General features: G+C 44.9%; 2 protein-coding genes across 2 annotated transcripts; both read left to right on the forward strand.

Annotated features, from left to right (window-relative positions):
- The first annotated feature begins 4,777 nt into the window (after window positions 1-4,777).
- LOC138262358 (vomeronasal type-2 receptor 26-like) lies at window positions 4,778-25,500 on the forward strand. The gene is made up of 2 exons (XM_069212257.1): window positions 4,778-5,027; window positions 24,119-25,500. Exons 1-2 carry the CDS (start codon window positions 4,778-4,780, stop codon window positions 25,024-25,026), a joined length of 1,158 nt encoding a protein of 385 aa, XP_069068358.1. The 3' UTR covers window positions 25,027-25,500.
- Window positions 25,501-127,310: 101,810 nt separating this feature from the next.
- On the forward strand, window positions 127,311-242,803 carry LOC138262359 (extracellular calcium-sensing receptor-like). Its single transcript, XM_069212258.1, has 6 exons — window positions 127,311-127,397; window positions 142,381-143,217; window positions 143,421-143,648; window positions 169,834-170,328; window positions 184,852-184,975; window positions 241,893-242,803. Exons 1-6 carry the CDS (start codon window positions 127,311-127,313, stop codon window positions 242,801-242,803), a joined length of 2,682 nt encoding a protein of 893 aa, XP_069068359.1.
- The last annotated feature ends 990 nt before the right edge of the window (window positions 242,804-243,793 follow it).

The raw sequence follows: 243,793 nt of genomic DNA on the forward strand, positions 1-243,793 counted from the left end.
CTCTCTTGTGAAGTCTTAAGGTATCCACATCACAGCCCTCCCTGACTTGGGTGCCCTCAGCCTCCAAGGTGCAGCCCAGCTCTTGACAAAAAACAATGTTCAGCCCTCCCCCCCTCTGCTCCTCTCTGTCCATCCTGACAATGGCATGCCCTTCTGGAACTACAGTCATCAAGCCCGGGCCTGAGTCTTCCTTCACCCATGTTTCAGTAACAAATAAACAATCCCAACTGTTAGCGTAAATAAGGTCATTTATCTCAATATTATGTTTGGAAATTCTCACCTCTCCTTGAGCCAAGTACATCCAACTGTCTTAATGATATCCATCAACAGATATCCCTCACAAAACCTTGGTGTTTTTCCAGCCCTTCTATGTGAATGGATCATTTCATGATCACCACAGCCACTGCAGCAAGCTACTAGATCCTGAAAGGTCTGACAACTTTGCTCATTTCACTCAGCGAAGACAATGTTGAACTCACTAGTACTCAGCACATTGGTCTACTGCAATAGTTTGGTAATGGGTTTTCACCATTATGCTTTTTAGCCACTAGACAAAACTGTAAACTTCACCACTAGAACCCAATCATCTTCCAAGGAACACCTCTATGTATGGCCACAAACCGGAAAGACGTAAGGCAAAGGTTTTTTTATTTATGATTTTCTATTGCTACCCTGAAAAGCTGTCAATGGCATGTTCCCATCTACCTCTCTGATATATTAGGAGTCCCGCCCAGCAGTTAAGATAAGCAGGTCAGCGCCTCTTAAATTCTCCAAGCTACCTTGCACATGTCCACCTTCCCATCCACCTATGACCGCTGACTAGTGGCATAGTGAAAACATGAGGGGGACTCATGCAGGAGCTCAGAGGTCAGAGTACTGTGCTGATGGGGGCCCCTGGAGCTCAGGGTCCCCCACACCGCAGGGGCTCCAGGGCCTTTCTTACGCCACTGCCTATTACCCGCATGTAGGGGAAGCCCCTCTCTAATCAAGTTCATAAGGTCTCGAAAAAACTCATAGGAAAAACCAACAGATTATTATCTCACAGGCCCAAAGTCAAAACGGCGAAAGTCTTAAATTATGGGGGGTAGATGGAAGTCTTTGCCCTGGACACCATTTTGCATAGTAAAAAAGATATTAATGCATACAATTCAGCTCCATTCCATGCCAGATTCATCTTCACTGACTTATGTAAAACATTATGGGCCTCATTACGACTTTGTCGGTCCTTTTCTAGGTCTGCCAATGCCACTGCAGGCAAAAGACCGCCAGTCCTGGAGGTCTTTTGCCCACCATGTTAGGAGTGTTCTGCTGGCTCAGTGGAACAGTCACCACAACATTGATGCCGGCTCATAATTGAGCCGGCGGCAATGTTGTGGTGCGTTTGGTGCAACAGTATTTCACTGCCTGTAATTCGGGCACTGAAATGCACGATGGGGCTGTGCATGGGGGCCCTGCACTGCCCATGCCAAACGCATGGGCAGTGCAGGGGCCCCCCGGTGCCCCCATTCCACCAGCCTTTCCATGGCGGTGTTTACTGCCACGGAAAGGCTGGAGGATGGGGACTCGTAATCCCCAGGGCATCACTTCTTGCTGCGCTGCCCTGGTGGATTACTACCGCTGGGACTGCAGGCTGGCTGCAGCCTTGCGGTGTTGCCGGTTTGACCATGGCGGCTCTGCTACAATCATAATGGGGCAATGGACTGCCCCGTTTGCAGCAGCCCAACTGCCATCGTGAAACTCACAATGAGGGCCCATATATGTTCACTGTATTATGTATGGACAAATATTATTTGGTGCATTTCTCTCCAGAGCAAACAAATAATTACATAAATAGAATACAGGTCAAAAATCAGTCCAGCAGTCCATTCAAAATGTAAAAATGTAGTGAGAAGCACAATGACATATGAAATTTGTATGCCCTGACCATGAATGGAGTCTTTGCTACCTAAGCTCTATTATATAACACACAGATTTTAGCATAAGACCCACTGTATAGGCAGTCCTGTTTCCCGGTTGCTAGCCATATAAATGTTCATTTCTTAGTTTGAACCAAGGAATTATCTGACTGCATTTTTGACGTTATGACATGCAGGCACAGTATAACACTCTTTCCTGCAGGGGCATTATGAATTGTACTAGCATAAATTCTCTAGAAATCTTCAAAGTTAAAACATCTAGAATGGCCTTTGACTAGTTCAGATCTTGATATGATCACCAGCTGGAGATAGTTTTAGGAAAAGCACAAGAATGGTGACTACTGAAAGTTGGCACTTCACTGGAGCCGAAAAAATTAAGAAATTGTGGTGAAGCAGAAAAAGACATGGTTTATTCAGAGTGTCAATACCCTACATAAATTGATCACACTTTAGACTTCTGGCTGTATAACATGGTCCCTGCCTCACTGACAGCCTCAGATCCGCCATCTTCATAAATGCAATCTACAGTAAAATCACCCACTCCCTGAGATTTAGTCGATATGGGTCTATCTGTGACTCTACACTCTGACCTAGCACCTGCAGCCGATGTATAGCTTGGTGCAGTGATTTGAAGAACACTATAAAATAAATATGTAATGTTGATGTTTGTGCACTCTCACTTGCCGAGAAACCGAACAGGGCCATTTGTGATGAAATTTGTAAAGGCAACACCCTCTAGCGGCCTAATATGGTAGTGCCCATACTCAGCTGCTTCAAAGTAGGACTAGCATGATCATTATTTCCAGATGTTTTTACTGTGATTTGGAGCTGTCTATTGTGTGGGTGTCTATCCTCACCTTTCAGGACAAAGACAACAAATATGTATGCATTGGCACATGTTAGCTTGATTTTTTTCCTTTTTATAACCATTATGTGCTGTTAATACCATCTATTTAATGTGTTAAAATGTCATTCACTTCCAGCAGTTTTGTTCACAGATATCTTATAGTTGCTGTTACAATGGAAGAACAAAATATCTGGCTTCCTTGGCTTTACCATTTTCAACGATATTTCTTGCTTGTGACTGGTACTATGGTTAGTCTTTCTCATTTAGTGCAGGTGGTATGTGCAGAATAGATCACGGGGTTATCCAGATTCATAAATTAGCTAACTTGATTAGCAAGCACTGCAAACATGGGACATTGTAGTGATTCCGAGAACCTTTGACTGCTGTTCCATTTCCAGGTGCCTATATCCGTCTGCAGTGAGAGCTGTACTCTGGGATTCAGGAAGTCGGCCATCACTGGACGTCCAAGCTGCTGCTTCTCCTGTGTGCCCTGCCCTGATGGGAGCATCGCCAACCAAACAGGTGGGTTCATTTGCTTTATTCCAGGGAGATATTTTGTTAGGGGTCCCTATGGTATCCACTTATAACCTAACTTCAACCAAACATGCACAAACAGGCTTTAATTTGTAGTTATTAAAGTACGGGAGAAATCAAGCTGGTGTTCGACTGAAACACTTAAAACATATTGAGGAGAAGAAGCTAGGTAAATAAACGAATTATAAATAGTAGCTGCCATCGTAGGGTGAAGAACTGCAGGGACAGATCTTGTGAAAAAGCACCAAACGACTACCATGTTGCAACGCCATGTCCCATCATCAATGCTATGTAGAGCTCTTCAACAGAATAAAAGCACAGCTCAGCGAGGAGTTAGAGTCTGAACATGCAACCCATGCAACTGTGCAACTCTACCCAAGCTTTTGAGGAACTGAACTTTAAACCGAAGACATGTTGGCTGTAGTCCACTTAATGTAAAAATGTGGTGAATATCAAAAGTATCTTCAATAAACTCACACGACTCAGATATTTCATAACCCCAAAGGATTGTATTTTCACAAAGTATACCACCTCATTCCACTCTCGAGACCTAGATTAATTTCCCCTGGTATGGGAAGAGCAATAATGCAAAATTATTGAACATTGAGGTCCACCTTCCAGCAGGATAACTTAATTCAGTCATCAAAAATCGGAAAGAACTTTCAATACCTCCGCAAATTCTGTTTTTAAATAATGAATCTCTCTAGGAAGATATCTTTCCTGACACGATAAAAATTTGCATGATCTTACCCCTTCTAAAAATGCATATTGATCTCTCCTCTCCAACTACAGAACAGTCAGTAACCTTCCATGGCTTGGCAAAGTGTTGGTGAGATATGTTTAGGGACAATTAGCTGTTATCATGGACCAAAAAATGTAGGAACCACCTACGTATCCGACTCAGGCCATCAGAGGCAAATTCATACCCTGAATAATTGTATGGAAAAGTACTTAACTGGTTCAGTTCATTCCTAGCTAAACGGAAACAGTTAGTGGGGGCAGGAAATTTTGCTTTATACCACTGCCTGCTCTGCAAAAATGTTTTTCAAGGCCATTCACAAAAGGGAGGGGGCCCCATGGGTGACACTGGTGGTAACTGCGATTGCTTTGTGACCGCGGTCACAAAGCAATCCTACATCGTGCTGTGACTCGCAAATAGGAATGGGAACACCCCTTCCTATTTGCGACTCGCAGTCCCAAGCACGTTACCGACTTGCAAATGTGAATGGGCATCGCGATGTGGGTTTTGCGCCTCACAAACAGCGATTTTCGCTGTTTGCGACGCGTAAAAGCCTGGCTACATCTGCCCCAAAATGTAATAAATAATTTAAGACTAAAACAACAAAAATCTAATTGATATAATCAGAGATAAGCAATTGTCAAGATTTTAGTGAAAATAGTCTCAAAAAGGACATAGCGCCAACTGTGGTTATCTGGTTGTGCTGGATCCTGACAAAGTCATAAGTTCTGGCTCACCGCGATGGAGCACAAGCTGGCTAATGGGATCCTGTTAGGCCCACTAAACAAGAGAACCTTAAATCCTGGTTGCAGAGAGCTGGTAGGTCCCACGTTGAAGATGTGTTGTGCAACCAAGGCGATGAGAGGTCTTGGTGTGAAGATGCACCAAGCAGCAGCGGTTCAGGAAGGCTGCAAAACTATGATGCGATTTCCTGCATCATCGTTGAGGATGCCATTGACAGGGGCTTGCAACGTGAAGCCCTGCTTCAAAGGTATGTCGACCAGTGTCTGTTTCCGAAAAAGCAGAATTCTGCATCATCATTGAGGCTGCCATTCATGAGGAGCTGATGATGAGAAGACCTGCATCTTGGATGGGTTGCACAGTGGTGGATCTGATGAGACTTTGGGCTGCAATGAGAAGTTCAGAGTTGGGATTGCATTGCACCACGATTATGATGAGTTTTTGGAGTGATTCTGGGAGGTAGTGCGTTGCACTGTGTCAGTTCTGCTGGGACCACAGTTGGGCTGGCAAAGCACCTTCAGATCCATTTCCAAGGGTCCAGGACTGGGAGGGCACCTCTCAAAGTAAAAGGCTCACAGCTGGCTGAGTCCAGGTGCTGGGTTCAAGATGTTTGAAGCTGTCCTGTCCCTGAAGTTTCTGATCAGGAGGCTAGCCAACTGGCTCTTGGAGTCACTCTGGTGGTTCTTTGTTCAAGAGGCAGGTCTAGTCCTTCACTCAGGAAGGATTCTTCCACAGGCCCGGATGTGTGCAGAATAGTTGGGTTCAAGGGTCCAATATTTACACCAGAAGCCCACTTTGAAATAGGAGAAGGTTATATAAATTTCCATCTCCAGAGGTTTTTGGAATTTCTTGCCTCCTTGCCCTGGCCCCAGATTGCCTGGGGTCACAATAGACTAGTGTTAAACCATTTGTGAGTATGTCCAGGCACAGCCTTTGTGATGCACAAGTGTAATGGGTGACAATCCCTCCCCTCATCAAATTAGAGTTGTCCCATCCTGTATCACCCATACCCTTTGTCTTACTGTCTGGGACCAACACAAAAGACCAACCGCACTCTACACCTAGTCATGTTACCAATTTGATCATATGGGAGATGTAGGCCTTGCAGTAGTGAAAAACAAAATTAAGAGTGTTTCCACTACTAGGACATGAACAAGTTAAAAAACATGTCCTTCTTTTTAAAACACTATGCCCTGCTCTGTGAGCTGTTTACAGCCTAACCGGGGGGTGACATATGTATTAGAAAGAAAGGTTTGGGCCTAGCATCCAGGAAAGCAGCACTGAAGGCCTCCATCCCAGCCAGGAACTGATTCACCAACTGATGCTCATGAACCTTCTGTAACAGAGATTGTTCACCCAGTAAATAGGGTGACCTCTAAAGGTGTCACCAGCTGCCTGGACTTTGGCCTGCTGCTTCAGCCCCCCTATGGTTGCGCACTCTCTCTACACCTTGTAGAACTCCTCCCTGGTGGGCCTACCCTCAGCTTGCCATCCAGCAAGCTCAGACAGGTCTCCTGGGAAGTCAATGGCTTTCCCGTTTAGCTCCAGTGCCACCTGCTTCAGCTTTAAATCGACTTGTACCACAGGAACTCGCCTTAGGTTGGCCTCCCCCAACTTGCTGCCTTCCTCCTTCACTTTTTCTGAAAGTGATTCTGCCCTCTACTGTTGATAACCAGTAATAAAGTGCTTGTTTTCTCTCCTCTAAACATGGATATATTGGCCTATCCCCAATTGGCATATTCAATTTACTTATAAGCCCATAGTAAGGTGTCACTACTTGTGTCCAGGCCCTGTAAATTACATGCTGCTGGGGGATCTGTAGCACTGGTTAGCACTGGTTATGCCACCAAATTAAGTAACTCTTTAAAACATGTCTCAGGCCTGCCATTGCAGAGCATGTGTACACTAGTTTGAGCTGCCATTTCAACTTGGCAAAATAAAACTTTTGCCAGGCCCAAACACTCTTTTTTCAAACATATATGTCACCCCTAGAGAAGGCCCTGGACAGCTCAGAGGGCAGGGTGCAATGAATTTCACAAGTCGAACATGTGTTTTTATGTGGTCCTGCTAGTGAAAAAATCTCAAGTTTTTTTTTCACTACTGTGAGGCATATCTCTCCCATAGGACAACATTGAAGTTGCCTTGTTACCGTTTATGGAAATGTGAAGAGATAACCTTTTCAAGTTTGGTGTATCTAGAATCACAATTTTAAATCCTAACTTATGGCGAAGTTGGATATTAAATTGCAATTCTGAAAATGCCACTTTTAGAAAGTTTCTCACTTAAAAATGCTCCTAGAGGGATTGTTTTGATATACATATGATCCAGTCTTCAATTAATGAATAAGACAACTCTGTACTGTTAAAATCCTTTATGTTACTTAATAGGATTCAGGAAGTTCAAAAAAATGTACAACAAATTCAATGAATGTCCATCTCATAAACAACAACACAATATACAACCCCACTAGATCACAAGTTTGAATACCAACAGAATATCCAGGAAGGGGTTGCAAACCTTCTCAGGACACAGTCCTGTACAATAATTGCCTGGTTTTCAGTCCCAGTTCAAGCAATATCACGGACTTTCAATTCAGCTTGTCAAATGAGAAGGTAATGTCAACGTTGGGGGGCAATCAGAGGTCTGTTAAACCATCATCAGGACTCAGTGTTGTTAAATAATGCAACAGGTTGCAAAAATACACTCTGTAGCAACACACAAGGGGACGTCAACCTTCTAAATATGGGACTGCTAGCATCTGTCTCCATCTGCATCTGCTCAACACATGCAAATCAGAATCTGACCTGTTGTATTATTTAACAACCATCCCCTACATTTTGTCCCCTTGTCCCATTGCCTTTCTCCCTCCATCTGCCCCTTCTCTCTCTTTTTCTCTCCAACTTCACACCCTATTTGTGTTGATGCTTCTTCTTCCCTTCTGTATCTTGATTATTATTTTTTTCTCACATTTTACAGTTCAGAGATCAAAATCACCACTTTGGATGAATACAAATTATCCCTTCTATAAAGTGTGCTATCCTAGGAACAAGTTGTACTTTACAAAAACCTGCAATTAAACGATTACAACACACTGTCTACTCTATGTAATCATGTGTCATTGGCATGTCAAAGGCGTCACTGGGAGCATGTAATAAATGCCGATCGACAATGCCACTCATTGGCCCTAGGGTGAGAAATGATGAGGAGTTAATTCACAGTTTAGAGAATCGGGCAACAATCTGCTAAGGTGGTAGAGAAAGCACTTTTGCCAATGCTGTGGCAGCCCACTTGTCATGTTTAGAGGTCCTTGCAACTTTGCTGAGGTGATATCTCTGAAAATCGCTGGCAAACTTGGCAAGGCCAACATCAATCTTTGCCACAACAACCTGAAAAAAACAAAAGTTTCTATTTTTTCTACAATTATTACTGATGATTGACACAAGGTTTCAAATTCCTGACTTTGTGTTTCACTCAAATAATAAAGGGTTACCAAAGGAAGAAGCAAAGCAGAGGGTCTCTATTAACTATACTGATGTGTGAACTTTTCAGGCTTTGTTAGATGCATGGTTGCTAGAAGAACTTTGAAACTTTGGTGAAAAGCTGATTACTGAACTGGTACAACCCTTTGCAGGTTTAGGTGAACAGTACCTTCTAGACACCGATTACAGCTTTAATGGAGTTTGATCTGTTCTCTACCAAGGGAAAGTCAAGACTGCACAGACAGTGACTCACTTATTCCACAAAATAGAAGTTTAATGTTCTATAAGGGAAGTGAATGAAAGGTTTCTTGGTTACATTTAAAAGCATCAAAATAGAGGTGATCTTTTGAGCTTTGTGTGCAAGAGAGTCAAGTTGGATGGTCCTGTCAATAGTTAGCTTGAATATTTACCAGCACACAATTTCCATCTCCAACACAGCACTAACTAAGCTGATAGCTCTGATGAGACACCCTTAATGTGTGACTATGAAGACTGAGTGGACTCATATGTGAACTAAGTTGGTGAATGCTCTCCGTATGATGGTTAAGACCCAGCAATTACCATTGCTAACCAATAATCTGTATGCTGCAGAAATCTCAGGTTGAAGGCCTAAAGCACAATCTTGCCAAATACAGCCATTTTACCCAGCTGTCTCAACTTAACTGTGGGACCAGAACACAAGAACACATTATTACAGACCTACCCATTAGGCTTCAAACCATGCTGCAACAAAGGGACTGTTATAATTAAAGTAATGCCATAGCCCTAACCTAAATGAATAAGCAACACAACATAGTTAATGAAGCCAACCTCATCAACAGCTAATATAACTCTCATCGGCATCAAGGTTGAATCTACACTATGGAGCCAGTCAAGGGCTTCCCTGGAACCATATGACAATTTTTTCATTCCTGATATTACAAGCCTCCATCAAATCAGAGATATGCAAACCTCAAAACTGTAAAAACATTCCATCTTCTGTGGAACCTCAATTTAATTTATCCTTTCCTTCATCATCTTCAATCTCTACACAGAACCTGACTATACCAATAACAAGCATTTCTACTCCAAAAGCTCTCAGCTCCTAACATTCTGTGGCTCAAACGTGCTTCGATCGTAGAACTGACTCTATTACTTAAAGTAACATAGAAAATTGCATGCCGATCACCAGATTTAACATTAGCTATAGAACATGAGTCCCCAACAGACAGACAATGAAAAATCACCAAAAGGCATCTTCCACACACACCTCATCTACAGAAAGCACAATGCCAAGAAACTCAAGATTGCATGGTGCCAGCTCTCCTTTCTTGTAAACGCAAGTTTAACTCAATCTACACAAAACTGACTTCAGAATGACAGTGCTTGTCATTGTACTTTCATGTCCGTAGACAGACAGCATCCTTTTCAACAACCTCAGCAACACCACTCTGGAACTCCTTGAAAGACTCCTATACACTGCAGCTCATCTCATCAAAAAGTTGACCACATTATCCCAACAACAACTGAACTACATTGACACATTTCACAACCTGTACAACCCATAAAGGATGAATGACAGGAACTATTTAAGATATTTTAGATTCACCCTACCTAGAAAATAATTTACACTGCAAAGAGAATCAGATAAGAATTTTCAAGTTATATTGAACGGCAAAGATCTACATTAAAAACCTTTCTTATGTACTCAATTTGAGTGTTATGACCACTGATGCTTTAGTATGTGTGGCCCTTATCCACAAGCTGGCATGCTTCATCGTAGGAGTGTTGCTCATCCCACTGAAAGTTAATAGTTGTTTGGGGTGAGCGCGCACTTCATATGGAGCTCTTAATCAGGATGAGCTTGTTAAAACCTCAGTCCAACACTACTTCTCACTTACTTAGTTGGTTAAGAGTAACACAACAATATAATGTGCTGTGAAAGCCACCCCAACATTAACATTGGCCAGGATTGACATAATACCATTTTCATCTTTTCACTGTATGATAACATTTAAAAATAAAAGGGTGAGTTAAGACCCTTTCTGTCTGCAGTCAGCAAAATGGTTCTGTCTGCCAAAGGCTAACCAAGACTGAGTCATTTCCTCAGGACTGGTTGTCTCTATTACATCTACCACAGCCGTCATCCTAGTTGAGACCTTATAGATTGCACATGGCCCTCTGCTGTGGCTAGATCTCAAAGGTTGTTATTGCTTGGTAAATCATTTCTAACTTTCTTGAGTGCTGCACTATCAAGGTCCATGCTTACAATGCGACACAGTAAAATCTGTCCTTCTGGACTACTTTTCCACTATGAATCAGAGGATGTACAAACACTGCTCTCCATACAACTCTAAAGAACTGGGAGCAAGTGCAAGGCTTTGGCAAGCCTCCTTTCCTTTCTCTCAAACAAGACTGAAACCATTGTCACACCACTATTTCCTCATTCCCTGATATTCTACTGCAGTGTACCACAGGGCCTCAAACATACAAAAGGTGATATGAAGCAATGCTTCATAATAGTCGAACAAGTGACAATATTTTGAGTAACATTCTAGCTCATTTTTTTTGCCAATCAGGCAACCTAACGGTCCTATCCTAACTTCCGAGCCAGGTCCTCTCTGACCAGAACACAACTAACCAAAGACCTTTTTCAGCCTAATTGGGCTTATTAAATTAGGTGCCACTAGATTTCAGTGGCACAGTGAGCACCAGACCGACATCTGGCAATACCTTTGGCCACTTTGGCTCATCGTCTTTCTCAGAAGTCAGGAATGCAACTTTGTAACAATGATTGGTGGTGATGTATAGCATTAACTGCAATGAGCCACATACAATATTTCCATTTCTGTACCCTTTATGGAGGACAGCCAGCAACAAGAACCCTCATAACAAAAACTATGAGTCCACCTACGACTTGAAGATAAGAAAGAAAAGAGGAATATGCTCTTTTGCATTCCCTTGGAACCAAAGGCAGGATGTGCTCGACATTGGACTGCAACTGGATGATAAACATCATAATTGGGAGGATAACGCCAAGCTCTAAATAACTGTATAGGGCTTCTCATATTTCTTGAAGTCCACACCAACCATTATAAAATGTATCCATCTCCACTCTGGAAGACTGTGTATTTATTGATTTATTTGTTTATGTATTTATTGTGGTAAATTTAAAACTCAGACCAGTCCACAAAGACATTATAACAGTTTACAAGAAACATTTCAATTCCCATTCACAGTTGACAATGGAGGAAACTAGTAATCAAATGGTCTTTGTAAATGAAGTATACAGAAGTACAAAAATAATTACTTGATGGAGTTAATTGGTGAACCAAAGAGATTACAAAGTGCGTCTTACATTGATGGGTATGTTCTGAACAGGTGGACTTTTAGGCATATGCCTTATATACTATGGAAGCTACATTTATATTCCTAGACTTCAGAAACCTGTTGGGCCATCTTCAGATTTTTGTTTTTGAAATTTCTGTTACAAAACTAGATTTCATTTATTTGTTTAGGTCACTGGAAATTGTGAAATAATACCTGCAATTTGGTGGTGGTAAGTCAAGACTAATGTGATGGGTTGTTCTATGTTTAAGAGGTTGGAGTGACAGAAAATTAGGTCTAAAGTGTTCTCTCTTTTATCTGTTGGTAATGCTGTTAGTTCAGAACAATCTGTGGGTCCCAGTCACAAAGGAAAATTTACACGTTTGTATAAATTTGCACTTGTTTGCTATTCACAAATGTATTTTGCTAGTAGTATTTTTGTGACTGTGGAATGTCCACACATAAAAAGACTGTCCTATCTTTTTATGTATGGAGTCTCTACAGTCATACAGATATTACTTGTAAAATACCTTTGTGAATAGCAAACTATTGGCAACACAAAAAGTGTAACTTTTCCTTTGTAAGTCAGGCCCACATACTTTTCTGCCTTCTCTGAGTTTAAGAGCCACAAGTTAATATGACTGTTCATGCAAATGTTAAAATTTTCACGGAAAATATAAGTTGAATGTCATGGAGGTGATCAGTTCACTGAATTGCTCTAAGAAGTAGGACGTTTAGACCAGTGGGGGGAAGAGGGTTTGGAAGCAAAATGTTTTCCAAGGTGGTAGATCTATAGTGATTGCCATAATTTAAGAGGAGCAGTAGGACACGGTCGTCCACACTTACACATTTCCATGTGGTGTTGGAATTTAGTTTGAGGCCTCCACCTGTTTTGAGAGATCGATCTTTGTGGAAAATAGCCTAGTGATTTGGGGAAAAAGATGTGAAATAATATAGTTATGGCTAAAGAAAACCAGGTTTGAATGATCAAAAGTTGGTTCAGATTAAGGCTTACTATTAGATCTGATATTGTAGATGGGTGCTAATGAGCGTGCAATTTACATTTGTATTCATAAATGTGGTAGAATAGGTGCATGTGCAGTTTTAATTTCTATTAGCTTTTTAGGGTAACCACCTAGCCATGGAATGATTAGAGCCTGGTTTTGTTCACTGCACAGAGTGTAAGGAAGTGGTATCCTCAGGCTTAGAGAATTCACATTTTGGGGCATAGAGTAGTGCAAGGAAGAAATAAATCACAAACATGCCAACAAAGTTATGATGAACCTTGATGAAATTCAAAGTCTTAACCAGCATCATAAATTATTAAAATTCTAGCTTGAGAAAGAGTGTGAAGGGGAATTATAAAAAATTTAATGGATAGACCTAATATGATGCTCCATAATGTGCATTCCTGAAATGTAATAGTTAGGATTTACAATGGCCTTTAGAGAGTGACCGTTCGATTTATTGACCACCAGGTGACTGCGAGTAACCAAGGGTGACATACAGGAATATAAAAAGATGGCTAGTCTTGGAGGAATGAGTAGTAATCCTGTTGTTTAGTCAATTATTTAAATTCAAATTCAAATGTATTTATGCAAACACAGTTAAAAGTAAAATCATTGCATATACAATTGATGTGACAAAAAAGAGAAAAAGTACTAAACATGGTTATAGCAATACAAATTGTAACTGAACCAATAGCGTCAAAGTACATCACGAAACTCATAGAAAATAAAATTTACAGTTTATTACCGAAACAGATTAGCCTGCAAGTTTAGGTCAATGCCTTAATTTGTTTCTGTTCTAATCAAGTACTGCCTAAAATGGGTGTTCAAAATTGTGTTTGTCAGGGCAAAGCAGGCCATGACAACACATCTGCAAGAAAGTATGTTGATTTGATTGAAGGCTTGGAGTAGCTGTCTCCTGTCTTTCAGTAAAAAGGGGTAGAGGCCGACCATGTCCCCGTCTTCCTTAGTAGTACCGGATGGTCTACAATTACTGCTGCTGCAAGTTTTGACCCAAGTGACATCAGTAAATTGACAAAAGACCTCCAAATTAAAAAATCTAAAACTTTTGTTTCAGGTAGATTGAGTAAGTAGTGTAATTGTTTTAGAAGCATATAAGTATGTGATATTGTGAATAGGGTTGCCCTGTCTTGTAGTTGTAAAAGATTTCTAATTTCACAGTTCAATGTTCTTTAAAAGTTGCATAAGTGGTTGACATGTTCCAGAGATCTTTTATCTGGAGCAAGTACAGGGCATTTTCTAGATAGATGATGGCGAGGGAATTCTGTGGACAATTTTCTATTTCTGATTCTTTCATAGGACAGTAATAGTGGAAAGTCTTGCACGTTTCAGTTTGAAAAGGTGGTGTCCTGCAGCATTGAGAGTCTGCCGCACAATGCTTCTCTGCCATAAGTGAGTTTTGGCATCAATTTGGCGGTGGCAACTTTCACAATAGGAATGAAAGAGGGACCTTGGTGCGACTGATAAAGAATGAAGAATGCCACAGTTAATGAGTTTCCTTATCCCTTAACTGCTGTTTTAACAGAAAAATGATCCCTTAGAGTCTATGATCCCCCTGAGTTGTTTGTTTTCACTCACTCTCGCAATTTGACCTGTTGTAAGTATTGTGGTTCTTTAACCACGCTCATGTCACACCCAACACGTTCACTCGTTCCAAAGCATTGAACACAATTTGCTCTTTCTGTCTATATCACCTACACTATGTTAGTGGGGAGTCCAAAATAATAACCCCTGCCATCATTCATTACCCTTGTAAGCTTTCTCACGGCTGGAACTTCTGTTTTATAGCTGTGAGAAGTTATTTTTTATGGGCCATGTTTGTAATATCATTGCAATAATTCTGCTAGCCTTAAATTGTGTAATGCACTATGCCCTCTAGGGGCTAAATATATGGTTATACTGTATTACTTTCTCCCATTCTTTTTTCATGTGGTTATGCTCTGTAATGGCTGACTGTTATATCGCCTTGTGCCTAGGGTATGCTCAGACGTGGGTCACTTGCTTGCTGCACCACTGGATTCAAGCTAACCTGGCTGAGGAAGGGTGATACCCTGAAACCAGTCCCGGATGCTTAAATCCTGTCAAGGGAGGCCCCTGCTTGGCGGTTCAGGCTGGACTACTTCCATTGGGAGCAGGGTCAAGACTGATTTGCATATTGCTGGGTCTGAACTGGGGTGACGTGGCAAGCAAAATAATGACGGATTAAACCCAGATCTGTGACTGGGGGTGATTGTTTGAAAAGTTTCAACACTCCGACCATCATTTTATTTTGTGATATTGTATAGTTACATGACCATGGGCCAGATGTAGCAAAGACTTTGCGGCTCGCAAACGGCGAAAATCGCCGTTTGCGAGTCGCAAATGCGTCTTTGCTATGTAGAAATGCATTTTGCGAGTCGGCACCGACTCGCAAAATGCATTTCTGAGTCGCAAATAGGAAGGGGTGTTCCCTTCCCATTTGCGAGTCGCAATGGTATGCAATTCCTTTTGCGACCGCGAAAGCGGTCGCAAATGGACTCGCAGTTACCATCCACTTGAAGTGGATGGTAACCCAGTCGCAAACGGGAAGGAGTCCCCATGGGACCCCTTCCCCTTTGTGACTGGACCTAAAAATAATTTTTCAGAGCAGGCAGTGGTCCAATGGACCACTACCTGCCCTGAAAAATACCGAAACAAAAGGTTTCGGTTTATTTTTCAAAGTGCAGCTCGTTTTCCTTTAGGGAAAACGGGTTGCACTTTGAAAAAAAAAAACTGCTTTATTTAAAAGCAGTCACGGACATGGAGGTCTGCTGTTCCCAGCAGGCCTCCATCCCCGTGAGTGCCCTGAGTCGCTATGGGGTCGCAAATTGCGACCCACCTCATTAATATTAATGAGGTGGGTCTTTGCGACCCCATAGCGACTTGCAGAAGGTGTCTGAGACACCTTTCTGCATCCCAAATTGCGACTTGCAATTTGCGAGTCGCAGGGACTCGCAAATTGCAAGTCGCAATTTGGGACTTTCCTACATCTGGCCCCATGCTTCTTCCCAATGCTATTTTTATTGTGGTGCCCTCCTTGGTCTGTTCTGTGGATTGCAGTCAACATACCATAATATTCGCGGCACGAAAACTAGCCCCATGAAGCTTTGCAAGGCATTAAATTCACAAAATATTTTTGCTCATAACTCAGCCTGTGGTGGTCCTAGGACAATGGGACTACCTTCAAAATGTTCTTTCTGTCTGCATCATCTTTGGTTCCCCACACTAAGTTAGTGGGGACCCCAAAATAACAACTCCTCCCACCATTCAGTGTCTTTTAAGCTTTTTCATGGCTATGACTTTTGTTTTACAGCTGGGAGAAGTTTTGTTTTAAAGACCTTGTTTGTAATATCATTGCAGTAGGCCTGCTAGTCCTACAATTGCCTTCCAGGGGCTAAGTATATGGTTACACTACATTACTTGTTTTTTTTCATGGGGTTACCCCTGCTAACAATATGGTTACATGACCATGTTTCTTACAAACTGTATTTTTGTTTTGGTGCCCTCTAGGGGAGGTTTTGAGTATTACAGTCTAATACCAAAAGTTTGTTGCTGATAAAGGTTTATATGATAATTGTATATGTTTTAACACTCTCTCCTTATTACAATTATGACCATATGCCAGGCCAACTTAATATCCTAACTACACTGTGACTGTTTGAACACTCTTGATATGTTTGGGTGACCCTTCTAGTTTATTTCTCCTCTGTGGCTGTCTTGATTCTTCTTTTCGGGGTAATTGTGTTAGCCAGCCAGCAACTCTGATGGTGGGGAAATGAAAGTGGTATTCTATTGAAATTAGCATGGCAGATTTAAATTAAGATGCTAAATGGCAACATTTTCATTTTTGGCTGTAGATAGAGGAAGAAATTATATGGCAGGAAAAGACGAAATTATGAGGCAGGGTTGACCAATTTATGTGGCAAGAAAAGTCCAGTTATGAATATACAATGCCAATAACTTTAACTCAAGCAAATGCAAGACCTATTGCATTGCAAATACTTGTTTTGTTATCAATCACCATGATTTCTGTTTATTTCAAGGTCATTCTTGGTCGAAAAAACTGCAAGGGAATCTATCTAAGTCTTTGTAGACCAAATTTAGTGTGACTAGCTAGGATCGCATCATCTGAATACATCAGATTAGGTAAAGGACAGCCTCTGAGCTTCGTGGGCGAGTGATTTTATATCCTCTAGGTCTGAAATTAGATCGGCTATGCATAGTTTGATATCAGGATTTATTTTTAAGGAGACGTGTGTTGATTTTTGTACCTGTCTCATTATCAGATAAATGTGATTAATGGCATTGGTATTTCAGGCTTGAAAAAACAGTTTGTTTTTCAAAACTTCAATATTCAATAAATGGTTATAGTTTGTTCTTTCTGTTTTAACAATTCAGAGTTAATTTTTATAAACTCTTATAAATCAAAAAGCTGCCACCCACTTGAAGGCCCTGAGTAAAAGAATAGGCAATGTGATGGGTACTAGGATGGTTCTCTCAAATATGGGCTCCCAACAGCTGGAATGAACTGACACAAGTACAACATGCAGTAGTGGTCTGTAGATATCTTATTTATGTATTTGCATATAAATATAATATCTATTATAGGGTGATTAAAACTGTAGTTTGAAGGTTTCAGGGCAATCAACATTTTCTTGGCCCTAGTTGTAACACCTGTACAGGTTTGCTTCAGATGTCCTGGGACCTCTGTAAATTGGACTCCCAAAATGAGAAACAGGTACTCCTTTTAACAATTGACTCTTAGGTTTAGGAAGCCATACTAATGTGGGTGGTGTGGGCTAAAGACCCGGAAGTGAGCAATGCAATGAATAACCATGAATCAATGCCAAGACACTGTTTTTTTTTTTTAAAGGAAAAATACTTCAGTACAAGACTAACTAAATAAAGAACACAAACTCATAAATATCTACGAGATGTTGGGTAGTGCCTGAGTAATTTGATATGTATAGGTCAAGCATTGAAACAAGTCAGTTCCAGGATCAGTTAACATAGGAACCACATCAGATGTGCTATAGAAACAGCCCCCGTGGTCCAACACTTTCTGGAAACGATCACTCAGCTGATGATATGAGGTGGCAGGTGACAGAGAAGGGTGGTTTTGGAGGTGTAATTTACATTCTATTTCACTTCTCATTAGGCCACAGAGGCTCTTTCAATACATATTCTTCTCAGCTCCCCCACCCCAGTTACCTCCTGGAGCCTCAGAAAGTGTGGGACATGGATTTAATGAATACATTGTGGTTCTGACACCATATTCATTTGGCAACTAGTACGTATAGCATACTCTCTTAAAAAGAAATTCCATTCATACGTATTTATTGATTACCGGGTTTACAATAATTTTATATTTATTTCCAGCTTAGTTCCCCAGGTTATTGATATGTCCTCATGAGACCCTGATATCATTTAGAAAGGATCAAAATGCCATGAACACTGTAAAGGTGGACCACGTTTGTGGACATTTGACACAGGGACTAACCCTGTGCGATTATTTGTTTTTAAACAACCAATACTGTCTGCACAACCTCTTACATATATACCAGTTAAATTCATGTTATTTGTTACTCTTTGTCTTGTTCTGATTTTGGTTTGTTTTAACTTGGGATGCACTCACCATTACCTCTCTCTTCACCAGTCGTGAATGTTTCGGTCCTTTCGGGATATCCTTGCTTTTATGAATAAAAACTTTCTTGATGTTCACTGTTTATATGTACTAGTTGCATTTGAAAAGTTATATTGGTTTAATGTGTGACAGGATGCGTACTGTCTCAAAGGAAATGTTTATTTGTGATTGATTTTATGCAGGACTTTCTGCTCTACCATAGCTACATTGCTAAATGAGTATTATGTAAACGGTTGCTTTTTGGTGCTATGAACGCACTGGACAGCACACACTCTCAGTGAAGTCAGTGAGTTGACAGACATCAGCAGATCAGAGAAACAGCTGAAGTGAGTACCTTCATCTGCAGCAACTGCAGATGGTGGTCATGAATGGCAGCTTCAGGGACCATGCAGACTCTTTTTAGATGCTGATGGATGAGCCTCCCACAGTATTCTGATGTGGAAAACTGGAGCAGGCAGCAGAAACACTCTGGACTTCCTCAGAGCACTAGATGTTGACAGGTTTCCTTGGAAAAAGGGAAGGAGCATGGCAGCAACCAAAGCTCATGAATAAATTTACTAGACCTTCACAGGTGGTGAAATGACTGTGGATACTTGATGGGAAAATCAACGCCTGTTGAAAAGGGTTCACTGAACATCGAGGATAAACTGGTGAACTCATGGAAACATCCACTGAGTCCTAGCAGCTGGTGGTGAGACAGTGGACTTTTGAGTAGAGATTGGTGGCTGGTGTAGATTGTTTTCAGAATACAGTCCTCAGTTCATTACTCAGATGAAGAGGCGATGAAGCAAGAGGAAGCCTAGAAAATAAGATGCTTGAGACTGTAGTCAAAGCACAATATAGATCTGATAACTTGAGGCTGTTGAAATCGAGTTGTCCCTAGGATGTAGGAAGCCCTGCTCAGATGAAAGGTGAGAGTCCAGATGATTTCAGGTGGGTATAGGTAGTTTCAATGGTGTTTTAGCTCACTGAATGCTGAACTAGAGCTTGTTAGGAACAGCAACGGAATACATATTTTGAAGTCCCTGGCTATAGTATGCTGTTAGATATGAAATGTTTCTAGCTGGTGGAAGGCTGGAATTTAAGTGGTTCAAGTTGACTTAATGAGTGAAATATCAAAAGTTAAGTTTGAAAGTTTGTTACCTTTTGGCCACCTTGCTTTCCAAGGTAAGCAGTTAGCCTCACTGTGTGGTCAAGGTAAGTTCTCTTATTGAGATTAAATGATGGTGTAAGAGAACACCAGCCCTGAAAGCTCATCTTTGGTTGAGTGGGCAGTAATGGTATCAGGACTATGTTTGAACACAAGAAGACGAGTCTCATTTCATACAAACTATGGTAAGACTTCTCTATGGTGCTACTGGTATTGCAGCACAGTGACTAATAACACTACAGATTCTGTAAATGTTCCTTATTCAACTACTACCTCTTTCTAATGGAACTTCGATTTTCCTCATCAAGAATCCTAAATCAGGCACTGAACCTTTTATGTGGGGTCAACACAGAAGATGAAATATTGCCCTGGATGAAGGTCCTGGGCTGGAACAGCTCAAATATACACCCGGGACTGCCCTATGTTGACTGATGGTTGTGACACATTAAATACCCCAAAGACAACTTCCCCTAGAATGCTAAAATGAAGCATTTTATAACTACATTATCACTCTGATCTAAATATCATATGAATCCATGCCAGTAGCTGATTATTAAAAAAGCAGAATATCATACTCAAAACTTCAAATAAAACAAAACCCACAACAGAGCCATCACTGAAGGTTTAGCAGATATCTTTATATTTGCTTATGCTCATAATTTACAATTATGTGGTGAATTCACAACCAATGTTGACTCAAATATATATGGTTTTTTTGAATGTCATAAATTACCTCAACAAGTGCATACTATTGACAAACAATGCTGATTGTGGTTGTTTTCCAATGTATACATATATGCACATACACATACATTATTCATGCATTGGAATTAAAAAAAATGTTTATTCAATAACATTCTCATGCCTGAAATAATGTTTTTATACAAACCTTAGCACAATTTTGCATGCTTATTGCATCACTTACAGCTGAATGTTTCAGTTATGCGTTGATGCTATTTGCATTAGTTTTTTCTCATCCCTCATTTGAAAATCATCTGTGTGGGACTTGGCCAACTCTACAGTGTCACCACCAATCCTGTTGCTTCAACCCCCTCTTATTTTGCTGATTTTGTTTTTCTTTGCTGTAGGACTCTGCTCAATTTACCACTGTTCTTGTGCTCTCTCTCTCTAAACATGGTAAAATTGACTTACACCTTTTTGGCATTTTGTAATTACTTGTATGTGCCTAGTAAAAAGGTACATCATATGCTCTGGACCTATAAATTGAATGCTACTTGTGATTCTGCAGCTACCCAGTCAAGACGTTCCTTAAAACATGTCCAAGAGCAGCCATTGCAACTTACGTGCATTTTTAAGCTGCCAATACGACTTGAAAATAGAACTCCCTTAACAAGCCTTAAACACCCCATTAATTGCACATAACAAACCCCTAGGTAGTCCATAGGGTAGGGTGCATAGGACATATACATTTAAGTAGTACATGACATGTTAGTGAAAAGCTCCTACATTTGTATTCACGTTTGTGAGGTCTACCTCACCCACAGGATAGTATTGGGTTGACTCATCACATTTAATAAGTGCTAATGTTTGATTGGGAACAGGTAGACATTTCATTTTTGGTGTCTGAGAAATTGTAATTAAAAATCCTCTTTCATGGTAAAGTTGGATTTTATGTTAAATTTTTTAAGCTGCCACTTTTAGAAATTTGGCACTTTCCTGCTCTAATAAAATCAGGGCTGAAGCCTGCTCCTGGGTCACAACACTGAGTATAGCTGATAGTTGGACTTTATTTATTACTCACAGACAGCCACACAATAGAGGGATTAGTTGTGCCTGAATGACACAGACCCATATTCAACTGACTAGACTGATCTCTGCTTTCACAGAAAGGACTTGGCACCCATGGATTATTCCTGCAGCCAGCTTGGAGCCAGGGCAGGCAAAGTCATTAAATTCAGATCTTCAAAGGAAATTCTCTAGAAACTTCTCTTCAACGGAGGCACCAGGTATAACAAGCATTTGAAATGAAATGGATCTTGCGTATGCTCAAGTTAGAGCTGTCAGTGTTGTAAATTAATTTTCTTGCCACATAAATTTCCAATCCCTGCGTGAATCTCTAGAAAGGATCGTGGCTGGGATGAAAGGCAAACAGAAACTGGAAGAGGGACCATCACACGCTGTGACAGGAGGACCTAGTGTGGTGGCCAACAGAAATGGTCACTTAGTTAAATCACCTGGGGAGGGAACTCAGCACACAAAAGAGGGACATTTCACAAAATGCACCAATAAAAATGAAGCATTTAAGACAAGCACAACAAAGAATGAATAGCAAGAGTGGACATGGTTAAAAGTCCACAGAGAGATTACAACAGGCTAAAGCGCTTGCACACTCAGCCCTAAAAATTTGACCCACAGACCCACCCTAGTTAACTTTCTAGACCTGTTGAAGTACTCCCAGAGGACTGTTTCCACTGTGGCCTGCGGTGGACTTCAGAGAACTGTTTTGATGCACCTGGAAGAACAGTTCTGCTGTGTCAATCCTGCCTTTAACCTTCAGGGGCTTGCCCAGCTGCTGGAGACCTGCTTCATCACTTTAACCCCGCACTACCAGAGTGACGCCAAGGGCTAGTTCGCCTGCCTGCTGAACAGAGCCTCAGTGCCAGAGAAGGCTAACAATCTTCAACCCACACTTGGATTCAACTTGAGTGAGTTCTTATCCTCCCCAAGTGTATTTCCTCTTCTGTCTTGGACTCTTGGTGGTGGGCGTAAGGTGCCCAGATAGGCAAAACCCAGAAATTGGGACTGAGACATTTTGTGGCTAAAAACTGGTCTGAGAACCAAGAGGAGACTGGGACCAAATTGCTCAGCTATCCGCCCAAGGAGGATCACCGGTTAGCCTGACTTTGCGGCAGTTCGTGCTATGTTTTTCTCCTCAACAGCAAATCCTATTCAGTGGTTCTTTACCCAAGGGGTATCCGACCAGAAGGAAATCTCATCGGCTATGCCACCCAGCCTCATCCCGCTGGAGATTTTCAGCTTCAAAAAGTAACTAAAGGCCCGATTTAGATCTTGATGGTATTACCGCGAATCCACGGTGGCGGCAGCCCCAAGTACTCTGACATGCAGATGGCATATTGACCGCTGTAGTTAGGTGTATTGCGGCTGAGCCACCAACTGCCACAGTGGAGAGCTCTTCCCACCCATTAGGCTGGTGGATTGCCGCTGACCATATTAAGATGTTACAGTCCTATAGGTAGTATAATGGAGGCGGATTGCTGATGGAGGATGTCACAGGGTCCAATGGACATCTTACAATGGCAGTGGCTGTGGATTAGAGGTAAGTCACACAAACTGTACCTTAGCCAGATGTGTCCCCCTGCACAACACACTACACTACTCAACACACATAAACACACTAATATCCATTGCTATTCCACCACAACACAACATGTACATGCTGAAAACACACATTGCCATACATTGATGACACAACATACACACAGTATCGGCACTACAACCACACATGACACAGCTACTACAACCAACACATCTACACACTTATCTACACACACACACTCACATTATAATCACATCTACATACATCATGACAAGGACCACCACACAAGGACACACACCTCAATGTCACACAGCAACCCAACACACAACCAAACCTACACAGCCAATGCAGGTTCCTTACCTTTGAGTCCAGCAATGAGGGGGGGTTGTGTTTTCTCTGTGATTCAGTGGCATCAGCGATGGAAGGTCTTGTCCAGTCATGTCCAGTCGAAAACGAAAATGGAATTAGGAAAAAAAGGTAACATTTTACTTAATTGCCCCCCAATCCTCCAACTCAGGTGTGATGGTCAGGCCGCTACAGTTGGCTTGGAGGTAAGACACACTGAAATCTCCTTGGTGGTAAGAGTGACTGGAGTCCCTCAAACAGCCACTATTTCCAGTGGTGCCATTGGTGCTGTTGAGGATTCCTGGCAGATACAGCGGAACTCCGGTGGTCTATAGTCTATGGAGCAACCAACATCTAAGTCGGATGAGCAGACTGCCAAGACAGTGAATGAGTTTTCCATTGGAAAATCAACAGCAGGACCATTACTACCAAGGTCTAACTCACGCTCTAGGCCAGAATGAAGAAATCTTCATAGCAGCTTCATCAAGCAGCTCCCTCGGACGCTGCCTGCAGTCTTACCCCACTGCACTTTACCTTCTCAGAACATTTTCTACAAAATTTCTTCTAAGTCGAAAGATAATAGCCAAGAAGAGCCCAATCCACTTCCTGTATATGGCCCGTGCTCCATCACAGTCAGCCATTTTTTATGACTTTGATTTGTTCTTGCACAACTAGATGTCTGTGGGTGCCACTTTGATCTGTTAGGTGATGGTTTTTACATTGAAGTTTAAATAGTTATAACTCAGGTTCTACTAATTCAACTTTTTTCATTTTGGTGTCAAATAATTTAATAAAATGTTCTTTATTTTTCTAAATTGTGGAATTTTTTAGCTTTACGAATTAGTTCACTGTAGATATATGTTTTGATCACATGATACTTGGGATCACTCCGTATCATGCTTCCTATTGAACATGTAAGGCTATAAAATATGTATTCTTCAGAGGAGTACATTTATTCCTTTTGAAACTTCTTTACAAAATGAGAATACTTTTCGGTAGCTATAACTGATATTTGTTTATTCAATTAATTGAAAAAAGTTAACAGAAAATTAATTATTTGCTTTTCTCTTCAGATTCATTGGACTGCATCAAATGCCCAGGTGACCACTGGTCCAACAGCAAAAGAAACATATGCATTCCAAAGGAAATTGAATTCTTGACCTATGAGGAACCACTGGGTTTCGTCTTGGCATTGGTTGCCATCTTCCTTTTTTTAAATGCCTCTGGCACTTTGTGTCTTTTCATAAAGTATCGTCACACCCCACTTGTGCGTGCCAACAACATTCAGATTAGTTATATCCTTCTTGTTGCTCTCATGATGTGCTTTCTCTGTTCCCTAATTTTCATTGGCCGGCCCAGGAGACTGACCTGCATGCTCCGTCAGGTGATCTTTGGCATTTCATTTTCATTTTGTGTTTCCTGTGTAATGGCAAAAACAGCCACAGTACTCCTTGCCTTCAAGGCCACTAGGCCCAACAGTAACTTAAGACATTGGGTTGGCACGAGAACTTCGTACCTCATTGTGCTGACCTTTTCCTTGATAGAGTTCACCATTGGTGTTACCTGGCTAATAACATCACCACCATTCCCAGAACTTAACAATAATGCTGGCAATTGGATAATTACAGCTGAATGCAACGAGGGTTCCATCCTGATGTTCTACTGCATTTTGGCCTTTATGGGACTTTTGGCTTGCGTAACGTTTGAGATCGCATTTATGGCTCGAAATTTGCCAGATACCTTCAATGAAGCCAAGTTTATTACCTTCAGCATGCTGGTTTTTGTCAGTGTCTGGGTCACTTTTATTCCAGCCTATATAAGCACAAAGGGAAAGTACCTGGTAGCTGTAGAGATTTTTGCAATTTTGTCCTCTGGTGCTGGCCTTTTTTACTGCATATTTGCTCCCAAGGTTTATATAATTTTTCTGAGACCAGAGATGAATACAAGAGAATATTTAGTGCAGAAAAAATCTTCACCATAACTAGAACTACTGCTTGAGTGAAGAAGAATTGTTTTCTAATTAAAGGTCTAACAACTGAATGAAAGGCTTTAAGTCCATAAAGTTTGATGCTCCACTAGTCTTGAAAACATCCTGAAAAATTAAAATGTTATCTCATGTTGATTTAGGCCTTCGTTAGATGCTTATGCAATATCATTGCTAATTAACGCTGATAACATTTCTGTACTTTGTTTGTTAAACCTTGACACATTCCTTACATCGTAGTTAACTCTTTACCAGTTCTTAACATAGTTAACACTTCACCAGATTTGAATTTTCCTTGCTTTTAATGAGAATTATGGATATATTTAGATATTTATGATCAGCATTCTATACCATGGAGTAGGTCTAGGTCACCATTATCAGTTGTATGTTACAAGTGTTAAACCATTAAACTTAGGGATAGTAGTACATAATACTTACTAAATACATATTACACATGGCATTTTTTTTTAACAAAATAGGTATATAATCCTCAGGTTTTAATGGATCAATATAAAATATGTAAAATAATTAAGAATCCTGTTGGAACATAATGACAATAGTTTTCGAAGGCTAACTATGATATATAACGCAAAAACAAATGTGTATGTTCATAACAGGCATGAGGGCCTGACTTAGAGTTTGGTGGATGGGTTACTCCGTCACAAACAGATATCCAATCCACTTTATTACAAATGCCATACGATACATTGCACTTGTAATAAGTAGGATGGGATATCTATCATGTTTGTGGCAGAGTAACCCATCTGTCAACCTGTAAATCAGGCCCTTAATTACAATGTTACTGATTTACCATCCTATGAAGTACAGGGAGCTAGAATGAGTCCATGAGTGTGTAAGGTAATGTCTAGAGCAGATATTGTAATTAACTCTTAAACTTAGGTAGATAATGATTTGATTATTGTGGGATAGATGGAGTTCCAATCCTTAGGACCACTACCTTAGAAGTATTGCCTTAGAGTTGTTGTCCTTTTAAACAGTGGGATTTCAACAAGAAGGGGATGTGCATTCATATATTGGCACTGTCCTCCAGAGATCTCCAACTGATGGCCTAGATAGGGTGAGGAGTCAGAGTGAACAGCCTTGTGGCTGGTTTATGTGTACTTCTTCCCTCAATGGGGAGCCAATTCTGTGTGATCAGAGCTCAGACTTGTGAATGGCTGGTCTTGCCTCTGTATGTAAAGCCTTATATGGAGGTGCTAAGTGTATCTTAAGCATTATGAACAAAAGGATGTTTTCAGAATACAGCCTTGATAGAATGAGGGATTGATGGGTTCTTTGAAATCCTTTTGTGAGATGAAAGGGTTAATGGGTTTTAGAAGATTAAGTTGATCATGGTCCAATTTTATCAGTGAGTTGATGTATTCCTTCAAGCCCCAGTACTTGTCTACGAAGATGCCAAGATATAAAAAGCATTCCACAGTACTGGAGTGATGTTCAATACAGAGCTGAGTCAAGCCAGGCTTTGTCTGGACAGTGCAGTTTGTCAGGGAGGTCAGGGAATTAGATTATAGTGGATTTAATAGGTACTGGTGCATCATCATCCAGGGTTTGATGTCTGGCAGCCCTTCTGCATTAATTGTCTTTCGGGGAGAAAATTCTCACATAGAGTTGAGTGTCATCAGTATAGAAGTGTTATCCATATTTTAGTTTTTAAGGGAGGTTAAGGAAAAATGCCTTGATGCATCACAGATGGGTTGTTGAATGCATTAGGTCATTATACATGTTGATAGCATTTCTGAAGCTCAGAACTGCTCCCGTCAGCCCTATTCTATATTTAAAATGTCCCCTTAGGGTTGTATGATTTACTGTATCAAACATAGTTGTTAAGAATGAGGAAGCAGGAGCAAGCTTTGTCCAGAATACAAAGTCCATTCCCTGCCACGTCCATGCGGCATCCTTGTCTGAAGCAGTTTCAAGCTAATCAATTTGGACATTTAGAGCTATGAAAAGTTTGAGTTGAGCTTATCAGGAACTTTTGCAAGGAATGGTAGGTTTGAAGCAGATGAAAACCAACATCTGCACATATTATTTCAGTAGGGAAAGATCTGACCAATTTTTAATAATTCTAGGGGTACACATTGTGGCATTAAGTTGTTAATTAGGCCTGTCCAATATGCTGTAACAAGTGCACTTTAGGAGACAATTAGGTCCTGGCTATGACAGAGTATATTTCTGGGTTGAAATTACTCTGAGGAATGACCAAGTTATCTTAGCTTTATAGATATTGCCCTATCATTTAAGAACTGTCTCATCTGCAGTAGGTAGAGTTCTGTCTTTTGATCTTTTTCAACCTGTCCTCAATAAAGCAAAATAAATTCTTACTTTTCCTATGGAGTAGTCATGGTTCTTCTCTAAAGACAATTATTTGCATTTATTTACCATATTAAAAAAATACAAGTTTTGTCATTCTACATTTTGATAAAGGTTCATAGTTCTTATCCCTAAACTTTTCAGTGTCCTGGGGGAGAATCCTTAACACAAATTCTTTTTTGTTCTGCTCTTTTGTGTACTATTTTGCAGATTTTCAGGATTTTATTGTTTTTATTTCTTGGCGTGTTGTTATATCTATGATTATCATCAAGGTCTCAGATTACTGATTCAAAAGCTTAACTTCTTGTTCTGTCTGAACAAAATCAGGTGATAGTCTCAGGCAGGGGGCAGGAATATTGATATTAAGGGCCAGATGTAGGTAGGTTTCCTTTTGCGAGTTGCAAATTGCGAGTCCCAGCGACTTGCAATTTGCAACTCGCAAAAGGAAATGCAGAAAGGTGTCTCAGACACCTTCTGCGACTCGCTATGGGGTCGCAAAGACCCACCTCATAAATATTTATGAGGTGGGTCGCAGTTTGCGACCCCATAGCGAGTCTAGGCACTCACGGGGATTGTGGCCTGCTGGAGACAGCAGACCACCATGTCCGTGACTGCTTTTAAATAAAGCAGTTTTTTTTTTCTCTTTGCAGCCCGTTTTCCTTAAAGGAAAACGAGCTGCAAATAAAAAAAATACCGAAACCTTTTTGTTTCGGTTTTTTTCAGAGTAGGCAGTGGTCCATAGGACCACTGCCTACTCTGAAAAAATATTTTTGTGAGCATTCACAAAGGGGAAGGGGTCCCTTGAAGTGGATGGTAACTGTGAGTTGGTTTGCGACCGCTTTCGCGGTCACAAAGCAACTCTACATCGTGATGCGGTCACAAATAGGAAGGGAACACCCCTTCCTATTTGCGAGTCGGAATCACATTTTGCGAGTCGGTATCGACTCGCAAAATTTGATTCTGCATCGCGGAAGGCCTTTTGCGCCTCGCAAATGGCGTTTTTCGACGTTTGCGAGTCGCAAAAGGCTTACTACATCTGGCCCTAAGTTCTCAGATCAACTATTTGAATCTCTTTTGTTGACTTGAGGTCATGACCTTGGAGGAAAGGACACTGAAGGGGTTAGGGATGTGATATGACCTGTCAATGAGGGTTAGTGTCTTGGTAAAACTGATTCATTCAATATTCACTGAAATATGCATGTAACATATCCATTAGCAGAAAGAACTGATAAAGTCCACTTATTTAAAAAAATATGTTTACCATTATTTTTGGGACATTTATGGATGGTTAACATGGATGAAAGGATTCAAGAAAAAATTAACTAACAAAAATAAAGAAAATTATGTAATGCAGGAGTGTTGCTGAATCAACATAACTGGTAAATGTTTTTCACAGGACCGGTTAAGAAGAATTTGGGAAATACTCCTCAAAAAAAGGCATTTCTTGGATCCATGCTTTCGGTGGAGGCTTGGTGTATAGAATTTGTCTAAAAAGAGGGATGTATTCCATTAAATATTGTGTCTTGCTTGTTGCAACTATAGTCAATATAGAGGTTGGTGAACAATTCTCCGCTGGAAGAGTTTCGGCCACTCTGCGTTCTGCTTGGAACATGGAGGTCTGGCAAAACTCCATCAACTGATATATGGCAGAGATTTTCTTCCACGCAGCTCACCAACGTTATGTTGGCGACCGAGAATTTGCGGCCACTATTGAGATTTCCAGGTGCTAGAATGCCTCCTGGCGATATTTCTCAACGTAGGTGGTCTCGGCAAGTCACGACCATTTATGTTGAAAAAGTTGCGTCTAGAGTTGAAAATCTACTTGAGCGGCAGAAAGAAGCAGCACCCTCTGGTGTGCTGTGTGGTGGTGTCCGTGCTAATTTTATAGTGCCGAAGAAGCTCTCAGTGCTAAACATTATTGCAAGCAGCGTGGCATGCCAGATTCTGCTTGCTCGTGGAAGTCCACTGAATCTCACAGAGTCTTTATGTAACTCCCCAAGTTCTGCTCACCCCTATCAATATAATCAAAGATCATCGGTCTAGCTAAGGAGACATGTTTTGGCTTCATTTATTTAGGATGAATCAACTGTCATTCCTAAATTCATCACTTGAGCTTTCACACCACTCTGAAGATGGTTAAGTATTTTTTATTCATTAAGACATTTTCTTACTTTTCCATTTATTTTTATTTTTATTGAATAGTATATAAATGGTTTATGAAAACATTTAAACAACACACAATAATAATATCAAAACATACAAGTGCATGAGTAACAGGTGAAGGTTATGTATTTACCACATTATGTAGATATAATATAGATCTTGAAAGGATTTTTGAGACAGACATTTGGGTTTTGTGCCATGAAAGCACAAGGTCACGATCAAATAGCTATTCATTATATAATATTTTAAGGACAATATAAATTAGACAATTCTTCATAACAAACAATACGGCTATTGCCAAACAAGAATCCCTGCTGAAGCAGTACAGGTGAAATGAACACATAAACCACCCTGTAAAGCAAAGACATTCAAAGATGCTGTCCGGTCCCATAACACCACACGACCAACAGAGGGTAGGATCCTGGTAAATGCTATTCTGTGATAATGTAGTAGTGGGCGAACGTGGCATTCGAAGGAATCTGAAACTGTGCGTTCCATGGAGTGCCAGGGTCGTTGGATTCAACTAGTGTGACATCTAGGCCCAGCGAGATTCATCAAGAGGATGAATGTGTTGCAGCTCCGTTTCCAAATAAACAAGCAGAATTCAAGACTTCGCTCCAACTCCATATTCACTTGTGGAAGTCGCTACTACACAGACCATGCACTTAATAGGTTAAAACAACGCAGCTCACTCTAAAAGGTCAACAAATAGAAATACATTATTGCTGCATAATTAAATCAAAACAACAATCTCTAAAACACACCAAATCCAGAAGAGGATGAATCCCAGAGAGTCTAAAAGTCTATTGGACTGCTTAATGAGCTTGTCCTTTATAAATCAGATGCAGATGAAAAAAGTAATACTGACAGTTCTGATAAGTAGTTCAGGCCAGGCTCAGTTTGAGTCTAACTCTTTCAAAACAACCCATTTGGACAAATCTGGAACACAAAAAGGCTGTGTATTACGATTGCCAGGGTTTCCTGTGCTACTTCTTTGTACCCAAAATATATTTTAACCCATATTCCTTACGAATAGCCTACTTATGCTCGGCATTCTGAAAGGTTGTGAATTGTGCTTTAAGGCACAGAACAATGTTACAAAGTTTTACCAGAGTCCACTGCTAATTGTGTGACAAGTTAAAATGTCTGTGAGTGAGGAAACATTCTCCAATCCACATGTAGTGACTCTTGAATCTTCTTAACATTTATCCAGTTGTACATTTTTGCAATCTGTTTTTAGTGACGAGGAATCCTTGAGTGACTGCAGTGTCTTGCATTGATTTTCCAGTCAGTGACTTGTTGTCTTTTTGTAAATCTCTTAAAATGCTTATTTCAAGAGGCATAGTACTTGTACTTGATTGGTGGTGATTTATATGTGGTATTCTGCAATGTGTTTAGGGTGACACTTAAATTGGGCAGTGTCTAATCATTGTGTCCTGTAGAGGAAGTGCTTGAGCTTAGATGAATGTATGTTTAATGTTTACTGAGCTTAGTTGGGAAATGTTCAAGGATGTGCTGATATTACATGAGAGGTTGAATGGGCCCCTGTGAGGTAGTGCATGGTGAAGTAATGTGGAAGTTAATACCATGAGGAACTATCCAGTACAACCAAAAGTAGCTTTGCAGGTGAAGCGGGGAAGGCCAGAAATGACTTGGGGGGTGATTCTGATTCTGGCGGGCAAAAAGACCGCCCGCCAGCCCAGGGAAAAACTCCCTTCCCACGAGGATGTCGGCTCGTAATCGAGCCGGCGGAGTGGGAAGGTGCGACGGGTGCAGTGGCACCCGTCGCGTATTTCAGTGTCTGCAAGGCAGACACTGAAATACTTTGCGGGGCCCTCTTATGGGGGCCCCTGCCGTGCCCATGCCATTGGCATGGGGACGGCAGGGGCCCCCAGGGGCCCCGCGACCCCCCCTACCGCCATCCTGTTCATGGCGGCTTTCCCGCCATGAACAGGATGGCGGTAGGGGGGGTCAGAATCCCCTCGGCGGCGCAGCGAGCTGCGCCGCCTTGGAGGATTCGAAGGGGCAGTGGAAAACCGGCGGGAGACCGCCGGTTTTCCCGTTCTGACCGCGGCCAAAGCGCCGCGGTCAGAATGACCAAGGGAGCACCGCCGGCCTGTCGGCGGTGCTCCCGCCCCCGTTGGCCCTGGCGGTAGAGAACCGCCAGGGTCAGAATCACCCCCTAGGTCTTAGCTGTTGTCCTTTGAGTTTGTTGATGCTGTAATATGAAGTATAGATCATAAATAAATGGTAAAGCCCCGAAAGGTGGGGTGACTTTTTAGGGTCAGAGACCCAAGGTGGTTATTTTTGGGTGTGATAGTAGAGGAGAATCTGAATTTGCTAATTTGTCAGTGAAGCCTTTCAGGAAGGCAGGCGGTTTGTAAATTAAATTCATGTTTTTTCACTTCCTGGGACAGAATGGGAGGATTGCTGTAAGGTTTAGAAAAGAGTGATTTGGTGGGATTGCAAGGTCAACAAGAGACCAGTAGGGTCATTTGAACCATGGCAGGGATGCTGTTGCACGGTGTGTGGTGAGTACCTATGGCACATACACCTTATACCAGGTCCAGGTATCCCTTATTAGTGTAGTGTAGTCAGTGTCTAGAACCCAGGCTCTCTAGTGGTAGCTGTGGATGAGCAGCCAAGGCTTATCTAGGAGACATGCAAAGCTCATGCAATACCACTGTAGTCACACACAGTACTTACATACATGAAAGAAAACACTCAGGCGGTCATTCTGACCGCGGCGGGTGGCGGTAGCGGCCTGCCATACGGTCACCGCCATTTGGCCGCTCCGCGGTCAAAAGACCGCGGAGGCCATTCAGACTTTCCCGCTGGGCGGGCGGGCGCCTGCCAAGGGAGCGCCCGCCGGCCCAGCGGGAAAGGCCCTGCAACACAGAAGCCGGCTCCGAATGGAGCCGGCGGTGTTGCAGGGGTGCGACGGGTGCAGTTGCACCCGTCGCGATTTTCACTGTCTGCTATGCAGACAGTGAAAATCATGCTGGGGCCCCCAGGGGCCCCACGACACCCGTTCCCGCCATCCTGTTCCTGGCGGTAAAAACAGCCAGGAACAGGCTGGCGGGAAGGGGGTCGGAATCCCCATGGCGGCGCTGCTTGCAGCGCCGGCATGTAGGTTCAGCCCAGCCAGGGGAAATCCGGCGGAAAACCGCCGGATCCCCTTTTCTGACCGCGGCTTTACCGCCGCGGTCAGAATGGGCAATGAAGCACCGCCAGCCTGTTGGCGGTGCTTCCGTTGCCCGCGGCCCTGGCGGTCTTGGACCGCCAGGGTCAGAATGAGGGCCTCAGTGGTTAAAAAATAAAGGTACTTTATTCTGGTGACACAAATACCAAAAATACCATAGATGCTATACTCCCTTCGGAGTTAAGTAATACACAAATTATATACATATATAGTATGCAGAAATAGGCATGAAAACAGAAAAAAGTGCAATTTGTGAAAATCACAATATAGAGAAATAGCCCTAGGGGGAGCACAAACCATATACTGAAAAAGTGGAATGCGAGAGTCAGCCCCCCCACCTAGGTAAGTAGAGTGTGTAGAGGGGAGCTGGGAGCACTAGGATAGCTGAAAGATAAGTACCACAACACCCCCTAGTGACCAGGAAAGCAGGAGTAAATCACAGTAAATTCCTTAGAACACCCACTTGGAAGAAAAGAAGAAGAATGCAAAGCCCAGAAGAGACTGCAAGACACCAACAGTGGATTCCTGGACAAGGGGACCTGTGCAAGAAGGGGACCATGTCCAATAAGCACAGCAGAGTTCAGGAAGGGCAGGAGCCCCGACCCACTAAACTGAAGGTGCAAGAGGTGAGTTGACGGTGATGAAGGAGAGTTAGCACTGCACTCAAGAAGAAGAAGTTGAAATCCTGGCAGATGCAGGTGATGTCCCACGCCGGAAGGAGGATTGCAGTCAGGTTTGCATCTTCAGATTCCACCAACAAGTCTTGGTACACACAAAACTCATGGTTAGAAGAAAGTGGAGCTGCCTGGGACCAGAAAGGACCAGGTGGACTCTACCCAGAAGAGGGAGTCAGAGGGGGCCCTCGGCAACACAGAGAGCCCAAAGAAGCACAGGCAGCACTCACAGGAGTACCACAGGATGTGGACGTAAAGGGCGAACAAGGAGCCCATGCAGCACTACAAAAAGGGATCCCACGCCACCGGAGAACCATTCAGGGAGCTGTGCGTTGCAGGATGGAGTGCTAAGGGCTGGAGTTTCAAGATGATTAAAGATCCCTTGCCAAAGATGCCTACAAGCCTTGGCAGCTGCAAAGGATGCGGTGCATGGGGGTACTGTCCTGCATGGGCAGGCAAGGGCTTACCTCCACCCAAACTGGACAACTGGGCGAGAGGACAGTCAGGACCACTTCAGTCTACCACCCGTGATGCAGGATCCGTGGAGCTCGCAGGAGAGGGGATCCACGCAGCCAGTCGTCATTTCAGTTGGTGCCTGCAGATGCAGAGAAATGACCCTTCACCCAAGGGAGATTCCATGTTCTTTCTGGTGCAGGCTGAAGACGGGCTGTCCTCAGAGGATGCACAACCAGGGAAATGTTGCAGTTGCTGGAAGGAGCCGTGGATGCAAAGTTGCAGGAGGTGTCTTGCTTCTTTGTTGCAGCTTGTTGGGTCCTGGAGCATCCAGATGCAGTTTCTTTGGTCAGAAGTCAAAGTGGAGGTTGCAGGGGAATCCTGCTGGAGTCTTGCAAACCGAATCTGAGGAACCACCCAAGAGAGAGACCCTAAATAGCTGTGAAAGAGGGATTGGTCACCTAGCTGGGTGACTACCTATCGGAAGGGGGCAGTGACGTCACCTGCTGGTACTGACCACTCAGATGCTCCCAGAGTTTCCTTCCAACCTTGAATCCAAGATGGCAAAACCCAGGGCCCCTCTGGAGAAGCTCTGAGCACCATCCCTGAGTTTGGTGATGGACAGGAGAGTGGTAACTCGCCTTTCCTTTATTCAGTTTCATGCCAGAACAGGGAATGGGGTTCCCTGAACTGGTATAGACTGGTTTATGCAAGGAGGGCACCAAATGTGCCCTTCAAAGTATTACTAGTGGCTTGTGGAGGCTCCCCTCCCACGCCTGTAACACCTTTTTCCAAAGGGAGAGGGTGTAACACTCGTCTCCCAAAGGAAATCCTTTGTTCTGCCTTCCTGGGCTTGAGCTTTGCAAGCAACAGGTGGCCAGAAACCTGTGAGGTGGCAGCTGCTTGGGCTGCCTGCAAAACCTCAGATGGTTGTAATGGCAATACTGGGGGTTCTATAAGAAGCCCCCAGAATACATGGAATCATACAACCAATGCTTGCAAAAGCATGGGGTATGATTCCAACATATTTGTTACCAAACATGCCATTGTTCAGAGTTACCATTATGTAGCTGGACATAGGTATTGACCTATGTCCAGTAAATGCCTAAAATGGCATCCCCGCTCTCACGCAGAAAATGGGCCTGGAGTTTTTGGGGCACCTGTGCTAGTGCTGGGGTGCCCTCACACATAGGTACTTTGCACCCTGTCCTCTGAGCTAGAAAGCCTGTTATAGGGGTGACTTATAAGTGACCTGGTGCAGTGAAACGTGGCAGTGGAAGGGTGCTTGCACCTTTTCATGCAGGCTGCAATGGCAGTCCTGGAGAACTCTTGCTTGGGCTCCCTATGGGTGGGAAAATATATGCTGCAGCCCATAGGGATCACATGGAACCCCAATGCCCTAGGTACCTAGGTACCATATACTAGGGACTTACAGTGGGGCACCAGTCTGCCAAATGTGGGATGACATACTGAGTTTTGAGAGAGAGCATAATCATTGGGGTCCTGGTTAGCAGGATCCCAGTGAACACAGCCAAACACACTGACATCAGGTAGAAAAAGAGTGTACCCATTCTAAGAAAGAGGGTACTTTAATATACTCCCAACTACGTTTGGTGGATAATTTGTGATGAAAGTGCTTCTGTCGAACAGGTGGGTGCTCTTTTGTCAGTGAATGATTAGTGGAAGGATGCAATGTCATGGTGACCCAAGTAGCATATCTTTTTGTTTTGTAGAATGGAGGAATCCTCAATGCAAAATAAAAACCCCTAATACACTGATAGTTTTTTTTCTTTTCCTGCATTGGTTTGGCATGCCTCTTCTGAACGTTCCATGCAATAACACTTACTACACTAAGCCTCATGCTAAAACCGCATGGTCTCTGTTGCTGTAACCCCCCAGTGGCTCTTGGTAGCTTGGCTGCCAGGAAGAGGTTTTAGTTGCAGAACCAACTGAGACTTACCCCCAATTGCCAAAGGAGGCGAGGGTGCTGCACGTTTGGTGAAGTTGGTACTGGAGCCCCACAAATTTTCAGTGGGTGTCTCACTCTACAACAAAATGTAAAAAAAGGTTTTCCATTATATTAAAGATAGACCACAGAATGGTTTGCAGTGCACGACTGATGGAACACAGTATCACCATTTGGTATAAGCAAAGCAGTGCTAGAGATATCTGAAGGTTCACAGGTGAGCTTGAGAGAGAGGTGATGTAATTAAATGATGCTTGGAGTTTAGGCTTTAGGTGGTAGGATGTGCACAGGCACAAAAGCAAGAGGTGTCCTTGTGGTGTATTTGTGCACCTTTGAGGAAGCAATGACAGGTAAGACTAATGATAATTAGGCATAAGACATCTGGTGTCCTACCTAAGTGTGGTGGAACCTCTATTTCATTACACTCTTGATTAAGGATAACAACACATGACAACTCTGAACATCCTGGAAGTCCCTGAGAAGAGGAGACATTGGTCAGTCTTGAGTTCCAGATTTAGGCAATCACAATGCTTCTGCAGTTCACCGAGCTGCTAAGGACTGTGGCAAAAGAAGGGGTGAAAAGGGATGTGGGGGAATTACAAGATGATTTCAAACTGATTTCAAACTCTGCACATTTCAATTGTTTGTTTCGTTCTTTGGATCATGATTACTGATGGGATGCAGATTTTACTGATAAGGAGGATACTTGAAGCTGCTAGGTGCAGGACTCTATAAGAATAAAACAGGGAAGTATGGAGTAAACAATACATCTTATGATGTTATGGGCCCTGCTTAATATCTTACTCAGCTGAGAACAGCAGATTAGCAGCATTTTAAAGTTAATGGCTTCCAAATTAGTTGTGTTAGTCCAGCATCTACAAGTTAAAGCACAAGTTTATGCTTTAGAAAAACTATGGCTGAATATAAAACCCTCAAATACACTGCAAAAATAAGTGGTTGAGTGACGCATGCTACTAATAGGGAGCAACAGGAACCAATGACTGACAACTGAACTGGCTGCTACCAAGAGGATATGAAGGCCACAAGTGCAAGGTTCTGGCATCATAATTGAGATAACAGCAATCTAGTTACCCGATTCTGTGATAACTGGGATGTCTATGCCTAGCATATTAAAAACTGCTTAGAAAGGAGTAGTGGGCATCTTCTGCATTATTTAAATTATGGTTATGACTACGTGCAAGTCAATAATAACTATCAAGCAATCAATGTAATATTATTTCTCGTTTCCTTATGAGTTACTCCTGCATGTGTACTAGGGGGTGAGGAAATCTCTTACCGAGAACTAAGAATGGATTTGGTTAAGGAAGGAGAAGCTTAAGGTACCCCTATAGAAATAATAAGTGTAAGAGGCACTAATACCCTAATTTTGTATAACATTGACCAGTCTGTATTGCCCTGTATGCCACACTCAAGTTTCATTTTAATTGGTAGTTGTTATTAAATATCCTGTAGAAGAAATAAAAAGACCTTGGAAGTTAAGTTCAGTAATAACACATACAACATACCAGTAGTTGATGTGCAGGGTAGAGTACCTTAATACGTATAAATTCATATGATACTTACACCAGTCAATTTGAAAGTCCAACAATCTTTGTGTGCTTCAGTGGGATTTCAAATAAACAATCACTATTTCTCCAGGTGGGAAGTTGGCTTAGATTGCTCCAACACCCTATCTCCTTCAAAGGTCCACTGATAATTTCTTTCCACCTATCCACATAGATGAGCACAATGCAGCAGTTTTGCCAATGTTTGTAGGCCAGTGGAGTGAATAATAAGAGGTAGAAGCCACAGACAGAGAAGTAAAAATAAGAGGCTATGATGAATGATAGGGAGAGACAAGGAAATATGAAGGAAATTAGATTGAAGAGAAATGGATGAGAGAGGAAAGGGAGGCTTGAGAAGAGGTACTGATAGAGAGAGTGAAGATGGAGCAAGAGTTACGCAACAGTGATTGACACAAAGACAAAATTAGGAAAGGATGAGGAAAGGGGGGGGCATTGGAAAAAGTGGTAAAGCTGACACCACGACAAGGTCGCAATGAAGCAAAGAAACAAGGGGGAATGGAAGGAATATCATAAGGTCAATGAGAAAAACAAAACCTGGAATGTAAGTCGGTGAGACTAGGACTCTGTGTGGAAGAACTGGCAGGTCATGACACCTAGAAGCATAAGAGACATGAAAAGGAGAGGGGAATGGCAGGAAAAAGAAAATCATTATAGGCCCAGTAAGACAGATGAGAAGTGAGGATATATGTAAGGGCAAAACAGGGAAGGAGAGAGGGACATTAACAGAGAGGGCATGAGAAGTAGAAAGGAAAATGGAGAGAAACAAATGCAGGAGGCAGACAATGATGGTGTAAGTTGTAGGAGAAAGCAAAGAGGACTGGAGGGCATAAATGGGGAGTCATGGTAAAATAATCATCCATGGATGTAGAGAAGGAGGAGAGAAAATGTATTTAAAAGGAATAAGCAAATAAATGGACATGGGTCGCTGAGGAGACTGTATTGGATTTCACAGAATAAGGAAGGAAATGGTGAGGGAAGTAAGGAGGAAGACAGAAAATAATAAAGCTAGAAGGGAGAACTAAAGATGCATGATGCATTAAAGACTGTAAAATGCTGATCTCTAGATTTTGCTTTTACGTATGATGTACTGTCATTATCTGCACTCTCCTTTTCTTGCCTAGTCTGCTTCAATATATTTTCTGCAGTATGTGTAGACTCATATTGGAGGAACGCTAATGAACAATTTATATATAACGTCTTTGTTTATGGTGTCTCAAACCCATATATGTAGCTGTAAATATTTTCTAATCAAATGAAAGACTGCTCTGAGAAATGTTAATTAATAAAACTTAACTTAGATATAATAGCCAAGCTCCTTGTTCAATGATATACACAGTAATATGGGACTAAATGTACCCCCCTACTGCATGTATGAAATACATGGCAACACTGATAGCTTTTGTACAGGTGTATTGTTGTTTTTATTTTGTTATGATTGATTGCACATGAGCAATTTGGCAGATTTTAGAGACTCAAAGTTTAGGACTAGGGCCTGATTTAGAGTTTGGCAGAGGGGTTACTCTGTCACAACTGTGACAGATATCCTCTCCACTGAAATCTAAATCCCATTATATCCTATGGGATTTAGATTTCGGTGGACTGGATATCTGTCACCATTGTGACAATGTAACCCCTCTTCCTAACTCTAAATAAGGCCCTAAATCTTCCAAATAAATGGCTAAATATGAATAGGGGGAAGAATAATTATCCAAAATGTCGAATAAATTAGTCTATCCACGCCTCACACTCCTCCATTTTGAAATAGTGGAGTAGGAGGTCAGTACCTACAGCATAGTAAAATACCAGTTACAGTGGTGACCATCATGGTATGAATGTCCTCTTCAACACTGTGCAGCTTGTGGCTGATAATTACTTGGGTCTGCGATGGTGAAAGGGCTGATTGCAAATTAATGAAGGTGTAATTTTCAGCTAGCAATACGCAGTCATTAAAAGGATGCTGGTTGACTCTCAAATGAAGAGTGGACACTCAAGGGATCAGAACAGGTGATTAGTCAAAATCCATTTTTCTGGACCTAGAGAGGGAAATATAGTTTAAAAGAGGGCATCAAGTGAATGATACTTCTTGAGTCCCTTTGCAAGCACAGATCATCCCTAAAGAAGCTAACACCTGCATCCTTCTCTGACAATTCGGTATGCGCTTTGACCCAAAGATTTTTATTACTTATTACTGCATTCTGCAGCAAACATAGAAAGAGCAAAAGGCCATGAATGGTTGATTATGTGAAGGAATGTGTCCTTCATATTTGAAATCCTTCAGAAAATACGTGGCCTTACAAATATGGTGGAATACTCTGTCTTCCAAACTAACTGTCCACCCGATCTGTTTAGAGTTTGGCACAACATTAGGGTTTCCATCATTGTTCCCTGACTGGATCCGCTGACTGAAACCTTACACCAAAGGCCTGACCAACTTGGTGCCATCACTGTAAGTACCTTTGACAATCCTCTGTAGATAGGACAGATGTTCTGAAAACCTGTGAGTCTTAAAAAGTAAAAATAATATTACACTGGCTCCCTGAAAGACTCCTAAGCTGACAGGGTTGTTATTTTTTTTTCTTTTACAAACAACAAGCTTCTGCTTTGGGAGTTTGTTTTCATAAAAAAAAATAATGTTTCCTGGGCAAGCACAGAAAACATGGCATCTGCTCAGCAAACCTTCAGCGCCTTCAGATTAAATGTCATCACAGCAGCTCCTCTAAAGGCATGGAGAACTCTAAATATGGCAGGCTTTTCATTCAGAATACAGAGGAGTACATCCCTCCACTGACCCGCTAGAACTGCAAACAGTCCACCAGCATCTAACTGACCTCATTAGAAGAGAGACCCTGCACCTCTGTAGTTCATCTACATAAGTGAACTCTAGAACCCTGAATTTTGTTACTTCCTATGGGTTGTTTCAGGTATGTTCTTCCACCTCTGTCCATCCACAATAGTTAGCGCTAACCTGTGCTTTGATGACCACTCCTCACTCAAATCTCACTCCTAAACCTCCTCAGAACATCTTGGTGAACACTTTACCTAAATGCTCTGCCCTTGAACATCTCAACTGTCCTAATTGCATTCATTCTCTATCAATCAATCAGGGACCAGAAGATATACTCTTCCCACCTCTGAGTCATCTCTGTTTCTTCCTAAATTCTGCTATTGAGACAATATTACAATTTTGACAACTCTGTCAACAACTTTTGTCACTCTTGGGGGAACCTCACTGAATGTTTGGAAAAAAGGTGATTCTGTCTTTTTGGGGATGCACTACCAAGGGTCACACCTGCATAACCTCTGGCTAGACTCCATAGAATATTGTTACCATGACTTGCCATCCTAAGTCCCTCCACAACCTCAACTTTCCCTCCATCTCAAGGGTTGTCTTTCCAGAGGCTTGCCATGCTTTTCTTCATCTAACCACTCCTGTTTCCTAATTCCATTGTATGACATTATGTGCAGTGACTCCAGCCACTATACTATTCTTACCCCATCAAAAGTTATGTCTCCTCACTACAAACTACACGCATATGCCCAACCTTCAGTACACAGTCAAATCCCTGCTTTTCATGCCCCACTCACATTCCCAATTATTTCCCTTTCTACCACCAATCCTGACACATTTTACCTGACCTACCACCCATTTACCTTCTCAATGTTTCCACACCTCCTTTCCTACCTCCCACAAACTAAGAGCCATTAACACATTCAAGATCATCTCACTGATCTTCACCATCCTTAATTACTGAGAACTGGATTGGGAATGAGGTAGCTCTCGTTTCTCGTGAACAACATGTCCCACAGCTGCAAGATCATATTCAAAGACAGATTGTACAAAAGGAGCTGAAGTGGGGTATTTCAATCATCCACAAATCTACACTGTAGCCAATGTACTAATCCCAATTGGACAATTCTGTTGATAACTTTGGCCACACCAACACTGCTCTTGGATCAACCACATAGATTGTTCCATATAAAGTCAATTGTAAGCTACGTCTCCCTCAGCTGCATCTATGTAATCGTTAGAACACATGTACCATTTGATAAATCAGTTCCATTGTCTTTGCAGCTACACAGTTCTTGTGTGGACCATGTAGACTGATGTCTAAAGCAGTTGTTACTTCTTGAGGGCTGTGGGTATTGACTGAAAGTACAAAATGCCTTTGTGGACCCAAAATATTCTTGGATAAATTGGTTCTAGCCTCCTTTAAGATGCACAATCCAAGGTCAAGCCTATGCTCCTCCTCTAACGATGGAAAATGCTTTTCAGAAAGTTATTTTATCTTTTCAATCCACTCCATCTTTCCAGCTAATTTGCAAATCTCAAATGACCTGTAATGGCTTGTTTTCTCTGCTCTCCCCTGGCTCACACTGGAGAGGGCCGGTCCAAGTTCACTTCTCCTGGACTCATAACCTATGTAGTCATTTACTGTAGATTGGTCCCAACTGGGTGGTATACCATGACTTATTTCCCAGCTCGTTATGTAGCAAGAGAATATTCTCTTTGTAAGTAGAAGTAAGTCTTTTCCCCACCCCCACTAGGAACATGACAGCACTCACATCCATGATTGGCAACTGACTCCAGATCTTGTGAGTATCACCACAAAGTCTCACAAGATAAGAATGAGAGCTTGTGATCCCAGAAGATCAGGCGACTATTTAGGGTGAAATAGTATGTACACTGCACCCAAACAAGAGTTCAATGCCTCACTTTCTTCCACAATGTCAAGAGAAAGTCTTCGGTCAACCTTAGAGGAGTACACTTTCCTGAAACTTCAGTGAAAACCATTGTCTTGGAGGGCATCTACTCGCAAAGCACCTGCTGAGTTGGGGAATCCTGCACTTTAGGGAAAAAAGGAGTTAAAAGAATACAGGATTAATAAAATTACATTTGGGCTAGAGCGTCTGTATATCAGAATTGGACAATTCAGAATTTTAAATTAAATAATTAACCGTCTATCGTCCACTCATATTTTATGGAGGATAATTGAAGCTGCAATTGTATGCTCATGGTTAAACAGTTGATTAAACCTGATAAACTACAAATTAAACAATCTGCACCTAATAATTAAATGCCGGAAAGTATTATATTTAGTATTCCAAAGACAGTTCTGATAGTTTTGTGTTACCATTCTTAACTCTATATCTAATTATCCTTTGATACAGTTGCTAGTTCAGTGTAGTATATTCAATATTATTGTAATGAGATATTATCCCCGCAATTTAATAGCGGTATACCAACTCTGGCACGTGGCAGATCAACACAATTTTGTTTAATTCATAAACTCTCTTAACATTTTTTTGACTGCACAAAATGCTAACAGGACCACTGGTCAAACATCAAGGGGGGCAGTTGTATGCCAAAGGAAATTGACTTCCTGCCATACGAAGAGCCACTGGGTTTCATTTTAGCTTTGATTGCCATCTTCCTCTTCATCAATGCCTCTGGCACACTGCTTATTTTCATAAAGTATTGCAGACCCCACTCATGCATGCCAACAATATATAGCTCAGTGACATCCTTCTTGTTGTCCTCATGAAGTGCTTCCTCTGTTCCTTGATTTTCATTGGTCGGCCCAAAAGAGTGTCCTGCATTCTCCATCAGGTTATCTTTAGCATATCCTTCCCATATTGTGTTTCATGTGTTATGGCTAAAACAATCACAGTAGTCCTTTCCTTCAAGGCCACCAGGCCCAAAAGTAACTTAAGACAGTGGGTAAGCTCCAGAACATCCTACCTTATTGTGCTGCCCTGCTCCTTCATAGAGTTTGCCATTGGAATTATCTGGCTAGGGATATCACCACAATTCCCAGATCCAAACATTAGTGCTGACAATTGGAAATTACAGCTGAATGCAATGAGGGTTTCATCCTAATGTTCTACTGCATTTTGGCTTTCATGGGGCTTTTGGCTTGTGCAACTCTTGGGATTGCATTTTTGGCTAGAAATTTGTCAAATAGCTTTATCAATCAATAGTTTATTCGGTCCAGATTTGGACCATTTGAGAAGTTAAAAGTGATCATACATACAAAGAGATAGAAGCCATAAACCATTGCATAATAAAAAAATATAAAAAGGACATTGGCAATTAATACAGAAAAAAAGTTCATAAAACTACATAAAAGGTTTAATAAATAATTAAGACAAGACTCTCAAAATAGTCTCTGGATCTTACCCTATGCAAGACGCTAAATGCTAAAATGATACTGATCAGTTGTTAAAAGCATAAAAACCATTCTAAAACGGGTTTATACAAAAAATAAGACATAAAAACTACATACAATAGCTCCTGTTAGCAAAAGTTAGAAATCAACCAGTGGAAAATGATGCCCTAAGTTAATCAGTTCTATTGAATAAGTTGATCAAATAAATTGCATCTTACCATTTATAAAATTATATATGCTGAGGAGCTATAGGTCACTTCTGTTGGGGTAACCCACTAGACAGCATGCTCGGGGATACAGTCTTTTATCCTCGATAGGTCGCACTGATAGTTTTATTTAAAATCCCAGACTAATATAACAGGGTGCTAGTTCGCTAACTTCTAGACTGTTCTTCAACCGGTGGATTAAGATCTGTAGTGATCCTACTGCGGATTTTCCATGCTGCTGCCAAATATTTAGAAACAGAACTCACTATCAGCATGGAAGTATCATATTTGCATATTCTATATGCACTGTTACGGTTTTGTTTTGACAGTGTTTTGCACAGAGGGGTAATCCACTTCCCTCGAGGGCATTTGTACAGAGGACAGAAAAATAGGACATGCTCAGAAGTTTCCTTGCATAGATGACAGTTTGTGCATTTGTCAGATAAGGAACTATTGGTCGACCAGCAGGCCGTGAAGCTGTTCACTGCCAATGTTCCATATCTGAACTGAAGTAATAAAGAGCGAGCACGGGCTGGTATAGGGAGATTCAGGAAGCTTTCAGGCAGAGGTTCGTGCTTAACCAGCAGAAACTCTGCTGTCAGCCGACCTAACCCATTTGAGCCGAGAGATTCCTCATGGATCTTTTCCCAATAACGGTCTTTGATCAGGCGTTTAACGTTACCAGGAATCATCTCGGGATTCTCCCAATAATGGGATAAATTCAGTTTAACCCAAGCCTCTTTCATCTCCCTTAGCCATCATACTTTTTCCCATCCATAGCAAGCTGGCAATAATTCTTTAACTGCTGACCTGAAAGGTTCGAGTTCATCCGTTTTCCATAGTCTGACCCAGTACAGAAGTGGTCTTAAGTATGCTGTGTCTTTAATACTATTTAGACCCAGGTACAGTCTTAGGGGGAGCATCGGCGTACCCTTCTCTAATCTGGATATGTGTCTAAGGAAATTATTTATTGAAGAGTGTCCATTTGTCTGTGGGATCCCCAAAGTTCCGCTCCATATAGGTCCGCGGCACGGATTTGGGCTTTGTATATTTCAGAGATGAGGGTCAGAGGGGGACTTGTTGCAGTGCTAGCTTTGCGTCCTATCACTCCACATCTTTGGCTGATTGTTAGTGCCCCTTTCCTTATAGCTGCATCCCAGCTGCCCTTATCGGATAGTCTGATGCCCAAATAATCGTATTCCATTACCCTCTCCAGAAGAATTGAATCTATCTTTATATTTGCTCTAAGCTTCTTGTTCGGGGCACTATATATCATGAGTTTAGTTTTCTTAAGATTTATGTCTAACCCGTAATCTCTGCAGAATACACCGAACTGGTTAACCAGATTCTGGATTCCCATGGGTGATTTAGACAGGAGGATAGTGTCATCTGCATAAAGTAAGCATGGAACTTTGGTCCCGGCCAGCTTTGGGGAATCATTAGTGCAATTTGCTAAATACTTAATACAATTATTTATGTATAGAAGAAAAAGAGTTGGGGCCAAAACACACCCCTGTCTGACTCCCCTCTCAATAGCCACTGATTCTGTTAGATCACCATTCTTGCCGCTCCTGATTTGAGCATAAGTATTCTCATGTAGTCGGGTGATGAGTTTCAAAAGGCCATGTGGGACACCCATATTGGCTAGTGTCAGCCATAACTGGTTTCTAGGGACCAAATCAAACGCAGCTCTAAGATCAATAAAAACTACAAAAAGATTGCCCCCTCCTTCTTCCACAGTCTTCCATTTTATTGTTAGGAATCTTAGCACCTGATCTATGGTACTAACTGCTGGCCTGAACCCTGCTTGCAAATCAGAAATGGCATTGGTTTCCAGAATCCATTCTTCTAGACGGGACAAAATTTGCTTTGCAAAAAGTTTTTGGAAGTTGTCGATTAAGGAGATTGGGCGGTAGTTAACAGGGTTAGAGGGGTTACCTTTCTTAAAGATGGGAACTATCTCTGCTCCCATCCAGGAGCTCGGGACAGGTGCTCCTGCAGTTACCGCATTGGAAATGAGGTTCAGATATGGGGCCCATATATCTGGGTTTGTCTTGTATAAATCGCCTGGTATTTTATCAAGGCCGGGGGCCTTTCCCAATTTCAATGAAGCGATCGCAGCTTTAGTTTCTGCCAGGGTAAATTCAATTTTGGGGGTCTCAGTAATCATGGTATGGGTCAATTCCCTGGAAGTAACACCAGTGATCCCAGAATATAATCGGGAAAATTGATCTGTCCACTCTGCAGGGAGTATTGAGGCACCAGGCGAAAAATTAGGTTCTTCGCTGGCATCAGCCACCAATTTCCAAAATTTTGAGGTGTCATTTGTTTTAGCAGACTCCAGGAGGGAAACCCATCTAGATTCATCCCATGTCCTACGGGCTCTACCTTGTTCCTATTTATAATCTTTCCTGGCTTCCCTTATATGATCTGACTGGCCTCCTCTTAAAGCTCTCAGCAGTTTGTGCTGTGCTTCCCTGCATGCGGCGTTGAACCACCTTGCGTTGCACTTCTTTTTAACTTCTTTTGCAGACTCTTTCGTAAAAAGATTTTTTAGAGAATTATAAAATTGTGTGTGGGCTGCTATAAGCCCACCACTATCTTCTAAAGGCTGAGATATACGATCCATGTGATCAGCCAACTGCCTGTACGCAGATGCCAGGGTGGCTGAATCGGTGTTCAGGGATTCCCATCTAACATTTCGTCTATTATTGGTCAGTGCGAGCTGTTGTTCGTGGGTCTTGGAACAGGAGACTTCAAGTAGGGGTAATAGGTTCCTAAGAAATAAAATCAATGGTTCGTTTTCACTTTCCTCATGTTCTACAATGTTCATGTCAGCCATATAGCCCCACAGGCGGATATCAAGCAAAATATAGTCTATCTGGCTCTTCTGTGCCCCGCGCCTGAATGTGGGGTGAAGATTAGGGTCCGAGCGGGAACAACCATTGCAAGCCCGCAGGCCATGTGCCAATGTAATATCCACAACCTGATGTGTTAATCTATTTATTTTTGGTCTTTTGCTTGATACCAATTGAGGGATACCCCAGTAGGCGTCTTCATCTTTGTATAGTTCCTGGGCCAGTGAGTAGGGTTCAAAAGTGACATTAAAATCTCCAGCAATAAGAATAAAGTGGGAAGGTGATTTACAAGAAAGAAAGCTGTCCAAAATAGTCAATGTGTCGGACTCGTATTTGGTACCCAGGCTCCTATTATAAATATTGATTATTAAGAGTGGTTTCTCACTAAGGGATGGTATTGATAAGCCCATTAAATCAGGGCAGCCCAAGTCAATTGTTTCAATCCGACATTTAAAGGAACAGCTGAGCCATATAAGCAGGCCACCTGAGGGTCTCCCTGAGTTCACCTTAGTTGCTGGGACCCAGTAACTTTTATAACCAATTCTGTATTTGGGCTCCAATGCCCATGTTTCTTGGAAAAGACATATTTTGTGTTCGTCTATGAATTTGCCCCATTCAGGGTTGTTCATTTTATTCTCCAACCCTGCAATATTCCAAATAAGGATGGTATCTAGGCCATCTTTTTTGACATGGGGAGCTTCGGCCACAGGGTTCTCTCTTGCAAATGGGGTACCGTGGGGAAGTTTTATACCCTTTTCAATCGTATCTATACCAGTCATGTTTGGGTTTCCCACTACAGTATTGCCCAAAATATTTCTTGCCCCGTCTAGATCGGGGGGTGGCGTGAGCAGTTCGAGTGTCTGAAATGGTGGTGAATATCCAAGTTTACTGAGATCTAATAAATCTGTGGCTAAATTGGTCTCAATCACCTTGCGCTCCTTATTTGCACCCCCAATACAGATTTCAGAACACTTAGAAAGGTCTGGCTGGGCAGGTGCGGAAATTGGCGTAGGGTCTCTGGTGTCTACAGTAGGGGTTTGTTCGACCTCAGGGTTGCCTTGCCCTATTTCGTGAGTTTCATTATTTCCGACTATAGGGTACTTTTTATCCCAAATGTTTGAACCTTGAGGCTGAAGTGAACTGTACTCAGTGCTGGCTTTTAGTCAATCATTTTCAGAGAGCGAAAAAGGGCTACATCTCGGCTGAGAGTCAGGCTGCATCTGTACCCTAGTGGGACCTCTGGGTGACATTGTTACCCCCTTAGTAGTTGGTACAGCTTTGTGAGGGTAAAAAGCCTGGAGCCTACAAAGTGAGATTGCTCCCCCTAGAGGGTTAGAATGACACACATTCAAGGAAAGCTGTTGGACAAGGGAAGGCGCATCGAAGTTAATAACAATACAGTCCCCTGTACCGGGGTTTTTGAGTGGACCCACCCAACCCACCCTCCTCACCATTAATATTGAGGGTATCATATAGAAAGCAAATCTAGCATATCTATGTAGCCAGTGGATGACCTTATTTTTCAGTTCTGTAAATGATTCGGGAATATTAGGCTTAAGCTTAGGAACGTTCGTGATAACAAGCACATAAGGGCAAGCTTCCGGTGGTAGGTGTAAGGTTCTCATATTGGATCCTAGATCCCTATGCATCCGGTCTGCTGGAGGGTTGGTATAGTCCTTGTACAGTTTTGTGCCCATGTTTATGGGAGAAGAAGAAGCAATTTCATCAGTCCGCCTTGGGAAGAGGGGGTCACTCTTTGAGTGCCAAGTTTTAGGGGGATTGGCCAGTCTAGCAGTAGAAGCCTTCACTGGTTGATGCGAAGAATCAGGGCAAAGTGATTGAGGATTGTGAACCGTGCTTGATGATAGAGGAGGGCTGCTGCCACTGTTGATTGGAGGGCATGGGGGAAAATGTTGTTGTGAATATTGTAAATCCGATGAGGAAGAGGTGGTTGACTGATTAAGTTTGATGAGAACGTCGAGTTTCTCCTCAATAGCTGATAGGCGAGTTGTTATAGGGTATAATTTTTTGGAGAGCTCGTCTTTTATAAAATCTATTATAAAAGCTATGTCCAAGCTGCCGTTATTTGTAGCTTGGGCAGGTGTGCAGTCCTTGGTCCGAGTAGGCACGGCATGATTGGGGGAGTTCAAAACACGGGCCCGTTTATTCTTTAAGTTCACCTCCCCTCGTTTCCTTTTGCCCTTTGAGCTGTGCTTTGGGGAGGGTGCAGGCCTATCTGGCATAGGCTGTGAAGTTTCTGAAGAATATATCACTTTGTCCAGGGGCTCTGCGACGGACATTCGGGTAGTTTGGGTAGTTGGAGGTGGGGTTGCCGGGGTAGGCTGGAAAGCTGGTGGGTAAAAAGGTTGTGGTGGGGTTTTCGATGGAGCATCCGTTGGTGGAGGAGCAGTCAGTCGGCGCTCCACCAATTCAATTTCTTTTTCTAATGCCCCTACCGCTTTTTGGAGGAAGCCATCTAGAGTCTTGTTGTTACCGGCTTTTTCCAAAGGCATCCCCCCCTTCCGTCTACCCATCTTGTTTTGGTAAGACACTTAGGTCCAGCCCCAAAGTTTGACAGTCTATTTCCGTAGGTGCTGTTCCTCTCCTGTTCCCGCCCTATTTTTGCTCTACTGGGGCTTTATTAAGAAAAGCTGAGACGCCAGGAGGGCCTAAAGTACTGCTCACCTATATTAGGAAGGTGTCAGGGTGGGTAAGGTATGTTCGTACGCTGATCACCAACCTCGGAAGTCAGGATAAAAATGGTATGGCCAGCCCGGCCTCCTCCGGTCGCTGACGGGCGCAGGACGGGCCCGCCCTTGGCCCGGGCTTTGCCCGGGCGCCGCCCGCGCGCATCCTGCGCTGCGGGAGCGCGAAGATAACTTAAAGGGCTCCTGCCCGTGATGCTCCTCCTGTCAGGCACACAGCGCTTCCCGCGACGGCGGGAGCGCGAAGATAACTTAAAGGGCTCCTGCCCGTGATGCTCCTCCCGTCAGGCACACAGCGCTTCCCGTGACGGCGGGAGCGCGAAGATAACTTAAAGGGCTCCTGCCCGTGATGCTCCTCCCGTCAGGCACACAGCGCTTCCCCTTTAATGAAGCTAAGTTTATTACGTTTAGTATGTTGGTTTTTGTTAGTGTCTGGTTCCCCTTTATTCCAGCCTATTTCAGTACAAAAGGGAAATACCTACTAGCTGCAGAGACTTTTGTCCTCTTGTTCTGGCCTTCTTTGCTGCATATTTGCTCCCAAGGTTCACATCATTTTTCTGAGACCAGAGAAGAATACAAGAGAATATTTAGACCAAAAGAACATCCACCATAGCTAGAAATTCTGCATGAATGAAGAAACATAAATTGTAAATTAAATTCTGAATGCGACATTGAAACATTGAGTACATAAATGCTCCTTATCTTGAGGCTTAAACTGGTGTAATGCTTGGAAATTCAAAATTAATTATTGTAAAACTTTTCATCCTTGACGTGGTCTCCCTTAACTTTTTGCCTCTGTTTCCCAGGTTGTTGATGTGTGCTGGACTCTGATGTTGCTGTTTTTGTTACTCTGGGCACTTTACCACTGCTAACCAGTGCTAAAGTACAAGTGCTCTTTTACAAAATGTGTATGTAATTGGCTTATCCATAATTGGCCTATTTGATTCACTAGTAAATCCCTAGTACAGTGCACTAGAGGTGCCCAGGGCCTGTAAATCAAATGCTACTAGTGAGCCGGCAGCACTGGTTGTGCCACCCACCTAAGTAGCTTTGTAATCATGTCTCAGACCTGCCATTGCAGTGTCTCTGTGTGCAGTATTAAACTGTAAATTAGACTTGGCAAGTGTACCCACTTGCCAGGCCTAAACCTTCCCTTTTCTTACCTGTAAGGCACCCCTAGGGTAGGCCCTAGGTAGCCCCAAGGGCAGGGCGCAGTGTATGGTTAAGGTAGGACATATAGTAATGTGTTTTATATGTCCTAACAGTGAAATATTGCTAAATTTGTTTTTCACTGTTGCAAGGCCTATCCCTCTCATAGGTTAACTTGGGGGCTGCCTTTAAATCTGATTAAAGTGTAGATTCCCTTTGGGAGCGGATGGACATGTGGAGTCTGGGGTCTCTGAGCTCACTATTTAAAAATCCATCTTTTAGTAAAGTTGATTTTAAGATTGTGTGTTTGAAAATGCCACTTTTAGAAAGTGAGCATGTTCTTGCCTATACCATTTCTGTGACTCTACCTGTTTGTGGATTCCCTGTCTGGGTCAGTTTGACAGTTGGGCTGGTTGCACCTCACACTAAACAGTGACACAAAGGGAGCTGGGGTGTAGTCTGCATTTCCTGATGAGCCATCTGTGCTAGGAGGGCAGGGAGGAGTGGCCACTCAAACCTGAAAAGGGTGTGCCTGTCCTCAAACAATGTAGTCTCCAACCCCCTGGTGATTGTCTGGGGCCTGGCCTGGGCAGGGCAGGATTTCACAATCAAGAGAGACTTTGCTTCGAAGTCAGCCTACTTCAAAGGAGAAAATGGGTATAAGAAGGGCACCCAAAGCCACAGACTTTAGAACACTTCTGGAAACCAATAGGAACCTCTGCCTGGAGAAGAGCTGAGGAAGAAGAGCTGCCCTGCCTGTGACCGTGATTTGTGGAGCTATACTGCAGGTGCTACTTCTGCCAGAGTAAGAGGACAAAGACTGGACTTTGTGTGCCTTCCATCTTGTAAAGATCTCCAAGGGCTTGACTTAGAGCTTGCCTCCTGTTGTTTGAAGTATCTGGGGCAGCAAAGACTTCTCTATGCCAGCACCTGGAGTCTCTAGAGAGTGGTGCCCATTCAGTTCCTGGGACCCTGAAAGGAGAAGCTAGCAGCCTAAGTGGAAGAAATCCACGCATAGGATGGCGTGCGGGGAAAAGATCGACATGCCTCCGATCTGTGGTTGAAAAATAGGCGCGCCGCCGGCTTCACGGCTGAAAATTGACTCTCAACTGCAACACAACCGAAGAATCAACGCACGGAGCTGGGGAAATGATGCACAGCATCACTGACGGAGGCTGGTCAGATCATTGTGCGGCAGGATTTCTGATGCAAGTACCGCTGGGCATGTAAAAACAACGCAAAGCCTGCCTGGACCCGAGCGTGCTGACCGGATCGATGCATCTATCTCCTGCAGAGAGAAAAATGACACGCCCCGACCTGACGAAAGGAGAAACGACGCAAGGTCTCGCTCGTGAGTGAAATTGACGCATTGCAAGCCCTTTTTGACGCACACTCACCTGTGCGGGGTTATTTTGGACGCACCCAAGGTACATATTCACACTAACAGTGTTAGTGTGTGTTTAAAGCTTCATGAAGACTCTTTTTGCTTTTTAATTGATAACTTGACTTGTGTATTGTTGATTTTTGTCGTTTTGGTCTTCTTTTGTTTAGATAAATATTTTCTATTTTTCTAAACCTGTGTTGTGTCATTTTGTAGTGTTTTCGTTAAGTTGCTGTGTCTGTTGGTACAAATACTTAACACCTAGCACTGTGAAGTTAAGCCTACTGCTCGTGCCAAGCTACAAAGGAGGTAAGCAGGGGTTAACTGAGGGTGATTCTCTTTTACCCTGACTAGAGTGGAGGCCCTTGCTTGGATAGGGGGTAACCTGACTTCCAACCAAAGACCCAATTTCTAACAATTATCTCACAATGTCCTGCATTTTCTAATTGCTTTACGAATTTTTGTCTAAAATTACTGTTGAGTGCTTTGACTAACTATATTTGTCAAACAATGGTAAGTAATTTATACCGACATTGGTTCTTCCCCATTTCCTTGTAAGGTTTTAAAGCCTTTCACAAGAACATCTTCTCCAATGTACTTGGTTTGATAATAGCGCACATTGTTTTTAATCAATTCAACCAATTGAAGCCATTTTTCTTAGAGAGCCGAGTAGGCAAAAGTAGTCAAATTATTCTTATTTTTTCCTAATATTGTTCAGGTTCAGCATGGTTGGATAACACTGCCAAATGGATTTAAATACATTTACATGCTCATGCTCGTGTACGAACATCCCCATGCTGGATTTTCCAAAAAAACAAGTCAAGGGGTGACATTGTTCCTTTATATACCCCAGAATTACCTGTCCAAATCATACTGAAGTTCTCTGAGTTATAGAGGTATGTGGCAGACGGATATGGTGTAGAGGGAGTGAGAGTAGGAAGGTTGTGGGAGCACAAGATGATGCTCTCAAAAATTATTAAGAAATTTAGAAACTTAATAGATATCTTTGTTTCTCATTCTGGAACACAGCTGACCAGGTGACTTATATTTTACCAGTAAAGTGAGTCTGGAGGCTTCTTGGCGCAGGACCTTGTAAGAACAGGAGTAGGAACTTAGAAACTGTGCTAAGCAACTTCAAAGAAGGGTTTGGGAAGCCCAACTTGAAGTCTGACTCTGCCAAGAGAAGCAATTGATCGCCACTTTCAAACTAATAAGGTTCTCTGCAAATCAACAAAAACATAATTTTCCTACTAATTCATTGTAATAATGTATCAAGCGGATGGGCTGTGCCAAGCATGGTGGATATTGTTGCAGTGTTTTCAAACTAATAAAAGGTTTACCACACACTAGTTTCTTGAGTTTGTGATGCACACGCCTGTAACACAGATTACTAATTCCTTGCGTATTTGTAAGTGACAACCCATGTCTTAGTTTCATTGAAACTAAGCATAATGGAGAGACGTGTTTTTAGGTATCCTGAATTGGATGTAACTTTGTTATTTACTGTGAGGAAGAGGATTATTAGTTGGGATGGGTGGTGGTCCACTGTTGCAATTGGCCCTTCCTGCAGGGTCATACCCAGACTTTTTATCTTCCTCCTGCCTTTTGCTGCTGCTCTCATTTTTATTGGCCTAGGATTCTGCGCACTTTACCACTGCTAACCAATGCAAAGTGTTTGCACCCTCTCCTTAAAACACAGTAGAAGTGGCTTATACCCAATTGATATATTTAATTAACTTGTAAGTCTCTAGTAAAGTGGTAAGGCATGTACCCAGGGCCTGTAAATTAAATGTTACTAGTGGACCTGCAGCGCTTATTATGTCACCATCTTAAGTAGCCTTTCAAAACGTGTCTCAGACCTGCTAGTGCTGCCTATGTGTGCAGTTTTGAACTGACATTTCAACCCTTAAAAGTAAACATTTTACCAGGCCCAAACGTTTCCTGTATGTCCTGGTGGGGAAAAACAGTCAAAGTCTGTTGAACCTGTTTATAGCCTGAACCAAACTGCTCCCTGAGTAGGTGTGAAGAGACCTGGGGCTGAAACAATACTGTCATCTGGGGGGAGGATGTCTGCCTCCTGGAGAAGGCAGGACAGAAAGGGGGCTGAGGAGATGAGCTGAACTTCAAAGGTAGAAGCCCAGATGCCAAAGGCCCCTGGTCAGCCTTCACTCCCATGATCCCCTGCCAGATGGGAGCCCCACTAATGAGATTAATAAAGGGGCTGGAAGGTGGAGTGTAGGGAAAAGGTAGCCACATCAATGGGTTGTGTTAGCCATACCTGCACTCCAAGCAAAGAATTTCTCAATTTTTTCTCGAGAAACTGTGCATTCTGGAACAAAACATGCCACACTTCCAAGCAATTGGTTATCACAGAGGGTGGCAACTTGAAGTCCATTGGTTGAGCTTCCACCCCTCTTGCCAGCCTAAAATGAGGAATAAATACAGGAGATTTGCATGAGCCCCTGAGATCACTCTCTGGAACAACAAGAGAAGAACAACTGTCTTGCTGGACCCTAGGACTGTACCACAGAAGGCTTGCACTCAGAAGTACTGCACCCGCTGCACTCTCAAGGTTCCTCCTTCTGACCCTCAGGAACCATTTCAGAAGAAGATCTGAAAGTTTGGTAAGTTTTTGAAAACGTTTGGTATAAAGCTCCAGAAGAAGACCGGCTTAAAGTCCCAAGTCAAGCTTCCAACGTCAAACCATGACTTAGTCGGACCTCGCCAGTTTATCCAGCTGGAAGCTCCAGAACTTTTCACCATTGGGGACAAAGACTCACAGGAATTCACTGAGGCATCATGCTGCAGCAGGCTAGAATCTTGGGCTCAAACTTCAGATTCAAGAAACCCAGGTACCCGCTGATGAGCCTGTTAAAAAGAGAAAGTTCCAAGAAAAAGATGAAGTGCAAAGGTAAAATCTTGATCAGCACATACTGCTCATTGCATCTGACCCACACTCCATCACGGTCAGCCTAAAATGTTAACTTTGTACGAGTCTAGCACGACAAGATAGCTGCAGTTGGCTCTTTATGCTTTTTGGAGCTAGTATGCACATTTTTTATTTAATCTTTATAAATTAATATACCCGGTTTGCTACACTGGATTTTTGTCATTCTGGTGCCATTTTAAAGATAAGAATGTTCTCCATTTTTATAAATTGCCGTTGGGTCTTTATTGTGTTACGTTTTTCACTTTTTACTGTTTTGGTGATTTTAAATTCTTTACATTTACTTGACTCCTAAATTAAGTCTGAGACTTGACTGGACCTTATTAGTGATTGTGATATTATGGCTAGTGGAAAGTGAATGCTTCCACCTACTCATATACATTGAAGTTACTTTATTACATTTACCAAATGGTCAATGCAAGAGGGAAGTACTCCTAGACTTCCACGGTAATCTATTGATTGAGCAATTACAAATATACAATCTATGTAGCATAAATAGTGTTTTATTGCTTTTTTGTTTCTTTTTACATTTTTAGCATAAGAGAAGATTGTACTTATGTTGGTAGGTGCTCCTTATTCAAAACACACAGTGAAAGTGAATATTGTGAAAGGAAGTGAAGGTGATATATACAATATATACAGAAAGTGGTTTAAGAATATTATGGACTTCTAGCGGTTCCATCAATCCAGGAAGCCCTGTAGTCACATATAATTTCTTCACAATTTTAATCCACATTCAAAATCATGTTGACGTTTCAACTCCATATGTAGACATTAATCAATAGTGGGTCATCATCAGGACTGAGGATAATGTCTGGTCGGTAGCACCTAAAGAATCCAATGGAGGATTAGTATCTTCTGAGCAGAGGCATCTTCATGGTCAGTAATTCACTCTAAAACGATGAATCAGTGAAGCTTGGTCTAAGGATGTCAATCCAAGTTGTGTAGTATTCTGTGGGATGTTGTCTGGGTAAGTCTGTCGCAAGGCAGCCGTGCAATAATCTAGGCTGAAGGCTCACGGTATTTGTATTTATTGATTTAGGACGTCCACTTGAGTAGACGGGATTCTTATTAGTAAATTAAGGATTTATGCTTGGAGAACTAACAAAACACTGGGACCAACCTGCCAAGTCAACCCCACGAAGGTGTGTTGCCATTGGGCCAAAAATTCAGGTTGCTCTCACTCACAGATTTCAGAAGCAGAAAATTCATTTCACCGGGACATCGCAAAGAAGGTATGCAGTCCAGAGGATCACTTCTTCTATGAGACTCAGGTACCTTACTGCCCACAAGTAAACACCCCATTGTGCACTCACAATTTTACCTACCCTTCTCAAGCCAGCCTATGAATTGAGCTTTAAAGCTCTGCTCAGCTGTGAAAAAACCTTGCCACGTTTACAATTACAAAGCCTTTTCTGCCCTCTCTTGTTCTCTGATGCTCATTAGGTGACAGTGTCAGCATGCGCTCCCACTCACAGATTTCAGCAGCAGAAAATTATTTTCACTTTACATCGCAAACAAGGTTTGCAGTCTAGAGGATCCCTGTTCAGCTACAAAATGCACACTTGCACCATTGGAGAAATCTGAGCTCCAAAAAAGTGACTTAGTCCAAAGTTAGAAATCTTTACAGGGTGCCACAAGTACCCAGGCAGGAGCATTTCTACTGTGCACATTTGCAATTTATCACACTCAGAGCTGTCCCACCAAAAGTCAACAGCTTCTTTGGAACTTTGTCCTATGGCTCATGCAAGACTCAGTGACACTGTAGCCTTTACAGTGTCTACAAGTTGGTGTGATAATTGTTATTTCATCTAGGTGTTCCTGACATCTTAACTCATCATTTCAGAGTAAATGTCTCTGTGTCATTGCACATTTCACAGTGGCGGACTCCACATGACTGTGTCGTAGTGTCAATATCCGTTTGAGTGGCCTATTTCAGTGTCAATGTTTTTGAGACACTGTCTCTCTCACAGTGTATCTGTCTCAATACCAGTGTCCCCACCTCAGCATCAGTGTCCCCTTGAAATGAATCAGTGTCACTGCACCAGATCAGTGCCTCAAGGCAATGCCTTGGGAGTGCACTTGTTACAGATTATTTGTGTTAGTATTCACACAGTTAGCCCGGTTTCATTATCTGCGGTTAAGATGGCCCCATCCAAGGGGCAGTGAAGTGCAATATTGATCACATCTACTGCCCTATGTAACTTACAGTGCTCTGATCAGAGTTACTGCTCCATTGTAGTGCATAAGGTCCCACTGACCAACAACACTAAAAGCAAACAAAATTCCGTATTCATTCTGCTTGAGAAGTTGTCACGCCACCATCAAATCATCAACAACAGGCAACACGTGTAGGAATTGTTACTGTTTTATTTAAAACAACCCATTGAAATCATTGCTTCAGAAACATTCTATGCCCATGATCCGGAGTGCCCCAGTATCCTCACCTGACTGTTAATCGGAGGTACTAGCCATATTGGGCAATAAAAGTGGCGCAGGATTACTGCATGCAGCATCCTCAGGTGTGGACATCCCTCCAATTTATTGATTTAAGTCTACCTCAGGATAAAAGACTGGAAATATGAGCATGCCGGAATCAGCATAGAAAAAAGCAATTCCTATTTATAATTTCCCATTGCATACTGGGCTATAGGGGATCGTTGTATGATCCCTAGGCAATACCAGTTCCTGGTGTTATATATTCTCTTTGTATCATTTTCAGTCTTCGTCCAGTGTGGCATTCGCCTCTTGCCCAGAATAATGAATTTGATGTGTGCAACGACTGGTAGCCCTTATTATGGATGGTCCAGAGTTACGCTTATCGCCGGTTTGAAGTCAGAACTTGACTATTATAGGTTACTAGAGTCGAATTCTGATGCCACAAACCATGCTGCCAGACCCAGCAACTGATGAGAATTGCAGGTTAAGTCACGGAGCATCCCTGAAAAAGCTGTTTAGAGCAATACAAAGGAACAATGCTTTTTTCCTTCTGCTCTATTTTTTAACCTACAATGACAAGCTGAGAGAACATGTTTATTTTTGCAACTTTAGGTAGTTAGAGAAAAGCTATGATCGTTCTGCATGTTTCTACACAAAAAACAAACATGATTTTGATGTGTTTAAATTTGAGTTCTTCATGTTTACAAACCTACTCGCTCTTCCATATGAAAGAGCTACACACCAACGTTTCAATTGGTTTGTGGGAAAGGTGATGGTGTAACCATGTATTATATGGGATAAAGTACCCCCTGGCATACATGATAAGGATATTGCAAGTGACCTCAGAGTTCCATAACCTTATGAATGAACTCGACCATCAGCCGCATTCCTCTGTGGTTATGGAACATCTTAATGACCTCACCATATACAGCAACACTCTATTCTGTCTGTTGCTACATTCAAACACAAACACAACTACCACAGGCAGAAATTTGACCATGCTAGCTAAATGTATTGAGTGAGAGAGATACAAGCCAGAGCCCCAAAGTACAAGGTTCCACAACTTACTAGCCAATTATTTGTTTGAGAAAATTAATAATATAGTGATACAGGGCACACTTGTTTAGCCTGTGTTCCGGTTACCTCACGATAAACATACATACATGGTGATAACATTCCACAATCTAAACTTGATAATCACAAACATTAAAGTTATACCATTATTTTGGGATAATGAGTGGTTCAAAATACTTTTTAGTTCCCAAGTTTCTTTACATGTTCAGCTGCTTGCCTTCTTTTTGAAGTTGTTTGGGTGATACTCCTCTCTGTTATATGTCATTATTTTGGAGCTGTGTACATTGTGATACCAATCAAGACACCTAGAAGTAAATTTACTATGGACTTACATTGTCCTTGCATGTTGTACGTCGCCACAAGGTAGCATAAGTTCTTAACTGGTACTTACTAAGCCACACAAAGCCCCGTTGTATGGCTTTGCGTGGTTTTGTAAATGCACAGTAATGCAAGGTAGTGCATTGGCTTGCATTGTAATACTTTACGTTGGGTAGGCGTTATACGGGCGGAGCATGTGCATTTCCTTGCATCTTCCCATGTTTTTTTACACAAACCCAAATCAACAAAGACTTGTAAATCTGACTTTGCGCTAAAATGGAACACCTATCCCAACAGGGGCTTAACAAGGAGAAATAGCTTCTTTTCTCCTTGTTGCTTCCTCTTTCCATGTCCACTGCATTCTCATAATGCATAGGAAGAGAAATATGCCTCTGTGGAGAGTTTTGCACAAAAACAATCCTGCCTATGATGCAATGGTACTTGCATTGGTGCTAGGCAGCACACAGTGCACCAGTGCAGTAAAAGAGCTAAAAAGCATCACATCTTAGTAGATACGGTTCTCTTCAGCTCTCTCCGTTTCATGAAACGCAGCACACCAACTTCCCTTGCTGCACTGCCTGACAGAAAACACTTTCACTGTAAACATAGCCACAATTAACTTCAGCCATGTGTCTGTGATCTGCATGAAATAACACAACACATGGACCAGATCGAACAGGCACTAGGTTTACTGCTTGATTAAACTACAGAGGTGGAATGCAAGGGCTTTTGGGAAAATGGTAACAGCAAACAGATTACCTTGTATCTGAATGAGGACATTGGTTCCACAATCACCCCCTCTCAGTGGGTGGAACATTTTACTAGGGTATATGCTGTAGGGGTGAGCAGTGACCTACTTGAGTCAGAGGGGTCTTCCTTGCCCTCGTCTAGTATTTTATTTGAGATAGACAAAGTCCAGGCCAGCATCTTGGCCAGCCCCCCTAATAAGGTGCCAGGGCCAGATGGCATCCCCATGGGCTTCCATAAGGCAGACACTTTACTCTGTGCCCTGATTCTAAGCAACATTTTTAATGCAGCCTCAGTAGGGAATATCCCCAATTTGTGGAAGTCCACAGTATTTGTCCCGGTCTCTCAAAAGGGCAATAGATATGACCCAGCATGTTATAGGCCCATCTCTTTACTTGACTCACTGGTCAAAATTGGGGGCTGGGTCATGTTGCACTGCATGGAGGACCGGGTGCAATCTGATAATATCTTATGCTCAGCCAGTATGGGTTTAGGGAAGGGAGAGGCACAATGGAGCAACACCTGAACCTAAACCTGATAATCGGTAAATATGTGGTTGCAAAGAAAGGAGCACAGTATTTAGTGTTTATAGACCTGAGATGTGCATTTGAGAGAGAACAATAACTGTAACACACAAGCATTTGTGTTTTCACAAGACTTAAACAATTGGAAAAATATTAACAAGTTTGTTTATTTAGCAAATCACATTGTGCAAAGACTAGAATAAGTAAAACCATCCTTCAAGAGCCAAACATTATGCTATCAATAAATGTTGTTATCTTTCTCCATAATCACCCATGGATTAGGTCTTATTATTGAGACAAGGAAAACAACACATGTTGCAAATAGAAGATCTATTCCATGAATAATATAGAGAATATGATAGAGATAATGTTGGGTGCATCAGTATCTAATTAATGAAGGAGTGAAATTATTTAAAATAAATTACCTTTGGCTGTTATCTAAGGGTTGTGTCTATTCAGCAAACGTCTTTAGAGATGTGTGCCTATATTATGCAATGTGAATTAGCTGGCAGGTAATATCATTCAAAATATGGAACAGCAAATTCCCACTTGCTGAAAGGTAGCAAACTAATGTTCATTTTAGACGTGCTTGTTTACCTTCTGATATCACGTAGAGTAAGTCTGATCATATTGTCTAAAACGTACAAGGAGTGTGCTGAGGATATCAGAAAAGTGTTCCAGGTATTTAGACAATAACAACATTTTGATTAAAGCTATTCAGTGGTCATTATTTGAAGGAGACACATTCACCTGTCAACCTTAATGCAAAGTGTTTCAATCATGAAACCATAGTTGTCTCAAATGGCTATTTTTTGGATCTGTGTAGTTGGTCTCCAAGTAAATAGGACAAGTAAATGGGACACCCTGAATATTGAAACCATAATATCAATGGGACATAATGTCAAGGACAGAATATAAAAAAATATTGTCAGGTTAGTAAGCCTAGATGTTCTATACATAACTCCACATATGTGTACCAACACAGTACATATATTTTCTTGGTATGTTAGTGTGAAGTTAAGAATAGTAAATCTATATTCATATATGCACTTAATTTTCATTATTTTGTTCCTCAATATTTTTCAATCTCAATATTGTTGGTGTCAATATTCAGTAGTACAATCTAACAGAGAGTGTACTCCACCTCAACAGGTATTCAAAATCAACAGGAACTCTAATGAAGCATGCAAGTTGTTCCATGGTGATTGCAAAAGACAGGGGTGATATAAGACATGCCTCCCTAGCACTCAAGGCAATTGCGAATTTATAAGACATTTGATTATTAACTTTTACTTGGATAGTGGGGTTGTGTATGTAGATCCACCATTTTCAATAAAAAGTGCCCTAGTCCTAATTTGTTAATGACTGATCTGATTACCCCCTCATAAAAGGGAGCCAAGGGGTATCTCAGTATCTAGAAAGACAGATCAAACTCTGCCTGTGAGTAATTGGGGAGTTGGTTGAGTGGGGTGTTACCCCTGCTCAAGCAACAGCCACAACTCCTGTCACGAGAAACCACAAATGTCAGCACCTAAACCTGTGCTGAAGCTTCTGGTAGCTTGACACAAAAGCAGTCAGGTTTAACTTAGAGACAATTGGTAATGTATTTATGCAGCACAGAAAAAGTAATGAAGTGAATATTTAACAAAAGAAAAATCTCACATGCATCTAGAAAAATGTAGAGTACATTTTAATGAACTAATTGACACCGAAACACTAAAAATCCAATTAGTAGAACTGGAATTATGTTTTTTTTAAATGTATGGTAAAAACTAGCACCTAAAAGTTCTAACCACCAACCATAGACATCTAGTGGAGCGAGACCGGGCCAAAAGTAAAAACATATGCTTGACCGCAATGGAGGGTGGATCGATTACAAGTAGTGGATTGAGCATGGTCAGCTCCTACCTTCGGATGTTTTTGTGGAAAATTGTCTTAGAAGGTACAGTTCAACTGAGCACAGCTGCAGGTGGTGTCCAAGGAAGAGGTATCATCAGGGAGCCCCTGGATGAACTGAAGAATATTTCTACGTTCAGACTTAGGGCCTAATTTAGAGTTTGTCAGATGGGGTAATTCTGTCACAAACGTGACGTATATCTAGTCTGCATAATACAATCCCATGATATCCTATAGGAATTGTTGGAAATTGGATTATTGGTAAAAGCAGGTAAGTACCTACACTTAGCAATAGGCCACTAACCTCCACTTAGGCCCAGTAAGGTCTCAATACATTAAACCCGGCAACGAGCGACAAGGCTTACATTAGGAGACAAATGTGTAAAGCATTTAAAAATCACAAAACAGTAAATAAGTAAAACACAAAACACAAAAAGAATCCAACACCAATTTATAAAAATAGATAATGTTTTTATCTTCAAAATGACACCAAAACGATTAACATCAGATAAGGGGAAACGGAGGTATGAATTTTTAAAGAATGAATGCTTTTAAGCACATAGAAACGAATAGCGCCAATCTGATCATCTGATTGATACACTGGCTAGGAGGTCAACTTTCTACGTTCGGACTTAGTTACTTGTTTCAGACATTTTCTTCACTGGGATGATCCTGCAAGTCAGGCCGGGTTGCGGTTGAGACAAATTGGCTAGAGTTGCTGCGGTGGGTCAGTCCCTTTCTGGAGCTTTTTTCCAAAAGTTTCCAAACTTCTGGATCTTCTTCCAGATACGTGTAAAAGGTGTATTGAATAATGTATCTTTAACCACTCTATTTTGATCTGCTGTGCCAGTGACTGTAATGCTCTTAATCCAAAAGATGTATGTTTAATAATAGCCACTCAGCATACATAGGAGCTGTATGATACAAAATATCCTTGAGCACTCCATCTGCAGGCAAATTGTGGTGGTCTGCCTGGTGGTAGGTGTGTTTCTCGTGCAACATGGTCATGCCAATATTGAGCCTTTCAAAATAGGCCAAAAACCTCTCTGTATATTGAGAGTTGTTTAGTCCACTCACATTCCAAGTTAATAAGTTTACTTTTTTCTCACTTTTGTATAGAGGGCATAGTCAACAGTGCTTGGTGTGATCATCATTATGATAACACGTGATGATTATTTCCCCTAATATCTGGGTTGCCTGCATTTCAAATAAAAAGTGAAATTCCATCTAAACAAATCTGCCCACACACTGATCCAAAACCAATCAGTGATATGTAACAAAGTGAACAAAACAAAACTCTGGTTAGTACTTCTAGCAGTAAGTTATGGAGTATAAGCTATGGTCCATCTGTTTGCATATAGTCTAAGCTGTGATGTAATCATAGGATATATCTTGTTCCTATGAAAAGCAGCAGAGAGTATGGTAGATCTTCTTCACATATCCGTAGTCACAGGTAGTACTAGTTTTTCGTTCATGTATGGCCACACATGAGAAGCCTTCATTTAAGACAGATATCCATAGAGGTGTACACAAATGTGCATTTTTAGAATCAGGTGGTATTCCACAGCAGTTCAGACTCTTCCGGTCTCAATGTGCTTTCATTTCGTTAAGTCATTGCCACTGTATTTTGATGCAACTCCGCAGGCTGGTCTTGCCATATGGATACTTCGTTCCAAGTGAGAAGTTCCTTTCTCCATCCCTTCCTTTGTGGTATTTGAAGACTTTCATTGCTTCTTCTGGAGCCCATCATGTGTGTTATCCTCACTCTGTACCCTCAACCTAAAGGTATTTAACATCACATATTGGACTTCATGTGCTTGGCATTTGTTTTTGATTCTGCTAAAGGCTTTACTTGCCACCTGTATGGTTGGGGTGAGGTCTGGGTAAAAGGATACCTTAGTTCCATGAGATTGAATTTCTCCTTTCAATCTAACATTTGCTGGATGGTGTTGCAATCTTGACAGTTTAGCAACATAGCTATCATATGTTATGATGGAGTATCTGGAAGCCACCTAGGCACAAAGAACCTGTGTGCTCCTTCAGCCATGAACATTGAATTTTTCGAAAATATCAGCAGTCTGATTTTCTATGTAATTTTCCATTTTGCCCACCAATGTCAATGTTGCAAGCCCTACAGTACAGAGTTTGTTCTGCTGTGACCATGCCTCTGATCCTTCTTTCTTGCTGTTTACTATTTTGAAGGTTTTCTCATCTGTAAGATTATCAGTTAGCACCTACCTCTAGGAGAATGCTAAATATTGTAATTTCTCTACATTGTGTGTTAATACTGAATACATCTAAAGATCAAATCACAGTTGGCCAGGCCTGTGGCTCATATCTGCTGTCAAAATCTGCTTTTACCTATGAGGTACATAACTATCTACACTCATATTGCCATGCCTTTCCTGCTTAAATATATCTTCACTGCTATGCGCACACCCCAAAATGAGAGGAATGCTAGTTAACAGTTAAAATACGTTATTACCTTGTTTAGGGTGTTTTAAGGGGATGTATTTAGTAGTAAAACCTTGGCTCATCTCTCTAGTGGTAGAGCACTTTAAACAATGTCAATATAGAAGAATACACATTGATATACTAGCCAGTTTATATGTTCATTAATATACTGAGTAATATGAGCCTAACTGCAACTGGCTGCTGCATGCTTGAACTATATGGCAATACTGATAACTTTTATAGTTTTTGTAGAGAAGTAGTGTTGATATTTGATTTTATTATGACTGATTGTGTATATGCGATTGTGCAGATTTTAGGAACTACACGATTTGAAACAAATCTGAGATATTTGTCTAAATATGAGTAATAGAAAGATGAACACCTAAAAGGAATAGTCCTACATATAAGATGAATTAGAGCATCCACTCCCAACATTAAACCAGAGGTGGGATCAGTATAGACAGCACAACAAGTACAGGTTACGGTGGTGATTGTCAAAGTGTGGTTATCCTCTTCAACCTCAAGTGGATTAGAGTTCCATTTGTCTACCATGGAGACCAGCATTGATTGCTGTCCATGAAGGTGTAATTTTCAGATTGCACTACCCATTCATTAAAGGAAGGGGTTGGACTGTCAGATAAAGAGCAGACCACCAAGGGATCATAACAGATGATTAAACAGAATACATTTCTCTTGATTTAAGGAGGTAAATATGGTATAAAAGAGGTTACCTGGTAAATGATACTCGTTGATTCACTGTACATATACAGGTCATTCTTCAAGAAGGTAACTCCTGCATCCTTCTATGACAACTCGGTACGTGCTTTGACCTGAAGATTTTTATTACTCATTTTTCTTATCAATAAATGAAAAGAAGTGTGGATGAATAGATCTAAATACTGGTTTGCCTTTTACATTCTTTCTTATGTGGGCTACTCTTAGGTTTTGTATACCTCAAGCAAAATGAACACCATGCTATGTTGCAGAATTGTAAAAAGTTATGAAACCAATAGGTCTGGCTTTTGTACGTGGATGTGCGTCTTTGTTAATTGGCACCTTGGTATGCCTTTGTGTGGTGAGTGAAAGATAATGGTCCCCATAGTGTCGTTTTTCTTATTTAATTTTAAAAGTAGAGCTACAAGTCCCACAGTGCAGAGAACTACACCAAGCTGGACAAGTTGGACTTAGCATGGGAAATCTTTAAAATCTCTTTTTGAAATCACCATGCTTGTTTGGGTATTTTACTCCCAGCTATGAAGCTCGCAGCTTCGAAGGCTGGCACAGATAGCAAATGTAATGTTTTATTTGGTAAAACAAGCATATCTTCACTGGGAATTTAGCCCGTCTTGTAAAACATTAACTGTGGTTCAAATTGTTCCCTGGTATTTCTTCCCCTTCAACACGGGTGATACTGCTTGTCATATGGGAGATATCCACATTGTATTGATGCCCACCTTTGGAATACTTCTGTTACAACTACACTGATAATTCTTGACATATTGTGGGCATATATTCTATGAGGTGGTAATACATGGATATATACTGCAAAATCCATTCATATGTAGCAGTAATCTGGCTATTTTGTCTATCTGCCATCCCTTCAGAAACATTTCAGTTACATACAAGGTGTTTTTTGTGTTATAGCGAATGATTTGGGGTTTTTGGTGACTAAATGATCTCCTTGTCAATTTAATAATATTCTGTTGCATCTGGAATCTCACCATTAAATTGAAAACAGGCAAAATATACTTGGGCCCAGATTTACTAACACTTTGCACTGGGTTTATGTTACATTTGTAACGCAAACCTGACACAAAGTGCTGTGGTAGTACTTACTTTCCGAAAGTTGTTTAAAGTAATGCAAACTAATGTTATGCGCTTCTGTTACCAAGAGGTAGCACCATGGCTGGTACATGGGCATTCCTGTGCAACCGCCCATGGGTTTTGACACTAATCCCTATTTACTACCATACATGGAACACCCCCTTGACCAAAGTAGTGCAAAGTAGACATAGCTGGGGAACTTTCCACTGATAGTCCTGTTTTGGTAGGATAATAAATTCCACCCTATACTTTGCACTGTGTCTGTGTCATTTTTGAAATGCAAACCCAGGACACAGTCTTGAAAAATCTATCTGGAATCCATGTGGAATTGATTTCAATTACAGTATCAAGGTTGTCACCACTGACAATTTTCAACCTTCAAAAACTTTCCAATTCTAATGCATTTTATTTTTATCGAAACAAGCCATTAAGTTGGGATGTGTTTGCAAAGTATCTGCAGGGCCTGAATTGCAACTCATAGAGCATAGAATTGGAGTTTTATGATTCTGTTGTTGTATTTGAACGATCAGTTAAGCACAAAAGGCTAACTTTGTGGTCAAGACTGAGAACATAGTGACACGGGTAGTGGATAATACTTGCAAATTTCTCTTTGATATTGCTTTATAGTCACTGTGATTTTAATAATCTGGATAATGGCCAGCATGTCATTTTAAAACTGTGAGACCACAAATGTAGTGCATTGTTACTACTGAATATGTTCAGGTGAACTTTTCAAACACAATTTAAAAGCACTTAATGTTGTTCCAAGAAATCCTGGAAAATCCATGAGTGTGATTGCTATTTAAATGGTGCCTCCACTCCTGGCAGGATTGTAAAGACTGAGCTAAGTTCAGGCGTCCAGTTTCTTTTTTTTAAAACACCCCCAAGAAGAACAAACAAAAGCAGGGCAGTACAATTGTTTCCATGTACAGAAGTCCTGCAAGAAGTGTTGAGTTAAGTCTGTGAATGGCAGAGTATAAAGGCCTCATGGAACTATCACGGCTCCATTCGTTGTATCAGTTAATAATATGCATGTGCTGTTCCATTCACTTTTCAAGAGTGAACGAAGGGCCATTTCAAATGAATAGTAACAGTTCTGCAACTCATCATAAACAGGTGAATGCAATACCTTTACCCCACAAAATGAGGTCATATTAACTAATATAATCATCATTTAGTATTCTAATATAATAATTTACTTGAGCAAACAGATGTACCCATGACATAGGCACCAGCACCGCACCAAATCTCTGCCCAACTCAAAGATGGCTGCTATCGATGGCTGTACATAGTAAGTTCACTCATTTCAATAAGAGCTGCTGGACAGATTTAGTGGCAAGAACTTCTCAAAGTTGCTCTGGCTCCTCATTTGTGACAAGTGGTCTCAGAGAGTCAGAGCACTTTAGCAGCTGTGCAAAGTCTTTCCTCACTCTCTTTGCCCTTCTCCCCAACCTGCTCTCTGGCTTCTGACTGGTCACTGAGCTCAGATTTCCCCACAGTTTCAAGGACCATCCTACTTCTTCCTTAGCTTCGCCCCTACTTGTGGAGTTCAAGTAGTGAAGAGAGAGATGCAGTTTACCACTGCTCTGGCTTCTGACTCCCTTCCAGGGGCAGGAACTCATAGCTGGGCCAGGTGGATGTTTTCAACAATATTATAATTTTCAGTGAAATTAGAATTTCCTTTACAACACTCACTCAAGCCACCATCCATCTGGTGCACTGCATGGAGCTGCTGATGCTCTTTACTCAGTCAAATTATTTAAGCACAGAGGGCCAGATGTACTTTTGTATGTTTTATCAAGTCGTAATTACGATTCACAAGAAATCACATTTTGAGATTCAGTAATTTAAACCACATATATGTTTTTAATAGTGATGTCTAAGGATTCGCTTTCCTAAAATACCATATTGCTAAATTGCAAACAGCACCCACCCACACGTTCATGACATCACAGTCAGGAAATACATTTGTGCACTTCCACCTGAAGCACAGGAGCGGGCAGTGAGGACCTGTCTGGACTCCAAGTGACCTCTTGGTGCCACAGTTACAACTCTCAAAGGGCAGGCTTTGGAGTCCTTCAGAAACTGCAAGCAAAGGTTCTCTGATGGTGAAATTGTTTTACTGGTGGAGGAATGTGCGGCAAACAATGGGTGGATTTTTAGAGATGTCTTTCTAACTGTCCCTGAAGCCACCATAAAATCAATATGAAGCCATATCTTACTAAGGATAAATCCTGTGGAGGTAACTTCACCCAGTATTGCTGAAATTCAGAAGCAGTGGTGCGACCTTCACTCGCACAAGAAGGAAAAGCTGCCCAGCAAGAGGAAGGAAGCTACTGGCACTGGAAGGGGAAGTTCTACCCACCAAGTACACCAATGGATGGCAAATGTTGATACCTCGGAACCTCCTCAGCAGCATACAGGTTCATGTTGAGGGTTTTTGTTTGGTTTTGGTTCAAATTAAGACAATAAAAATAGTGTACTTTAAAATATTTTTATTAAAACTGTAATTAAATTCTGTTTAAACAGATAACATTTGAGTTGACCTCATTTTACCAGTCATTATTAATGAACATGTATTATGGTCAACAGACTACATTATGGGATTTACAGTCCAATCAGTCTTTCGGGTTTTAGCAGTGAAAAAGAAGGCGTAAACAACCTAGGCAGCTAAGGACTAATGTACTGTGCTACCAGCATGTTACCTCACGAATATAGAGCTGTCGCCTACCTCCATAGGTTGGCTATCGAACAACCTAACATCAGAAATTATAGGTAAAAAGCAAAACAAGGAAGTCACAAATATATTGGATCCACTACCAAAAATTGTTCAGAGCAATAAGTCCATCAAACTAAATTTCGAAGTCTCTTCCAACCAATTTCATTTAAATATATTCTCTATGCATCATTTCTTTATATACAAGCAGCCAAAGCGTTTTGCTGTAAGACTCGGGCTTCCTTGGAGCTCACGATACACATCGCTACCATCATCCTGGCAAACATGATCCTTGGAACCTGACTTAAAACCTACATGTATCCTGATGCTGATCTATGAGAGTGATTGCTGAAGTCCGAAGTTTCTGGTCTTGATAAACATCTTCAGAGACTTGATTGGAAAACTGGACACATCCTCCTCTATCCAATCAGTTGCTGATATCCGGCACCAGGCGCGGCAACTTGTTCACTCTTCCATTCCTTCAGGCCGGTTTCAAGGATGCTGTTTGCCAGGATAGTGATAGTGATATGTACTGTGAGTGAAAAAGAAGTCTCTCAGGTTATCATTGTGTTATAATGGAATTACTTCACTAAACAGAATAACTTCGATCTTATGCATCAGGATCCTAGAAAGACACAATTAAAATTAGTTCATCATAGATTTATGAGATTTTCATTTCAGCAAATGCTGGTGCGTGTCATACTAAAGTAAAAACACTTTAATGGTAATTATATTACTTTTTAAATTCACAAACAGAAGACAACATCACCGGGGGACATGATGCTCGCAATGTGAAGGATTTAGAGGACCAGGAGTCTAACAACAGTGACATACTTCAAGCCGTGGTCATCACAGCAACATCAATATGGTCTAAAACAGCATTACCTATAAGATGCGCAGCTGTAAAAAATATACAGGCGACTACATGACATAGAACTAACCCTTATAACAGGAGGTTCAGGGGTCAAAGACTTGCTCCACCTCGACCATGAGTTTCAACCAGACCTGATGATACAGGTGCCACACCCTCTAGTTCAGAATGAGTCCAAAGACAGAAATGAGTGGTAGCTATTCAATGAAAACATTTGGGTTGCATTAATATGCTTGCAAGAAACATGGATGAAGGCTGCCTGCTATGATTAATAGTTTTGACAATTTACATGAAACAATGAAGTAATTATGTGATTCTATTGTTGAGGAGACAAAGCAACAAAATATAAAACCTTGGCGTATTGTAGATGAAATGCAACAGTCTGCAAAAGGTATTGAAACATTGGTAACCTGAACAGTGATTCTTGGTTGTTGCACCATGTATATCCAGCAAGAAGTGTCCCACTGTTGGAAAGATGCAGCAGAATGTTTAGGGCAAATTACATAAAAAATAAAACGACTAATAAATAGTGTGGTTCAATTAATATTAATGTAGAAGAATGCAAACACCTAAAAGAATATTATCCCCAAAGTCTACTTTTGCAAGGTAGTATTTAGGGCACAGAGCCGGAATATATAGGAGTCGTGAGTGGAACCTGGAAATATTATGACAATATCAGTTATTAAAGAGTGAGTTTATAAATTATCTGAATGCTTAAATAGTGCTCACACTTCTGATTCTTGTACAAACTTTCAGTAGGACTTGGATGCTAAATTAAGAAGTGCACCATGAGCACAACCTAAAAACTGGGGGAAATGTGCCACATGAAAAAAGCGTATTTTATGGTTTGGTGAAAGTCTGGGTGAGAACTTGGATAATAAATGTGAATGTTTAGTGGTATTGCATCTAAATAATTCCCAAAAGCATGGCAGTACACCTTATGAATCGTGTCCTGCTGTGCCAACAACGCCCTGACAGCTTCCTGAGGCTAAAAGGTGAACTCAGCAAAGAACCTGAATGTGAGTTGGGTCAGAAACACATTCTGTGTGTGTCCCTACATAACCCACGGTGTAATTCAACCATTAGATCCACAATAAAAGGGATGCTGAGCCTATATTTGTTATATAGCTCCTCCTCACTCTGCTGATGTAAAGGCACCGGGATTCTGAAAATGTGCTTCTCTTTTTGCCATCTCCTGAGGTGGTGTGAAGCAGGCAGGTTTATCCTTCTCGCCAAACCATACAGGGCATGCAGAGCAGCCATTTTGAAAAAAAAAACACATTTCTAACCCTTTTAAAGTTTATACCTTATTAACACCTGCTTCAATTTAATGGTAATTTGCGATTATTCATAATTTGCGAACCAATCGTACATTCCAGAATAAGAAATGCAGATTGGGAATCTGTAATACATAAACGCTGATCCCAGAGCTTAAATAGTGATTTGTTGACATTGGGTTTGCATGTTTGGGGGCGGAGTGTTGAAACTGAAAACACTTTGATACATACAGAACATAACTTTTCTTTGTCTTTAACATATTTTAAACTCATTTCGTGATCGCAAATGATTAGTGAATCTGCCATGACATGTGGTCACAGCTGCTCACAATTACCTTCGTTGTCGCATGCATCTTGGGGGCCACTGATCCTCTTGACTAGGATCATTAATGATCGCGCTGCATGGTGCACTGACATGCTCGAGGCTACCAGTGATCCTTGCTAGGTCCACTAGTGCAAGCTGTGTGATCCCCCATTCGAACTTGTTTATGGGACTATTGAAACGTACTTTTTGGAGCCACTGATAGTCATTACAAGGCCAGTGCTGGGTGCGCTGTGTGCAGCCACTGATGTTCGTTGCTAGGATCTTTCAAGGTATGAATCTTCTAGTGCCAGTGCAACGCATTGCTAAGCACGTAAATGTGCACTTTTTGGGCCCTCTGAAACGATGCTTAATTGCCATAATTAACTTGCACAATATCTGAAATCAGTTGTCTAGTGTCCACGTTGACACACACCTCCTTTTGGGTCGGTTCAGAGACAGCTTTAGCTTTCTTCCTGAGGTTCCTGAGTTTATATCAACAATACATAGAGAATGTCAGTAAATCACTCCCCTCAGCTATTACAGTTCCAAGTAGCATTCATACTTTATCGTGCACACATAACAACCGAAGCTTGTTATAACTGCCATTCATGAAATATGGGTTTTAGCTCTTCTCAGGCCTCCATATTTACGTTAGGTGTATAAATGTCTATCTAGGTCGAGACAGCTCTACCTTTGAAATGCTTGGATGATGAAGCAACCATACACAGGGATGGAAGATACGTCACACACACATGACACTGGACCATTGTTCAGTCTGCTTCTAGGTCAATTTGAGATCTCCGCATTAGGAGGGGGAATGGCGGCGTATATCATGGCAACCCTCACACAGAGAACACACACCAAAAAAAAACAAGGCCTATTGGGTTTCAATGTTTTCAAACGTGTGATTGCTCTCTTTGAACTGCTGGTTGTTTACAGTTTACATTTTCATCACATGCATAGTAGATTGAAACCTCTTGTTTTATTGTGTTTTTCTCCAGGTCAGATAACGCCCATAGGAGTATAACAAACAGTTCTTTTGATAGAAATTGCCATGTGATTAGATTTAAGACCATACCTTGCACTCACACTCTGTCCCTTGTTTAGGTTTTCTAGTCTCAGCTTCTGGTCCATGGTGTGGAAGAGTCTATCGGAGTGCTGATGAGCCCTCACCATGGCAACGGCGCTGACAATCATCACTCTGCTGACGTACCTGTGGGCAGCAGTACCCACTGCTGCAATTGACTCCCACCCAGGCTGCCGCGGACTATCTACACCAAACATGGAGGCCTACTCCATGGAGGGAGATGTGGTGTTTGGCATTTTAGCCGCTGTCCACGAGGAGAATGTTTTTCCTTCCACCAACCTCTTGTTTACAGATCCACCTCTTTCCAGGCGCTGTGAAAAGTAACTATCTTCTAATTAAGAGACCGTTCAGGTATTTGCAGGTGATGCTGGCGTCCGTGAGGGACGGAGGTCTTGTGACTTCTTGTTTTTGTTGTATTTACTGACGCGCGTTCTTAATTTTCTGGGTCTCGAATTCACCACAGTAACGATTACAAGTTGTTACTTACTAGCGGGCTGCAAACTCAGCATACGTAAATACTATTACCATGTAGGGACACCCCACCAGTACCATTAAGATATTATATTACTGCTAGAGCCTTTAACGCCTCCGCTGCAAAATTGTAGTTTTTTGGGGGAAAAATAGGAAAAAAATGCTACAGATGAAAGCGTCTGTTATTTCCCCTGCTAATGGCAATAACGAAGGGTTTACGATGCAGAAATTAGCATCTTCCCAGCTTTCAGGAGCGGGCAGGCTTGAATCAGAAAAAGCACATTTTTCGAAACAATTTTTGCATTTTACTGGGACAGACAATTTTTCCTATTATGTGTGCTTTCAACCTCCTTCCAGTTAGTGGTGGAAATGGGTGTCAACCCAATGATGGATCGCGGAAAGATGTACATTTCTGAAAAGTAGACAACATTTTGAATTTAGTAAGCGGTCATTTGCGGAGATCCTGCAAGTTTTTTCTATAGAAAGTAACAGTTGAAATAGAAAAAAAATGAAATTTAATTAATAAAAAACAGCCATTTGTGTCTACGTTTTCATCTGTAACTTCTAACGGTGGCAGATTTCCAAAAGCAATATACCGTTTTATCCACTGAAGCCTTCTGGTTGGGGGATATGTAGGGCTTGTAGGTTCACTAAGAACTCTAGGTACACAGATGCAATAACTGAGCTGCACCTTGCAATTGTTTTTCATGGTGTACCTGGTAAATAGTAATTAATTTGGTAAATTATAAAGAGTGAAAAATAGGTATCAAGGAAGCCTATGTATTTACGAAATGGGCACAAGATTTGTAGTTTAGAAGCAGCGGTTCTTTGCACGTTTCTGAATTTGGGGGTACCCTATAGCAAGTGAATTAGAGGGCATTTCTGAAAATGAAATTTTTTTGTTAGACGCTGTCTTACATTTGGAAGGCACAAATGCATAGAAAGATAATTGATAATAACAATTGTTCTATTATTCTGTGTTCCCCCAAGTCTCTCAAAAAAATGATATCTCTTGTTTGGGTAGGCCTATTGACCACAACAGGAAACGGTCCAAAACACAACATGGACACAGCAATTTTTTCCACTAAAAACAGGCCTTTTTTTTTTGCAATGTGTCTAGCTGTGAATGTTGGGCTCCAGCAAGCCAGCACCTGGGGAAACCCAGCAACACTGTAAAGTTTTGAAAACTAGATACCCAGAGAAATCCAGTATGGGGTGACTTGTGTGGCTCTCAGCAGGTTCTGTTACCCAAAATCCCTCGCAAACCTCATAATTTGTCTAAAAAAACATATTTACATCACATTTCTGTAATGGAAAGTTCTGGAATATGAGGGGGGTTACAAACGTCTTTCCAACAAGCGTTGACAAGTCTTCTGATAAAAAGGGTTCCTCGCTTGTGTGGGTAGGCCTAGTTCCCACGACAGGAAACAAGAGAAAAAATTCTGCTCCGTGCCACTCCAAGAAGTTTTTCGGAACTCCTCGCTCTGAATGGAGTGCGGAGTGGGCAAAACTCAGAAAACTCTGCTGGTGGAGTGGAATTCATTGCCCACCCCCAGTTCTGTTACCCAGGATCTCTTGCAAACCTCAAAATTTGCAAAAAAACCCACACTTTCCTCAGATTTCGGTGATGAAAGTTCTGGAATCTGAAAGGAGTCACAGATTTTCTACCACCCAGCATTCCCCTTAGTCTCCAGATGAAAATTATATCTCACATGTGTAGGTGGGCCAAGTGCCTGTGACAAGGAAATACCAAAACGTTGTAGAAATTGAGGGGAAACCAAAGTGGGTAAAAAAGGGCAGGTTTTTTCATACTTTTTAAGGCTGACTCTGCTTTGGACATTCACACAAGTGGGGCAGAGTTTTTATCAGCACAGATAGGGCAATGCTGGGTGGTAGGAATTTTGTGGATTCCTGTGAATTCTGGAAGTTTCCATCCTAGAAATGTAGAGAAATGTGTGATATCAGGAAAAGTTGGAAGTTTGCAGGGCATTGTGGGAAAACAAACTGTGTTAGGTTCATGTGAAGCACATCAACCTGGACCCAGTATTGGGAGTTAGCCAAACTCTCCTGCCTCATATGTAGAATCAGCAACCAAAAGAGTCAAATGACCACTTGTTTACCATTGGGATGAGATTCTTTAGCCTGCGTGAGGGGGCAGAAAGAGTGTTGTCCCCTTCAGTTGGGATGGGGACATAACCATGCCCATGGTAGTGGGCAGTCCCCACCCCTCTATTGTTTTTTAATTCCCTGACATCTAGCAACTCTCTGCCATCTAGTGGACCTTCTCCTCCCCAGGAGTGGCAGATGAGGTAATGGTCCCCATTTATGTGGAGTGGGGCATCCTCCACCCCTCTTTTCTTAAAACAAAATCCCTGGGGTCTAGTGGGCTTTCTGCCCCCTGAGGGGCATATTGGGGGTAATGATTCCGATCTTCTTCTGGGGGGGCAGAAACACTGTGCCTATATATTTTGGAGGTGGGGTGCGGGCATTGCCTTGCCCATTCTGGGCAGCCACCACCCTTTCCTAAATAATAAAAAAGTCCCTGGTGATTAGTAGTCTTTCTGCCCCACTGGGGGCAGATTAGTGACTAATGCCTCCATCTGCCACCCGGGGGTGCAGAACTACTGAATTTTTTTTTTTTTTTAAAGTGGGGGCAAATGCCCTTGCCCAACGGGCTGTCCCCACCCCCTAGTGGCCTACTGGAGTGGATCCCTGCTTGGGGATCTCCCTCCTGAAGTGATCCCAAACCAGGGGTTCACTAGGAGAAGGTACTTTTGGAAAGGAGAGATTTTTCCTTTCCCAACAGTACCTCTACTATTGAAATCAGTGCTCATGAGGCTGAGATATGCCCATGAGCACGGAAGAAAATAAAAACATATGAGCTGATCGGCCGATTTTACTTTCTTTTTCCTTGTAATGTCGTTGGCATGCACGGAACTCCAATTGTGATTACAGAGTGGGGATGTTTTCAGCCTTAATTGCTAGGGAAGCTCTTTTCTGGCAACCAAGGCTGAAAATATCCAAAGGAATTCCCTCTGGTGCCCGCACAAGAGGGATTTCCAGAGCCATGTGCGTGGACGGCTGAGCTAATATTGCATCACAAAGTGAAGGGATGTCATACGAGGAAGTCGCCGTAACCAAGGTAATAAGAATGTAATTGTATCCCCATTTGATGTCATGTATCTCTTTCTATTGTCAATCCTGCCCACATATCTACAATAGAAGGACTCGTCGTGGCCTCATAGTAGTCAGCAAATCAGTACAGTACACACTGATCATTGGTTACATAATGTTTAGATTACAGTCGAGAACAGCTCAGGAACCATCATATGTATAACTTGGCTATTTTTGGACAGATTGGACTCTTTGATGATACTGTGCATCACTATCAATAGTTCAATTTCATGCATCATTGAATATGTTTAGTACCTGTGATTGGTACTAACACCATTTGGACAAGTTCTTCATGACTAGTGAGCTTCAGGTAACCAATTATCGGCCTGAGTCATTTTGTCAAGATATCAGGATTGCATACATACCATTATAGTAACATTACATTAATTCAAATATTTTAAAAAACTCTAATACATTCATAAGGTATGTATCAGAGAAATATTATCATTAATTTAACTAATTTGTAAAACATTTCAATCCATATAAATGTATGTAACTATAAAATAACTTTAAAAAGTGATGTACATATTTACTCACATAGAGCTAAACATTCAAGTGCACTTATATCATAAATAAATACATAACATAACATACAATAAATGTATTATTTAAATATAAAAATCTAAATATTACATACTATATATTGGGGACAATACAAATATGTCAAATTAGTAATCATTGTAAAAAATGAAAAAACAATTTTATAGCAATTAAAACCATGGAACATATATTTAAAAAATAATTTTCTACGGGTAATGGGCATGTTTTACAGTATGTAAACTGCATTTTGTAGTACGTAAAGTAGTACCACAGTAGAACTACTTACTTACTAGATAATTCATCTCAGAAGCCTGTGGATGGAAACCTCCACCCTAACCTCTTCTATCCTTTCCTGGGTGGAGATGCCCACACAGATTTACTGCTTAGTTGTTAATGTGGCAAGAACTAAGGGAAGTGGTGGGAAATAATTATTTAAAAGAAAAAACAATGTTCCACCCAGTTCTCCAATAAATTTCATAATCTAAACTAAAAAAACAATATATGTACTACTGACCAAGATTTATACAGTATTTTCGTCCATTCTGGCTGCCTTTGGAGGTTGTCTCAACAAGAATATAATGGTGTCAGAAAGTTACAATATTCATTTTTCATCCCTAAAACATCTTTTTACTAGGCCCATTAGACAAACTTTTAATAAGAGACCAAAACCTGCTCCTTGGTTTGACAGAGAGTGTGACAGGGTTAACTCTTACCTTATCCAGGCAATCAAAACCCATAACCCAGCTGTCCTAAGAGAAGCTAGTCGCTCTTATAAGTGAATCCTAAGGTTAAAAAAGAAGTTGGGAGGAAACTAATCGACAGGATCTATTAGTGGCTGCCCAGAACAGAAATAATACAGTGTTCTAGCAAATAACAGCTCATGGTACTTCTGGCACCAGCGTTGGATACTGATCACTTTGTTTCACCGTCAAGTTGGATGGAGCACTTTACAGAGCTATAAACTAACAAATCCCCAACTGGCACTAATCTTAGGACTTCATTAAGAGTTTGGTGGTCTCACCCCGGGACCCCCAAACTCGCAGGGAGGACGCCACCACCATGGCTGTGGTGTTCCCCCTCTGCCCTATTACAAAGTTCCCATTGCAATAGAGAGGTCCCGGTGGTCAGACTGGCAGAAACTGTGCTATCTCGTAGCACGGAGGGGGCCGAACAGCACCCTCCAAATGTGCAGTGTCTGCAAAGCAGACCCCCGTGGCTCCCAGCACACCCTCACTGCCAGCCTTTCCATGGTGGTAAGACCGTCATGGAAAGGCTGGCAGTGAGAGGAGTTGTAATCAGCCAGGCTCTACTGAGTTCAGCACCACACAGCTGAGTACAACTCTGACAGCCGTAGAAATCATGTTCCCGGCAGAGACGGCAGTCCCCTGGTGGATCCACCTGCCAGGGTTGTAATTCAGCGGTCAGACCACCTGGAGTGCAGTGGTCCAACCGTCCATGCATGTGTTGGGGCCAGTTGACCCCCACACTCGTAAATGTTAGAGTTCAAGTAATCCCTGCAGTTGAAAGACTTGCTTTGTCACTGGCAGACACAGGGTTGGCTACAGAGCCTCTACACTCTGGGAAGGTCCCAGGCGCTGACATGAATCTTGGAGATCATTACAAATCCAAAGTTGACATCTGGACCCCCTGTATTTATTGTCTGTCTAATGAGATTTTACAGGGAGCTGAATTACCAGCTACTAGCCTGGGGCCTACATTATCTCAATTTACAAGAAAGGTGATAGGAATGATGCTAAAAACTATAGACCTATTTCCCTCCTTGATTAATTGCAAACATTATTTGTCTCCAGCTACTTGTCAAACTAAAGGATTGGATGGATGACTCTAAAATCCTTTCTCCATTCCAAGCTGGCTTTCTGTGGAAGATCAGCACCATCGATCAAACCTTTTGAATTTCCCTTATTACCTAGAAATAGATTATTCTTAAAAAAAAAAAAATCTCTATGTCGCCTTGTGGATTTGAGGGCAGCCTTCGATCTAGTTCCCAGAAACACTCTTTGGGAAGTTCTTAGTGCAATGGGAGTACCCTACCATATTTTAGATATCATCATTAGTCTCCACCAACCCACCTATGCTCAAGTCAAATGGTGAAACTATGGGGAACTAACTGACCCTATAAACCAGTATGCAGGGTTGTTCGGCAAGGATGTGTCATGGCCCTAACATTGCTTTCATTACACCCTAATTCAAAGACTCCATGAAGCCGGCATAGAAGGGACTGCTCTTGACTAGATTACATCCTACCTTCAAAAAAGAACTAATATCATCTACTCTCCCCCCTTCTTGTCCAATACCTACCTCACAAAAGCAGGGGTCCCCCAAGGATCAATCATCTCACCTTTGCTTTCCAACATCTACACAATATCATTACCAGAATTGATCAATGATTTTCATCTCACATGCTACAACTATGCAGATGACACACAAATACTACTTAAATTAGAATGCCCCAAAAACGTTTAAAACTCACTAATCTTCAGATGTCTCAGAGCCGTTGATCAGTGGATGACTTGAAACCATCTCAAACTAAATGTCTCTAAAACAGAAATACTCATATGTGGTGACTGGAACAAATTATGACCCACTGTGTGCCTGGCCTGACGATCTTGGACCACCTCCTCAATTATCCAAGGAAGTTAAAACCTTGGAATCACCATGGACTCCAAGGTAACAATGAATGCCCAAGTGGACAAATTAGCATGAACAAGCTTCATCACATTGAAGACTCTGCGATGTATCTTCCCCCACCTCGGATTTCCACACAAGGTGCAAGCTACTATCTCGCTTGTACTATCCAAACTGGATTATGCCAATGTCCTCTACCATGGATCATCTCTATCTATTATGAAAAAACTACAATGTATTCAGAACTCCGCAGCCAGGCTACTATTACATGTAAAGCCACAAGCCCACACCTCCCCTGCCTTGTGAGTACTACACTGGTTACCTGTTGCCAGAAGAGGCACCTTCAAGCTGCTTTGTATCACCCATAAAGCTATACATGGAACAGGATCGCTTTTTATCAGAAACAAAATAACCAAATACGTTCAACAAAGAAACTTCCACTCAAGATTGGCACCCCACCTTACAACACCACCATGCAAGAAAAATAGTATAGGTGGTATATCCTTCACCATTCAAGCAGCCAAACTGTGGAATTCATTGCCCTCAACTATAAGAGCCACAGATAACTATCTTGTCGTCAGAAAACTACTCAAGATTTGTCTCTTTCCTTCATAACCACCATATTCAAACAGCTATGGACTGCATATGCCTATGTTGATAAATATTGTTTATCTGATTATGTGTATATTCTAGTTATATATAGTTCTTTAGAAAATATGTATCACTACTGTTTCATAACAATAAACTACACACATATGTTTTAAACCTGTTTAACTAATGAATATTTACTAATGGTTTAAATATGTATATGTATGTACATATGTGCATATATGTGTGCATATGGGTGTGTATTCATGTGTGTATGTATGTGTGTGTGTGTGTGTGTGTATGTATGTATATATATATATATATATACATATAGATATCTCTCTCTCTCTATATATATATATATATACATATATATATTTATATATATGTATATATATATATATATGTATGTGATTCTTTGTTTAACATGTTCATAGGTCATTGCATAGCTCCTAGATACATTGTTATATTAGATACTTATGAATCCCTGTTTTCATTTTATATCAGACTTTTTCTACCCATCACCATATGTAATGTCTCTATCAATCTATCCTCCATTCCCACTCTGACTCATCGCAAATCCATTTTACTACTTTCATCTCCTAAATAACCCTGCCTAAGCTCTTCCCTCCTCTTCCACATCTAACTCACCCAAACCTCACTTTACTACCATGAACAACCCTACTAAATTCTCCCACATTTATCTCAGCTTTAACTCATCCAATACCCCTCCTGCTACTATGATCTCCCTAACCCTTTCCATCGACTAATCCCTCCTCCTCCCCTTTAACTTAACTCATAATAATACTAGAACTGTACTAATATGTCCCTATACTAATCCACCACTAATTCCTTTTGGGTTTCGGAGTAGCATGCTACTCCCCAAAAAGGGCTTTCACACCTCATCAGGGGTAGTAAGCACTCTATAAATACTATTACAATTGCAATTACAATATATATCAATGGGGTTATTGACTATCCTACTAATGACAGTACTAATGCCCCGAAACTGTGTAGTAACACTGTACCTGCACTTCTTTTTGTGAATGAGACCCTGCTGCTGTCAAGAACTCCTGGCATTAAAACGCTTTTGTCAAAGTTTAAACACTTTTGTTATGACAGAGGGCTGGAAATCGATATACAAAAGACCAAATTCCTGACATATAGGCTCTCATTATGACCCTGGCGGTGAGTGATAAAGTGGTGGTAATACCGCCAACAAGCTGGCGGTAACTACCGACAAATTATGACCGTGGCAGTGATAACTCCCATAGACAGCCAATGCACCACACCAACTGACAGGGCGGAAACAACACTCACCAAGGCGGTAGCCGTCAACAGCCAGGCGGAAGACAAAGTACCGGCCACCATATTATGACACAGTAGACCGCCACCTTTTCCGGGGCGGTATCAACACCATCAAAAGCCTGGCGGAAACACATCACTGAAGAAAACTGACTCACCATTAGAGACACAGGAAAGAAGAACGCCACAATGGAACTCCTACTGCAAGTTATACAGATGATCTTCTACGTTATGCTCCACCTGGAACACCAATGTCAATGAAGACGACGACGGTGAGTACAGCCGCCTAGCACACAAGGGAGGGAGGATAAAGAGATTGACACACACATGCACGACACACACCTGACACACACACACCAGGCACACGTCCAGCCGCACACGAAAAACAATTTGCACCCAGTACACGGCAGAATAATGCAAGGACAACAGGAATGCACCAAAGTGAATGCATTAATATCAACAGCTAATAAATTATTGAATTGTCCATGAAACAGATATGTCCACATGTCCACAAAGGAACACTGCCCAGTCCAACGTTGAAATGGCCCACATGGCCACAGGGCACAGTCTAAGTCCCAACTCGAATCCTGCCTTCATCCAGATAGAACTCTGCAGGGGCATCAGTTTGCAAGTAGGCAGGCACCTCATGGTTGGGGGGGAACCTCAGCTGGAATCGGGAACAAGCCCACTGATTCAGGATGGGGCAACATGCCCATTGCTCTGTCCTGGGGAGTGCAAGGCCACAGTCTCTCAGGTGGGTGATTTGCCCACTGGTTCTGGAGGGGGCTCCATGCCCATTGCTCTGTCCTAGGGAGTGCAAGGCCACACCATTGCTCTGTCCTGGGGAGTGCAAGGTCACAGTCTCTCGAGTGGGTGATTTTCCCACTGGTTTTAAATGGGGCAACATGCCCATTGCTCTGTCATGGAGAGTGTGAGGCCACAGGTTCTAGAGTGGGTGACTTTCCCACTGGTTCTGGATAGGGAAACATGCCCATTGCTCTGTCCTGGGGAGTGCAAGGCCACAATCTCTCAGGTGGATGACTTGCCCACTGGTTCTGAAGGGGGCTCCATGCCCATTGCTCTGTCCTGGGGAGTGCAAGGCCACAGTCTCTGGAGTGGGTGACTTTCCCACTGGTTCTGGAGGAGGCCCCATGTACAGGAGCCCCCTGGAGGTTGGCCTGCATGGCATCCGCTGGTGGTGATGGCTGCAGTGTGGTGGCAGATGGAGGTGCCTCCTGGGCAGCCTCTGGAGGTGGTGATGGCTGGAGTGTGGTGGCAGATGGAGGTGCCTCCTGGGCAGCCTCTGGAGGTGGTGATGTTTGTACTTCCTCAACTGGAAGTGGGGGCCCCGTGACTACTGGTGGTGGTGATGGTGGAGGTGTCACCCTGACAGCCTCCTCTGGAGTAGAGGCCTTTGTCCCAACCATTACATGGTGAGTGGATTCCTTGCCCTTCCTGGCAGGGATTGATGGCTCCTTGCCCTTCTTGGATGGAGGTGTAGGCTCCTTTCCCTTCTTGCCTGGAGGTGCAAGCTCCTTTCCCTTCTTGCCGGTAGGTGCAGGCTCCTTCCCCTTCCTGCCTGGAGGTGCAGGCTCCTTCCCCTTCTTGCCTGTAGGGGTGGTATCCTTCTCACCATGAGTAGGTGGTGCCACCACTGTCCCCGTGGACTGTTTAGCGGAGGTGTTGGGCTGGGTCTTTGGGACCCTGCTCTTACAGGCAGGACAGGAGGAGGGAAAAGGTCAAGTTGGAAAAGGAAAACTTCTTAGGGACGGTGGGTCGGGAAGAGGGAGGAGTGAATGGAGGGGAGGTTGAAGGAGTGTTGTAGTAGGTGTATGTCTGCTGGATTTGGGTGCAGATGCATGGGCAGTGTGCTGATATGAGGTGGATGGCTGTTGGGTGTTTGAGTGCTTGCGTTTGTGTCCTTTAGGAGGGGGGGCAGACAGGGTGGGAGAGGACAGAGGGGACGCGTGCATGGATGTTGTGGAGGGGTCTGCTAGTGAGGTGTGTGCAGCTTGGTGTGGTGATGCTAGTGGTGGATGTTGATGTAGTGCATGCAGGTGTGAGTGTGGATGTGACTTGGAGGGAGGTAGAGGAGAAGAAGGAGGGGGAGACAGTGGGTGCAGTGGATGTTATAGTGTCTGCAACTGTATGGTGTTTGCGTGAGTGCTTGTGGGATGAAGTGTGGTGCTTGTGTTTGCCTGTGCCACTCTTGGGTGTTGTTTTGGGTGCATGCTCGTTTGTGTGTGTGCCTAGGATGGGTTGGGGTTGAGGGGATTGGGACTGGGAAGTGTTAGTTGGTGGGGGGGTGATAGAAATAGGGACAATGGCTGCCATCAAAGGGGAGGCCAGAGCCTGAATTCATCTCTGTTGGGCCGCCAATCCACTGTGAGTGCCCTCCAGGAATGCATTGCATTGCTGCATCTGGGATGCCAGCCCCTGGATGACATTCACAATGGTTGATTGCCCTACAAAGATGGATCTCAGGAGGTCAATAGCCTCCTCACTCATGGCAGCAGGACTGACTGGGCCAGGGCCTGAGCTGCCTGGGGCAAAGGAGATGCCCACCCTCCTGGGCGAGTGGGCACAGGCAACTCGCTGAGGGGCTACTGGGAGGGTGGTACTGGTACGGGGGATGGTGGCTTTACCTGCAGTTGGGGTGGTTACAGAGGTGTCCGCCACCACCAGGGAGCTTCCATCGGAGGAGGAGGTATCTGAGTGTCCGTGCTCCTCCGTCAGATGATGCTAATGCACCCAAGGACAGGATGACAGAACAAAAAAGGGGGGAAGAGAGACAAAGGTAACACTGGGTCAATGAATGCACCACCAATACCACAGTTGGAATACACAGCACCGTCACACACAGGGAACAGGCTTAAGCACTATGCATTGTACTGCCAGTGATGTGGCTAGATGCTAAGGCAAGATGAGGGCCACACACCGCCAACTGCATCCCTCCTTCGACCCACGATGCCCTGCCTTAAATGGACTGCTAACAAGGTAGGTTACCTGTATTTGATATACACCCAGTACCCTAGAGTTGACCCACGCTGCAATGTCTGGCCTGGCCTTAGGGGCACCCACTAATTCACATAAACCTTGCAGATGCCATTCCACCTGCCAAAATGTGTAATGATCCCACTGGACTCATCCCCTTGTGGCTGCTGTGATTCCCTCAAGAGCCCATCCTGCTCAAGGTAGGCCACCTCCAGTATGCGTGCTATCAGGGGATCAGGTTCTGATGGGCACCCCTTCCTTGTTAGGAGGCCATCCCGAGCTGGGCCTCCGCGGTATTCCATGCCCAGCATCTGAGGTCCTTTCACCATTTCCGACACTGGGTGCTCTGCCCACCATAGACCCCCAGGGTCTGTACGTCCTTGGCGACGGCACACCATATTCCCTTCTTCTGATGGGCGCTGACCTGCAGAGGCAATACAGACAGAAGCACACCATTAAACAAACAGTCCAGTCTGTCACACAAATGGCCCACCAAACCCTTTTCCATCACCATTGGCACACACATCGCCCAGGGCACACCATGTACACCAACACAGGACATTCACCCCACACCCCCCCACACGATGCTTGCACACACATCTCCATGCATCTTTCCCACATGCATCGTGCCCAAAGTGTATTCACCTGTTGTCTAGAGGCCCATACCTCAGTCCGTACTGGGGCCGGACCACATCCACCAGTCACTCCAACTCCTCTGAAGTGAAGGTTGGGGCCCTTTCCCCAGTCACACGGGCCTTGGTAGGTTCCAGACACAGGTCACAGCAGCACATGCACTGTAGGTACTCTCCTTTTGAAGGTCAGGAAACAAATGAGGAATCAGATAGAAAATGGCAGTCACGTCCGCGGCGATGTACACCGTCACTGCCGGCGCAGATCCCCATTGGCCACTGTACTCCATAGAGTCTCATATTATTCAATGAGGAATTGCACGCGGTGCAAGACCGCCTTCCACTACGATGCCCAACGTCAGCGGAATTTCCTCACTTCCACCTGTCCCTAGATACAGGACAGACGGTCGCCATTTCAGGGGGGGGAAACAGGCATGTCAACATTAACTGCGTCACAGATTAGATTGGCACATACCTAACCATTTACACTGTCCCATTACAAAGGTGCCCCTATGTATCCTCCAGTTGTGGTGCCATTATTCCACTTGTGACAGCCTACCCACTCTTGTGTCCCTTAGATACCTACCGCTGTGGATGAATAGGAGGTGGATACATACCCCCATGTACAGACCCCTGGTGGACTTAGCTACACTGGATGACAGGCACATTATCCTCACCTATAGGCTGGACAGGGCCACAATCACAGAGCTGTGTGCCTAATTGGAGCCAAACCTGATCTCATCTATCCGTCATCCAAGTGGGATACCCCCTCTTGTACAAGTGCTATCAGTGCTCCATTTCTTGGCAACTGGTTCCCTCCAAGTGACAGTGAACTTGGCAGCAGGAATGTCACAGCCAATGTTCTCAATCATGCTGGCAAGAGTGTTGTCTGCCCTATTAAAACACATCTAACTCACCAAAACTCACTCTACTACCGTGACCTCCCACACAACCCTACTAAATTCTCCTGCTTTTATCTCACCCTGCTTCTATGCTCTCCCTAACCCTTCCACATACTCTTTCCTCCTCCATCCCCCTTTACTCATCCCAAGCCTTTGGGTTGAGTAAATTAAGGACATACTCCCAATTAACACTTCTGGATTTCTTTCCTCCTCCACCCCTCCATTACTCCAGTCAATCTAACTAACAAACTCTCACATCCGCGGCTCAAATTAACTCATAATAATACTAAAACTGTACTCATTATTTCCCGATACTACTCCATCACTAATTCTTGTTGGGTTCCAGAGTAGTGTGCTACTCACCGAAAAGCGCTTTGATGCCTCGTCAGGGGTAGTAAGCGCTATATAAATACGATTGCAATACAATACAATGTGCAGCTACATTTCTTTCCCCAAGGTGGAAGAATTTGCCACAATGAAGGCCAGATTCTATGCAATGTGACTTATCCCCAATATTATTGGGGCGAATGATGGTACATATATTGCGTTTGCCGCCCCCCACTAGAATGAACAGGTGTTCAGGAATCGTAAGAGTTTCTATTCACTGAATGTGCAGATGGTGGGCCCGGCGGACCAGTACATCTCCCATGTCAATGCTAAGTATCCTGGGACGGTGCCTGATGCCTTTTTTCTGAGGAATAGCAGCTTCCCAAATGTGATGGGCCAACTACAGAGGCACAGGGTGCGGCTAATAGGTAAGCCTTGGTCCCCATCCACAATATTTTAGTGTATGCCTTCTGGAGTTAACCCCATAGGATTGTGTGAGGCTAAATGTGCTCCCTCAATACTTGCAGGTGACTCTGGCTACCCAAACCTATTGTGGCTGCCAACCCCTGTGAGTAATGCCAGGACAGGGGCTGAGGAACGTTATAATGAGGCACATGGGCTAACCAGACGGATCATAGAGAGGACCCTCGGCCTCCTGAAGGCCAGGTTCAGGTTCCTTCATCTGACAGGTGGATCCCTGTGCTACTCAACCGAGAAGGTCTGCCAGATAGTAGTGGCATGCTGCATGTTGCACAACCTGGCCCTCAGACACCATGTACCTTTTCTGCTGGAGGAGGAGACTGGAGATGCACTTGTGGCAGCAGTAGACCCTGATGACAGTGAGGATGAAGAGGCTGAGGATGAGGATGAGAACAACAGAACATCAGTTTTCCGTTAGTACTTCCAATGACACACAGGTTAGTCAGTGCAACTGCACATTTTGATGACTATAAGTGTATTCTGCGTGGCTGTAGCATGATGGCATTAACCTCCTTTTTATCTCAACTTACTGTCTGCTATGGTTTGTCATTTTACAGATGTTGGTGATATAACAACAGTGTACTGATGTACTGACTACAGCCAGCTACAGGTCATTATTTATATGCTCTCACAGTGTACCGTTCATTTTCACTAGATGTGACTGTTTCCATAAATACGCATTTTCAATACATAAAATACTAGTAGTCGGGTTGTGTTCAAGGGTGTTTATAGTAGTGCTAATAAATAGAGGGGCAAGTACAATGGAATGGGGTGATGATGGAGGAAAGTCCAGGGTATTGTTCCAGTCTTTTTGTAGCACAGTTGCAGTGTCCAAGGGGCCATGAGAAGGGGAGCAACGGCAGTTCAAAGTGGACAAGGTGACAGTGTGGGATACAAGGGGGACAATCAGGAGAGTCTCATTTCCTGGCGGGGGTCTCAGCAAGTGTCTCTGGCTTCTTTCTGGGTAGCAGGGAACATTTGTGGGGTGGTTCACATTCTGCAGGGGGAGAGGTGCTGGTGGCCTGTGGGTCCTGTAGCGAGTCCTCCTGCCCACTAGCTGCAGTGCAAGTGGTGGGCTGGACAATGGACTGGCTAGTGATAGGGGCCCGCTGGTATGCTTTTGTCTCCCTCATGATGTTGGCCATGTCTGCCAGCACCCCTGCTATGGAGATCCGGGTGGTGTTAAGGGCCTGCAAGTCCTCCCTGATCCCCTGATACTGTCCCTCCTGCAGCTACCTGTTCTCCTGCACTGGGGGCATCTTCTGTTGGGGGACTGAATAGTCGTGGAACCTTCTCTCCGTTGACATTGGCTGGGGTACCTGTAGGGATGTAAGTGATGTATTATGCTTCATGTGTGTGACATATTGTACATCCCTGGCTTCCCCTCTATCGTTGGTGTTGCCCTGCCACCTTCTGCTTGTGTATGGTGATGTATTAGTGGGATTGTTAGCTTCCCTATACTGCACATGCTTTTGTGAAGGGCTAGGAGGGCTGTCCATGCATTGACATAGCATGCAGGGCTTGGCATTGGGGTTAGTCGTCTGCATTGGTGCAGTATGTGGGATGGAGTGGAGTGATGGGAGTGAGGGTGAGGGTGCGAGAGGGCATGCAGGTATGGGAGGTGATAAGTGGTAGTGAGTCCTTCGGGATGCAGTATTGCCAAGGCTTGCTCTTCCCATGCTGTGAGCTGTGGGGGATGAGGTGGGGGTCCACCGCCAGTCTTCTGTATGGCGAGCTGGTGCCTTGCTGCTATAGAACGTACCTTGCCCCATAGGTCATTCCACCTCTTCCTGATGTCATCCCTTGTTCTTGGGTGCTGTCCCATGGCGCTCACTCTGTCCATGATTCTCCGCCACAGCTCTATCTTCCTTGCAATGGATATCTGCTGTACCTGTGCTCCAAACAGCTGTGGCCCTACCCTGACAATTTCCTCCACCATGACCCTTAACTCCTCATCAGTGAAACAGGTGTGCCTTTGTGGGGACATGGGTGTTGTGTGGTGTGTGTTGGTGAGATTGTGTTGTGTAATGTGGTGGGTTGTGCGATGTGAGGTGCGTGAGGGATGTATGGGCGTAAATGGTGTGTGTCTAGTTGTCGCAGTGGTCTTGGTGTCAGTCGCATGGCAATCATTTGTTTTGTAAAGGGCTGTGGGTAATGTGGGTGTGTGTTTTATAGTAGTGTGGTTGTGTAGGTGTGTGTATGAGTGTCAGGTGTGTGTTTTTCGTATTGGCCAATGTGGTGTTGTTTTGAATGTAGGTGTCCATTCTGAGCGCTGCGGTGTGTACGGCCAATGGTCTACAGCTGTTGAATATCTGCTGTGGTGATTCGTGGGTCATAATGTGATAGGTCGATGTTTGTTGGCGTAACGGTATGGATGTTGGGTCTGACACTTTTCCACTGACCCTTGGTGCTGGCAGATTTGTGTATGTGGCTGTATTCTGTCGGAGTGCTGTGTGTGTGTGATAATATGGTGAACGGATATTCACCACTGCAGCAGTATGTTGGCAGCCGTCACCGTGGTGGTAAGCAGCATTTACCGCCAATGTCATAATGAGGGCCCTAGACCCCACAAAAACAGCTTAAGTAACCTTATTCAGGAAATTCTCCCCTAGAATTAATCAAGACATTTGCCTATCGAGGTCTAAGGACTAGTACTTACCTTTCTTGGTCTCCACAGATATTAAAAAGTAGCTTGATTATTCATCATAGAGCCGCTGCCATCTTACAAATGCCTGGATACTCACAAGATAAGGCAAAATCTCCAGCCTTAAAGGTACATAGGCCCAAGGTCCAGTCTGCCACACTGTGTGGAGCAGAGCTTTGGGGTAGTTCTAATGTAAGTACTCTGGAGACCAAAGAGCTTAACTTCCTTAAATTATTACTTAACCTTCCCTCCAGCTCACCTATTGGTTTTATTTTGTGAGCCAATGGCACTGTTCTTCTTGCTCTGGGCCACTCTCTGATCTATTTTTATCCGACAAGCTTCATCCAAGATTTGAAGTTTTCCTAGAGGAGATATTTCCTTCCCTCCCACATTCCATTTTCATTAAATTTAAATTTGGCACACTACTTCTAAACGCCTTCACTTACCGATGGCCCACTGGGTCTGAGATTCTGTGCAGTGTGAAAATATGGTTACAAACTTGAGGATACAGAATATTTTATATTTTTTTTGTTCTATCGGATCCAGGATCTGGATTGGGGGTGTAACAGGCCAAAGGTCAAGGTTAGACAGAAAACATTTTTTGGACGCATGGAGATGGTCATCCGAAAGGGATTGGGATTTGGAGGTTGAGGGAGTGGTTGTAGGCTGTGTAGGTGTGGCTGTTGTAGGTTCATGCTTATGGGAGGTACGCTTGTGTGTGATGGCTGGGATGGGAGGGTAACAGGCCAAAGGTCAATGTTAGACAAGAAACGTTTTTTGGACACATGAGTATGATCATCAGAAGGAGATTGGGATTTGGAGGTTGAGGGAGTAGTTGTAGGCTGTGTAGATGTTGTGGGTACATGCCTATGGGAGGTATTCTAGTGTGTGGTGGCTGTCTGTTGGATGGGTGAGTGTGAGTATTTGTGTTTCTTGGTGGGGCGGGAGATGGAGGTGCTGGGGGATGTGGGAGTGGGAGTGGCAGATGTGTGTGTCAGTTGGGATGGTGCCTGCGGGTATAGTGCTTGTGGTGGGCATCTGCGGGTCTACTGGGGTGGTGTCTGCAAGTTTGTTGGGTGTACTGGGTGTACCTGTGACTGTTGGTGTTGTGCCTGTCAGTATGCTTGATGTAGTGTCTGTGATGATGGGGTGGTAAGAGTGTCCAGGAAAGTAGGGAGTGTTGTTGTGTCTGTAGGTGGATGTTATTTGTGTGTGCACAACTGTGTTTTGTGGTACTTGTGTTTGTCTGAGATACTTTTGGGTGTTGAGGTGGAAGTCTGTGGATCTGTCTGTGTGCCTTGGGTAGGTAAGGGGATATGGGATTTGGATTGGGAAGAGGGAGGTGGAGGGAGGACGGAAGGTGGGTTGTGACTGGCTGCCTTCAGTAGGAGGCCAGAGACTGAAAAGATCTCTGTAGGCCAGCCATTGCACCACGAATGCCCTCCAGGAATGTATTTGTCTGTTGGAGCTGAGTTGCCAATCCCTGGATGGCATTCACAATGACTGACTGACCAACAGAGATACTCCTCAGAAGGGCAATAGCCTCCTCACTGAGGGCAGCAGGGGTAACAGGAGCTGGGGCAGAGGATCCTGTGGTGAAGGCCACACCCAACCTCTTAGTTGAGCGGGGACGGCCAACTGGGTGGGGAGCAACAGGGAGGGTGGTGATAGATTGGGGGGTGGTGGACAAAGATAGTACAGGGGGTTGGCATGATGGGTCTGCCACCACTAGGGAGTGGCCACTGGAGGAGGAATCCAAGGATTATGAGGATGTAGATCTGGTCTCCCCTGTGGCACTCCCCTCACCCACCAGGGCACTGGGTCCCTCTGTGTTGGTGGTGTCTTCACCCAAGGTCCCATGGCCAGATACTTCCCCACTTGGCTCTGCCCTGTCTCCTCTACTTACTGGTGCTGATGCATAGACAAAGAGGGATTGGGCCATCACATATCCATGATAACACTTGGCCCACAACTCTGCTTGACAAACAACACAATTATGTCAAGAAAGCCCCAGGAAATGCTTTCACCTAAGTGGCACAAACATGTGTCAAAACTTATGTATGTATGCCATGTGAATTTCTGAAAGTTGCCCACAGGAAACCCAGGATCTACAATTACATGGTTGAAGTATTGGAACCACAATAACCATACAACATCTAAGAGACCTCTTCATCCTCAAAGCTGTCCCACTTGCAGCAGACCTCAGTTAACTCATGGCAAACAATAGTGTCCCATTGTATACTCCATTCCCACATATCCCACACCACATGATGCACACATCTCCCTGGCACACACGTAATGAACCAACAACAAGAGATGATGCCCCAACATCCTGCAATGTTGCTTACAATATCCTAGAGTAGGTGACATGGGAATATCTATGTCACACTGTAGACATATCAACTCTGTACACTTCTCCAAGTGACATCTGTCCCAGCAGAATAAAGGAGGTATTATCAAGTCACTCAGATAGACCACACATTGAAAGGAACTCTGTTGAGGTCAGGTTCAAAATGTCAGGGAGAGATGTCTCCAGAGTACACAAAACAACGAATCACCAAGCCCCAGGATAGTCAGCACTATTGTCTGACACCTATTACAATGACACCCTCTACTGTATCTGTAGAAGCCATATGACCTTTGCATGAGGGGCACAGAACTTGAAAGGACTAATAGAAGGCCCTCAACCTGTTACTAAATGAGAAGCCACAACACTATCCACATCTTGGACATGGCAAACCGGGTGTCTATCTGTGGATGAATGACTGTACCCAAACACATGTTATGTCAACATCAATGCAAGTCACTCCATGATACAGTCCAACAGTCAGGGCACAATCCTTGACAATTACACATATGCAGTGCACTCTTCCATATGATTCCACATCAAGGGCATAGATATACACAAAGTGGTTACAAACTCTGGGCCTACATGTCATTTCATTAATTGCTAATGCAGTTCTCTATGACAAATTACATACTATGACACATGAAGTCATTTGTCAGACAAAAAGACAATGGTGACACACTCCTGTCTGTGGCACAAGATGAAATGGAACTCCATTGTAAATATGCAACTCCACAACAGGTTGCCATGCAAATACATGTCAGAGAAGACACATGTTCCCATCAACATAGGTAGAACATGCATGAAACTGCAGGTTGCAAATGTTTCTTGAAGGGAAAGGGACACATGCTGACATGTAGGCACAAAGAATTTTGGAAACAGTGATGGCACATAAATCCTGCCTATTGACATTTCCCAGTTACCAAGAGAAAGTACTTTGCTACACCAGCAAACAATTAGCCATGTAAGCCATGCCACATGTATGATGGACACCTACACATCACTGACTGCAGTGAGGCACCAGCATCCAACACACACTGAAGACAAGTAGCTTTTGGGGGGCAGATGTCTAGATACACAAATACACAGACAGAGTGCAGTGATCCATAACCTACTCTCCTTTGGCCTGTAACATGTAGGGGTATTGATCTCTTTGACACTCACCACACCCACAGCAACAACAAACAGTACATGAATGATCACTGTACCCAGCCATTTGTGCTCCCTGCAAAGCAAGTATTTTGTGGATTCACCTCAGATTTGCTATAGGTTCCAGGTCCAAAAGTCCAGGCACACCAGTTTAATAACCTTGACATGTCAACACAAACAGTCTTCCATCTACTGTGTGACACATGGTTCATCCATAATTTTCAAGGGGAGCAGTCAGAATCTCACTCAATCACCTGGCAACGGAACAGGCAAGAATTTGCTGTGTACTCCCCACCTGTGGCTACTGTGGTTGCTGTGCTGCCCTCAAACACCCATCAAGATCTGGGTAGGCCACCACCAGAATGCAGGCCATTACGGGCGGTCGTGGTCCAATGGGCACCCTGAAGATGTTGGGAGGGCAGCCCCAGTGGGGCCTCCACGATTGTCTGGGCCCAGCATCTCAGATCCTCCCACCACTTACAACAGTGGGCGCTCCGCCAGCTGTGAACCCCCAGGGAATGCACCTTCTTGGCGATGGCTCTCCATGTCCCTTTCTTCTGATGGGCCTTGACCTGCATAGATGCAATAGACAAGACAAGAAATTATGTCCACAAGTCTCATCCAAAATGTCTGAGTCACACAAATGTCAGTACACCAAGCTGAGAACATTCAGTTTGCCTGTACAGCCCAAGTGTGGCACATACTAGCCATTGACTACAGGGACATGATTACAAACACTTCCCAATCTGCAGACCAACCCACCACCCTGCTCAGGCTCTGACTAGGTAGGTCAACTGACGTCTCATGGGACATGATCTAGAAATCTGACTGAAATCTGAGTAACTGTGTGATATATCACACCTCTCTAGTTTCTGAAATGTAGACTCATAAGGCATGAATGCATCAAAACACTCACAATCTGTGAGAATGGCCTTCTGCATAGAGTCCCTACAGGCTACAGCCATAGTACAAACTCAAACATTACACATGGGTAACAATGAGGAAACTGACATGGTGGGTACAGAAAGAGTCTAGCCTGTCCACGTGTGGACCTGTGCAGATACAAATGCAGACTTATTACACTTCAGGGGGTGGGGATCTGTGTGTCTTATCATTAACACATAAAATACTTTTGGACATATATGTCCATATAGCATAGATTGCATCCAGAACAACATAGGCTGCATTGCCCATTTCCTGCAATGCGACTAGACTACTGGGTCACATATCACGGGTTCCCAGGAAACGGCAAACAGTTTGCACTTTTGAAATGTTAGCAATGCAATGAGCCTGCACAAGACAAATGTGACTTGTATGAAGGTAACAACAGGGCTGTGGGATTAAGGGACCAGTTAGGGGTGAGAGACACACATTGACAATTATTGCCAAGTGCACATTACTCACAGATCATTAAATCTCCCCTAATCCATGTGCATTCTTATCAGAGAAAAAAGACTCATTAAGCTTGATTTTAGCACAGATCCAAGACAGGGCCTCATAACAGGACATGCTGGGATACAGGGAGTGGGCACAGTGTCACAGTTGCATAGGAAAAGTAATTCAACACCAGCCTAGACTTGGACCTATACTGTGAGATAGACAGGCCATGGTCTCTTCAGGGTGAGCAGACAGAACATACATGAAACTCCTCCATTCCCATCACTTCCATGCATGAAAGTACATCATATAGCCAACAGCACTCTGGCAACTCTGGCATGTGGTGTGTGTTGCAAACCGAAGGGCACAGCTAGTCAGGATATGCCTTCCAAACAACAGTTTAGCAGAGGCAGATGTGGGTTGGAATCTCTTTGGCAACATACATATTGCTCACTTCACCCACAACTGACACATACAACATGTATACACAGCTAATGCTGTCGTTCAAACACATGTTGTCTCACATTGAGAGGTGGATCAGAGAACACTCACTGCACACACCACAATGTATAGAACTTAATATGTGGCACTGAACACAAATACATGCCCATTGACTCTCCCATTGATACCACACTGACTGCACCTACATGGCATTGAGTTGACATTATGGCACACATGGGTGCAATCTCGCCTTTGAGGAGGGAATATATGGTGAAGTACAGAGAAAATATGTGCACATGAGGCACTTATCTCCTCCTCTGGTGCACCATAGAGTTATTCATATAGGGGTAGAACCTCAGACACCAGCTTCTCCAACTCCTCTGGAGAGAAGGCTGGGGCCCCATCACCTGCTGGACCTGTCACGATTGCTCCCAGAGGCGGTACACATCAGCTCAGGTAGTGGAGGTATTGCTGGCAGCAGTGTCAGGAGATAATTGAGGGATTTTGCAGAACATGGCGGTCATATCTGGCACGTACATGGCCATCACCACCAGGTGGACACAGCCATTGACCAGCGACCACCACTCAACCAATCAATCAATCAGTATTTGTAAAGCGCAGCTACTCACCCATGAGGGTCTCAAGGCACTGGGGGGGGGGGGGGAGGGGAGGGGCCTCATCTGAATAGCCACGTCTTGAGGTTCTTCCTGAAGATGGTGAGCAATGGGCTTTTTCTGAGGTGCAGGGGGCAGTTATTCCAGCTCTTCGCTGCAGTGTAGGTAAAAGAACGTCCTCTGGCGGTGTTTTTGCTGTGGTTTTGCAGACCACTGGCAACAAAATTAGCCTATGGCTGTGTCCACTACATTTACAACCGCCATGCCGACTTCTGCCGACGGTCGCGGATGGTTTCTATTGTCCAGTGAAGTAGGTCAGGCATCCGCCATTTTAGAGGCCAGAAATGTGTTATATGGCTCTGAATGATGCGTCACACCTCCCAAAATGTTTGTATTTGCAGTACTGAGTGCTGTCTTGTTCTGCCATGTAGGTCCTACTACTCAAACATCATTGTTGTACATTGCTAGGCACATATGGCAATTTGCATAGGGACACCCCCACCAACTAAGGTAATTTTTAAGCTTGGGACATCAAGTCACACTCCGAATGACATTTTTTATGCACAAAATGTTGATAACCTGATACATGACGTGTACACATGTTGCAAAGCAAGGGGGTAAAATGAGAGTTCTGTGTGATTGCTAGTTGTGATGTGTACTGTATGATGTCCACACCTTACTGCATGCCTTGTCATATTTTATCATTGACATGCATCCTATATGGTAGAGGGGACACATTGGCTAATGGCAATACTCATTTCTTGTCATATGTAGTTACCCGGGGGGGGGTGCAATATCCTCCTGTCTATCGTCCACTGCCAGACCTTCAGACAATGGAAGAACACCACATCATCCAGAGGTACCGTCTGAATAGGCAAGTCATCATGGACCTATGTCGTCAGTTGGAGCCAGATCTGATGCCTGTCACTTATCATCCAACAAGAATACCACCCATTGCACAAGTCATGGCAGTGTTGCACTTCCTGGCCATAGGGTCCTTCCAAAATATAGTGGCCCTATCTGCTGGGATGGGTTTTGAAGGATGTACTCTCAGCAGTGTTGAAACACCTGGACAGCTATGTCCGGTTTCCTCAACATGAGGATCACACCCATGTGAAGACTGGTTTCTATGGTTTGGCACACATTCCACATGTTGTGGGAGACATTGATGGGGCACATGTTGCCTTGGTCCCACCGCATGGCAACAAACAAGTGTACTGCAACCTAAAGAGCTTCCATTCCATCAATGTCCAAGTTGTTTGTTTGGGGGATCTATACATTTCACAGGTCTGTGCCCATTTTCTGGGTTTAGTCCATGTTGTCTTCATAATGCGGAACAGTGCCATCCCCCCAGCTGATGTCACAACTGTGCCCAGGGAGGGCCTGGCTGGTTGGTAAGTCACATCTGTCCTGTTTGTGTGTGTGCAATGTCTGCTGCAACAAATCCGATGAGAGGGACTCATAGGTGCACATATGTCTCATTCCATCATAGGGGACTCTGTATACCCAACAGTCCATAGTTGTTGATGCCAATGAGGAAATCCAACTACGCCACGGGAAGTCTGCTTCAATGATGCCCATGGAAGAACACGGCGCATCATGGAGCAGGCATCCCCTACTCACCCGAAAAAAGTGTGTAAGATCATTGTGACCTGCTGCAGGCTCCACAACCTTGCGGAGGAATATCCCATGTATCCCAGATGAGTGGGAGCTAGCAGTGCCTCCGGGTGGGAATCTAGAAATGCCAAGTGAGGATGATAGTGATGAGGAGGAAGGTGAAGACTTGTGGACAGATCTCATCAATTACTACTTTACCTGAGTGTAAGTATGTAATGTGATGTAATTACTGTGACTGTATGAGGAACTGTAGTTGCCAGGATGTGTGGATTAGGTTGTTTTTCCAATAGATAGGGGATCTCATGCTTTACAGTATAAAGCCAAGGGTTACTAGCTAAGTCAGACGTGAACATTTCACTACCTTGATTATCTGCTTGGTTTGTGTCAGTCTCATTGTAATGTAATGTAACTGTATCAACTGATGTTTGATATGAGCTTTTGGTCATAGGTATGAATTTCGAACCTAAACTCGTTGTATTGGTTTTATCCAGGTACCTTCACCCTGACATCGTTTTGTGGGCATTGCAGAGTTATGACATTGGCAGGTATCTGATGCTGTTCTGACATAGGAAGTGGACATGATTGATTCAGGTAATATTGGTCACAGATTTAGGGTGTATGAGTCCTGTGCCAAACGTGCTTGCACAGTGGGTTGGTGGAAGTCTGAAGAGCACAATACACAGGTTTGATGTGGTATGCTGGGCCAACTGTCTCAAGTGTGTGATCATATGGCACTGATATATGTTGTCATCAAGTGTAATCCATGTATTCTCTCTTCACATTGTATAGACAAGGATCCTGTATGACTTGTGTGTAGCTGTAGATGTGTTTCATCATTGCAGGTCACAGTGCTTCTGCCACAATGCTGAGATCGGTTTGTGTCATACCACCAGATGCTTGGTCATTATAATTTGATGCACCTATGATCATGGACTGTTGTACTGCACTCTGCCTGTGCCATGGCGTAGGTTATGGTCGCAGACCTAGTTTTGGTATGTGATAAGGCTCAAGCTGGTGACAATATCCATAATTCTGTTAGCCTATTCTATAGGACAGGATCTTACAAAGCCCTTTCTTCTGTGGTCTAGGGTACTGTACCTTGATATATCTAGCCTGACTCACCATGGTTCACCTATGCTTGGCTATGACAGTCCAGACATTTTGACAGCCTATGTGCTCTACAGTGCAATACAATGTTTGGTGTGACCAGACACTTGTATCAGTGTGTTGATAGTAATCCTCAGCATGGTACTACCTGTGACATATTCCTCCTTCCATTACCATCTTGTGTCTTCATCATGCGCATCACATGGGCTTACATCTCAACATTTCCAAATGTGGAACAGAAGCAAGCAGGAAATAATTTTCCGATAGGTGAATTTATTGACATAGGTGCAGGAAATAAATATGTGATGCAACACAAAAGGAATGTGAAGGGATCAGTCATTGTGGGTGCAATCATTTTAGTAGATGCCACAACATTTGAAGTCCAAAGTCCAGTGTCCTACCACCATGAAAATGGAAGGTGGTTGAAGACCAGTCAATAGAGTGAATATGTGGCACACAAATGATTTTCTTCAGGAAGAGGTCACTTCCTGGCAGTGGTTGGTGTCTCGCCATCTGATGCTCCTCAATTTTTGACTAGACATCCCCACTTTTGGGGGAGGGATTCTGCTGCTACAGAGGCAGGGGCTGGTGTTACTTGGCCAAAGGAAGGGGTGCAGTGTTGCTCTCTGTCCCTGACCAGGGTACTGCTTATCTCCCTGAACACCAGTGATAGGGAGGCCAAGATGGTGTTGGTGGCCTTCCACTCCTCCAGTGACTCACGATGGAAGCCCCTTTGTGGCTACTTCATTTCCCTGAGTTTGGTAAGTACCTGGCCCATCACTCCTTGGGATACTCAATAGGCTCCCAAGACTTGGCTGATGGAGTCCTGGCCTGGACCATTCCCAGTTTCATGCTGCTGGCCCACAACATCCCTCCCACACACCCTACCCCCATGTGCCTGTGCCCTTGCCACAGATTGTCCCTTTTCACTGGTTCCAAGACCATCCTTGTCAGAGGTGTTGCTGTGACTCAGTATCCATGACTAGGGGGGACAAAATTGTTGTCACTGTCCTAGGGACACAGGTTGTGGGGTAAATGGCTGCCTGTGATATTGATGCAACCAGGCAGGGAGTAGTCGATGTGGTCACGGTGAGGCTCACTGGTGTCGTCTGACCAGGTTCCCCTGATGGGCCAGAACTGTCCTCAATGTCCAGATGTCCAGGAGTGTTGTCCTAACTGAGTGCTTCATCCATGGGGGTAGTGGCAGTCTCTTCAGTGGTCTCAGCGTCCCCATTGGCAGCTCGACCTGTTGATGTAAGTGGTACAATGTTACAGGTTGTATTTTGACATCTACCTCCAAAAATTGACAGTGACATTTAGTAAAGGATGTGTACACATTGGATTAGCAGGTTTCCCTTATGTGACAGGTACATATGATATACATTGTAGTGCCCTAACATTTGTGAAACACATCAATTCTATTTCAGCAAACCAGCTGCAGGAAGGATTAATTAATTAGCACTTGGGAGGAGACAGAGTTACATCTTTCCACCAGTGCAGACAAACCAGTGGCTGGGCAGGATCTGGCGTTGATCCTTTTAAGGCCTAGTTGACTGTTATACAGGCAGATCCTGCACTTTGTTGTAAATGTGACTGGAGCCATCATATGGTCAGTGCATTGTGAATGTGTCTGCTGCCAACAGCATTCAGTTGATGCATCTTGAGACCTTTGGTTCTTGTGTTTTTTCACAGGTTGAGGTGTCCATCCTATCCCCAATATTTTCATCTTGGCTTAGCTGCTCAAGATGCATCTAGGTGGTTGGCCACATCACAGAGTGTACTATGATCTGTAGATTGGCCCCTCCCAGGTGAGTAAACTTCATTTGTGAGTTATCAGACATATGCATTTTGGCATATGGACACTGGCCTGGTAATTGGAGTTACAGGGACTGTCCCTCCTGGGATTTACAGTCATGTTACTCCATGTACTACACGCAGTATACATAAATTATCCTCCCAGTTGAGTTCACTTCCAGTACAAGTTAACAAACAAGGATATTTGAATATATACACACTGGGCTTGCATTTGGAGTTGAAGAGACTCCTGGCCTTAGCAGTCATCTCACTCCCTGTACTTCATGCACTTGTTATATGTTATCCCTTCAGGTCAGTGGACTTCATGTGTGAATTGCCAAAGAAGGGTATATTTGCAAGTTTACACTGAACTGGTGGTTGGAGCGACAAAAAGGGAGCCTTCTATGATTTGCAGCCATTTTACTTACTATATTAAACACACTATACTTATGGTTTCCTCCTAGGTGAGTACACTTCAATGATGATTTGGTACACAGCGGCATCGTGGAGGAGAACACTGTTTTGTTGTTTGGAGTTGGGAGAACAGTGCCTGCTGTGAGTTGCAGTCCTTTCACTCTCACTACTCCCCAATACCTGACAGATGCCTACTCCCGTAGTGAGTACACATTGTATGAGATTTAAACATATTGTGGGCTTCAGAGAAGAGGACATTGTTCTGGTGTTTGTAGTGACAGTACCAGTGCCCATTGGTCTTAGCATTACTGTCAGTGCCTGTACTATACACACTATACAAATGATTTGCTTTCAGGTGAGTGCACTTCAATGGTGAGTTGAAGTACAAGGTTAATTTGAGCTGAGAACAGTGGGCTGGCTGGGTGGAGTAACAGAGCCTTTTGGCATTAGCAGTCCTTTCAGTCCCTGTACTACATACGTCACACAGATGTCATCCACCCAGGTGAGTAGACTTCAACAGAGAGTTGTGACAGAGGGGTCTTTGTTGCAGGTGACACTGGGCTGGCTGAGTGGAGTAACAGTGACAGAGCCTCCTGGCCTTAGCAGACCTGCCAGTGCCTGTACTATAAACACAGTATCCAACTTTTATCCTCCCAGCTGAGTACACTTCAATGATGACTTCAGGGACAAGGCTCCTTTGAGCAGAGAACCTTGGGGTGGCCGAGTAGAGTAACAGTGACAGACCCTCCTGGCCTTAGCAGTCCTGTCAGTCCCTGTACTACACACAGTATACAGATGTTATCCATCCAGGTGAGTAGACTTCAACACAGGGTTGTGACACAGGGGTCTTTGTTGCAAGGGACACTGGGTTGGCTGAGTGGAGCAAAAGTGACAGAGCCTCATGGCCTTAGCAGTCCTGTCAGTTCTGGGACTACACACAGCATACAACTGTTATCCTCCCAAGTGAGGACATTTCAATTGGGAGTTGAGTGACAAAGGTCTTTGGTGCAGAGGAAACTGGGTTGGCTGAGTGGAGTGACAATAACAGTGCCTGCTGGGAGTTGTAGTCATGTGAGCGCTTGTACCACACACACTATACAAAGGTCATCCTCTCATGTGGGTACACTTCAATGGAGGGTTGACAAACAAGTTAATTTAAGGAAGGATACACTGTTCTAGTTTTTGTAATTGTAGAACAGTGCCTGCTTGGAATTGTAGCACTGTCAATCCCTGTACTACAGACACTATATACAGATGTTGTTCCTCCAGGTATGTCTACTTCACATGTGAGATGCCAGACTGGGGTCTATGGACAGATGGACACTGAGCTGGAGAGTGGGGTGACAGTGAAGGTGGCAAAAGGTGAGCAATGACCATGCATTGCTTTACATTTTGGTGAGATATTTTTATGTTGTAACTTACAAGCCTCCACTCCCCCAGGTATTTCTGTCAAGCCCTCAGGATGCAGGATGGCCAAGACCTTCTCTTCCCAGGATGTGAGATGTAAGGGATGAGGGGAGGGACCACTGCCAGACTTCTGGACCTGCAGCTAGTGCCTAGATGCCATGGAAAAGACCTTCCCCCTGAGGTCGTTCCACCCCTCCTGATGTTGTCCCTTATACGTGAGGTGGGGCCTACAGAATTCACTCTTTCAACTATCCTTTGCCACATTTCCATTTTCCTGGCTATAGTGGTGTATTGGACTTGTGCTTCAAATAAATGTGACGCTACTCTTATGATTTCACCCTCCATGACTCTTAACTCATCATCAGTGATGATTTATCATCAATGAAACAGGGATTTTTCTGGGGTGATATGGTGGTGATAAAAAATAAGGAGCAAGTTAACAGATGATGGTGAGTTTATGAATTTGGAAAGTGCAAATGGTTGTGGCTGGAAATAGAAGTGTGTTGAGAATCTGGGATATGTGCTTAGGTAAGGTTGGAGGGGTGCCTATTCTCCTGTTTAGTATTTTTTTAATGGGCATTGGAGATGCAAAGGATTGCGGTGTGTGAAGGGGTGTATTATATAGTATGGGTTGCAGGTGTGTTGAGTGTGGCAATGTGTGTCAGCTGTGTTGTTTTCAAATCCATCCAATGTGGTATTGTGTATTACTTTGGTGGCTGCAAACAGCTGTGGTTTGGACTGTCATTGGCAGACCAGCATGGCTGGCCGCCATTTGCAACTTTTGACTTGTAATATGGTCAGTGGTTGGTCGATGGGCTGTCGGTGCTGGTGGTTGGACCTCCTATTTTCTGCAGTCAAAAGTACTGGCGGTCTGGCTTTTTTTTCTGGCTTTTGGCAGCCCTGCTTGTGTAACTCATAATACCGCAGACTGCAAGAGTGCAATATGGTGGCCTTTTGGTGACCACCACTATGGCGGTCTGGCGGTCCGATTATTATGCAGTTTTGGCTGGTGATTTAAACATTATGGAATGTCATATCCCGTCTAAACAGGTGTGTGGTCTCACTGATGCTAGTGGAAATGACATGGGACATTTTAAACACTGTCCATATAGCTCAGCATTAAATGATTTTCTGCTGAAATATAACCTAAACTTAGTTTATTTATATAGCCCTAATCACCACCTTCAGCCCTCAACCTTTATAGGGAGAGGTTGTAATAGCAACATTGACCACTTTCTTATTTGGGATAGTGATAGCATTATTCCACAGGAATTGCAGGTGGGAGTAAACTGCATCAGTGAATATAATCCTGTAACTTTAAAATTATGGATTAATTTACATTTAGCTCCTGATTCAGGAAAATTGCCAACATTACTCCAGCTGGCTGAATAGTATAAAAATGTAATTGGCTTGTGTTGATCCCTCTAGCTTCATAAATGATCTGTTAGTCAGGAATATGGAGTTTTTCATGACAGCTCATAGCTCTATATCCAACTCAATAATCCAAATCCTGACTGGGAGCTCAAAGGGTAAAGGGATGACAATCAATGTTGGTTTAATCACTCATGCTCTCAGGTGTAAAATGATCCTACAAAACTATTACTGCTGAGTCCTAGGGACCACGCAGCCGTAACAGTGTGTGAGTGTCTTTTTAACTATTACATTTAATTAACATTGCATTGTTTTAACTAGAACACAGTTTTATTCTGTCTGTCAATAGGCTGTCCTGCCTTATGCCTTGTTTTGGACTGCTCTAGCGAGCTTTTGCTTTTCGCTAACCTTTTTGGGGGCGTTATTGATTTTTTACCGTGCGCCTTCTGCACTCAGATATTTTCTGCGTAGTACATTTTCTCGGGAGAGGGGGCCTGTTAGAGCCCTCCCCTCTAGGACCTGAACAACAACCATCTGCGGGAATTTAGGTCAGCAGACTAGCTGCTGACCTGCAATCACGTGGGAATTGATCCTGTAGCTCTTATTCAGGGGACGATGAGGCTGCGCAGCGGTAACAGTGTGTGAGTGTCTTTTTAACTATTACATTTTATTAACATTGCATTGTTTTAACTAGTACACAGTTTTATTCTGCGTGTCAATAGGCTATCCTGCCTTATGCCTTCTTTTGGACTGCTCTAGCAAGTTTTTGCTTTTCTCTAACCTTTTGGGGGGCATTATTGATTTTTGACCGGGTGCCTTCCGCGCTCCGATATTCGCTGCTTAGTACATTTTGTCAGGAGAGGGGTCCTGTTAGAACCCTCCCCTCTAGGACCTGGAAAATGAACATCTTGGTGGAATTTAGGTCAGCAGATTAGCTGCTGACCTGCAATCACGTGGTAATTAAGCCCGTAGCTCTAATTCGGGGGCGATGCGGCCGCGCAGTAGTAACAGTGTGTGAGTGTCTTTTTAACTATTACATTTTATTAGAACATTGGAATGTTGGAGGCTCCATTGAAAACAATGGAGTGCGCCGGGCTTTAACTGGCCGGTAAAAGCCCAGAGCGCCAACATTCCAATCTTCTTTGTTCACAGCAGCAGCTGTGAACAAAGCCTCTCAGAGCCTGAGGGGATTTTAATCCCCTCTAGTTCCGTGAAGCCTTTGTTTTATTTATGAGAACATTCTGCCCTCTAACGGCAGAATGTTCTAATAGCCTTAGAACCCACCGTAGCGGGCTCTACCGGCTATTAAAGGCCCTCTCCCTTTAACACAGGAGCGGGCCTTTAACAGCCAGTAGAGCCCGCTACGGCGGGTTCTAAGGCTATATTAACATTGCGTTGTTTTATCTAGTACACAGTTTTATTCTGCATGTCAATAGGCTATCCTGCCTTATGCCTTCTTTTGGACTGCTCTAACGAGTTTTTGATTTTCCCTAACCTTTTTGGGGGCATTTTTGATTTTTTACCGGGCACCTTCTGCGCTCCGATATTCGCTGCTTAGTACATTTTCTTAGGAGAGGTGGCCTGTTGGAGCCCTCCCCTCTAGGACCTGGACAACGACTATCTTGGGGGAATTTAGGTCAGCAGACTAGCTGCTGACCTGCGATCATGTGGAAATTGATCCCGTAGCTCTTATTCAGGGGGCAATGCAGCTGCGCCTAAGGCAAGACCGCCTTCACCCTTCCACAACCGACCGGGATCGGTGGCCGGAGGCTATGCCCCTTCTCGGTCAATCTGGGCCTGTATTTCCTATTCCACTCAGACCCTCCTCTCATTAGCAGCAGGACAGGGATGTGAGCATAAAGTTAGGTTTGTCCCAGAGAATTTAAAAGGGTGGAGTTGTGAATACTTCCATTGGTCACCTGGGATACCATCTGGCATCACTTTCCATCACACTACATTACAGGAGGTGTGTGGTAGCCCCAAAAGCAAAGAGGTCGTTAATACTAATTCTCTGATTTGTGCCCTAATCAATGCACGCTCTCTGGTCAAACATAAGACTGAAATAGAAGACTTAATTGTTCATCAAAATCTACACTGCCTTTTAATTACTGACACCTGGGCTAGAGAAGACTCTAGTCCTGATTTTATAGCAGCCACTGCATCCGGATATTCATTTTTTAGACTGGATAGAATTACCGTAGAGGAGATGGTCTGGCAATCATCTTCAGGTCTATTTTCTGCTGTCATTGGGAAGCCATAAATGTTACATCAGAGATTTGTGAGGGTGTCTTCTTTAAGATTCGTCTGAAAAACACTGTGCTTTTTGAGGGACTGTTGGTGTACTGACCTCCGGGACCCTACTCTACTTTTTTGCAGCATTGCCCAGCCATAATTGAGTCAATAAGTATGACTTCTAAATGTATTGTATTGGGGGACTTCAAACATTCGCTTTGTTGATAGTCAGAACCCTCACATTAATGAGTTCCTGAATCTTATGGCGACCTTTGATTGGAAACTAAAAGTCATGACAGCCTTGCGTAGGGAATGTCACCTGTTGGACGGGATCTTTGCCCATCATGATTACTTTGTTTTGCTAAAGAATAGGGCCCTTGACTGGACCGACCACCATCTCCTTACTTTTAGATTGACAAATTCTTTGTCCCCTCAGCTAACGTAGCTCTACCTTGAAATCAGTTAGACATTGGAACTGCATTAAGGGACAACAATAAAGACTGGCATTGGTTTCAGGCTGGGAAGCAGCAATGAATCTCCCTTTGCTGGCTACGGACAGGGGTCAAAATAGTAATTGATCAATTGGCCCCGCTCAGAACCCCTCGCTCTTTAAGTAAGAAAAATGTAAGCTGCCCTTGGTTTACCAATGATTTCAAGAGCCTGCAAAGAAAATAACACCAACAAGAACGGAGGTGGAAATTAGACTCAAACTCCAAGGAAAAAGAAAAGCTTAGAGCTGCCCTTAGTGCCTAACAAAGATGCAATAAATAAAGCTAAAACTGAGTTCTATTCACGGAAAATTAAGGAAGCATCAAATGCCGCTAGAGAACTGTTTAAAGTGGTACGTTCCTTCACCGCCCCTTCTACACCCCCAGAGGTGGAGAATTCTCAAGAATTCAGAAATAAGGTTGCCACCTTTTTCGAAAATAAAGTTTTACAAATTCAAGCGAGTTTTACTGATCCTGTGGGGATATCAGACCCATACAAGTAGTTAAATAGTACTGTAAATGATGACTGTCCAATGCTGACTAATTTCCAGCCATTGCGACTGGAGAGGATCAAAGAGATTATGATGGGCATTAAATCAAGCTCCCCAAGGGACCCCTGCCCTCCCCACATACTACAGCTTGTCCCTGAATTAGTATCTACAGCCCTTGTTCCGGTATTTTAGGAGTTTCTGAATATGGGGCTTCTTTTCCCCATCATGGAAGAAAGCGACAGTGGTTCCCCTGAAAAACAAACCAGATGGAGCAGCACATCATCTTAAGAATCTTCAGCCTATTGCCCTGCTGCCTTTCCAGGCTAAAATCTTTGAAAAACACATTAATGTAGAACTAGCCAAATTTCTTCAAGATTCTGGTGGCCTAGATCCCACTCAACATGGCTTCAGAAAAGCCCATAGTACGGAATCCACCCTCATTACCACATCAGACACTATCTGCAGATTAGTTGATGAGGGGCAAGGAGCCATTTTAGTGCTATTAGACCTATCAGCTGCTTTTGATACCATTTCCCCACACATCATGGCACTCCCTCTACATCAAGCGAGAAACAGACGTACAGCACTGAATATTTTTAAATCTTTTTTAGGGGAGAGATCTACTAAGGTAAGTTGTGGGGATTTTAGAGGACCCTCAAAGCTCTTCACTTAGCCCCACACTATTTAATCTGTATGTAGCACCACAAGCCAGACTTATTCCACCTTTTGGTTTTCTGGCCACTTCCTATGCTGACGATACTCAACTTATCATTCCCGTCCATAAGAACTGGGAGGAAGTTGCGGATCGATTCCACTGCTGCATGAGGGAGGTTAATAGATGAATGGGCTTGAATTAACTTAAGATGAATGGCAACAAAACAGAGATTTTGCTCTTTGGCTCTAGTAAGGAATTGTGGAGCTCACACTGGTGGCCATCAGTGTGCAGTGATCTGTCTGCCCCCATTACTTCCACCAGAAATTTGGGGGTTATGTTTGACAACTGCCTGTCTTTTAAGTCTCAAGTTAACTCTATCACTAAATTCTGTTTTGGCCTCTCAAAATTCTGAAAAAATGTTTTCCATATTCACAAAAGGAGCTCAGAATCACGATGTCCTTGGCACTGGTGAGTTCTAGACTAGACTACTGTAATGCTCTAATGCTCAACAATGACAACACCTCACTCAGTAAACTTCAATTAATTCAGAATACAGCCGCCCGTTTAATATTAGATCTTCCCCGCTCAACCTCGGCCAGCAAAAGTTTGAAACAATTGCATTGGCTTTTTGTCAGGAAGCGCATCATTTTTAAGACTTTGTGTTTGACACATAAGTCCTTGCATATGTGCGGATCTGAATACCTTTTTTTCAAGGTTACTCTGGTATGTGCAGAGCCATCAGCTCAGATCAACAGGATCCCATTTGGTCCAGGCCCCTCCCACTCGTAAGGCCAGATGGGGTGATAAAGCATTTATAGTGGCTGCTGCCAAACATTAGAATATGCTCCCCATGACGATTAGGAAGGAACATACGTTTTTGGCCTTTAGGAAGCAGCTAAAAACCTGTCTCTTTCCTCAGTAGTCTTATTCCTCTTCTTCCTGTCTCTTCTCTTGTTCACTCTATCTCCTGTTGCTCAGCGCTTCGATGCTATGGCCGGAATGTAAAAATACAAATACAAATATAAATAGCCTTTGGTTGTCTGAGAAACTATGCTCAGGTATAAGAAGGTAAGAAATAATAGGAAGAAAGAGTTCCAAGCAGAAGCATTGGAAGAATTTAGTACAAGCTGCAGAGACCAAGGACAGTACACTCTTTTGGAGAACAATTCAGGTGGTATTATTCTCCAAAGGGCTTGGACCAGACCTGGAATCTTTGATTACCCCTGCACAGTGTGTGGACCAGTTTGGTACAGGGTTGTTTCTCATTTCCAATATGTCTAGAAATCATGAAGGCATATTTAGGTTTGCCTCCAAGTTAGGCACCAAGCCGATCAGAGAAATGTTGACCCAATATAATGCTAAAATGGTCTCAGGTGTGCAGGAATTTGGGGCACTATTTTTGCAATCATTGTAAGTTGAACATTTAAATATATTAAACATTTTTAAATTAAAAAAACAATCAATTTTATATAAACATTTTAATATATTTAAATGCACATTTTATTTAAAACGTTATAGTTAATTTCTATTTTCACATTTGCTATGTAACCTTGAAGGGTAATTGTTTTTTTAAAAATGTTTGATTACTGTTAATAATCTGCACATGCTCCCACCGTAAACAACAAAAATGTATATATTATTCTAATAATTAAATCTGGTCAAGCAAAAATGAATGTAATTAATTACACTGTATAGAAGTAATATATTAAAATCATTAATATGTATTTCTACAGCAAAAAACTTTACACGTTTTCCCTTAATCCTCTACTCCCATTTGTTTACACCTTAAATTAATTTTAAACATCAATTATTATGTAACTATAAATAATATAAATTAAAATACTTATATTTTTCAAAAGTAGACATTTGCTCTTTATATACCAGAGATTCCCTTGCTAATTTCAAGATGTCCTAAAAAACAAAGTAACAAACTTAACTTTGTTTTAAAATGTAATATACATATTGAAATAATTCATTATTTAAAATGTATTCTACCCTATTCTCCTACAAACACAGCACTAAAATGAAAGCCTCTAGAAACTAATACCATTTTTGGTTAATTATTGTAAATAATGTATTTATATATTAATTAATGTATAATAATAATTAATCTAGAAAAAATAATATTTATACATTTAATTAGCATATGTTTCAAACATTTCCCACCCAATCTCCCTACAAACTAGCAACCCATTACAAAATTACTATCAACCAATGCAAAATAAAATTATTAATTTAATTAAACACAAACATAATTATACCATAAAATCAAAAACTCAAAAAAAGTAACACATTCAAAATAATACAAAATTACTTAAACTAAAAGCCTAAAACTCAAAATTATTAAACAATAAAAATACAATAAAAACATTAAAAAATGCTTACAAATACAACATTAGAAACAATTATATTGCATGAAATAAATTTATGGACATCATATTTTAGAAGTTTAACACACAACATGCTTTCCTTCCATAATATGTCCCAAAATTATACACCAGGGACATTTTTTTGTTGTTAAGGTGGAAAATCATTAGTGCTGTGTAACACCACAACAAGAATCTGGCTAATTGAAAAAATCACCTACAAATATAGTGAGTCACTCCGTAAAGTGTTGCCATTTAAAGCCAATTATCTCTTAATAGCATTATTTCTATAAAGTATAGTTATGCAGTTAAGGTTACTGGTGTTCAGAATAACCTTTGTACAGTGACTATCAAAAATATGATTACCATTGAAACTTCTATGTAGAAGAGTGGAGGGTCTGGTTGGAGAAAAAACATTTTGTTCAGAGTCTGTGAAACTCAGGGATCCTTCTCGGCAAACTGCAACACTTGATACCCTTATTTTTCCTTTGGAAGCGAAGATTGCCTCATTTTCAGCCATTGCAGTTTTTACATGCATTAATGATAACAATTCAACAAACAAATGTTGATCTTAAATCATGGAATCCAATAAATATCATATTTTGTTTAAGAAGAGAAAGTGCCCAATACAGAATCATTCATGTTGGCCAATTTCTTTAATTAAAGGGGCACACAGTTCTATTGAAAACTGTTGGCCTCCTGTTTGGGCAGGATACTTTCTGGCATTGTCTCTCCCTGCCAGAATAGTTTCTCATGTAACTGGGCACTACGGGTAATACAAACAGGGCAATGGCACTAATTGATGTTGCTCCTGAGTAGGGTGATACATTGGGCTGTTCCTGCTTGACACAGCAAAAGCATTTGATGGAGCTTCCCGATGGTATCCCTTGATTTCATGGACTACAATGGACAGGGATAGGTTTGGGCATTGATTTGTTAGGTATGTGCAAGCTCTCAAGTATAAAAATGTGGCTGTCATATGGATTATGCGGCATGTTTCACACCATGCAGTTATTGAGAAACATGCCCCGGGGGTGCCCTTGCTCACTCATAATATTTGCTCTTTATATAAAAGCATATTTGTGAAGGCTGTAAACTTTTACCAATATTGAACCACTAGATGTAAATGGTTATTTAACAAATATTGGGGGTCATTACGAACCTGGTGGATGGCGGAGAACAGGCGGTAAGACCGCCAACAGGCAGGCGGTCTTACCTTGGGGAATTATGACCATGGTAGTTACCGCCATGGTCATCCGCCGGTTCTCCGTTCCGCCCGCCAGGGCGGAGACGACCGCTGGGCTGGAGACCTGGGTCTCCAGCCCGGCGGCCATCACTATACCGCCGGCGGTATTTTGACCTGGCTTACCGCCGTGGATTTCCAGCGGTTTGAACCACCATGAAATCCATGGCGGTAAGCACTATCAGTGCCAGGGAATTCCTTCCCCTCCCCTACACCCCCCACCACCCCTGCCACTCCCCAAAGGTGGCAGGGCCCCCCTCCCCACCCCGACCCCCAACATAACATAACTCACACACACCCGACACGCATGCAGGCACCACCAACACACACACGCACACACCCCGACATACATGCCTACATCCACACACACAGTCATACACGCACACCCACATTCAAACATACACACACACATCCATACAGACATACCCACAGCGATACACGCATTCATTCCCATACACACAACACCCCCGCAAGCATACACGCACTCACACACCCCCTCTACATACACACATGCACACCCCATGCACGCACACAACACACAACACCCCCCTCCCCTAACGGACGATCGACTTACCTGGTCTGTCGATCCTCTGGGAGGGGATGGGAGTCATGGGGGCAGCTCCGCCGACACCACACCGCCAACAGAACACCGCCACGGCGAATCACAGGACGTGATTCGCTGGGCTGTGTTCTGCTGGCGTGGAGGTGGAGCAACCTCCACTTCCCCGCCGCCTGCAAGTATGGCTGTTGGCGGCTCTCCATCGGAATAACGATGGAGAGCAGCCAACAGTCATAATACACCGAGCTGCAAACCGCCTGCACAGGCGGTCTTCCGCACGGCGGTCCAATGGTCATAATGACCACCATTGTGTCTTATTCAGGCAATGTGGGGAAGTTTGTTCTTAAAGATGTTTGTGCTGTTTTGTATTAGGAAGGATGTCTCTCTATTTAAAACATTATCAGGATATAATTTAAGTATGGAAAAAAAACAAGATTAGTTGCAACAAATTTTGTCAAATGAATGATAATTACGTGGTACCATCCGCCAATTAAATGGCTGATTTAATTAAAGTCTTTCAGAAATGATTAGACACCACAAAATTATGCGACGCCTGAGAAACTGACATTAAGGTGGAGGTCTTGTAATAATCTATAGATTTTATGCGCAATTCATTATTCTTAACTTTTGATTTCTAATGAAAGTAGTTTCAGCAATTAGTAGCCCTTATGGGGAATGACTCTAGGGCACTAAAACATTGTAAATTCACCATGGATAGTCCTTACCAGATTTAAATTATATTTCTGGGCACCAATGGTGAAGCAAATGTTAGTTTTATTACACAGTGCTCCTGGTTCTAGCCTCGGTGAAGATTCTTCTGGTTGACTTTTAAGTTTTGTACAGAGACAAGCTAATGTAAATGATCTCATTTGAAGATAGTGGAAACTCTATTAAGTATTCTGTGTGCTTAGCAAGATCACTTGGGATTTTCCGAGCTGAGAATTTTTACCCTACTACGTGAAAGTCCTCTTCATCCTGCTATATTCCAGGATTCTATCTGTTAGAAATGAACACGGTTGCGGTTAGTCAGCAGGGATGACCCTTTCAAGAGAGCTCAATGATCTTCTTTTTACAGCTACAGAAGAAATTTAATTTACAAAAACCTGCCTTTTTAAATGGGAGTTGTCTCAACCATAACTCGGGAAATGTCACATTTCGAGAGTTTATTTTTGTTCTTATGGGTGGTATACAGATTCAACCTATGTATAGTATGCTTGTGAAGCTTCAGTCAGATAACATAGATTTGTAGGCTTCTTATTGGACTGATAGGCAAAATACAGAAGTGATGAAGAATATGATGAAGCAATCCTTGGAGTGTAATCTGCATTTTTTTTTGCTTGTGAAATGAAGGCATAAAACTATTTTGTGAGTATGTTATAGACTAATAAGGTTAAATAAATTGGGATTGCAAAATTGCTCCCTGTGCCCTGGATGTCTTGTTGAGGAAATTGATCAGATTCTTATGTTTACCTTATCATAGATTTTTGGGGAAGTATTAAAAAGAAGGGCCTGTTTACAAGTTTGTCTGTCGGAATACTCGACCGCCAGACCCGTGGTGCGGGGACTGCCACAGACCTGGTGGTCTCCCCACCTGCCCTATAATGAGTTTTCCCCTGGGCTGACCGGCGGAAACCTGATCCTAGTGGAAAACGTGTGGCGGCATTGGACTCAGCTCCACATGGAGCTGAGTCCAATGCTGTCACACAGGGGGGCCGACCAGCACACAGTGTGCAATCCCATGGTGCTGGGGAGGGGGGCCCCTGCAATTCTCATGACAATGTTCTGGGCAGTGCAGGGGCCCCCCTGTGGCCCCGCACTTGTTCTCTGCCAGCCTATTTATGGCAGTTGAACCGCCTGAAAAGGCTGGTGGAGAACATGGTTGTAATCAGCAGGGCGGCTCTGCCTTCAGTGCCTCCCTGATTGATCACAACCAAGACCACCGTCAGCCCATCAGGATCATAGATCCTGATGGAGATGGCAGTCCTCTGGCAGTCGGATCACCAGGGTCATAGTTTGGCGGTCTTGAAACCACCAACCCGTAATCAGACCATAAGTGACATGTCTCATGTTTCAAGACAGGTTATTATGCTACACTTAATCCCTACTAGGTATGCTGAATTAATTACTGTTACAGTAGTAATAATAGTCATGGCGAGGGTTCACATCAACACATCATCATTGAATGTTACCAGCTGGACACTAGTTACTTCATTATAAAAGGCTGGTAGATTTGGGCTATATTCCAAAGAAGTTGAGGAGCGTTGGTAAATGTGTTTGTTAATAAATTGGATGAATAAATGAAATGCAATTTTATCATTTGTAACTTATTTATGAATGAAAAAAATCTAATTTCATGTTGCTATGTGCTTCTGGTTTTTTGATGTTACATCTGTGCTCTGACTTATTTTGTATGGAATATTGTGATTAGTATTTATCTATGTCACTTTTTCAATTTAAAAATACAAGCATATATTTTTTTTAAAAAGATGATTGTGCCTTACACATTTTAAAACAGTCTATTGTTATCAAAATTAATTCACCTTTTTTTCATATGCATTTTTGTGGTTTCTTAAGAATACACATAGCATTCTACCAAAGTGTCCTTGCCATGGTTTTTGCTATCAATGAAATTAATGAATGTCCCAATCTCCTACCTAACATCACACTGGGATTTCGGATTTATGACTCTTGTCACTCTGAGGTGTCAGCTATTGGGGCAACCCTGCAGCAGCTTTCAGGAGGGAATGTGACAATCCCCAACTACCTCTGTCAATCAAACCAAAAGATGGCCGGCTTTATTGGAGATGGCCCATCAACTGGAGCCCTCCCTATGGCTAACATACTTGGTATCAACTGGTTTCCTCAGGTAAGAGATCAATCTATCATGGACAAAGAAGCAATACAATTGTGCATTTAAATATCATGAACAGTGTTTAGTTTTGTTTACCCATCTTTGATAAACACAAATTATAAAACACTCCCAATTAGCTACATCTGAAGTACAACCATCACATATTAGTTGTGTCCGTCTTTCTAAGAATTATTTGATATACTCTTTACTTAAGACAAGGATGAATGTAACTCATCCTTTTATCAAAAGAGCTGCCTGTGACTAGGACTCCTCCATTAATTTGTACTTTTTTCCAAGCCTTTTAAGAACCTCTGTATCGGTATGTTTAGTATGAGGACATACCGGTACCAGAAATAATGATTCAGGACAATATTTTCCTGCCCAAAATCTAGCCATTACAGGTATTTGTTCCAGGATGCAGAATATCCAGGACGACCAGAACGATTCCTTTTCTGATGGCTACTCCCAATTTAAAAAAAAAACAATATGCTCACATTGACCATCTGCCCTTCCTCAGCCTGCACCCCATTCTGAAATGTCTCTGTGTTTTTTTATAGGGTAACACACACCCAGCACAACGGTGCCTGTTTTCCTCTACTTGACAATTTCAGGTGAGGTCACATCAGGTGACAGGTCTGACTGAGCTGCATTTTCTTCAGTGATACCTCTCTCGCATTCAGACAATGACTGCCAAAGTGTGCATCTGGTTTGATAAACACATAGGGGGTCATTACAACATTGGCGGTAAAAGCCGCTTACCGCCGTGCAGAAGACCGCCATTACACAGCCGCCACGGCGGGAGACCGCCACAGCTATTATGACACACATCACGGATTCCGCCGAAATTCAGACACCCACACAAGTCCACCACACCAAAGGTCAGCGATAAATATACGGAAACAAATCCTCCACCTCCATGCCAACAGAAACACGCCCATGCTATTACGACCCACGAATCCACGCAGCGGTCTTTCAAACGCGGTATTCCATTGGCGGTACACACCGCCACGCTCAAAATACACACACACCTCCAAAACACCGCCACATTGGATACTTCCAAATACACACACCTGATACACATACAAACAACACTCCCACACACCCAACACAATATAAAACACACACCCACATCACCCACAAACCCCTACAACCAGAATTTCTGAGAGAAGGCCAGAGAGAGACAGCACAGAATAGAGAACCCATCACACAGAGGCACACTACACCATCACCCACACAACATCCATGCACAAAACACCACATACCACTACACTCACCACACTCATCAAAACATACACCACCCCACACATCATACACATCACCCCATGTCACGCCAAAGACACCCCCGCTTCTCCGAGGAGGAGCTCAGGGTCATGGTCGAGGAAATCATCAGGGTAGAGCAACAGCTATTTGGCTCACAGGTAGAGTACACATCCATAGCCAGGAAGATGGAGCTATGGCAAAGAATAGTCGACAGGGTCAACGCAGTGGGACAGCACCCAAGAAATAGGGAGGACATCAGGAAGAGGTGGAACGACCTACGGGGGAAGGTGCGTTCCACGGTATCCAGGCACCACATCGCGGTACAGCGGACTGGCGGCGGACCCCCACCTCCTCCTCCACAACTAACAACATGGGAGGAGCAAGTCTTGTCCACCTTGCATCCTGAGGGCCTTGCAGGAGTCGTTGGAGGAACGGACACTGGTAAGTCATATCTTCACTATCATATCCCCCACCCTACCTGCATGCTATCACACACCCCCACCCTCACCCCCTCCCGTATCATCCTAACTCCTCACTAATCTACCCATAACACCAACCACCCATCCCAACCCCAAGACCTGCATGACACAACTAAGCATGGACACCCATCACTAAAGCATGCCCACTGCACAGACCCACAACACCCCCCAACCATCACCACACAAGCCCCCACACAGGAATGCCTGCACTGGGGTTCACGCACACCCAACCATTGCACACCATGAAACACACACATGCAATAATCATGTACTTATACCCCCGCAGGAACCCGAAGGAACGTCACCACACCAGAGGGTCCAGACAACACCACTCCACCCCCAGAAGAGGCCCACAGTGACGACAGCAGCTCTGCCCTACTGGATTTTGATGACCAGCCCGGACCATCGTGGGCCTCAGGACAGTCGGTTCCCCTTGCCCAGCCACAGCCCAACACCAAGCTTACACCCTCTGTTAACCCCAGCACAGCACCCACCCAGCGGGCCCATACCTCCATACCCAGGACAGGTCAATCAGCGGTGTGTCCACCACTACAGGGCACCCAGGCTAAGCCACCACCCCAACAACAACAGGGACCCGGGGGCAGTGGTAGTGGGCACACGGTCCAGGGGACGGAGGCACAGGAACACCGGGGAACTGGGAGGGCTGCTGTGCGACAGAGGGAGGACAGGCCAAGGGAACCTACTCTCAACGAGGCCCTATCCTCGATCATGGGAGCATACCACCACTCCCAGGAGATGATGGCAACGGTCCTGGACAAGTTGCAGGAGACCCTGAGTCTGCAGGAGGAGCAGTATTTGGGGTTCAGGGAGGAGCTCAGGACCATCGCCTCTGCCCTGGGCACCATCGTAGGGGTGCTGACGGACATTCAAAAGACCTTGAGGGACACCGTGGCACTCCAAGGGGCCCCTGACACTAGCCACGACGATGAAATGGCCACCACCTCCGCCGGCGCTAGTGGACAGGACGCCCCGCCACAGGAGCAACACACCAGCACCCCACCCCCTGCAGATGGACAACCACCACGAAAGCGGGCCCTGAGATCGAGGAACAGGACAGAGCAAGATGGCAAGACCCCCGCCCGGAAATAAGACCACCCTGATTGTCCCCCTACTGTCCCACTTTGTTACCCTCTCCAGATTGGAACTGCCCCAGCTCCACTTCCAATGGCCAGATATGCAATGTACCTGTGAGACTGATAGACAGGACTCTGCCATGGACATTCTTCCACCATGACCTCTCCCCATTTCACAACCCCCCTACATTTTTATGCACTTTAATAAACACCCTTGAAACCTCAATAATATTGGAGTCAGTCAATGATTGTGAACTTTGTATTGTCAATTACAGTGTTAAAAAAGGTTACCCATTGAAAGGTCAACATACCAATGTCACACATCACAAGCCTTTCAAGGGTGCAAGCTGTTGACACGTAGGTTACCACATTACTGAAACTGAAATGGAAGGGGACAACTCAGTTACCAAATAGGGAGTGAAATGTAGGTACAGGATAGAGGTAGACGTGTGAAATGTAATATAATGTGTAACATGAAATTGTACTCACCTGGTCTCACCCACGCACACAAGGCCCTCCACGACCTGGGCCCCAAGTTCCTCAACAGCCGCCTGACCTTCCACAAGCCCACCCGCCAGCTCCGCTCCGCCAGCCTCGCTCTCGCCACCGTCCCCCGCATCCGCAGAGCCACCGCCGGAGGAAGATCCTTCTCCTACCTGGCAGCCAAGACATGGAACTCCCTCCCCATCCACCTCCGGACAACGCAAGACCATCTCGCCTTCAGGAAGCAACTCAAGACCTGGCTGTTCGAGCAGTAGCGTTTCCCCCCCCCCCAGCGCCTTGAGACCCTCCGGGTGAGCAGTGCGCTATACAAATGCCTTTGATTGATTGATTGATTGATTGATTGAAAATATTGCTGTATGACTGACTCCCTGTTGTCGTTTTCATCTTCATCAGCTTCATCCTCATCACTGTCCACAGGCTCCAGAGGCTCAACCGCTGCAACAACACCGTCATCTGGATCATCCTCCTGCAGAAAAGGCACCTGGCGTCGCAATGACAAGTTATGGAGCAGGCGATGATGATGTCACACACCTTCTTCGGTGAGTAGAATAGGGACCCACCTGTCATATGGAGGCACCTGAACCTGGCCTTCAGGAGGCCGAAGGTCCGCTCGTAGTCCGCCCATGGGCCTCATTGTACCGTTCCTCTGCCCTGGTCCTGGGATTCCTCACTGGGGTCAGTAGCCATGACAGGTTGGGGTAACCAGAGTCCCCTAATAGCCACACACGGTGCCTCTGGAGTTGACCCATCACATAAGGGATGCTGCTATTCCGCAGGATGTAGGTGTCATGCACTGAGCCAGGGAACATTGCATTTACCTGCGAGATGTACTGGTCTGCCAAACAGACCATCTGGACATTCATGGAATGATAACTCTTCCTGTTCCTGTACACCTGTTCATTCCTGCGGGGGGGACCAGAGCTACATGGGTCCCATCAATGGCACCTATGACGTTCGGGATATGTCCAAGGGCATAGAAGTCACCTTTCACTGTAGGCAAATCCGCCACCTCAGGGAAAATGATGTATCTCCTTACGTGTTTCAGCAGGGCAGACAACACTCTGGACAACACGTTGGAAAACATAGGCTGGGACATCCCTGATGCCATGGCCACTGTTATCTGAAAAGACCCACTTGCAAGGAAATGGAGCACTGACAGCACCTGCACGTCAGGGGGGATTCCAGTCGGATGGCGGATTGGTGACATCAGGTCTGGCTCCAACTGGGTACATAGTTCCTGGATTGTGGCACGGTCAAACCGGTAGGTCACGATGACATGTCGCTCTTCCATTGTCAACAGGTCCACCAGCGGTCGGTACACCGGCGGATTCCGCCATCTTCCAATATGTCTCAACTGACGGTGCCTAAGAAGGACAACAGCGAAGAAACAGTCACCATTCATCCAGGTATGTACCCACAGTCACACACAATACTACACCATACAATTAACCCATCTGGGAAAGGTTTTGAGTGTAGGCCTCGGTATGTGTGACGCAGAAGTAATTGAAGCCATGTGGGCCCCTGAAATGGCGGCTGCCTGACCTCTAAACTGGGACAATGGAATTGTGGGGTAACTGCGCTGGCGTTGGACACCGTCGCGGTAGGCGGTCGTAGAGCGCGGCGCAATGCTGCATTGGTTAACATTGGACCCTATGGGTCCCAGGAGCCAATGAACAGGTGCGCTGGTGGTGATGATGCGCACCGCCGTGGACGTCACCGCCGCGGATGTCACCACCATTATCTATCTGTTCAATCACTAGATACCTGACCTTCGACAGGAGAGGACCTACACTGCTAGTGCTGCTGTGACCTCGGTCTGGAAGCAACAATGGCTGCTGCGTCTGGGGAAAGGGCCCCTGCCTTCACTGCACAGGAGTTGGAGAAACTTGTGGATGGGTTCCTCCCCCAGTATACGCTACTCTACGGTCCTCCAGACCAACAGGTTAGTACATAGGGAGCACGGTGTATGGGCTAGGCCTGGGTGGAGAGGGCTGGGTGGATGAGGGAAGGGGGCTGAGTACATAGAACAGTCATGCATGGGGATGAATGGGCCACAGGGATAGAGTTGGGAGGGGGCCAATTACAACGACGGTGCTGTAGGTAATGACTGTTCCTCTTTCCTTGTGCATGTCATGTAGGTCAGCGCCCACCAGAAGAGGGACATTGGGCGTGCCATCGCCAAGGAAGTCCAGACCCTGGGGGCCCACCAGAGACGGGGCACTCACTGCCGGAAGAGATGGGAGGACATTCGCCGCTGCAGCAAGAAGACGGCGGAGGCTCAGCTGGGGATGGCCTCCCAACGTGGGAGGGGTGCCCGTCGCACCATGACCCCCCTGATGTCCCGATCCTGGCGGTGGCCTATCCGGAGTTGGATGGGCGCTTAAGGACATCACAGCAGACACAAGGGGGTGAGTACAACCTCATCCTATGGACTTTGCGTGCAGTGGAGCTGTCTGGCTGGGGGTAGTGGGCTGTGGGTGTCCCTAGGCCAGGGTGAGTTAGGTAGGCAAGGCCCCTCCATTATGTAGGCCATGTGGCACTCTACCCCAGCTCAAAAAAAAGGCAAATTGATGTATAGTTGCCCGTTTGCCATCCATGTGGGCAGATTTCTACCATTGCCATGTAGGCCATATCCCAGAAATTGCATGTGCAGAGGGCAGGAGCACGGCGTAATGCAGGGGGCTGCTGCATTTTTCTTGTCCGCCAACGGTAGCAGTATGCTATGCACTAAAACTCTCTTTCTTCTGTCTCCCCCCTTTTTCTGCTCTCCCTGTCCTTCTTACATCAGCATCAACAGGCGGAGGTACAGTGGCACCGGAGCACGAGGGAGCTGCATCTCACATGGCCATGGAGGGCCAAACCACAGACTCTGAATTCACCAGTGGGACGGAGGGCGAGGGGAGCATCATGTCGGCCACAGGATCACCAAACAGCGACACGGACCCGTCCGCCGATGTGAGCTCCCCTGTGGTAGCGGCACCATCTGTGCGCCCCACTTCTACAGGTACAGACGCCACCTCCCCTAGCAGCACCGCCCTCACAGCAGCCCCTCAGCGTTCGCCCCGTGCCCGCTCACCCAGGAGGGTGGGCATCACCTTCGGCCCAGGCACCTCAGGCCCTGCCCCAGTCACCCCTGCTGCCCTCAGTGAGGAGGCCATTGGCCTCCTCAGGTCACTCACTGTTGGGCAGTCTACCATTGTGAATGCCATCCAGGGTGTAGAACGAGAGTTGAAACACAGTAATGCATTTCTGGAAGGCATTCATTCTGGTCAGGCTGTCCTTCAGCGAACCCTGCAATCTCTGGCCTCAGCACTGATGGCAGCCATTGTCCCTGTGTCCAGCCTCCCCCCTCCAACTTCCTCCACCCAGACCCAATCCCCTATACCCCAGCCCATCCCAAGCACACCTACAGACCAGCATGCACACAAGTCAGCACACACAAGTAGCTCAAGCAAACATAGGCACCACACACCACAGGCACTCACACAAGCATCAGACCGATACAGACACAGCAACATCCACTGTCTCCACTGTGTCCCCCTCCTCCTCTTCTCCCTCCTCTCTCCCAGTGTTGTCTACACACACACCTGCATGCACCACATCTACAGGCACTAGGACTCGCACCAGGACACCCAGCACCACAAGCCGCTCACCTGCACTCACCACCTCCACTGACATATACACGTCCCCTGTGTCCTCTCCCAGTGTGTCTGTGACGCCCCCTCCCAAAGTACACAAACGCCGGCAATCACTCACCCAACATGCATCTACCTCACGACAGCCTCCAGTACCTGCACCTGCACCCAAAACACCTAAAGTGACACCTCCTACAACCACCTCCTCTTCCTCCACTCCCAGAGCCCCTCCAGCTACCCATCCCAGTGTACGTCAGAAACTGTCCCTATGTCAAATTGACCTTTTTGCCCCCGCCCCACCCCCTCCAATTCATCAGTCCTGTCGTAGCGCCTCAGCCAAAAAGCCTCCAGTACCAGTGGTGCGTGTACCAGGTTTTTGGAGTGCCCCGTCCACCAGGGCAGGCAGTAGGACCCGGAGCCAAGGCACTGTCAGCCCACCCCCTGTAAAGGCTCCGAAATTGGAGAGTGGACGATGGGACCATGTCAAGACTCCTGGTGGGACAAACAGTGAAATAGGATCCAAGGCGATTGGTGAGTCATCTGTAACTCAAAAGAAGGTGGGGAAGGTCCAGAGGAAGTCTCCCCAACCTGTTGTGAGTGTCACGGCGGAGAAGTGCGCCATCATTTCCGGCGGTCCAGACACAACCGCCAGCACCGTCGTTACTGGTCAGGAGTCAACCGCCAGAGTCACAGCCCAGGAGGGCCCAAGTATCGTCACTGGTCCAGAGACCACCGCCAGAGTCATAGCCCAGGAGGGCCCAAGCATCGTCACTGGTCCAGAGACCACCGCCAGAGTCATAGCCCAGGAGGGCCCAAGTATCGTTACTGGTCAGGAGACCACTGCCACAGGCGGAGTCACAGCCCAGGAGGGCTCAAGTATCGTAACTGGTCAGGAGACCACCGCCAGAGTCATAGCCCAGGAGGGCCCAAGTAATGTTACTGGTCAGGAGACCACCGCCACCGCCGGAGTAACAGCCCAGGAGGGCTCAAGTATCGTAACTGGTCAGGAGACCACCGCCAGAGTCATAGCCCAGGAGGGCCCAAGTATCGTTACTGGTCAGGAGACCACCGCCACCGCCGGAGTCCAGAATCCCACAGCCCCGCTGGGCAATGATGGAACGTCAAGCCACACACCAACGTCCAGTGTGGAGTTCGTCATGCCACACACCAATGTCCAGTGTGGAGATCGTCATGCCACACACCAATGTCCATTGTGGAGTTCGTCATGCCACACACCAATGTCCATTGTGGAGTTCGTCATGCCACACACCAACGTCCAGTGTGGAGTTCGTCATGCCACACACCAACGTCCAGTGTGGAGTTCGTCATGCCACACACCAATGTCCATTGTGGAGATCGTAATGCCACACACCAAAATCCGTATCAGAACCGCCATGGCAAAGCACCGCTGAACAGGGCAAAGACCGCCATGGCAAAGCACCGCTGAACAGGGCAAAGACCGCCATGGTGAAGACCGCTGAACAGGGCAAAGACCGCCATGGTGAAGACCGCTGAACTAGGCCAAGACTGCCATGGTGAAGACCGCTGAACAAGGCCAAGACCGTCATGGTGAAGACCGCTGAACAGGGTCAAGACCGCCATGGTGAAGACCGCTGAACAGGGCAAAGACTGCCATGGCAAAGCACCGCTGAACAAGGCCAAGACCGCCATGGTGAAGACCGCTGAACAAGGCCAAGACTGCCATGGTGTAGACCGCTGAACAAGGCCAAGACCGCCATGGTGAAGACCGCTGAACAGGGCAAAGACCGCCATGGTGAAGACCGCTGAACAGGGCAAAGACCGTGTGGGTATGAATAGTCCGGCACATCAGGCATCGTTCTCCCATGTGCAGCTGGGACTGTGACAGGACATGTACTTTCACAGGGAGACTCATCCAGTCTGGGCACCAGTCCCACCCAGTACCAGTAGAGAACTGCATCTACTTGCGAAGATGTGTCTTTGCACTCCCCAGGATGGCACAGTGGGCAAGCCACCCACTGTAGAGACTTGAGAGACTGTGGCTTTGCACTCCCCAGGATGTAACAGTGGGCAAGCCACCCACTGTAGAGACTTGAGAGACTGTGGCTTTGCACTCCCCAGGATGGCACAGTGGGCAACCCACCCACTGAAGTGACTTGAGAGACTGTGGCTTTGCACTTCCCAGGATGGCACAGTGGGCAACACACCCACTTGTTAGACTTGAGAGACTGTGGCTTTGCACTCCCCAGGATGGCACAGTGGGCAACCCACCCACTGTAGTGACTTGAGAGACTGTGGCTTTGCACTCCCCAGGATGGCACAGTGGGCAACCCACCCACTTGTTAGACTTGAGAGACTGTGGCTTTGCACTCCCCAGGATGTAACAGTGGGCAAGCCACCCACTGTAGAGACTTGAGAGACTGTGGCTTTGCACTCACCAGGATGGCACAGTGGGCAACCCACATACTGTATAGACTTGAGAGACTGTGGCTTTGCACTCCCCAGGATACATCAATGGGCATGGAGCCCCGTCGTGGATCTGGCTTCGCATTCATCTGGCTGAGGTGCCCCCCCTTCCCTTCCCCCTGAGGTGCCTGTATTGTTTCTATCTGATGCCCCGGCAGTGTTCTCTCGGATTTTGGTCAGGTATCTATTGTGGGCTTCGCCCATGCATTTTTGGACTGTTGGTGCACAGACATTGTTGTGTACATATCTGCACTACTTCTTGTATTGTACATTTATTTTTGACAGATTTCGTGATATATATATCCGTATATTTTTTAATGAGTAGTATATTGGCACAATACAAAGTTTGACCGCTATTCGCTTTGTCTTTGTATTCTTCCGGGGGGATTGTGGGTTGTTACTGTGATTTTTGTGAATGCATTGGTGTGTATGTTGTAACATGCAAGGGTGGGGGTGGGGGTGTTTGGTGGGTGTCCACGTAACTTTTGCCTCCCCCATCCCCCGTGTCGTAGGTGCTGTACTTACCAGTATGTTCTGCGCCTACGTCGCTGTTGGTCGTAGATGAGTAGGAATGCAAGGGCAGGGAGTATTTGTAGTTCCGGCTCCATGGTGTCCTCGTCCCTCGTGGGATGTGTTGAGGTGAGCGTTTTCCCATAGCACAAGCTGTTTCCGCCGTGTTTTTATTCACGGTGAATCCGCCCCGGAAAAGGTGGCGGATTGGTGTGTTGTGATAGTGTGGGCGGTACATTGTCTTCCGCCTGTCTGTTGGCGGTAACCGCCGCGCTGTTTGTCTGTACCGCCGTGTCGGGCGGTGTGTTAAAGTGGCTGTCTTAGTTGGCGGTTTCCGCCAGTGTCGTAATTCCCTTTTTTTGTCCGCCGGCCTGTATGCAGTATTACCGCAGCTTTAACACCGTCCGCCAGGGTTGTAATTACCACCATAATTCCTAGTTAGACCTAGTTATTCTTATACTATGCCTAGACAGGATAACACTAAAAGAAATTTAAATAGTTGGCATTTTTCAGCCAAGATGAACAAAAGTCAGATTGTATAATCAAGGGATGCTGTTGATGCAGATCTATTAACAATAGCTCACTAGTGTACAAGATTAACAATTCAGAAAAGAGGAAAGGTAAGGTCCATATAAGGGTAAAAAATAAACAAAACATGCTTCATGGAAATTGAATGTAAAATCTAGAAACATAGCTATACTAACTTCAATAAAGTCTAATAAACACACTGGTCTCCAGAGAACAATTATATTGTGTTAGGAATCATGTAAAACTCAGACACATTATAGAGTTGTTCAAGGAGAAGTAGAATCAACCTATAATCTGGTACCCCCATGTATGCAACTATAAATAGTGTTTAAATAGCAGCTCCTCAATTCAGCATTTTGAGCCAATGTAATAACTTATTATTTAGTTCAATATGAATATTTATAAATGATTTAAAAAAACTTTGTTTCCACAGACTTTAGAAGCTAATTCACAGGTCATAAGATTAGGATTTAGGAATTAAGACTAGAAAGGCTGGTAAATTTACACATGTGTCAATAAAAGGAATCTAAAATTCAATGGAATTCAAGTTTACAAATGCTACATGCCATTGTAGCTCAACCAGCTATTATCTGGGATTATTCACAAACTGCTTATATGGTTGTATGTCAATATACCAATGTCAGTAATACTGACTTGCTATAAAAACACATCCACTATATCAACATAAACACTTATTTGCAGGGAAAGTAGATATTTACTGCTGTCAATTACCTATAGTATTAATTAGATTTACCATGCAATCTACTGTCTAGGTTCATGTAGTGATTCCAATAATATTGCCATGCAATGTAGGTTTTTTTCTACATGTAATATAATGGATATAATATGTGACCTACACAAACTAGTTTAAGGTACTAGACAAGAATAAACCTTTAGGCACAGATATTCTTACCTGTGACCTGGTTTTGCTATTTTCATCCTTAATCATTTTCAGAGACAAATACAGTTATAGGGTTTACTTCTCACTGATAATTTCAACATTTTTAAAGTAAGTTCTATTATTTCTAACTAATATAAATTGATTCATTAGTTAGGGCCTCATTACGAGTTTGGCTGTCCACAGACTGCCAAACTTGTGGTGGTGGTCAGTCTGCTGCACTCCTGGCGGTCCAACCGCCATATTATGATCCTGGCAGTCGGACCACCAGGAGACAATTGCCACCGCCGGAATCACAGATCCCGATGGGTTGGCAGCCGTCGAAGTCGTGGTCAGCCACAACGGTGCCCATGGTGGCACTGCCATGCTGACTGCAACTTCACTTTCCGTCAGCCTTTCCATGAAAGTTGCACCATCATGGAAAGGCTGGCAGAAAGCCAATGCTGGAGGCTACAGGGGGCCCCTGCATTGCCCATAACCATTATGTAGGCAGTGTAGCGGCCCCCTGTCAGCACTCTCAGAAAGCGCACTGTATGCTATGCTGGTGTCCAACGGCATTGACCTCAGCTCCCTTGAGGGCTTGATGGCAGCCTCACTCCCACCGTTTTGACTGTCTCCGCGGCAATGCCGTTGAGACCGTAATTAGGCCCTTAATCTTTTTTTTCACAATGTATTTCAAATTTGCATTAACACTTGAGATTAAATTAATTATTCAATTATATCCAAAAAGCAAGTGCAAAATAGTCATCATTAGGTATAGAAAACTACATTGCGTCTAGTCTTTAATTTGTTCAAAATACCAATGAGTGCCCTTAATTTTCATTTGCCCAAGCTCTTACTTAGCAACATTCGTTCTACTTTGCTGATTTCATCGTTCCCACCATCAGAACTGAGTGTTTTATATTCTTTGTAATATTTATGGAAATGTTTTTTGTGTCATCTCATTATTCAACCCTTTCATTTGCAAACTGTTCATTCTCTGTGGTGCCAATTATCACCCCTGAACTCTGTCATTGCACTAAAACCTTTGGCACAGCATTAATGACAATTCTTTAAGAATTCGGATTATAGTTTGGCCCAATTATGATTGGATCTCATTAGGAGAGCAGCCTAATTTATTTCAAGTACAGGGTTTGAGTCTGCTATCCCAAATCTTATGTGTAGCGCTGAAATTGTTTTCTAGGTAACAACTTTTTATTAGAAATTGGGTTTCTAGTTCACAGTGTATGCACACTGACCAAGCAGGAACCACAATCCTAGCCATGGAAAGTCAGAAACACACCCTAAGTTAACCTGTGCTCAGCTTCTGGTAAGTGGGCACACAGTAGTCAGGCTTAACTTAAGAGGCATTGTGTAAAATATTTCTGCAGCACTTCAAACAGTAAAACAGTGAAAACATACACAAAAAGATTCCACACAAGGGTACAAAAGTAGAAGTTAATTTAATAAATAAAACAAGACCAAAATGACATAAATTAGTTAGTTATGAATTTTTAAAGAATAAACTGTAGCAAAGCATTTAGAGCAGCACACAAATATATGATGGAGAGAGTGTTGAAACTTTTCAAACACTCATTCACAAATCTGGGTTAACTCCATCGTTCTTTTGCTCACCATGCCACCCCAGTTTGGACCCAACCATGTGCAAATCAGTCTTAACCCTGTTCCTCGTGGGAACAGAACAGCCCAATCTGCCAGGCCAGGTCCTCCCTGGACCGGGAAGAAACATCGTAAGAAGGATTTCGGGGTATTACTTCCCATCAGCCAGGCTCCAAAGTGGAATGGCCTGGTGAGCAAAAAAAATGATGGATGAAACCCAGATCTGTGCCTGGGGCTGAATGTTTGATTTGTTCCCTATTCCATCCATCATTTGTTCTTTTTGCAAAGGTGTTTAGAAGCAAAAAGCATCAACCGAGGCTATCTGGCGACACAGGACCGGAATAAAGTCAAAAGTTCAGGCCAACCATGATGGAGCACAGGGTGGCTAAAGGGACCCAGTTGGGCCTGCTGAAATATAGTACCTTAAAATCCTACTTCTGGGGTCTTGCAGTGGTTCCAAACCACACAGTTGAGGAGATGTGTAAATTTACCCCACACAGTCGAGGAGATGCATCAAAGTTCCCCATGCAGTGGTGGCAATACGTCAGAGCCGAGCTGCAGTGGACTTCAGTTGCAGGAGCCGGCTGCGTTGACTTTGAGACCATGTGCTGATTGTGATGAGTGTAGTGGTTGCGATGTGGAGTTTGGCATTCTGGTTAAGGCTGTTATTGATGGGGAAACAGGAGCCTTGCACTGAAGGAAAATCTGCAGTGCTTGTTCCAAAAGCAATGCACCAGTTTTATCCAAGCAACGGCGTAGATGCGCCAGTTCTGTCAATGGAGTAGCGATGGTTCTGCTGGAGCAACACCTGAAGATTTACCTCCAAGGCTCCAGGACTGAGGTGGCACTACTTGGCAGAGCAGGCTCACGGCTGGTAAGGTCTAGTTGGGATGGTAAAACTCTTTTATGTCCCTGAGACTTCATTCAGGAGCCTGTTGGTCGGATTTTGGAGTCACTCTCGGTTCTGGTTTGGAAGATACAGGTCCTGTTCATCTCACCCAGGCAAGGAGGGCAGCAGGCAGCAAGTCCACACAACCAGGCAGCAGTTCTTCCAGAGAAGCAGTCCAGCAGAATGGCAGTCCTTGTAGCAGCAAAGCAGTCCTTCCTCCTGGAAAGGTAGCCACAACACGAGAGGTGTACTGAATTGATAGGATCAGAAGTCCAGTTCTTATACCAGTGGTGCCCTTGAAGTGGGTGAGAGTTCAAAGTGGGGCTTTGAAGTGCACAGAGGTCATCCCTTCCTGCCCTGGCTGCAGACACACTGAAGGGGATTAATCAGTCCTTCATGTGGGGATAGAACACAGCCTATTCAGGTGTAAGTGTGAGACTGTGTCCAGCGCCTCCTCCCCATCCTGCCAAAGATGGCCCGTCAGGGTGTGGACGGCCCATCAAGTCACACCTAAGCCCCCTTTGTGTGTGGCTTTCTAGAGGGAATGCACAAAGTCCAGCTATCACCCACCAAGGATGTGTAATGGAGACAGGCTGCAGGGACTCACGACTAAGAGCAGACAAATGCCAACGTTCTAAAAGAAAACACAGTAGTAAAAAAAGAATTACTCATTTGCTGTACATACCCTCCATTTGGTTTCTACTGTAAATTGATCTCCACTATTCCCTTGAGGGGCCATTGTTCCTTTACAAAATACTTTGACCTCTGGTCCCTGAGTACCCATGAGTTCCCTTGTTCTTAGTAACAGGCTTACAGATATGGCAAGAGAACCTGTAGCACATTAGCACTACTGCTGCAGCCAAACCAATATAGTAACTATATCATGGAACTCCACACGACTGTGACGTTTGCTGATGATATAGCCCAGGAATTCCTAGGATTCTACAGGCATCTCTATACTGCATGCCGGGTTGAAAATCCAAAGGCTATAGCATCATACATGCAGGAGATAGCCATGATGGGGTTCACTGCTGGCCAGCAGCAGTTTCTCATGGCTTCTATCACTAGCAAGGAGATAGGGAAAGTAATAGATGCCTTGTATGGCTCTAAAGCATCAGCGCTGGATGGCCTAGCCGGCAGCTTTTACAGGGCCTATAAACATATTCTAGCTCCACACTTGTTTTTTCATCATCACCCTGGATCCTCTGATTTTCCAACTCCAGTAGCATCATCGACATAAAGGGTTGAGGTTCAGTACTGATCTGCTGCCTATCTCTATGCAGATGACATTCTGCTGTTTGCTCGAGACTCGGACGCTAACTCCCCTTATCCGTGAAATTATTCAATTCAGCAGTCTGTCCGGACTCTCAATAAACTGGAACAAGTTCAACATTTTCTACTCACTATGCCCGGTGTTATGGATTACTCTCTCAAGTGGTGTGACAACTCCCGCAAATACTTGGGCTGTATTCTCCATAAGCAGAGAGAGATGGTGATTCACCTCAATTATAGTCGGGCTATCGACAAACTAACTGTGCATGTGGAGCACTGGATCAAGTTGCTGCCATTCATTGCTAGGCACGTTAACCTCATCAAAATTGCTGTACTGCTGTGTTTTTGGTATTTGTTTTTAAATATTCCCATTTCTCTTACCATCAAATTCTTTGCCACTTCATACAGCCTTTTAATTAGACTGGTCTGGACATGTCACCACTCTTGTATCTGCTAGGAAACTCTAACGCTCCCATACGAGCATGGAGGTCTTGGGGTGCCGGATTTCCATCTCTGCTATTAAGTAGCACAGTGTCACTTTGTGCACTATTGGTACCAACCTGATGCGTGCCTCCCCTGCTTCAAGCCGGAGTGGGATCAGACGGCCCACATCCCCATGTCTTCCATTCTCCCATTGGGCATACCCCGTTATCCCAAAGACATTAAAACAATAGCTACCACCTGCTGGCCTGGTCAAGACTGCATTGATACCTGGGAGCAGACAGACTCTATTCCCCTGCTACACTGCTTAAGAACAACCTGCAGTTACCCCTGACACTAGAAAAGCTTGTATGGCGCACACTCGAGGCTCATCACATAAACACACTAGGTGACCTTTTTCCTGATGGGCATAACACTCTTACACAAACAGATTCTCCCACCCAAATGGACCATTTCATACTCAGGTGACTACACAGCACATTGCAGGATCAGTTGCCCTTATATCCATATGTGCCAGATGATTCCCCCCTTGACCTTGCTGATTGAATTGGCTGATGGTACACGTATGTGTTGCGTCTATACCAATCCTGCCTTGTGTTGAAGCCGCTGGATGGGAGCAGGGCGCAAGCAGCCTGTGAACAAGATCTTGGTCAGTCCATAACAGACCAGGTTTGGAGATGGGCTGCACTCAGATGAAGCTTGTGTCCATCAGTCACCAACCCATGGCAATATTGCTGGTATATTGAGTATAAGCAGTTTTGCTGCCATGACGCTACTACTGGCCAAACGCAGGATAACAATATGCTGGGATAGTTGTAGAATCCCACTAAAACTGACTAGATAAGGTATCCAACCTTTTTTCACCAAACCAGAGAGGTCTGTATGATGCTGCAAACCCCTTGTCTACGCCTAGGGATATCTGGCAGCCATTGAGAGACTACTTGTTCACATTGGAGGCTGGAGTCCCAGAAGACGACAATTTACCGGATACAGTACAATAGGTTCCTCTTTGGCAGATTGCTGCCCCCCTAACACTGTTTTCTATGGTTGTCTTCCTGAAGCGACTCACCTCCTGTGTTGCTTGTACCTATTGTTATTGTATACTGCATTGTGCCTCAGAGTATTCCGGTCTTCATTGTCTTTCTCCATCGGCGCTTATATAAGTTGTATATGGTGCTTACAATACAATATGTATATAATTGACAACACTTCCTAATGTTTGTAGAAAAATATAAATAAAGGTTTTACAAAAATGTTATAAGGAATCCTAAATTTATTCTATGAGGGGGTAGGCCTCACAGTAATGAATTATGAATTTGAGAGTTTTTCACTACCAGGAAATGTAAAACTTAAGAGTATATGTCCTGCCTTTTACTTTCAGAGAATTCTGTCCTATGGACTCCCAAGGGTCTACCCTAGGGGTGGATTAAAAGAGTAGTTTAAGGCTTGGCAAGGGGTTTTAAATGCCAACTTGACACAGCAGTGTAACACAGCATTCAGGCTGCATTGGCAGGCCTGGGATAATGCATTAAAGTGTTACCTAAGTGGGTGGCACAAGCAGTGCTGCAGGCCCACTAGCAGCATTTAATATACAGGCCCTGGGCACATGTAGTGCACATTACTACTGACCTATAAGTAAATCAAATAAGCCAATTAAGTATATACAAATTAAACTATGTTTGGGGGAGCAAACACAAGCACTTTAGCACTGCTTATCAGTGGCAAAGTACACAGAGTCCTAAGTCCAACAAAAATGAATTCAACAAAATTGGAGGCAAGCAGGCAAAAAATGTGGGGAAGACCACACTAAGGCTGATGGGTCTAGCATTTCTATTTTCAAAAACATGGATGCATGTTTCGTATATCCTCTATACAGCAGCTGTTCCATTTCAAATATTTCCTCTGTGGAAGTTCAACTCCCTGTATTATACTGGAAGTATAAATATTATTAACGTTGAGGACTGCACTGAGAACACTAAAAGACAATGGTAGCTGAAATATGTAAAAAAAGAACCTCTTCGATTTGTTAGACACTTTTGTTTTGATTTCAATAAAAAAGACAATCTCTAAGTCATTAAACTTTTTCCTACAGATATAGGTAATTTAATGGCAAGTGCAAAACTGAATATTTTGACTGCACCCACAGGTGGCAGGTCTCATTCCCAAAAAGGGGAGTTTTTTAGCCGAGGAGGCATAAGTTAATGAAAAATAAGCACATGAATTAAATGATCAATACTCTTATAATCTATACAATAATAATGCATATTATGCTCATGATGCTGACACTAATTTCCAAACATTTAGAGCAAATCACAAACCACAGATTGTAATTTTGGATGCAGAAGCCAATTCTATGATTCATTTGGGGTTGTTACAGCACCCAAATTCTTCGGAATATTTTTCACCATATTTTGTGGATGTTTGTGTTATTAAATCTATAAGCCACCTTCAAAATGGTCTCTGACAAAACTTTGATCCCCATGTCGGCAGAAATTGACTTTAGGGATGCTGCATTGAGCCGGTACAATTCCTGTCTTGAAAAAAAGATATGAAAGATATGTATCTCCCTCTTTTTACTCAGACTTCCGAACCAATAGTCCATGGGCACTGCATGGCTCCTCACTAAGCCTCCTTGTTTAATATCTACCTCAGACCTCTGTTTCAGTTGATCCACAATCATGGAGTTACCTTCATGAATTACTCAGATGACACCCCGTTAATCATTTCCATTCATCAAGCTTCTCCTTCTCCTTTTGAGACCCTCCACACCTGTATTTGAATTATTTCTGTTTGGCTCAACCTGAATATTCTAAAATTTAATGGAGTCAAAAAAGAGGTTGCCTGCTGCGGTAGGTGCAATATCCAAAGTCATCTTCTCACTGATCTTGGCTAGCTGAGGCTACTCCCACAGACTATTTGGCCATGAGCAAGCTTGGGTTTTAAAGAACATCTCTGTCTTGTCAGGTCAGTAAACTGTCTTCTACTTGCTTTGCCTTTTTGAAGACCTTACAGACAGTTCTTCCTCTCCTTCTTGCTCACAAGGCATCCATTGTTGTCCAGCCAGCAATTTTGTGCAGGTTGGTTTATGGAAGCCTTTTATTTGTAGCCTCCCCTGACTACCTGCTCAAAGGTCTGTACATGATCCAGACTGCCTCAGTCAGATAGGCTTTCACACTTTCCCATTCTTCCTCTGTTTCTGAAGTCTTAGACCATCTTCAATTCTTTTTGCATTGTGCACAAGGCAAATCATCAGACTGGGCCTCCCTATCTCCAATAATAATTCCATCGGTATCACTGTAATTAATTGCTACATCCTTCTGATGCCAACCTGCTCATGCCCATTACAAAATTGGCTGTTCAGTAGTAGTTCAGTACAAAAGGGGTTGTTATTCAAACCCAAACATCTTCCTAGGTATCAGTTGTGCTCTATAAATGCATAAATGAAATAATAATAAACAATATATAGCCAGGATAGGGAATCCTATTGACAGGGCCACCAGGTCAAAAATGAGGGTAAAATCCCCTTGATTAGTCATTACCGAGAAGGTGGCTATGACTTCTGTGCTTCATGCACCAATTATCATATTTTTGAGAAGAGGGGATAAAGAGCCTAGAAAGGGCATGGATAAAGTAAGGGCTTCATGACAGGAAAAGATGCTAGAGACCTTGGATCCAATAACAAGGATGTTATGTCTGATACAACAGGTAAAGAAAACAAGGAACATATTGACCCAAAAGTAATTTATAACTGAGCTCATAGAGATATGTTTTTTCTGGGGCATGAAAACACAGGCCTTTCATATGAAGGGTGCAAGGGACTTTTATTGTGGATACACTTGGGGTATTTGTTGGTTCAGAGTTTGGAGTGAGCAACTGGGGATCTTTGTTTGTTTGTGTATGCTTTTGCTTTATGATATAAGGTTCACTCCTCTCTCATTAGAGTATTTGGTTGGGTCTGTCCCAGGGCCGGTGGACACCAAGGGTCATTTTGCTGGCCGCTTGGCCTATTTCACACCTTACTTTTCCTGGAAACAATACATGATTATCCCATTTACCTCTAGGGAGCCGTCAGTCCTTTTTGCACAAGAATGAGGGCTGATTTCAAATGATCCATGGATTCTTTGAAAATTCTAGGGCTTTCAAATAGATTTCTATGCCACATTAGTACAGGCCAGCTTCCCTACCCCAATTTCCTCAGGAGGGAACAGAATTATTCTCCTTCGAGGTAAAGGAGCTACTTCTTAAGGAAGTCATTCAACCATTTCTGTTGCATTCAGGAGATTTGCAGCCAATATATTTCTGGTTCAGGAAAAGTACAAGAAAGTTTTAAAGGTAATAAATCTAATGGATTTCAATCAATTTACTCTTTACCAGCACTCAGAAATTAGGTCAAAAATCAGTTTCAGAGATATTCTCCTCCCAGGATCGAAAGGACACCTATACACTTGTGCCAATTTTTTGTACGATCAATTTATTAATCCTCAATCCCTATATCAGGGGTAGGTATTCAGGCTCACATTGTTACCATTCAGCCATTCCGCTCCTTGCTGTTAAAACAGTTAAAACTCCTACAAGCAATTCCCAGGTCCCAAGGGCTAAAGATGGTGGTGTATCTCAAAGATATGATATCTTTTGCTGAAACAGGTACGGTCAGCCATAGTCTTGATTCAGACACTATGATTCATTATGAATACAGAAAGTCAGATTTCATTCCTTCAAAAAGAACGGAGTTTTAAGAGTACAGTCAGCCCTTTTTTCCTACACCTCCATGTCTAGTATTAGAATCAGATGCACATTTTTAGGGCTGGATTGCAAGATGTGGAAAATTCTCAACTAGAGGGAGTTATCAATACACATGCATTGTTTAGAGCTTCTTGCAGTCTGTCTTTCAGTGTAAAGCTTTGTACAGAGAGGATGAGATGTACAATCCTTCTATGTATGGACAATTTACCAGCAGTCAGGTATATAAAAAGTCTAGAAGTAACAAAGTCAAAACAACTGGTGGACCTGGCTAGATCACTATGGGAGGGTTGTCTCTATGAGTGTATTGCTGTGGTGGCAGAGTATCTGTCAGGAACTTTCAACATAGTGGCAGATTGGTTGTCAAGGAGCCTCTATGACATCAGTGATTGATGCCTAAACTTTCAAGTTTTCAAACCTCTGACCAATGTATGGTGAGCATTTAAGATAGGCCTGTTTCTTTTCCAGTCAATGACTCAGTTACGGGTGTATATTAGCTGGAGACCACATAGGGAAGCATTAGCAGTGAATACTTTTCTTCAGAATTGGCCTTGTGGTAATCATCAAGATCTGTCATTGTTAGCATGACACCAAGGTGTGTGGCACAGATTCACAGAAAATCAAGGACGGTTTTCTTGATAACATCACTTTGAAAGGCCCAACCTTGCCCCTCACATCTGCAGTTATAGGTGGGCAGTCCAAACCTTCTGTCAGTTTTTCAACAGTGTTTGAGGAACTATTACGTGAAATATCACAGCCTTGTTTTGGAGGGCAAGCTGATTCTGGAGGCATCTAACCTTTTATATTGCTTACAGACATGCTAGGACTTTCAGAGTCATCTTCCAGCTTTATCAAATCTTCCTGGTCACAGGGTGAAATTAGAGCCTATAACCTGGCCAGGGATGTCTGGAGAGGAAGCTATGTGAAATGGGGCATTGATCCTGTTGCATTAGGTATCAGAGGGGTTATAAACTTATTAGCACTGTTAGCAGCTGTTCAGAGGTCCGACAGGAGTATAAGCAGTATATATGAGAAATTGGTTTGTTGTTCGAGTGGGAGTGTTAGCCCTGTTTAAACAACAGCCCCTTTCTCTGCCAGGGTGACCCACAAAAGTAACTAAATTAATCTGTGCTCAACCCTCTAGTAGCTTGGCACAAACCAGTCAGGATTAACTAAGAGGCAATGTGTACATTGTTTATGCAGCACACAACAGTAATAAAAAGAAAACAGCACAAGTAACAATTCTAATTTAGAACAATACAGTAAATTTTAATAAATTATTTGACATCAAAACAACAAAAATACAATCAGTAGAAATGGAGATATGTAATTTTAAAGTTTGAGGTGAAAACAGTGCCTAAAAGCACAAGTTCTGGCCTGTTGTGATGGAGCGGGGGACGAACATAGGGATCTACTTAGACTAGGCCTGGGTGGTATACTCCGTTCCTCCAGCGGAGTTCACAGAGTTTTGCCACTCCGCGCTCCACTTGGTGCAGGAAGTTTGGCAAAAAAACTCCATCAACGGAGTGGAGTTTACCAGCATTGCTGCCCACCTGTAAGTCCCACCGCCCTTTTCTCCAGTGATTGATCTCTCTACTCACTAGAGCCATATTACCTTAATGCTTGAAACACACAATCTTATCTTGAGCTTCCTGTCCTGGCTGGCCCCACGCCTCTTTAGGACTGTTGAGCTGAGAGCGTCATCTGTGCCAGATATGATTTGATGATGCGAACAGCTGAAATCCCAAGGGCTCCGAAGCCCTTAATGGCAATGAAAAGCCTCAATGCTTGAGAAGTAAAAGAATCCCTAGGATTATGGCCCTATGTATGAGGAGCTTGATGTGACAAGAGTTGTGTTGAGGTCACGCAGGGGGAGCTAAGAGAGCAGCATATTAGGGAAACATGTGGAAGTAGTTACTCCCCCTGGGACACTAATAAGAGCAGCAGCGTCATACTGGCAGTGACAGTGTAATTGTGGATGGCATTCGATCTTCTGGAATTTCTGGTAGGACCTGTCTGTATAAATGCCACACAAGCATTCTGGTAGTTGGTGGTGATGTGTAGAAGTGAACTTGTTTTTTTCAAACCCTATCAGTTTTAGCATGAGCCCTTTAGAATTCTCCTAGTAAGAGGCCGCCTGCTTCAGTTTGGCCTCTCTACTAACAGGTAAGTTGCCTCAGTTGGCCACACTGTGGCTGGCATCACCTCTCCATGCAGGTGTTGTTCCTGTGCATTTACGTTTCTGGTGCCGTTATAGTGATTGGGCTAGGATGATCTGGGTGACACCGTGTTAGTGCGAAAAGGGGTGCAGGAAATGGAGACTTATGTTGTGAGAAATGCATCTAATTTTCCTTTAAGGAAAACGGGCTGCATTACAAAAAAAAAAAACTGCTTTATTAAAAAGCAATCACAGACATGGTGGTCTGCTGTCCGCTGTCAGGGACACCAGCCAACATTCCGAATTGCGACTCGCAAATTGTGAATCGCTCTGACTCGCAATTTGCGGGTCGCAATTCGGAATGTTCCTACATCTGGCCCTTAGTACTTAGAATGGGTCACTTAAATTCAAGAGGAGAAGGAGCGAAGCGCATGAAGCATGGAAGCCCTTCTGTTCTTTCTAAGCCTCCCTTGGTGCTGCAATATCAGACTGAAAGCATTTAACTTGTTCTTTGTGTGAGAGGAAAGACTGAAGGGAAAAAAGAGTTGTGCTCTAATGGGGCCCGAGAAGAAAAGAGGTACCTTAGTAGAAAGGCACATTAATTATCATCTGTGTGATTCTTTGTGATGATGAGCTGATAATGGGGGAAGGAGGTGAATGAGTGTCGGAACTGTCTCTCCTTCATAGGCCTGTTGCTGTTGTTTGTTGTCTTGATAATGCATGCTAATGCTCCTATTATAGCATGGAGATGCACCGTAACTCAATGTTTGCTGAGTACATTAGCTTCTTTCTCCCTCTTGATTGAAGTACCCCTTGCAGAACATTTACTCAGGATGTGTGGAACTCCGCAGAATCTCAAAAAGCTCTTAGGCAACTCACAGAATTCCACGGAATATGACTCCACACGCTCTGCCCACCCTTAATTTAGACCCTATGAACAAAGTACCCTAAATCTTGGTTTGCAGAGCTTTGGGAGATCCCTTGTTGCATCGCACAGCAGTGGTTCCAAGGATGTCCTGTGTCGTCATTGAGTATGCCAGTGACGAGGGTCTTGCAATGTAAAGGCCAGTGTCAAAGATACATTGTACAGTATGAGTTCAGAGGAGGCTGTGATGCAAGATCCTGCATTGGGGATGCATCACGCAGCACTGGTACTGTTGCAGATGCAAGGAGTTGGATCACATTGTATTGGTTCTGCTCACAGGACCACAGGTCCGCTGGTAGAGCACCTTCAGCCTAACTTCCAAGGGTCCGGGACTGGTGTGGCACCACTTTGGGGTAGGACTCACAGTAGACAGAATCCAGGTGCTGGGTTCAAGGTGGTTGGAGACTTTTCTGTCGCTAAGGCTCTGATCAGGAGGCCAGCCAACTAGCCCTTGCAGTCACTCTGGGTTCCTGGGTTCAAGCTGCAGGCCCAGTCCTTTTTACAAAGAAGGGCAGCAGAGTAGCATTGTGTCTTGCAGAGCAGCCCAGCAGTCCTTTTCAGTCTTCCACAGGTCCGGAGGTGTACTGAAGAGTGGATCTAAGGGTCTCATTTTTATGCTTGGTGCCTCCTTTGAAGTAGGATACGTTTCTACAGAATTCCATTAGAAGTGCTTGAAGGTTTTTGCTCCCCTGCTCTCGCTCTTAGCTGTCTGCATGGACAATGCAGGGGAGACAATTCCTTTGTGTGAATGCAAAGCACAGCCTATTCATTTGCAAGTGGGGATGTGTCCAACTCTGTTCTCCATCTGCCAGTTGATTGTCAATCATGGCACGCTTAATCTCTCTATTGTGTGGCTGTCTGGGAGGAATAAACAAAAACTGTCAGCTATTCCCAGTCATGTAACCCAGGAAAAGACTGCAGGCACCAAATAGTTAGGTCAGAAAAATGCCAACTTTCTAAAAGTGGCATTTCAAATTTGTAACTTAAAATCCAAGTTTACCATTTAAAGTGATTTTAATCACACTTTCTCAGACACCAAATATGAAAGGTTTACCTGTTCCAATCAAACGTTAGCACTTATTGAATGTAATAAGGCAACACAATGTTATTCTTTAGAAGAGGTAGGCTTTACAGTTGTGAAAACAATGTAAATGTTATTTACCACCAGGACATGTACAACTTAAAAGTACATGTCCAACCTTCTAATTACAAAGCACCCGGCCCAATGGATTAACTAGGGCTACCTTATGGGTTACATATGCAATAAAAGGAGAGTTTGAGGGTTGACAAGGGAGTTGTTTTGCCCAGTCAAATTGCCAGTTTAAAACTGCATTCAGGCTGCAATGCAAGGGCATGCCTGGGACATGGTTTTAGGGACTACCTAAGTGGGTGGCACAATAAATGCTGCAATCCCCCTGGTAGCATTCCATTTACGGGCTCTGGGTAGATGTGACACCACTGATCCAGTGACTTATAAGTAAATTATATATACCAATCAGATGTAAGCCAGTCTTTCCATGTTTTAGGGAGAGAGCACAAGCAGTTTAGCAGTGGTAAAGTGCACAGAGTCATATAGCCAACAAAAAAGAATTCAGCAGCATTGCAAGGTGACGGCAATAAGTTTGGGCGAAGACCATCCGAAGTCTGACAGGTCGAACAGTACGGGTAAGCAAATTTAGCTGGGCACCAAATTATTTAAGAGAAATTGGCTGGATAACTTCCTTTGTTATTTAGACTCAGATACTCCTTCATTTTAATTGTTAACCCCCAAATGTGTTATGTTCTTATGTACAGCATTTTTTAAGATAATGTCACATGTTACATCATTACACATCCTGTCAAAACATTTTTCCCAAGTAGGGGTTTATTTTATCATTGCGACATGCACTACTTCTAGTGAATTTTTTGCTTTTTCCTTTACATCCAAATCTATGTGTGGTAAGGTGCATCAGACAATGCATGCAAGTAACCTATAGCTTGAGGAAATCAGCCCTGCCACTATTAATCTAATTTCTTAAACTGTTTACTCTAGTAACTTCAGCTATTTTAAATAGGCTGGTTAGAAGAGTAATGACGTTGGCATGGGTGGATATGGGATATTTCAGAACTAATTCTGCCTGAAGGGGTATGGCTTTGAAATCCATTTGGGCTGAAGCAGACTAGAAGGCATTCTTAAGTCTGAGGACTGATCAAGGCTTTCCACATTCAAGCCAGTTTACTGTCAACCAATTCTGCATGCAGCAATGTCAGTAGTAGATATACTTTGAACTTGTATAGTAGAGCCTCTAATCTTGTAATTACATTGCAGATTCTCCTAACCAGTATTTGAAGGAAAGTCCTGATTCTGTTAAAGACAAGGAGGCAAATATAATCCTGCCACTGATTTCTTTGCCCATCGCTGTAAAGTTCTATAACAAATTATTTTGGCTGTTTCTATGACTAATCTGAACTACTCAGGTGACAAGCTGTGGATTTCATGGAAGAAAAGGAAGGAAATTCTATGAAAGAAGAAGAGGTTATATGGTTGCATCTTGAGTTTTTGATGATATTTATATTTTTTGGGTTGATCTGCGGATTATAACACTAATCATCCAAAAAAGGGGAAGTAGACATTGGACTCCCCCTTTTTATATATTTCGTCTTGGCTCGGGAGGAGGTTTGTGGGAAATGTAATGTACTTTGATGCTATGTTAAATAAACAGCAGGATAAGAGACATCATCAAATTTGCCAGCTTTACGTTTGAAAACACAGGACCCTGCTGCACCAACTGACTAGGAGTATCTGCAAATTCTAGGGGGGAGAGGTGTGTGTTTGTGTGTGTGTGTGTGTGTGTGTGTCAGAAATGTAGTTGTTGGTTGACTGGGGTTGGAACCTTACTCAAACAGCAGGCACAATCCTAGTCAGGGTAAGGGTCAGGCAAACCCTAAATTAACTTTTCTCACCCCCTAGTAGCTTGGCACAGAGCAGTGAGGCCTACCTTAGAGACATGTTTAAAGTATTTGTGCAATACTTCAGTGCAACCAGTAATACAGAAAAAGAAACGCACAAAAATATGACACCTGGTAAAAAAAAAACATTGGGGCTTACTTTCAAGCCCCTAGAGCGCAGTAGTGTCACTTTGTTTTTACGCTGTGGCAGCGCAAGTAGTCCCTTACACTGTCCGACATTTACAAACTGGTGCAATGGGTCCATTGCACCAGTTTGTGAAGCCTTGCAGCACGTTATACCTGCGCCAGGTATAATGTGTGCAGGGTGGACATTCCCCCATTAAAAGACATGCAGAACTTGCGCAGTGAACTTTACTACATTTTGACTGCATCATTCGGCAACTTCACTGTATTAAAAATGACGCAGGAGTTTTGAACATGGGAGCCTTCCACGCATTGCTGGAGTAGCATAATTGTTTTGACGCTAGTCCAGCAATGCGTCAGTTCAGCACCCTAGATGTGTCTGAATTTCTGATGCATCTGTGGTAACATGCGCCATGGAGCGCTGTATCATAAATACAGCACTAGCATGGTGTCGTTAAGGGCTCCAGGGCTGGATCAAGAAAACTGGTGCATCAATTCCGATGTGTCAGTTTCTTGTAAATGAGGCCCATAGTTCTCAATTTAATAAATAAAACAAGGCAAAAACTACAAAAATCCAATAAGTAACAATAACTTGTTATGAATTTTTAAAGATTAAACTGCTAAATAGCTCTTAAAGCTAAAAGTGCCAAACCAGTTTATCTGGTCACAATGGAACAGGTCAAAGTCAAAAGCTCAGTCCCACTGCGATGAAGTGTGAGTTGGCTACAGGGTCCCCGATGAGCCCACTGAACCAAACTACCTTAAATCCTGCAAGTGGAGAATTGCATTGGCTCTGAACCACGCTGTCAAGGAGATGCGTCGATTCATCCAGCATCAATTCATCCAGCGAGGGCAATGTGTCAGCAGCATGATGTGGTGAGGTTCGAGTGTGGGTTTCGACTGCATCATCATTGGCTGTCATTGATGGGGATCCAGGGACCTTTGCACCCCAGAGAAGAGATGCACCAGTTCTGTTCCATGCAACAACGGTGATGCATCAATTTTGCCCATGCAGCAGAGGATGTGTCTGCTCCACTTGAGCAAACTTCCTAGGTCCACTTCCAAGGACCCAGGACTGGGGGTGGCAGCACTTGTCAAGACAGACTCACAGGTGGCAGAGTCCAGGTGTAGAGGCGGGTTGGTTGAAAGTCTTTTATGTCCCTGAGACTGCAGATCAAGAGACCAGGCAGCTAGCCCTTGGAGTCACTCTGGGCTGTGGAGATGCACGTCCAGTCCTTCTCACCGTCAGTCAAGAGGGCAGCAGGTCAGCCCAGCAAAGCAAGAGTCCAGCAGAGTTTAGCATAGCAGCTCTTCATCAAGGCAGGATATCTACAGGTCTAGAAGTGTACTGGGTTGGTGGTGTCAGAGGTCCAGTACTTATACTCATTTGTGCCTTTGAGGGGGTAAACTTCAAAGAAATGCCTTTGAGGTGCAGAGAGTGCCTGCCCTCCCTGTCCTGGCTCCAGACTCACTATGGGGGATTATGTAGCCCTTTGTGAGGACAGGGCACAGCCTATTCAGGTGTTAGTGAGGTTGCCTATTCAGGTGTTAGTGAGGCTGTGCCTAGCTCTTCCCTCCCATCCTCCCAAAATTGTCCATCTAGTCACACCTAAGCTCCCATTGTGTGTGGCTGTCTAGTGGAAATACACAAAACCAAGCTGTGACTCCAACCCAGACATGTGAGCAGATCCCAATGTTAACCTATGGGAGAGATATGCCTTGCAGTAGTGAAAAACTAATGTAAGTGTTTTTCACTACCATTTGGATGGTGCTGGGCAGGGAGGCTCCTTCACTGCCCGCAGCCCTGACTTACTACAGAGCCTTTCCATAGCGGGGTCTCTACCATGGAAAGGCTGGCTGTAAGTGGAGTTGTGATCAGCATGGCAGCACGGAGTTCAGTGCTGCCATGGCTGAGCACAACACCGACCACTGTCAGCCCATCAGGAACCATGTTCCCGGCAGTGACGGCGGCTCCCTAATGTTCCGACCACCAGGGTCGTAATGTGGCTGTTGGACTGCATGGAGTGCAATGGTCTGACCATCACCGCGAGTCTAGTGGTCCTCAGAATTGTATTGAGGCCCTTAGTCTGCCCATGGGCGCCGCTTTTCAAATTACAGTTTTCTCAGGGCAGCATTTATCTTTCAATATTTGTACATTTAAAGTGTACATCAAGCACATGCAGAACACCTTCACACAAATCAAGTGTTTCCTGTTTTGAATTAGGTACATTCTGTTCACTGATAAATCATGCATCTCTAAATGGTGAGTCATTTTGAAAGTGAGTTATTGTTTTATGAATCAACCCCTTTACATCAAAATATTTGAAAGAACAGTGTAAACTGATGTTCATTCTCAACAGATAAGTTATGTTGCATCGCTCCCAATCCTGAGTGACAAAGTGCAATTCCCATCTTTCCTACGGACGGTAGCAAGTGCCTCTTTACAGGCAGATGCTTTGGTGCATTTACTGCTCCACTTTGGTTGGACCTGGATAGGAATTTTAGCTGCCAACAATGACCTGGGCCTCTATAGCAGCCAGATGCTCAAGAAAGCAGCAGCACAAAATGAGATCTGCATTGAATTTTTTGAGACTCTTCCAACACAAATCACCAAGGTGTCTTTAGCCCGTGTCATTGGCATTGTGCAAAAATCCACTGCTAAAGTTATTGTATGTTACACCTATGTAGTGCACATCACTCCAATTCTGAAGGAAATTTCTCTGCAAGGGATCTCTTCAAAAATGTGGATTGGCGTTACAACCTGGTTTCCTTCAACTGTATTTAGCAGGCGGGACTTGTGGGAAACTTTGAATGGCACACTGGGGCTGGCCGTGTATAGTGCAGAAATTCTGGGCTTCGATGAATTCTTCTACAAAATCCACCCATTGAAAGACACTGCGGATATTTTCATTAGGGCATTCTGGGAGCAGGTCTTCAACTGTAAATTTGTGGAATCATTTAGTGAAATGAAAACAGAGAACATGACAGTTGGAAAGGCACTCTGCACTGGGACAGAAAAGCTACAGTCTCTTGATTCTTCTGTTTATGAGATAAATTATTTCAGATTCCCTTTCTCTGCCTACATTGCCATCTATGCCTTGGCTCAAGCACTAGATGATCTTCTTCTTTGTAAATATCAAGACGGTCCTTTCGCTAACAGATCATGTGCAGATCTTAAGGATTTTCAACCATGGCAGGTTAGTTTTCAAGTTACTGTGTGCATGTTGTTTTCCTTCTAACTCATCAAGAAAGGCTGAGTAGTATTATGACTTTAAAAGAAAAGTAGACTCGATTTAATGGAGCTCAACATGACCCTACAATAAGAAAAGCAAACAAATGAATATATTTTCAATATTCTTCTCTATCCCTTTTAAAATTATGTTTTATGGTTTATGTGCAGATGTTGCACTATGTGAAGAATGTTCACATTACAGCCTCTTCTGGGAGCCAGTTCTATTTCGATACATCTGGAGAGTTTTCAGCATTACTGGATTTATTATATTGGCATATGACATCCAATGAAACCACAAAATATGTGAAAGTGGGGACCTACAATGCCAGTGCTCCTGTGGGTTTTAAATTGGTCATTGATGAAAGTGCCATCTTTTGGGGTGGAAAACACATTCAGGTGAGAAAGATTCTATTATTTGTACCCAAAAACAGTAGTAATGAGCTGGTCTGACATGCTAATTTGCAAATATAACAATTCCTACAGGACAGCAGGATTTACCATAATATGAATTTATCTTACTCTTGCTGGTTCACTAAAGCATAGTTAAAACAGTAGTTGCATGGACATTTAGAACTCATATCGATGTGGAAAGTGGCACAGCTATCAGTATTATAGGCAATATAATGTCACTGTGATTTTGTACTATTTTTTTACTAGTAAATGTTATTGTAAATTATTGAATCAACCACATGTAAACAGTGTAACACATTTGCCAAATCTGTTTCCCAGTTTGATGCACTTAACTGTGTTAGACAGAAAGACAGAGGGAGAGAAAGAGTGGTAGAATGTCACAGAGCAGAAAGTATGGTATTCTTTACATGCTTAGTACACCACAAGCATGTTAGAGAGCTCAGGCATGTGAGCATTGGCCAAAAGTCTTAGACAGTGGGACTGCTACACTGAGACAGGTTGTCGATGATGCTTATAACTTATTCTTAACACTACAGATTCATAGTTCTGTGTTGTCATTAATTTGTCTAATGAGCATTGTTGGAATATGGGTTACTGGTTGAGGTCGGTGAAATCCTACGCAAACAGTAACCACAATTCTCTGTCAGGATGAAACACAAGCAATGATGAGAGGCTTACAATGCAAAGTATGGCGTCAAAGGTGGGTTGCACTCTAGCTGGCTCTGAAGAAGTTGCAGGGCTTGTGATGCAGAGTTCTGAGTCTTTGTCGTGGATGCAATCGATGACGGACTTGTGATGTTAAGACATACATTGAGGATGCATCATGTAGCAGCTGTTGTGAGGAGGCCGTGGGCTGTGATGCAGTCTTGCAACATGGATGTGTTGTGCAGCGGTTCCCATGCGGAGTGTTGTAAGGTGATGCATCATGCTGCAGTTCCATTGTGAAGTTTTGGTAGGTCATGCATTAAGCTATGTCATTTCTGCTGAGACCACAGCTGGCATCGCTTGGGGGACACTATTCAGAACAGACTGAGTATCCAAGATGGGTGAAGCCTGTTCTGTTCCAGAGGCTTTTGATCAGAACACCAACCAACTGGGCCTTGAAATCACTCTGGGGGTCCTGAGTTCAGCACCGAGCTCCAGTCCATAGCAAGGTAGCAGGCAGCAGGGCAGCAGAGCAACAGGATAGCAGCCGTTCTGGCAGAGCTCCACAGCAGTCCTTTGAGTTTTCCACAGGTCCAGACGTGTACTGAAGAATTGGGTCTAAGGATCCAATATTTATACCTGGTGCCAGCTTTGAAGTAGAAGGCTCTGGAGGTTTCCAACTACAGATTTGGAGTTTTCTGCTTCCCTACCATGGCCCCGGATAGTCTGGGGTCCTAAAAAACTAGTGCTGAACCCTTCGTAAGTGTGCTCAGACAGAGTCTTTTTGATGTGCAAGTGTGTTAGGTGAACATTCCTCCCCCTCATCAAATCAGAGATTGCCCATACTGCCAACACATGTTTCCTATTTCTCTCATTGTCTGGAAGCAATACACAAAGACCATTTTCTAGCTACACCTAGTCATGTGACCCAGGATACAGGTTTCAGGCACCAAATAGGTCAAGAAAACGCCAACATTTTAAAAGTGGCATTTTCAGAACTGTATTTTAAAATCTGATTTTAGCATTAAAGAGGGTTTTAAATTACATTTCTTTAGTCACTTAACTCGAGCTGTATACCTGTTCCCCATTGAAAGGTATTACTTAATAAATGGAATAAGCTAGCCCATTGTTTTCCTATGGGAGTGTTAAACCTCACAATAATACAAAATTAATGAGTTTTTCACTACTAGGACATATAAAACTTAAAATCACCTGTCCAACTTCATAAATGCACTGTACCCTCAGCTACATAGCGCCTACCCAGGCGTAACCCATGTATTAAAAGTGGTGGTTTGGACCTGGCAAGATTATTTTCTTGCCAGGTCAAAATGGAAGTTTAAAGCTGCAAATAGAGCTTGCAGTGGCAGGTCTGAGATATGTTTAAAGGGCTACTTAAATGGGTGGCACGATTAGTGCTGCAGGCCCAGTAGTAGTATTACATGTACACTCTACTTTACAGAGGACTTAGATGTAAATGAAATGTGCCAATTGGGTGAATGTCAATTTTACCATGTTTAAAGGAGAGAGCACAAGCACTTTAGCACTGGTTGGCAATTATAAAGTGCACAGACTCCTAAGGCCAACAAAAGTGAGATCAGCAAACAATGGAGGAGGACAGCAAAAAGTTAGGGCGAAGATTATCCTAAGTCTGACAGGTCTAAAAAGCATATTTGCACTGATGGTGCAGTTCTGAAGTGTTTCATATGGCATCCAAATACTCAGTTTCAGAAGCTTAAAATGTACAGCTCCCTCTAATGTTCAGTAAACATATGAGAAAGAGTACAAGAAGGTTTTATTCTGGCTTTTTCCTACTTTAACTTTTATCTCAAATCTCTTGGCATAATCAAAAAGAACTCAGCTTTCCAATACTACCAATATGCCAAAGACACTCGGTCATTCATTAAGATTTCTCCACCGTATGCCATTGCATATCTTGTCTATATATTACGTTTTTATTTAAGAATGGAGCAAAGATTATTATTTGAAAATGTATCTCTTAAAAACGGAGTTTCTCCTTATTTCTCAAGTTAATTAATGATGCCAGTGCAATCTGGGATCGACTCTTGCACCACCAAAGAATGTCACCCTGGGGCAGCTTAATCTAGGTCCGTTAGCTATAAGACTTAAACCCTGGTGTGTGATTTACCAGTTTATCGGATTGGGAACAAGGTTGGATTTCCATCACTAATAAATCACAATCATATTTAGAAACTTCTCCTGGCTGTCAGGGGTCTGCATGCCTTCAGGATATCCTGTAGTTCATCCGTCAATGTGGTGAATTCACTGCGGCAAACTTTAATGCAGAACTGGTGCAATGCTTGGTTGGTTATCCTGCAATTCATTTTTTGTTTTCCCATAGCAAACATTCACAGCAATTGGTTGTTTTAGTAAAAACAAAAATGAACCATGGATATCACACTTAGAGAATTTCTTCCTGCATCATAGAACCGATTTCTTATATTTCTGTGAGACCACCATGCGTGATATGGCAGATATAGGCAACAACAATCACTGGAAGAAGCCTTGCTTTAGATACTCTGGAGATGTTGTCAGTGTAAGTTCAAAGAAGTATTTGAACATTTTAAGAGTTTCTGATGGGGGGGTCAACAGTTACCCCAAATCTTATTTAGACTGCTGTGGGGTTTTGGACAATGCTTTGAAGAGCAGCATCTCAACACAATATTACAGCTGTATGTCTATACTTTATTAGTTTGTTGAGGTCCACTATTTTCCAGCCCAAAGCTCAGATATGGCATTTGAATGCTGATTGTCTTATTGTATTTTGGAAGTTATTTTATTGTTGATGGTTTTCATACCGGTAGTCCACATATTTACAAATTTTCATTTTGTTATAGTGTTTTTAGGCCTAGTATTACAAAAAAACAGGTATGCCAGACTTTAAGAATCAGAGTGTTAAGGGCACCTTCTCCTAATCCTCAGAAATAAAACATAATACAACAAATATGATGCCATGATCTAGCTCAGAAAGAGAGAATAATTCTTTCCCCCGGGAAGTTTTGCCTCCAGGACCGATCTGGTGCATATTAATGCGCATGCACCGCACAACACCCTTTAAAATAGAGGGGTAAGGGAAGAAAAGAGAAATTGCAGGGATGCATGTTTGCGCTCTCCCATAAAAAATCACACCGCATAGAAGGCAAACGTGCCCCTTAGAAGCTTTTGTATTTGAAATCCCCACATCCTATATGGAGGTAGTTACCTGATCCATGGTGTGCACAAAATCTCAATTTCTGTGGACAGGACCGAGGGATTATATATCATAAAAATATAGGGGATAGCCTCACCCCCAAGGGTGTCAAGCTTCATCAACGGCCAACTCTCCAGAAAATTCTCTAGTGGCAGGTGGGCACTCGCAGTACACTGAGGGTGAGCACAGAGATAGTCCAAAGAAGGAACGGGGATTCAGATAAAAATCCTAGTCACCTACCCAATGATATAATCACACTTTATCGGAGTGGTGGTGATGGGGATGATTAAAATAAACAAGGGATATATTAGGCCTCAATTCGGAATTGTTTGTCAAAAATGAGTCAACATGTTTCAGCCTTGAAAAGATCCCAAAATGTGGTCTGAGGCTTTCCCCAGGACCATAATCTTATATTTCCCTATATTATGTGCCTGCCTTGATGTCACACACATATGATGCATATGCAGACATAGAATGCCAGTTCCTAAATCCTGGTATGTGCAAAACTATTGCAGGTGGTTCACTTCAAGGTCCCTAACTATGGGCAACCACACCTCATGGAGGAGTAAAGGAGGGTGGCCTTGTAGTCACACATTAATCAAAGTTCCCACCCTGCTCTGATGCCTATAAATGCGATTCATGGTCTGCTCTTGATGCTAGCCATATTATTTCTCTGATAAATATTAATTCAGTCAACCTTCCATAGACCAGATAATATGAAGTAATGGCAGCCTCCCCAGGAAAACAGGTATGCAATTCCTGTACAAAACCTCTCATTACGGCAGACATTTCAGGCTGCTCATTCTTAGCAGCAGAAATGTAGTACAGATGCAAAATCTAGAAATTAATGGTATGCAATTTCATAATCTGTGATATTTTCCACTATTATTTTGCATATATTTTGTATTAATTGCAGACTAAGAAAAGCTACTGAAAGTAAAATTAAAATGCTTATTGTGTTTGCTGTTTTAGGGGAAAGAGGGTAAGGAGAATATATTTGTTACTTCTAGCAGGTTTTGTCCATGTCCAACGTCGATGTTTTCTGGGTCAGTTTCGGTGAGATTCAGGTGACATCCTTTCACCCCATTCCGCATGTTAAGCTGGTATAATTGAAAATGCCTGTGTGCAAAGGTTAATCCAGAGAATGTAAGCAAGTCTAGCTTGGCAACACAATGCTACAATGCTTTTTCTACATGGGGTTGTCTGCTTTCTCTGTGCTACCAAAATATTCATTTACAGCACTCACATCTAAACATTCTCCAATCGCTTCCCATCAAAGGTAGAGCTACAGTCATGTCTGCATGTATCACTCACAAAGTATTATATACAGTTACACCTGAAAATGTCTGAGGACTGGCAGACTTTCTGCAGAGTAGATTCACCCCTACTGAAGCTGAAAATCATGCCATGGTGATATCTAAATAATTTCTGCTTACTATAAAACAAAGTATTTTAGCCTGACATGCTGAATTTTATGGTTATTTCCAAGAGACAAGGGGGGTCATTTTGACCTCGGCGGTCTTTTCACAAGACCGCCGAGGGACCGTCGTGCTGAAGACCGCCAGTGGTGGCGGTTTTCCGCTCGGCATATTATGACTGCTCACAGCCCACCGTCCTTTTCCGGATGGAGAGCTGCCAGCAGCCGTACTGGTGGTCGGCGGGGAAGTGGGGGATGCTCCACAGCCACGTCAACAGAACACCACCCACCGAATCACGTTCTGTGATTCGGCGTGGCGGTGTTCTGTTGACGGTGTGGTGGCGGCGGAGCAGCCCCCATGGATCCCGTCCCCTCCTGGAGGATCAACGGACCAGGTAAGTTGATCGTCCGTTAGGGGAGGCGGGGGTGTTGTGTGCGTGCATGGGAGTGTGCGTGTGTGTATGTAGAGTGGGTGTGTGAGTGCGTGTATGCATGCGGGGGTGTTGTGTATTTGGAAATGAGTGTGTGTCTGTCTGTATGTATGTCTGTATGGATGTGTGCGTGTATGTCTGAATGAGGGTGTGCGTGTATGACTGTGTGTGTGGCAGCTGGCATGTATGTTGGTGTGTGTGCGGGTATGTGTGTTGGTGGTGCCTGCGTGCGTGTCGGGTGTGTATGTGTAATGTAATGTTGGGGGTAGGGGTGGGGAGAGGGGTCCTGCCACCTTTGGGGGGTGGCAGGGGTTGTGGGGGGTGTAGGGGAAGGACTCGGGTGGGGGGTGGGGGAGACCCCTATCAGTGCCAGGGAAGGAATTCCCTGGCACTTATAGTGCTTACCGCCATGGATTTCATTGCGGTTCCAAACCCCATGAAATCCATGGCGGTCAGCCGGGTCATGATACCGCCGGCGGTATTGTGACGACCGCCGGGCTGGAGACCCTGGTCTCCAGCCCAGTGGTCGTCTCCGCCCTGGCGGTCGGATCAGAGAAGTGGCGGATGACCATGGTGGTAACCGCCATGGTCATAATTCCAAAAATTTTACCGCCAGCCTGTTGGCGGTAAGACCGCCGCTTCTCCGCCGACCGCTAGGGTTGTAATGAGGGCCAAGGTCTGTAAACTAAATATGGCATCTTTGGTCCACCTGGACCTTTAATGGACAGTTGTTAATTTTATTATATACATCACTACATTTTACATTCCAGCAGTCGCTACATCTCCTTGCTATCTCCCTCACAGATCTTTGCTGTTTCTTACCAGACACAGCTCATCCTGGGTGCTTCCACTCACCTCCCATGGTTTTTGATGCATTCTCAGATTGACCGGAAGTGGTAAATGGGAATGCTCTTTAGATCTAAAGGAATACACGTCTTCTCTAAACTCACCATCAGATCCGGTAAATATACCAGTGATAATAAAAATGTATTTGGCCAGAAATGTGCCTGCTGGAAAGCATGCTAACACCTGGGTGCTATGGTACATGTGTAGTGATCCTGCTGGGTAAACCAGGTATTTTTGAAGAAGGTCTTACCCCACATTCAGGATGTCACTATATCTAAAGTATCCAAATTCATTATAACCTATTGACTGAACTGATGGTAGAAGTCAATTAGATAATATGTATTCACTGACTTCGTTGTTAGGAGCTCTCCCAACTTCTTCTTTAAAAGTGTCTATCAGTCATTAAAAAATGGAAGGCACCAGACCCCACAATAAAGTTAGTTTGGTAAGGAAATTTGAGCAACATATGTGCTATATGGAACAATTATTCACTACTGTCAAATACAACATGGACATTTTTGAGTACATATGCTGTCCTTTTGGACAAAATTGAAGCAATTGAAGAGAATGCACTTCCCGCTTATATTATCCAAGACAGTGAATGGCATGCCAAACAAACTTGTTAATATTGATTTACCTCATTGTACACTTTGTTGTTAGATGATGGGCGAGACAGCAGGTTTTGATGCTGAATTTACTTACTCCTTGAATTGATTCTGATTATCTTGTCTCTTGACATACCTATATCAACAAATGCATCACTTAGTTAAAGTTATTAAATAAGAAAGGTGAAGATTTAAATACTATGGACCTTGCATTGTGAGCAGCTGTAGTGTGGTGAGTGCAACTCTGTTCCTCCTGTGGGATGGTAAGGTAGATCATAATAAGGAAACACAGACCTTGCAAGTTCATCACACTAAGGTTTATCTTCTGCTCTTCAAGCAAAGCTGGAGAGGCAACTTTGATGGACACCATCAGAGATTGTTGTGCTCTTACTGGGTGATCAATGTGTTTTTCATTAATAGTACAGCAACAACTATTTATCAATTTGCATCCTCTCTGGCACCTGATACAAACTTAAAAAAAACACAATTTAAGGATATCGAACTAAGGTGTCACTGTATGCGCTGAATGATGTCAAGCAAGATACCTGATTGTTCCTGAGACAGTGAGGAAGGTCCCAGGTGCGAGACCGAAGGTTTTGTTTTCAGTGACATCATCGCTTCACTAGCCTATCGACATGGATGAAAGATTTCATTGGTGCTTGATAGAGGGGTCTTGCTGAAAGATTGCTAAAGAGCTTGCTTGCTCTCTCTCCCTCCGACTTTCTCTCTGTTTCTCTCTCTGTCATTCTCTCTGTCTCCTACTTGGGCGGACTGGACAAAGTCCACAACGACCTGCATTTGACATGCTGCCCAATCTCATCAGAGCCACCCCATCCTAACTGCTATCCTGGCGAACAGGGATCTGCTGCATACTTTTGAGTAACAATCCAGGGGTAACATCCAGTTTCCTGCACCCTGACCAACCAAGCCCCAATTTCACAAAAGCCACCACCTTTCTTATAACACTCACCACAAAACTAGAAATTTCAGCACCATTCATTTGTAAATCACTAGCTAACTATGCCATACACAACAAGTCCGGCTGAAATAATGGAAGGAGACATCTAGCACAGAGGATCTATAATCCCAATACCAATGTTGGGAAAAGTTTCAGGACTAGTTTACAGTATAAATTGTGAGACTTGTGTGCATCTGATTGTGGATGAGATAATACTGGCAACTCAACAGCAAAGCAAGAACATTTCCCACTCTAACAAGTCCCTTTAACCGTGGTATAAGATTGCCAGCTAAGCAGTGCCAAATACAGAGAAGGACAAAAAAAATCTACAAGGTGTCTATCATAAGGGCTTGTGGACATGATACATGCATGAAGACTAAATAGGACGAGAGCGTGTATAATGTTGATGCAATGAAATAGCAGAAACATGGTTTTGAGACTGACAACAATGATTCCATTGTGCATTTGTGTGTAAACTGTGTCAGGTTGTTCTATCACACCATTCACTGTGGATCACAATTGTTGGAAAATGGGTTATTGGTAAGGGCAGATAAGTACCTACACCTAGCAATAGGCCACTAACCTCCACTTAGGTCCAGTTAGTTCTCAATAAATTAAACCCAGCTCAACCCTTGGTATCTTGGCAACGAGCAACAAGGCTTAACTTAGGAGACAAAGTGTAAAGCATTTAAAAATCCCGAAACAGTAAATAAATAAAACACAAAACACAATAAAAATCCTACGCCGATTTATAAACATAGATTAAATTTATATCTTTAAAATGACTCTGAAACGATTAAAATCGGACAAGGGAACCGGAGATCAGAATTTTTAAAGAATTAATGTTTTTTAGCGCTTAGAAATGAATAGTGTCAATCTGGTCATCTGGTCGCACCTCAACCAGGGCATCCCCCTGTAATGACCACTTCCTTGGAAGTGTGGCAAAAATCTATCCCAGGGAGCAACATTCCTCAAAAATCCATCATGGCCGAAACTGATTTTTGCAGGTTACATCTGGCTTAGCCCACCCACTGGTTTGGCTGAAAAACCAAACACACCCTTCTCCTGCCCTCTCCTAATCTAATCAGGGGACACCTAATTGTCTGGGTTTGCAGTATGTGAGGAAGGTGCTGGGTTGGTCCAAATGTCCTTCCTTGCCTTTGAAAACCACCTTGGCAGCCCTCCCCCAATCCTGCTTCCCCATCTGCTGAGGGATGATCTCCTCCCCCAGGCACACCTCTATGTGTTGAGCCATACCACTTCACACCTCATCAAGGCAGCCCAGCCAGGCTGCCAGATGCTGGCCAATCAGAGCAAAGCAGCACAACACTGTAGGGCTGAAGTTGGCAACTTTTTAGGTAAAGTTTAAAACTCTTTACCTGAACAAGTTATATTAAATCCCACAACTGGAAGTTGTGGGATTTATTATAACAATTGTTTTGATACCAAACGTAAGGTATCTGTTACTTAAGGGGACTTCATAAATTAAAATAAAGTCTCCCCATTCTAGCCTACGGAGGCCATTCACTACAATGAGGGAAAAACGAATTTGGCTGTTTTACCTCATCAAGGCTTATAAAACTATTCTTACAAGGTCCCTGCTTATAGTTACATTGCACCCAACCCTAGGGGCGCATAGGGCACACCTTTGGGGTGAATTATATGTAAAAATAAGCTAGTTTAAAACTTTAGAACTACTTTTAATTCCAAAGTTGAATTTGCATGTAACTTTTATTTAAAAGCAGCCCGCAAGGCAGGCCTGCCTTTAAAATGACACTGGGCACCTCAGCAGTTCACCTATGGGTGCACCACCTATGCTGGGGTCCCTAAACCTACATGCCCTACCACATACTAGGGACTTATAGGTAGGTTGACTTAGCCAATTATAATAAGCCTAATTTGCATACTGAGTTTACACAGAGTAGCAGTTAGCAGTACCCAGGGCACCATCAGAGCTAGGAAAACACCAGCAAAAAATAACAAAAGTCATGGGGCCTCTGCAATCAGCCCTGTTTTCTCACAACAATATGTTGGACTAGAGGCCATTCTAGAGGCAAGACTTTCTCTCAAAATTCAAAACTAGCCTTGAAAAAGTTCATTCATTTTGAAGGTACAATATGGGTTGCCTGTTTTTATCTTTATGGCATCAAGAACAAAAGAAGTCTTAAGTGATTTTGGGACTTTTGATTTGTATTACTTAAGAAATTCATTGATTGTGAGCACTTCAGAACATGGGCCTGTGGTTTGGTCCTGTGGCAAATATTGGCGCAGGCAGGCAACTCGAACCTGCACACATCGTTTGGCCACACAGCCCTCATCCAGTTTAAAATAAATATTGCCCGGAGGGATGGGATCCCCAGGCCCTAATGATGCTCATGGAGGGAGGCCACATGGCCCCTCCCTTTTAAAATGAATACGCCCTAGAAGGAGTAGCAGATCCCAGGGCCTAATGTGGCTGTGGAAGAGGACTATGCAGCCCCCTTCCCTTTAAAAAATAAATAAAAAGATGGTCCCAGGGTTGGGGTCCCTGGAGCCTGAGAAGGCAAGGGGATGGTGGCCTTGCACCCCCTGCTCCTTTTTTTCTTATATTTGACCCCGGGGGCGAGGTCCCATGGGCCTGGTAAGGCTCAGGGAGGGGGCACGCAACCCTTCCTTCAAAATAAAGCACAGCCCTGGGGATCGGGACCCCAGGGGCCATAAAGACTCAGGAATGGGGGTTGCATCACCCTCCTCCCCTTTTATTTACACTTTAGCCAAGGGAATGAGGTCTCTGGAGCCTTATAAGGCTCTTGGATGCGGCCACACAGCCCCCCCCCCCCTTTTAAATAAGCACAGTCTCAGGGATATGGTCAATGGTGCCTAAAATGGCTCGGGGATGGGGCTGCACCCGCCCCCCTTTATTTTTTACATTTGATCCCAGAGGATGGGGTCGCCGGGGCATAATAAGGCTTGGGAGAAAGGTGGGCTGCATGCCCCTCTCCTCTGATATTGAGGTCCCTGGGTATGGGTTGCCAGGGCCCAAGATGGCTTGGGGAGGTGGACTACAAGGCCTTCCTCACATTCTTTATTGTATTTGACCCCAGGGGCTAGAAGGGTTTACTTAATTGAGGGGTTTGGTGTAAGGTCTGGCTGTAGGCCAGGCCTGCGGACAACCCTAAGCCGGACCAAGGCTGTGCTTTGCAGGGGTTGGCTTTACGGGTGATAGTAAAATATAATTTTACAATAAAAAAAAAACAAGAATTCACTGAAAAAAACAAAGGTTAAGGTAATGTTATAAATAGGTGTGATAAAATAATCTATTTTAGTTTAAAAAAAACCTTAGAAATTCACTGACAAAAACAAGGTTTAAAGTGATGTTATAAATCTGGAGAGGGGATTCCAGCCAGAATTTCTATCCATGCTGCATGCCAGTTTTCAGTAGACCTCAGCCTTTGTGTCTCTATGGATCCTGATCTGGAGACTAACAGCCTGACCTTGTACCAAGGTACTAAGGTTAAGACTTGTTTCCACCATGATTTACCTGAGAGGTTTTCAGAGTCCATGCAAGGCTACCACAAATCACCTTTACCAGTTGGGTTTTAGTGAGGTACTGCTAGTGAGCCAGGATGGTTGGGCTGACAGTTGCCACCTGGTGTAGGAGTGATTCAGTTGCCTACAAGGCAGAGGTGCTACCACCCCAAATCCAGCAATCTCCTTACTTTATGAGAGTCCTTATGACATGGTTTGACATGACATAAATATGTCAGTGTCAACATAACATTTTGAACTCAAAAACACAGAAATTCACCAATTATAGTTAGTATAGCTAGCTATAATTCCATTCTCATGACCTCACATATTACAACACCTAACCCCTAGCAAGCAGCCAACCCCATGCTGCTCATGGCCATTCACAGCTGAGAGGTTGGCCAGGCCGCGTGGTACCCTCTCCAAGATAATTGTGGCCTCAGAAACCCCATCTCTTTATTTTTTCAACTGAAGTTCTACGTTTTTTTAATTCTATTTCCTAACGATAATGTTCCTGCAACCTTTGTGTTTTTCAGCGAATATCTATTTTTTAAAAATTACTATATATTAATCCAAACACCCAAATCCTCGCCACACTAGGCCTCTGGCAATGCCTAGCAGAGGGTGGGCCTGCAGCCAGGCCCTGCAGCCAACCTCTCTATGAACACCAAACCCCCCTATAATCAGCCAACCCCAGTGCACCTGCTATGATCATATGTGTAAATGCTTCCCCTTGCTGTTTAATTTCTTTGAATGAGCAACGGTGCTAGAATGGATCTTTACGTGCATATTTATACATAAGAGTTCACAATTAGGCATAAAATGTCTCCAACTTGAGTACTTTCTTACAATTAGTAAGTGCCTCCTCGTCTCCAGTGACCATTTGTGGTGAAATTTTGACAATATGATGTGCCACAAGCGTTTTCATCCTGAAATCCAGGCCAACATGAATTCTGCTATAGAGATGATGGAGAGACTGAAAGAGTTGAATGTCCACCAACAAAGGGTACTTCCTATGAATTATATGAAGCGCTTCTTTTTTGGTGGAAAGGTGCTGGTACTCCTCTACATCCCAAACACTCAGGGGTCCTTTTGGTACGATGCCCATAAAGCTACAAAAAGGCGGGAAGAGTGATGCAGACCTCTAACCAATATGGGGCGGGGCCAAACAGGTGTGCTTCAAGGTCATTTTGCGCATTTGCATACTCATAATAATGAAAAGGATAAACAATGGACTCTGCGCTCGAAAGGAGATGACTGGAGGAAGGATTTCACTTATCATAGTCACTACACAAGATTTTGTGCTTCAACAGAGAAAGAACGCATTCACTGTCATCAAGTATTTCAGATCATTTTTTTGAGGTGGAATTGCAGAGAAAGCACTCTTGCTTTGCATTGGATGAGTTTATGTACTTGAGAGTATCTGTCCTTGAGCCTCAACTGGTGCACTTTCTACATTGACCTGGGAGATGGCGATCCCTGGGGTGCAGAGGAGCTGCATGCCTCACGCATACTTTATCTACATTGTCCTAGGGAGGTGGTGCTTTTTTTATAAGCCTGTATGCCCCCGTGACCTGGTCTACCTGGGGGCAAAATTAAAAGCAAGCACGGAAGACCGCACTTGCTTCTTATTTTAAAATCAAAGGCAAAATTTGAGAATAACCACAATGAATTTGTTTAAAAAAAAATCCTTTTTAGTCTGGGGGGAGTCCAGGGGAACCCCTGTACTAAGACTAGGGGCTTAGGGTAAAAATACTTTGCCCCCTTTTTTGTTTTTCATTTGTTTTTTAGACTCGGCTGAAGCTGATTCTCAAAAAGGCTTCCAACACATTCTGACTAAAGTGCTGGCAGCCAACCAGGCTCTGGATTTAAACGGGCGTATTTGCAAAGCCTTCACACCTCTAGGTATAAAACTATTTCTTTTAATATTTGAAAAACTACTGAACAGATTTACACCACATAATAAAAATGCTTCTACCTGGACCAAATGCTACCCTTCTGCCAAATTAGTGTTCTTTCCCTGAAAATGTAATGTTTATATTCATATTAATAATTATGGACAAATCCACAAAGTTTTTTTCTGGTAGTAGTTGTAACTTACTCTCATCTTAAGTGTGACTTTAGTAGTAAGACACGCTTACACAAGTAAAATCCATCAGTGATTTAACAATTTTATTTTTTGTTGCATCAGTATGTTTTAGTCTTGGGCATTAAGCCGCAATTAAGCCTGCACTCCCATTTGAATCCATGGGGCCTAGTAATTAACTCCAAGGCGCATGAGTTATCAAAAAATGAAAAATTATTTTGACACTACATTGGCATTTTAGACACTTTGGCCCTCATTATGACATTGGTGGTGAATCCCGCTTACCCTCCTGGTGAGGGCCACCAACATACCACCATGGTGGCGGAGATCCGTTTGCGATATTATGATGCACACACACACCAAACCGACAGAATACAGCCACATACACGAATCCGCCAGCCCAAAGGTCAGTGATAAACTGTCAATACCAACACCCATACCGTTACGTCAACATAACAACGCCCACCACATCATGACCCACGAATTACCACAGTGGACATTCAACGGCAGTAAACCTTTGGCAGTACAGACCAGTATGTAGACACCCAGATACTAAACAACACAACATTGGGCAATTCAAAACACACACCTGACACCCATACATACCACACACACCCACTCACACCACTATAAGACACACACCCACATTACCCACAATCCCTTATGAATACAAATCATTGCCACCAGACAGACATCAAGACCACTGTGACAAATACACACACACACACTCATACATCCCTCACGCACTCCACTACACACACCCAATCACACTACCCAACACCCACACACTTACACACACCACACAACACCCATGGCCCCACAAAGGCACCCCTGTTTCACAGATGAGGCGTTGCAGGTCATGGTGGAGGAAATAGTCAAGGTAGAGCCACAGCTCTTTGGAGCACAGGTCCAGCAGATATCCATTGCACGGAAGATGGAGCTATGGCAGAGAATCATGGACAGAGTGAATGCCGTGAGACAGCTTCCAAGAACAAAGGATGACATCAGGAAGAGGTGGAACAACCTACGGGGGAAGTTACGTTCCGTGGCTGCAAGGCACCAGCTAGCCATACAGAGGACTGGCGGTGGAGCCCCACCTCCTCCTCCACAGCTCACAGCATGGGAGGCGCAAGTCTTGGCATTACTGCATCCTGAGGGGCTCATTGGAGTAGCCAGAGGACCGGGCACTGGTAAGTCAACATTTACCACTTATCACCCCCATACCTGCATGCCATCTGACACCCTCACTCCCATCACTCCACTCCATCCCACACATCGCACCAACACAGATGACTAACCCCAATGCCAATTTCTGCATGCCATACCAATGCATGGACAGCCCTCCCAGCCCTGCATGGACACTCATAACCAAAGCATGCACAGCATAGGGGTACTATTAAACCCACAATGCATCACCATAGACATTCAAAGGTGGCAGGGCAACCGCAATGATAGAGGGGAAGATAGGGATGTACAATATGTCACAGACATGAAGCATAATACATCACTTACATCCCCACATCGCCCCACGTAATCTCAGCGGAGAGAAGGTGCCACGACTATCCAGTCCCCCAACAGAAGATGCCCCCAGTGATGACAGTAACTCTGGACTTCAGGATCTGGATCAACAACCTGGCCCATCAGGGACCACTGGTCAGTCGGTCACCCCAGCCCACTCCCAGTCCACCACAGAGCCTCCCCATCAGTATCCAACACCACAGCATCCACCCAGCGTGCCCACACCTCTGTCCCCAGGACATGTCAATCAGCAGTGTGTCCACCTGTAAAGGGACCCTGGTCCACACCTCACCCCCAAGACAATCAGTGACCTGGGGTCATTGGCAGTGGGCACACCGTTCAGGGGACAGGGGCACAGGGCAACAGGGACAATGGAAGGACCGCTGTGCGTCAGGGGGAGGACAGGCCCAAGGAACCAACTCTCCACGAGGCACTCACTAATGTCCTGGGGGCTTACCAACAATTCCAGGACATGATGGGCCAGATCCTGAACAACATGCAGGAGAACAAGCGGCTGCAGGAGGAAGACGATCAGGAGATCAGGGAGGACTTACAAGCCCTCAACACCAACATGATCTCTATAGCAGGGGTGCTGGCAGACATGCCCGACATCATGAGGGAATGGACTGCACAGCAACGGGCCCCTACCACTAGCCAGTCTGTTGACCAACCCACCATTCCTGCTGCAGCTAGTGGACAGGAGGCCCCTCCACAGGAACCACAGGCCACCAGCACCCCTCCCCCTGCAGAAGGTGAACCACCCGCAAACATTCCCTGCAGAAGATGAACCACCCTGCAAACATTCCCTGCAAGCCTGACAGAAGCTAGAGACACTTGCCAAGACCAAGAACACCACCAGGAAATGTGACTCTCCTGATTGTCCCCTTGTGTCCCACCCTGTCACATTGTCCACTTTGAACTGCCTTTGCTCCCCTCGCTATTGCCGCTTGGACACTGGACCTGTGCTACAAACAGACTGGAACAATACCCTGGACCTTCCTCCACCATCACCCCATTCCATTGCACTTTTCAGTCACTTATTTGTACTACAATAAACACCCTTGAACACAATTTGAGTGACACTGTTTTATGTGCTGAAAATGTGCATTTGTGGAAACAGTCACATCTAGTGCAAATGGCCTGAACACTGTGATTGCATACAAATAATGACCTGTAACTGTCTGTAGTGATCACATCAGGACATTGTTGTTATATCACCAACATCTGGAAAATGAGAAGCCATAGGTGACAGTAAGTTGAGATGTACAGGAAGTGAATGCCGTCATGCTACAACCACACAGAAAACATCAATAGTCAGAGTAATGGTCAGTTCCACTGTCTCACTTGTGTGTCAGTGGAAGTATTGACGTATAACTGATGTTCTGTTGTCCTCATCCTCATCCTCTGCCTCCTCCTCCTCACTGTCCTCAGGGTTCACTGCTGTCACAGGGGCATCTCCAGTCTCCTCCTCCTGCAGAAAAGGCACATGTCGTCTGAGGGCCAGGGTGTGCAACATGCAGCATGCCACTACTATCTGTCAGACCTTTCTGGGTGAGTAGCACAGGGATCCACCTGTCAGATGGAGGCACCTGAACCTGGCCTTCAGGAGCCCGAATGTCCTCTCGATTATTCTTCCGGTTTGCCCATGTGCCTCATTATAACGGTCCTCTGCCCCTGTCCTGGCAATCCTCACAGGGGTCAGGAGCCACAATAGGTTTGGGTAGCCAGAGTCACCTGCAAGTATTGAGGGACAACATTTAGCCTTACACAATGCTATGGGGATAACACCTGAAGACATACACTGACATACAGTGGGTGGGGACTCTGGCTCACCTATTAGCCACACCCTGTGCCTCTGTAGTTGGGCCGTTGCTTTTGGGATGCTCCTATTCCTCAGGACAAAGGCGTCATGCACCGACCCAGGATACTTGGCAGTGACATGGGAGATATACTTGTCTGCCAGGCACACCATTTGCACATTCAGTGAGTGGACACTCTTACTGTTCCTGAACACCTGTTCATTCTGGCGGGGGGGGGACAAACGCAATTTGTGTGACGCCAATTGCCCCAATAGTATTGGGGATATGACCCATTGCATAGAATCCTGCCTTCACAGTGGTCAAATCTCCCACCTGGGGGAAAGCAATGTAGCTGCACATGTGTTTCACCAGGGCAGACAAAACCCTTGCCAGCACAATTGAAAACATTGGCTGTGACATTCCTGCTGCCAAGCTCACTACCACTTGGAAAGAACCAGTTGCCAGGAAATGGAGCACAGTGCGATGACGGATAGCTGATATCAGGTCAGGCTCCAATTTGGCACACAACTCTGTGATTGTGGCCCTGTCCAGTCTATAAGTCAGTATAATATGCCTATCCTCCAGTGTAGCCAAGTCCAGAAGGGGTCTTTACATTGGGGTTTGTCTTCTCCCCCTATTCATCTGTAGCGGTAGGTATCTAAGGGACACAGGAGTGAGTAGGCTCTCACAATTTGAACAATGGAACCCCCACCTCAGTGTACATATTGCATTTATGTGATGGGACAGTGGAAATGGCAAGGTATGTGCAAATCTAGGCAGTGACGCAGTTAAGGTTAATCTGATCATTGTCCACCACCGTGAAATGGCGACCGCCTGTCCTGTATGTGGGGACAGGTGGAAGTGAGGTAACTCTGACGACATTGGGCGTAGTGGCGGAATGTGGTCTTGCACCCACGTGCAATTCCTCATTGGATAATATGGGGATCTATGGAGTACAGTGGCCAATGGGGCCCATTGCCGGCGGTGATGGTGTACACCGCCGTGGACGTGAGTGCCATTTTCTATCTGATTCCTCACTTGTTTCCTGACCTTGAACAGGAGAACACCTACACTACGTGTGCAGGTGTGACCTGTGTCTGGAACCTACCATGGCCCTTGTGACCAGGAAAGGGCCCCTGTCTTCACTGCGGAGGAGCTGGAGCGATTGGTGGATGGGGTTCTACCCCAGTACGGTCTACTGTATGGGCCTCCAGGCCAACAGGTGAGTACAACTTGGACATGATGCATGTGGGAAGGATGCATGGAGATGTTTGTGCAAGCATAGTGCTAATGGGGGAATGTCTCTTGGTAGTGTACATGATGTGCGCCGGGCTCTGTGTGTGCCAATGATGATGGAAATGGGATTGGTGGGCCATATGTGTGACAGGCTGGATTGTATGTGTAATGCTGTCCTCCCATCCGTATCACCTCTGCAGGTCAGTGCCCATCAAAAGAAAGGATTATGGCGCGCCACTGCCAAGGATTTGCAGCCCTGGGGGTCTATGGCAGGCGGAGCACCCAGTGTCGGAAACAGTGGGAGGATCTGAGAGGCTGGGCACGGAAAACCGCGGAGGCCCAGCTGGGGATGGACTCCTAACGAGGATGGGTGCCCGTCGGAACCTGACCATCCTGATGGCCCGCATACTGGCAGTGGCCTACCCAGAGCTGGATGGGCGCTTGAGGGCATCACAACAGCCACAAGAGGGTGAATACAGTGGCTGTTACAACAATAATTTGTGGGTGGCATGGGGTCTTGGTGGTGGGTGTCAGTTAGTGGGTGCCCCTTAATGCCAGGCCAGACATTGCAGCGTGATCCAGCTCAAGGGTAATAGTTGAAAGGGAAAACAAGGTAACCTAGCTAGGTTGCATTCCATTTAAGACAGGGCTTAGTGGGTTCCAGGAGGAATGCAATTGGCGCTGGTTGTCCCTCATCTTGCTGTGGAATATAGCCAATTGTTTGGCAGTGCAATGCATAGTGCTCAATCCTGATCCCTGTGTGTGACGATACTGTGTATGCCTTCTCTGGTGGTGGTGCAGTAATTGACCTAGTGCTCTCTTCCTCTCTCCCCCCGTTTCTCCTTCTGTCATCCTGTCCATGTGTGCATTAGCATCACCTGGGAGAAGAGCAGGGGCACCGGTGACAGAGGGAGCTGCATCCCACAGGACCCAGGAGGCAGAGTCCACCTACGCTGAGGGAACCAGTGGGATGGAGGGCAAGGGGAGCACCACGGCGGAGGCAGTAGATGACAAAACTGACTCAGATACCTCCTCTGATGGAAGCTCCCTGGTGATGGCGGACACCTCTGTGACCACCTGAGCTGCAGGTGCAGCCTCCACCCCCATACCAGCACTGCCCTCCCAGTAGCCCTTCAGCGAGTTGCCCGTGTTCGCTAACCCAGGAGGGTGGGCATCTCCTTTGCCCCAGGCACCCCAGGCCCTGCCCCATTGAGCCCTGCTGCCCTGAGTGAGGAGGCTATTCACCTCCTGAGATCCAGCTCTGTAGGGCAGTCAACCATTGTGGATGCCATCCAGGGGCTGGCATCCCAGATGCAGCAATGCAATCCATTCCTGGAGGGCATCCACAGAGGATTGGCGGCCTAGGATCGATCCAGGCTCTGACCTCCTCGCTGATGGCAGCCATTGTCCCTGTTCCTACCGTCCCCCCTCCTACTCCCTCTTCCCAATCCCAGTCTCCTCAACCCCAACCCATCCCATGCACATATACAGATGAGCATGCACACAAGACATCACACAAGAGTGGCACAGTCAAACACAGGCACCACACTTCAGCCACAAGCACTCACGCAGACAGTTGCAGACACAACCACATCCACTGTCTTCCCTTCCTCTTCCTCCTCCACGTCCCTCACAGTCATGTCCACACTCACACCTGCATGCACTGCATCAACATCCACCACCAGCATCACCACACCAAGCAGCACACACACCTCACTAGCAGACACCTCCACAACATCCATCCACGCGTCTCTTGTGTCGTCTCCCACCCTGTCTGCCCCCCCTAAAGGACCCAAATGCAAGAACTCAGACACCCAAAAGCCATCCACCTCACACACAAACACTCTGCACCCAAGTCCCGCAGACATGCACCTGCAAAAACCACTCCCTCAACCTCCACTTCCATCCAACCTCCCTCTTCCCGCCCCACCGTGCCTAAGAAGCCTTTCCTTGCCCGACTTGACCTCTTCCCTCCCCCTCCCGTCCTGCCCGTAAGAGCAGGGTCCCAATGACCCTGCCCAGCACCTCAGCCAAACAGTCCACGCAGACAGTGGAGGCATCTCCTAGTCATAGAGGCAAAACTGTGAAGGATCCCACTCCACCAGCCAGAAAGGGTAAGGATCCCGCACCTCCTGCCATGAAGGGGAAGAAGCCCTCAACGCCTGCCATGAAGGGGCAGGAGCCCGCACCTTCTGCCATGAAGGGGAAGAAACCTGCAAGTCCTGCCAGAAAGGGGAAGAAGCCCTCGACTTCTGCCACGAAGGAGAAGAAGCCATTGACTCCTGCAATGAATGGGAAGAAGCCCTTGACTCCAGATGAGGCTGGCAGGGTTACACACCCACCACCACCACCAGTGGTCATGGAGCCCTCACCTCCAGCTGAGGCAGTGCAGCCCTCACCTCCAGCAGTGGCTGCACCTTCACCTGCTGAGACAGTGCAGCCCTCACCTCCAGCAGAGGCTGCCCAGGAGGCACCTTCACCTGCTGACACAGTGCAGACCTCACCTTCAGCAGAGGCTGGCAGGGTGACACCACCACCACCAGTAGTCACAGGGCCCTCACCTTCAGCTGAGGCAGTGGAGCCCTCACCTCCAGCAGAGGCTACACCTTCTGCTGCTGAGACAGTGCAGCCCTCACCTCCAGCAGAGGCTGCCCAGGAGGCACCTTATCCTGCTGACACAGTGCAGCCCTCACCTCCAGATGAGACAGTGCAGCCCTCACCTCCAGCAGAGGGCATGTAGGCCACCATCCTGGGACTGCTGTACAAGGAGCCCCCTCCAGAACCAGTGGGCAAGTCACCCACCTGAGAGACTGTGACCTTGCATTCCCCAGCACAGAGAAATAGGCATGGAGCCTCCTGCAGAACCAGTAGGCAAGTCACCCACATGAGAGACTGTGACCTTGCACTCTCCAGCCCTCCAGAACCAGTGGGCAAGTTCCCAAATTCGGCTGAGGTTCCCCCCCTACCCTCCTGAGGTGCCTGTCCACTTCCAAACTGATGCCCCTGCAAAGTTCTGTGAGGATGATGTCAGCAAACAAGTTGGGTCTTGGACTGTGCCCTGTGGCCATGTGGGCCCTTTGTACTTTGGACTGGGCGTTGGCCCTTTGTGGACATTTGTACATATCTCTTTTTTAAACAATTGATTCATTTGGTGGCTGTTCCAATTCAATACATTTTCACTACTGCCTTCTTGTTGTCCTTGTATTATTATGCCATGTGTCATGTACCATTGTTTGTCATCTGCAGCTGGTTGTGTGTATGGTGTGTGCTGTGCGTGTGTGCGTCACTCTCCTTTTCCTCCCTCCCTCCCTTTTGTGCTAGGCGTATGTACTCACAGTCATAGTCTTCGTTGGCGTTGGTGTTCCATGTGGAGCATGGCGTAGAAGAGCATCGGGAAGACTTTGTCCTTCTCTGTGTCTCTGATGGTGAGTCTTTTGTCTTCTGTGCAGTGTTTCCGCCAGGCTTTTGATGGCGTTGGTTCCACCCCGGAAATCCTGGTGGTGTTCTGTGTCATGATATGGTTGGCAGTACTTTGTCTACCGCCTGGCTGTTGATGGTGACCACTGTCGTGCGTGGTGTTAATACCCTGGCGGTTGATGTGGCACATTGGCTGTCTATGGGAGTTCTCACCGCCATGGTCATAATTTGGCAGTAATTACCGCTGGCCGGTTGGCAGTGTTTCCACCACTTTATCACTCATCGCCAATGTCATAATGACCACCTTTGTTACATCAACTTACAGTAAACAAAGTCCCCTATTTAAGCCTGTAGGGAATGCTTTTTCCTCACTTACATTCTGAGAAAAATGGAGTCGGGGCACATGAGTACACTAAACTGAGGGCCTGTATTTAAAAGAAAATTAAGCTATTTTCTAGCCTTGATAACTCAGCATTATTTGTGCACAAATGTCTTGCATGGCTCTATTCTCTTCAGTTATGAAGAAATGCTTTCCCATTAAATTTAGAGAGCATACTTGAAAGATCATTTTAGTTACTGCCAGCAATTTTGAATATTCACTATTTTTCTATCCTCTGGAAGACAACTCCATTTGAGCAGCATGTAAGTAGATATGTGTGCCATAATCTATGGAGACATCGGATTACAGTTATCTACACTATTAAGTTTGCACATTGCCGTATTACCTTCCTACATTTTACCAAGAGTCAGCAAAATTCTTCGACCTGTATCATGGAAAGAGCTTCCTGTGGCTCTCAGTAAATGTCTCTGTTTCACACCTTATAGTCTGTGACATATTATAGCCAACTCCCTACGTTTGGCATATGGGAAGGTCCTGTCTCTCAGTCATACTTTATCCTCATATGAATGGAGTCATGATATGTGCTCCTTCTGTGTAGAAGGAACCTCCCAGCCACAACTGACCCCTTCCTAATATATGGTTGAGAGCGAATGTATCCAGGAGGAATAAAGATTTACAAGGTGTTTTGGTGGCAATAGGTAGGTTGGGGTTTGATAGTGCTTGGAGAGAGTAAGGGAGATGTTTGGGTACTGCTTAGTCCTGTCATCTTGTTTACAGCAAGTAGCATATAGAACTTTGAGAATTATGTTAAAGTAAAATAGAGTTCAGATAAGAGTCCCTTTCCAATATCTGATAAGATGTATATGATGAAAGTTCAAGTATGCTAGGTTAATTTGCTTAGGAGGGGTTTCCATTCACAGGTGAGCTCATCCTTTAAGCTGAAGAAAAGGACAGCTGTCAGGTGTTTGCTGAATTAATTCAGATTTAGGACTGTGGAATGATTTGTCTCCAACTAAATTGTCAACATCTGGCATCAAAAAACTGCCAAAAGGATGGGAAGGTAGGGCCAGATACACAACCCTTTGTTTTACGAATCACATTTTGTGATCCGTTTGGCAATAGCAATTTGTGAGTCGCAAAACAAAATGTCCAACAGTGTTAAGTGCACTGTTTGTGATTCCCAATGGGGCCCCAAATTACCTACCTCATCAATATTCATGAGATAGGTCGCAATTTGTGACCCTGTTAAGAATGGCCGCACTCACAGGGGTGGTGGCCTGCTCGGGACAGCAGACCACCATGTTTGTGACTGCTTTTCAAATAAAGCAGTTTTTAAAAACAAAATGCAGCCCGTTTTCCTTAAAGGAAAACGGGATGAATTTCAAACAAAAAAAACAATGTTTTCTTTTTATTTTTTTAGAGTAGGCAGTGGTCCGTGGGACTACTATCTGCTCTGAAAAAATATTTTCTCTTCCATTCACAAAGGGGAAGGGGTCCACTGGGGACCACTTCTTGTTTGAGAATGGGTTAACATCAATTAGAAATTAGTGTTAACTGGGATTGTTTTGCAACCGTATTCACAGTCACAAAACAATCATACATACCAGTTTGACTCGCAGTTAGGAAGGGCGCCCTTGGAACGCCCGTTCCTAATTGCGACTTGCAAACCCTTTTTGTGATCCAGTAAATAGATTACCGAATCGCAAAATTGGGTTTGTACATTAAGAAATACTTTTTTCTTGTCAGGCAGTTTGCGACAAGAAAAAAGCTTTGTACTTCTGGCCTGTGGCCTTTGCTGGCCTTCAAAGATAAAAGATCAAGGATGTGACAAAGGAAGCTGCATGATTGCTAGAGAGTAGCAACTGTTGGAGAGAGAGAATGTTCTCCAGGAAGAGACAAATAAACCAGTAGCAAATTCTTTTTTTTCAGACTGTCCAAACTAACCCCTATTTCTGTGAAGTGGAGAAGCCCTGCATAGTGAGGAAATTTGGAGCAGCTGCAAATGAAACTCTGGCAGCAGCTGCTATTGAACATTTTCATGTGGTCCTCACTGGAAGTTGTGAAGAGGCATATGAAAACCTGTGGCCTGATATCTAACATGATGTTCATAAACATCTGTAGCAATGAAATAATATAACTTTTTCCTAAAGATGTCACTTAGAAAATGTTCATGTCAAGATATTTAGGATATGGTTCCAAAGCCGACTGGAAAAGCTTCACTAGCAGCATTTTCCAGAAGTCAAGCTCAGAGCATTGAACCATGAAATTCAAGGCTGCTGCAGGAGCGTGAAAAATAAGTAGGCAGCCTTTTGAAGTCCTGCTTGCATACGTCATCCAGTCTTATCACAAGTCAAATACATATTTATCCATTTGGAGGAAGACTCTTTGTGCTTTGTAAGAACTCAGTCCTAAATTACATAAAGACTGCAACCTCTTTCTCTACTAGCGTAATATTCTGGATTTCTACACTGCTGAACAGAATTGTGGCTAGGCACTTGTTTAAGTCCACAACTATCAAGTTGCCTTTGCAATAAGTATATCAACATCCTTACAAAGGTTAAAATCACATTTGTGTATTTGTATGGGTTGTTTTTGATTGAGGTTGTGAGCATTGAAATTGATTTTGCTTCCTTTCCAAGCTCATCAGTGATGATGATGGAGTCACTGCACCAGGAAAGAGGTCTCCAGCTGGGCAGGAATGCAAAAACATGATCTGGAGAAGATCACCCAAAACTGGGATGAATAAAGGCAGGCAAATATTACTCCAATGAAGGAAGAACAGGAACAAGAGGACTCTAACCATGAAATAAGGCACCACACCTCTTCTTCAATGTCACACAGAGTAATAATCAGTATTTGAGGCTGAAGTATGACCACCAACGTGTTGGAAGCGGGGGTCTGGAAACTTAAGACAGAAAAATTTGAAAGAGATTTCTATTGACAACTGGCTACCTTAGCTTTAAAGAACAAGACATCTTTAGCTCTGGGCGGAAAGAAAGAAAATCTAACCTTAGAAGGGAAAAAAGACTCTGTTGTCTCATGTACAAAAATGGTTAAGAATTAAACCATATTCCCCACAGCCCCAGCAATTAGGGCTCATGTTGGCTGCAAAAATGTAGTGAACAGAACAGCCGGGGTGACAAAGTCAAACCCCTCTACCTCTGAACAGGTTTTACCCTGTTAAGAGGTTTGAAATGATTGAGCTCTGATTGAACCACGTTGTGGAGTATCGCCTACATGTGAATTATTTTCTGGGACATTAAGTCAGCATAAAACCCCTTCTAGAGAACTTTAAGCACTATAAGGGGGGTAAATAACCAACGTCAGACCTCCTGGCAATATTACCAGAACATTTCTGAGTACCTACGGAAGCGGCCTGTACAGCTACAGGTGCACCTTGTGGCCCTCAGGTACTCTGGCTATGCACAGAAAAAAGGCACATGGTGCTCAACGCATGGCGCAGGGGGGAGCACTCGCCAACGGTGCGCAGATCCCCTCCTGAATTACAGGGCAAGGGCCACATTGCATCAAGAACTGCCAAACCATTTCGGAACGGCACAGGTAAGCGCCCAACTCTCTCTGATAAAGCGACAAATATAGATTTAAGTGCAAGCACCAACCCACCGGCAGTTTGTGCTCAATCCTTACCCCCGTCCAGCCTTTCAGCTTACCATCCCTGATGACGAGTAAGGCAGATCTTCGTTCTAGTTTCATATTGGAGAGAGCCACAGCTGAGGACAATGGAGAGCAGGACCTGGGTACAGCTAATAATCTGAGCGTTGTTCCCAACCAGCTGGCACCAAGCCCCTGCTGTGAAATTAACAGCAGTCAAACCCAGGATATTGGCCTGGGACATAAGCAGCTATATCCCCTGCTTATTGGTGGGGGCAGGCAGGGGGCTTAAAGAAGCTCTCTCTGGGCCACTGAATGGCTCCATCTCCAACCCTTTGGCAGACAGCACTTCCTCAGCCACACTCCGTGACTCAAATTCCTGCATCCTTGGGGTAGAGACTACAACTGGGTCCCCCACAAATGTTTTGCCGAGTGAGTCTCTCCAGTTGGAACAAGACCAGGAGAGATTACAGAGAGACCCCCAGATTCAGGAAAATAGAGCCAAAGGTGGCATTGGTATCCCTATAGAAACTTTGCTCCTCCAGATTTTAAGTGAACTGAAATCCCTGAAGATCTCACAAGACGAGACAAATCAGAAAATGGAATCACAGTTAAACTCAACCTGCAGCAATATGCAGCAACTCAATTCTTCCATCAAGGAGGCAGAGCAGAGAGTTTCAAATCTGGAAGATGTTTGTTTGCATTTGGAGGCATCAGTTGTGAAATGTCAAGCAGATCTTTTAGATTTGCAGATCCGGTTAGACAATGCTGAGAATCGCTCATTCAGATCCAATGTGAGATTTACGGGGGTGCCGAAAGGGTGCGAAAATGGACAGACTGTCTCAGACTTAATCACCGATTTTATTACACAATATGTCCTTTCAGAACCAACAGATAAACACCTAGATCTCTCCATTATGCAGGCCCATCGGGTGCCTGCAGTGCAGTCTCCTAATGCAAAATTTCCCAAAACTATATTGGTAAACTTTGATGATTTTCGCATTAAAGAACGTATTTTGCATCAGGAGATTAAGAGTAAAGTACATCAGATCCCCAGGGACTTTACCTTCAAAATGTTTTCAGATATCTCTGCTGCCGCCGCTCGTCGGTGGAGGGAGCTGAATGGGATGATACCTGCATTTCAAAAAGCTGGCGCCCCAGCAGGACTCGTGCACAATCTAAACTCAAAGTTCTTTTTAAGGGTCACTCAAACATAGTTCATACAGTAGATGCTGCTAAGACTCTTCTGCACTCAATGCAAAATAAAGATGGGTTAGGTTGAAAAAGGGACATTGTATTTAGGCTTGCGGCTCGCACAGGAATGATTGTATTGTCCATGTAAAACTTAGCGCACCACTTTGGCACTTTTTTCAATTAACTCTGCAGCTTATGGTGACTAGGGTCCCATGTCAAGGTGCCTGATTAGGGGAGAGGGCGGAAAGGGTGTGTGGGTGTGGTCCTGGATCACCCAGATGGGAGTGCTCCAGGTGTTGGCCACTAAAAGGGGGGTGTTTGGGGGAGGGCGGGCACCAGGGGAATTAAAGGGAACAAGATCTTTTCACACTACACAAGAATTTAACTATGTAGAATTTGGAGCAGCAAAGCCTATAATGCTGATGATAGTACAAAATGTAGGACGGGCCAAAGCTTTTTAGCAGGTCTAGTCCATCTATTTCTCTGGTAGTTTATTAAAATAACTTGATGGTAGGGCCAAACCCTTTAATTAAGAATTGTTTCTTGGAATGTCAACGGGTTAAATAATAGAAGGAAAAAGGGTGCCATTGAAGAATGGGTTAAAACATTAAACCACTCTGTAATCTTACTACAAGAAACCCATATCCCGGCAGAAAAAATCGGGGGCTTTACTATGTTTTAAAAATGTGTAGACTATAAGGCGGTTGCTGCGGCTCCAGCCGCTCACAGAGGTACTGCTGTTTTCCAAGCCAGAAATTTAGGGGGTCGGGTCCTCGATTTCCTCAGTGATACAGATGGATGGTGGTGCTGGGTGCACTGTCAAGTTTCTACAGAAAGATTCACCTTTGTGAGCTTTTATGCCCCTTTGACACATGATCCCGGTCCGTATGTGGAGCTTTTTCAATCCCATCTACAACTTTCAGGTAAAATTATTATCGCTGGTGACTTTAATTTTCTCCAAGACCCATATATTGACTCCTCAGTAAAGGGTAAAAAACAACACAAACCTAAGGTTGCTAAGGTTTTCAAGGACTACGTTAGAGTTCTGATGTTATGTGATCCTTGGAGAGCGAATGCGCCAAATAAAAGTGAATATACGGGTACCTCCGGCCGATTTGAAAGCGCCTCCCATATTGATTTTTTAATTTTTATATCCAAAACAATGCACTTTAAGAATCAGTCTGTATCACACTCAGGTCTTTTGGACCATGCCACACTTATTTTGGAAACACTTTTTACACCAGAACGAGGCATGCTTCAGCCTAAAAGGAAGGTTTTCAATCGGCAACTTTTCCAAGAGGAAGGGTGGGTGCAGGCTTGTAGAGTTGAAGTCAGGAAATGTTTTTAAAGTAATTGGGGCGCCTAAACACTGTCTACAGTCTGGAACACATTTAAGGCCTTTAACGCGCTAGGGGTGGCAGATAGACTCTATGAGAAACAACAAAGTCGGGCACTGAAACAAGCAGTTCGGAGGAGGTTATCTATCTATCAACTGTCTCCTATGTAAAATAATAAAAAATCATTTGAGCTGGCCAAGCAGGTACTGTCTGATCGTTGTGTGAAGAAGACCAATAAAGGATACCAGGCTCATAGACAGAAAGGGTTTGAGGAAAGCAATTTCATGGGTAGATTCTTGACATGGCAAACAGCAGGACCGAGTGGCTAGTAACATGATACATGCCTTGAGATGCCCAATTACGGTACAAAGATATACTGAGTCTAGAACAGTGGGAGAAGTTATGTTAGAACACTACAGATGAATCTATAGCCAAACCCAGTCTATTGACCCCAAGACTATTAGGTATTTTCTGGGGAAATTGAACATCCCCACTCTGTCAACAGAAGATGTGGATGCTCTTTTTCAGCCATTCACCAAGCTAGGACTAATGGAGGTGGCCAAAAACCTCTCAAATGGGAAAGCCTGCATCCCAGATGGTCTCCCGGCTTAATTTTATAAATGTTCATTAATGTATTTGCAGACGATTTTCTGTCTCTAATCAATAACTTGTTAAAGGGCGGGATGATCCCAAACTCTTGGCATATGGTGAATGTTGTCAGTTTTCCCCCACAAAATAAGGACAAAGAAGACCCCAATGTAAATCGCCCAATTACACTTTTAAATACAGACTATAAAATCATTATGAAACTCCTGGCCAATCAGCTCAATGCGGTTGTCACCACCTTGGTGCACCCCAACCAAAATGGGTTTATTGCCAGGCGACAACTCACAACTAACACACATTTTTTAGCTGAGGCTCTGGACTATTTCGCCTCCAATAAAATCCCCGCCATTATTCTCTTATTTGATGTGGAAAAAGCTTTTGATTTAGTGGTTTGGGAAACACTGTTTGAAATATTATCTAGATTTGGGGTCCCCCCCCAGGTTTCTGAACTAATTCAAAGGATGTATCAAAATACTGAAGCCAATATTATAATTATAATTAATTCTGTGAACCTTGGTCAGCTTCAAGTTTGGCGTGGGACCCCTATCACCTATTCTGTTTGCCCTTTTTCTCAAACCGTATCATAATTAGACAGAATAAGTGGATCCATCCCCCTTTGAAGTCGATGGGGAAGATTACATTTTACACAGAATATATTATTCTGTTCCTTGATGATGATCAGAGCTCTCAGAAGGGGGTTTTTACGGTTTTCTCCGAATTTGAGTACATTGACGGGTATAAGGCTAATAGGAATAAAACTGAAATAATACTCTGTGGCACTACTCCCATTAGATTAATCTCTGAATTATCGTTTTATGTGAACTTTAGGCCTAAGAGATATCTCAGGACCAACTTGTCGTCCGATATAGGAGATTGGTATGATCTCAGCTACGCTCCTTTGCTCTTGAAAACCAAGGCACTGCTTGCATGGTGGGGATCTTTTCTCCTATCTATTCTTGGTAGAATTGCACTGATTAAAATGTCAATTTTGCCACTATTTAACTTTTTGTTCTCCGCAACTCCTTGTGTGTTAATGTACGCATTTTTTAAGAAATTAGATTCAATGTTCGGTTCATTCATCGCACAACAAAAATGCACGTTTTGCACTAAGTACGCCATTTATTGATTGAGAAAAGGGTGGGCTGGCATTACTGAACCTTCGCTTTCTTTGCTTACTATATGACTAATTTCAAAGCTACACAGTCCACAGAGAGCCTTTTTATTCAGGATTTTCATGAACTAATCTGCAGGGAGCATGATATAAGGGATCCTGCATTACTGGTGAAATCTCTCAAAAACATTTGATATAAGATTTTTAAGTGTTTTTTCAGAAAGAGATTAGATCTCTATCGAAGATATTCAATTCCATGTTTGAACTTTTTTACTCACCTTTCACAGTTAACGCTGCAGTCTGGTTTTCATCTTGACTCAGAGATAGTTAGAAAATGGGAACATGCTAGATTTAGGAAAATGTTTGACTTTTTTGCTAGTGACAGATGGGAAACGCTCTCAAACATTGATGCTGCGGTGCAAGCTGATTTTCTGCTGATGGCATCATACAGTAATATGCTTTATAGCTTTCCTGACATGGACACTGATCTAATCCATGACACACAGAAAATAGTCAAAGAGCTGGTAGACCCCTTAGGGGAAAGACGAGCGGGTGCATGGAGAAAAAAATCCGACCTTTGGGCAAAAGCGGCAAGAAAATGGGATAGAGATAAGGGTCTGAATCTGACTAGGGATAGCCGGGAGAAAGTTAATTGATTAAACGTCAGGGTACTTAGGGGCACAAATTGGCACTGTGTGATATTTTTCAATATATGGTTGTTGTATCATACCCTGCAAGCCTTGCCACGGATTACCTCTAGCTGCTCTGACCTTTGTTTTCGTTGCCAAGCAGAAGGCACAGCAAATTGAATGCATGTGTTTGGCACACGTCAGTTTATTCAAGGATACTGGGACAGGGTGTTTAAGCTGTTAACGGCAACCGTGTAGATTTCCATAACTCCCAGTATTTGTTTTTTAGTCTTGGGTTATGATCCAGTGGCAAAGCTTCGACCTAGGTGGGTAAAACTAGTTTTTATTGCCACCACAGTCGTCAGGTCTCTTCTATTGAAAAACTGGCACTCTGTGCACATCCCAACTCCTGCAGAATGGCTGAATAAAATCAGAAAAAAAGAAATCAAGAATTGAGATATGCAATGAGAGTGGGTGGACTTAAGAAGTTTTCCTAAACCTGAGGCGGTTGTTTTGAGATGACCGGTAGCAACCATACTTAGGTCGGGGTAATAAAATATGTGGTGCTAGTTAGATTGATTGCATTAAGTGGTTGTTATGATTTTGGAAATGCTTCGATCTGTTTTCTGCTTCTCCTATAAATGACAAATTAAAAAATCAGGTGGGATAAAAAATAGCATTAGGAGCCAAGAAGTAACTCCTATACAAAATAGAAGCTTAGATGCACAGCTGTCAACTAAATCAGGGTCACACGTGCATAATTTACATTGTAGAAATTATGTTAAATACCACAATTACATGTTATTATGCAACATGGAGGTCTGGTAGTTTGTGTTATATTTTAGTGCAGAATGCGCTTTTCGCATGTAATGTAAACATCAGCTGTTTGCATTTGGGTTGTTCCCACAATCAATGGGATTTTTATCCAGACTAAGCCACAATCACGCTATGTAGCATAATGTAATGATTTGCAGTTCATGGGTGTTTCATGTAATAACTGAAAACTGAAGTGTCATAAATTACGCAAAATAATGCCAGCAAAAATGACTTTTCAATCTGGCCTAATCCGAGCCCTTCACCATTTATCCCCTTGAAGGTTGATTAAATTAAAAGATGCACATTAAAGTGCCCTAACAAAAACGAAGCCACAATTAAAAAAAAAAAAAAAAAAGAAACAGAACAACCACTTACACATTCTGTCAGGCTTGTAAAGAAAAAAGACATGTACATCAGCACTAAAGAGCTCCGAAATGCTCCAGTAGGCAGGGGGAAGCAAGCTGCTTGAAGACAAAGGTAAAAGCTATGCTTAGAACGGGCCAAAAATATGACTACAGGAGAGGAGAATCTATTTAATGTTTAATGAAGGGTTTGTGTTCTGATTGAGACAGGAGGCAAGTGATGGGGACTGATCTTGTGCCAAGATCGTTCACTACTGGTACTCAACCCTGAAGAATAACTGTTGTAATTTGACGCCTCTGCAAAGTCATCTCCAAACGTTTTGTCTTTCTTGCTGAACATGTTTTTCTTAGTCATAGGTCTCTGCATTTCAACACTGCTAACCAGTGCTAATATGCTTGTGCTCTCTCCTTTAAACATGATAGAATGGGTTTACACATGTTTGGCATATTTAATTTGCTCATAAGCCCTCTGTAGCGTTGGTATGCCCAGGGTCTGTAACTTAAGTGCTACCAGTGGGTCTGCAGCACCTATTGTGCCATTTACTTAAGTAGCTCATTAAAACATGTCCCAGGCCTGCCACTGCAGCCTGAATGCAGTTTTTAATTGCCATGTCGACTTGCCATTTAAACCCCGTTGCCAAACCTTAAACTCCTCTTTTATTACATGAAAGTCACCTCTAGGTAGGCCCTAGGTAGGCCATACGGCAGGGTGCTATGTTAAGAAAAAGGCTGGACATGTACTTTTAAGTTTTGCATTTCCTGGTGGTGCAAAAATTCCTAAATATGTTTTCCACTAATGTGAGTCCTACGTCTCCCCTTGGATGACATTATAATTCCATATTACATTTAATGAGCTGTAATTTCCAAATGAGAGCAGGTGGTTATATCATGTTTGGTGTCTTAGGAAATGTAATGAAAACCACTATTATATTGTAAGTCAGGGTTTTGATTATGATTTTGAAAATGCCACTTTTAGGCCCAGATGTATGAAATGATTTTGCATTTCTTAACTGACTGATTCGTTATTTTGGGCCATTAGGAAATACAAAATCTGCATTTGGTATGTACGAATGCCAAAAAAGGCAGTCGCGAAATGCGATTCCTACCCTATAGAAATCTCATTTTGGAAATCACTAAAATGGTGAAACGCTAGTAGCAATTTCCTAAATGAGAATTGCAACCGCATGCACTAAGGATTTCCTATTTGTGACAACAAATGGGCTTTTAAGAAATGCAATTACTACTGACGTGGTACAGGCAGTAACCATGTTCAAACTTTAAAAAGACACCCAAAATGCATCTGGCTCTTACACAAAGGCAGTATTATACATCTTGGCAAGGAGGGTGAGGATTCAGGCTGTGAGGGACAGGAGGAGGAGGAGACAGGAGAGGATATTTAGAATGAGGGTCACCCTCTTCACCCTGACAGAGGAGGAGATAATAGACAAGTAAAGACAGACTAGCCAGGTCATACTTGACCTGACAGCTGATAAAAAACCCCAGCAATACCATTACTCCCCATGTGCAGGTATTGTGTTGCCTATATGTAGCGTCAGTGAGTTACCAGTCAGTCATAGCAGTGGGGGGTGTCACAGAACGCATTTTCAAGGTTCTTCAACAAGTTCCTCGATGTAATGGTTGGTAAGCTGAACCAACACTATTTTCCAAATACCCCCTTAAGCATTGCAGCAGACAAAACTTAATTTTTATAGGGTAGCACAGTTGCCCAATGTCATTGGCTGTGTGGATGGCACACGTATTTCCCCCCTTCAGCATCAGAAAATATTCACAGGAACAGGAAGAGCACACACTCCATGAATGTGCTGGTGGTATGTGATACCTCCTGTGTCATCACTGATCTTGTGGCCAGGTACTCAGGCAGCACCCCTGACTCATTCATGTTCCAGCACAGTGGAATGCACAACCGACTGGCACAGGGGGAATTTGGAGATGGGTTCCCTCTAGGCAAGAGAATCTCAAACTCACAGAACACACTGGCCTGGAGTGTATGTGTGATCTGATCCAATAGTTTTCCCTCTGATGATCTGAAGGTGACAGTGCATATGCCCTATGCACCTGCATACTCACACCTTGCCTGACCCCAGAATACAAAGTGAGAGACGTTACAACAGGGCACCCAAGTCAGCATGATTAATCATTAAGCAAACATTTGGCATACTCGAGTCCCATTTCAGGATCATCCACAAGACGGGTGGAGGGGGGGCACTTCTCTACAGGCCACACGCTTGCTGAAAAATAATAGTGACCTGTTTCACCCTTCACAACATTGCGATGAGGAGGTGACTACACAATTTCACCATTGATCCAGATTCTGATGATGACCAAAAGCCACTACAGAGGCAACAGGACAGAACCTGTGCAGCTGAGGGACGGGCAAGACACACAGAGATAACAAACAAAGATTTCTGAGGTAAGACATAACATGGCTTAGTAGTGATGAAATATCACACGGGGGTAGTGCTTGGTGTACAACTTTGTGACCACCTTTTATTCAGATGGGTCAGACAAATAAAATAAAAAAACATGTATGTGGTACATATCTGCCAAACAGAGAGAAATCAAACAGAGTCACGTTTTGGGTACCCTTGTGCCTCACTTCTCAGCTACACGTGTCCTGGCCCTGATCTTGTCTCAGGCCCAGGGGGATGTTGGGGGGTACGCATAGTGGGGCAGTCCTCATGAGCAGACACACCACTGATGCTTGATCCCACCTTGATCTCAGGTGGTGGTGGAATGGGGGGCAGGCACAGGTTGTGTGTCTGAATGTCCTTGAGTGCAGTCGTGACCTGCACCAGCCAACTTACAACATCCTGGCAGCAGTGAGACTTCTCTGTTTGGATGTTAACTGTATGCCTTGCCACGCTTGATGTTGCATTTTCCAGACAGTTAATTTTCCTGGAGAAGGTGTCAAGGCACCCAATATACTGCCTACGGCACATACTTTGCACTCTGTGCTCGCACTCCAATGCTGTTTGCCCACACTCTTGCCCCTTCCCCACAGCCTTGGTCTGGTGCTACAGCTCCCTAATGACACCACCTATTTTTTGTTTTGCAGGTGCTGCGTCCTGAGTATGCCTCTCTCAAGCCCACCATAGATGGATGGTGATGCTGCCACTCATGGTATGGGCTCTGTGTGCATGCTGGCAGGTCTGGACTAGGCTATGGTAGGCTCCCTTGTAAGGGACTGGTCACCATCACTGTCAAGAAACGTGGGCAGTGGTGAGGTCCTGACTCTCCTACCTTTTGGGGTAGATGAGCATGGTGGAGGTGATGGTGGTGTTGGTGGCTCCAGAAGGATATCACGCCCAGGAGCAGGTGCAGAGAAACCTGGGCTGTTATCAGTGGCACATATATGTACAGAATACTTGTTAAAGAATATAGGGGATTATTACAACTTTGGAGGAGGTGTTAATCCGTCCCAAATGTGAAGGCTATACCACCAGCCGTATTACGAGTTCCATAGGATATAATGGACTCGTAATACGGCTGGTGGTATATCCGTCACTTTACCGTCACTTTTGGGGCGGATTAACACCTCCTCCAAAGTTGTAATAACCCCCATAATTGCTTTAGGCACTGCAAGGTTGTGAAGTACCTACGTGTGTATGACTTGTTGGAAATGTGCCTAATTGTTAGCTATGGCCATCAGCACTCAATACAGCATGCTGCGGGAGTGCACTACAACTCCCATGATGCATTGGCTGGTGGGCCAAACACCTCAATGGAATATTTCATACTGTGATGTATGTGATTGGCCTAACAGCATGGCCTGGATGGGACATACAGGTAGATGACTTGCCCTGGCTGGTGCCTGCTTGGATTGAGGTGTTGATGTCCCCACAACGGTAACACTCAATAAGGCACACCATGGCACTGAGGGGTGGGGGTTGTATAGATGGTTCTATCTTGCTGGCCAGCTTACCTCTTGCTCTGGAGTGCAGGTCATACCATCGCTTCCTGAGTTTAGGGATGGACCTCTGTATCACTGCCAAGGAATTTACAGCTGGGCAAAATAGCTGGTCTATTTTCTCCACACATTCCTCTGTGAGCACCTCCAGCTCCCTCTCAGAAAATATTTGCTTTCTTTTCTTCTTGCCTCCAGTTTCCCTCCCCTCCTGTGCAACTATGGTGTGGTATGCTTTGGTTCTCTATGCCTACAGCAGTGTACCTGGGCCTCTCCCTGCTTCCAGTGCGTGTGTTATGCCGCTGGATCATGGCCACACCCTTGAATTGACTTCCACCCAGGCTGTGACATCTTCAAACAGCTTTCAGCTGCATTTTCGGCCCAATTTCCTAAACTGCAATTTCTTATTATGAAATTGAAATTTTGCGATTTCCTAAATACCAATTTCCTAATTCCCATTTCTACCCTGTAGAAACCACTATTAGGAAATCGCAAACTTCGTACATAGCAATTTGTGACTCGCAAATAGCGATTTCTACAGAGTCGCTATTTTCAAGTAACAAAATTGGAATTTCATACATCGGGCCTAAGAAAGTTGGGGCCATATTTACAAACTTTTGACGTACAACACACTGCAAGTCTTGCTGCGCTGCCCTGTCTAAAAATTGAAGGGCAGGAATACACTGCATCTTCAACATATTTCTGTCCTTGTCCCCTGAGCTGGCACACAATGGGTTGCCAAGGGGCAAAATAGGAACCCTTGCACCATGGAACACCTTCCTGAACAAAAACAATCATAGGAGGAGTGTTTGTTTTTCTATGTGTGTTGCAAAATGCTGCACACATATAAAAAGGAAAAAAATGAGGAGAAATAAAGGTATTTCTCCTCATGGTGCTTCCCTTATTCCCAGATTTACAAAACCTTGTGTATCGCGTAATGTGTCAAAAGCCAAGGGTGTAATATGGGAACACCGCTGTAACACACATAGCACACCTCCCTGTCACAGAGACTTGAGCTGGGTGACTCAGGCCATACTTACAAGCTGTTGAAAAGGCACGCAGGGTGGCTTTACGTGGCCTTGTAAATATGTCCCTGCAGTGTGCACCACTTGACTATCAATAAAAGTGACGTTCCAAGGGCACAAAGGGAAGGCCTTGTAAATATGGCCCTAGGTCATTTCCTGCCCTTAATACTTTTGTGTCTGTAGCCTGTCTTGAGTCACATGGACTGGGAGTAACCTATAGACTTCCTCAAAGACAACCACCCAATAAATGGGTTAAGTATGCCTAGATGGGCCATCTGCTGGCAGGATGAGTGGGCAGTGCTCAGCACAGCCCCCCTCGCAACTGAATAGGGAGTGTTCTGCCCTCACCCAAGGATGTATTACCTCTATATTGTCACTGCAGCCAGCTTGGAGCCAGGGCAGGGGAGTCAGAAAATGTAATGCACTTCAAAGCCACTGTCCAGAAACATCTTTCACCTACCAAAAGAAGGTCACCAGAGTATACAAAGAGAACCTCAGAGACCAACTCTTCAGTACACTCCTGGTCCTGTGGAATCTGCCAGGAAGAAGGAGTGCTGTGCTGTGCTGCTGAAAGGACTGCTACTCTGCTGGGCTGCTGTCCCGCTGACTGCTGCTTTTCTGAACTGCTGCAACTTCATCTTCAACCAAGGGCTACCAAGGACTACTCTGTTGGCCTGCTATCTGGGCACCAGGACATAAAAGACTCCCCAACAACCTATACCAGCACTTGGACCCAAGCAATTCCTGACACCCCACCTCCCCCAAGGGGTGCCCTCAGGTCCTGGACCCTTGGTGTGGCCTCAAAGAGCCTTATTTAAGTTTTTGGGCTCTTCACAACCACAAACAAGCCCGGTCGTGCCAAGACCTCGCTACCTACGCCATCATTCAATGACGCCTCCTCTTTGTGCTACAGCATAGACGCTCCCGGGGTCTCCCAACAGCAAGATCTAGGAACATACATCCATGACACCTGTCTTACTCTTTGCGCTACACCAGCAGCTCTCCATGCTCCTCGCAGCCCCCTCCACTGAAAACAGAACTTTAGGCATGATTTGAGAAAGTAAACTTTTAGCGAACTAATCTGATGACTAGCCAACCTGATCTCCTTTGCAGACAGCCTTAGCTTGGGACTTTGACCGGATTCAGTGCGACCAGATATCCATAATAGGCGCTTTCTGCTTTTTGGCACTATTTTCATTGAAATCTTTAAAAAGTTATAACTCTGGTTCTACTGATTGGATTGCTGACATGTTGGGGTCAAATCGTTTATTAAAATGTACTCTATTTTTCTAAATTGATGTGGATTTTTTCTTCTGTTGTATTTTCACTTTATACTGTTTGTGTGCTGCATAAATTATTTTACACATCATCTCTAAGTTAACCCTCACTGCTTTCTGTGCCAAGCTGTCCAGGGTTAAGCACAGGTTAACTTAGTTAATTTTTTGTGGTTCTCCCTGTGAGGGATTGTGGCTGTTGCTTGACTAGGCCTCACACCCCAGTCAACCAAAAACCCAATTCCTCACAATAATCTGTGTCAAATAGGGTTTAGGAAATCCAAGAGGGGAAATTGACAAGAGTAATTTGTGTTGTTCCCCTTCGTTTAGAGATATCCCCTAATTAGAACGGAAGCCTCCGTCCTACAGTGCATCATCTATGTTGGCTCAGATGTTTCAATAACATACAGCATGACTGCCCAATACCAATGGTCCCCATGGAATGGAGGGGAATGGTTGTCGATAGGAAGTTAGTAGTTTGCCTAAAGACTGCATCCTTGGCAGTCAATTACCATAGTCAGGTTAGAGGCTGTAAGTGAGAACACATGGGTTACTGATTCAATTAACTCTTTGTCTACTATAAATGTAATCAGGGTTCAGGAACCCAACGGGAATGTAAGAGGAAGGTGGTCCTGCAATGGTGAAAAGAGTGCATGTTGTGCAACCTACACTAACAAGAAGGGCTCCTGAGATGTAGCTGAAGAAAACTTACCACAGGCACTCGATTCACTCATTCTCCTGCTATGAAATTTGAGAGATATCAGTTTTGACAGCCCAAGGACAGTTGTCTTTCTACTTGATCAACTTAGTTTTAGAAATTGCATTTGAATGCAGACACTGAGCTGAAACAGGAGGCAGAGTTGGCTAACCCAAACATAGTTGGCCGCAATAGTGACAATCGCTTTATAGGATGTATCTATGGTCAGGCAGTAGTTATTCTCATTAGTCGAGTCCTTAGGTAGAAAGTGAAGTAGCCGGATGGTTATCTTTAGTGGTGAGGTTGAGGATAAAGCCTTGAGAAGTTGCCTGGGGGAAAGGGAGAGATAAACTAATAAGCACCATACCCAATTAGACAGAATGACTACTTTGTATTGTTTTAGCATTTGAATCTCCCAAGGAGTTGGGGAGCTTCCACCTGGCTTAGGTCTGGGGATGGCATGTATAGTTAATCCATCCTTTGTGCCTGTACCCCTTTACCTTTTATCATTTCTGTGTCAATATCATCATCTGGTTATAATTATTTAGCTATATTGTTTAGCATTTGTAAATTACTTAGTTATTGGAAATTAATTTTGGGTTGCAATGTGCACAGATGAAGGCCCTGTAGCTTGTGCTAAACTAGCAAGGGATAGTCAGAGATTCTTAACAGAAATGTACTTAACTAATAGAAGCCAGATTGTGGAACAGGGACACCACACATTAAGACTGTCACATCTCTCAATCAAACTTAACAATGCGGGCTCCTATCTGCAGGGGGTGCTCCTTCGCAATGGCAAAGGAGCAACGCCCCCCTGGCTAAGCCAGGAGATGAAAGATAAAACAATATTTAATTTAATAGTTTTATCTTTCATCTGCTGGGTCAGCCAGCAGTGTGTTCAGAGTAGGGTGGGGCTGGGCCAAGGGAGATGGGAGGAGGGAGGAGTGAAGTGCAATAAGTGCGCATGTGTGTTTGGCTGGCTGTCTCAGGCTGGCCACACACACATGCGCACTTATGTTTCTCTAGCCCGCTGTATACACAGCTGGGCTGGAGAAACTGCACAGACCTCAGGGTTGTGTCTGAATGGCAGTCCAAGCAACTCAGACCAATACTGGTACTGCTTTCATGCTAGGCTTAGCATGAAAGCAGTGCCAGGATTGCTGGGGAGCCTGTGCTGGTGCCAAGAACATGAGAGGAGCAACACAGCACGAGGCGGTGGTGGGGCGACAGGGAAGGTAAGGTTTTTAAAAATGATTATATTTGTTTTTATTTGCAGCCCCGTCTCTCCCCCACCCCTTGAGATTTGCACCAGCCACCTCTGCCTATCTGTTTGCCCAATCATATGCTGGTTTGAGGTAGTTGAAGCGTATATGGCACATATTTGTACCAAGAGCATTCTAAATATAGTAGGGTACATGGATAAAGATATTTAATTCAGTGATCTAGCAATATACAATGGAATCTTAGATGTAGATTTGCACTGTAGGTAAGGCTCTAGGGGCAACATGTACAAGGCTTTTTGCAAGTCGCAAACAGCAAATCTGGCTGTTTGCGATGTGCAAAAAGCACTTCTTGATGCACAAACCCAGTTTTGCGATTCTGTAACATTGTTACCGAATCACAAAGCGGCATTGCGACCCGCAATTAGGACCTAATTGCGAGTCGCAGCGCGATGTAGGATTATTTTGTGGCCCTACTCAGCACTGCCTGCTCTGAAAAAATGAAACAAAAACATTTCATTTTTTGTTTTTGTAATGCATCTCGTTTTCCTTTAAGGAAAATGGGCTGCATTACAAAAAAAACTGCTTTATTGAAAAGCAGTCACAGACATGGTGGTCTGCTGTCTCCAGCAGGCCACCATCCCTGTGAGGGCCGCCGTTTCCAAGGAGGTCGCAAATTGCAACCTACCTCATGAATATTCATGAGGTGGGCAGTTGCGACCCCCTTGCGAGTTGCAAATAGTGTCACTATCCTACAAATCGAAAATCACAAATCTGAACTTTGCTACATGTGGCCCTAGGTGTTTCATCTGAAAAAAAAAAAGTGGGGATCAAAGGTTTTTTCATAAATGCCCACTGCTAGTGCTGCAAAAAGCCAGTGCTGCTGAACACCAAGGTAACAATGTCTAGATTCCACTTCATGCTTCTTTATTCTGCTACTCTACCCAAGCTGAGAGAGTAAGAGAGAGAGAGAGATAGCGAGGGAGAAAGAGGGAGACAGAGATAGAGATAAAGAGAGGAAGAGAGAGTTATAATAATTTGTTTGCATTATTTACATGCATTATAGCTTCCTAGTGTTAAAGGAGTATATTTGCATCCAGTTTCATTATTAACCATCCTTACATTTTTACTAATATAATGGCAAATGATTATATTCAGCTGTCATGTTTTAACTGCTTTTCAGTAGTATTCTTTGTCTGGAATCTGGTGCCAGCTTATTGTGGACAATCATTTGCATTTACTGCTAGGAGCATGATTGCCACACCTTTGCAATGAGGTCCCATTGGAGCTGTGCATTGTCAATACAGGACACACAAAGACAAATACTGTGGTGATTGAGAGATGTTTTAACATTTGTTATATTTCAGGTCCCTCTATCAGTCTGCAGTGAAAGTTGTGCTGTAGGGTACAGAAAGTCTGCCATCCTAGGACGCCCCACTTGCTGCTTCCACTGTGTGCCGTGTCCTGATGGGAGCATTGCCAGTCAAACAGGTGGGTTCAGTTGCTTCCTTGCAGGAAATATATTTTCACTATTTGACATATACATATCAATGATTTGCCTATCCAGGAACATATATAACCCCACCCTAAAATTCTCAATGTTCTAGGACCTCAGAGAGAATATTGATTAGTAGCTGTAACAATATCATAAAATGAGTGGACATACATTTTCAAGATAATAGAAGATATTCTGTAAAGGGAGCAACATCGGTAGTAATACAATTGAATATGTGAGTTGCATACTAACCAATAGGCAACACAGAATAAGCTCTAAATGAAGGTACACTAAATGGCTAAGATTGTTTAGTAAGATAAGAATACCATGGCAACAACTGTGGTTTATAACCTACCTAACCTGTGATATATATATATATATATATATATACATATATATATATATATATATATATATTTATACACACACCCATATATATACATATATATATTTGTGTGTGTGTGTGTGTATATATATATATATATATATATATATATATATATATATATATATATAAGTAAATGTAATACATGTATATATATATATATATATATATATATATATATATATATATATATATATATATATATATATTTATCTCAAACACAGCAGAGCTCTATAAGGGGCGGGGCCCTCATTCCTGCAGTGTGGCCTCTGCAAAACAGGAATGGAGAATTGTGTAGCAACAATTCAACAAGAAAAGAGTGCAGAGCCCCGATTCCGGATATGACCATACACTTTATTCTCTCCTAACTGCAGCTCATACCCTGATGTGTTTCGGGCGTTAGGCATTGTTCACAGGCAAATAAAGTTGCAATCTCTTAAATCAATTCAGTCAAGTCTTGTAATATCACAATACTACATGCCCCAAAATGCACTGATGTTGTTTCACAAATGTTCATTTTCTGGATCATTACTTGTCATGCTCCATAGCGTTTAATCACCCCAGTTTCTCAAATAAAATGACCACGTGCATGATGTATTCAAATAACAAAAATATCTTATTATATGCTGGAAATCTGAAAATGTCCAAGATAGATACATATCTCTCTCTTCTTCCTTCTTTACCATGTCCAGAAATACCTTGGAAAACCCTCTTTCGGTCTGGCGGGGAAAAGCGGGTCATGCTCCCGAATTGTGATATATATATATATATATATATATATATATATATATATGTATATATATAGACGCAGACACACACACACTCAGCACTCAGACACTCAGCCTCTCAATTCACTGGGGATGGTAACATTTTTACAATTGATTTTGTCAAGAATACATTCCATTTTCAAGAGACAATGCCATATTTGCAAAGAAAATCACGCTCCAAGTTAGATCAGAGATTTTGTGAGTCATCAATATCAAGATTAAACCTGGTAGCTATTACTATTACTATACAACAACCAACTTGAAATCTCCTAACACTTACTTTGTGGAGTCTGCCTTATGAAACACAGACAATATCATTTTGATCTATTCAACAGAAAACATTTCAGCTGTGCTTAAGAGGCGGAGTCTAGTGACTCCACAGCTGCAGCTGTTTCAGTCCCTGTCGCTGGATACCAAAAGGTTTAAACAAAATATTGAGGTTTTTTTTTATCGGAAAACAAAAAATATTGGAAAAATATAGTGTGACAGAGAAATATTGTAATGCAGGAATATCGTTTTCAAGAATATCTTTTTTCAGGTAAGTATTATTGTTAACAAGAATATCATTCTTAAAATAGTTTTCAATAACATAGTTGGAAAGAATATCATTTTTTAAAGTTATGTCAATGTGTTTTAGTATAGATGTTAATTTTATGGTATTATTGTTTGTATGATTGCTATGTTTTGTTTTTTTAATGTAGTTTGTAATTTTAAGTGATTTAGAATTAATGTAATTTAATTGTTAACAGTAGTTGAAGGTGTTGTAGTGGGTTGTTGGGTTTGTGGGGTGATAAAGTGGGAAGTTAAATAAGTAACTTATTATTTAGTAATTTATGCATGTGATTGATTCTGATTATGCACATTATGTGATACTGTTTTAACTAATTATACTTCAAGTGCAGATTGTAATGTTTGTGGGGATATAGGGTGAGAACGTTTTAATTTATTATTTCTTTAATTGATTATTAATTACATAAATTATCTAATAGTCATTTATTTTAGTTGTTTTAGGTTCAGGTTTCTGGGATTAGTACAGGTATAGGGTGAGAAGTTAAGTGGGTAATAGTTAACTAAAAATATTTTAAATGTATTAATAATAAGTTAATTGAATATTCAATCAATCAGTGATTTCTAAAGCACGGCTAATCACTGTAGGTTCTCAAGGTGTTTGCAGGTGTGCTGCTCAGCTGAAGCGCCAGTTCTTGAGGTCCTTCCTGAACTGCTTCAGTGATGCGGTCTGCCTGAGTTTGAGAAGTAGTGTGTTCCATCTCTGGGCTGCGAGGTAGGAGAAGGATCTTCCTCTTGCTGTACTTTTCTGGATCTTGGGAATGGCTGTGAGGGCGAGCTGGGAAGAACCGAGTTGTCTGTTGGGTACATAGAAGGTGGTTGAGGTATGCCGGTCCTATGTTGTGTAGTGCTTTGTAGGTATGGATCAGGAGTTTGTATGTGATGCGCTTGTTCACTGGGAGCCGGTATAGGTCTATGAGGTGGGAAGAAATGTAGCTGCGTCCGGGGATGACCTGGATGAATCTGGCTGCTGCATTCTGGATTCTTCGTAGCCTTGATTGTAGTTTCTTGGTGATGCCAGCACAGAGTGCGTTGCCGTAGTCCAGCTTGCCAGGGACGAGTGTTTGGGTGAGTGTCTTCCTTGTGTCGGAAGGTATACACTTGAAGATCTTTCAAAGGAGTCAGAGGGTTTGGAAGCATGCTGACAAGACGGTGTTGACTTGGTGGGTCATGGATAGAGAGAAGTCCAGGATGATGCCCAGATTTGCATGCATGGTCTGTGGGAGCAGGGGTGTTTCATAGTGCAGTGGGCCAACAGGAGTTGCTCCGGGCAGAAGCGGTGGAGCTAATTATGAGAATCTCCCTCTTGTCCGAGGTGAGCGTGAGGCAGCTAGCTTCTATCCCATTGTGGAAATTTCTCTTGGCCTTTACAGGGTCGTCGGACAGGGAGAGAATCAGTTGCGTATCATCAGCATATGAGACTATGGGCTTGATTACAACCTTGGTGGAGGGGATTACTCCATCCCAAACGTGACAGATATCCCGTTCGCCATATTACAAGTTAAATTATATTCTATGGAACGTGTAAAATGGCAGGCGGGATATCTGTCAAGTTTGGGACGGAATATGCCAAGGTCGTAATCAAGCCCTATGTTTAGCCTGTGTTGTTTGATGATCTTTGCTAGCGGGCCATGTAGATGTTGAAAAGCGGCAGGCTGATTGATGATCCTTGGGGCACTCCGCAGCATGTGTCTTTGGGTTCGGACGTGAACAGCGGTAGTCTGACACTCTGTGTTCTTCCAGGGAGGAAGGATCTGATCCAATCCAGTACTTCATCTTGGATGCTGGCGTCATAGAGTCTGGTGTAGTGGGTGGAGTGGGGGACGGTGTTGAATGCAGCATAGAGGTTGAGGAGGATAATTGGAGCCATGCCTCCATGGTCTAAAATGGCACACATGTTGTTGGTGGCTGCTAGGAGTGCTGTTTTGGTACTGTGGTTGCTCCTGAATCCCGATTGGGATGGGTTTGGGATTTGGTGTGCCTGGAGGAATTCAGTGAGTTGCTGTTTGACAGCCTTTTCCTTTACTTTTGTCTGGGAAAGGGAGCAGAGAGATGGGTCTGTAGTTTTTTGGCTCCCTTGGGTTGGCAGTGGGTTTCATTAGTAGTGGGATATTTCGGCATGCTTCCAGTCTTGTGAAGGTGGCGGTCTCAAAGGATCGGTTGGTAGTTCAGCAGAGCTCAAGTGGTGTAAACGATTTAATAATCTTTTACTGTGGTTAACATTTAGGTGCAGGTCGCTGTGTTTGTAGGAGTATAAGGTGGGAAGCTAAGTAATTATTAATTCATAATAAATTATTCGTTTATTATTAATTATTAAAGTGATTATTAATTATGTACATTACATAATACTGAATCATTCTGGTTATATTTTAGTTGCCGGCTGCTAGCTTGCTAAAGGTGTAAGGTGGGAAATTAACTCACATTTAATAAATAAGAATAATTAAATAATTAATTGAATAATAATTATGTCAACTGTGTAAAAATTATTTATATTATTTGTATTTTAGTTGTGAGATGCTGGGTGTGTAGGGTTGTAAGGTGGGAAATTAATTAAATAACCATTCATTCATGACTAACTAATATTTGTGAATTATTTATTTCATTGTTTATTTTTTATGTAAAGTATGTTGTATTTATTTTTTTATTTTTAGGCTGCTAGGCTTCTATGAGCATGGGGTGGCAAATTATTTAAGTAATAAAAAAAACAAATATTTCAAAATTGAGAATTATTACATTACTTATTAATTTTGTAAAATGGTTAATTATTTTTTATTTGTATATATATACTTATATATCGAAAAGTCACCAGGGGCCTCCTGCCCCAGAGTCCCAATGCCAGTGGTGCATGTTCATGTGAGACAGCCTGCAGGTATTTGCAACACACTTGATGACGTGCACTCCAGCACTGCATTTCAAACAAGAAAGGAGTTTATTTGATAACTCCAGCCAAGTGCAACATGTGGGTTGGAAGTGAAGCACCCAATGCTTTTTGCCGTACCTAATACCTTACTCACGGGGTCAAACAACTCTTGCACCATGATATCTTTCTCACACTGATTTGTCTAATGATAACTGTATGATTAACCTTCACTAGAATTGGATCACAAATATATCTTCTCTGTCCTAAGTTTAAAAACTGCCACTAAATGCTTTAGATTTTATTTAGCATTCCATTTAGTAGCACATTTCCTATAAAACGGCAGAGCCACCAATCTGCCAAACACACACAGCTTTGGATTTTATTTAGCATTCTATTTAGCAGTACACTTGCTATAAAATGGCAGAACCATCAATCTGCCAAGTTCACAAGGCTTTGGATTTTATTTTGCATTCTATTTAGCAGCACATTTGAATAAAATGGCAGAACCATCAACCTGCCAAACTAACATTTCCTCCCTACCCATTTAGAGGTTGGAGACCTCTTATGTTTCCTCTAAAAGAGCCACATTCAAATTCATTAACAGAAACCTTTCACCAGCAATCCATTCACCACAGAACCATCTGGTAATAGTGGCAGCAGACCCACACTTTCAGGAAAGGGGGTTATCATTTGTGGAGATGGCATTGTCCTGCTAGACATTGTGGTTTTGGGTGGGGAAATCATCAATGACCGTGGCATGAAAGAAGTGTTCTCTCTGCTCTGAAGGGTCAGTGTTTTCTGCTGCATGAACAAATCCCAACTTTGCTCTCACAAAAGAAATAGTTGTGTTGAGTACGAAATCAAACATTATGATAAAACATACATGGCTTCAAAGGAGCCGTTGCAGTGACAACTCCAAGTGAGGCACCAAGATCTCTGCCAGACACATGGGGATTTCTAAATTAAATGAACAGTCCCCAGTTAGGGGAATGAAGGCCATAGCCTTGGGTGACCTGCTGGCCGGTGGGCTATTCACTAGACTTTGAAAGGGGGCCTGCACCTCCTAAAAAATACCCTTATCGTTATGAATAAAGGCATCTCATTAGATGTCATGAATATATTTATATCACACAATAACAGTGGTATTGTATTCCTTTTAGGTATCCCCAAACCCACACATAAAAGCTGCACTCCTCACAAGGGTAGGTACAATAACTCATGCAAAAAAGTTTTTGATAATGTTACTGTCATAGAATTAAATTCTCTCCAAATTCCAAGGAATTTCCAGATAAGAATTGTTGCCAAATGGACAATGATGTCTCAGTGAATCCACAGAGATTAATGTGATTTCTAAAGGAAAATCAGTATTAAGTTCTCCCTCAGCCTGGACTGTTCTTGCACAATGTTATCTAATGCTCTCAAAGAAGCTTTGTCATAAAATCCCCAGACCATAGGAAACCTCATTCTGGGATAAATATATCTATGATCCATTCTCTTTACCTTCTACAAGCCCTTGAGTTTTACCTTTTCTCTACTAGCTGAAAGCCCGTCTGTGCTTTCTGTTTGTGTTTTCTCTTTACCTCAGGTCTTGCAAAACAACTGTCCCCTAAATATGTTTCTTTTACTGCTTCATGTAGTGGGTTCTGCTCCCTGTGGTGATGTCAGCAACATGAAAGTACCATGAATAAATATTAAAATATACAACAGCAAAGTAGAGATATGGTGCTAAACAGGGTAAAACAAAGCTACAAATGTAAGGAGCGTACACCCATTAATCATTGCCCTGATTAATAATTGGCCTAAGCTATGTGGTAATAGTGGAATTCCCAACTGGCAATACAGAGAAACAATGTCTCCCTGACAGTGGTTGGTACTGGTACAAGACTGCCATGGTATGAGACTCTCCATAGAGGTTGTTCACACCTTACCTGTCAACAGGCTCTCTTCTTACCTCACGAAGGTCTGATTTACCCCCTAACTGATGTCTGGAGTCAGGGCTGTGTTGAAAGGGGTTGCGTTACACTTGAAAGGATTCCTTTGCAGTCACCCCTTAGGTCAAAACATACATTTTTGAGCATAAGTAAAGGGGCTCTCATCCCATTTTTAAGAGCACTTTTGGAGCTGGGACTGAACCTCTGTCAGAAGGACAGCTGTGCTGCACAAACAACCCATCTGGACTGCTTTTTTGCTGTTGCCCTGCTACCTACTACTTGCTCGGTGGCCTAAAGGACTCACTGGATTACTTTTCTGCTTGTTGCCCTGCTGCCAGCTGCCCCCTGCCTTGTTCTACTAGGATACTGCAGTGGTGTCCGGAGAGATCACCATTGAAGCGGTTTGTTTTGCTGTGCTGGTCTACCTGTCTACTGCTCCGTGCTTTGTGCCCCACCTTCAGTGGTCTCCAAGCACTGGGTGGTTTCTGCTCCCTACCTTGACTGTAAATATCTCAGGGCCATTGAGGATTTTGGCAGCCGCTGTGCCTGCACTCCTGCGGAGGCCCATTCAGTCAAGCCTTTACATTGCCTTGCAGGTTTTGAAGCATGCCACGCTGTGGAAGACAGCCCAGCCTGACTGTCAACGGGAATCTACACTTTGTGGAGGCTACAGCAGGCTGGCATTACAAACTCATCAAGCCCCTGATTGGGCTCTTGCCAAGGAACTGCATTCTGCAGTGGCAGAGACAAAGTCCCGGATGGAGGTAGCCCACAAAAGTGCCTCCCTGCATTCCTGTGTGGACACTGTGCTGGAGAAATGCTGTTGCCACCACTCCCTTTGCTGAGCAGCCCGGTGCCCTGAATCTGCTGTGGCACCCGCCGGTTGATTGACCCACACCCAGTGCACTGGATCAGAGACAGGCTACCCAAGGTCTTGTACTGTGGCAGGTTCACCGCATGCTCACAGGCAGCTACTTCCTTGGTAACCCAATACAAGGAGGAGGCACATGGAGGGTCTCCCAGCAACACTCCACTGTGTGTGTGTGTGTGGCCCCCACCTTCTCTCTTTACCTGGGACAGAGCTGAGTGCCCATTCTGCTGCAGAGAGGAGCACTCACAAATTGCAGTATCGCAGCAGTGATGTCGCTCCTGAGTGCCATGTGGGAAACTCCCCTCGGAGAACGAGCTCGTGGAAACCTCACCTCCTTGAGAAGTTAGAAATCACCATATAACCACTACTGGGAATGCAGGTGCTCCTGTGCGCCTGACCATCCATGATACTATTACCACGATTGCTGTGCAGCATCAGAGGGTGTCTCACATCCTGCAGCCCCTACGCTACACAGATGATTTGAAAGAAGGCTACCAGTACCTCCATTATACCATAATAACTGCACAAGATTCATGGTGACACGTGGAAAATCACATGTTTTGTGGATAATTGGAGAGACCTGTATTTCTGAGGGTTCATGTGCTGATTATGCCCGTGTGCAAAACTCTTCTGGCAGAGTTTTCAGAATTCCTGCACTTTGCTTTATGCAGAGTTGCACGGAGTTCCTTAATTCTGCCATCCAGCACAGACTAGAGTTTGCTCGCACCCGCAAAATTTGTTTTTGGCACTCACTCGCAAGTGCAACAATACTCTCAGGCCTCTAGTGAGGGCATGCAAGACTTTGCACCCATTCAGTTTCTAGCCGCAACTGCAGCAAAAACAGTGATTTCTAATCGAGATACATCTAAATCTAGTGAAAAGGAGTTTTTTAGTGGATTTTCTTCTCCAATGGATCCTTCAAGTTGTTTTTAAGTATGGGAAGACAGGATGGAAGCGTCTTAGAGACTCCAACTTCCTGTTCCCGTCCTGCAGGCTCCTTCTAGTGCTTTGTCCAACTCCTGGTCACTTATCACTTGAATTTCGAGGTGGAAGGATCACTCTCTTTGTCTCCCAGATATATAACTTTGAATTGAAGCATGCACAAATATTTTCACTTCAATTTGATTTTTAAATGTTATTGTGATGGGTGACCTGGAGTGTAAGTAGGGGCCTAATTATTTATATTGCATTTCACAGAGTTTTCATCTTTTGAAAGGAAAACTGTTGCACAGCTCAATACCTTTTCTCCATGTTTGTTACATTTGTAAAATTATTTTACTATGTAGCCTAAATTTCCAACGTGTCATCTTGCCAGTAGGCCCAGTACTAGTAGTCATCAGTGCATGTAATCATTTTTTCTGTGGCATATGGTTTTAAAACGTCATTTAGGGGAGGGATGTAATTGGATGAAATTAAAAATGTTGGCTATTATTTGCAAAGGCATGCATTATTTTTGCTAAAATTGTATATGTTGTGGGGCAATATTCGATGGCATAGGAGGGTGTGTGTTGTTGTAAAATTTAAATAGCTCAGTTAATTTTTATGTTTTGCATTGCTGAATTAATGTTGGTGTTTTTTGCAGTGTTACCACCATGCTGCCTTTTTTCTGGCCAGTGTGTGTGTGTGTTTGTGTGAGTGTGTGTGTTTGTCATTGGCCACCATTTGTCTTTGTTCTCCATGCGGTGTGGCCAGAGGCCATTTTGTGTAGTTTATGTCTATAGGGCTTGCATGTTCTCTTTATTCTCCATGCCTCCTTGCTTAATATTGTTGTTTGACCATGTGGCTGGCAGTCATTTTGTGCACCGAGTCAGTGTGTTTTTGCATTAGGCTTGCATGTGTTCTTTGTTCCCCCATCCCTCCTTTCTCGCTGTTGTTGTTGTTTGACCATGTGGCTGGTGGCCATCCAGTGTGCCTTTACCATAGGCTTGCATGAATGGATGTGATAGCAGTTTATATGCTTGTGGATCACTGCAGTATATGTATACTTACACAATATGATTCTGATGAACTTTGTCAATATTTCCTTCCATTTTTGCATTTTTTATTTTGCACTTCCTTTCCTCACAATAGGTTCCTTTCTCCTTATCCTCCCAAACAAACATCAGCAAGTATTGATCATTTATTTCATTCAAGTTTTTATTTTTATTTTTTATTTTATTATTTTCATACTTTATTTTTAATTTCAGCCATTCTTTCAAAGCCCAGAAGCAATTGTGGATTATTCAGCATGCTAATAGGTGACCAGTAAAGGCCATGATGAATGAGGTGCCAACAAGTTAGACCTCAATTTATTGCAACGTATGTTTGAGCAGTACAGACAGATCAATGACTGTCATACAAACAGGAGGGAATGCAGTTGAGAAAGTTATGACCATGGATGCTGTCAAATGGGGCCTAGTCAAAGGCCTGACATAGATGCTGCTCCTTTTTGAGGTATTTATATGGGAAGTAACCCCGGAGGACAATACGATGGACCAAGCGATCTCGGTATTGCACCTGTTACAGGACCAGGTAAAGAAGGTGTCTGAAAGGTTCGCACACCTAGGTGTGAATGAAAACTCAGAAGTACAAGCCTTCATTGAGAGCCTAAGCTATCGCTTGACTTGTAATGCAAGACTGCAAAATGACATTATCTCATCTAAAGAGTACATCTGTGCCAACCTACTTGAACCACGCTACAAAAACATTCTTCCCACTTCCATTTCTTTTTCTGAAACAGATGTTTCAAAATACAAGAGGTGGATTGTTCAGCAAGCTGGAGAACTGGAAGAGGAATGTCTGGAACTTAGAGTCCCTCTCAGCAGTTCTGGGGTGCTGCCTTCAATTTCCAGAGAGGGCAGTTTTGTCTCACAGCAGCCAACACCAGCAACAAGAGCAGCAACAGAAGAATCAGACCCAACCTCTTCATTGGCTTGGTTTAAAGTGGCAGGTCGTAAGTCCAGTACAGAGGTAAAAGCAAAAGAGGTCAAGCAAGTGGCAGTACCAATGGCGATTCAGAGGATGTTCCAGGAGTACATGTTTGACCCAAAAGAGGTGTATGTGGATCAAAACCCATTGGTATGGGAAGACGCACCAATGGATATAGCTCAGCAGGCTGGCAATAAAGTATCTGGCTTGTCCTGTAGCTAGCATATCCGCTGAGCATATGGTCAGTCCAGCTGGCACAGTTGTTACAGTGAGAAGGACCAGTCTCGCACCTCAAAATGTGGAAAGATTGACCATGATCAAAGTGAACCAACTTTCCATACCAGCTGATTATAGCGGTCGCCGAAACACCAGAGGAGGCGGATGATGATGATTGATCAGAATCAAGTGTGTTAGCTGACCAACTTCTTGGTGAATCACCGGAGTTTGACAACAAACTCTATTTCCTGTACTGAGTATGCCAGTGCCACCATAGAACTTTTTAATTATTTTGCGTTGAAATTCTTTCTTTGCAAAAAAAAAACAAATAGCTAGTGGAAAATTATGGGGGTCATTCTGACCCTGGCGGTCGGTGATAAAGCGGCGGCCAACCCGCCAACAGGCCGGCGGTCCAAAATATGCAATTCTGACCCTGGCGGGAACCGCCAACACAGACCGCCGCATTAACACTCCGACCGCCACGGCGGAACAAACAAACAGCGCGGCGGGCACCGCCAACAGCCAGGCGGCAGACAATGTACCGCCCACCCTATCACGACCCACCAATCCGCCACATTTTCCGGGGCGGGAGCACCGCCGATAAAAACACGGCGGAAACAGACTACGAACGGGAAAACGCTCACCTCCACATACTCCACGCGAGATTCCGGCAGTATGGAACCCGAGTTACAGGTCATCCCCGCACTCCTATACCTGCTCCTGTACCAGGAGCACGCCCGGTGGCGCGGAAGACATCGGTGAGTGCTGCACCTACGACACCGGGGAGGGAAAAGATTACCGGCACACACCCACCCACCCACACCCACTACAACACACACATCAATGCATTCCCACAGATCACTGTCACAACCCACAAACCCCCCCCTCCGAAATAATGCAAAGACCAAAAGAAGAGATCTTAAACGGGCAGATATATTGAAAAATGGACAGCAGTAATCCAAATAAATAAATAAACTATGTACAAAATATATACATCTACTATATGTAGTCCAACCACTGTCCGTGGACCACAGGGGTCCTGAGCAAAGGGGCAAGGCCCAGTCCCACGACAAGAACTCCACGGAGAGAACACTGCAGGGGCATCAGAAAGAAAAAAGGACAGGCACCTCAGGGGGAAGGGAAGGGGGGGCACCTCAGCCACTTGAGTACACGACGCCAGATCCACGAGGGGACTCCATGACCACTGGCCCATCCTGGGGAGTGCAAAGCTACAGTCCATACAGTCCATACAGTGGGTGGCCTGCCCACTGGGCCATCCTGGGGAGTGCAAAGCCACAGTCCATACAGTCCATACAGTGGGTGGCCTGCCCACTGGGCCATCCTGGGGAGAGCAAAGCCACAGTCCATACAGTCCATACAGTGGGTGGCCTGCCCACTGGGCCATCCTGGGGAGTGCAAAGCCACAGTCCATACAGTCCATACAGTGGGTGGCCTGCCCACTAGGCCATCCTGGGGAGTGCAAAGCCACAGTCCATACAGTCCATACAGTGGGTGGCCTGCCCACTGGGCCATCCTGGGGAGTGCAAAGCCACAGTCCAAACAGTCCATAACAGACTCCACTGCCACTGGAGGAGGCATGTTGGCCAGAGGACATCCTGCAGCCCTGCCCGAGACAGATCCTGCCCTGCCACGTCTGCCAAAGGGCCAGCGGTTCTTGCCTGGAAGGGCCCAGTTCAGCGGTTCTTGCCTTGAAGGGCCCAGTTCAGCGGTTCTTGCCTTGAAGGGCCCAGTTCAGCGGTTCTTGAGACGGCGGGCCCCAGCGGAGCGGTGCTGGAGACGGCGGGGCCCAGTTCAGCGGTTCTTGCCTTGAAGGGCCCAGTTCAGCGGTTCCTGCCTTGAAGGGCCCAGTTCAGCGGTTCCTGCCTTGAAGGGCCCAGTTCAGCGGTTCTTGCCTTGAAGGGCCCAGTTCAGCGGTTCTTGCCTTGAAGGGCCCAGTTCAGCGGTTCTTGAGACGGCGGGCCCCAGCGGAGCGGTGCTGGAGACGGCGGGGCCCAGTTCAGCGGTTCTTGCCTTGAAGGGCCCAGTTCAGCGGTTCCTGCCTTGAAGGGCCCAGTTCAGCGGTTCCTGCCTTGAAGGGCCCAGTTCAGCGGTTCTTGCCTTGAAGGGCCCAGTTCAGCGGTTCTTGCCTTGAAGGGCCCAGTTCAGCGGTTCTTGCCTTGAAGGGCCCAGTTCAGCGGTTCTTGAGACGGCGGGCCCCAGCGGAGCGGTGCTGGAGACGGCGGGGCCCAGTTCAGCGGTTCTTGCCTTGAAGGGCCCAGTTCAGCGGTTCCTGCCTTGAAGGGCCCAGTTCAGCGGTTCCTGCCTTGAAGGGCCCAGTTCAGCGGTTCTTGCCTTGAAGGGCCCAGTTCAGCGGTTCTTGCCTTGAAGGGCCCAGTTCAGCAGTTCTTGCCTTGAAGGGCCCAGTTCAGCGGTTCTTGCCTTGAAGGGCCCAGTTCAGCGGTTCTTGAGACGGCGGGCCCCAGCGGAGCGGTGCTGGAGACGGCAGGCCCAGTTCAGCGGTTCTTGCCTTGAAGGGCCCAGTTCAGCGGTTCCTGCCTTGAAGGGCCCAGTTCAGCAGTTCCTGCCTTGAAGGGCCCAGTTCAGCGGTTCTTGCCTTGAAGGGCCCAGTTCAGCGGTTCTTGCCTTGAAGGGCCCAGTTCAGCGGTTCTTGAGACGGCGGTCCCCAGCGGAGCGGTGCTGGAGACGGCGGGGCCCAGTTCCGCGGTTCTTGCCTTGAAGGGCCCAGTTCAGCGGTTCCTGCCTTGAAGGGCCCAGTTCAGCGGTTCCTGCCTTGAAGGGCCCAGTTCAGCGGTTCTTGCCTTGAAGGGCCCAGTTCAGCGGTTCTTGCCTTGAAGGGCCCAGTTCAGCGGTTCTTGCCTTGAAGGGCCCAGTTCAGCGGTTCTTGAGACGGCGGGCCCCAGCGGAGCGGTGCTGGAGACGGCGGGGCCCAGTTCAGCGGTTCTTGCCTTGAAGGGCCCAGTTCAGCGGTTCCTGCCTTGAAGGGCCCAGTTCAGCGATTCTTGCCTTGAAGGGCCCACTTCAGCGGTTCTTGCCTTGAAGGGCCCAGTTCAGCGGTTCTTGCCTTGAAGGGCCCAGTTCAGCGGTTCTTGCCTTGAAGGGCCCAGTTCAGCGGTTCCTGCCTTGAAGAGCCCAGTTCAGCGGTTCCTGCCTTGAAGGGCCCAGTTCAGCGGTTCTTGCCTTGAAGGGCCCAGTTCAGCGGTTCTTGCCTTGAAGGGCCCAGTTCAGCGGTTCTTGCCTTGAAGGGCCCAGTTCAGCGGTTCTTGAGACGGCGGTCCCCAGCGGAGCGGTGCTGGAGACGGCGGCCATTCTATGGCCAACTGCTCATTGCCTGGTGGTGCCCTCCTGGGCAGCGGGGATGGTGCTCCTTCAATGCCCACCTGGGCTGTGGGTGGTGGGGCCCTCCTGGCCAGCTGGGCTGGGTCCTCCCTGGGCAGCGGCTATGGGGGTGGTGGGCTCTCCCTGGGCAGCTGTGACGGTTCCTCCCTGGGCAGCGGCTATGGGGGTTGTGGGCTCCTCCTGGGCAGCTGTGACGGTTCCTCCCTGGGCAGCGGCTATGGGGGTTGTGGGCTCCTCCTGGGCAGCTGTGACGGGTCCTCCATGGGCAGCAGGCCTGCTGCCTGACTTCTCCGCCTTGCTGCCCTTGCCCTCCTTAGTCGGGAGTCTGTGGCCCTTTCCTCCCTTTGGAGCTGTGGCTGTTGACGGTGGCTGGCTAGTGTCCTGGGGGGATATAGAACCCGGGCTCCTGCGGCAGCCCTTCCGCCTTCTGCTCCTCTTCCCAGGGGGTGGGCTGCCTGTCCCCTTGCTGCTGGGCGAAGATCCAGACATGCGGGCTGGTGGGCTCCAATACCCCTGCACCCTTGTCAAGGGGGCTGCAGGGCTGGTGGTGGCTGAGGTGCTCTTTTTACCCCGACGAGAAGGAGGGGGGGGCTCAGGGTCAGGAAAGAAGGTAGCAGTAGAGAGATAGATTTTCTTGGGACAATGGAGAGTGATAGGTACAGTGGGAATGGGAGTGGAGGGAGAGGATGTGGTTGTAGGTGAGTGACGTTTGCTGTCTTTGGGTGCAGGAGGGATAGGCTGTCGTGAGGTGGGGCTGTCGTGAGGTGGATGGCTGTTGGGTGGGTGGGTGGCTGCGTTTGTGTGGTGTGGAAGAGGGGGTGACAGACACAGTAGGAGAGGACACAGGGGACGTGTAAATGGCAGTGGGGGTGGTGACTGCACGTGTGCGGACTGTTCTGGTGGGTGTGCTGGTGATGGAAGTACTGGCTGATGGTGAGGTGAATGAAGGTGTGAGTGTAGACGTCACAGGGAGGGAGGAGGGAGACGAGGAGGTGGGGGTCACAGAGGTGGCAGTGACTGTTGGCATGTCTGCATCGGAATGTTGCTTGTGTGAATGTCTGTGTGATCTGTGGTGCTTATGTTTGGATGAGCTGCTCTTGGGTGTTGAGGTGTGTGCAGGCTGGTCTGATGGTGTGGGTGGGACAGGCAGAGGAACAGGAGACTGGGAGGAGGGAGTTAGTAGAGGGAGGCAGGAGACAGGGACAATGGCTGCCGTCAGTGCTGAGGCCAGAGCCTGGAACGATCGTTGATGGGCAGCCTGACCCGAATGAATGCCCTCCAGGTACGCATTGCTGCGATGAACCTCCCACTCCACCCCCTGGATGGCATTCAAAAGGGTAGTCTGCCCAACAATGAGCGTTCAGAGGAGGTCAATGACCTCCTCACTGAGGGCAGCGGGGGTAACAGGGGCAGGGCCTGAGGTGCCTGGGGCGAAGGAGATGCCCGGCTTCCTGGGAGAGCGGGCACGGGGCGAACGCTGAGGGGCTGCTGGGAGGGCGGAGATGGTGCGCTGGGTGGCGGCTGCACCTGTAATGGCGGGGGGCACGGATGTTGCCCCCCCGCAAGGGAGCTCCCTTCCGAGGACGTGTCCGTGTCGCTGCAGGGTCCAGTCGTCCCCGTTTTGGAGCTCCCCTCGCCCTCCGTCTCACTGGTCCAGTCAGACTCTGTGGCATGGCCCTCCTGGGCCATGTGAGATGCAGCTCCCTCCTGCCCCGATGCCACTTCTCCTCCGCCTGATGATGCTGATGCACACAAGCACAGAAAGACAAACAAAAAGGGGGGGGGAGAGAGAAATAAAGAGATTTTGAGTACATGGATCACCGGTACAGTTAGCGGACATGACAGACACAGATGCCCCCTGCACTAAGTTGCGCACTTGGGGTCCGCTACGCATTCCGTGGAACATGCCATACACGCCTAGAGTTGACAACTGCACCCATGGATGACACGGCCCAGGGATGGCTGTACTGGCACACTACTGAGGGTGGTGGCTGGGGACACAGGGGCTTACGGGGGTGCCCAGCCTACAGATATCGCCCTGGCCTAGGGGGACCCACAGCCCTCCTCCCCCACCCAGACACCTCCACTGCGCGACAACAGAGAAGATTATGCTTGTACTCACCCCCTTGTGTCTGCTGTGCTGCCCTCATGCGCCCATCCAAATCAGGGTAGGCCACCGCCAGGATCCGGAACATCAGGGGGGTCAGTTGACGGCAGGCACCCGCCTACGTTGGGAGGCCATCCCCAGCAGAGACTCGGCGGTCTTCTTGGTCCCGCGGCGGATGTCCTCCCACCTCTTACGGCAGTGGGTGCCCCATCGATGGTGGACCCCCAGGGTCCGGACTTCCTTGGCGATGGCACGCCAAATCCCGATCTTCTCATGGGCACGGACCTATGTGACACGTACAGGGAGGGAGAAATACCACGTTCAAGTTTGTCTGCATTTTCGTTGCCAGTGGCCCAACGCCCCCCATCCCCGCCAGGCCCCCCGCCATGCCCCCTGCCAGGCCCCCCGCCAGGCCCAACATGCCCCCCATCCCCGCCAGGCCCCCCGCCATGCCCCCCCGCCAGGCCCAACATGCCCCCCATCCCCGCCATGCCCCCCGCCAGGCCCAACATGCCCCCCATCCCCGCCATGCCCCCCGCCAGGCCCAACATGCCCCCCATCCACGCCAGGCCCCCCGCCAGGACCCCCGCCAGGCCCAACATGCCCCCCATCCCCGCCAGGCCCCCCGCCATGCCCCCCGCCAGGCCCAACATGCCCCCCATCCCCGCCAGGCCCCCCGCCATGCCCCCCCGCCAGGCCCAACATGCCCCCCATCCCCGCCAGGCCCCCCACCATGCCCCCCCGCCAGGCCCAACATGCCCCCCATCCCCGCCATGCCCCCCGCCAGGCCCAACATGCCCCCCATCCCCGCCATGCCCCCCGCCAGGCCCAACATGCCCCCCGCCAGGCCCCCAGGCCAGCCAGTGGCCCCAAATCCATATTGAATTAAACTCACTTGTTGGTCTGGAGGACCGTAGAGTAGCGCATACTGGGGGAGGACCCCATCCACAAGTTTCTCCAACTCTTCTCCAGTGAAGGCAGGGGCCCTTTCCCCAGACACATGAGCCATTGTCCCTTCCAGACCGAGGTCACAGCAACACTTGCAGTATAGGTCCTCTCCTGTGAAAGTTCAAGTCGCGAGTGAATAAGTAGATAGAAAATGGCGGTCACGCCCGCGGCGGTGCGTACCGCGGCGGGGCGTACCGCCACCGCCGGCGCACTTCGCCATTGGCTCCTGATACCCATAGGCTTCAATGTTATCCAATGCGGCTTCGCGCCGCGGTCTTCGACCGCCTACCGCCACGGTGTGCCACGCCAGCGCATTGACCTCACATCCCATTGTCACACTTCACAGGTCAGGCAGCCGCCATTTCGAGGGTCCACATGGCTCAATTTCAACTGCGTCACACAGGCCTAGGCCTTGCATAGCCACTCATACACGCCATTCACTGCATAGAGAATCGTTTACTGTGCAAGCTGTGAGTACGTACCTGTGGGTTGCTTGACTGTGTGCTCCATGTTGTCCTTCCTAGGCACCGTCCGCTGGGTTTGGCGAGGAGAAGGAGGAATCCTCCCGTGTACAGACCGCTGGTGGACCTGTCGACAATGGAAGCACGCCACATTAACCTGACCTACCGGCTTGACCGTGCCACTATACATGAACTGTGTGCCCAGCTGGAGCCCGACCTGATGTCCCCCATCCGCCAACCCACAGGGATTCCCCCTCTGGTGCAGGTCCTGTCAGTACTCCATTTCTTGGCAAGTGGGTCATTTCAGACAACAGTGGGAATTGCTTCTGGGATGTCTCAGCCCATGTTTTCGAAGGTGTTATCCAGAGTGTTGTCTGCCCTGATGAAATACATGAGGAGCTACATCCTTTTCCCTGAGGTGGGCGAATTGGCTACAGTGAAGGGTGATTTCTATGCCCTTGGACATATTCCCAGCGTCATTGGTGCCATTGATGGGACCCATGTGGCTTTGGTTCCCCCCCAAGAAAGAGAGCAGGTGTACAGGAACAGGAAAAGTTACCATTCTATGAACATCCAGGTGGTGTGTTTGGCTGACCAGTACATCTCCCATGTCAATGCCAAATTCCGTGGGTCAGTGCATGACGCCTACATCCTAAGGAATAGCAGCATCCCTTACGTGATGGAACAGCTAGAGAGACACCGTGTATGGCTATTGGGGGACTCTGGGTACCCCAACCTGTCGTGGCTACTGACCCCAGTAAGGAATCCCCGGACCAGGGCAGAGGAACGGTAAAATGAGGCCCATGGGCGTACTAGGAGGGTGATCAAACGCACCTTCGGCCTCCTAAAGGCCAGGTTTCGGTGCCTGCATATGACAGGTGGATCCCTAATGTACTCACCTAAGAAGGTGTGTCACATCATCGTGGCCTGCTGCATGCTTCACAACCTGGCTTTGCGCCGCCAGGTGCCTTTCCTGCAGGAGGATGGTCGAGACGGTGGTGTTGTGGCAGCTGTGGAACCTGTGGAGAGTGACGAGGAGGAAGACGACGGGGCTGAAACAGACAACAGGGACAGAATCATTGCACAGTACTTCCAATAGGACACAGGTAACAATTCAAACATAATTTTGTAAATGTAAACTACTCTCCTGCATCTCTGCTGCCTGTCTATTTGCCCCAGTGTATGATGACTGAGTTGTGGCTTTTCCCTCCCTATTTCAGATCTGGGGTCCCCACTACGAGTCCTGTGCTTCGTTTCCCCATGGACTACAGCTTTGTGGCAGCGGGTTGTTGACTTCACTATGTACAAGGACATATTTGCACTGTCATGTCAATTACAATATTTTGAAATCACAGCCAGACTCCAGATAGTTTTGTGCAAAATAGGTGTTTATTTCAGTGCTCAAAATGGGATGGGTGGTTTCAAGTGGGTGGGGGCTATGGTGAAGGAATGTCCATGGCAGAGTCCAGAGTAACAGTCACACAGGTGCATTGTCCATAGGCCTGTGGAGAGATGGAGCATGGGCAGTTCAAGGATGGACAGGGTGACAATGTGGGACAGTGGGATGACATCAGGTGGTATCCTTTGCTGGCGGGGGTCTTGACATCCTACTCTGTCTTCTTGCGAGATCTCAGGGCCCTCTTGCGGGGTGGTTCTTCTCCTGCAGGAGGTGGGGGTCTGGTGGGCTGCTGTTGTGCGGGGGCCTCCTGTCCACTAGCGCAGGCGGAGGTGGTTAGCTGTTCTTGGTCCAGGCTAGTGGCAGGGGCCCTTTGTTGTTGTTGAGTGTCCGTCCTGGTGTTGATGAGTTCCTGCAGCAGCCCTACCATGGTAACCAGGGTGGAGGTGAGGGCTCTGATGTCCTCCCTGTACCCCCGATAGTGTTCCTCCTGCAGTACCTGGATCTCCTGGAACCTGGCCAGTACCGTCGCCATCGTCTCCTGGGAGCGCTTGTATGCTCCCATGATGGTGGTGAGGGCCTCGTGGAGAGTGGGTTCCCTGGGCCCGTCCCCCCCCTGTCGCACAGCTGCCCTCCCAGTTCCCCTGTTTCCCTGGGCCTCTGCCCCCTGGCCGGTGTGCCCACTACCACTGCCCCCAGGTCCCTGTTGTTGTTGGGGTGGTGGGTTATCCTGGGTGCCCTGTAGTGGTAGACACACCGCAGATTGACGCGCCCTGGAGACAGAGGCATGGGCCCGCTGGGTGGGAGCTGTGCTGGTGTTCCCAGAGGGGTTTGGGTCTGTAGTGGCCTGTGGCTGTCTGAGGGGAACCGACTGTCCAGAGGTCCCCGATGGTCCGGGCTGGTCATCAGTGTCCAGGTCGACAGAGCTGCTGTCATCGCTGACGGCCTCTTGGGTGGGGGGTGTGGAGAATTCTGGGCCCTCCGTGGCGGTGTGTTGGCGGTCGGGTCCTGCAGGGGTATAGAGGTATGGTTATAGTTTCAATGTGTGCCATATGGGTGTATCTGTGGGTTCCCGTGTCCCCAAGTGCTGGCATTCATGTGTGGGGGCTTTGGTGAGGGTGGCTTGTGGGGGGGATGTGTATATGCATTGGGCATGCTTTGGTGATGGGTGTCCATGCTTAGTGGACGCATGCAGGCCTAGGTTTTGGGATGTGTGGGTTGTGATGGTGAGACATTGGCAGGGAATAGGTGTGCTGGGGGTGGGGGTGAGGATGGTGGTGGGGGTGAGGATGGTGGTGGGGGTGAGGGTGGGGGTGAGGATGGGGTTGGGGGTGAGGGTGGGGTTCGAGGATGGGGGTGAGGGTTGGGGTATGATTTGGCATGCAGGTGGGGGGGAAGCAGTATTGAAGCTTCAACTTACCAGAATCCATTCCTCCGCCGACTCCTGCGAGGCCGTCAGGATGCAGGATGTTCAAGACTTCCTCCTCCCATGTTGTAAATTGTGGGTGTTGAGGTGGGGGTCCTCCGCCAGTCTTCTGCACGGCGATGTTGTGCCTGGATACCATGGAACGCACCTTCCCCCGTAGGTCGTTCCATCTCTTCCTGATGTCTTCCCGATTTCTGGGGTGCTGTCCCACAGCGTTGACCCTGTCGACAATCCTCTGCCATAGCTCCGTCCTCCGGGCAATGCTGGTGTATTGGACCTGTGTGCCGAAGAGCTGGGGCTCTACCCGAACGATTTCCTCCACCATGACCCTGAGTTCTTCGTCTGAGAAGCGGGGGTGTCTTTGGGGTGCCATGGAGTGGTGTGTATGATGTGTGGGGTGGAGTATGTGTAGTTAAGTGTGTTGAGTGTGGTGGTGTGTGTTGTTTTGTGTGTGGATATTGTGTGGGTGATGGTGTAGTGTGCCTCTGTGTGATGGTGTTCTATGATCGCTGCTGTGTCTCTCAGTGCTTCTTTTTGGATTTTGGTCGAAGGGGTTTGTGGGTGATGTGGGTGTGTGTTTTATATTGTATTGTGTGTGTGGGAGTGGTGTGTGTATGTGTATCAGGTGTGTGGAATTCAAATCGTCCAATGTGGCTGAGTTTTGTTCGTTTGGGTGTATTCTGACCGCGGCGGTGTGTACCGCCAATGGAAAACCGCGTTTGAAAGACCGCCGCGTGGATTCGTGGGTCGTAATGGCATGGGCGTATTTCTGTTGGCGTGACGGTGGAGGTTTGGTCACCTCCACTTTTCCGCCGGCCGCTGGTCTGGCGGTCTGTTGTGGCTGTCGGATTTTCGGAGGTTTGGCTGCTGCGGGTCAGAATGACCGTGGCGGATTACCGCGACCGCGGCGGAATTATGGAGGATTTCTGACCGGCGGTAGGCGCCTTTTACCGCCGAGGTCAGAATGACCACCTATGTCTGTGTCAGATTTATGCTGCCTGCCATTTTTTAGTCACATATATAGCGGTTTGGAGTTGGACCGGTATGCAGTGAAGAAGTCTCCATATTCCCTTCAGGACATTGGAGTCAATGCCTGCCTCCCTCACATGCCATTACCTATCCTTTTTTGTGTCACCTAGCAGGGCTGCCCAGAAGATCATTGATTAAAAGACTGCCTGTGTGAATGCCAAATTCCAATGTTTTGATAGCATCAAAGTGGAGATAAAGTTTTGTACCTACCACAGTGCTTTGACTGGAAGAGATAACTACTTACTATTGTACCAATGATTGATGACATATTGAGTAATTGTGAGTGAGGATTGATGATGTATGTGGTAACAGACCAAGAAGGAGGGAGTTCAACAAATTTGTAAACTTGATTTTGATCCTTTACAATGTTTGGGAGCTGATAGGTGATCATTTGTTTCCTGAAAATCTAATGAAATATACCTGCAGGGTCTACTCCTTTTTTTCTGAGACCAGACCAGTCACTTTAGTTACCAGGCACAAATCCACACAAAATACTCCAATTCTGTTTCTCCATGTGTTCTTCAACAGCAGTTTACTACACAGGTTTACCTCGCTCGGTTTGGGACTGGGACAGAGTTACTCAGAATCAGGAGGATGGAGGGACTCAGGATGGGATTACCTCAACAGCTAAAAGAAGTAAGTTATTGACTTCAAAGATTAAGTCTCTGAGGCCTAGTACTCACTCAGCTCTGTGAACTGGAGAGAGGGGCACTGATTTGGGAAATGCTGCAGAGTCTGTGTTTGCTGCATTGCTGACTCAAACATGAAACTCTTTTTTATGTTCATTAAGGCTAGCATGTAACTGAATAAATCCTGGGAGGGCTTCTTGGGAGCTTGCTCCCAGCCATCCTTCACCAAACTGAAAGGGCCTCTTACAGGATGCTCATATAGAAGTTCAAAAGGGCTGAACCCAACCCCTTCTGCGGTACCTTCCTGTAAGCAAACAACAGGCATGGTAACACAATGTCCTACTTACGCCCGATGGGTTCATAGAGAGACCCATAATCACGCCCTTCAGGGTCGGTAGAATCTCTCAACCATCCCATTGCTTTGGGGGTGGTAAGGCATGGTGAACTTGCATGCTACACTACATGGCCTTCATGTACAGCAAAATGAAATTGGTACCCCGGTCAGACACCACCTCCATGGGGAAACACAGGTAAAGATCCCCATCAGTGCCCTGGCCACTGTGTGTGCAGTCACTGTCCTCAGGGGGATAGCTTCCGGGTACCAGGTGGCGTGGTCTATCAAAACCAGGATAAACCTGTTGCACATGTCTGTCTTGGGACCCAGAGGCCCTTCACTGTCAATGTCCACATGCTCAAAAGGGGTGCTCACAACAGGAAAGGATTAAAGAGGAGCTTTGCACTTCTCAGATTTTCCCTTGTCCTGGCAGGTCTGACAAGTCCTACAGAATGCATCTGAGTTCTTTCTCATTTGAGCTCAGTGAAATTGGGTGACAAGCCTGTCAAAGGTCTTGCCCTGCCCCAAATGGCCTGTCAGTAGGAAGGCTCTGAAACAATGGGGTGCAACAGCACATGGGTTGCCCTAGGCTCAGCAACCTTAAGCTCACTATTCAGAAGATCATTCTCTCAGTAAACTAGGTGAGTTACAGAGGTGTCACCAGCTGCCTGGGCCCCAGCCTGTTTCCGAAGACCCTCAAGAGTGGGGCATGCTTGCGGCACTGTGCAGAACTCTTTCCTGGTGGGGCATCCTTCTTGCTGCCAATAAGTCAGCTCAGGCAGGTCCCCCAATTCAGACACTTCTTCCCCTGTAGGTTCTGGGGCATCTCCCTCAGGTTCAGCCTCCTCCTGGACAGTGGAGTTTCAGGAGAAGGTTTCCCACACCCCTTGCCTTTTCCTTTCCTGGCAGGCACCTGGACCACTGTTTCAGGCTCCATGTCCTCTGGATCATCCTCTCTGGCGGCCATGGACCATGTGGTCATGCATGCCCACTCTGACAATCCAAACATTTCCAAATGGGACTTGAGTTCCACTTCCTTCCAGGCAGTAGGCTCTAGGTCATTCCCTAGCAGACAGTCAATAGGCATGGATAGACTCACAACTACCCTTAAGTAACCTGAGGACCCCCCCCATTTAAAGGGAACCTAAGCTATCAAGCATTGGCGCTCACTGTTGTCTACTGCTACAACTTGTGGACCACATTAGGGACTACCTGCTCTTGAGACACCAGATAACAGTGTCTCACACTGGCTCCTGTGTCTCTAAGAGCATCCACCGCCTCCCATTGATGGTCACCCACTGCCTCCACTTCTTTGTATTATCAGGAATTAGGGTTCTCTGGACCACCTCACCCTCACCCAGGGAGAATAGGGTTAACTCAGCTTCCTCCCCACCACTAACTGGGGCCCACTCCTCCTTGAGTGCTACACTGGCCACCCCAAGTGACTGCCTACCAGTGGGGGGGCTGTGCTCGCCTATGACACTTGGGACTTCCTTTGATGTGCCCTTCCTGACCTCAGGAAAAGCACTTGATGGGTCCCTTCACTGCAGGCTTGTCTGAAGGGAACCAACACTTCTTCTCAACAGGGGGCTGGCAATTTTAACCCTGAGAACTACTTTGGGGCCGTTTAGAGAACTCCTTACTTTTATCCTTGTCCTCCTCTTGTCCTTCTGTTGGGGACCCTGCCCACATTTGGCCGAGTCTCCCCCATACAACTTCTTGTGGACCCTGGTACTCATCCAACAGTCTGCCTCCTGAGCAAGCTTCCTGGGTTCAGTAAGCCTGCTGTCAATCAAGTACTGGTGCAGCTCTGGAAAAAATAGACTATAAAAGTGTTGCCATACAAACAAATTGTACTGCTCCTGGTAATCTGTTACCTCACTGCCCTTCACCCAACCATCCAGTGCTCTGCACTGTAAATCAAGTTTGCTACTCTCCCTAAACGTCTTCCTGTATATGTCAGGCCATACCTAATGATGAGGGCATCCTCCATGTTAGAGTAGGTGAGCTCACTAGCTTTCCGTAGTGCTAACAAGGTGTTCCTCCTATATGCAGTGAAGTAATTCTGCAGGCCCGCCCCCCAATCTCTCCCCAGGATCCCGTACAAGTGGAGAGCTGTATCATAGCCCTGAAACCACCTGTGAATGTGATCCTCCTTAGTGTACTCTTTCCCTACTCTCTTAGGAAGGTATTCTCTCCTCTCAGACTACACTGAAGAAATGCTGCCACCATCTGTGCTGGACCTACTGTTGCAATTCAACTCCTTCAAGCTCATCTCCAAAGCTTAACGCATTTTATCCTCTTCCATAGCAATTCTCTTTTTCCATAGCAATTTTGTCTTTCTCCTGATCCCTTCTAATCCTAGCCATCGCCAGCTGAAGCTCCCTTTCATGCTGTAGCTTGAGCTTCTCCATTTACAGTTGATATCTCCTGTTTTCCTGCCTGTCCTCCAGTTTCTCCTGGCTCAGGCCTTTGGAAGAAACACTGCTGCCTGCCATGGAGGTCCTCCCTCCAGGCAGGCCTTGGTTACCCAACAAATCATCTTGGATGCTCTGCACCTCCACATCCCCACCAACATTTTCCTCCTCTGTGGGCCAATCAGCCTCCCTTGCTGCCAGGCCCTCAGTGCCTTTTGCAGCTCCTTTTTAGTGAGGTTTTTAATAGGACAATTGAATTCTCTGCAGAACCTTTTGAGCTGAGGCACCGTATACGCCTCCAGCCTCTTCTGCTCAAACACTACTTCTGCAGCTCCAACTGATGGTTCACCAGACAAACATGATATTGAGTAATGCTTAACAAAGGTGTAGAGTTTCAGAAGGCAAAGGAAATCCAAAAATGAAAAAGCAAAAAATCCAAGAAGAAACAGTATATGGTGTTGTAATGGTGTATAATAAACTGTAGTGTACACCAATCATTGAATGTCAAGTACAAATACAAGTTCTATCCTCACCGTTGATCACCAAATGTTAGAAATAGGGTCTCTGGTTATCAATCAGTTTGCACTCTGTCCAAGCAGGGACCCTGACTATAGTCAGGGTAAGGGAAATATATAGCTCAGATAACCCCTGCTCACACCCTTGGTAGCTCAGCACAAGCAGTCAGGCTTATCTCAGAGACAATGTGTAAAGTATTTGTACAAGCACACACAGTAACACAGTGAAAACACCACAAAAGGACTCCACACCAGTTTAGAAAAATAGCTAATATTTATCTAAATTAAAGAAGACCTGAATGACAACAATCCAACATACACAAGCAAAGATATGAATTTTCAAAGATTAAACTTCAATATAGCGCTGAGAAACACAATGGCTCCAACTTGGGCTATTCTGACCACGTTGACGGAGTTGTTCCCAATAAACCAACGTCACTCGCGAGGACGGTGGCGACTGTAACAGAATCACATGGACCCCTAGATACAGCACATATGGTAACGAGGAAAACAAGCCGGTGCACGGAGTCGGGGTTGTGAGGCATCGCTGGATCTTGTGCTACGTTGGTTCCTTACTGCAGAACGGAGGAGGTGATGCGGTGCTGGCGCGAGGTTTGATGAATCTGGTGAGTCAAGACATGGATGGGCGAACTCACAGGGTCACACCACGGGCTGCTGCTGCTCCGACGGAGTCGGACATCAGTGACTCGGCACTTCAGGACTCACGGAGTTGTGGAACTTCAACGAGGCTGTGCAGGTGTCAGACCTGCATTGTTCTTCGGGGGCGTCACAATCCAGCAGGGACCACAGCTTCAGGTTGTAGGCATTGGCACAGAGTCGTGCAGCGGGCCAGTTCTGGAGTTGTCCTGAGTCGGTGTGCCTGTATCGCCTTAGTTCTCACCAGAACTCACTTCCAAAGGCCCTGGAACTGGATTGGCACCACTTGGCAAGTCAGGGTCCTCAGCAGGACTACCCAGGTGCTGGCAGATGAAGTATTTGATCTCCCTGAGACTCCTAAACAGGAGGCAAGCTTAGTCCAAGCCCTTGGAGAAACTTCATAAGCAGGATTTCAGAATGAAAAGTCCAGCCCTTTCCCCTTTGAGGCAGAAGCACTAGCAGGCCAGCACAGCAAAGCAACAGGCAGAGGCAGGTCCTCCTCAAGCATCAAACTCTTTTTTTTGGCAGAAGTTCCTCTTGATCCAAAAGTAATCTGAAAATCTGGCATTTTGGGTCTACTACTTATACTAATTTCTGCCTTTGAAGTAGGCAAACTTCAAAAGAAAGTATGTTGTTCACAAGATCCTGCCTTGCTCAGGCCTAGCCCCACACACTCCACTGGGTTGAGTCTGCATTGTGTGAGGACAGGCACAGCCCTTTCAGGTGTAAGTGTCAGCTCCTCCCTCCCCACTCTAGCCCAGGAGACTCATCAGCATATGCAGGACACCCCTCAGCTCCTTTTTGTCACTGTCTAGAGGGAATTCACAAACAGCCCAACTGTCAGTCTGACCCAGACATGGATTCCACAGGCAGACAGAGGCACAGCATGATTAAGCAAGAAAATGCCCACTTTCTAAAACTGGCATTTTCAAACTGACAATCCAACAACCAATTCTACAAAAATATGTATTTTTAAATTGTGAGTTCAGCGACTACAAACTCCATATCTCTGTCTGCTCCCCATGGGAAACTACACTTAAAATATTTAAAGGCAGTTCCAATGTTAACCTATGGGAGGGATAGGCCTTGCAATAGTGACAAACGAATTTAGCAGTATTTCACTATCAGGGGACGTAAAACACACCAGTACATGTCCTACCTTTTAAATACATTGCACCCTGTCCATGGGGTTACCTAGGCCTACCATAGGGGTGACTTACTTGTAGTAAAAAGGATGTTTTTGTATTTGCAGTGCAAACCTGCACACATAAACACTACGGAGGCAGGTCTGAGACATGTTTACAGGGGGCTACTCATGTGGGTGGCACAATCAGTGCTACAGGTCCAGTAGAAGCATTTGATTTACAGGCCCTGGGGACCCATAGTGCACTTTACTAGGGGCGTACTAGTAAATCAAATGTCCAATCATGGAAAACCAGTTCCCAATATCTTTTAGAGAGAGAGCACTTGCACGTTAGCACTGGTTAACAGTGGTAAAGTACCAAGAGTATCAAAAGCAGCAAAAATGAATTACAGCACAGGGTCCATAAACAGGGGGTCAGAAGCAAAAAGTACAGGGAAACCATGCGCAGAGCTGCCAGGTCTAACACGGGGGGTTTACCTTCAATCCTCCATAATTTGTATTCTTTAAACAAAGAAGACAGAACATTTAGAGATATATTATCTTGGTTTTCTCTAGGGCTGAAGGACTGTTTGAAATGCTTTTTACTGAACTGTGTCATATCCATCCCTTCATCATTTCCTTCCACAACAGATTGATGATGGTGTGGTGCTTAGCACCCCAATAAATATTGTCATTGTTTCTTTTGTGTGGTGTGACTTTGTCACATCTTTCCTCAACTCCCCTTTACCATCCATTATTCAAGCCAATAACCCTCTTCCCCAGGGCCATGTGATATTTATTGAATTGGGACTTTGACCCTCATGATGACATTGGCGGTCAATGCTGCTTGCTGCCACGGTGACGGGAGCCAACATACCGCCGCGGTGGAGGATATCCGTTCACCATATTATCACTCACACACACCAATATGACAGAATACAGCCACATACACAAATCCGCCAGACCAAAGGTCAGTGATAAAGTGGCGGTCCCAAAACCCATACTGTTATGCCAACAAAACAACGCCCATCACATTATGACCCATGAATCACCACGGCGGACATTCCACAGCGGTAAACCATTGGCGGTACATACCGCCGCACACAGAATGGACAATCACATAAAAAACATCACAACATTGGCCAATACCAAATACACACACCTCACACCCATACACACACCACACCCACACACCCACACCTCTATAAAACACACACCCACATTACCCACAATGCCTTACGAACAATTGCAAAAAGGGGACTGAGAAGAAGAGCACAGAGACAACTAGACACACACACCACTTACACCCATAAACCCCCTCACACACTCCACATCACACACCCCACCACATTAACCAACACACTCTCACCAACACACACCACACAACACCCATAGTACCACAAAGGCACCCCCCTTTTCACTGAGGAGGAGTTAAGGGTCATGGTGGAGGAAATTGTCTGGGTAGAGCTACAACTCTTTGGAGCACAGGCACAGCAGATATCCATTGCAAGGAAGATGGAGCTATGGTGGAGAATTGTGGACAGGGTCAACGCTGTGGGACAGCACCCAACAACAAGGGACGACATCAGGAAGAGGTGGAACGACCTAAGGGGGAAGGTACGTTCCATAGCAGCAAGGCACCACCTTGCCATACAGAGGACTGGCGATGGAGCCCCACCTCCTCCCCCACAGCTCACAGCATGGGAGGAGCAGGTACTGGCAATTCTGCACCCTGAGGGACTCGCTGGAGTAGCCGGAGGACTGGACACTGGTAAGTCAATATTTACTACCTATCAACACCCCTCCCCAATTCCTGCATGCCATCTGACAACCACACCCTCACTTCCATCACTCCACTCCATCCCACACACTGCACATACCCATTTCACTAACCCCAATGCCGAGCCCTGCATGCCAAACTAATGCATGGACACCCCGTCCAGCCCTACATGGACACCCATCACTAAAGCATGCACAGCATAGGGAAACTAACCATCCCACAATACATCACCATACACAAACAAAAGCTGGCACGGCAACACCATCAATAGAGGGGAAGCCAGTGAAGTACAAATGTCATACACTTGAAGCATAATACATCACTTACATCTCCACAGGTACCCCAGCCAATGTCAGTGGAGAGGAGGTGCCACCATTATCCAGTCCCGCAACAGAAGAGGTCTCCAGTGATGACAGTAACTCTGGACTCCTGGATCTGGAGGACCTATCTGGCCCATCAGGGACCACTGGATAACCGGTCACCCAAGCCCACTCACAGACCACCACAGAGCCTCCCCCATCAGATCCACCACCACAGCACCTACCCAGCATACCCAAACCTCTGTCCCCAGAAAACGTCAATCAGCAGTATGCCCACCTGTATAGGGACCCCAGGCCACACCTCACACCCAAGACAATCAGGGACCTAGGGTCAGTGGCAGTGGACACACCATTCAGAAGACAGGGGCACAGGCCAACACGGAAACTGGGAGGACTGCTGTGTGCCATGGGGAGGACAGGACCAGGGAACCGACCCTCCAGGAGGCACTCTCTGAAATCCTGGGAGCCTACCAACATTCCCAGGACATGATAGGTCAGATCCTAGACAATGTGCAGGAGAACAGGCAGCTGCAGGTGGGACAGTATCAGGGGATCAGGGAGGACTTAAAGGCCATTACCAACACCCTGAGCTCCATAGCAGGGGTGCTGGCAGACAACATCATGAGGGAGGCAACAGCACGCCAGCGGGCCCCTACCACTAGCCAGTCCATGGACCAGCCCTCCACTTCTGCTGCTGCTAGTGGGCAGGAGGCCCCGCCACAGGACCCACAGGCCACCAGCACCCCTCCCCCTGCAGAAGGTGAACCATCCCACAAATGTTCCCTGTGACCCAGACAGAAGCCAGAGACACTTGCCAAGACCACAGACAGGAAATGAGACTCTCTTGATAGTCCCCCTTGTGTCCCACTCAGTCACCTTGTTCACCTTGAACTGCCATTGATCTCCTTCCTATGTCCCTTTGGACACTGCACCTATGCTACAATCAGAGTGGAACAATACCCTAGACTTTCCTCCATCATCACCCCATTCCATTGCTACTAGTATTTAATGTTTTGAAAATGTGTATTGATGGTAACAGCTACATGCATTGCAAATGAACGGTACATAGTGAGAGCATAAAGAGAATGACCTGTAGCTGGCTGTAGTGATCACATCAGGTCATTGTTGTCATATCACCAACATCTGTAAAATGATAATCCATAGGTGACAGTAAGTAGAGGTAACAAGTGAGTAATGCCAGCATGCCACTGCCACACAGAATGCACTAATAGCCATAGAAATATGAAGTTGCACTATCTCACCTGTGTGTCATTGGAAGTACTGACTAATAACTGATGTTCTGTTGTCCACATCCTCTGCTTCCTCATCCTCACTGTCCTCAGGGTCCACTGCTGCTACAGGGGCATCTCCAGTGACCTCTTCCTGCAGAAAAGGTATATGGCGTCCGAGGGCCAGGTTGTGCAACATGCAGCATGCCACTACTATCTAGCAGACCTTCTCGGGTGAGTAGCACAGGGATCCACCTGTCAGATGGAGGCACCTGAACCTGGCCTTCAGGAGGCCGAAGTCCCTCTCAGTGATCCTTCTGGTTCGCCCATGTGCCTCATTATAACATTCTTCAGCTCTTGTCCTGGCATTCTTCACAGGGGTAAGCAGCCACAATAGGTTTGGGTAGCCAGAGTCACCTGGAGGCATTGAGGGACAACATTTAGCCACACACTATGCTATTAGGTTAACATCAGAGGCATACACTAACATACACCGGGTTGGGACCAAGGCTCCCCTATAAGCCACACCCCGTGTCTCTGTAGTTGGGCCATCACATTTGGGATGCTGCTATTCCTCTGAACAAAAGCATCATGCAATGACCCAGGATATTTAGCATTGATGTGGGAGATGTACTGGTCTGCCAGGCACACCATCTACATATTCATGGAGTGGAAACTTTTACGATTCCTGTACACCTGTTCATTCTGGCGAGGGGACAAACGCAATATGTGTCCAGTCAATCACACCACTAATATTGGGGATATGTCCCATTACATAGAATCTGGCCTTCACTGTGGCCAAATCTTCCACCTGGGGAAAGCAATGTAGCTGCACATGTGTTTTATCGGGGCAGACAAGACTCTTGTCAGAAAGATTGAGAACATTGGCTGTGACATTCCTGCTGCCAAGCCCACTGTGACTTGGAAAGAACCAGTTGCCAGGAAATGGAGCACTGATAGAACTTCCACAAGAGGGGGGATCCCAGTCAGATGATGGATAGCTGATATCAGGTCAGGCTCCAACTGGGCACACAGCTCTGTGATTGTGGTCCTGTCCAGTCTATAGGTGAGTATAATGTGCCTGTCCTGCAGTGTAGCTGAGTACACCAGGGGTCTCTATACGGGGGTATGTCTCCATCTCCTATTCATCCGCAGCTGTAGGTATCTAAGGGACACAGGAGTATGTAGGCTGTCGCAATTTGAACAACCAAACCACAACAGCAGTCCACATTGTGCAATTATCGATTGGGACAGTGTAAATTTCAAAATATGTGCCTATTTATCCTGTGATGCAGCAATTATCAATAGGCCTGTTCACCCTCCCCTGAAAAGGCTACCGCCTGTCCTGTGTGGAGGGACAGGTGGAAGTGAGGTAATTCTGCCGATTTTGGGCGTCGTGGGGCTAGGCGGTCGTGAACCGCAGTGCAATTCCTCATTGGATCATTTTGGTCCCTATAGAGTACAATGGGCAATGGGGATGTACGCTGGCATTGACGGTGTAGACTGCTGCGGACGTGACCGCCATTTTCTAAATCATTCCTCACTTGCTTCCTGACGTTCAACAGGAGAAGACCTACACTGCATGTGCTGCTGTGACCTGTGTCTGGAACCTACCATGGCCTGTGTGACTGGGGATAGGGCCCAAGCCTTCACTTTGGAGGAGTTGGAGCAACTGGTTGATGGGGTCCTACCCCAGTACGGACTGCTTTATGGGCCTCCAGACCAACAAGTGAGTACACTGTGGGCACGATGCATGTGGCATTGATGCATGGAGATGTATGTGAAGGCATTGTGTAAGGGGGGATTATCTGTTGGTGGTGTACATGTTGTGCGCTGGGCAAACTGTGTGCCAATGGTGATGGAAACGGGTATGGTGGGCCATGTGTGTGACAGTCTGGACTGTTAGTTTAATGGTGTTCTCCTGTCTGTATTGCCTCTGCAGGTCAGTGCCCATCAAAAGAAGGGAATATGGTGTGCCTTCGCCAAAGAGGTGCAGACCCTGGTGGTCTATGGCAGGTGGAGCACCCACAGTCGCAAACGGTGGGAGAACCTGAGACTCTGGGCACGGAACACCGTGGAGGCCCAGCCGGGGATGGCCTCCCAATGAGGAAGGGGTGCCCATCGGACCTGACCCCCCTGATGGCCCGCATACTGGTGATGGTGTACCCTGAGCTGGATGGGAGTTTGACGGAATCACAGCAGCCACAAGGGGTGAGTACAGTAGGTATCATAACAATTTTTGGCTGGTGGTATCCGGGAAGTGGTTGTGTGTTAGTGGGTGCCCCTATTGCCAGGCTAGATATTGCAGCATAGGTCCTCTGAAGGGTAATGGTTGCATGGCAAATACAGGTAACCTAGCTAGTTAGTAGTCACTTCCAGGCAGGGCATCGTGGGTCCCAGGTATGCTGTGGTTGGTGGTGTGTGCTCCTCATCATGCCTTGGTGACTAGCAATATCACTGGTAGTGCAATGCATATTGCGTAGGCCTGTTCCCTGTGTGTGAGGGTGCTGTGTACACCAACAGTGGTGTTGGTGCAGTCATTGACCCAGTGTATCCTTTGTCTCTCCCCCCCTTTCTTGTTTTGTCATCCTGTCCTTGTGTGCATTAGCATCATCTGGCGGAGGAGCAAGTGGACGGGCGACAGAGAGAACTGCATCCCACATGACCCTGGAGGGCGAGTCCACTGACGCCGAGGGAACCAGTGGGACGGAGGGTGAGGGGAGCACTACAGCAGAGACGGGAGGGGACAATACTTACTCTGATACCTCTTCCGATGGGAGCTCCCTGGTGGTGGCGGACACCTCTGTGACCACCCCAGCTGCAGGTACAGCCGCCACCTCCGTACCAGCACTGCCCTCCCAGTAGCCCCTCAGCTATTTGCCCGTGCCCGCTTACCCAGGAGGGTGTGCATCTCCTTCACCCCAGGCACCTCAGGCCCTGCCCCAGTAAGCCCAGGTGCCCTGAGTGAGGAGGCTATTGACCTCCTGAGATCCATCTCTGTAGGGCAGTCAACCATTGTGAATGCCATTCAGGGGCTGGGATCCCAGATGTAGCAATGCAATGCATTCCTGGAGGGCATTCACAGGGGATTGGTGGCCCAACAGATATCAATTCAGGCTCTGGCCCCCTCTCTGATGGCAGCCGTTGTCCCTCTTTCTACCACTCCACCTCCGACTACCACTTCCCAGTCCCACTCCCTTCAACCCCAACCCATTCCAGGTACACATAGAGACAAGCATGCATACAAGGCAGCACACAAGAGTAGCACAGGCAAATACAAGTACCACACGTCATCCCACAGGCACTCACACAAACACCATACAGTTGCAGACACAACAACATCCACTGCCTCCACTGTCTCCCCCTCCTCCTCCTCCTCCTCCACCTCTCTCCGAGTGACGTCCACACTCATACATGCATGCACTACATCTACATCCACTATCAGCATCCCCACACCAAGCAAAACACACACCTCACTGGCAGACACCTCCACAACAACCATGCACCGTGTTTGTCCCCCCTCCTAAGATACACAAACGCAAGCACTCTGACACCGAACAGCCATCCACCTCACATCAGCAAACAGCCCATGCACCTGCACCCAAATCCAGCAGATATACACCTCCAACAACCAGTCCCTCATCCTCCACTCCCATTACTCCTCCCTCCCCCCGCCCCAATGTCCCTAAAAAGCTTTTCCTTTCCCAAATTGACCTCTTCCCTACCCCTCCCCACCAGTCCTGCACATATGGGGAGGGACCAAAGAACACAGCCCAGCAACTCAGCCAAACAGTCCACAGGGACAGTGGTAGCACAACCTACTCATGGTGGTAAGGATACCAGACCTACAACACAGAAGGGGAAGGAGCCACCACTACCAGGGAGGACGGATAAGGGGCCTGCACTACCAGGGAAGACTGTGAAGAGTCCTGCACCACCAGGGAAGATTGTGAAGAGTCCTGCACCACCAGATAAGAGTGTGAAGGGGCCTGCACCACCTGTGAAGAAGGGAAAGGGATCATCACACAAAAAGGACAAGGAAAGTAGTCAAGTATCCAGACCCGACTCATTCAAAAATCAACAAAAAAATAAATAATTTCTGTTGAAAAAAACGGCCCTCACCCATAATTTGTGGCATGCTTCATCATAGGGCCCTGCTAACACACTCCAAAAATATATAAATAAATCCCCTTTGGAGTGGAGCAGTAAGGGTAGGGGAACATGTAAGCACAAAAGACAAGACCAACAATTATGGTACAGATACCAAAGACGAACAACAGAAAAATATCTAAAACTGACAAAGGCTGATCACGTGTCCTATTTTATTCTCATGCAGCCTGGACAGGATTAAAATATCATTGGTGGTGTTGTAGGAATTAATAACCTGTACACCCCAATCTCTGAGGAGGGTCAACATGTTTCGGCCTATTTAAATGCCAGCTAGGGTCATGCGGCCTTCGTCAGGACCTTCGCCCTGTCCCCGTATTATAAGAAAAAACCCACCTGTCCTATGATCAGGAGGCTAGTTAGTTCGTGCCGCTAGATACTCTCTAATTTGTCAGCACACTCAGGCCCATATTTATACTTTTTGACGCAAAACTGCGCCATTTTGGTGCGCCGTGCGGGCGTCATATTTATATTTTGACGCACGGCAGCACAAACCACAGGTGGGAGTCAATATTTTTGACGCACACCGCAGCGTCAAGTCGTAAAGCAAAACGTCGTTAATGCGGCGGAAATTACTGTGGGTCGATTTACAACCCCGCAAACCAGATATGCCCCGTTTTTTGACGCAATAGTATCAAAAAAATCCCCGAACACTGCCATTTCACCAGAGGAGAGCCAGAATGGATCCCAGATGCCACTACAGACCCCAGGAAGATGACAGCAGACCAGGAACCAGCCAGGAGGACCCACACAAGAACCAGGACACTTTTAAGAAGAAAAGAAAGTGCTGCTCTAGTGCAGAGGAGCAGGAAATTCTGGTTAAAGAGGTGACGGAACACCAGCACCAACTGTTTGTCACCTCAAGTTGCCAATCAGTAGGAGAGAGGCTATATGGCAACAAATTGTCAACAAGATTAACAGTGTGGCAGAAGTACGCAGAACAGTCATTGAGTGCAAGAAACGCTGGCATGACTGCAAGCGCAGGACCAAGGAAAAGATGGCCAGGAACAGGAAGGCAGCACTGCAGACTGGAGGTGGGAGTCCAGCACAGCAGGAGGCCCTGGACCACATGGAGGAGATGGTTGCAGCCGTCATCCCTGAGGAGATCATCACAGGGATTCAAGGACAGGACAGTGCAGACTACCAGGAGACAACGCACATGCAGGGTAAGTCGCATGGGGAATTATAATGCAATAATGTCAACTGTGAGCAGGGGGGGATACCGACCACAAAATGCATGGAAGTCATCTTATACATGGAGTGGCATGGGTAAAGGGGCACGGCAGGGGGGCATGGCCCGTTCTGAGAAGACCTGGGGCACACCATTACACAACACCAACAACAGTCCCATGGGCCCATGCTGTCATGCCAACGATGGAGCAAAGGGAAAGCCACGCCAGGAGGGAAGGCCACAACGTCAAACTGACATCCCGGCACACGTCAGCCACCATACCCCTACATTAACTAGGGCCCTCTTAACAACCTCTAGCCATACCGACAACTGGAATGTAACTGCGACAACAGTTGCCACTACCACCTCTGCTCCGTGTGCAGCTCAAGTAGCCAAGAGCAGTAACCTCCCCATGGATCATACACACCTAAATTAAGGGGTCAGGATGACAACTTCAACAATCCCCAGAAACAAGACAAAGGCCCCAGTACTCTCAAATGTCAATGCTCATAGTTGTCGCAAACATCAGCCAATGTAAACAACAATAGGAGCTACACAGCACTAAGGACAAAACCATGCTGCACATGTCAGGGTCCATCCTGTGCCTCGGTAACAATGCAACATCCCAAATGTTATACTGCTCAGACAACAGCATTGAGGGGGGGACACTTGTAACTGGTCACTGAAATACACCTGCACAGTCAGAGGAGGAAATAGGACACTGATACGATTATCAGGGCAATCCAATGTAACACACATTCCCCAACATCAGCAGGACACATTACCAATGTCAACATCCATATCAGATCATAACATTGCCATGCATAGGATATGCCACATGTCAAATACATTTAAGTGGATGTGAAAGATCAGAGATTGGGGCAGGTCCAAATTGTTAAGTGTGCTGCCAGGGCCATCAGTACACCCACAGCCAGTGAAAGGTCTCACCATGAGAATGGATGTAGACGGAGGCTTGAGTAGGAAAAGAAGGTGGCAATTCTCTATTTGGCATAAACCAACACCTAAAGGCGATGAGACTGACAAGTCTGATAACTCAATAACATACATGTGACATGCAGGTGGGCCATAGGCCTGGAAGAATGCCCATCTGAAGGACTGGATAAATTAACACAAAACAAGATCACAAAGTGAATTCATCAAAAGGCAGGCATGTCACATCAAAATTGACACAACACAGACACACTAATTGTACCCTGTTTCATTGCAGAGGAAGATGGATCTCCTGCGGGTATGCCTGTCCCAGATTTCCCTGATGACATGGATGACGAGCCAATAAACATTCCCCAGGAGACTATCCAAAAGGTCCTTGAAATCCTCCAGACCCCACCTTCAGTCACAAGGAGGAGCACAGAACAAGCAGCCATCGCAGAGGATCCATCCACCCCCCAATTGTAAGACCTGCCAGCTTCAATACAGCTGAGGACTCAGACGACACTGGCACCAGCTTTGAGAGAACTGTAGTTGGAGGACAGCGGGAGCTGGCCAAGGAGGTGCGGGTGGGGATGCAAACTATGGCAGCCAGCCTTTAGGGGGTGTGTTCGTGCATGATGTCATCTGCAGATCAGGCAGCAGCTATGCAAGCCCTAACATCCATCCTAAAAGGACTACAAGAAACTGTCAAGGAGTTCACCACTGCAGTAAGGGAGTTGCCACAACACCTCGCACCCCAAACCTTCCACTGCATGCACAAATGCAATCATGAACCCCTTAGGGCCAACCTGGCTGCCTACCATCGTGATGTGGCTGCTATTCTCAAGAACCAGCAGATCCTCCTTGCTGCACTACTGCCCTTAAGACCTTCACAGGGAGCAGCGACCGGAATGCCTGACTCCATGTCTTCTAACACTGAGTTGTGTGTTGCCCCTTCACAACCAACAACAAAAAGGACAGAGGAGGCAACACACACATCAGAAGAAGAAGACATGGAACAGATCACATTCACAAAGAAAATGACCCAGAAGCACTAGTCCCTGCCACATGGCCCACATTTACCAAGGTCCTGCGCTTTGTAACTTGCCAGTCTTGCAACAACTTTACTCAAGCGCTGTTCTGCAAACCACTGTATATCTTGTCACCCAGCCCAGTGATTGTCTCTCTCCAACTCATTGGCAAATTCTGTCCCTCTGCATGTCTGAAACATCAACCCCAGTATGTCAAAAGCATTTTGGTAAACCCTTGTGTTGGATCACAATGTAAGATGTCACTATAATGGACTCACAATCATGGACAATGTACAGATAGCACTACAGCACTTTTTAATAAATAGCACTTACACAACAAATCTGTCTCTGGGTAATGTGACATATCAACTGTGCAGTAGATAACTAAAATGTGCCTACTGTCAAATTACGTAGCTTGTCAATACAACTGTCCTGATAATATGTAGTCAGAGAAATCTGCACAGTGACCATGATTGCATCATACTCTGCCCATCCTGAGGGACAAATCTGATGAAGTGAGAAACCATACACCATCATGCTGTCTTGGACAGAAGAATGCTTCCTCAGGGGATAACTAAGTCATCAAATAGTGGCCGCAAAATGTTGTTAACATGCAAAAATAACACAAATAACATGGCACACTAATCTAAGCAAACACTACAAAAACGGCATAAATGAAGGTGTCTGAGTTTACATACAAATAGGTAATCATTCTGAACTGTGTCACAAATGATGTATGAGAGTCATGAAGACAAGAATACAAGATTGCCAATGAGAACTCATCTTATAAGGGTGTCCATGATCATCACACTGTAGTCAGACCTAAAACTGTTTCCCCAATACCAAGCCTGGAAGCACTGTTTGTGACTTTCAAAACACACTTATCAACAGAAACACATTGTCATCCATATTAACTGTGATTGGTGGTTGCAATGAAGGGTCGGCACTTTGCAAGGTAGCTCTGGGCCAGCTGCCAATCGTACAGCTCAGTTGGGATTTGTTTGTAGCATAGGACACAGATGTTAAAGTACAAAATTGATGTACACTGAATCCAAACCCATGATCAAGTACCATTCAACACATACTATTAAGGGTTAACCAAATATTTATTACATGCTAATCACAGATGAGGAAACTGAGGGAAAAATCTTACCTACCCTAATCTACCCTGACTACTCATTACCCACAACTGTCCCTAACTAACCTAAGCTACACTTACTTATCACATGTAACAAAACATTCTAAACATCTACCCCCCATCCCCCTTATGAGACGGGACACATAGAGGACAACACATACTAACCTAAACACATACTATACTATCCTATACAAATATGTATTTTTTGTTGTTTTTTTGTATTTTTTTTTTAAACACACAAGAACCCCAACATAGCCCTACACACACTTAAGAAGTAAATATATAAAGATTGTGGACCCCCCACCCCCACCCACTAACACTAACTAAACTAACAGCCTATACTAATCTAACACTAAGCCCCCTAAGCCCACTAACTATAAGAACAAGGAAAGAGGAGGGAGGGGAGGGAATCATGTCCATTCAAAAATGTCTAGAGGTTGGCCCTCCGGAGGGTCCTCTTAATAGACTTAACACGCCAGTTAATGTGGCGCACATCCCGGCTCAGGTAGCTCAACTTGCGCAGCACTCTATCCATCTTACGTTCCATTTGGTTGAAGGCTGCAGGGTCAACAGATGGAGCTGTGGCAGTCTGGATACCGGTGGAGGAGGTCTGTGTGGGTGTGGTGCCAGGCCTAGTGGGCTGTCCTGCACCGGTGGCAATGCTGGGGCCTGGAAGTCCAGCAGATGTCGGACCAGCAGTCCCAGCTGTGGGTGGGGCCACCTGGCTCGGATTGGTGGCTGTGCTGGTGGTGGCTGTGGTGGGCTAAGTAGGCCCACCCTGTGGGAAGGCTCTCAATGCCCCGGAGGCCCATTCATGGCGATATCGCCGGGCCATCCTCTGGAACCCCGACTCCACCAGCAGGATGTGCTGGTATCTCATGGCCCGGCGCTGGAATTCACGGACCTGGTCTGGAGTGATGTTAGCAGCTGTGAAGACAAATGCAGATATTCTACATTAGTAACTGCATTGTGTGAAATGGCACAAGAAGTTAATCAAAAAATACATCTACTGTGCTTGTAACAGCTCATATCACAATACAGATCATTGAATGTCCCTGAGGAAGTACATGGCAGGCCAGACTACAAAGGTCATATCACACATAGCACATCCATAACCTACAAGATGGGTAACAACTGGCTTTGACTTGAAATCTGAGTTCTGCCAGTTATCAACTAAGAATCATGCTGCATATCCTCCGCCAAGACCTGGGCTACAAATGTCAGTGTACGGAAAGCAAAACTAAAGCCACATGGTCTGCAAGTTGTTACTGGACTTGCCAGTATAGTACCAAGTGCCAGACCTGAGTGTGTATACTAGTTTGCAACCAAACCATCACTTATTCACATGTATGTGTAACATACTGGTAGCATCAGTACTAGGTACCCCATTCACAAACCCACGCCCGTGTTTGAGGGTGGGGGGGTGGATAAACAACTATAATTTGCCAACAACATGTACACCGAGGAGTGTATAGAAAACTCCACACATGTTTGTCTCTACAGACACACCACAGGTAAGGTATATCAACAATTAGGAGTCAGCAAACCCTAGAGCAAACATAGGACCACACATGTCAGGAAATGCAGAACTTGGTACACAACATATACTTCCAGTGAGGCCTGACTTACATCAGACACATAAGGGGTCATTCTGACCTTGGCGGACGGCGGAGGCCGTCCGCCAAGGTACCGCCGTCAGAACACCGCACCGCGGTCGAAAGACCGCGGCGGTGATTCTGACATTTGCCCTGGGCTGGCGGGCGGCCGCCAAAAGACCGCTCGCCAGCCCAGGGCAAATCAACCTTCCCACTAGGATGCCGGCTCAGAATTGAGCCGGCGGAGTGGGAAGGTGCGACGGGTGCAGTTGCACCCGTCGCGTATTTCAGTGTCTGCTGGGCAGACACTGAAATACTTTTTGGGGCCCTCTTACGGGGGCCCCGCGGCACCCCCTACCGCCATCCTGTTCATGGCGGGAGAGCCGCCATGAACAGGATGGCGGTAGGGGGTGTCAGAATCCCCATGGCGGCAGAGCGCGCTCCGCCGCCATGGAGGATTCAGACGGGCAGCGGAAAGTCGGCGGTACACCGCCGACTTTCCGTTTCTGGCCGCGGCTGAACCGCCGCGGTCAGAATGCCCAGCGGTGCACCGCCAGCCTGTTGGCGATGCTACCGCCGTCCTCCGCCATGGCGGTAATTACCGCCATGGTCAGAATGACCCCCATAGTTGCTAGAACACCCATGATCATGAATTGCATGCACACCTAGGCCATTGCACTCAAGTTCAACATACTTGTAGCACTACATGTGGGAGTACATGCTGCTAGGAGGTTCAACCTACTGTTTCATAATTACGTAGGTAAATAGGGAAGCATATGTCTATTGGAAAGCAATTTGCTGTACCAATCTTGGAGAATGTGGGTCTGACAGGCTGTCTAAATGGGAGCTGACTTCCAGTGCGACTCTTGGTGATACAAGTGTCATCCACATGACTAACCTCTGTACTCACAGTGGGGCCTACAGGAATGCCTACAATCCCTACATAATACCATTGGATACGCATTGGCCAACTCAAAACATGTGAGAAACTGAATTCCCACTCATGGAACAAGAGAAAAGCTTGCCCAACGCATCACACCTTGCTATGCGTTCAACTCACACGACTCCATAACCAGCAAACACAACACATAACAGACATATCAACACTTACTCGAGTGGTCGGGGTCCTCAAATGTCGCCACCTCTCCCACAGTGTAGGGTGCCGTTCCACCTGTAAGGTATGGAAGGAAGAAATGTGCTCAAAATCTGTGCACAGCGCAACCATTTCATAAACATATACAATGTGTAGGCTGAATAAGGAAATGCCAGCCATTCAGACATGATGGTACTGCATCTGATATATCACGGCAAACTTGTACATAGCATGGGTCTCCTGTGACGCACAGAAGTAAAAATTAGCCCGCATCTACATAATAGTACATGGCCTGTACAAATATCTGGATGCAGGCTAAATTTCACTCCTGTACGTAAAAAAATGACGCAAATACAGTTTTGGTACACAAAAAATGACGCATAACGCTAGGAATGTCACAATTTCAGTGCATTAACTGGTTTTGGGCAATTTTTCTTGTTTTTTTGTTATGTTACATTTGGGACTCATCAGAGATAGGCTGATTGAAGACACTATGGTGTTGATGGTGTATGTTCACATGTGTGACATCATACTGCAGCGGACCATGATCCGATACTCCCTTCACAGTATTTTTACGGTTGGCTGACGCAATAGTTGGTCATAAGTGTGGCCTACATATATGTGTTGCCGAAATTGTGAATGTTTGGCATAAGGAGAGGATAGCAATGTGACGCACATATGTGCATGCGCACTGCAGGGGCCCCCGTAAGAGGGCCCCGCAAAGTATTTCAGTGTCTGCTAAGCAGACACTGAAATACGCAACGGGTGCAACTGCACCCGTCGCACTCCTGCAACTACGCCGGCTCAATTCTGAGCCGGCGTCCTCGTTGCAGGGGCATTTCCTCTGGGCCGGCGGGCGCTCTTTTGGAGAGCGCCCGCCGGCCCAGAGGAAATGTCTGAATGGCCGCCGCGGTCTTTTGACCGCGGTGCGGTCATTCAGCGGCGGTACCCTGGCAGACGGCCTCCGCCGTCCGCCAGGGTCAGAATGAGGCCCCAAGTGTCCACATATTTCCAGTGATCAACTGCACATAGATGTCTTGTTCATGTGTGTGGTCCAATGATGATCCTGTACATTGTTTGGGGTGTAATTTGTCACAGTTCGGTCCAGGACTCATCATGAGTCAGTGGCAGCTATTCCTGTATCTACTGAGTATCCTTGGTTGATCAATGTGAGTAAAGTGGATGTGGACAGGTGAACCAACATGTGGATGGTCCCACCCTGTCACTAAAGACGTGTAATGAGACAGTCAACAGGGCAACCTTGGTGTGCTGAGTGAGATAATGTCTCAGGTGTCATGTTCCAGCAGGTGTCATTACAACATTTGTACACAGGTTAGCCTCTGCAATTCCCACTGCATCTGGGAACATCATAGCCTCTGTGCTGATTATTCTCGCAGCTATTCACCACACACGGCCCATAACTATGTTGTGAGCACTGTGATTCTGTGTGTGAACTGTCATGGTCCTGACATTTGTGTATTTTTCATGGACATTATCAGAGTTTGCTGGTTGTGCTGAAAGCCCCGTACCCAATCCCTGCCTACTGCCCTGGGACACTCTCACACTTTGTCATTCATGCATAAATGCAACCCAGACAAGGGATGGGCCATGAAATTTGCTTTTCCTAGAGGATGTAACTCAAATGGTACAGTTAAAAGGCAGATGATGCTATACAATGTATTGGTGTATGCATTGAAGAAGCCCATGCCCAATACCCCCTGATGAATGAGATGTTTGCTAATGCAAGTGTAGTACATATGTAGAAACAGGGATACTTTAGTGTGACGCACAGACAGATGCCAGTCAGGCTGACAGAATACAAGGTGAATCAGGATCCAGCTATTTGACAAGTTACATAATCAGTGGTCTGACTCAGACTGTTTGAATGACAAACTAGAGAGCTGACATGTCAAACTGTGTATGTCCTGTGTTTTTGAAGGTGACAAATGAACCCAGTGGCTGTGTTACACCGCTTAATTAGTATCAATGCTTAACGGTGTATTTAACATAATGGCAACTCCTATGCTGTTCCAGGCATCAGCAGGGACAGTGCTTTTTGAAATGGGTGGTGTGCATGGAGGTGATCACAGGTGTGGGCTGCATCTGTTTCTCACCAGTCCTGTAGGTGAGACTTGCATTCTAAGGGCCAACAGACATTTTCACACGGGAAGCAATCTACAGGTGCTAACAGGGCTTTGAAACTAGAAGACAGTGTATAAATTAACCTGATGTCCATGCAGTCAGATGTTCTATGACAATGGCATACCATAGGAAAGGGTGTAGCACAATGGTTTGCTAATTTTGGTGTATGTGTGTAGAGGAGGGAATATCAGGGTACACGTCTTAGTATTCCAGGGACCTCTTCCGGCAGGTGGGTTGGGACCAGGTGCATGGGTGTGTCAGGAGTTAGGAAATGGGCTGACATGTATATGGAATGTCATGTGTGCAATGCTGCTCATATGTGTGGCACTTGTGCTGTCTATGTTCTGCTTCTATTGGACTCTGGCCACAGATAGTCCTTGCAAATATTGGATGCAGTTGGACTTACTGCTGTCAAGGGTCTGGTCAGGCATTCCTGTTACTGATGCCAAAGCACATTGACTGCCTCATGTATGAGGCTTGTTTTCCCCTTATTGAGTGATGGTGTCTTAGTTGTGTGCCATATGCTGCGTTGGACCTTGTTTCAACATGTATGTGTAAAATAGTTGTGGTCCCCTGCTAGTGGTCTTCAAAGGAGAAATGTACATGATATATGTCATTAACAGTGTGTGTATGTGACTATTGTATGTTAGGCATCACATTAGCTCTGGGATGTTCAGTGTCCTACTCAGTATCTCAGCAATGCTCCATGAGGCAACACTCTTATTCTGATAAGTAGAGATGAAGGTGTGCAAAAATGAATAGCCAGACCATTATATGGTGATTATAATAGGTGTTTATTTAAATTAGTTAACTAAAGTGGTGATGGTGATCATATTCAAAAGAAATTGTTGATGATCTGTTGCCGCCTGCGTATACCAGCGGCCGTTTTCTGTAGTTCCCCCTCATGTTGCAGGCCAGCATCCTCCTCTTCCTCCTCTTCAGGCATGTGTGGCTCTGGTTCGAGGAGGGGAATGTCCCTTTTGATGCAAATGTTGTGCAATATTGCACATGTTAGGATGATCCTACAGACCATCTCCAGGGAATATAGGAGGCTACCACCAGTGATGTCGAGGCACCTGAACCTTGACTTGAGGATGCCAAAGGTCCTCTCGACAATGCTGCGTGTCCTCCTATGTGCGTCGTTGTAGGCACGCTCTGCAGCAGTACTTGGGTTGCCAAATGGTGTCATAATCCATGGCTGGATGCCATACCCCTGATCAGCTGCAAGAGAAAATGATTGGGATCATGTTGATGTAGCTGGCCCTATTGAAATGACCTTTCATGGTAGTAGTTGTCTTGTGTTGTCTGTGACTCTTTTGTGTAATAATGTAGCATCCTAGGCTTGTAGGATGTACCATCTGCATTGTGTTGTTTCCTTGGCTGAATGTGTGTTTGTCTGCTAACTGTTTGTCAGCAGTATGTTTTGGGATTTGCAGTACAGTGTGCCCTCCCTAGCATTGTGACTTGTGATACAGGTGTCCGTGTGTCTTCACTGGGGGTGAGATGATAGTACCATACACAGTTAAAATTGAAGGTGTTGTTAACACGTTCATATGAATGTACCCTGGACATCCCATACCTTTAGACTTAGGCAATGGATTAATGTAAAGGTCATTGGGACACTTACATTTTGCAATGTGACATTTGGGCAACCCACTCCACAATCTGTGATCTTTGACGTCTTGACATTAGGCTGTACAGTAATTTCCAATGTGTGACAGGTTCAATGGTGACCTAAGAAACATGGCTAGCAATGTCACGACCTCAGTATGTTTGTGTTCACATGTTGCTGTTGTGGTGTATGTGTTGTGTGTCCTATAGGGGTCTCTTCACCATAACTGTGTCAGGAAAAGATAATTGTGCTTAAAAATTCCCTCAAACTAGTGCATACCATAATAGGAAAGTTAACACCTGCATCAAATAGCTCAAGTTGATTAGCTCATACCCATATATGTTCACCAAAGTGTAATACCCAGGTCCACAGAAGGAAAGATAAGTCAGGATACACTTACAGAGTTTCATAAATACCTATTATCATTGGAGCCGGGTGGGAGCACCACCCTGTAGTCACACACTGCATGGAGATAAATCATTATGAGTATGACAAACATGGGAGTGGTTGTATATAATCCTAAATAGTTTTGTCCCTCCGATTTTTCAAAACACAGAAATGCCAGGTATATAAATAGTCTTTTTCGCAAAGAAGCTAATATATTAAGGAATTAATGTAGTATAATGTTTCCGCCTGCCGAGTTGTTCCTGTTTCAAAATCTACTGGAGCGTATATCTCATTCAAATTCTGCTTTCTCTCATGCCCATGTCATCAGTGTTGGTTTCTTATACCATTAAATCCGCCCGCCGGCCCAAGGCACAAAACTGTTGGAATATCCTTGTTATACTAATCAATTAAATAAACACCCGTATAGATGGTTGAATATCGCTGTAATATGTGCGTGCCGGCCGGTATGCTGCCATATGGGCGGCATAATGAGCGTGCCGCAAGTTCCGGCCCCGGGCACCCTCCTCCTTCTTACTTCATTAAGGGTCCAATGCTGCCGCTTCTCTGCCTCTACCTGGTTCCACGTTAAGTCAGAAACGCAGAGCCGGTCAGCACTAGATAACCGTTTCCGGGTGTGACGAAACCTTGTCACACCTGAAAACTAGACCAGCCCTTCCTATTTGAATGGCGGCCCTCTTGGGTGGGATCGAAGTTCACGATCCCATCCCAAACCTCCACAGGATCCGATCTTCTGGCATCATTAATGTTAAATAGCACATAATCTTTTTTTTTTTCTTTTTTTTTTATCAGTCGGGTCTGGATACTTGACTGCAAGCTTTGTCCTTTTTGTGTGATGATTCATTGGTTAAGGGAGGTTGGACAGGGAATCCCTCTCACCCCTTCATAGTGTTGTGATGAAGAAGGGAAAGGGGCCTGCAACAGCTGTGAAAAAGGGGAAGGACCCTGCCATACCAGGCAGAGAGGGGAAGCGTCCATCCACCCCTGCTGTTAAGGGTAAGGGATCCACGACCCATGGACAGGAGGAGAAGAGGTACTCTACGCCTGCGGAAGTTGCCAGGCTAACACCGCCATCACCAGCTATCACTGGGCCCCCACCACCAGTTGTGGAAGTGCAGCCATCAGGGAATGCAGGTTCTGCCCAGGAGGCTCCTCCAACCACCACCCCAATGCAGCCATCATGGAGTGCAGGGTCTGCCCAGGAGGCTCCCCCAACCACCACAATGCAGCCGTCAGGGACTGCAGGGTCTGCCTAGGAGGCTCCTCCAACCACCACCACAAAGCAGCTATCTGACAGTGCAGGGGCTGCCCAGGAGGCTCCGCCTACCACCACAACAATGCAGCTATCTGACAGTACAGGGGCTGCCCAGGAGGCTCCGCCAACCACCACCACAATGCAGCTATCGGACATTGCAGGGGCTGCCCAGGAGACTCTGCCAACCACCACCACAATGCAGCTATCTGACAGTGCATGGGCTGCCCAGGAGGCTCAGTCAACCACTACCACAATGCAGCTATTGGGCAGTGCAGGGGCTGCCAAGGAGGCTCTGCCAACCACCACCACAGTGCAGCCGTCACCGCCAGCAGATGCCATGTAAGCTACCCTCCTGGGGCTGCTGTGCGGGCTGCCCCCTCCAGAACCAGTGGGCAAGTCACTAATGTGCCATAGGTTTACGTGTGCAGCTGGTTGTGTGTATGGTGTGTGTGTGTGTGTGTGTGTCGGGTGTGTGTTGTGCGTGTGTGTGTGTCACTCTTGTTTTTCTCGCACACTCCCTTGTGTGCTAGGCAGCTGTACTCACTGTCGTCATCTTCGTCGGCGATGGTGTTCCAGAGGGAGCATGACATAGAAGATCATCAGGAAGACTTGCAGTTAGGGTTCCATGGTGGCGTGGTTCTTCCCTGTGTCTCCAATGGTGAGTCCTTTCACTTCTGGACTTTGCTTCCGCCAGGCTTTTGATGGCATTGGTACTGCCCCAGAAAAGGTGGCGATTTCCTGTCTCATAATATGGTGGGCGGTACTGTGTCTCCCACCTGGCTGTTGTTGACGTCCACTGTGGTGACTGTTGTTTCTGCCGTGGCGGTTGGTGTGGTACATTGGCTGTCTATGGGAGTTGTCACCGCCATGGTCATAATTTGGCAGTACTTACAGCCAGCCTGTTGGCAGCATTACCGCCACTTTATCACTCACCGGCAGAGTCGTAATGAGGGCCTTAATTTTCCACTATAAATGGATCAAACACTTGCTAGGATGGATGTGGTGAAAGTGACACCAACCCACTACACGGCCTTCTATTACCTGAGCAATATTCCACAGTGGTCCCATTTGCCCATCCACTCATCAGTCGTCAACATCTTCATTCAGGTCGTGCGTTGTGTGTTGCATAAAAGTCTAACCTTGTCCAACCACTCCTGACTTTAGTGTTTACTAAATACTAGCTCTCCGTTGCTCAGAAGTTAATATTGCTAATTTTTATTATCATATCAGGTCTTCTTTGTTCTGTCACATGCTGTCATCGTGGTAGTTTGGTCTCAGTCTTTCTAAAGTTATTAAATGATATAACTCACCACTAACTCTCAGTTTTCTTTCAATCTAGCTGACAATAATGGATAACCTTTGATCAATCCTGAGGTTGTAGTTTGCACAGGTGGGAGTGACACCTTGTGTTTTTCCTATTAGTGCACTAGCCTGCACCTACTACTATCACCACCTTAATATAGGATGCCACCTTGGGAAAACCTGCAGTAACAAGACTGAGGTGGCAGCCCTTTCTTCATCTATTCCGATAGGGGAAGAACTGTGGATTGAAGATTGTTTAGTTAGTAATCAATGTCTACAGGAGAAGATGTTTGTGTTTCTAAGTTTTGGTAGGCAAAATAGGCAATGACATTCCCCACCTAGTGGTTATTTTAGTTACAGTGGGCAGTAGAGCAAGGGTATAAATAACTGACATACATTTATTTTAGCAGATTAAATAAAAAAACATGCTACAGTAAAAGATAGCAGCAGCAAACAAACACCACAGTAAAGATCTAGGGATAAATAAAGTAAAATAATGTATCCCCTTTTACTATTTACAAATAGAAAACTCACCCTTTCCACCCACAATAAATAGCTCTGTCCTCTAAAAGTCCAACGAAAAGTCCAATGTGATACCCGGTCCCAACACCCTCCCCATTCTCTTCACCCACAAGTATCCCTCCCACCAAAACAAAAATAAAAAAAAAGTCAGAAGAGGACACTCTCCACATGGGTCCTGATATTGTCCAGAGTTGCCTGCAGTCCAAGCCTAACGCGTTGCTGAATGTGGTGTCGGAAGTTACGGTCCGAACGTGAGGAGTCTCTGGAGAGACTCCTGCTCTGCCCTGTGGTGCCCATCCAGTTCCTCGGACCCCGAAAGGAGAAGCTTGCAGCCTAAGAGGAGGAAATCCACGCACAGAGTGCCGTGCGGGGAAAAGTCAACGCAATTCCGATTTGCAGCTGAAGGAATGAAGCGCTGCCGGCTCCGCGGCTGAAAATCGATGCTCGCGACCGAAGAATCGACGGACGGCGTTGGAGAAACGATGCGCAACATCGCTGACGGAGGCTGGTGAGATCGCAACCCGTGCTGCGTGGTTTTCGGATCATCGTGTGGCTGGATTTCCGACGCAAACACCGCTGGGCATGTAAAAACAAAGCAAGGCCTGCCTGGACCCGAGAGTGCTGATCGGATCGATGCATCGCTCTCCTGAGGAGAGAAGAAACAACGCGCCCCAACCCAACAAAAGGTGAAACGACGCAAGGTCTCGTTCGTAAATGAAATCGACGCATCACAAGCCCTTTTTGACACACACTCACCCATGCAGGGTTATTTTTGACGCACCCAAGGTAAATTTTCATGCTAACAGTGTTAGTGTTGTGTCATTTTGTAGTGTTTTCTTTAAGTTACTGTGTGCGTTTGTACAATACCTTTACACCTAGCACTCTGAAGTTAAGCCTACTGCTTTTAAGTGATTAATTGTACACTACTGTTTTGAGTGCAGACCACTACGTGACCACATACTACTTGTTTGGTGATCTTTTGATTTTTCTCTTTTGCTTGGATTTTTTCCTACATCCATTTTTGTGGTAATCTTTGATTGACTTCTGAACTTCATTTGGGAACATTTCTGCCTTTTTTAACTTTGCACTTTTGTTGACTTTTCATCATGTCCCAATCTAGAGATGCATCAGTTGGAGCAGCTTATGACCTGGAGAAATTGGATAGCTATACCAAGACTCAGCTAAAGCAGTTCTGTAAAAGTTTTGACTGTGCCATTAAGAGCTCATCCAAGAAGAAGGAGCTGCAGAAGGAGCTGAGGGCCTGGGCGACAGCCAAGAGCACTGAAGGGCACACAGAAGATGAAGGAGATGAGGAGGAGGAGGAGGAAGAGTGTTCCATATACAATGGTATTGTGGGTGGGCCTGTTATGTCCAGGGAGAGGGTCTCCAGGGCAGGTAGCAGTGTCTTATCTAAGGATCTGAACCCTGAAGAATTGCAGGACAGACAGGCAGAGAGGGAGCACCAGAGGGAGTTGGAGAAAATGAGGATGACCCTAGAAGAGAAAAACATTCTTTTGGCTCATGAGCGTAGCTTGAGAGAGCTGGATCAGAGGAGCCAGTCTAGTAGGGATGGTGGCAGCCACATCACAGTGCAACCTGAAGGGAGGGTGCACATTCATAACGATCTTGTGAAGGATTACAAGAGGGAGGAAGACATATACTTGTTGTTTAAGGGGTATGTGTCTGCTCTCCACATGAACCTGGTCCCTGAAGCTCATTGGGGGTCCACTTTGTGGAAGCACTTTGAGGTAGAGGGGAGGGATACACTGACAGCCTTAGGGGATGCTCAGAGTCTCACCTACACTATCATGAAGGATGCCCTACTCACAAGGTATGGTCTCACCCCTAAGCAGTATAAGGACAAGTTTAGGCCCTTTAAGAAAAGGGAATCCCAAACATGGTTGGAATGTGTTGATTGTTATTGCAGCTCACTGGATGGTTAGGTGAAGGGCAGTAAGGTAACTACATATGAGGGGCTTTACATTCTGATTGCTTGGGAGCACTTGTACAGTTTATGTTTTCCAGAGCTGGCCAGCACCTGATTGATAGCAAGCTGACTGATCCCAGGAAGGTTGCACAGAAAGCGGACCACTGGAAGAGCACCAGGGTCCAAAGGAGGTATGGGGGAGACCATGCCAAGGGTGGGCAGGGTCACTCTCAGAAGAAAGGGGGGGGGTAAGGGTAAATAGGGGGAGTTTTCTAAAGGGCCCCAAACTGATTCCCAGGGTGAGGATTCAAAATCCCCCCAGTGAGAAGAAGCCATGGTTCTCCAAAGAGAAGCCAGTAGCAGGGGGTCCTCCACGTAAGTGCTATGCATGTGACCAGGTGGGTCATGTGAGGGGGGACTCCAAATGCCCCAAAAGTACACCGGCACCCACTGGTGCGCCATCCCAGGGTTTGGCCAGTGTAGCGCTTGGAGAGGAGTTGGTTTCAGGTGGGTGGGAACTAGCTGAGATAACCCTTGTCTCACTAGGGGACTGTGAGATGGTCCAGAGAACCCTTGTGCCTGAAAAGAAGTACAGGCAGTGGGTGTCCATTAATGGTCAGACCGTGGAGGCTCTCAGAGACACAGGTGCCAGCGTGACTACAGTGAGGAGTCAGCTGGTGTCTGAAGAGAAGATTGATCCCCGGGTTCTTCACCAAGTAGCTGCAGTGGACAACTCAGAGCACCTGTGCAGAGTGGCACAGGTTCGCTTTGAATGGGGGTGGTCTCAGGTTCCTTGAAGGTAGCTGTGAGTTCAACCATGCTTGTTGATTGATTAGCCCCTTCAGTTGGGGTGGGGACATAACTGGTTGGTAGCCACCACCCCACTGTTTTTTTCTTTTTAATTCCCTGGCACCTAGTAGACTTTCTGCCCCTCCGGGGTGTGGATCGGGGGTAACTGCCCCATCTGCCTACTGGTGGGAAGAACAACTTTGGCCCCATTTATTTGGGGTGGGGGTATGGCCATACCCCCACCCTCTTATTTTGAAAAACAAATCTTCCCTGGTCTCCGGTGGGCTTTCTGCCCCCCTTGGGGGCAGATGGGCCTTCCAAAAATAGGCCGATGGGGCAGATATGGCCAACAGTAATGTTCCTCCATGAGGAGCGACCCTTGCCCACACATACACACACCAATCCCTGGTGCCTAAGTGGTTTCTTCCCCTCCCCCCGAAATAGGCCGTTCTTCCCCCAAGGGGAGCAGAAATGGCCTAAAATAAATTTGCCCCCCAAGGGGAGCAACCATTGCCTAGGGGGTCACTCCCCTTGCGTGAAATTGATGCAAAAAAATAAAAATCCCTGGTGTCTACTGGTTTCTGCCCCCCTGGGGGCCAGATTGGCCTTATAAAAATAGGCCGATCTGCTCCCAAGGGAGGCAGAATTGGCCTAGACAATTTGCCCTGCAGGGGAGCGACCCTTGCCTAAGGGGTCGTTCCCCACATATAAAAAAATCAAATAAACAAAAAAAAAATAACTGGTGTCTAGGGTTTTCTGCCTCCCCTCGGGGCAGAAATGGCCTAAAACAAATTTGCCCCCCAGGGGAGCAACCCTTGCCTAAGGGGTCGCTCCCCTCATGTGAAACTGACAAAACAAATCCCTGGTGTCTAGTGGTTTCTACCCCCCTTGGGGGCAGATTGGCCTAAACGGCCTAAATACAATTTGCCCCCCCCCAGGAGAGCAACCCTTGCCTAAGGGGTCGCTCCCCATACATTAAAAAATAAAGTAAACATTACAAAAAAATATCCCTGGTGTCTAGGGGTTTCTGCCCCAACTGGGGGCATATCGGCCTAGTTATAATAGGCCGATATGCCCCCTGGGGGGCAGAAAATGCCTAAAAATATTTTTCCTCCCAGGGGAGCAGCCCTTGCGCAAGGGCCGCTCCCCTCATTCAATAATAAAAAATTAAAAAAACTCCCTGGTGTGGCTAGTGGCCATTTCTGCTGCCCGATCGCATCACCATCGGGCAGCAGAAATGCAGAGAGAGACATAAAAGGAAAGGAAAGGCCTTTCCTTTTATGTCTCTCTCAGCCTCTCCACTTGATCGGAGGAGAAATTCTTTTGCATTTCTCCTCCTATCCGCGCAGGAAGCTCAGCTTCCAGTGCGGAGGAGTAGGCCTCTGATGAGGTCAGCGCACGATCATGCGCTGATGTCATCAGACGCCACGGGCGGGGATGGAAGGGGAAGTGCTGATAAGTGTGTCTGAAATACGTCGTAGGGGTTTTGTGTTTAGGGGGACACCTAGTAATGTATGTGATTATGGCTACATTGTATGGCCTGGCAATCCACTCATGTAGGTCACTAAAAATGAATACATTATCCCAGCGTCAGTATTTACATAATGTCCATAATATTTACAATTTATGTGGTTTTGTCAGATGAACTATTCACTTACACTGCTTGGTAGTGCCTAATGTTTAGCATTATGAAGTTTGTATTATCAGGATACTGAGCCCTACTACAGTAATTACATTCTGTGCACCATCTGTATGATTTGTCATTTTCGACCTATGATATATACAATAGAGAAGTAGATATTTTTATATTCGTACAAGTGGAGTTTCCTTTGTGGTGGATTCATTGTGTCTCTGGCATTAGTATGTTGTGCAAACACTTTACACATTGCCTCTGGGGATATGCCTGTCTTCTCTGTGCCAAACTACCAGGCAGTGGTGTTTAACTTTCTTGCCCTTACTAGAGTGGTGAGCTCTGGCTCGCTTAGGTGCATACCCTAGCCAATCAAACCCCCCATTTTTAACAATTATTAAAAACAGGTTTTAACAACAGAGGCATTCAAACATGCGGAGAAGCAATAATAGTGAGTCTCAACCCAGGGACCCTCAGCTAAACTGATCAATGGTGAAATTTTTGACAATGGCTCCCATCTGATATATTCTAAAGCAATTTCACCAGCACAAGTCAAAAGCACTGTCAGGTAAAGGATTGTGATACCTGCAGCTTAGACGACCTGATAGGCTTGTAATCTCACAAACCAAACCTATATTTAACCTGGCTCTACCCTTAGCCTGTCTGTGTTGTTCGCAGCTACACTAAAACAGGTTTCTGTTTGTTTTAGAGTCATTATCTTTTAAGTTTCATTCCATTAAGGAAGACAGAACTTTCATGTTTACAATGCACAGTCACCCTTTCTCATTAAAAATTATTGTTATCTTTTAAAAAATGAAGCTGAAAAAATTGTAACATTGTTATATTTTTAATTAACTGAAATAATAAAAATATCGATTGATTGATTGGTTTGGATCATGTGGCAAGGGAAAAGAAGTAATTCCAAGCTTATCCCAAACTATCAATGTATTTTACATAGTGATGCTTAGGAATGCATTAGTCGGTTTAGCAGCTCTACACTTCCACCAGATACCCCACCCATAGAAACCTGTGCCTGATTGCTCTATACAAATTAACCCAGTGTTTGATCTTACTTTGGACTGCTGCTCTGAAGGACTGCTGCCCTGCTGTTCTGACCTACTCCCTGCTGTTCTCTTTCTTGGGGGAGAAGGACTGGGCCTGCATCTCTTGAACCCAGAAACCCATAGTGACTCCAAGGACTAGTTGGCTAGCCTCCTAATTTGAAGCTTCAAGGACTCAAAAGGCTTCCAACAATCCTGCACCTAGACTCTGCTATCTGTGTCTATGTTGCCAAGTGGTGCTTTCCTATTGTCCTAAACCCTTGCAAGTGAGGTGAAGATGCTTGGTAGCCTCTGTGGATCCACTGGAACCAACACATCTCCTCTGCAGCTCAGTGCAACACCAAGCAGACCTGACGCATCGCTGCTGCTGTGTGGAACGGTACCGCCACAAAGACCCCTATTGCATCTCCGCCTTTCACCTCATCGGAAACTGCTGCTGCATGATGCATACTCATTGGAAGACTTTGAACTGCAAGCCCCTATTGACGAGATCCTCAACGATAATGCAGGACCTCACACTGCAGCCCCCCACATCTTGGAAGCAACGCTTCACTTCGGCCGCACAATGCATCTTCTGGAATGGCCCTCGCAACACTCCACAAACCAGGATTTAAGGTACTCTGTTCATCGGGCCTAATTGGATTCCTGTAACTAGCCCATGCTCTATTGTGGTCAGCCTGAACTTGTGACTTTGTCCTGGTCCGGTGAGACCTGTTGTTAACAGTTGCTGCTTTGTGTGTTTGGCACTATTTTCTCTACAATCATTTAAATTGCATATCTCCAGTTATACTAACTGGATTTTTGTCATTTTTATCTCATTTTATTTATTAATAATTACTCTATTTTCTAACGTGGTGTGGAATACTTTTGTGTGGAGTTTTCACTTTATTACAGATTGAAGTGTTGATCAAATACTCATTGCCTTCAAGTTAAGCCTGACTACTCTGTGCCAGGTTACCAGGGACTTATGCAAAGGTTGATTTAGGGTTGTTTTTTGCCTCATCCCAACAAGGATTGTGGTTTCTGTTTGACCAGAGCTCACACTCCAGTCAACCAACAACCCACTTTCATACAACTGTCATTTCATGAAACTTTTTTCTATTTTGTTTATATTTTATAAGAAAATTCCTAAAGAGGGCACTTGTTCCTGTAATACAAACAATCAAAACTGTTGATTTCGGATTCAAGATCCATGCAACATAAATAAAACGTTAAAACAACACGTTTGTCACAATCATATAAATTCATTAATAGTTCTTAGAAGGGAAATCATGTAACAATCCTCCTTGATTTTATCTAAAATAGAAACAAAGGGCCATATTTCCAAGCCTCTAGTGCCACCGGAGGGTTAGCATGGTGCAACAAGAAGAAATGTTTGTATTTCTCCTCGTTTTTGCTTTTTCTATGTGTGCTGCATTCTGCAGCACACATAGAAAGAGCAAAAGGCCATTAATGATTGTATATGTGCAGGAATGTGTTCCTTCCTGCACATAAACAATCATCAACCAATGATAATATGCTACTTTCTGCAGCGAACATACAAGTAACAAATCACCATTCCCTGTAACACAGGCACCCTTACACTGTGGTGCAAGGGTGCCTGAATTTGCGCTAGGCAGCTAAATTTAGCACCAGGGCTAGGGGAAACACAGGAATGTGTTACATTTTTGCAAATTTGGTGCATTTCTGCATTTATGAAGTGACACAGCACTGCTCTGCCAATTTTGGCACAGCGCTGCACCATTTACTTGTAAATATGCCCCAATGTGCCTTGGTACATTGTGCAAACCATCAGTTATTCTAACTCCTTGTGCAGAATGAAAAACATATTCAGTTCCATACAAAATAAAGCATCTAAAACTAACATGTGCAATTTTAAATATTATATTAGTTAAAAGCTAAAACCCACAGCAAAATCAGGAGTTATTAGGAAAATTGCTAGCATCCTATAATACAAAAATCATATTTCCTTTACTTACAAGGATCTTACTCTCTGTGTACCAGGAACAATGTTCTTCATTTCCAGGCTGGATCCATGAAGGTGTTTGTTAATGAAGTAGGTCTTCTGATGCTGTCATGCTGGTGCTCAGTGAATGCTGAGACACTGAGAAAGGAATTCCAGTAGTGGATCCAGCTGCATCTGTACATCAGACATCCAGTGGTTCCCCCGTTCTTAAGTGAGTTAGGGAGTCCACAAACTTAGCGTGATTGAAAAGCTTGCTGATTTACAGCAATGGTCCCATTCTGCTTCGAAACGACCAGCTTAGTTCATTAATAGTTTATGGTTTAATAATAGAACATAACACAAGACAGCACTCAGAAAAACATATAACAAGGACAAGCAAAGTTAAGGGTGATGAATCTAGAATCAGCAATAGAGAGCTAGATATCTCCTTCTGCCAACGTCTTGTACCTACCGGCGAATGTTTAATCAGTTAGGGAAGCTGGGCATTCTGGGATTAGTGCTTAGTGCTGTCCTTGACAATGGGATATCTGAAGACATTCAGAGGTTGTTGATCTGGGACACAGAGTTTTTAGTGGCAAGGATTTACCAGGATTTGCCTTAGCAACACTCACTGAAGACCTCTCTCTAGCACAACAGTTTCTTCATCACAGAAGCACACTTTTTGCCCTTGCATGTTCTTTCCATATCAAAAATATGTTCCTGCAGCTCAAATTAAAACAGTGTTAATATAAGACACTTTATAAAGGTGAATAATGTGGGTCTTCAACAATCTTACATCTACTCCATACCTCTAAATACCCTATGATATAGTTGCTAGTTAAATTGAGCTGATACAATATTATTCTAATGCAATACAATGCATGCATTTTAAAGGGTTTATACCAACTGTGGCATAAGATCCACTAAAAAACTGTTGTATAATGTGTAATCTCTGATTCTCTTCAGATTCCATTGACTGCATAAAGTGCCCAGAGGACCACTGGTCAAACATCAAAAGAGACAGATGCATGCCAAAGGAAATTGACTACCTGCCCTACGAGGATCCACTTGGTTTCATATTAGCTCTGATTGCCATCTTCCTCTTCTTTAATGCTTCTTGCACCTTGGGTATTTTCATAAAATATCGGCAGACCCCACTAGTGCGAGCCAACAACCTACAGCTCAGTTACATTCTTCTTGTTTCCCTCATGATGTGCTTTCTCTGTTCCTTGATTTTCATTGGGCGACCCAAGAGAGTGACATGCATGCTCCGTCAGGTGATCTTTGGCATATCCTTCTCATTTTGTGTTTCATGTGTGATGGCTAAAACTATCACAGTACTCCTTGCCTTCAAAGCCACTAGGCCCAACAGCAGCTTACGACAGTGGGTTGGTTCCAGAACTTCCTACATTATTGTGCTGTCTTGCTCCTTTATAGAATTCGTCATTGGAATGATCTGGCTAGGGACATCACCGCCATTCCCAGAACTTAACAATAGTGCCAGCAATTGGAAAATTATAGCTGAATGTAATGAGGGTTCCATCTTGATGTTCTATTGCATTTTGGCCTTCATGGGACTTTTGGCATGTGTAACTTTTGTGATTGCATTTTTGGCTCGGAATTTGCCAGATAGTTTTAATGAAGCCAAGTTCATCACATTCAGCATGCTGGTGTTTGTCAGTGTGTGGCTTTCTTTTATTCCAGCTTATCTCAGCACAAAAGGAAAATACCTAGTAGCTGTAGAGATTTTTGCAATTTTGTCCTCTGGTGCTGGCCTTCTTTACTGCATATTTGCTCCTAAGATTTACATAATCTTTCTGAGACCAGAGTTGAATACAAGAGAATATTTAGTTAAAAAAAATGTACACCATAACTAGAAATACAAAATGAATGAAGAATTATAAATTGCAAATCAAATTCTGATAACTAAATAGAAAAACTTGAATGCATGAAACTTGATGCTTCTCTCCTAATCTTGTTGCTTGACTTGGTTTAATGCTTGGACATTTTATTTTGTTATATCTAACACTGTCCTAGAGTTTCTATAAGTTCACCTAAAATTAATGTTGATTGTTTTAACATTATTTCTCAATCACCAGTAAGTTTTTATATGCCCATTGGTTCTTTAACATTTATTTGAAAGGTTATTAATTCATCACAATATCATCTTCTCCAATGTCTTTGATTTGATGTTGACACAAATGTTATTTTATCACCTCAATCTTCAGATAAACATAAAAACGTAATCCATTGTTTTTAGATGGCTGAGTAGGCACCATTAAAAAAATAAAGCTTACTTTTGCACAATCCTCTTCAGACTCTGTATAGGTGAATAACATTGCTCAGACAATTTAAATAGCAATGAAAACTTAGGGTCTGATTTATTTTCTGGCAGACGGAGTATACTTTCTTGGACTGATGGAAGACTTTACCGCCGCCAGGCCAAGACTTCTCCGCCAATCAGATTTATAAATGACCACCTACCTGGCAGTTATTTAGAAAGGCATTGGCAGTAACCATCATCAGGGCGGTTCCAGTCAGTGCATTATATTGTTAGCTTTGGGGCTGCGTCGGAAGAATGCAGGCCTGTAGCAAACGTTTTTCTTTTCTTCTTTAAAAATGTAATATCCTGAAACAGGAATTTTGTTTTTTAAAAGAAAAAAAGTAATACTTCCCTGGCAATGGAAGAAGACTCCCATGGTGGGGGAACATTATAAGGCTTTTATTGTTCCTCATGACCAAGTTTTACCTAGCGGTAAGAAACAGTAAAACATGACTACGTGCTCTCCATCTAAATTGGTGGGAGGAAATGTGGCCATTTTTCCAAAGGCCTTGACTCCCTCAGGCCAACAGAGGTGATTAATCAC

This window comes from Pleurodeles waltl, chromosome 10 (assembly GCF_031143425.1).
Source record: "Pleurodeles waltl isolate 20211129_DDA chromosome 10, aPleWal1.hap1.20221129, whole genome shotgun sequence".
Taxonomy (NCBI): Eukaryota; Metazoa; Chordata; class Amphibia; order Caudata; family Salamandridae; genus Pleurodeles; species Pleurodeles waltl.

Bases quoted from the DNA above. Each gene is read 5' to 3' on its own strand.
- LOC138262358 (XM_069212257.1), top strand. From the start codon at position 4,778: ATGGAGCACAAGCTGGCTAATGGGATCCTGTTAGGCCCACTAAACAAG. The intron at 5,028-24,118 runs GTATGTCGACCA...TTTTCTCTTCAG, and splicing joins CGTGAAGCCCTGCTTCAAAG to ATTCATTGGACTGCATCAAA.
- LOC138262359 (XM_069212258.1), top strand. From the start codon at position 127,311: ATGGTTCTGCTGGAGCAACACCTGAAGATTTACCTCCAAGGCTCCAGG. The intron at 143,218-143,420 runs GTTAGTTTTCAA...GTTTATGTGCAG, and splicing joins AGGATTTTCAACCATGGCAG to ATGTTGCACTATGTGAAGAA. The intron at 143,649-169,833 runs GTGAGAAAGATT...TTGCTCCTCCAG, and splicing joins GGGGTGGAAAACACATTCAG to ATTTTAAGTGAACTGAAATC.